Source organism: Martes martes, assembly GCF_963455335.1.
Source record: "Martes martes genome assembly, chromosome: 7".
Classification (NCBI taxonomy): domain Eukaryota; kingdom Metazoa; phylum Chordata; class Mammalia; order Carnivora; family Mustelidae; genus Martes; species Martes martes.
The window spans coordinates 38,630,005-38,918,362 of record NC_137894.1 but is presented as its reverse complement, the minus strand read 5'-3'; the positions used below and the strand labels follow the sequence as shown (position 1 = coordinate 38,918,362).

The 288,358-nt window shown below is 45.1% G+C and overlaps 2 protein-coding genes and 1 long non-coding RNA gene across 6 annotated transcripts; 1 reads left to right on the top strand and 2 right to left on the bottom strand.

The window, feature by feature from the left end:
• Positions 1-162,089: 162,089 nt before the first annotated feature.
• On the bottom strand, positions 162,090-171,514 carry POLR2M (RNA polymerase II subunit M). Its single transcript, XM_080808173.1, has 4 exons — positions 171,237-171,514; positions 168,662-169,309; positions 166,031-166,235; positions 162,090-164,272 (listed from the first exon to the last, which is right to left on the bottom strand). Exons 1-4 carry the CDS (start codon positions 171,347-171,349, stop codon positions 164,126-164,128), a joined length of 1,113 nt encoding a protein of 370 aa, XP_080664299.1. The 5' UTR covers positions 171,350-171,514; the 3' UTR covers positions 162,090-164,125.
• On the top strand, positions 171,208-199,135 carry LOC308345734. 2 transcript variants are annotated; one of them, XR_013967101.1, is made up of 6 exons: positions 171,208-171,531; positions 189,284-189,352; positions 193,769-193,891; positions 194,610-194,683; positions 196,954-197,087; positions 198,439-199,135. It is a non-coding gene; the product is annotated as an uncharacterized lncRNA (long non-coding RNA). The 2 variants fall into 2 exon arrangements; XR_013967102.1 differs by lacking the exons at positions 171,208-171,531; positions 189,284-189,352 and adding an exon at positions 171,577-171,771 and having other exon boundaries at positions 198,439-198,838.
• MYZAP (myocardial zonula adherens protein) lies at positions 186,996-276,184 on the bottom strand. 3 transcript variants are annotated; one of them, XM_080808171.1, is made up of 14 exons: positions 276,051-276,184; positions 264,859-264,945; positions 251,390-251,545; positions 247,630-247,722; positions 244,218-244,331; positions 241,088-241,240; positions 237,202-237,327; positions 236,043-236,171; positions 231,280-231,359; positions 229,704-229,809; positions 208,888-208,971; positions 195,624-195,724; positions 194,014-194,094; positions 186,996-187,924 (listed from the first exon to the last, which is right to left on the bottom strand). In XM_080808171.1, the coding sequence occupies exons 1-13, from the start codon at positions 276,114-276,116 to the stop codon at positions 194,067-194,069; spliced, it is 1,323 nt and encodes a 440-aa protein (XP_080664297.1). In that variant the 5' UTR covers positions 276,117-276,184; the 3' UTR covers positions 186,996-187,924; positions 194,014-194,066. The 3 variants fall into 3 exon arrangements, with proteins under 3 accessions (XP_080664297.1, XP_080664295.1, XP_080664296.1); XM_080808169.1 differs by lacking the exon at positions 194,014-194,094; XM_080808170.1 differs by lacking the exon at positions 194,014-194,094 and having other exon boundaries at positions 251,390-251,542; positions 276,051-276,181.
• Positions 276,185-288,358: the final 12,174 nt, after the last annotated feature.

Sequence of the window (288,358 nt, the reverse complement as noted above, 5' to 3'; positions counted from 1 at the left end):
CTGTACTCCTCTCCAGCCACCCACTTTTGAGGCCACCTGGAGACTGTGTCATCTCCCAGATCTGCTCCATCTCCTAGGTCTCACACTCCAGTGTCTCAGCGTCTACCCCACTATCCTCATTTCTAGGCCTTTGACTCTCCAACTCCTTCATGACATCCGGTTTCCTGCCTCCTCTTTTCCTCACTGCCAGCCAGTCTTCTCTGGCTCTATTTCTTCCTCCCACAGTCCAGATCCTTCTAACCAGCATCTTCAGCTTCTATACCTCAATCCCTCTACACACTTTCCTGTGAACCTCCAACTCGGGGTTATCTCAACCAGCCTAGATCCCCATTCCCAAACCTGGGCTCCTGAGTGATGCTCGAAAATCGTATTTTGTCCCCTGCGACCATGGATGGAATTTACCACTTCTTCCCTGCCTTGCAGTCTGCTCTGCAAAGCTTGTCATCCCCTAGGTAATGCTCTCTCCTACTCCCTCAGGGGCCACTAGGAACCCCCATGCCCTCTCCAGTAAGCCCTGCTGCCCTTACTCAACAGATGACTTTGACTCCTGCTATCAGACAGGCTCCCCCAACTTCTACCTCCAAGCTATCTTCGTGCACAACCACCTCATCCCTTTTCCATCCATCTCTGAAGACGTGATGTCCTTCTGACGCCCAAGGTTAACTGCTGCATGCGAGTTCTATACCACAAAAACTACACTGTTCCTGCCAAGCTTTTGCTCTAATAATTATTCCCTCTTTTATACATTTCCCCCTATCTATTCAACTTCACTGCCTTCACTGTCTCCATCCGCTTACCCAATAAACACAGACAGGCATCCTTCATTTAAAATTATATAAATAAAGAGCCTCCTTTGGACATTGTTAACTTGTGTGGGGATTTGCATTCCTAAACAGCTCTGGAACGTGTTGCTTCCACTCACTGGTTCGGCATTTCAACCTTCCATCTGCTTCCCCATACTTTAATGACACAGAGAGATCGCCTTTCTGAGAGCCACAAGACCTGGCTATAATGGGGGATATAAGTTATCAGGGATCTGTGACACAGAAGCAACCTGTTTCATCCTCCAGCCTCAGTGCGGTAAAGAGAGCTTACTTGCCCTGCTTGTCGCCGGGGACATAAGATAACAGACGGAAGAGCATGTGGAAGGAATAGAAGCCAGGATTTGTTTTTCTATAAAGCTCTCCCTTCTCTCTTGCTTCTAAGCAGCAAACATTTTGAAAAGAGAATGGTTCAACCTCGAAACAGACGACAAATGGGATGGGGGAATATTTCAAAACAAAGTATGCAGTCGTCCAACGGTGAGGCCCTGTCGCCTGGAGGCAGCAGGATCGACGGGATGGATGACCTTTTGAGGTCCCTTCTAGCATGCAGCCCCTCTGAACTCCAAGCACCAGGGACCGGGGAACAGGGACCCCGTGTGAAGGAAATGCTGTTCGCACCTGTCCAGTCTGGGGCCCAACTGGTAAAAGGTGAGAACACACTGGAGAAGTCAGGAAATGGCTTGAAGTTTTCTCATTTTCCATCCGTTTTGTATCCTGGCTCCATGTGTCGGGGGTGTCGGGGCTCAGATTTCATAAACAGGGTCTGTGGAGGCAGGAAGCTCACGCCGCGTGAGCTGTTTTCTTCCCCCTGCTTTGCCCACATTTTACAAATCTCTTTCCTCCTTTCCCTTTCTGGTTTCTCACCCCCTTGCCTCTGGCACTGTAAAATCTTGGCAGGCCCTGGAGCCAGATTTATTTGGGTTGAGTAAACAGTTAAATGAAGTTTTATTTTCTTGTTTCGGTCCTGAATTGGAGGAAGGGGAGTTACACTGCCGAGTTGGCCTCTTGGGAAGCCATTACATAATTCTGCTATTCCTCCAGGAAGATTTCTTATAAATAACCCTTATTTATAATAAATCATCACGATGGTGAGGGAAATCAGGTCATTTCATACAAGAAAGGTGAGCAAATTGAAGGAAATGAGCCAGAGACCCACATTTGGAAAAGGACACCTCTGTGCGTCTGTCCAGCTCGGTCATTGGAGAAACCGTCCTGGACTGACTCCTTTGTCCTTTTCCTCAACGGAAAAGCTGCCTTTGAAAAGGGTCCCTTTGACATGATTGATCATGGGAGCCAAGAGGTGTCCCATAATTAATTTCTTTTAAAATGCTCACCAAAGACGGGCCTGAGGAGGCGGCTCTAAGTAGACTTGCTTATCCATCATTTTTTGTTTTTTCCAATCATAATGAAAATAACTTTAGAATCAAAAGTATTTTTTTTTGATTAATCAAAGACTCAAAGGGTCAGGGTTACATTCAGGGATGATTCCTTCCAGTGGTTCCCACCCATGCACGGGGACACCAGACACAGTTGTGAGTATAAAGATGGTGGGTAGTTTTGTTTCTCTGTACATTTCTGGACAAATAATGGAGTGAAAAATAATGAAGATGAAGATAAAAAAAAAAAAGGTGGGGGCGCCTGGGTGGCTCAGTGGGTTAAAGCCTCTGCCTTCGGCTCAGGTCATGATCCCAGGGTCCTGGGATCGAGCCATGCATCGGGTTCTCCACTCAGCGGGGAGCCTGCTTCCTTCTCTCTCTCTCTACCTGCCTCTCTGCCTACTTGTGATCTCTGTCTGTCAAATAAATAAATAAAAAAAAATAAAATCTTAAAAAAAAAATGTGGTGTGTGGGTGTGTGTGCACGGGCTTTGTGAGTAGGGATATCCCAGGTAGTTTCATTAAAAACATCTTTTTGAGTGAACTATCTAATTGACATGTGATATTCTCTTAGTTTTATGTAAATGACTTAGTGATTCAACATTTGTATACATGGCAAAGTGATCAGCACAGTAAGTCTGGTTACCATCTGTCACTCTAGCTAGTTTCATTGACTGGGTGACTTATCCACTGTTCAAACAATTCTAAAAACACAGAAGGATTGTGGGTGTGATACCACACAAAACAATGGATAACACAAAATAATCTGTTTCTCTTTCCACCACCCTCCATGCCCCTTCAGGACTCATTTGATGACAAAAAAAAAACCCATCCAACAAAGAGTATGTCCAAGTAAGATATATATACATATCTCTCTCCAACATAGAGGTTTTACAAAAGGAAAAAAATCTCTCCACGATTCTTGCCAGCGTCTAACAACCCACACTACCCCAAGGGTTTTCAGCAGAACTAGTCAGTTGTAAAGTTCACTCGTTGCGGTTCTGTTTTCAGGGGAGAAGCCAAGTGGCTGTTTTCCAAATATTTATATTAGATAATGGACAATAGAAGTCCTAAGGGCCAAAGTGAAGAATCTCAAGCCATTAGAAAGTCTAATTCCTGGTGAGGACGCTGCCCTGTAAGAGTGAAGGTAGCCTGGGTAAGCTCTTCCTAATCAGTAGAGGACGCGTGGACAGGCCAGGTCTGAAGCTCTAGTTTGAGATCTACAAACGAATGACTGACAAGTCCCTTGGCCTACATTTCCTCAACAACAAAAATAAAATGAGAAAATAAAATAAAATAAAAAAGAGAGAAAGAAGCTGGACTGGACTATTTTTAAAGATCTCTCCTCCTCCGATGTTCTAGTGTCCCAGGAAATGCCCAAGTCCTGGAAACCTTGTCGTTTTGTGTGGCAGAAATGATGGAAGCAATCAATCGCCGTTCTATGACATTGGATCTTTACGTCTTTTGAGAGCATTTAAAGAGTTGCCTCATCTACTTGGCTAAGGAAAGCGACAAATGGCGGCATCCTCCACCCTCCCACTCCAGTGTGAGTCCCATCTGTCCCAAGAGAATACTGCAGAAACCTCTATTAATGTCTCCTCGATTGTGTCCAATAATAATGATGGTAATGATAATGATAATGTAATTATCCCAGTTTATTGATGTCAAGTGCATGTTGATTACAAATGGAACAGGAAGTATTTACTTGCCTCCTGCTTCTCCAGGCTGGTTGTGAAATCAGAGCTAGGCTTTGGAGCAAGCATGAAGCCTGCACCTTTCATAATTGTAATGGGATCCAGATGTGGCTCAGTCCCACGAAGGCGAGTGATGAAAGCAGTAAATGGGTCCCATGCACATATGCTCTGCCCAGGTGGGGTCCACTTCCAGCTCCCTCTCTGTGAGCCAGTATTTCCTCCAATTAACTCTGATGATGTAAAAAGATTAAAATGCGTCCCCTGTGGCGGCCTGCACACAGTAGGTGCTGTTCACAGGTACTCGTTTATATTCCGGTGATGGCTGGGCATCTCAAGGAAAGAGGTCTGAGGGCCTCGGAACGTGTGCTGCTGTCGGGGTGATGCTGGGTGAGGTGGACATTTCTAGATACTGGAATGGATTCGTGGGAGGCCAACAGCACAGTGAAGGAAGAGCCTGCAGGAACCGCAGCAGAAGGCTAAGAACGGAGCCCTAGGGATGGGGAGAGGGGCAGAAGCCACAGGCCAAGAGCTGGAAAGTCAAAGTGCACAGTGTCTCGGAAGGGAGGAGGTGGGAGTGCCGGGAAGGGAAGGGTGTCTTTCTTGCTAGTGGGAGCTCTGAAGCTCTCACCGACCCCTTACATTCAGTTCCCCTGTTGGAAGGCGGTGGGTGGCCTTTCCCTCTTTCCGTCTCTTTTCCTTGGTATTCACTATCCTTTTCTTTCTACACACCCCTGCCTTGATTTTGAAGGCTATTTCTGCAATATTAAGTTCATTGTTTTAAAAAATCTGCTTCCTTAGCTGAACGGAAGAATAAAAAGTTGTGTTTTGCCATATTTATGGACAGGCAGGTATATCCACCTTTCATGAAAATGAAGGCAAGTGGGAATTTTTTTTTTAAGATTTTATTTATTTATTTGAGAGAGAGTACAAGCTGGTGGGGGAGAGGCAGAGGGTGAGACAGAAGCAGACTCTTCGCTGAGCAAGGAGGCCCATCCGAGGCTCGATCCCAGGATCCCGGGACTGTGACCCGAACTGAAGGCAGACACTTAACCGACTGAGCCACCCAGGTGCCCCAACAATTGGGAATTCTTAAAACAAAATGCTCCTAGGTAGGAATTAACAAAAAGATTTTTAAATCTTAAGAAAAAAACCACATTTAAAGAGTCTTTTTACTTATCAGTCACAGAGGCCCAGTTGCCAAACAGTTTAACATAGAAGTAGTTTGGTTTGAAAACCACACTATGTTGTGATCTGAGTTAAAAAAAAATTTGTAATTTTCAGTTTTGTTCTAGTGTTCTAGAGTGTTTTAACATTGTCTGTGTAAATTGTTTTTTTTTAAAGTTCCATTTTGGAGGTTTATTGAAATATTTAATTATTGTCGGGAAATTCCATGATTCATATGACTGAGTACTTAAACCATTGACGCTGATTTGATCATGAGCCAAATTTTTTATTTTTAATTAAAAATTGTTTTCCTATTATGCAAATATACATGCTCATTATTTGAAGCTTAGAAAATGCAGATAAGTCAAGAGAAAAATAAAAATCTAGAATCCCATCCTTCCTAACTTACTTGTTCAAGAATCTTTATTACTGTTTAGGGTGACATGTTTGAGAATGGAAAGGAGCACTAAGGGACCTGCCTCCAGGACAATAGGCATAAATGAGGCTGTCCTGGGCAAACCTGCACATACAGTCACCCTATTTATTCAACACCTGCTGTGCCCCCAAAATTGGTGGTGGTGTGGTGAAGACAGTGGGAAACAAATAAAGATCTCTGTTCTCATTAACACTGTATTCTAGTGTTAATATTGATCGCAGTTTGCACCTGATTATTCTTCTAGTCACATATATGGACATCTTTTTCTCTCTTTAAGTAAAAACACTGTGTATTTCATTACTTTCAGAGAAAATCTTCTAAGGGTACAATATGTGCTCCTGCCTTCTTCCGTAGAGCATCTTCAATGTCACTTTGCACTTTCTAAGGCGGTAATGTTGGAAGGGATGGTAAAAACCAAAAGACCTTGCCCCATGGCTCCTGCCTCTTCAGCCAACCAGCCATGAGGCTTTGTCCTAATCATTGCTCACCTTCGGTCTCCACTCCTTCATCTGCAAAATTTGGACAGAATTGGACATACGCTCTGCCCAGGTGGGGTCCACTCCCGGCTCCCTCTCTGTGAGCCAATACTGTCCACTATATCCTCCAATGGGCTCTGATGATGGAAAAGGGGCAAAATGCACCCACCACGGCACCAAGGCACCTTGAAGCTTTAAATTCTGTGATTCCGTACTTCTGTGATTTCTTCTAACAATATGGGCCAAATTTGGACAAGTGGGGTAAATTCTCTGACTTTTCTGCCAAAAATAAGGAAGAAAACATGGGTACCCGTGTGGCTCAGTCGGTTAAGCATACGACTCTTCATTTCGGCTTTGGTCATGATCTCAGGGTCGTGGCATCGAGCCCCGTGTGCGGCTCTGAGCTCAGCTCAGCGTCTGTATGGTCCCCTCCCTCTGCTCCTCCCCTTCCCCCTCAAATAAATAAATCAAATCTTAAAAAAAAAAAAAAAGAAAGAAAGAAAACATCTCTCCCTTAAGATGTGCTGTATAGGGTGATGAATATACTAATTGTATGACGAACACATTACTATTTTGCATAGTTTTATAGATTGATTCATCACGGAAGCTTTATTTTGCAAAATGGTTCTCAAATGCTTGCAAGAAAAGATATTTCTTAATTCTTCGGTAGGATAGCTTTTTAGGTGAAATGATCAACCATAGCAGCTTCTGAACTCTGAGGACAAGTAGCACTATTCTCAATAGTCAACACGAAGTTTTTCTGCTTTGGGGAGCACTGAAGACACCCAAGATCACCTCAGCTTGAGGTGTTTTAATCAAGAGGCTGGCAAACACGTTCTTTTCTCCTGAGTCTTAGCAGGAGAGAATTTCCACGTTCTGTTCGAGTGTCCATGTTTTTTTGCCTATTACCCACAATATTGGCAAAAACGAAGAGATAATGAATTCTGTAGGATTTGGCAGATTGGAGCTCCATTTGTCACCTTAAAAGTATTTCGAAGTCAATTCAGTGAACAAACTTGCAGTGATTTACCGATAAAATTTTCCTTTAAATTTAACAAGACGTAATTTCATCATGTCTATATATTTTATAGCACTGGATTCAGTTGGTTCTAAACCTTATAGAATAACCATATGCATGTATTTCAGTAGTCCCCACATTAGCCTACCCAGTCATCAGAGAAAAGAAATGATTTCTTATAGAACTGTTTTAAACACCCATTTAAAAAAAAATACTATATTTTGCCTGGGTCTCAGCCCGTTACGTAATGTGTTTATTGGGAGTCCATTTATAGTCCGCCATTTGTGTGTGGAAGGCCTGTAATTCTCCAGTGAAGGACTGGCTGTCAGTCCTGACAGAGGCCCGGCAGGAGACCCGAGGAGGGAGGTGGGGGAACCAGGGCGTGCAGGCACCCCAGAATGTGCAGGAACATGGGCCTCTGGGCCCTGGGTCTTCTGTTTTGTAATGAGAAGCCAGAAGCAGAAGTAATAATGAAAACAGTTTAATGTTAGCTAATTTTTTTAACACATTGTGCAGTGCCCTCCCCAACCCCCCCCCCAAAAAAAACCCTCTGTGGTCCTGAATCAGCCAGAGGCCTGCCAGGTGATGACAGCTCATCCTGAGATGGCCAGCCACGTGAAGAGCCAGACTGGCAGAAATGAGAAGAGGAACGGAAAATTTGCAGTGGGGGCTGATTGGCAAGCCCCAGGCGCACGCGATGGTGTGGAGACCCCGGGCTTTAAAGGCAGGAGCCTAGTTTCAGTTGTCTGGAACTCAGGGTTTGAGGACAAGGATTCAACATGGTAGAGAGAGAAGGGAGTACATTTCCTGAGATAGTTAAGGCACAGGCACGCCAGTGGGTCAGGGAAGGAGAGGGGTGCCTCTCCTCAGGCTTCAGCTTCATCCAGTGCCAGGGCATGGGGCAAAGGCAGCCTTTGGCCTTGTTCAGGTCAGGGGGCAGTGGAGGGAGACGGCCGACGAACGGGCAGCTCTGGAAATGAAAAGACACAGCCAGAAGCCTGTGGCCTGATGGGGTCTGGCACCAGTCTGAGGAGAAGTCTAGAACCAGTTCAGAGAGACCTGGGGGGTGGAGCTGGGGTTGCAGGGGAGAGGGGGGTGGTGCTGAGAAGCAGGAAATAAATACCAAGGGAACTTTGTAATCCTTCTGGAAGCTTCAGGCTTTCTTCATGCTTGTTACTCCTGTTACCGCCCCTGTTGGTGTTCTTGTTATGGTTAGTGAAATACCCGTAAAAGGAAGCAAGAGAGAGGGTGTGTGCTTATTTGGGGGGGTGGGCTGGAAACAAGCTGGGAAGTAGGAGGACTCCGGGTAACTTTTCCGTTGGGATTGGGAAGTGGCACCGTGAAAGGAGAGGAAAGCAGGCTGGTCTCTGGAGATTGGAGAAATTTGGGAGAGGGGAGGGCTGCCTGAGGACCCAAGCTGGGAAGCAGAGCAGAACCCAGTACTGTGCTGGTTAAAGGCCACCTCGCGATGCCAGGCTCAGTGTCGGTCTCCTAGCTGAGACTGAATTTTAGATAGACCACACAAAAAAATTAGCATCAATATGTTCTATGAGATACCTGGGACATACTTACATTAAGAGATCTTTTATTGCTGGGGCGCCTGCTGGCTCAGTCAGTAGAGCATGAGACTCTTGATCTCAGGGCTGTGAGTTCAAGCCCTACGTTGGACAAGGAGCCTACTTAAAAAAAAAAAAAAAGTTTAGAAATTATTCATTGTTTATCTGAAATTCAGATTTACTTAGGCATCTCAGATTTTCATTTGCTGAATGTGGCAACCTTGGCCTACTTTTTTTCACTAGCTGTCTAACCCCACTGCCCCACAATGTGATCAGGGGCTATGTGAGCCCCATCTAGGACCGGAAGCTGACTCAGAAAACAGCCAGCTGAATTTGAAATGAACTCTCTGCCAAGGGGCTGCAGGTCCAGGAACAGAGTCCCCACCTGGGCAAATCAAGTGCCATACAGTGGAGAGAACACTTTGGACACTGGAGTCAGACCCTCATTGTTCCACTTCTAGCAGCTTTGTGAATCTTGCCAAATAATGAGAGATCTCGGAGTCTTGGTGGTTTTGTTTTGTTTGTTTGTTTGGGTTTTTTTTGTTTGTTTGTTTGTTTGGTCTGTAAAATGGAGAAAATTATACTTTTCACTTTTTTTGTAAATATTTTGCAAATATTAAATGTTTTGCAAATATTAAATTTTTTGTTTTGCAAATTTTTTTGCAAGTATTTTTGCAAAAATTTGCAAAAAGAAAAATTGGCAAAAATTTTGCAAAAATTTGCAAAAAATTATTTTGCAAATATTAAATGAGATGATGGAGTGACATTCCTAGAACAGTGTCCAGATAAATTACATGATAAAATGGTAGGGGTAGTTTTTATCACTCTGTTCTCCTTTGTAAATCATACTCTCTTAGGGGTAATGCCCTGTCAAGAAAAACTAGTCCCAAGGCCCTCCACTGGACTTTCCAAGGGGTGCTGTAGGCTAATTTTGTTCCCTTGAAGTTTCTAGAAATTTGTTGGCAGATATAGAGAGGATGGGATAAGCTCATACTCCTCTTCTCAAAAGGTACTGTAATTCAGGATTTGCTTTATCCATCCCCTGGTTGCTGCTCTAAAACAGACCCAAGCACATGCCCTACTCTTCACTCCAGGCAGACAAGGGAGAGACACAGACCAACATTGTGTGTCATAGTTTTAGCACCTCCAACAAATCAAAGCAGACACTCAAGGTTAAATCTAACACTGAGCTGGGAGGGCAGGTAGCCTTCTTCCTCCCAACATTCCTCTATTAAACTCAGATTCCCCAAAATTATGTGCATTGCCAAGGAATTTCAAGGCACACAAAGGTGAAGCTTGGCATTTGAGAAGAAAAAATTACTTTGAGCTTGTTTTACTAAAAAATGTTTCTTGCTCAAATCTGTTCATCTTTGTCTGGACCACTGTGTTACAAAAATACAAAAATTGTCAGGGCTTCAGCTACATTTCTTTGGCTCAGATTTTAGTAGGAAAAAAGAGGTGTGTTTGGAGCTAGAGGGCAGTCGGTGGCAGGCAGGGTGATGGGAATCTTCTAAGATGCTTAGATCTTAGAGGCTAAAACTCTGGTCTTATGTCCCATCTGCAACATATAGTGGAAATCCAGCTGATGGGAACTTTTCTCCCTTTCCCATATATAAGGAAGGAGTTGTCAGAGTGATTACCAAAAATGAAGAAACAATAGATTCTGGGTAATATAGTCTTTCTAGAAGGCCATGTTGAAGAGTAGTCATGTTGTAGAAAGGGGTCCCATGAGGCCTGTTTTGACGTTGTTCCATGAGACCTCGAACAAACTGATCTCTCAGAACTTCTCATCTCTCTTCTATAAAATAGGACTAAAATAATCTCCACTCTACCTACCACAGTGGTTACAATGTAGGTCAGATGAGATAATGCGTGAAATGTTGATATGTCCTCGGACTCTATCCTCAAAACTTTTCCCCTTGATCTGTGGTTCCTCCATGTCAGTGATCACGATGCAGTGACGGAATGCTGGATGGCTGGTTGACTCTATTTCCCACTCTCTATTAGGCCTGGCTTCTTGGGTTTTCCAAAGTTCTCTTATGGCCAACAAATTGAAAACTGAACCCATTTTATCATCCACACGCCTACCCAGACCTGCTCCACATGCCTGTGATGCATCCAAATTTCAGTCTGACCGATAGGTCTTAAATAGAGCTGTCTTTCTCACACCAGACTTCTCCACTCTCCCCAGGAGGAACCTGGCTAATCACCACCTTAAAGATGCCCAGAATCTGGCAAAAGTAATACTTGGACTCAGGAGATGGAACTAAAATTCTGTCTCTTGTTTCACAAAAGAAAACAAGGTTGTGGATTTGAGAAGAACCAATGAAACACTGACAAGCTGAGTAAAACTGCGTGGGCTGTCGAACTTACTACCTGATACTCCACATGACAAGGGACAAAGAGCTGACACCAAGCATGGAAGTCTCTTAGACACCTGAGTTCTGACTGTGTAACTGGGGTGAGCAGAGCCAGCCAGAAAAGTGTGCTATTGGAGGAAGACAAGTAAGACGATTGAAGCAGGGACTCCATTTAATCCTTTACTGAACCCCCTAAATCTAAAGCCATGTCAGGAACACAGCAGACAATCAGAAGATATGTTGTGAGTGCATGAAGAAGAGTAATGTTTTCAAAGGGGATCTCAAGGACCAAGGGCAACGGTGCACACTGGATTTTCATGAATGTTGCATTCTACCCTACGATTAGGGCTGGTGGTATTCCCATGGGCTGCATAAATATTTTACCCATTTTGAAAATTGCTTTCAAACTCCTACATAAACTCTGACTTCTCTTGTTGGACAGTATTCAAGGTTAAAATTCCCCCCACTGGAAGTCATATAGTTTTCATTTCTTCATGTTTATTCTCTGTGTTTTATGTAGTTAGTTCAAAAATAATGGTAACCAGTTATTCTTTGCTTCCCCAGAAGATAACCAGGAGCCAACAGACCAAATGAATCTTGGCATTTGTACTGAGAATTAGGAGAGAAATATTTTTCCTAATGTTATGAATGCTAAATGGTGGAATGAGTTGCTTGATCTGGGGCCCTGGACAAAGCACAAACTTTGTCGTCATTGGTACAGACTAACTGGGTCTGAGCCTTGCTCACAGAAAGGATGCAGGGGTAGAGCAGGGAGGGCAAAGGCATGACAAGCCTGATGCCGTTGCTGCATCACTAATTGATGCTGGCTAAGCTCTTCCTGCTAAGCTCAGGCAATCCTTGCTATGAACACGGGGTTTCAGGTAGCCCTAACCAATCGAACACAGAGTGGCATGTGAGATTTATCCTTTTAACACCTATTTGCTGAGTGTTGGCTATACGCCTAGTTGTGTGGTTTGAGAAATGTAAGGAATTTTGCTATAAAGGGAAGGAGGGAAGTAGCTAGAGAGGGAAATGGTGTCCAGAGGCACAGCTATGTGCCATACAGATTGTCATTCGTATTAGAGTGCAGGTAAAGAGAAGAGTTCAGGAGCACAGGCTCTGGAAGAAAATTTCCTCATTTTGAGGAAATGCTCTTGGCCCCACATCTTAGTCCTTGTGGGAACTTGGGCAAGTCACTTCCCTGTTCTTCGTTCGGATTCATCGGCTACGTGCAGATTACCACAGTCCCTCCTCGTAAGGCTGTAAAGAGTGAGTTGCTTTGTGTACTGTCTGAAACTGTTCTTGGCATATGGCAGACCCCATAGGAATTGAATACATGGTAGCTGTGTTGTTGATGATAATGTGATGGACCGGCCACACTTCCACACCCTAGGGGCAGCTGGGACACCAGAGGAGAGAAGTTTAAGGCCCCACTGATAAAGAAGCTGCTGGCAGAGTCATTATTCCCTACCTTGAATGTGTTGACCTAGAAATGAGCTGGAAATTGAGCCCAGTGATGACGAAGAAACAGATATGAGGCTGGGAGGCAGGTATTGGCAATTCTGTTAATGCTCAAGACTCATACATTTTCCTTCCTTCCTTCCTTCTTCCCTTCCTTCCTCCCTTCCTTTTTTTCTTTTCCTTTTTTCGTTTCGGATGAGGCACTGCTCATTATTGTCTGCTCAAGGGACAATAGTTTCATGGCAGAACATTTTGTTTGTATCTCATTTCCTGAGGATCCTCCTTGGAACAAGGGATTTCATTCTCTGCTCTTTTGTCTTAGGTAGCAGAGTAGATGTTTATTGTAGGATTCAAAAATAATTTTTTTTCTTTTTAAATCCAGCTACAATTTTATCTGATGGCCTTTAGCAAGTGTGGATTCCTCAAGTGAAAGGGCATTGAGGCAGAGAAGAGTCAACAGTTTCCATCAAAGTCTTAACTGCCTGAGAGATTTTTTAAAAATTATTGTTGGATTCCTACTGAATTCGTCTTAGAACACTTTGCAAATGTTGCAATAGTTATTTTTTAAACAAATATCTCCCCACTTTCATTTCCTAACCTGACTTCTCACTTCAATAAATACAAACTTTAAAAAAAAGACAAAACTTATATTCATTGATTTACTATTTTTAAAAAACTCCATATAATTTTTCACCCAAACTGGGACACTTTTTATCGGAAGGACACAATCTTAGTAATTATATGAGGACAATAGATGTAAACTGAGTTTTTCCTGGGTAATCAGAACATATCCATGAGAAATCAGAATAATTATTTCTGCCAAATTATACATATCCAGCTTTCAGGAGGAAGTCTCCCCACAGAGAGAAATTGTATATTGAATTCAACTCAACTAAGTTTTAGTTGATTTAGGACCTCCAGATCATTAAAAACTCGTTCAGAAATCACTGAAAAGAACTTCTTCTGTTAATGTCTACTGTTTTCCCCTGGCCAAAGAATCCCCCCCCCCCAAAATACTCACACTTTAGGTGTTTTAGACCAGGAGGAATGATTCACTGTGCAATAACGGGACTGCTCCATAGAACTGGTCCTCGGGACCCACATCCTTCTAAACATTAACAGTATCTTCATTCTGGGCCTGAATTTGGAGCCACCCACAACCACATAAGTACTAACCTGAAGAGGTGGGTTACCAGGACCTAGAAGCTCTCCATCAATAAGAAGGAGGGGGAGGGGGAGACATGTGGGCGCTTCCTATTTCAAGACCACCTTGACTTCAGCGTGTTCCCATTGAGATAGATTGCTCTCTCCCTCAGATTTTGAACTTCATGAACCAATGGAACAGAACCAGGCTCATAAACGTTTGAGTGGATATACAACCTCATCCTGATAAAAGATCACTTTCCCGTTGTTGCCATTATAAAGCTACTCAACTAGTAAAATAGTTCCACTAGGTACAAAAGCTGATGAAAGAAGCCTGCTCTATCACAAAGCCATTGTGAGTTAGTCATTGGTCCCAGCCGTTCCTAAGAGGGGCCTAGACTGTCTTGGACCTCTTGTTATAGCATATCCTTTTAGGCTATAGGAGAGTAAGATGGTTTGAGAGCTTCGAGGAAGGGGCATTCACATGAAATTGGACAGAGAATTGACAGATGTCATAATGGCATTAATGATACAATGATTGACAAGCTCCAAGACAGTTAAGGTTTCCCACTGATTCCTGGATTTCACTGGACACTATTAGTAGCCCCCTCCACCACCACCACTTCTCTGCTGTGATAGCTCCACATAGCTGAGCTCCTCAGAAAAGAAAAGGAAACAAGTCACCTGACAGGGCTTCAACATTTCAACCACGGAAAACTCTCTTTGAATCTTTGCTTATTCCAATCTACCTTGATCCCTAGATCTAACCTGTCCAGACAATTATCTAAAGCAGTGCTATTCAAAGTGTTGTGGTCCATGGACCACCAACGTTAAAATTTCCTAGGCTACTTACTTAGAAAGAACAATTTCCAGGATCCTACTGCATCAGTCTTTGGCATTGGTGCTTGGGAATATATTTCACACGAGCTCTCCAAATGATTCCTATGCACAATAGCATGGAACAACCACTAACCTAGGACTGTAGCAGCGGTTCTCAGCCTTGGCTGCACATGAGAGTCATCTGAAGAATTTCTAAAAATCCCAAATGCTCAACCACTCGCTGGCCCAACCAAATCAAAATATCTGAGACGTGGAACCCATCTTTTGAAAGTATCCTAGATGATTCCAGTGGGCAGCCAAGATTGAGAACCACAGCAACAGATCCATCATTCTCAGAAGATGGCAAGGCTTCCCTGTCATGGGGGAATCACGTCTAAGAATGTGACTGCGGTCAAGACCAGCTCTCCCATAAGACTGTGGGAACTGGGAGCTATCTAGGCAGATACCACTCAAAGTATGGTCTGTAGACCATGTCAGTCCATTAACTTTTTCATTACTGGCCCTTAAGGAGATTATACAAGCATGCGAAACAATCAAATTATTAAGGGTTGGTTTTTGTTTGTGTGTTTGGTTTTGTTTGTTTTTTGTGGTTTTTTTGTTTGTTTGTTTTTGGTTTTTGGTTTTTGGTAGCAAGACTTTCTTATGAAGCCAGGAGTACATTGATATACATTCAGATACAAGCTCCTTCCCTCATAATGGACCAGTAATGAATAGTTTGTGGATGGGCACTTTGAGCAGCTCTGGTCTAGGCCAGCTGCCCAGGCAAGAGGGTACAACCTGAAGGATCCCCTTGGCAATGTGGTCCTGCCACTGACTCTTGAAACAGCTGAGACCAACCTGGAAACTCAGCCCCACCACGGAGAGTGGGCTGCATTCTCAGAATGTTGACGCATTGTCCACAGGGACAGTCTGTTAGGCCAAGAAAGAACCCAGCTGGAATCTTTCAGGAAGTCCAAACACAAGAGGACAGGCTTGATGAAAATGCTATGGCCCAAAACTCACCAACTGGGTGCCTGTGGACAACAGGAAGTTGGCAAAAATGCTTGACCGAGAGCCAGAGGACCCTGTGGGTGGTTACAGGGCCTCAGAGAACAGAGAGAAAGCCCTAGTTATGGCTTTCTCAGCTGCAAGATGCAGAAAATCAACCTAATCTTAACACAGAAAGAGAATTTATTAGCTCATATCAGGCTTTTCCCACTTAGTGGCAAATATGGCAGCCAGCAGCAGCAGGCTGACATCTCCCAGGTTAGCAACCACAACAGAGTAACAGGCATGCTTCTTTCCCAATAGTTCCAGCAAAAGTACTGGGACTAGCCCTTGTTGAGCCAGACTGAGTCATGGCCCTATCTCTAAATCAGTCATAACTTCGATTGCACATATCAGAGTCATATGGCCATCACTGGAGGTGGGAGGTGTGGTAAGTCCCCTCTGAACCACATGGATGAGGAGTAGATAAGAGATGGATTTGCCAAAGGAAGATGATAAACTCCTAGTAATAGAAGGCAGAATAGGAGCTGGTTGGGGGGGGGGGGTGCCAACATCACTAGCTACACCTGTGAAAGCTCAGAATCACCAGCTGCTATGCTGCAAAATGGCCAGAGCCCCCATTCCAGCACCAACATGCCTCCACCCTGACCAGCCCCACCAGTTTGTAAAGACATGTGGAGACACCCAGGCCCAAGAGCAGCCCAAGGAATCATGGCACTCACTTCTGTCCCCTAATTGCTCCGGCAATATATTCAAAATAGACTTTGGGGGGATTTATTCTTGTCAAGTTTCCAATTCCAAGCACAATAACCTATTTTTTTTGTTCATTCACTCATTCATTCATGAGTTCATTGGATAAACATTTATACTGAGTGCTCATGATGCTGAGAGTTAGAGGTACCCAGATAGATAAGGCGCCCCGTCTTTCTTTGAATACTCGCTGCCTAAATAATTCCCCATGGATGCAATTTCCTTTTCTTTCTGAGCTTCTCTCCTCCCAGTCGTGGAGAGAAACCCAGGGGGAGACATTGAGAATGTCATAGGGGGTCTCTATGGTGAGAATGTGAAAAATCCTGTCCACTAGATTCTCTTCAGCCAAAAAGGAGAAAATCTACCCCATGCTGTTAAAGAAAATATCTTCCCATAAGTCTTCTAGGGAAATGTAACCTGGATCTGGATACAGTGATTCCTTCAGCAAGCATGACTTCTACAACTGCCTCTTAAGTGAAATTGCAGAAATTATAGGAAAAAGGTCCACATTTTCAGACAAAATATGACATTTGAAACCACAGATCCACTTAGGATCTGGGGACAAAGATTCTGTCTTTGACGTTCTCTGAATTTCTGTCTTTGCCTTGAGACGTCTTGAGAAGAGAGCCATGGGCTCGCTTCACAAGTGGGGAGTGGAGATTGTCACCTGAGGGGGTCCGCATGCCCGCTGTCTGCAATGGAAGGAAGCAGAGGAAGGGACGGGGGGGGGACGTCTGTACTGGCCACTGGAAACGTTGGACTGGGGCATTGCTGGCACCAGGACCCTCCTCCATTCTGTTTTTCAATTTGACAGCAGGTAGGGAACTGCACTGGAAAAAAGGTCCCTGGGAAATCTGGGGAGTTAGTGGCTTCATTTCCACTGTGATTGAGCTGGAAATCGCCTTGGTCAAAGCCAGTACCCTAAGCTACAGGCAAAATGCCTACCTTGTTTGTCCAGGATAGTTCCAGTTCAAGCCTGCTGTCCTGCCATTACTGTCAGTGGTGCCTTCTGCTACTAGAAGAATCCTGAAGTGCCCTCACCACCAGCCTCCGCCGTGAATTTCCTGTGTGTGAGCAATGCTGCAAATACATGTCTGCACCCACCCCAGCATCTGGCACTAAGCCTGCCCTTAAGTTAGGCACCCAGGAAACGCAGGTTGGTTAAATGAATGAATGTGTGAGTTTAGTACGTGGTAATTCACAAAGCAACATGATTCACTCTACAGCTTGTCTGTTTACTGAGGCTGCATATTTGGGGGTTCTCCTTATCACCTCTGCCTACCCTCCAAACTTCTCAAAAAGCAAGATTGTGATGTCAGAAGTCCAGGACATCATCTGGGATGAGATGAGCCGAAACTCACTGAAACCAGCCAGTGATCCAACCAGAATGTGCACATGGCAAGAGGTGAAAACCCCAGCAAGGGGCGGGGCGAGCTCAGCTCTACTGAGAAGGAGCTCCTTCAGCTGGGGGGATATGTTATGGGAAGCTGAGGAAGACACATTCTCTGGATTCTAGAGAGGCTGGTTTTGTAAAAAGGGGTGTCGAGGGAGGAGGGGAGTGGGAGGTTGTGCAGATGTGAGGGAAAACCAGAGAGAGAATGACTGTAAGAAAAAAAAAAAATCTTTGTTAAGTAGCAAAACCAGCAGCTGGACCAGATTAGCTGTTCCCTTCTCTCTCCTATTTTTGGACTTGGAAAGAAAATGTGCAAAATAATTCCTGTTTTGGAGAAAAGTAGAGAACGAGGCTGGGGGTGGTGGTGGGGGGCACAGGTCATGGATCTGTGGAGCAAGACAGAGAAGCAGGAAAAACGGAGGGGCTGCCCAGCTGGGAGGCTCCCCCCTTTCTTGGGGTTGTGGCGACACTGACGCTGCTTTTTCTTCCTCGCCAGGGCAGGTGGGGGACCTGGTCCCTGCTCTATGTCTCTGTTCTGCTCAGAACCTGCAGGACAAAAGCTAAACCTGTTCTCACGGGGTGCAGCCGAGGCCAGGTGCAGACCCCACAGCCACAGGGACAACCTCAGGACCGCAGCTGAGCTGTGGGGCCACGAGGCAGACCCACAGGCCTTTCTGCAGTCCCCGGTCTCCTTTCCCAGCCTGTGTAAGTGCACAATGTCCTCCTGCCTTGCTCTTGACTCTTGTCCAAATCTCTGGGTTTCCTGTGAGCGCTCACTCCCACACAGCGTAGGTGGCTGGGAAGGGCCAGGGCTCTCCCCACAGGGAGGCTCCTTCCCTGGTGACGTTTCATGTCCCTCAGGTTGCCAGTGGGGAACACATTTCGGGGGGTGTGCCAAAGCCTCGAAACTCCTGCACGACTGCAGGGAATGTGAATGGATACAAACGTTTTGGAAGCTGAACACCTTACTAGAACACCCGCTCGCCAGGCCCTCCATTCCACTCTTGCTGAAGAGGACCGAGTGTGTACATGCTCAGCAGAAGGCATGCACCAAAATGCTCAGCATTCTTTCTAATCGTCCTGAATTGGAAACTACCCAAATGCCCATCAAACAGTAGACTTGTTATATAAATAAGTCTGTATTCACATCTGAGAATGAATCATTCAGAACCGTGGCTAGAGATCTCACAAATGCAATGATGAGCCAAAGAAGCCAGGCCCAAAACAGGATCCAGATTTCTGATTCCGTTTATATAAAGTACAAAACAGGTTAAAGAGTAGATGCCCTTAGAAGTTGGCATATGGGATACCCTTGGAAAGGGCTATTGACTTTGACTGGAAGGACTCTCCGGGGAGCTGGTAGCAATCTCCGCGCTCACTACCTAGGTGTGGGAAGTGCATAAAATTTCAAAGAGCTGTTCACTTATAAGAATATTTTTCTGAATATTTGTTATATGTCAATAAAAAAAGGTTTAAAGGCCTCCAAAGGCCCTCTGCAGTTGTTCCGTGTGAAGAGCTTAACTTAAGGTAGGCTCCAGAGAGATGGTTTTTCCCTATAACCAGCCGAAGTTGACTCATGGCCATGGCGACCCCTTGCCTTGGTCCTGCCCTTGGCAAGCCACAGGCCTGTGTGGTTCCTAATACCTTCATGGCCCCCTAAGTATTTGTTTCTGGGCTGAGCATATGCCCTTTCTCAATCCTACTTGACGGGACAAGGTTTTTGTTCTAGAAATGCCAGGCATAGAGATGACTCCCCTCTTTGGGAGAGACCTAAATTGATTCAGCTGGTCAGAGATTTTTGTTTGCTCTTTGGTTTTCCTCACTGCTCCCTGGAGACCATGCTCCAGCTTCCAGCCCTCCACCAAAAGTGGGAACACTTTCAACAGTCAAGAAGTCATGGACCCCTAGCTGTGTTGGTTCCTTAGGACTAAGTTGGGGCCCAGAGGGGCTGGCCCACAACCCCTACAGCCAAACTCCAAGGTTGGGCCAGGAAATCTATTCACCATGAGTGGTGGTAGTGGTGGTGACCATGGGTGTTTTGACCCTCTCAGTCCTTCCCTGGGTTTCACACTGTCTTACCTCATTGAATTAAGGGACCGGTGCCTTTCTAGGAAGAAAACAAGCATAATTCCTAGACCAGAAGTGACTTCTCACAGACTATTATAAATATGATACAGGAGAAAGCACAGAGCCTAGTGTGATAGCCTGAGGACTGAGGCAGCAGCCACACATGCTTAAGTCCATGTCCTTCCCAGAACAAGGAAAAATGATGAATTCCCTAGTGAATGTCAGCAAGGTCTTCAGGCTCAAGAAGGGAATCTAACCAGTAGTTCCCTGAGACGATTTTTACGTTCACCATTCTAGTTGTCCTCTTCTGATAATCCAAACTGGAATGACTTGATTTCTGACATAATAAGGACAACACGTCTCTCATGACCCCACTCTGTATCAGGCAGCACCACAAGTCACTTAAGACACCCTTAAGCCAACCACCTTTCTTTATTTAAAAGATAAAACAGCTTATTTATACAGATCTTTATCTAGGAAGAAAATGATAATACAACTTTGGCATGGTTCTTTAGTAAAGAACACTTTACTAGCCAGGTAAGACAAGGCCCTTGAGTCGAAATTACACTTTGCTAACTCTTGACTGTTGTAGATTTTGTCATACAACCATCACCTACTCTCCTCTAGACAGTGGACCCCTTTGTTCAAAAGTTATTATGATTACGGGGTGCCTGGGTGGCTCAGGGGGTTAAGCCTCTGCCTTCAGCTCAGGTCATGAACTCAGGGTCCTGGAATCGAGCCCCACATCAGGCTGTCTGCTCAGCAGGGAGCCTGCTACCCCCTCTCTCTCTGCCTGCCTTTCTGCCTACTTGTGATATGTCTCTCTGTGTCAAATAAATAAATAAAATCTTTTTAAAAATCCTTTAAAAAATTATTATGGTTTCAAGATGGCAACAACAAAACATTAAACTGAGTTTGGAGCTCAAGGCAGGTCCTGGGTGCAGAAAGACTATGTGGATGTTCCTTCAAGGTTGGAACCAGTCCAAACTGGTGGAGTTTACACAATAATAGACAGCCTGGTCAATGTCTAACTAACAAACAAAAATAAGAAGATTAGAATTAAAGATGGAATATTATCATCATTTACAGATGCTATGAAATTCCTGGGAAAACGAATATAATCAACAGGAGGATAAAACTATTCAAACTAATAATATAGTCCAACAAGTTGACCTATACAAGATCAAAACCAGAATATAAATGAGTGGAGGAGGTAGAGCAGGAGTGTGGACTTCTAAGGGTGGTCTCTTAGAGCTGCTCCCATCTTGTTACAGGGTGTGGAAATGGAGGGGGCCCTCCAGCCCCTTTGCATCCCTTGCCCAGAGAGGACTTCAGTGCGATTCTTGGAAAGCATGCTTTGTATCTCCTGGAGTTTGGGGTATCATTACACTGGGTCTGCCGCAGGTCTGATGGATCACCAGACAAGAGGCTTAGTGTCTGTGACTACAGGGCCAAGTGGGAGCAGAAGGTTGATTTGGGAGAGACCTGTCTTTCTTCTGCTGGCAGGTCTTATGCCATCACCAGGCAAAGATGGCGGGGGAACGAGGGGCAACCCAGGATGGGAATATTTTGCTTAGGGTCATTTAAAAAGCGACTCAACCCAAGAGGACTACGGGAAACAGAGAGGAATTTTACATAGAAAGCTCTCTGTGGAGCAGATCCTGATGTGGGATGGGAGGAGATCTTACAGTTATTTCAAGTCTGGAGTTATAAATGTTCTGTTCACAAGGAAGACCCATAGAGCCAGAAATTCCAGGCTCTGCCACTTCGCTGCTCTCTGAATCACCTCAAATCCCTTAAACTCTACAGACAAGAGTTTTCCCATCTGCAGGTTTGGTGTTATTCTCACACCAATATCTACCCACCAGGATTGGTGACAAATAATGATTCCCTCCAATAATCACTACACATAAGTTGTAAGTACGCCTTTCTATAAAAGGTTCCCTTCAACTTCTTTAAGTTCATTCTGTGGAACTAGTTCTTTTCTGCTCCTGGATGAAATTTAGGATGAGTCTCATGAGTTTTGTGGTCCCTTTCAGGTAATAAAAGTAGTCTCAGCTCCATAATTCATGTTTTTGCTTTCCAGTGACAAATTAAACTCTACACATCATCCACAGCTTGGGGCTTCTGCATGTTCCAGCTCAGGCCAGGAATCAGAAAGCAGCCAAAGTTAGGAGGTGGGAGTTCTCAAGCTCTGATCCTATCCCCTCCCAGCTGCCCAGTCTTGTCAATCTTGGTTTCCCAAGGCTATGGGATCAAAGTGTGGAAGAGAGTGGAGGAAGGCGGCAGCGGAGCTCTAAGTTGTGTGACACCGTGGGGGCCTGGACACAAGGCTCTCTCATCTCAGGGGTTCTCGGGGGGAACAACCTATGGGTTCTTCAGAAACAACTCCTCTCTCTGGCCCCAGACTGGGGAAAGCATCTGAAGTCAAGTGTAACATTTTTGTATCTAACCTTTATTAAATCAAACAGCTTTCTTTCTACCCTAGGTTCTAAGCATTGTTTAAAAATCACACACAGATCCATGCTTTTCCTGGTAGTAGCTTAAGAACAACACATGTTTTCTGTTGCTTAATTAATGACATCGATCAAATTTCTGACGTCAAACCATTTCCACAAGTTTTGGATTAAACTTAATCATGATGTGTTTTTTTTAAATAATCCAGTATCTGATTTGGTAAGCTGAAAAATTGTTTCGATTTTCATGTTCGTAAGTGAAATGGGCCTATCATTTCCTTCTGATATTGTTTCTATCAAGTGATTTCAAGTGAAAATATACTGATCTTGTTAAGTGGGTAGGACAATCTTTTTGTTTGTTTCTGTTTTCTGGTCCAATCTATTTAAGATGAGAATTAACAGTTTCTTGAGAGTTTGGTAGAACTTAGCTGTAGAACCACTGAGGCCTGGATTTCTAGGAAAGAGATATTTAAGTCCTATTTTAATGTCTTTAATACTTACTAGTCAAGTCAGAGTCTCTATTTTTTCCCGGGGCTGATTTTGCCATTTTGTGTTTTCTTGGGTGCTCGTGTATCTTACTAAACATATGAGCATATAGCTTCTCATACTACCTTTTTAAGTAACAGTTTATTGAGATTGAATTCACACACCATGGTCTTAACCCTTTGTAATGTGTATGATTCAGCGATGATTCACAGACTTGTGCCACCACCAGTATCTAATCCAGAACATTTTCATCATCCCACAAAGAAACCTCATGCTAGGGGCGCCTGGGTGGCTCAGTGGGTTAAAGCCTCTGCCCTCCGCTCGGGTCATGATCTCAGGGTCCTGGGATCGAACCCCGCTCTCCTCTCAGCAGGGAGCCTACTTCCTCCTCTCTCTCTGCCTACTTGTGATCTCTGTCAAATAAACAAATGAAATCTTTAGGAAAAAAAAAAAAAAAAAAGGAAACCCCATGCTCATTAGCAGTTCTTGTTCTCCCCAACCCACCCTGCCCCTGCCCCAGGCCCTGGGAACGGTGAACGGACTTTCTGTCTCTACAGATTTTCCTGCTCTAGACTTTTCACAGGAGCAGAGTCATATAGTATATGGCTTTTCATGCTGGGCTTTTTTTTTTTTTTTAACCTTTCCATGAAGGGTTAAGTTTCAGCCATGCTGTAGCATTTACCACGACTTCACTCCCTTGTACAGCTGCGTGATGTTCTATCATGTGGTACACCGCATTTTCCTTATCCCTTCCTCAGCTGACAGACACTTGGTTTGTTTCCACTTCTGACTATTGTGACTCATGCTTCTGTGGACAGGATTGCGGATAAACAATGGCTAGTCCTGAGCTCTCGGAGTGCATCCTGCTGGCTTCTTCTCTGAGATCCACCCCCCAGCTTCCTCTGATCACGGAATGAAAGGGTTCCTGTCAGGCAGGGCAAGGAACCCCCAGGTCTCTGCCACAGAACTGTGGTCAACGTGTGAACTAACTGGGGGGGCGCAGCACTCTTGGCTGGTAGAGAGTTTAAACATCAGCCTTTGGAGTCCTCAGTGCCCAAATTTCGAAAACCAGCAATAATTCAACTCCATCACGTTTTATTCAAGGAAACTCAGATCCAGAAGCGTTAGACCATTTATTTAAAATCACGCACATAATTTTTTGAGAGTCACACTCCTAGGGACTGACAAAGTTAAGATTGGGAATGATGACTCAGTCCAACATTCGGATCCAACCCCAATCAGAGATGAACCAAATCAAAAAGAAAGACTGTCCACAAAACCCAACAGTTGCTTCTTTTTGATTTATGCCAAAATTTGGACACATCGGATTCTTAAAAGTTTTTTTCCCAGAAAGATAAAACATTTTTAAATAAGGACAAAAACGATGAATACAATCACAAGGTCTATTGGTGCTGGAAGTAGGTATGCAAATTTTTTAAAACAAACATTTCAGTTCCTCTATCACATAACCTTGGTGATCTTTATCCTAAAGAAAGCCAGACAGCCAATCCTGTGAGAGCCCGGAAAGCGCATCTAAAGCAAATGATTTCTGCAGCATTTTCTCTGAGTTGGGCTATGGTCTCCCTGCACGGGAGACCATCCCTCCCGGGCTACTGCACTTCCTGAGCTGGGGCTGTGGTCTGTGGTCTTGAATATAAGAGCCCTTTGGGCTGTAGCATCTGTTGAAGATTTTGTTTTTATTGTGCTTTTTCTTGGGGATGGCCCCATGTCAGCCATGTCCAAGGACATGTGTAGGAGCCGAAAGTGGGCAGGGATGCTCTGGGAAAACACAAGGTAAAAGCTGAGAAGTCCTGCGGGGACACGGTCCTGGCACCACGTTCTTCCCTCTCCCTCTGCACCCTATCTTTCCTGGGGTCTCTAACTCCTCCAGCCTGCTGCATTGCCCTGAGAAAGATGCGTTCATTCAACCCAAGTGTGGGACTCCTCCCTCCCGCAGCAGGTGGGGACCTCAGGCTTCCAAGAGCACAGCTCACACGCGGGGCAGCAGGACTTGCTGCCTCCAGCCACACCCCAGTTCTGCCTCTCCGAGAGTGGAGGGCCTCAGGCAAGCATGTGGAAAACCCTGACATTGTGTCTGGGGCAGCTGACATAAATCTGCAACGATGTCTTTCTGAACACAGAGAGGCAGGCTTGAAAGATCAAAGAATCTGGTTGAATAAAATAGAGATCTTCCCGTCAATGGAATATTATATGACCAACAAGGAATGCACGTCTGAGGAGCTTTCATGATGTAGGCAAATGCTGACAATATAACATCCTTGACATGAATAAGCTCATTCCATGCTGCAGGGCTGTGCACTGGGGCTCTCCTGGTCCCCATTTTTACCTAAGAGCTCCCCGAGGCTCCAAGAGGAGAAACGATGTGCCCAGCATCATCTGGCTAGAAGACCGTGGTGCCCACACACTGATGAAGGCACCCGGTCTCGCTCCACAACCCCTGTCCTCAAATGTGATGCTGCATTGGAAGTCATTGGAAATCTGGAAGGGGTCACTTTGAGCACATTTGCTAACACAGGAGCACCTAGGTCTCATAGCAAGACATGGAAAAGGGCAGGGAAGGTCCACATTTTTATTCTCTGTTCCAAGACAACTTTGACATGTCCTGACATTCGTTTTTATAAGAGCTTTGTCAATTTCACAGAAGTTTTGCTCATTTCCTCCTAAACATTTCCTCTTCTAGGCAACAATAGTCTCTGGATTAACTCTGGCTGCGGGGATATGGAGGAGATTAGATGTGAAAACTCTGACAGGGCTCCTACCTCTCGGTTTTCTTCTCCTTTAACCAGTTGGGGGTTGTTGTTTTCCAGATTAATTCAATAAAGCCTGCCTTTCAGAACCGGCAGCTCTGAAGTAATTTTGGAAATGTAATTACACCAAAAAAAAAAAATGCTTTTTGTGTGGGCTTCACATTACAAAATTACCTACAAGGGGCATCATTGGTCGCAGTAATAAAATTCAGAGAGGAAACAGGCATCAAAGGAAGGTGAATACATTAAATCTCTTTCTCACAGACACACAAAGCAGATTTTTTTTTTCCAAATGCCAAGAGAAGTCCAGTAATGATCTTGATAATATGGGTACCAAATTCCTGCTCTTGAGGAAAGGGGTGGATGGAACATTTTAGTCTGTGAACGGACCACAAGGATCGAATTCCCTAGATAATTCCTCCTCATCATTCCTTTTTGCCCAAATGCTTAGCCTTTTGAAATGGAAAGTGTGAGTTGAGAAAAGGTCCATTCTGCCCAATCCCCCATTGTGATGGAAGATACCCGTGGGGGCCTCGGGCTCCTTCAGAACAAGGCTCCCAGTGGCCAGAACCCAGTTCAGCGTCTCAGCCCTTGAAGTGTCTGCTTGCTGGAGGTGGTCGGGCTCTTGCTGGACCCTTGACTCACTGAACACACAAGAGACTTAGAAATAAACCCAAAGGCCAACGTATTGCTTTTCTTCGGGAGAATGGCCCACCTGTAACTGGTCCTTCCCACTAAGCCCAGCCCTGGTCTCAGAATCCTTCTCCACACAGTACTCTAAATAGTGCTGGGGTTTTATGGGACTAAAAAAATAACCGGGACTATGATAATATCTAACCCTAGGAGCACAACCCACATTGATTTCTGTGCCATGCCCCATGGCAGCTCTGTAAAAACCTCCCTTCCTCCCCACCCAAGCTCTGAACAAGTGAAGAAATAAGACCTAAAAGGCAGGCAAACGATGATCAAAATGCTATCTTCTAATGAAGAATAACTTTTTTTTTTTTTTTTTGAAGGTGAAGCTTTTGATTTGTGGGCAAAAGCCCTGCTCATATTCCGTCTCTGGATTATTTACCCATTCAGTTACAGGCAACATTGGGGAACCACAGGCCTTCCCCATAGAAAATTCTGGCCCACTGAGCTTACAGCCTACCAGTAAAGCAGACCAGGGTGCACCCATGTTGCAAACAGCAGATCTGACAACAGAAAGTGAGAAGAGGCTGAGCCATTCCTTCTCCTGATGCACCCTCCTCTCTGAATGAGTAAGGGGACCCCCAAAACCAGCAGTCTTCCTCCAGTGCAATGGTCCCTATACTTCATAGTGTGCATCAGATTCACCCGGAGGGTTTGTTAAAATACCGACTGCGGCAGCCCTGCCCGCAGTATCTGAATCAGTGGGTCTGGGGTGGGGCCTGAACTTTGCATTCCTAGCAAATTCCCAGATGCTGCTGGTCTAAGGACCACACTTTGAGAACTGCTCTGTAATGGAAGGTCCTCTCTTTGAAATTTTCTTCGATTCAACCATCAACGCATCAGGGTTCACTCATAAAACAGTGCAGAATTGCCAGACCTGACTTATAAAAGAATTTGTTTGCTCCACACCAGATGAAACCAAATTTTGAAAGGATTCTTAGCTGTAGGTCTTCCTAGGGCCTTTATAACACTCATATGTACATAGTTGTTTCAGAAGAGCATACGGTATGTAGCATTTCCCAAACTTACTTGACCAGAGAATACCACTTTAAATGTCTACTCTTTTCGGAGGGGAGGGGAGCAGAGTGGAGCACACCCAAGGGGCTTATGCTTCCCTGGCCACACTTCCGGGAACGTGGAGCTAAACAGAAATTCCTTCCGTTGCACTTCACACCCAAGTGTATCCTGATAAACGTGAAGATTCTCTTCTTTCCTCATTAATTCTTTCATGCAGTCAGTACAGATTTTATCTTACTGAGTCCCCGTTTGGGGGTTGGTACGGGGCTACAAGGATGAATGAAGGGGGATGGGGTTACCATAATGAACCCCGTGTCACCCCAGCAATTGCTTGACCTCTGGGAACAGAGAAGAAAAAGCACACTCTGCTGGGCAAAGAGGGGTGTAGGGCATGGGAAATTCAGAGCCTTCCTGGAGTAGGGAGCGCCTGGGCAGAGTTTTAGCACAGTAGCAACTGCATATGCCCACAAGATGGCCGCCAGAGTGAGTGCAGTATACACAGTGAGGGGCTGAACTGCTGTTCAGCCTCTACAAGTTGACACTCCTGTGGGGGGGCTCCCATTATCCCATTTCTGTTGGGATTTAGATGGTCCCAGAAGATAACTTCTCCATGACCTGTCTGCAGGCTTCAAAAGGCCACGAACTGAAGACACCTTCCTCTGGCTACTTCCCCTCAGTAGCCAGAGTACAGGCAGGCAGGGATGACCATCATGGTCTTTGTGTTCCCTGCTGCGTAGAACTGGCTGGAAATGAGGACTCTTCCATCTGTGTTACAGTGGGGATGGTGCCCACGGGTGTGAGGGACCAGAAAACAGGGCATACTGACTTCCTTCCCAGCATGCCCTTCTCCAGGCTGTGCCATGTGGTGGCCAGACATCATATGGCAGCACCTGTGTGTGGGAGGAGAGCACTGAGGCTCATGACAAAGTGAGGATAGAGACACCAGTCAGATGTTGACATGAGCCTGCTCTTTGTCTCCTCACTGGCTGGCTGAGGACAAGGGGAAAAAGACAATGAGAATTTTATAGAACCTGTACATTCCCTTTACAGACTTGACCTCAAAGTGTATCCGATACAAATGTTTTCACAGGTTTTTTTTTTCTTGTTTATTTTCCCAACTAGACTTGGGAATTCTATTTCATGGCACATTTTGCCCATTTTGATTTTCCAAACCAGATTTAGCAATTGCATTTCACAGCACATCAGCGATATAAACAGCTCTATTGAACTTCATGCACACGGCCAGCTCTGTCAGTCCAAAAATAATGCAGCTCTGCTTGGAATTCTGCTGGTCCCAGTGGAGGTGGGGGGGGTGTTTTTGTGTCATTTCTGCATTGTTAACTGGATAAAAATGACGCATTCCGAGTCTTGAGTCTAGCATCAGCTTGAAAGTTAACTTAATACCAACTTTTATTTGTGGATTATTTGATAGAGTTTACCTTTCTGGAATAGGTTTGAAATGGGTACCTTTCCTTCTCTTGCCTCTTGTCCAGTCAGCATTTTAGGAATGGAGACGGAAGAGGAAGTATCAGGAGAGACAAAAGGAAGGCCCTCACTTTAAATTAACGACATGGCTTTATTATTTCCCATCCTTGCCTCCATAATAACCTTCAGAGACCAGTAGCTTTAGGGATTCACGTTGTATGTGCAATACATCATCCCCAAGGCCATTTTGACCTCTCAGATGATTGCAGAAAGATGAGTGTATTGATCAGTCTCTTCCCTATTTTCAAATCTGTGTAGAAGAAAATGAAGGAATGCATCCTTTTAGTTAGGGGTGGACTTATGGTGATATCTCTCTTCAGCCAAAGCAAGGCTAACACTATAAGGATCAGCGATCACGTGGAGCAGGATGGTTATATGACTCCCCGATGGATCTCGGAGGGTTTATGGTGGCCAGCTTCCCAGACTGGTGCGTATCTCAATCCACATCTGGTGGTAGGAAGTTTATTGAGAGTCTGGATTTTGTATTTATAAGGCTTCCATTACCTGTTTTAACTAGGTGTTAACTTGATAAAGAACTTCACTGATAGTTAGGATTGTCTTTTTCTCACTTTTATGAACTGCTAAAAATGTTGGCAAGAGTCAAAATGTGGAAGATGTTTTTTTCTTTCTTTCCTTCCTTCCCATCTTCCTTCCTTTCTTCTCTTTTTAAATCATGAGGCAGGAATTTGGGGTTGTATTTTTTTCAATTGCAACAAAATGTTTAACATATTTTAAAATGCTTAGCAGAAAGAGCAGAGGGCTAGAAATGACAACACAGACCCAACACTTTCTTACTGTACAGGTTTAAACCAAATTCCGGTTCTGTCGCAAACAAGTTATATTAATTTAAGCTTTCCGTTTAACCTCTTTGAGATTGGTTCCTTATTTGCAAAGTGAGGATAATGAAAATCTGCTTTACCTGCCTCACAAGATTGTTGTGAGGCTTCAACGAGATGATCTATGAGATAATCACAAAAATGGCTTTGGTGAAATGTTGGCTATGTTATGATCTCAAGTGACCCAGCCAAGCATTAGTTGTAAATTACTCCCATTAGGTTCATTCATGCCATAGGAGAGTCACATACTAATTCTATCTGACCACATATGTTCCCCTAGTGCTCAATATCTTTAGCAAATTGTTCATCCCTCCATTATCTCATTTATCTATTCAACTCTTATTTCTTTATGTTCCAAGGCCTTAAAATACCAGTTACTCAGCTTGACCACTAGAGGGAGCAGAGCATTTTCAATTCCCTTTTCTCAAGACAAGAGCGTTCGTTCTGTTGAGTCACTAGACAGCACTCTCCTACTATAGTACCTCCTGAAGCAATAAGTAAATATGTAGAATTGCAAGTCAGCTGAGGGGTCATGGTCTGCGTCTCTTTGGAAAATATCTCAGAAGAGAACAAATTTATTTTTTTCTTAACTAATTAAAATGAAACTAACAGAAATTTGTATATCTGTAAATGAGTATACATGCCTACATTTCCTAATTAAGTCCACCGAGAAGACCTGGAAGCAATGACATCTCAGTAACAGCAAACACACTTAGCACCTAGATCTTGGTTTCTAAACACCATTCCCCAGTAAGAAAGTGGCAAGGATCCTTGGAGAAATGGTTGATTCCAAGGATAGGGCAGGACAGACATAAGATGAGCTTAAAACAGCTTATGGCAACATAAAGGATGGAAGCAGTTCAAAAAGATATGACTGCATGTCCAAGGAACACAGAGTCAACTTGAAAGAACTCCTAGTGACCAAAACTGGGACCATCTGAACAATAATATATATAATAATAATAATAAAATAAAATAGAGTAAAATGAAATAAATAATCATGAATACAACCCATATAAATAAACAATTGAATAATATTTTAAAAATCACCATTAGGCAAACACCACCACTGTTTACTACTGGCACAAATCATCAATGACTGTTAAAATTAGTGGGTAAAAGTTTAATGAGAAACAGGATATTTGTATAATCTCGAAGTATCTTCCCATAAGACACTAGCAAATTATAAAGGGATAAGGGTAGCTTTAGAGTGGGGAAATCTGGATACCACCTTTTCCTAGTGATCAGAAGTAAAATCATAAGTTGTGAGACATATCAACATTCTATACGTCCTGAGATGAGGCACCCAGAAAGACCCAAGGTCACTTCTATGGTATTTTTGCCAAATATACACAACCCCAGCTTAAATCTTGAGAATTCATCAGACTACCCCAAATTGAAGGACTTTGTGAAAAACAGTTGGCTGATCTTCTTCCAAGTGACATGAAGCCTGATGAACTATTCCTCACTGGAGGAGATTGAGAAGACATGCCTGCTGCCTACAATGTCAGCTCCCCGGTTAGCTCCAAAATGGGACAGGAGTGGGAAAACTGGTCAAGTTCAAAGAAGGTCTGTCAATTATTTAATAGTTTTATATTAAACAGTAACTAGTATGTAACTAGCAACAAGTCAAAATTTCCTTGTTTTGATTATCATATTGTGGTTATGAAAGATGCTGATATTAGAGGAAATGGGGCAAAGGGTATGCATGGGCTCTCATTTCAAAATAAAAAATGTAAAAACTGGATTTAAATGAAGCATTAGGAAATACTTACATAGTACTGACGTATGCCTGGCGCCGTTCCAAGCCTGACAGATATTATCTCATTGAACTCTGCCTATAACTGTGGGAGAAAGGTGCTCGCATACTTCTATTTTTAAATGAGGAAATTGAGGCAAAAAGGTTAAGTCAATCGCCCAAGGTCACATACCTCACACGTGGTGGAGCCAGGCTCTAGCCCTCAGCATCTGGCTCTGGAGTCCCTGCTGTTAACACAACACTGGGCTGCCCTTCGTGTAAGCTGGCTGCTTAGCTATACAGCAAAGAGGATCTGGTGAGCATGGATGAAGGCAGAACTGGGGTGCTGAATCCACAGTCTGCAAAGACATGTAGAACATAGGCCTTTTCAAGAAGCTTCTGGTTGGAAAGGAGTCAGGACATGATCATTGACAAGAGCAACAACCCTTTACTAAGCACCTATTAGGCACCCTGTGTGTACAAGATTCCATTTTTAATGATAACCTAGTAAGTGGCAGAGCAGCGATGAAATGCAGGTCTGTATTCATTAATATTATCTATGGAGCACAGCCGTGTGCTGGATAGTGTGTTCCGTGGTGGCAATGCAGCAGAGACGGAGCCCCCAAATCATGCATACCTAGCATCTTACAATTTAAACCTGACCTTCAACTTCTTAGTACATAGGGGCTTATGTATAGCCCCTACCCATCCACACACCCTTTCTCGCTGACTTGGCTTTCTGATATCAGGGACTTCTATAGGAATGAACAGACACATAGTTTCTTCCCTATAATACAGCTTGATGGCAGTCATGCAGCACTCCCCAGCGAGGACTTTTGCTCCCTAGAGCCACAGACTGACACTTATTCCAAGAGGCTAACCCCCTTCCTCCTAGTTCCAATAATGGGTTTTGTCACCAAGTGCCTGGTTCGCCCCTCCAACCCCTGCATCTTGTGGACAATGCATACACACAGATTCAAGGTGGCTTCCCTGAGCCTTGGGTTTTGTCTTGGCCAATTGGAAATGGGAGGAACAAAATCCTCCCCTCTAGTGCCTCGTGTAAAGACCCATCCTTTGGCCTCGCCTCCAAAGTACACTAGACCATAGCATTCATGTTCCTCCCTTAAACTTTTTCTAAGTGCAAACAGCCAGGCTGTTCTCTTGGACCTCTGCATCTGAGCCTACACTGCACTCAGGGGCCTGATTCCCCACCTCAAACCCCTACCCAGGACTTCTGGGACGAGATGTTTTGTAGCCTTTCCTCCTCAGGCCTTGCTTATTGACGGTGGGCTCCTTGCTGCCTGACACCATGTTCTGCCTTGTCCTCTGCCCTGCTGCCTATTGTTAGGCTGAATTGCTACAGACATCCCATCCGTCTGGCTCTCCAGTTTCCTGGGGACCACTCAGGTCTGCTGCCCTGATATTGGCTGTCTCCAATTTGTCCCCAGTAGATGCTGGCTCATAATTTCCAAGCTTGAATGACTGAGAACAATGGTTCTCCATGTTGATATGAACAGTGAAGTCAGAAGAACAAGAGGTGAGGGTATGTGTTAAAAGTGATGGATAGGTACAACTGCTAGATCCAGTAAATCAGACAGGGTGATGAGGAATGGAGTTTGAAGTGTGAAGCTTTTTAGTGAATCTTCGAAGACACTGTAGCACAAACCAAGTGCTCAGTTGTTCCACAGACAACATGGAACCAGGGCTTGTGGGGACCAATCTAGGCTTTATATCAGCAAGTATACCCGCAGCTGGTTTGTACTGGTACAGATTATGGAGGACCCATTCTGATAGAGTAGGCTTCTGTTGTGGCTGTTCTGTGCCTTTGCCAGGGTGATTGTTACATAGTTGAGGTACCATCCCTGGGTTTATCGAATAGAATATAGTGACTGTATTATACCAGAGAGATATTGCATTAATACTTAGGCCATCTCTCCAAATCTTGTAATATTAAGGAGATCCACAACTACTCCCAGAAGTAAGAGGCAGAAGCAGAATTATCAATTACACAGAATTGCCTGTCTCTAAATTAAAAATGGAATGACTGGCTGGGCTCCGAAATAATTCCTGAAGATGAGATGACCTTGAAATGTACTCTTGAACCACTGAATGCTTCTTCTAATGTTATTTTGACTGGGATACCACAAATGGGTACTTTTGAAGTATAACTAGAAATTCCCATTTGATGAAAACTGTTTAAAAATCTATGACTTTTCCATGAACCTAACACTTCAGAAGGCCACGAAGGCTGCGAACTGGTTTTTAATTGGGCCAGAATATTACCCGAGTTCAGTCACAGGAAAACTTGTCTTCATTTTTTCCCTAGAAATCATATTTCCTAAGCAAGTACTCTTGCAAAATTTAAACAAAGGGGAAAAAAATCTAGCCTTTTTATTATTTCCAAGTAGCTAGTTATAGGAAAGATCATAGCTCCCTCCTCTCCTACAACAAAAATGTTGGACTGGGTCCAAGTTTCCTTGCCTAATTTATTTTCTTAATTGGTAATGTTTCTTGAATTTTATCAAAACCCTTGTCAGCATCTCTTGAAAGCATCGGTTGTTGCTACTTTAAACTAATAATGTAATGGACACTTGCTAATGTTGAATCATTGCTACATTTCAGTGATAAAATCTTGGTTATAGAGGAGCCTGGGTGCCTCAGTCGGTTAAGCATCTGCCTTCGACTCAGGTCATGATCCCGGGGTGCTGGGATTGAGCCCCTCATCGGGCTCTCTGCTCTGCTTCTCCCTCTGTCTCTTCTCCTGCTCATGCTCTATCTCAAATAAATAAAATCTTTAAAAAAAAATCTTCTTCGTTATAATGTATTATTCTTTTAATACTTTGTTTGGTTGAATTTGCTTAAGAATTACTTAGAATTTTTGAGAACGGTTCATTTGTGATGTGGTTTCTATGTTCTATTTTGTTTGGTATTTATTTTGATACTAGGATAGGGGTATGAGGTGAGCTGGAAGCAGTGTATGTGTGTGTGTTTTTTTTAATGTCATGCAACAGTTAAATGACAGGCAGTGAAATATTCTTTAAAGACTTTGCAGAAATTGCTTTTCAGGCTAAGCCTGTGAACACCAAGGAGAATGGATTTAAGTCTATTTCAGTATCTTCCCAAACCAGTTTTGGTAATTTTGTCTCATAGAAAATCATTTATTTTATCCAGACTTCAAATATTTGAATAAAAATTATACATAATTGTCACATCTTTTAAAACGACTCCCTTCACATCCACACGAGTGCGTGGATGTGTCTTTGTTGCTGTTGCTGCTCTTCAGCATTTTTTGAAATTTTTTTAAAAAAGATTTTATTTATTTATTTGACAGACAGAGATCACAAGTAGGCAGAGAGTCAGGCTCCCTGCCGAGCAGAGAGCCCATTGTGGGGCCCAATCCCAGGACCCTGAGGTCATGACCTGAGCTGAAGGCAGAGGCTTAACTCACTGAGCCACCCAGGTGCCTCATGCTCTTTAGCATTTTCCAGAAGCATGGATCTTCTGGCTTATTCAGACACCCAGTTTGAATTCATTGTTACCTTTAATTTTTTAATTATTTTTTAAAAGATTTTATTCATTTATTTGAGAGAGAGAGAGTGAGGGAGAGCACGAGAAGGGGAAGGGTCAGAGGGAGAAGCAGACTCCCCACTGAGGCAGGAGCTGGACTCGAGACTCGATCCCAGGACTCTATCCCAGGACTCCAGGATCATGACCTGAGCCGAAGGCAGTCGTTTAACCAACTGAGCCACCCAGACGCCCTAAAATTTCTTCTTTAAAAAAAAAAAAAAGATTTTATTTATTTGAGAGAGAGAGAGAGAGAGCACAAGCAAGGGGGAAGGACAGAGGGAGAAGCAGACTCCCCGCTGAGCAGGGAGTCCAACGCGGGGCGCAATCACAGGACCCTGGGACCATGACCTGAGCCGAAGGCAGACACTTAACCAACTGAGCCACCCAGGCACCCCAATATTTTTAAATTTCTGAGTAATTTCACAGTTCCTCTCTGTTTCATGGCTACCATACATTCTCATATATCCTAAAGACAATTGCTACAGTTCTCTTCATTTTAAGTTCTGTTCTCCTTGATCCATCTTGCTCTTGTCTTATTGCGACTTGAGGCTAATATCATCATGCCCCTCCTCTGGAAACACCTAAATGCCAGTTCAGAAACATGCAGTATTTCCTGAAGTCTTGTGGGGAAACCCAGAGGGGAATTACATTGCAGATTGAACAACAGCATTTTCCCCAAATCCCTTACAAACATCCCCTAAGTGTCTTTTCCCCTAATGAATACCCATTCTGTGCACCCCCCTCCCCCCCCCCCCACATACACAATACACAGACACACTCTTCTTGAATCACCCTGGGCTCAGCTTTTCTGTTTGACTTTATTCTCAGCTTCAGTGACTGCACCAGAAACCACACCTTCTCTCCACACTGAGGGCACACACATGTTCTTGTTTAGAGAAAGGTTTTCTCCAGTTAGCCCAGCCAAGCACTGGGAACATAAGGGTGTGGGGGTTGTCAGAGTGAAGGCAAAGTGTGAGGAACCTGTTACTGGCAGCTCCCTCTGTCCCCATGCTGATCTAGGTAACCATTCACCCTGTGTTTGGGGTTTGGCCAGTCTTGGGGAAAGACACCCTTACTTGTACAGGAGCTTTCTCCACTAACTGTTTCAGGACACAGGGTTTTTCCCGGCCATTGACATTATTCCATTTTCACTATCATGTAGAAATTCGGTTTCTGGTAGCACTCATTTCTGTCTTCCAGTACTACTTATACTCTACTTTTTTTCTGTGATTTCAAAGGGATTTTGGAAGAGAAGAGACTTTGAACTCAGCCTATCTTCTTGAATTTAAAGTCTGAGTCCAAGTTTCTATGTGAACTCTCCCTACCTACCTGTACCTCTGCTTTTTCTTTACTTTCTATCTCATTCAAAGCATTTATGTCATTCAAAGAACTTTGCCCTTATGTCTCCTTCTTCTTCATTACTATCCTAGAGTGTAAGTGAGGAAATAGATTCTCACTTGTGCCAGCCATTTCTTTGACTGTTGAACTTCATAGCTGACTCTTTCTGCAAACAATTACTAAAGACCTGTGTGGTAGGCACCTTGCTAAGCTCTCAGAGATGGCTGTAACCAAGCATACAGTCCCTCTGTTAATAAATCACAAGAAAACTTGCACAATATACAATATCTGTTCCTTGAAGAACATTACAGATATCTAGAACATGTTTCAAGGTAAAATCCTCTAAAAGCCTACATCACATATGAACCCCATGCCTGCACCAAAATGAGAAGCTGTGGCAGAGGCCGGGGTAGAAATAACAATGATGTTTTGGAAAAACAAACAAACAAACAAACAAACAAACTGGGATGGATTGATATACATCAATAAAATTTCTCCCCCTGGATGAAGAAGAAATATCAAGGCCACCTCAACCTTGGAGAGTAGCCCTGAAGGCAGGAACCTGAACTTGGCCGAGTAGGAGAAGCATGAAACATATTCCTCATCTTGGACCTTATTTGATTATCCCAGGACAAAGAATTAATAGTTGTCACTGAGGTGGCCAATTGTGTAACCTACGGGAGGTTGTCCTGAGGCCTTTGGACAGAGGACCCTAAAAGCCTGGGGACACACTGGGGGTTAGGAAATGTATAATATCCTGGTGGCATGGTCATTTCTGTTTGGTCGGAGGGCAGCAGTCAATGGGGGCAGGCTGAGGTTTGGCAGAACCTCTTGGGTAGGAAGAAGGAGGGGGCAGTGAAGACAACAGTGGAAAGACCAACCAGCAAAGGAGGAAACTTTTTTAAACCACAAGCATCTTATTTAACATTTCAAAGCCTTCCTCCCTGACAGCGATATCCTTCAGACAAACAGTGGAAAAAGAGTTGAGTGCTCCAAGGTTCAAGTTTCTTGAACATTTAGAACCGATACCAAGAAAAGGGACTCCCTGTTGTTCACCACTTAACCGTATTTGACCCATCGCTCCCTATCTCTCAGAGCTTGTGGTTGGCACGACCATGCTCTCATTTGCCAAAACTTCGATTATTTTCCGTGAATCTTGGCAAAGAAAGGCTAGGAAATGGAAAAAACCAAAGATGCTTGGCCTGAAAACCGAATAGAAACTGTGGACAGCTAAACTCATTGGTATTCCATGAAGTTGAAGCATAGTTGCAGCCGTGAACCTTGCTGAAGGCCAACCAAACTTGTCGTTAATTATCTAAGGAAATGATTGTAGGCACACAGCATGGGTCATGGTGACTTCAATCAGACCAACTTAGCCCCCCTACACAACTTGAGGGAGAATGCTGTCATAAAATGGAGAAGAACCAATATGGGCTCTACTTTATTTGTTCCTGTGCAGAATTGGGCAATTGCGGTCCCAGAAATCAGGGCACAAGTGACCACTCTGAGTGAAACGCAGGACCTAGTAGTAAAAGGAAATAATGAGGTGATGAGAGCTGTGCAGGCCTGAGGACGTCCAGGTGTGACTCCTCTTCCCCCTTCCAGCTGGGGGAGGATTAAGCAGAGGAGGCATTGGTGCTCCAATCTAAGTTCTCTCTGCTGAAAGGTGGTATAAAACTACCTTTCCTAATGAAGGCAACTTGTTTCCAATGTTTCCAACACAGGTTTTCAATAAAATGCAGGCATTTTAATATAAAATTATTTATTTTTGGTGTTTTGAGTTGCTCAAGTGTGGGAAGAAATAAGGATTGACTCCCTGACCCAGAGAGTAAGAATCAGAAGCTACTGAAATCCCACTTTACTTCAGAAGCCTTCAAAGGGTTTGGTGACTTCGGTATTCTAACAACCAGTGACTTAAAATCCATCTCGGCTGCTATGATTGCAGTTCATTCAGTCACCATTTATTAAGCACCTACTGTGTGCAAGGCACTGCTCTGGGTGCAAGGGATTCAGTGATAATCAAGGTGGGCCAGGTCTCTGCCCTGAGGCTTTTAATCACAAATTCAACTTCTCTATCAAGAGCATTCATTGCTTTAGAGTAGACACTGGCAAGAGAGACCTTGCCCAGGCCCATTACTTAAGGGAGGCTGGCTCTGTCTGCCCTCCAGGCTCACCCCTGCATGCAGGGCGAGGAGCCGCCACGCCCACCTAAGCCTCCTTCCAGGTTCCCGGCACCCCAGAATTCCCTGCTCAATGATAAGATCCTAAGGTCTGAGTGGCCGCCAGGCAGCTCTGTGCTTGGGGTATGGACAGAATTTGAATGTGTGAGTTGGGATAGCCACACGTGTACATTTGAGGCCTTCTGGGGGGCAGGATAGAAAATGAAAGCGGGTGGGCCTTTGTCCAGGGGTCATCTATACTGGTACCACCGTGCTCCCACCGATAACCTCCAAGAGCCCCAGAACTGTGAATTCCAGCCTGGCCTTCCACGTCATTCGCTTTGTCGAGGTAGGAGGATAGAACATACTTGATTTAACAGGTGGCTGGGTGATTTCTAACTTTTAAATATTTAGACACGTGGTAGGTGAGCCCTGCAAATGTGAGGGGGTGGGTGGGCGAGAACTTTGGAGCAGTGGGAGGTGAGGCTGAGGGGTGACATCTCCACTCTTCTGGCCCCATCAAAGGGCCGTGAGGATTGGCTGTATTTCAAAGAATGTTTGTGCTCTCTAGTCTACCCCCACCCCGGACACCTTTTACAGAGGAGAGCTGCGGCATCCCACCAGACTCCCAGGTTTGGTAGAGGCGGCTGGCTACACTTCGTAGCCTGTTTTGCTCCCATGTGGGTGAAATGTGCCCAAAGTTCCGTGGCACCACCTCCCCCCCTCCTCCACCATGCCAGAGAAACACTTTCCCTCCCTGCCTATTACTTAACAGTGCATTAAGTATTTCTGTACTGGGTGAAGCTGATGTGTTCCTTTTCCACAAGGCACGTTGTATTTATGGCCCTGGGACATGACAGCACAGTGATGTGCAACCTGAGACTAAGACAGACATGCTGTCTCTCGAGGGCCCTTTGGCCCATGCCTAGATAGCAATCTTGGCCACTTACTGGCCATGTGACTTTGAACGAGTTACTTAGCCCCCTCTGAGTCTCTGTTTTGTATCTGAAAATGGGAATAGGAGGTAAGGAATGGTAAGGAACATAAAGCAAAAATCAGGAGCCTGCCTTCTGGTAGATGCTCAGCTCAAGGGTTAGAAGGGCTGGGCGCCTGGGTGGTTCAGTCAGTTGATCATCTGCCTTCAGCTCAGGTCAGGATCCCAGGGTCCTGGGATCGAAGACCCAGGTCAGGCTCCCTGCTCAGTGGGAGTCTGCTTCTCCTTCTCCCTCTGCCCCTCCCCTGTTTGTGTGTACACTCCCTCTCTCTCAAATAAATAAATTATTTTCTTTTTTTTTTTAAGATTTTATTTATTTATTTGACAGGCAGAGATCACAAGTAGGCAGAGAGGCAGGCAGAGAGAGAGAGTAGAGGAAGCAGGCTCCCTGCTGAGCAGAGAGCCGGATGTGGGGCTTGATCCCAGGATCCTGGGATCATGACCTGAGCCGAAGGCAGAGGCTTTAACCCACTGAGCCACCCAGGCGCCCCTCAAATAAATAAATTCTTTAAAAAAAAAAAAGGTTGGAATGACCTTTATATACCTTGTTGATGGGTATGTCCTCATACTCAGTCTCTCTCCCTACCTGGCCAGTCCCCAGTGCAGCAAGCCCTCTGCCACTCTGCCACGCTCCACACGTACCTCTGCATGACAGGCCCTAGGACTGCAGTTCCCGTCAGAGGGCTCAGCACCCCCATCAGCAAGCAGCCTGGCCACATGTGCTCATCAGCCTCCAGCACCTGGATGAAACCCCGCTTGAAAAGAAGAGGTCTGTGGTGCTGAGTGCTTGCTATACCTGGAAAGATGAAGGCAAACAAGAGGATGAGACAGAGCAATTTCCCTGAAGCCTCTCACCCCAAAAGAGAGAAGGGGACTGGCACAAACATGTTTCGGAGTCTGGGGGAGCAGAGTGGACGGCAGGCTCTGAGATCAGGTTGGCTGGGGTTTGGCTCTACTGCTTGCTAGGTATGTGCATTTGGGCAACTTGATGTCTCCGAACATTAATTCCCTCCTTTGAAAAATGGGGCAAAACCAAAGGAGCTTTAAAGGGCCCCCTGAAAGCCCTCTGCCTTGGTTTCTGGCCCCTAGTGAGTACTTGAAGAGGGCTGGCTTTATTACAGTCCTAGTAGGATCACTGAGAACTGGAATTGCACTGCACACGTAAGAGCATACACAACATGCTACGTAGTGTGGAGGCTGTAATTCTGCCTACAGAGGGCAAGAGGGAGAAGGGGAAGAAAAATGTCTGAAAGAAGGTGGCCCTCCTACTGGGGCTGGGAGGATGGGGAGAATTTTGGCACGTGGTGGGGGTGGAGGGGAGAAGGTAAGGGCATTGCAGACACAGTGCTGTGACAACGGAAGTGATTTCGGGTGGGTCTGGTGTTCTCCCATTGAGGTAGATGAGGCTGGGGGGGCAGATGGGGAAGGACCCAAGTGTTTGCAGTGCCATGTTAAGAAGATACCAGAATAAATCACTCTGTAATATGACTCTTGCTACTAGTTGCTAGAACAGAGGCCAGCAGTGATACAGATTGAGGGGAAGACCAAGGTTTACTATGCTACACACAACCACTGAGGTAGACTATGGAAATTTAGTCATTATCAATATTCATGCTGCCTCTTAACCCACATGGGAATAACCCCTAAGAAAATAAGTTGTCTTTAGAGCTCATTTAGGGCTACATAGAAGCCAAGGAATTCAACAGTTAATCCTGACCCAGAGGACCCACTCATTTGCAAGAAAATATGTCTCTAAAGTCTTAACCTTAAAAAAAAAATTAAAAGGTCTCAGTGGATTATCAAGAGATTCAGCATATGTAAGCACAAATGTATAATATGCAAGTGTTTTCAAAAAAAAAAAAGGAGTTGGAAGGATTTTCCCAGAAAGGTCTTTGGTCGAGGAAGGTTGGATTTTTCTTCTTCTCTTCTTCTTTTCCTATTTTGCAGCTGCAGCAGAATAAGTTAAAAGAAAAAAAAAAAAAAAAAGACACTGTGGCCAGCCAACTTCCTTTCCAAACATTTGGTCCTGAGTAGCTCCTGCAAAGAATAGTCAAGTACAATGGACGTGTAGGAATGCGGCGATCCATTTGCTTTATTTCTCCAAAATTATTGCTGATTGCAGTTGGGGGAGGGGATGTGTGGGAGAAATTGGCTGCTCTGTTTCATTGGATCTCATTTGCTCGAGGAATGTGTTTCCAGGACCTTCTCCCTTTCTCTGCTGAGCGGTTCATTCAGGTCCTTCCCCTCGCCCCGAAGGTTTGATGGTTGGAGGAAATACTCGAGGCATATTTCTGCTCTTTCGTAACAGCGACAATAATATATCATGGGCAGCAGGCCAGGAGATCCGCACTTAGCCCGGGAACCCAGATTAGCCTGAGGTGGTCCCAGAATCACCATTATTTTTTAATCAGCTCCTATGAGTGATTCAGAAATTAACCAGTCATGTGCTGATGTCATGTAGAAAGTACAAATACAAGAAGTAATGAAATAAGATTTCTATGTATTGACACAGAAGGAGGTCCGAGATACATTGGGGGAAAAAATGAAGTGCTGGAGAACACAGAGAGTGTGGTCCTGATTTTATGATTCACAAGGGAAACACCAAGCGGTGTGCTTGGGGAGGCAGGAAAAGATATCTGGAATGAAACACAGTGTATGAGATGCCAGCCTCTTTCCTGTGGTTGCTCTTTCAGGGAATGAAGAAGAGAGGGGAGGAAGGAGGGAGGGAGGTCTACATTTAGTACACTAAGCAGTACTCTTTTCAAAGTTAAAAATAAAAACAAAAATAGAACGGAGTACAAAATTGTTAAAGAATACTTTAGGATAGAGCGCCTGGGTGGCTCCGTGGGTTAAGCCTCTGCCTTCGGCTCAGGTCATGATCTCAGGGTCCTGCGATCTGCTCAGCGGGGAGCCTGCTTCCCACCACCCCACCCCCACCCCCCGCCTGCCTCTCTGCCTACTTGCTTCTCTCTCTCTCTGTGCCAAATAAATAAATAAAATCTTAAAAAAAAAAAAAAAAAAGAATACTTTAGGATATTTCCATTCAGTTTTGAGGAACTGTCTAGGAATTATCCCTAAGTACCAGACATACACCTCACGGCATTATCTCCACACCTGTGACATCGCCCACATAATTACTTAACAGAATTGCTCAGTAAATGAATAGAAAGATCTGAGGTATGTCGGGCTATACTTCTCAGTTCCTTTCGTGATTTTTCAGGTTTGCTCTTCTGAGCCGGGGATCTCATCAGTCAATGTTTTTCATTTATTTTCTATTTTTTAAAAAAGATGTATTTAATGATTTAGTAATTGATTTATTTATTGATTTATTTATTTTTTTATTTACATCTAATGTATTGTTCGCTTCAGGGGTACAGGTCTGTGATTCATCAGTCTTACATAATTCACAGCACTCCCTATAGCACATACTCTCCCCAGCGTCCATCACCCAGCCAGCGTTTTTTAGAGGGTCTCCTTGCTCCTGGCGCCGGAGTCAGCATGGAGCTAGCGTGGAGCGCCAACCATTCGACCACTCTTCCAGGTGACCTAGCGCGCTCAGCAGCAGAGGTAGGCTCTGGACTGGAGGCTTGCCATCCGTCTCTCTCAAGTTCCTCAACCCAGGCACCTGCAATGGAGTGGTTCACAGATCTGCTGTCATTCAAATGCATGACACCCTGGGGCGCTCAGAACAGGGAGCTGGAGGCACTTGGGCTCCTTGTTTACAGCCTACTCTTGAGAGCTGAAACAAACAAGCACACACACAACCCAAGGGATGTATTGGAAAGACACAGGAAAAATAAAATTAAGCTACCAGACTTTGGAATGGGGGGTGGGGGGAATAATGGAGCTGCTCTGGGAATCTCAGTACAGCTCCATTTGCCATCCTCGTGTCAGTCCTTCTGGGAGAGGGACCCCGAGAGGCCTGACCTTGGGGCCGTGTTCACTGTATGGCTAAGGGAAGGGTGACTCAAAGAAAAATCAAGGTGCTCTCCCCCAGGGGAAGAAAGGAATGGGTTTCGGACAGGCGGAAATAACAGATGTCTGCTCTAGACACACATGTCATCAGTTCAAGATGCATTCTCCTGCCCAGGGGATGTGGGCTGGGGGGGAGTTCCTGGAAGACTCATCAGCCCTCTGGATGCCAGATCCCTTCTTCCCAGCTGGACCATCAGCCTCTTCACATAGGGTATCCTTCAGGGTTTGATGCAGTGGTCAGGGTATCCCTTGAATCAGTAGTTATTTATACTAGGGTTTCTCAGCAGTGCGTATTAACATTTTGGACTGGACGCACGGCAGTTTTAGGCGTTGTGGGATGTTTAGCAGAATTCCCAGCTTCTGCTCACAAGAAGCTAGTGACACCCCCTCTCCAACTCTTGACCATCCAGAATACCTCCAGGTGCTGTCAAGTACCCCCCACCCCCAATGACAAAATTGGCTCTTTGAGAATTACTGTTTCACCCAGATAAATGTACTATCTGTCACTCACTGCCGGCCTGAGGACTGCCCCGCAGTTGCTACATCATCTCCTTCTGGACACTCCTCTTTCCTAGGCAGTGACGTGTCCTAGCAAATCTTCTGATGTCTGTCTGCTAGAGCACTAAGCAATCTGACAACAGAAAAGAAGTTCACTTCCATAGGAAGGGCTGGTGGCCGCAGCTGCTTGCAGCCGAGCTGTGGTAGGTGGAGGATCTTAATCACCTGGCTTGTCCTTGAACACAAGAGACAAGAAATGGCACAGTGTAACCAAGGGCTGCAGAGCCACAAGGGTGAGCGAGACATTTACAGTATCTGTAGAGTCAGGATTTGTGTTGTTTTAAAACCCTGCATGAGTGGCACCTGGGTGGTGTAGTTGGGTAAGTGTCTGCCTTTGGCTTGGGTCACGATCTCGGGGTCCTGGCATCGAGCCCTGCGTCGGGCTTCCTGCTCGCAAGGAGTCTGCTTCTCTCTCTCTCTCCCCCTGCCCTTCCCCACTGCTTGTTCTCTGTTTCTCTCTTGCTCTCTCTCAAATAAATAAGCAAAATCTTTAAAACAAAACAAAACAAAAAACACAACAACAACAACAAAAAAAACACTGCACATGACTCGTTGCCCTTGTTTGAAGTGGCGGATGGAGTATTTAAAGACTTGCCCTTTTCAAAGCCACAGCAATATGTTGCTTCTGTCAAAATAATAAATCCTTTCTATTTTGGAGAGTATCTGGCACTTGGGCCTTAGCAAACATTTTAACTTTATAGGGAAGAACCAAACAAAGCATTTGATGACTCTATACCAACAGTGTTTATACCCACTCATTGTCAAGGACTATTCCTAACAAGGTGTGAACTAGAAAACCCTGCCTACCTCTTCCTTTGTACATGCCTTTTTGACGCATTAAACAAACACAGATGTGGCTTGACCCAATCTAGGACTGGGAGTTCGATCAGAGCCAGGCTAAATTTCATCTAACTACTTGACACACAGCTTGCCAGGACATAACTTTGTCCCTGCGGGTTGCCTGTCCCCGTGGGTTGCCTTTTCACAGGCTCACCTCCAAAGGTTTGATAAGACTAGTTGAAGGTAGAGCTTAACCCGCTAATTCCCAAAAAGGATGTTTTCAGTTAGAGTTTTCTTTTACTCTTACTACATCAATTTCATATGTCTGAAATAGACAAAAGGAATTGATTTAGGATGGAAAACATTTAAACCTTACTTGCATGAAGTATGGTTTTCTGACACATCACCAGGCATTGGGATATGACTAGTACTGTTTTTGGGGAGGGCAGAGTTGAAAGTTGCAAGTACTTGGGGCATAGTTTATAAGTTGATTGACAGCCTTAAGCTTCCAAAGTAAATTTCTAAAACCCAAGTAATTTTTTCGCAGACATGTGAAACTTCAGAATTCCAAGGGGAAAAGAAAGTTTTATTTTTAAAATAAACTTTTAAGTTTGAAAACAAAACCAGACAAGCAGTGCCGAAAGGACTGCTTTAAATCTAAATTGAATTTCAAAGTGTGTCTTTGTGTCTGGAGCCCCACTCCTTAGTCCCGGCCACAGTCTTGACTCGGGACCTCATTTTCACTGCTGTAATGACTTCATGGCGGGTCCCTTCCCCCTTATCAGTGTTACCTTCTCTGATCCACTTTGTAAGCTGTCCTCCTCCTAAAGCCCTCTTCAGACAATGCCAGTCTCCTTCTCAAAACCTCCACCCTCACCGCTGTATTCAAATAAAGCCCAAACTTGGGGTTATAGCATTCAAGGCTCTCTAGGATCTGGTCTACCTTCTTTTTCTAGGTTTTTGTGTCTTCTGCCTTGTGGTCCAGATAAACATGATTCAATGCCTGCCCCAAACCAGAAACCTACCTTTCTATGTCTATGTCTTTGCCCCGGCCAGCTTCCTGGTTGCGTGACCTGTGCAGTCACACAGGACCCCGTGGTCAGAAGGAACTTGAGCTTGCTTTAACGCTCTACTGTTACCATGTTTAAATTCTTAAGTACTTTATCTCCGAATTGTGCTTATTAAGTGAAGCCCCGTGGGTCAGTGGAGCACCCACACGAGCAGAGGAGCTATGGCAAAACACGGGCATCTCGGGGCGCCTAGGTGGCACAGTGGGTTAAGACCTCTGCCTTCGGCTCAGGTCATGATCCCAGGGTCCTGGAATCGAGCCCCACATCGGGCTCTCTGCTCGGCGGTAAGCCTGCTTTCTCCTCTCTCTCTGCCTGCCTCTCTGCCTACTTGTGATCTCTCTCTCTGTCAAATAAATAAATAAAATATTAAAAAAAAAAATGGGCGTCTCCACCGCTGCTTCCCCAGCCATTTGCGTGTAGGGTTCGTGATGCACCCTTGAGCATAAAATTCTGATGGCCCTGCAATGCATGGGGAGTGGAATTTCACAAAGACCCAAAGCCAATGTAGGGGTAAGCGTGTGACCTCTGCAACTGAGCGCGGGCGTGCACTGGCAGCCCCACAGCCAGGCCTTTTGTTTGCATCAGAAGTTGGCTTCCAACATGGAAAGAAGACGATAATGTTCTAAGAAACAGAAATGATCCAGGAGCCCTACCGTAACCCCCGTTGTTCATGTTACCTCCCTGTTGTAGCCCATTGCTAATGCTGGCAATGAGGACATGGAAGGAAAGAGCCCATGATTCCTGGTCCTTCCAGTCTCTCAGCAAGATGAACGTTTAGAGTCGCGGGTGGGCTGTGTGCTGACCAAGTGAGATAAAAGCAGCTGAGCCAGTTTAGTGCCATGTTTCCAGTGTTCTGGTGAGGAAATACATAGATATGTGCCAACCATAAAATAAACGTTCCATAATTTTGGTGCTTCTGTAGAGGAGTAAAATGCTCGTACGCTGACATTTAAATCAGCATTGCACAATATAAAAAGGAACCATAAAATCCATGCTAATACATTAAAATTATAATTTTTTTGTTTTTGATTTTGTTTTTACTTAGAAAAACATTAAATAGGCACCCAAAAGCCACCATTGCAAGTTGAGAAACTGTGGAAGAAAGGAAGGAGTTTTGTATTTTGGTATCTTCAGTGTCATTTTTTTCCTTTTTTTTTTTTTTCCCAAAAAAGGACCCATATTTTCATTTTGCAATGGACCCCACAAATTTTATAGCTGGCCTTGGCCTATGCTTAAACTTCCCTCTTCTTTAGAAAACCCCTCTGTCTGTCAAAACCCAACCCTTATTCTTCAAAACTGCTCAAAGGCCTGATCTTCTAAAGCTGTCCCTGATCCTTCGAGAAAGGATTGCTTCTACAGCATGAGGCAACTGTAAAGTTGCATAGCAGAGTAATTTGGTGTATACTCCCTTGCCCCTAACTGATCCCTAACTGAGCTATTTCAGGGGTCAGCAATGGTCAGATTCTTCTTTGATTCTCTACAGCTCTCTGCATGGCTTGTCCGTAATGGTCCTCAAGAAGTGTTTGCGTTGAGAGGGCAGGCACGGGGTCAGAGCTGCTCTTGCTGCCCACAGCTCATGCACAGAGAAACAAGGTGGATCCAGGAGTTTGTCTCGATTTATTGTCCGCCCCTCTCCAAACTGCTGGGTGCCCCTCGACTCCCAGATTCCTCCAACAACATCTAATTTTGGTTTTGTATTTCAGCACTAGAAGAAACCTTTGCCAGGTTAACTCAAAAGACGGGAAGGTTCTATTTCTACCAAAATTCAAGATGGTCCACTGCTACGAACTGAACTGGCCCCTCCCCCCAAGGTCATACGTTGAAGCTCTAACCCTCCATGTGCTTAAAAGGAAGTAATGAAGTTAGAGGCGGTCATAAGGGTGGAGCCCTGACCCAAAAGGATTAGTGTCCTTAGAAGAGGAGATGCCAGAGAAAATGTAGCAAGAAAGCAGCCGTCTGCAAGCCCACGGGAGAGTTCTCCCCAGTAACCAGATCAGCTCGCACCTTGATCTTAGACTTTCCAGCCTCCAGAACAGTGTGAAATACATTTCTGTGTCAAAGACCCCAGTCTGTGGAATTTCACTTGGCAGCCCGAGCGGACTCATACCTCTACCATTCTTCCCACTGCTTATAATAGAAGCTGGTTGACACAGAAAAAGCTTTTTCCAGGTAGAAGCAGTTACAGCCAGAAATGTCCTCAGGAGACATGTGGGAGGAGAGAAAATTTCACATGCTGTCATTGAATAGAAAACCGCAGTTGCCAATTAGAAAGACCCATAGTTCCACCAGTGTTTCCCTAAGTATAATTCATAGGCCTTCTACACAAATATACTAAATCTTAACTATGAGATTTCTGGAATTAGGGCCCCCGCATCTGTACGCACACATGTGCGCACACACACACACCCTAATGTACAAAGCTCTGAGAGCCATGAAAAGAAATTTGGGTGAGAAAGACCCTGGGTATAAAAAGGCTGAGGTCATGACTTCTCTGTAATGAAGTAACTCCGATACTGGGGGCGATCGCCATGAGACCAATGTAGGATGCCCACCAGCAACCAAGAAAGTGAAGAGTGGAGACGGGATGTGGAAAAACACCCTTTCTGTCATTCCTTGATACAGTTCCAGCAGTAACTCAATAGGAGGGAGCCAAGGTACCACCGGAATCAACCTGTAGCCAGGCCTGTATGCACTGTTCTACAAGATGCATAATTGACTAGTAAATTGTATATGCTGAGTCACATGACCTTATTATTTTATTTTATTTTATTTTATTTTACCTGGGATGAAAGCCAAATTTCTTCATGGGCTTGTTCCTGCCAGTGTGCACCACAGTGAGCTCTAGAAAATACTTGCTCAGAAACAGAGGGTGGGGAAACAGAATGTAAAGATTGCCACACCCATTGGCACACCCAAGGAGAAGTCTATATCCACTCGATGTCCACTATGGGATCTGCAGCTCCAGTGACCCTCAAACACAGACCGTTTATAACCACCTGTCAGTGTTCAATGAAGACATATGTGTGCTAAGAATCACTATATGCAAGGAAGGTCTTGGGGAAGGGGATGCCAATGGGCACCATGTCTCATCTCTGCAGGGTAATCCAGGGCTCAGAAACCACCAATTTAAAAAACCTCTGGAAAAGTTACTCTTAAACCGAACATAACAGCTGACCCACTATAAACAGTTTCTCAAATTTGAGTATCACTATAGATTTGGGGTGGGGGGGGGCAGCAAAGATTCCACACTTTGAAACTAGAAAATACTTTTCATCTACTTTAAATTGAATTATGTTCATATGCCCCACAATTTGATTAAATTTATTTGGTAAGTGTGATCTCTAATAGAACAGGAATATTCTAAACTACTCTTTTATGCAGTAGATGTTTCCCTGAAGGTGGAGTGGGAAGGAGATGAACTTAATAGTTGTTAGTTTTTGTTGAACTGGTGACCTGTGTTATATTTAAGAGATTTTTTTTTTTTTTTGGAAGCTCTTTAAGATAACAGACACTTCTTTTTAAAAAATATTTTATTTATTTATTTCACACAGAGAGAGAGAGAGTACAAGCAGGGGGAACAATACGCAGAGGCAGAGGGAGAAGCAGACTCCCCGCTGAGCAGGTAGCTTAAGGCTGGGCTCCATCCCAGGATCCTGGGATCATGACCTGAGCCAAAGGCAGATGCTTAATGACTGAGCCACCGAGGCGCCCCAATAACAGACACTTCTAACTTTAATCTTTTTTTTTTTTTAAGATTTTATTTATTTACTTAATGGACGGAGATCACAAGCAGGCAGAGAGGCAGGCAGAGAGAGGGGGCAAGCAGTCTCCCTGCCGAGCAGAGAGCCCAATGCGGGTCTCGATCCCAGGGCCCTGAGACCATGACCTGAGCCGAAGGCAGAGGCTTAACCCACTGAGCCACCCAGGCGCCCCTGTGCAGAAGCTTTTTATTTTGAGGTAGTCCCAGTAGCCTCTTTTGCTTTTTTTTCCCTCTGGCCTCATGAGACATATCTAGAAAAATGTTGCTATGGCCGATGTCAGAGAAATTACTGCCTGTGATCTCTTCTAGGATTTTTATGGTTTCAGGCCTCCATTTTTATCTTTAATGCTTTTGAGTTTATTTTTGTGTGTGGTGTAAGAAAGTGGTCCAGTTTAATTCTTCTGCATGTGGCTGTCCAGTTTTCCCAACACCATTTGTTGAAGAGACTGTCTTTTTCCCATTGCATATTCTTTCCTGCTTTGTCAAAGGTTAATTGACCATATAATTGTGGGTTTATTTCTGGGTTTTCTGTTCTGTTCCATTGATCTAGGTCTATTTTTGTGCCAGTATCATGCTGTTTTGATTAGTATGGCTTTGTTATATAACTTGAGGTCTGAAATTATAACACCTCCATTTTTGTTTTTCTTTTTCCAGGTTGCTTTGGTTATTCACACAATGTATGTGGTTTCATATAAATTTTAGTATTGTTTGTTCTACTTCTCCAAAAAATGCTGGTGGTAATTTGATAGGGATTGCATTAAATCTGTAGGTTACTTTGGGTAGTATGGACATTTTAACAATATTTGTTCTTCCAATCCATGAACATAGAGTGTCTTTCCATTTCTTTGTGTCATCTTTAATTTCTTTCATTAGTGTTTTATAGTTTTCAGAGTATAAGTACCTCACCTCTTTGGTTAGGTCACTCCTGGGTATTTTATTCTTTTTGGTGCAGTTGTAAATAGGATTATTTTCTTAAGTCCTCTTTCTGCTGCTTCATTATTAGTGTATAGAAATGCAACAGATTTCTGTATATTGATTTTATATCCTGCATCTTTATTATTTTTATCAGTTCTAGCAGTTTTTTGATGGAGACTTAGATAGGGTTTTCTATATATAGTCGACTCTAGTTCCATCCATGTCCTTGTAAATGGCAAGATTTCAGCTTTTTTGACGGCTGCATAGTATCTCATTGTGTATACATACACCACATCTTCTTGATCCATTCATCTGTTGTTGGACATCTAGGCTCTTTCCATAATTTGGCTGTTGTGGACATTGCTGCTATAAACATTTAGGTGCACGTGCCCCTTCAGATCACTACATTTGTATCTTGAGGGTAAATACCCAGTAGTGTGATTGCTGGGTCGTAGGGTAGCTCTATTTTCTACTTTTTTAAGAACCTCCACACTGTTTTCCAGAGTGACTGCACCAGCTTGCATTTCTTGCATTCCTTTCTCTGCATCCTTGCCAACACCTGTTGTTTCCTGACTTGTTAATTTTAGCCATTCTGACTGGTGGAAGGTGGTATCTCACTGTGGTTTTGATTTGTATCTCCCTGATGCCAAGTGATGTTGAGAACTTTTTCATGTGTCTGTTGGCCATCTGGATGTCTTCTTTGCAGAAATGTCTGTTCATGTCTTCTGCCCACTTCTTGATTGGATTATTTTTTTTTCTTTGGATGTTGAGTTTAATAAGTTCTTTATAGATTTTGGATACTAGCCCTTTATCTGATATGTCATTTGCAAATATCTTCTCCCATTCTGTTGGTTGTCTTTCGGTTTTGTGACTGTTTCCTATGCTGTGCAAAAACTTTTGATCTTGATGAAGTCCCAATGGTTCATTTTTGCCCTTGCTTCACTTCCCTTTGACAATGTTTCTAGGAAGAAGTTGCTGCAGCTGAGGTCCAAGAGGTTGCTGCTCAAGGATTCTCCTCAAAGATTTTGATGGGTTCCTGTCTCACATTGAGATCTTTCATCCATTTTGAGTCTACTTTTGTCTGTGGTGTAAGGAAATGGTCCAGATTCATTCTTCTGCATGTGTTGTCCAATTTTCCCAACACCATTTGTTGAAGACACTGTCTTTTTTCCACTTGACATTCTTTCCTGCTTTGTCAAAGATTCATCGACCATAGAGTTCTCTCTATTTTGTTCCATTGATCTATGTGTCTGTTTTTGTGCCAGCACCATACTATCTTGATGATGACAGCTTTGTAATAGAGCTTGAAGTCTGGAATTGTGATGCCACCAACTTTGGTTTTCTTTTTCAACATTCCTCTGGTTATTCAGGGTCTTTTCTGGTTCCATGTAAATTTTAGAATTATTTGTTCCATTTCTTTGAAAAACATTGATGGTATTTTGATAGGGATTGCATTAAATGTGTAGATTACTCTAGGTACCATAGACATTTTCACAATACTTGTTCTTCCAATCCATGAGCAAGGAATGTTTTTCCATTTCTTTGTGTCTTCCTCAATTTCTTTCATGAGTATTCTATAGTTTTATGAGTACAGATTCTTTGCCTCTTTGGTTAGGTTTATTCCTGGGTATCTTATGGTTTTGAGTGCAATTATAAATGAGATTGACTCCTTAATTTCTTTCTTCTGTCTTGTTGGTGTATAGAAACGCAACTGATTTCTGTGCATTGACTTTATACCCTGACACTTCAACTGAATTCCTGTATAAGTTCCAGCAGATTTGGAGTGGAGTCTTTGGGTTTTCCACATAAAGTATCATATCATCTGCAAAGAGTGAGAGCTTGACTTCTTCTTTGCCCATTCAGATGCCTTTTATTTCTTTTTGTTGTCTGATTGTTGAGGCTAGGACTTCCAGTACTATATTGAATAGCAGTGGTGATAGTGGACAGCCCTGTCATGTTCCTGACCTTAGCAGAAAAGCTCAGTCTTTCCCCATTGAGAATGATATTTGCTGTGGGTTTTTCATAGATGGCTTTTATGATATTGAGGTATGTACCCTCTATCCCTACACTGTGAAGAGTTTTGATCAACAGAGGATGCTGTACTTTGTCAAATGCTTTTTCAGCATCTATTGAGAGTATCATATGGTTCTTGTTCTTCCTTTTATTAATGTATTGTATCACAATGATTGATTTGTGGAATTTGAGCCAACCTTGCAGCCCAGGAATAAATCCCACTTTGTTGTGGTGAATAATCCTCTTAATGTACTGTTGGATCCTATTGGCTAGTATTTTGGTGAGAATTTTTCATCCATGTTCATCAGGCATATTGGTCTGTAATTCTCCTTTTTGATGGGGCCTTGGTGTGGTTTTGGGATCAAGGTAATGCTAGCCTCATAAAATGAGTTTGGAAGTTTTCCTTCCATTTCTATTTTTTTGAACAGTTTCAGGAGGGTAGGTATTAATTCTTCTTTAAATGTTTGGTAAAATTCCATCTGGGAATTCTGGGAAGCCATCTGGCCCTGGGCTCCTGTTTGTTGGGAGATTTTAAATGACTGCCTCAATCTCCTTACTGGTTATGGGTCTGTTCAGGTTTTCTATTTCTTCCTAGTTCAATTTTGGTAGTTTATATGTCTCTAGGAATTTCTTCCAAATTGTCAAATTTGGTGGTGTATAGTTGCTCATATGTTCTTATAATTGTTTGTATTTCTTTCTATTGGTTGTGATCGCTCCTGTTTCATTCATGATTTTATGAATATGGGTCCTTTCTCTTTTCTTTTTGGAAGTCTGGCCAGGGGTTTTTCAGTCTTATTAATTATTTCAAAGAACCAGCTCCTAGTTTCATCGATTTGTTCTACCATTCTTTTGATTTCTATTTCATCGATTTCTGCTCTGATCTTTATTATTTCTCTTCTCCCGCTGGTTTAGGCTTTGTTTACTGTTCTTTCTCCAGCTTCTTTAGATGTAGGGTTAGGTTGTGTACTTGAGAACTTTCTCATTTCTTGGGAAAGGCTTGTATTACTATATAATTTCCTCTCAGGACCGCCTTTGCTGTGTCCCAAGGATTTTGAACAGGTGTGCTTTCATTTTCATTTGTTTCCATGAATTTTTTAAATTCTTCTTTAATTTTCTGATTGACCCATTCATCTCTAGTAGGCTGCTCTTTAACTCCCATGTATTTGAGTTCTTTCCAACTTTCCTCTTGTGGTTGAGTTCTAGTTTCAAAGCATTGTGGTCTGAAAATAATCAGGGAATGATCCCAATCTTTTGGTACCAGTTGAGACCTGATTTGTGACTCAAGATGTGATCTATTCTGGAAAATGTTCCATGTGCACTTGAGAAGAATGTGTATTCTGTTGCTTTGGGATGGAATGTTCTGAATATATCTGTGATGTCCAAATGGTACAGTGTGTCATTTAAAGCCTTTATTTCCTTGTTGATCTTTTGCTTAGATGATGTGTCCATTTCAGTGAGGGGGCTGTTAGAGTCCCCTACTATTATCGTAATATTGTCTATGTGTTTCTTTCATTTTGTTATGAATTGGTTTATATATTGGCTGCTCCCATGTTAGGGGCATAGATATTTAAGATTGTTAGATCTTCTTGTTGGACAGACCCTTTAAGTATAATATAGTGTCCCTCCTCATCTCTTATTATAGTCTTTGGCTTAAAATTTAGTTTATCTGATATAAGGATTGCCACCCCAGCTTTATTTTGATGTCCATTAACATGGTAAATTGTTTTCCACCCAATCACTTTAAATCTGGAGGTGTCTTTGGGTCTAAAATGTGTTTCTTGCAGACAGCATATTGATGGGTCTTATTTTTTGTCCACTCTGATACCCTGTGTCTTTTGAATGGGGCATTTAGCCCCTTACATTCAGGGTAACTATTGAAAGATATCAATTTAGTGCCATTGTATTGCCTGTAAGGTGACTGTTACTATATATTGTCTCTGTTCCATTCTGGCTGTTACTTTTAGGCTCTCTCTTTGCTTAGAGAACCCCTTTCACTATTTCCTATAGGGCTGGTTTGGTGTTTGCAAATTCTTTTAGTTTTTGTTTGTCCTGGAAGCTTTTTGTCTCTCCTTTTATTTTCAATGACAGCTTAGCTAGATATAGTACTTTGGGCTGCATATTTTTCTCATTTAGTGCTCTGAATCATGCCAGTCCTTTCTGGCCTATCAGGTCTCTGTGGATAGGTCTGCTGCCAATCTAATATTTCTACTATTTTATGTGACAGATCTCTTGTCCTGAGCTTCTTTCAGGATTTTCTCTTTGTCACTGAGACTTGTAAGTTTTACTATTAGATGACAGGGTATTGACCTATTTTTATTGATTTCAAGGGTGGGTTCTCTGTGGCTCCTGGATTTTGATGCTTGTTCTCTTCCCCAAATTAGGGAAGTTCTCTGCTATAATTTGGCCCAATATACCTTCTGCCCCCCTCCCTCTTTCTTCTTCTTCTGTGGCCCCAATTATTCTAATATTGTTTTGTCTTATGGTATCACTTATCTCTTAAATTCTCCTCTGCTGGTCCAGTAGTTGTTTATCTCTGTTTTCCTTAGCTACTTTATTCTCCATCATTTGGTCTTCTATATCACTAATTCTCTCTTCTGCCTCATTTATTCTAGCAGTAAGAGCCTCCATTTTTTACTGTACCTCATTAATAATTTTTTTGATTTCAGCTTGGCTAGATTTTAGTTCTTTTATTTCTCTAGAAAGGGATTTTATTTCTCCAGAAAGGAATTCTCTAGTATCATCTATGGTTTTTCAAGCCCAGATAACATCTTTATAATCATCACTCTGAACTCTTGTTCTGACATCTTACTAATGTCTGTATTGATTAAGTCCCTAGCCTTTGGTACTGTCTCTTGTTCTTTTTTTTTTTTTTTTTTTTTTTTTTGAGGTGAGTTTTTCCCCCTTGTCATTTTATCCAGAGAAGAATAGATGAATGAGAGAACAAAACACTAAAAGGGTAACAATGTCCCCAGAAAATATACACTAACCAAAAAAGAAGAGGGTAAACAAAAATAAGGGTAAACATGATGGAGGGATGGAATATGACTGTAGAGATAAAAATTTTAAATGATTTTGAAAAAGGAATTGATAAGAAGTTGGTTGGAAAAAAAAGAGAGAGAGAATGTTATCAGGCTAGAGACTAGAACAAAGTCATATGCTAGATTTAGGGTATATTCTGATCTCTTAGAAGAAATGGTATCCCAAAATTTTAAAGGAAAACTTGTATGTATACAAAAAATAAGGTTAAATACAATGAAGGGATAGAATATGACTGTAACAATGAAAATTTTAAAATATTTAAAAAGGCATTGATAAGATAAAACAGTTTAAAAAGTTTAAAATGGGAAAGAGGAAAAACTTTAAAAACTAGAATAAGAAAAAAATAAAATTGAAAAAAATTTAACTTTGAAAGATTAAAGAATCATGGGGAAAAAGCCATGAATTCTATATGCTGTATTCCCCTAACTCTGAACTTTTGCAGTTCTCATTGATTGGTGAACTTGGTCTTGGCTGGATGTTCTTGTTGATCTTCTGGGGCAGGGGCCTGTTGCTGTGATTCTCAAATGTCTTTGCCGGAGGTGGGATTGCACCGCCCTTGCCAGGGGCCAGGCTAAATAATCTGCTTGGGTTTGCTCTCAGGAACTTTTGCTCCCTGAATGCTTTCCGTGTAGCTTTGGAGGACAGGACAAAACTGGTGGCCTCCCAATCTCCTGCCTCATAGGAACAAGAGCTCAGGGGCCCCATCTTCAGTGCAGCCTCAGAGAAAAGCAGTCAGTCCCTCCCATCTCCCTGGTCTTACCGAGCTTACTCCGAGCTTACCGAGCCTGTGACCGAGCATTTCTATCTCAGGTGCACAGCCCCATTTGGAGTCTCCCATACCCAGCAGATTACTGCAGCACACTCCCATACCACTCCTCCGAGGAAGAAGGTGAGTCTCCCCGGATCGGCTGCTTGTTGGGTCTCTGCTTGAAGAGCAGTGGCCTGGGTGTGCCGGGGATCATGGTTTAAAGTAACCCCGAGCTGAAAGCCCACTCCTTGGCTCTGTTTTTGCTGCCAGCTTCCCCACTCTGATACCTGGGAGCTCTGCCACACTCAGGCATCCCCGGTCTTTCTGTGACCCTGAATGGTCTGAGACCACACTGTCCCCCCAAGGGCTCCAACCCCCTGCTTAGCCTCTGGGGGGACATCCCTCAGTGGAGCAGACTTCTGAAAGTTCTGATTTTGTGCTCTGCTGCTCTACCGCTTCCCAGGAGCTGGCCTACTTCCCCCACCCCCCGCTGCCATGGTCTATCTTCCCATATATCATATCAGATTCACTTCTCTGCATGTCCTATCTTCCTGAAAGTGGTTGCTTTTCTGTTCCTAGAACTGCTGCTATTCTTCTCTTCGATCTCCTGTTGAGTCTATAGGTGTTCAGAATGGTTTGGTAACTATCTTACTGAATTCATGGGACCTGATGAAATCTAGGTCTCCTACTCCTCCGCCATCTTGCTCCTCTCCAACCTATTTGCCTATCATCTTGAGCAACCATTTCCAAAATATAAGCAATACTCATGCAGCACCTATTGCTATCTGCAGAAGTGGTATAGATGGAGCAAACTGGGAAAAAAATCATCACTGCAAAATCTAAGATGTTGATTAAGCCCATGGTGGAAGTGGGAGCATCATATTTCTTGGGGGCTTTAAGATCTACAGCCATTGCACAGATATGAAACATAAGCCATATCTTGAAAAGTATAAGAAGTCACATTGTAGCAAGGAAGGGAGTTCTCAAAGTAAGAATAGCTCTTCAAATGAAGATAGAATATTGCCAAATAGGTTCTCCAGAGACCATCTATTGAACACTGTCATACAGGAAATGGCTCAGTCATTTTCCCACAATTATTTACCAATTCACAACAGAAATATTGTGTAATAGCTACAAGAGCAACTTAAGATAAAAGCTAAGTAGGCTAATGGTTTTATTTTCCAGGGTGTTCTAACTATTTATTATGCCACAAAACCATTGGCAATGTGGCAAAGCCCATAGACTCCATCTCAGAATAGCATTCTTAAACATATAAAATAAGCCGTAACATGACAAAGGAAATCCAATATACTGAAATGCAACTATTAAAATGTTTAAATCTGAAAAAACAGATTCATGATATAGTATTATATGTGCTTACTTAATGGGTTGAAAACAAACAGACAAGACCTAGTGGCAGACCTCACAACTACTGTCATTTCCAAAAATTAAGGAACATAAATGAGATTAAGAAATATTTGCAACTGTCATGTGGTGTGGAAATACCTATGATGCCGATTGGTGACACTCACTTGTATTGCTCTGACTGCTGTGAGACTCATGTTCATAATGAAAGAAAATGATAACTTTTACGAGAAATTAAGGAAAATTAAGAATGTATTTTTTTTCTCATCTGAGCCCAAGGCCCCCTGGTTAAGAACACTTGCTTTGGAAAAAATAAGTCAGAGAGAAGCAGGAGCCTTTCGTCACCATGTTCCTGTCCATTAAGATCTCCTCCATCCATGCTGGGGACAGTGCTTCTCAGTAATATCCTTCACAATTTCCCCCCATTTCCTTTCGGCTCTGAGGACAAGCCCTTCTCAGCAACACGCCTCGAGACCAGCCTCCCAGTGACTAACACCGTTCCTCTGGAGCCAGTATCTAATCCGTTTCTCCAACTTTGTCTGAGGTGGACAAATGGTGTCAGTCTGGCCCAACAGATCTCTTGAAGCCCTTGTTCTCTGCCGCTGCCACTGGGATTTAGCATATCCCTCTATCTGAGAAGAGAGTTGTGGGGCACAAGATGCTTATCTGCCTTGCTCCTTTGTGGGAATCTCAGCAGCCACACGTCCTGAGGGACTCCTTGCTGAGGGGAAATGTTGGGTCTGTCTGCCTCCCACCCAGCAAGCCTGAGGATGCTCAGTGCTGGCTCTCTGGGAACCACCTCTCTGTTTGATGTTGCAATCCCCTTCCCACTTCAATGGACTATGGCCTTAGCTTTAGTGTTGGCTTGAATATCTTTATCTTAAAGAGACAACTTTAAAGGCGGGCCAAGTGTGGCCATTACCATGATTGGGACATCTGCAAAAATGTTATCTTCTGGTGGCTGAACTTGTCCCGGTGCCATATTGCTCACCCTGTCAATCTAGAACTCACCTTCTCCTAACCCCCACCCAGGTATTCAGGGTGTCAACTGTGGGCAGCTAGTGAGTCCTGACCAGAAGCTGTGCAGGAAGAGACCCCGTTCTTCCTCTTCTTTTCAGATGTCTGCTTTCAACCTCCCAAGGTAAAGGCTACTTACATGGTACAAGATGAGGTGTGACTTAATGGTAGTTGTCTGGCCCAGGGGTACCAGTTTCCTGACCACACTGTGTAGGTGGAGAAAACTCCCTGTTTTGGTTGCTTTAATTAAAGATGTTACACCAGTGGTGACATTTAAGGGCAAACCAATGATTGGGGAAAGGAGAAAAAAGGAATACGTCTGGCCTATCATTAAAGATAGGTTATATATATATATAAAATATGGTTGTATAATTTATAGTCTGAACTGGAACAATTTTGAGAATGAAAGGTGGCTCTCTTAACAGTTTTTCCAGAATAACCATAAATCATGGTGTTTGATGACCCTACCCACCTTCTGAGGTATCCACCTGCCGAATATGCAAATTTGTGTGGACTCACTTGAGTTTTTCGAAGGAAGAGGGTTCATAATTTTCATCATACTCAAAGAGGTCTGTGACACATGAAATTTAATTGCCAGTAGTGTACACACGCTTAGAGGCAGGTGGCATAGTAGAGCCAGGGGCAGGATTAAATCTTCATTCCAGATTTTGAGTGTGTAACTTCAAACAAGTCATTTGCCTCTTAAGGCTGCTGTTTACATCTCCAGGGAAATGAGGGTAATACCTCCTTCACAGGTGTATATAAAAGAAGATCCCCATCATCATGATGTTTAAATGCACAGGTATTTAGTACATAAATATTGTTTTCCCTTTCATCCGCCCTAATACTTTCTCCCACTGATTTTTGTGCACTGTTGAAAAAACAAGGTCATATTGAGATTAAACTAAATTACAAAAAAAAAATTCCATATAATTTTACCACCTTAACACATTTTTATTCTCCTTGCTCCTTTCTATTTTTTTCTGACTATTTTTAAATGTCATAGTCAGTCTGCAGGCAGGTTTACCTTCTGCATCTAGTCCCCAGTCAAGGATAGTAATCACAGATTTTCCTTTATTGTTGTAACATCTCAACAGTCGATTGTGTTGATGTGTCATGATGTCTCCTGTTCTTTACTACAGATTCTAATTTAATATTCTACGTAAAATTGATGTGGATGGCTCTATCTTTCTTTGTCCTTTGGAATAATTTCCTTAGTAGCATATCCCAGTATGGAAGTTGAGTTTTCAAAAGGTATAAACGTTATTAACCCTCTTGATGTATGGAACCAAATTGCTTTCATAGACCTGGAATTGACACTGCTCCAGCTTTTCAGAAAGGAATTAATTTCACTCTAACCTGTTTAACATTGGAAATTATTTTATGTTTTTAATTTAACCTTAGTCGTAAATTGGTGCCTTAACTCAATTTGCCTTTCTTTTATTACCAGTGAACTTGAATATAAACAACTTTTAATACATACCATGCTAACTTCCTTTTATGTAAATTATTTTGTCCTTTTCCTATTAATCTTTTGATTCTGATGCTTTGATAAATAGGGGTTTCCCACAGTAGTGGTCACTGGTCTCCTTTTTAATTTTTTTCCCTTTTCTTCTTTTTATTCCTGATTCTGAAAGTAACACTTGGGACACCTGTTGGACTCTTGATATTGGCTCAGATCATGATCTCAGATTTATAAGTTCAAGTCCCATGTGGGGCTCCACACTCAGTGCAAATTCTGCTTGAGATTCTCCCTCACCTTCTGCCCACCGCCCCCCACAAGCTCGCTCTTTCTCTCTCTCAAATAAATAAATGAATAAACTCTTTGAATAAATAAATAATAAGTAAGTAAATCTAACACCTATTGGTGGTAAAAACAGGTATTTGTATTAAAAATAATTTAAAATGGGCAAAAACTCCACTACCAATCACTACTTTAGTTTTAGCAAAGTTGATATATGTGTTAGAAAGTATTTTTATCTGGTAGCAAGTATTGGGTGTGTTGCATGCTATGACACCATAGGGACATATGATTGCTTCTCTGGTGCAGGACATTTAGGCTGATCCCAGTTTCTTTTCTATTACCAATAATGTCTTTCAGACTATTCTTGGAAGAAAATCCTTTCTTCCTATTTTTTCCTATACTGTTTGCAAAGGGTAGAGTTTTACAAGTAGAATAATGTGTTAGAGAAAAGAAACATTTTAAGATCCTGGGTATATATTGCCAATTTACTCTCCAGAAAGAGAAACATCAATCTATAGTTTCATTAGGGTTTGTCTAGCTATCTCATAAAACCTTCCCCTGTGGTGAGTACATCGTTTTTCTAATCTTGCCGATTTAATAAAGGATGGTGGCTCATTGTTTGAATCTGTGTTTGTTGGTTATTAGTGAGGCTGAAAATATTTTAATGATTTGTATATCTTTTTAAGAGTGTTGTTTATGACTTTTGATCATTTTTTGTTTGGCAACTTCAATTTTTTCTTTTGAGAAGTTTTATGAATTAAGGATATTAAAATCCTTTGTCATTTGTTGGAAAGGTTTTCTTCCAGTTTGTTTGCCTTTTAGTTTTCTTTCTTTCTACATATTGATTTTTGAATTTTTATGTAATAAATTATTTCTGATTTTTTTAGATGACTTTTTTCTATTACTTTTGGACTTTTCTCCTAACCATATATAAAAAATTATTTACCTATATTTTCTTCTCCTTTTTTTAACTTTATTTTTTATTCAACTCTTCAGCTTATTAAACATTCATTTTGAGTTAGAGTGAAAATTCAACATAAAAAAGTTTTCAAATAGTTCATCATTTTTAAGGCTTGACTTTTAAATGGTACTTCCTTTCTCCACTGATCTATTGTCTTTAACATATATAAACTCCCAAATATTCCAGGGTCTTTTTCTGAACTATTTATTCTGTTTATGAATCTTCTTATTCTTGGACTAGAATTATACCATTTATAAATCCACTTTAGCACCTAGGAAGACAAATACTCTCCACTGTTATTTTTCAATTTTTTTTTTAAATTTTCAGTGTTTTAAACTTTTGAAAAACTAGTAAAATTACTTTCTTAGGATTACATGTGTTAATTCTTCTCCCTCTAATCTTCCTAGAAACTTCATTTTATCTATAAATTAATCTGAGAGTACACTACATCTCTCCATTTATGCAAGGCTACTTTAATGTTTCCCAATATAATACTATAATTTATTTTGCAGAAATAGCACACTTTTCTTTCTTTTTTTTTTTTAAAGATTTTATTTATTTGTTTGACAGACAGAGATCACAAGTAGGCAGAGAGGCAGGCAGAGAGAGAGGAGGGAGCAGGCTCCCTGCCGAGCAGAGAGCCCGATGCGGGGCTCGATCCCAGGACCCTAGGATCATGACCTGAGCCGAAGGCAGAGGCTTTAACCCACTGAGCCACCCAGGCGCCCCAATAGCACACTTTTCTTGCTAAGACCATTATCAGCCATCCTACGTGTTTGTTGCTATTATAAAACGGATCCTTTTTTTCTGTGTTGTTTTCTGATCATTTCTAGGACAAGGAATCTATTTGTTTTTGTATACTTCTCTTCAATGCAACCAATTTATTGGGCTCACATATTAATTATAAAGCAGCCATTACCAAACTTGTTTGCATATTAGGAAAAGAAAAAAAAAAGGAATAATCTGGGAATTTTTAAAAATTCCAAAGCCCAAGCCCACCCCCAACCAGTTAAATTCCAGTCTCTGTGGTGAAGTTTGAACACCAGAACTTTTTGACATTGCCCAATGATTCTAATTTGTGGATAAATTTGGGAGCCACCCTCTGAGGGATTTTCTGCTGAATTCTCTTGGGGTCTTGAGGAGTATCACATCATAAATAACAATAGTTTCATCTTTTCATATGTAGTCACTACATCTTTTATTTTAATTTCATGTTTTATTGTGTTACCCACAATTTAAAAACAATGCCAAATAATAATAAAAGCAAACATCCACAGGCTTTCTTTATTGTAATGGAAATAACTAACATCTTAGCCCTGCTCACAATATTACGGATGTTGCATACATTAGAGATAAATTTTCTTTATTTTGTCAAGGAAGGATCCTTGATGTATTACACTCTGAAGACTATTTTTTAAAGCTCCACATTTACTTTTACATTATCAGGCAGAAGCTCTCAGACTGCTTATGGGAATTTTTCAATCGTTTCCCCTCGAATTTATCTCACGTTTTCAAAACTTAGAAAGTTGGTGTCCTTCTAGGGATCGAATATTCTCTTTTATCTTCAGCTTTTTGTTTTGAAGTTTAGCTTTGTCACCAGTTGATGATAACAAGACAAATATTCAGATCATGAGCCTGGGGACACGCTTCCCTGGATACTATGATCTACCTCACTGCACTGCCGAGATACGTTGCTACCCTGCAGAGCGCACAACCCCCAATCTCGCCGGCGGCTGCCTGTGTCTCACGCTGGTGGAAAAGAAGTCCTCAGATGTGTGTGGAATCTTCAGATCCTCACTAATCTCTCATGAGGTGCCCCTCATTGCCTGGTGACTGCCAGCCTTGCGAGCATTGGCAGGTGAGAGCTGTGGCTGGTCTCTTTGGTGGCTCAGGCAGAGTCTGGTGACCCAATCTGTAAACCTATAGAACTATAGAACCTCTGATTTCAACTCCACCCTGTTCTTTCAGCTCTAGTGCAGTCATCGGCCTCCTCCCCACAAGGAGTCCCTGGCAGGATCAATGATTCTCCAGTCCTCTCCCATCCTTTCAGATCCTCCCCTAAGGAAGGAGCCCAGAGGAGAGATCCTCCCCTCTCAGGGATGATGCTAGGCCAGGGCGTCCCTCTTTCTGTTGGTGAAGGCACCATCTGCAGGTGACTGCCCCGTGCATGTAAGACAAAAGTCTCTGGAGTTTGCTCATGCTACCTAATCCTTGCTTCATTTATCCCAGCCTTCAAAGACACCCAAAGAGGAAAGTTTGGAGCAGGTATCTCTCTTTTGATTTTTTCAAACTGTCTCCCCTCTGCCCTCTTTCCTCTCCCTTCCACACCCTTGAGTTGGAGACGCTAAGTTTTTGCTTCCCCTCTGTCATATCCTTGCCCCAGACCACACACCCAACCCCCTATCCAGGCCCCCCACCAAAGAGCCCATTGTCATTCTGTGGGAGAACTTGGGGAACAGTCATCCAGGCTAGGTTCCTATTAAACCAAAAGGAGAGGGGGGAAAAGACTTCGAAACGTTTTTATGCCCAGCTATGGAGGTCAAATATCTACCTGCTGGTTTAGGAGATGGAAAGCTGCCAAGGGAATAAGATTCAAAGGGGAAATAAAAGTTATTAATTTAGTATTTTCAAAAACATTTCCATACATCTAATATAAAGTTAATTAGTCCTTTGAAATAGATACGCTTCACCATTTTAGGCAAATAGATTTCTAGTCCTGTTTAAAGTTTTGAAGTTAACCAGTTAAGTTGCGTGTTTAAAAATTAACCTGCTAAATTGATACATTTTCTTATGTGGAAACTTCCTATATTTGGGGGATAACTCAACTAGATTGTGGTACATTGCTCTCTTAACATATTAGTAAATTCCACTTGCTACTTTGTTCATTCAAAAGAGGTTAGTCATGGGGCACCTGGGTGGCACAGTCGGTTGAATGTCCAACTTTCGATTTCAGCTCAGGTTGTGATATCAGGGTCATGAGATCGAGCCCCAGGTTGGGCTCTGTGCTCAGTGCAGAGTCTGCTTGAGATTCTCTCTCCCTGTGCCCCTCCTCATCTGCTACTGCTGTCTCTCTCTCTCAATAAATAAATCTTTTTTTTTAAAGATTTAATTTATTTATTTATTTGACACAGAGAGAGAGAGAGAGAGAGCGCACGCAAGTAGGCAGAGAGGCAGGCAGAGATAGAGGAGGAAGCAGGCTCCCTGCTGAGCAGAGAGCCCCATGCGGGGCTCGATCCCAGGACCCTGAGACCATTACCTGAGCCAAAGGCAGAGGCTTAACCCACTGAGCCACCCAGGCGCCCAATAAATCTTTTTTTTAAAAAAGAGGTTAGTCTTTTTGTTTTTGTTGGTCTCCAATTTTTAAATTCTTTTCACTATCTTGATAAGGTTTGGAATGAGGGCCTAGAAATTAGGCAGTTCCTCATGTGTCTGTGCCCTGGAAAGTTTTACACACCACAGAAATTATCAGTTGTTTAATGTGTGGAAGGCAGTCTGGGTGAAGTTGGTAGTGAACTCCTTGTCGGGGTCCCTTCCAGGAAAGGTTCTGTAACATCTTCTGTTACTTCCACAGATATCCATTCTTTCAAGATTTCTACTTTTAGTTAATGCTTTTTGGAAAAATAATTTCATGGAGGTTTTTGTATTTATTTTATATATATACATATATGTGTGTATACACACGCACACACACACACACACATAGTCATTTGACTTGTTTATATTCTTTAGGTGAGTTATTCCCTTTCTAATATTGTAGGGGGGTATTTCTTAGAGTTCTTAAAAGATTCATTGTGTTAGAGTTTGCAGATAAGCAAATCTAGTATTTAGCTATTGATTACCTTGTTTTTCCATATATCTAGTTTATTTTTACATTTAGCATCACACCACGGCCTCTTCTTTTTTTTCCTTCAGGATGTTTATTTATCTATTTTTTCCTAAGTTGAATGTAACCCCTAGGTCTTAAATATCAACTTCATTCCTATATTTCTCCAAAAGGAGCAGAATGAAATAGTATGATTGTCATCTGTTGCTAACTTGATTACAGTCCAAGTCATGAATTAAAATTGAAAAGTTGTAGGAAGGAAGGAAGGAAAGGGGAGGGAGGGAGGGATGGAGGAAAGGAAGAAGGAAGGAAAAGGAAGAAGGAAGGAAGGAAGGAAGGAAGGAAAGTAATGACTAGGAGCAACTCAGGGCTAACTCAGTTAGTGGAACATTCTTAATCTTGGAGTTGTGAGTTCGAGCCCCACTTTGACTGTAGAGATTATGTAAAAATAAAAATCTTTAAAAAAAAGAAAGGGGGTGCCTGGGTGACTCGGTTGTTGAGCATCTGTCTTTGGCTCGGGTCATGATCCCAGGGTCCTGGGATTGAGCCCCACATCGAGCTCTCTGCTCAGCGGGAAGCCTGCTTCTCCCTCTCTCTCTGCCTGTGTTCCCTCTCTCACTGTGTCTCTCTCTGTCAAATAAATGAATGAAATCTTTAAAACAAACAAACAAAAACAACAACACAAAAACACATTGAGTTAAAAAACAGAAAGAAAGAAAGAAAGAAAGAAAGAAAGAAAGAAAACAAAGTAGTAGACAATTTGGGGATGCCTTCCCAGAGAATGGGGAGGAGTGGAGAGTGGGGTGCCACACGTACAGAGCTTCCTTTCAAATAGTCCTGAGATAAGCAGAGAGCATCATGGGAGGCATGTACAGTACTATTTATTGTTAACTGATTAGCTTCCTTGGTTGGTTCTTTCCCCTAGTGACTTGCAATGTGGAACATGTTTTCATATGCTTATTTGCCATCTGTCTATCTTTTCTGGTGAGGTGTCCATTCAGGCCTTTGGCCCACTTCTTAATTGGGTTATTTGTTTTCTTATTGTTGAGATTTAAGGGATCTGTATCTCTTTTGGATAGCAGTCCTTTATCAGATATGTCTTTTCCAGATATTAGTCGGCAAATCTTTTCAGGTTTCTTACAGGAGAAAATTGGAGCCCAAATTCAGTGAACATGTTTGGTTAATTGAACATTAAACATCTTTTATTCTATAGTCATAAAAATTTTTTTCCATGAGTTAAAATCTGAAGCTTACTTTTACATGTAATTTTAATCCTGTTGTAAGATACACATGTGTTGAGAGGTAAATTGGAAATGGCAGCCAGGGCGGGAGGGTACAGTAAAAGTACATTGAATATGGGTCCAATAGACCCAGATCTATCATACAAGATGGATGATTTTGAGCAGGTTCCTTAATAGCTATGGATTTGTTTCCTCCTTAGAAAATAAAGTGAGACCTACATGATTCCTAATGTCTCTTCTAACTCAAGAGTCATGTGGCTCCAAGACCTCCCTTGCTCTATTGATCTGATCTAGTCTCTGCACTAGTCAGACCTGCAGGACCTCACATGGTACTTCTCTGTTTGCTCAGTCTGCCACATAAGCTTCTCATGGGCTTCAACTATGGCACGTATATCGTTGTACCTCCCACTGTGTTTGGTACTTAAACAATAAATCAATGCCAGTAGATGGACCAGGAATACATTTCCTTTGGTAGAGGGCTGCAAGACAACTCCATCAACATATCTAAGTTTCAGCAAGATTGATAAAACATCTCTCAATATCTATGTGGACCAAATGGAGAAATAGTGAAGTGGATTCAAGAGCAATTAGGAGAACTCATGAAGGGTTGAATACCTATATTGAATGGATGGAAGCCAAACCAGGGGAAGTTTTCTTTTTGTTGTTGCTTTAAATCAATGGTCAGCTTAAAGATACAGAAGAAATAAATTTGAAGATTACACAAAATTGAGGAAACAAACACATATGGTAAATAGTAGAAACAGGTTCTTGACAAAGAGATCTTGACAGGCCGCAAGGTGGGCAAAATTAAAAATGAACTTTTCTAGGATTAAGTGTACAAGTCTATATTTGGGTCCAAAAAAATCAGTTGCTTATGGTCAGGATGAAGGAACCATAGCTTAATATCATCACATGTGAAATACACTGAAGCTTTCTTTTTAACTTAACTCAAATTCAGTCTCATTACTTACAATGCTGGTCAAACCACATCTAAAGTATTCTGTTTTGTTTTGTGTGCCTATTTTTAAAAAAATTTCAGGGGGGGGATTAGGAAGAGGGGGAAGGGAGAGAGAGAGAGAATTCTCAAGCAGACTCCCCATGGAGTGCAGAACCTGACGTGGGGCTTGATCCCAGGACCCTGAGATCATGACCTGAGCCGAAATCAAGAGTCAGATGCTCAACGGGCTGAGCCCCCCCCCCCAGGTGCCCCTGTGTGCCTTTTTTTCTTTTCTTTTCTTTCTTTCTTCTTTCTTTCTTTCTTTTTTTTTTTGCAAAACCATAGACAAACTGACAAAATGCAAAGGGGGAGCAACTGCAGTTTTGGAGCAAGAACCTAAAACTGTCATTTCAAGAGCTGTTAATACTTAGTCTGAGAAGAGGAGGTTCTGAGTAAACAAAGCAACTACCTCTAAATATTTAAGGCATTCTTACATAAAAGGAATTGAATGTATTTTTGAGGAGTATCAAGAAGTAAAAATTAATAACTACAAACTATGGAAAGTCTGATTTTGGCTAAATATTATATGGGGTGTATCAGACCAAATGGGCTTGAATCCCAATATTCAGCAGCTGTATGAGCATAAATGAGATAATTCACCTTTTCTGTATCTCAGGCCCCTGCTCCCTAAAGTAGAAATAATAATAGCTATTACATAGGGTTTTTTTTAATTTGTAAAACACTGAGCACGATACTTGCCACGAAGAATCCAACAGTAGGAGCTGTGGCTTGTCAACCTTGCTAAAAGATGTGGAAGGAGATAGCGAGCTCCCTGTGCGCATGCTCATCCGGAGCTGGGCGAAGAGAGGCACCTGTCGGAGTAGGGGCAGCACGGGAGAGAAGCGGAGGGGCCTCCCGTCCTAGATGGGCTTTTAATCCCGTGTATGTGAGGGAACCTTCCAACACCAACATGGTGGCCTCTCTCTTTGATATGAAAGGTTAGAGGACTCATGCTGGCCCCTATACTAATTAGAAGCGGCACCATGGACAAGTTATCTTACTTCTGTGACCCTAACCTCCTTATCCCTGCAGCGAGGATAACAGTTTATACCAGGCACATCTCAGAGCATTGGCAGCGAAGCAAACAAAACCTCGTTCAAGAGCATTTTGTGAACTCTTATCCCTACCTAAGTATAAAGAATGATAATATCTATGCCATAACACTAAATTTATTTTTTCTATCTTTCCCCCCCAGGATGTTGAACTGAGAGCCAATCCCAGACTTAAGCAGGAAATCAAACTTAGATTATCATTGGGTATTCCCAGAGACACTCTGAATCTTTCAAGCGCTCGTCTTCCTTTTGCTCTAGGGACGAGTGACTTCTCAGAACTGTGTGTTTGTCAACCGTGGGACACCAGCCAGGGGTGCGATTGGGGTCAGAGTGGATGCCATCTAGGAGATAATACTTTGGTGTTTTCCAGGGAGACAAAGGAGCAAGAAGAACTTCGTGCAAAACAACAAGGGCACAGGGGCACAGAGGGGAGGATGGCTTGGGAGGGGAAGACGGGGAGCAGTTCCATCCAGCTGGAGGGTAGGCTGCGTAAGTGGCTCAGGGACGGACACACACTCGGGGTGGGAGGTGGGGAATGGAGTTGGAGCGTCTTGCCTCAGGGACAAATATATACTTTACCCTAAGGACAAAATAATACATGCAAGGATTTCCTTAAAAACACATTTTAAGTGTTCTAAGGGAATACTTGTTTTTGTGGACAATCTGAACAAAACACAGAGAAGTGAAAAATCAGGGGAAAATCATGTAGTCTTCTACATAAGGAAAACTCCTATCAAGATTCTACCCTGTGGAAAGACTCAGTGTCTAGTTTGCTTCTGGTAGCATTATAGAGAATAGACTGAAGGGGGATTGAACACACAGCAATTGTTGCAAACACTTCTGTTCCGTGTGCGCTGAAGGCTGGAGCAACTGCTTATTATCTACTGCATCCACGGGTCAGACTGCCAAGGTCTCGAAGAGATCAGCCCCTTTAACTCCTACAAAACCGTTCCGCCTCCATCTCCCCAATTAATCACAACCATCAAGCCATGCCTCCGAAACTGTGTGGGCCTCTGGCCCTGCATCTCCAGATATCATTCCCATCCCTCCCAAAGCAGCTGAACCAACATTTTGGAGGCGACCAAATGGTGGTCACATCACTGGCCCATCTAGTGTCCACGTCCGGATTCAGCAATCTTCTCCTGACAGATTTCTTCAGGACATCCACATAGGGGCCTTCATTCTCAGGATGGCCTGAGGGGCTGCAGGTGACAATCCCACCACCACCCAGGAGGACATCTGGGGGGATGGGCTAAAGGGCATTCCTGACACTTCTCAATGATCCAGACCACCGAGGGGCTAGGGAGAGTGTCCAATGTGGCTCAAGGCCCATCTCATTCCTGGGTGAGGAGAGATTCAGTCCTCCGGAGGGATCCGGGGATGCACCTTAACTTCCCATGGGGAAAGTGATTTTCACTCTCCCGACCTTACAGAGTTTTCGTGAAGATTCCGTGAATGTAGTGCTTTGGAATGATACAAAATGCGATGAATATGGAGAAAAGGCTCCTTTTTGCCCCACCACTGAAGTAGGTGTTGAAATGTAATTTATACCCTGTACAAGTAGCCCCAGATTTAGAAGCACCTGCATGGGTATATGATAGATAGACAGACAGATAAATTTGTCTATGGCTTTACATGCATGTGTGTGTATATATATAAATTCATATTTTTATTCATATTTATATCTGTATTCATATGTAAAACCCTAACTTGGGGTAGGCAAAGTCACTCTTTTAAGCCCTAAGCATCCCTGTTCTTTTACCTAATAGACTCCATCCTCCCCTACCCCACACACTCCATTGTTGATCTCCTAGCTCCCTGGGTGGTATTTTCTTGGGGGTTAAAAAAAAAAAAGTGATGGAAGAATCCCTTGAATTAGGACTCGAGATAAACAACAACAGAGGGGCTAGAGGGACTTTATCCAAACATATGACCCTCTGGGGCTCTGAAGCAGGCCATTTGTTGACTGGCATATGCAACATCCATTCCAAATCCCATGGGTGACCTTATTAGCAAGGGGGTGGAGTTGGGGGAGGCGCGTCACCTGCATCAACCTCAAAACAAAATATTTGATCAAAGTTTCTTGTCATTATCTGGTATTTCCAGTTTCTCGACGCTGCCAGACAACCCACTCTCTCCAGATGGAGAAACACTTTCAGATCCAGTTTGTGATACACATCGTTCTTAGCAGACCCACAGTTTAGACCAAATATTTGTGTGGATGAGGGGAGGGATGAGTGTGGAGAGAACGGGCTGCATTTTCCGATGAACTGAATTTGGCTGATGAATGCCAAGGCCTGTGCTGGGTTCTGGAGATACCAAAATAAATGATACATCCAGTGCAAACATGTAGTGATGCTTGTTGCATGGTTGGGAGGGTTTGGGGGGTATAAGCGAGCCTGCTGAACACTTTACTATTGGCTACCCCGGCAAAATTCTGCCTGGGCTCAGCCTGTCTCAGTGATGACGTTTCTCTTGGATGCCAGGGTTTTTCCTTCTTAGAATCCAGCTTGTTAACTCCTACTTACTTCTGGGTTCTATGCTCAAAAAGTCTCTTTTGGATGTTTTGGGGTTCTTTTTGTTTCTGTTTTTTTACATTTTCGGCTTAAGAAATTCTTCAATGGGAATTTGTATGAGGCAGGTCAAGAAGAAAAACTGTGGGCAGACCTGTCAGGAATGACACCGTCATCAGGGACAAAGGAGTCAGGATTTGATCCCGATCTTCCATCTCCAAGGACAGTCTTCGTGGCGAGGCACACAGCAGCCAACGGCAGGACACCAGTGCTGACTGCGTGACTACGGGAGATTCAGGAGGCTTGGAGTTCGCCCTGTAACTGGCTTTTGGACCTTGTGAGTGCCTTCTTAGCCTGGGTCTCACCTTGTCCTGGAGGAATGTTCCCGTGATGGAGACAAGTGGAGAAGAAAGGCTGGCCCCAGCTCACGCATTGCAGGAAAAACCATTTGTTTTGTTAACCTCATGTGAACATTACAAATGTGTGATGGAGCAGAGGCCACATCCTTCTACAGATTAGCGATTTCTTGAGTCAACATGGCCCCTTTACCTTGACCTTCAAAGGAAACACTTCAAAGGGAAAAAGCCAAGGTCCTCTTCGGATGGTGGGAACTCTGAGGTGGCTCTTGCTTTGAACTCAGAGGGCCTGGGCGTCAATGCCAACTGGTTTGGTTTTGTTGTATGGAAGCCTCTGTGTGGCTGGGTGAGTGGGTGTCTCTCTCTCACATTCCTTCTGTGTTGTTGGTGTCCTTCTTTCAAACCATTTAAATGGGAAAGCCTGTGGAACAACATTCTATGGGAAAGTTTCCCACAGATGGGTTTAAGCAAATGAACTTGTGCTTTTAAAGGAGAGTGACCTTGTGTTTTAAACAAGAGCCACCAAGGAAGGAGTCTAATCCCTGGTATTAAAAGATGTTGAGTTTGGGGGGCACAAACAGCTCCATTTTCCTGTCTTTGAGTCAGCAGTCTCTACCACAGCCAGCACCGGCCAAAGAACCACACATCCTCTAGAAATCATGGGAATTCTGAGTCTTCTTGGTCCCGCCTGTGCCTTCAGCTTTGTCCTAGGGAGTTCTTTACAAAGTTAACAGTACGATCTAAACATAGCTGTTCTTATCCTCTTCAGTCAGCGCTGAACTAGGAGAGAGGCAACTGGGCCCGCTGACAGTAGATCCACTTTCTGTGGGGGCCCCTCCCCGAGGAAGGCAAGGCCTTGTGGAAAATAACAAGCTTACATTTGGATTTCTCTCTGCTCTTAACTAACACACATTTGGGAGCAAAGTAGCTGCTACAACCTTGAGTTTCACAAGGCTTTATCAGCTGCTGAGAAGACCTCTTTCCCCGGCAGCTCATCTGAGTGGCAGCATAGCTCCGCACGCAGGACAGGGGAATATGCTCGGGTTCCCACGGCTGCTGCTTTAACTATTACTGCTTTTTACTTTTTATTTTTATTTTTTTATAGTTTTTAAAGATTTTATTTTTTTGACACAGAGAGAGACACAGCAAAAGAGGGAACACAAGCAGGGAAAGTGGGAGAGGGAGAAGCAGGCTTCCCACGGGGCAGGGAGCCCGACGTGGGGCTTGATCCCAGGACCTCAAGATCATGACCTGAGCCGAAGGCAGAGGTTTAACCCACTGAGGCACCCAGGCACCTTTATTATTGCTTTTTTAAAAATCTGAGGAGAGGAGTGCCTGGGTGGCTCAGTGGGTTAGGCCTCTGCCTTCAGCTCAGGTCATGATCCCAGAGTCCTGGGATCGAGTCCCGCATCGGGCTCTCTGCTCAGCAGGGAGCCTGCTTCTCCCTCTCTCTGCCTGCCTCTCAGCCTACTTGTGATCTCTGTCTATCAAATGAATAAATAAAATCTTTTTTTAAAAATCTGATGAGAATTGGCCCCTGTCCTCACTCTTTTCTTCTATAACATTTGCTGATGCTCTCCCTGCTCCTTTTAGGATCGCTGAGGCAAATTCTAAGAAAATTCCTGTTGGCATTGGATTAAATGTGTAAACTATCTTGGGAGGAACTGACAGCTCCATGGCACGTATTCCCTCTTATTCAGGAGCATGATGCATATCAACTATCAGTTTTCATAACGTCTTTATAGACTCACACACATATCTCATTTGAATTATTGGAAAATGTGAGTGTGGAGGTAATGGCAGTCTCCTGTATTACTGGAAGAAGCATAAAGTAGTGCAAATATTCTAGGCAGGTAGTTTGGCAGGAAAAACACGAAAATTGGAGCTGTTTTCTAGGAATTTGAGCTAAATTCACCTTCAGGGCTGTGTAAGAGGGTTTAGGGACAAAGATATTAATTGCATGACTATTTACAATAGTCAGAAAAAATGAAAGAGAGAGAGGTGGGGAGAAGAAAAGGAGGGAAGAAGGAAGGAAGGAGGGAGGAAGGGGAGGGGGGAGAGGAAGGAAGGAAGGAAAGAAAGAAGGAAGAGAGGAAAAACTGTCCCTCAAGTGTCCCTTAAGTGTCCAACACAGAGGTTAAATTATGGTAGATACTTTTGATGGAATATTATGAGTCATTAAAATTCATGTATGAAAGAATTTATGAGGAAAGATATTATTTCATCAACATTTTCAAACACAGACAAATACCCTTTTTGTAGAAAAGAGGAAGCTTTCAGAAGTCCTATAAAGTATTCCTAGGTGACTTATATCTTGGGTGCTAATAGGTAGAATTAAAGAATCAGTACTCTGAACCTAAATTTTAACAGAAATGTATTGGTTTGAAATATATACTTCTTAGTATAAACAGATGCCCTCCTGCTTCTATTTTTTGTGAGATTTTTATTAAGAGAGATACCACTGTTTCTTAAATGCCTCTTTTAGTATTAAGATGATCTTGTTTTCCTTGTTAAATCTATGGTACTCTATTGCACTGTAGCTCTCCTTATAATGACCCATCCCTGCATTGCTGGAATAAAAACCCTATGTAATCCTGGAGAGAAGTCACTGGTCACGGACCGTGGACAAATTAGTCTCACTCTGTACCTGTTTCTTCGTCCGTAAATTGCTCCCTCATAGAGCGTTATGAGGACTAACTAGTCAGTATATGTAAGGCATTCAGACCAGTGGCTGGCATATCAAAAGATCTATGAGGGTTATCTTGTGTTACCGTTGTTCTTATTATTATTATCAATTTATGTGATATCTTTGTCCCTCCTATTTGCTTATTTTTCATTTAAGACCCGTATTCTGAAGTGAGCTTAGCCTGTGCAGTTTCTTTCTTCTTCTTCTTTTTTTAAATGACGTCTTGATCAGTTTGAAGTACGAAGGTTATGTTTGTTTTATGTAATGAACTGGGTAGCTGCCCATCTTTTGCAATGTTCTGAAACAATTTCTATCACTTACATTTACTTCAAAAAAAGGAAATACAACCAGTCAATTATACAAAATGGTTAGCGTGCCAAGTTACAGAACATGATACCAGCATTCCCAGGTATATTACAATTTAGGCCAATAAATGCAAGTCATTTAATTATATCATCTTCAATTTAATTCCATAGACACTTATGAGATATATTGTTCAATGAGAAAAAGAACAGAACAGCCTGTGAAACATGACCCAGTTTTTCTTTACAATTCATAGAAACTCAAGTATGTGTGTGTGTCTGTGTGCATGCGTCTGCTTGAAAGCTAAGTGGTCATTTCTAAGGAGGACTAGCAATTAAGGTAATGTTAAAAGTTGACTTCTCCCTTTTTGCTCACCTTTTTTATTTTTTTACATTGAATATTTATTATTCACATAATCAAAAGCCAAAAAGATCTCTTAAGCCTCTATGCAAATTTATGGTTCTCTACTCAGAGCTGACAATGTTTTCGACCTTGTGGGATGAAAAAGATGCATGTGGTCCAGTCCCTGCTCTGAGGATGTCTGTAATCTACATCCGGATGAAGTGGAAACGGGCAAGGATGACATAATTGTACAGGGTACAAGCCAAGAGCTGGAGGTGGGGTGACCAGCCAGCCTTCTCAATTTGCCTAGGATTGAGGGTTTTCTGGGATGCCAAGTCTTTTCAACGCTAGAACCCAGACAGTCCCAGGCAAACAGGTTGGTCACCCTTGCTACAGGACCATATGGCACAGCAGGGCTGACCAAATGTCTGTGTGCTTCCCTACGTTTTTCAGCCTCCTGGGTAGGTCATTCCAGGCCCCGTGACCGAGCTTCTGCCGATGGGAATGTGAGGGGGCAAGCATTCTCTAGGCCTCCCCTTTCACCTCCTCACCACTGGAGGCAGACACTTCTGACACAGTAGAGTTGACAGATGGGAGCAGCGGGGACCTCTGAGTCACGGCTGGGGAAGAGCTCGCAAGAGCTGCTGGACTCACATCAGAGTGTGGCGTGAGCGGGAAGTAACTGGTTGGAGCCTCTGAGATTTCACAATTGATTTGTCAAGGCAGCAGAGCTTGATGACATCCTGACTAAAACAAAGAGTGGAGGTGAGAGATCAGGGAAGACTTCAAAGCAGAAGTGACATCTGTACAAAGCGTGAAAACTTGGTAGGATTTGCACATGAATGGTGGGCAGGGCCTGTCCAGGCAGAAGCCCAAGTAGGTAGCCAGAACAGGCCAGGAGGTAGTTCAAGTGCAAGGAGGGGTCCTGTGTTGGGAGATAAGGCTAGAAAGGTTGGTTGTGCCATTTGAAGAAGGCCTTGAACTCTTCCCCAGAAGCGTGAGCTTTATTCCAGGGGCAGCAGACAGCAACTGGACACTCCAAGTGGTGATGCATCATAACCGCAACAGTGCAAAGGAAAGGTTAGGTAGGGGGATGCTGGAGTGGGGCCAGGTGTGAAACCAGCTCGGAGGTGATGATAACCATCAGTAGTCCAGATCGGGTTGAAGACCTGACCTAGAGCAAGGGTCATAGCGACATTGGGGAGGAACAAATTGCTAGACTTGGTGGCTCCTCATTAGAAGGTCTCATAAAGGGAGAGAGAAGTTGAAGATGAGGCTTAGGTTTCCACCTGCTGATGCTGTTCACAGAAACAGGGAAGCAAGGACAAGCAACAAGTCTCAGAAGGAAGGTGACAAAAGTAATTTGGGACCTGTTAAAGCAGAAGGGAGAAAAGAGGGTGAAGAATGCTGAGAAAGAGAAATTCCAGAATGGGGGAGGGTGCAGGAGAACCAGGAGAGTGCAACATTCCAGAAGTCAATGGAGGAGAGAATTACAAGAAAGGAAATGTTGGACAGGAGCATCAGAGCCAGCGGAGGGTTGAGCGGGCCAAGGAGTGAGCAGGGACTGGTGGCGGCTACACTGAGCACGTTCTTTGGGAAATCATTCCACACAGTGGCTGATGCAGAAGGCAAATAAAGCGGTTTGGGTGTGGGTGATGGGAGTGTAATGAATGGTGAGAACGCAAGAGTTCATGCTCAAGGTTGAAGCAGCTGGCTAGATTGCTCTTTTAATTCAACGGATACTTGTGAGCTCCAGCTGTTGGTCATGTTCAGTATCTGAGGAAGAGAATGATGAGCGAGATGAGCTTGCTCCCTCAAGGAGCTTGTAACCCAGTGGGGGCAGAAAACACACATACCCAGGCATTTTCGGTACCATGAGGGAAGTGCTAAGATGGCATACCCAAGGGGTTCTGAGTGTACATAGGGGGGCCCCGTTTTGGTTTCTGGGAGTCAGGGAAGGCTTCCTGGAGGAAGTGCTTTGAAAGTTGGGTCTGTCAGGGTGTGAGACAGGAAGCGGGGGGTGGGGGGTTGGCCAGTCGTTGACCCAGGAGGAGGGGAAAGGGACAGACGGTATTTAAGGCCGTGAACACAGGAGGCTCAGAGGTCCGGAAGAAAGAGAGAATCTGACACTTTGCAGGAACTACAGATGGTTTGGTCCTGACTAGAGCTCAGTGGGAGGAAATGCAGAGGTGAGGACAGGTGAGTTGTCAGGGTAGGGTCACAACAGGCATTTGAGAAAAGGAGAGGAAGGAGAGAGCAGCTTGACGGGGGAGTAAGGAGGCTGGACTGCGCAAGTTGAACCAGGAGAGGCTGGGGGACTGGGCAGGTTAAGAGGAGATGAGCACATGCACAGGGCTGTGGGAAGACAGGGGCTTGGCCTTCGTCCTGACCGCAGAGAGCAGGGCAGAAGCTGGCAGGCACAGGGGGCGGCCAAGATGCAGTGATGGCAGCCAGGGGAGAACAGGCTGTCATCCTCCCAGTAGGCTAGGAAGCCAACCATTCCCTAAGGTTAAGAGGATCCCTCAGGGGAGCGTGGAGGGTGGGTATGGAAATAGCAGCTGCGGGGTCTGTGACAGCGCGTCGGCTAGGAGGCATTAAAGGCTGGCTGCGAAGTAGCGAGGCCCAAATATGTCCGTGGGCCTTTATCAGTGACAGGAAATGAAGTTTGGTCTTTTCTCTAAATATTTATCAATGTAAATGCTAGTACTCTCGAGATGCCCCTCCCCACCGCCTGGGAAAGAAGAATCTGGTTTCCACTGTGGTTTTCCTGTGTGCCCAGGGAAGTTTCCTGGCTGGTCCCTGCTTGGAGCCCAGGGGCACTCCGGCCGGGCTGCCTCCTCCTCCCGGCGGAGGGAGCAAGCGGAGCCAGGCCGGGGGCTGTGGGGGGAGAGGGGGGTGCGACCTGCCTGCCGTGCTCTGTAAGGCAGAGCTGCCCCCACCGGAAACGACTCTTACTCTCCATTACAGTCACTACTTGGGTCCAGAGAAAGCCTAGAAAAACCGCTCTTAGAATGAAACCAGATGATCAAGTCCCAGGTCCACAGTGACAAGACATGTTGATAGGAAGTTCCCTTGAGGTGAGGACAGAGAAGGGCACTTTCCCTCTGTGACCATCTTCTCATGAAAGAACATCTAACCCCGGCCTAATCGTGGGAAAACACCAGACACATCCCAGGAGAGGGGCTTCCTGCAAATATACCTGACGGGTGCCCTCCCAAACCGTCAAGGTCAACAGGAACGAGCAAAGTGAGAGACTGTCACTGCCGGGAGGAGCCCGAGGAAATCTGACTGCTGAATGTGATGGGGCATTGGTGGGACCCTGGGACAGAAATAGGACCCAGAGAACTCAAGAAATCTGACTAAACTATGGACTTTAAGTCCATAATAATGCATCAGGATGGTGTGCCGTCCACACGCGAGGTGTTAGCAAGGAAAAAAACCCGGTGTGAGGGGTAGAGGAATCTCTACACCAGGTGCAATTTCTCCATAAATCCACAGTTGTCCCCAAAAGCTCATTATTATTATTTTTTGAAGTGGACTGGGAGAAGGGAGAGCCCGTCAGTTCAGCATCCTCAGGGCTGGAGACGGTCAGGACACAGAAGTATCTGAAGACGAGAGCCAGTGTGGGAGCTTGGCCATTCCCTTACCCAAACGGGAAGCACAAGGACAGCTCATTTGGTCGCACCTAAACTAGCACCAGACAGAGGGAGGTTTATTTTAAGAATATGAACTGAAATGAGAGCCAGGTCAGAATTAGAGACCCTTCTGGGCCGGACCACACCCATCCTCTCCTGTGGGCCACACAGGTCTGTCTCTCTAGGCTGCGTCCCTCCCTTGGGCGCTGGCTCCTTCTACTCGTTCAGCCCCGCTCTCTCCCGTCCAGCTCCAGCGTGGCCTCCCCTGGCCCATCCTCCCCAGCACAGCTTTCCGGCTGTTCCCCCGACACTGACGCTCTGGCCCCCGTGCTTCCGACACTGGAAGATTCTGCTTTATTTGATTTCTTTTTGTTTTCAGAACGGTTTATTCACAGAAAAATCCAACGTGTAATCTAACATACCCATTTTCCTATGAAACAGGATTGCCAACGGTTGGCATGTTATCATGTTTGCTTCCTGAATCTTCTCCTCTGTGTATGCCTTTTAAAATTATACATAACCTATGCTTAAATTCTCTTTTAAAAAGCAAAATATTGGGATGCCTGCCTGGGTCAGTCCATAGAGTGTGGGACTCTTGACTGGGAATTGTGAGTTCGAGCCCCACATTGAGTATAGAGATTACTTAAAAATAAAATCTTTTTAAAAATAAAAATAAAAAGTAAAGTACTATAGATAGAATTCTCTTTCACCAATCTGAGCCTATTTTCCTCTTTCCTCTTTATCCTATAGCCTACATAATTCCAACAAGGATCAAATGCACTGGTTGCTACTTTTTTTTTTTTTTAAGTAGGGTCTATGCCCAGCATGGAACCCAATGCAGGGCTTGAACTCAGGACCCTGAGCTCAAGACCTGAGCTGAGATCAAGAGTCAGACCCCTAACTGACTGAGCCACCCACAGGCCCCTTCCCTCTTTCCCCTAAACCAACCACCAGGACACACCACCACTGATTTTTTTTTTTTAAGATTTTTATTTATTTATTTGACAGAGAGAGAGAGAGAGATCACAAGTAGGCAGGGAGGGAGGCAGAGAGAGAAGGGGGAAGCAGGCTCCCTGCTGAGCAGAGAGCCCCATGCGGGGCTCGATCCCAGGACCCTGGGATCATGACTGAGCTGAAGGCAGAGGCTTTAACCCATGGAGCCACCCAGGTGCCCCACCAGCACTGCTTTGATATAGTCTTTCCATTGTCTCTCACACATGCACGTCAACAAACAATACATGGTTCTGTTTCTTGTGTGTTTGTTCATTTACATAAACCTTATCACATGCTGTGACTTTCCTTCTTTCATTCAACATAATGATTTTGGTCTATATCCACATTGAAACATATAAACCTATTTCATCTCTTTTAGTCACTATATGTATTTCACCAAGTAAATAAATTGAATAAAATAAAAGATAATAAAAACACATTTCACTTATCCATCTACTTGCGATAAAAACATAGTTTCCATTTCTCATGCCATGAACATGCTTATCCACGTCCCCTTCTGCACATGTAGGAGAGTTTTCTGTTGGGTATTTAACTAAAAGTACTGCCAAGCTCAGTCTTGGTATGTCTGAGGAATGATTTGATGAGTCCAGCTGCTTTTTCTGTTGGGATCATAGTGAACTCCTCCAACAAAGAGCATTGCTCTTCCCTACTCTAGTTCCAAATAAGCAGAAAATAAAACACAGAGCCAGTAGAAGCCAGTACATCACCGTAATGGCTTCCCGAGCCATGTTGGAGGGTAAGACAGTGGAGAGCCACGTGGGCCTGCTAAGGAGAGCCCATAGTCGAGCAGAGCACCACCCATCACAGACAGCTGGGAACTGGGGCAGGATCCCCTCACACCTGCCCTCCCAGCCATCCAGGGACTGACCCCAGAGGAGAAGCAGAATGCCTGGAAGCATTCTGGAAGCAGCCTATGCCCAAGAGGACCTGATCAGCCACTCCCTGGGGCAGAAGAAAGCCAGGAGAGTATTTCTAGTATAACAGAAGTGGACTAAAAAGGTTTCCTCTTAACGTGGTCATAGCCTATCAGTCAGCCATCGTTCATTTGGTGTCCCTTGCGTCCGGAGCCCATGCTGGTCTAATCAGGGGTGGTCAGGGAAGGAAGCGGCTCTCCAGAGACAAGCTATGACTATCCATGCCTCCAGCAGCGACTCTGGGTGAGGCGCCTTCTCTTAGCAGGGCTGTGACCAAGGAGGTACCATGAAGAGGAACTCTACTACAAGCAGACCTCTTAATGTTACGCTCCTGATTTGTTCATTTCAAGGACAAGCAATAAAGAAGGTGCAACGAAAGTTTGTTCATTTGAAGCTATTCAAAAATTACCTATGCAAGGGTAAGCAAAGGTGAGCTTCACCCAAACCACCGAGCCCCTCCTCCACTTCCTGACCCAGAAACAAGACAGAAAAGAGTGAATATATAGTTCTATATGTTGACATTTGAAGAATGAATGCAACACCCAATTGAAGAATAACAACAACTACCTTTTACGGGGCACCTACTCTGTGCCAGGCAGCATCCTAAGTGCTCTATAAAACATTCCCATCGGGGGCACCTGCGTGGCTCAGTGGGTTAAAACCTCTGCCTTCAGCTCAGGTCATGATCTCGGGGTATTGGGATCAAGCCCTGCATCGGGCTCTCTGCTCAGCAGGGAGACTGCTTCCTCCTCTCTCTCTCTGCCTGCCTCTCTGCCTCCTTGTGATCTCTGTCTGTCAAATAAAAATATCTTAAAAAAACAAAACAAAACAAAACAAAAAACATTCTCATTGGGAGGGTATTATTTGCCTCATTCTGCAGATGACAAAGCTGAAACTCAGGTTGAGGAACTTTCCCAAGAAACAGCAGCAGCGGACGAGGGGAAGCCTACAGAGGAAGGTGGGAGATCAGGAAGGAAGTGGCTGAAGGAGCAGAACCACAGCAAAGGAGCACCAGCGTTGAGAGGAGACAAGCGCCTGGCACCCCAGGACACCATATCCCCATTTGTATCATTTTGCCCTCCTTGGAATTCAGTCTGCTACAATCTAGTTTGGGGGGGAGGGGGGATGTTTTGTTTTGTTTTGTTTTCAGAGTGCTTCAATTCACATTCTGAATCCTTCAGGGGTAATGATCTCACACTTAATTTGGACAAGCAAAAAAGAGACTCTGTTGTTAAGTTGAAACTGAGGCAACACTTATCTGGTGATTTTCCTTTGCTCAGGGCTCTGGACAGCAGTTTTGAAAACGGAATCTGGTTTCAGAAACTAATCAGTCCCAGACAAATTCAAGAAACCATTTAGGGTCATTCAACAATGATTCAAAGATGAGAGCTTAAATTTTTAAAAATTGTAAACACAACAACCCATGTTTATTGTGAAGAATTTGGAAAACACCAAAATGTCTGAAGAAGAAAATTACAATTATTCCTATGACCACAAACAAGAGACAACCATGCTAAAATCCTGGCATGTTCCTTTCCCGGGTGTACGGGGGTATGTGTGAATCATAAATGATGTCACACTGAATACATTTTGAATCTTACTTTCTTCACCTAAAAATACACCATGAACACTTAGAATGATTAAAAAAAATGGCAATAGCTCATATTTGTTGAGTGTTTACTGCGTGTTGTCCATGAATTATCTCATTTAAATAAGCAGAATCCCAAAAACAGTTTCTGTGATTATTCTAGTCTCACAGATGGAAAGACCAGGGCTCAGGGAGGGCTAGTAAGGTCATAGGTTTTCTCAGGAATCCTTGGTTGTTACTGAGGCTTATTTTCTATATGTTTGTTAGTCACCTACAGCTCACCTCACTTCCTATTTCTTGGCTGATTAATGAATCTCTTCCTCACTGCTATGAAGAACTTTTTTATATTTAGGGTATTAACCTTTTTGCTGTCAAATAGACAATATTTTCTTTCTTTTGTCATTTGCCTTTTAATTTTTTTTCTAATTTCAGCATACAGAAGTTCTTAATTTTTAGGTACTCAAACTATCTATTTTCCTATATGGTTTCTTCCCTTTTTAAACTTAGAAACTTTTGCCCAACAAAATATCGAACTGTACTTACTCTGTTTTTTTTTTGATGGTTTCATTTTTTTAATGTCTACTTAAATGTAGTACATCTGGAATTTATTTTGTTGTGTAGTGTGAGGGTAAATATATAACCAATAATTGTCCAAGTCCTGCTAATTGACTGTAATTTCCTCACTGATTTGAAATGCCATATTTATCACATTATAAATTCTGACATATGCTGCGGTCTGTTTCTGGACTTTCCCATCTGCTGCTATGGCAAACTTTGTAGACTGTTCACCCAAACTTTTTTTTTTTTTTCCTTCTGGGTATGCAATCAGACTACATTTCCCAGACTCCCTTGCAGTTAGTGGTAGTCATAGGATTGATGTCAAAGGGACTTGGGAAAGGAACGTAAGGGGAAAGCAATGTGTGGCATCTCCAGAATCGCCAATAAAAATAAAACCTCACATAAGCAATTATCCACCATCTTTTCCCTTCTGAACTATCTTGGATTGAAAGGATCCCCCAAGATATGCTTGGAAGCTCTGTGTCGAGGTGGAGGATTGTCGAGGTAGGCGGAGCCTAGGCCCCCGAGTCTCTCTGGAAGAGAGCTGCTGGCCCATCTGAAATGTCCATTTTGGACTTTCTTTGAATGAGAAATAAACTTCTATTTTGTCTGGCATTATATATTCGAGGGTCCATTTATCTATTAACCATTTTTTTACAATTCTTAAACAATTAATTTAAGAGTCATTTTTGTTATTCCCCTTCCAAATGGAAAATTTTATTGAAATGGCATTAAATTTATAAAATAATATGGGAAGAATTGTCACTTATTTGATCTCCAGGCTTCCAATTCATAAACATTCTGTGTTCTACATTTACTTTTATATTGTTTTATATCCTTTGTTAAATAAGGTGATTTTCTTCGTATGGAATCTGCCTAGTTAGTATGTGTATTTAAATATGTCATTTTTGTAGGAATTTTTCTTTTATATTATACAATTTATTATTATTGGTGTGTTATATGACTGTTTCTGGAGTATCTTATATCTGGCCACCTTAATGACTTCTTAATTGATTTTTTGGTTATCTCTTGTTGTGACTGTAGGAATAATCTAGAGGAAGGACTGGAAATGTTTTTTTCGGTAAGGACCAAATAGTACATATTTTAGACTTTGTGAGACATATAGTCTTTGTCACAATTATTCATTACTTCTCAGCCTTTTGGCTAAGATCAAGTATAGCAACTGTCACAACTACTCAACTCTGCTGTTACAGTTCAAAAGCAGCCATTAGATAATATGGAAACGTAAGTGTATGGCTATGGTCCAATGAAACTTTATTTACAAAAGCAGTCCCCGGGCTGGATTTGGCTTTGAGGCCATCTAAATAAATAATCATATTATTTGCAAATAACCATACCTACTTTTTCTGTTTTAAGACTTACAGTGTTGTCTAGAACTTTTATACTGTATTGTAAATATAAAAGTGGTGGTGATAGTATCCTACATATTTCTTTAATGAGATCGCCTCTAGTGTTTTGTGGTTAAGTATGATGTTGCATGGCTATTGATTTGGAAAGGAGGTGTGTGGTGTGTGTGTCTGTGTTCTTTTATAGTTGTATTCTGTATCATTCTCTACCAAGCCTATTGAAAATTCTAAATAGGAAGGATATTGAGTTTTAAGCCTTTTGATCATATAATAATGTGACATTTGTCCTTTGGCCTATTCCTGTATAATTTACATTCCTATATTTCTCTGTAGCAAACCATCCATGGATTCGTAGGTACCACAATAAACATTATGTATATTGCTCTTTTAATATAGCTAGGCAAAATTTTTGCATGTTTATTAATGCACGAGATTAGACTGTAGGTTTTTTAAATATTTTATTTGTCAGATTTTTGTATTACAATCATGCCAATTTTTAAGTGAATTTTCAAATATTTTCCTATTTCCTTTTATCTGGAAAAATGTTATAACACGGGGATTTTGAGGGGTCTTAGAAATCTGATAAATTGTCAGTCTAGTATGCTTTGGGGAGGTAATCATTTATCAATATTTTTCTATTTCTTCTACAGTTTTTGATGTATTTAGGCTTCCTCCTTATAGGCTGGGTCAATATTTTGGAAGAGAGGTATTGCATACAAATGTCAAGCTGAAAGGAAAAAGTAAAATAACAAATGTTTTAGAAGACACTAGAAATACAGGGAGCTTGGGGTGCCTCGGTGGCTCAGTGGGTTAAAGCCTCTGCCTTCTTCGGCTCAGGTCATGATCTCAGGGTCCTGGGATTGAGCCCTGCATCGGGTTCTCTGCTCGGTGGGGAGCCTGCTTCCTCCTCTCTCTCTCTGCCTGCCTCTCTGCCTACTTGTGATCTCTCTCTGTCAAATAAATAAATAAAGTCTTAAAAAAAAAATACAGGGAGCTTTTTATGAATACAAGATAAGGAGGCTAGTATCATCTTGAAAATAATTCTGTTTCCTTAATTTTGTTTGTCTCACATCTGGGCAACCATAGTCCCTTTTGTTTTAAATGGCCCTAAAGAATTGATATCTATCAATGGTCAGTTTCCATAAATATACCTCAATAGCCATATTAGTTGAAGTGAGTTATTATAAAACCATATCTCTTTGATGGGCAAAAAGACCAAACAAAGATTAAAAAAAACATCCAGACTGGAGATAGAAAAGAAACAAAATTAATAAACTTATGTGGCAATAATATAGTGTTGATGTCTCAAAGTCCTTTGACTCAAGTCAAAGCTGCTCAAGTCACTATATAAAAATGGTGCCTGAGGGGCACCTGGGTGGCTCAGTGGGTTAAAGCCTCTGCCTTCGGCTCAGGTCATGATCTCGGGGTCCTGGGATCGAGCCCCGAATAGGGCTCTCAGCTCAGCAAGGAGCCTGCTTCCTCCCTTCTCTCTCTCTGCCTGCCTCTCTGCCTACTTGTGATCTCTCTCTGTCAAATAAATAAATAAAATCTTAAAAAAAAAAAAATGGTGTCTGAAAGAAAAAAAAATGGTGCCTGGATTTTTTTTCCTACTAGTCTCTGCATTATACTGTTCATTTGGCCAAACTTCTTCATTGATAGCACAATGCCAGCCTGATTGAGCTCAACCTCTGACTAATTTGTAAAAATTCCAAAATGATGTACTTCATATTCTTAGGGTTGAGCTCTGTTCTTGACTCTATGTGACAGAGTATTTGCACAGACTGGGAATGAAAGGAAGAGCAAAGTTAAGATACGTGATCATAAATCCAGATTTACTGGATCATAAATCCAGATATGGGATCACAAATCCAGATTTACTAAAATAGATTGAAGTTCATATCTATGTTGCTGGCCTGGCATGATTAATAGCAGTACCTTCTTTTACTCTCCAAGTGCCTTTTTTTTAGACAAATTATATGGTCAGATGTGGAAAGACAATATGGTAAGACAACGTGGTAGGAATTCCAGACCTTTCTAAATTGGAGGCTGAGAATAAGTTACCAGGTCAGGTGTGTAAACTCTAAGTTGAAGAGGAAAGACCCCACAAGGACAGCAGATTCTTTGAGACCCGTGGTTCATGAGGAGCTAATGCTTCCATTCACCCCAGAGGTGCCAGAGGAAAAAGTAGCACTGTGGTTAGAACGAATGATTCCACAAAGTCTGTGCTTGGAGATGTGTGAGGAGAGGGAAATGGGTGTGAGGGGCTGGGAGTATAGGTGAGGAGGGCACAGGACTGGGAAGCGGAAGGAAGGGGGGCTGGGAGTAGAAGAGCAGAGTAGGAAAACAAAGAGAAATGTAAAGTAAAAAGCTCCAAATGGAGATTTCTCTCTGAAAGCGGAGTTCACATTTATTATTTCCCTGAGGGGAGAACTAAACTAAACCAAGAAACACCAGGATGAGAGGCCAGACACTTCAGAAGACAGAGATACTGACAAAGACTCTTCTCCGTGACAAACTCCGGTGGAGGCTCCTCTGAGTCCTCTTTCTCACTAGGCACCCCCTGGGGCTCTGTCCTTGGCCTGCTTATTCCAGTTTGAGCAAGAATCTTGCCGAGTCAGTAGTGAAAACTCATGCTCTTGGTCTGTTCAAATTCCTTATCCCCCACCCTCCACGTTTTATCACCCTGGTCTGCCTTCAGCCAAAATCCGTTAGGTCAGTTTCAAGAAGAAGTATCCTACCTCTTACTAATTTTCCATCCGCTGACCCCACTTCTGCTTCTTGGCTATAAATCCTGATTTTTCCTTATTGTATTTGGAGTTGAGGCACATATCTCTCCTACTGCAAAACCTCATTGGGTAGTTCACTTGACTTAAGTCTCCCCTGCTATCTTTAGCAAGTGTCATGAATAATTTTTTTGGAACAATGCCCACACTAAAATATCAGCTCTGTCATGGGGAAGGCTATTGAAGAGAGGAAGAAGTGAAAAAAGCACCATCACCATCCTTGGGCTCCAATTCTGCTGCCGCTGCCTAGAAATGGAGGCTTCAAGGGGGAACCCAGCCCGAGCATCCTCCTCCCACCAAGGGTCTAAGCACTGTGACCTCCCTGAGCTTTCCTAGCTGTCCAGGCAGAGTTTCTACATCTAAAGTTCTCTCCCACCAATTACTTAAGTGTTGCATGGTGCTTTATCTCTCCAACCTCCCAAGAGGTTGGGAGAAGGAAGAGAAGAAGGTTTGTATTTCCCCGACTCTCCAGCTCATCTGGGAAGAAGGCATCTCACTGCCTTGTACTCTATGGATTTTGGCCAATGGCTAACTATAGACCCCAGACAGAATCAGAAGCTGGTGAGCGGCCAAAATGGAATAGTAAAATCTAGGACTAAGCTATAGAATTCAAGACATTTAATCAAAATGAAATTGCATTTTCTTAGAGATGAGCATAAAGATTTATATATAAAGATATTCATCATGATCCTATTTATTAAGATTTTTAAAAGATGGAAACAACCTAAATGTGTAACAGAAAGAGGATTGGTTAAATATGGAAAAGTCATGTGACCAAATGTGTAGTCATTAAAAAAATCAAGATTTAGGAAAAAAATAATAAATAAGAAATAATATATTTATAATAAATAAATAAAGAAATAATCAAGATTTAGAAAAATGTATATAGACAAAGGAACTAAGCTGAATCTACTCATCCAAAAAAATTGCTATAATATGGTGTATAGAATGATTCTAGTTTTGTAAGAAATATTTATGTATGTGTATGTATGCCTGCATTAAAAAAAGACTAGAAAGATACCTGTCAAAATGATCACAGCAAAATACTAGATGAGATCTGTGTTTCCCTATGCTTGGAATGTTTACAAAAATAAGCAAACATATGTTACTTTAGAATTCAAGAGGAAAAAACAGTGCCTCTTTTTTATTCATTTGGATAAGGAATTTCTGAGAGAGACCATTAAATCCAGTTTTCTACCACTGTTTAAAAGTCACAGTCGTGGAGTACCTGGGTGGTTCAATGGGTTAAGCCTCTGCCTTCGGCTCAGGTCATGATCCCAGGGTCCTGGGATCGAGCCCCACATCGGGCTCTCTGCTCAGCGGGGAGCCTGCTTGCCCCCCTCTCTCTCTCTGCCTGCCTCTCTGCCTACTTGTGATCTCTCTCTCTGTCAAATAAGTAAATAAAATATTAAAAAAAAAAAAAAGTCACAGTCGTTCTTGACAGTCAAGGATTTCTGTGTGAGCTGGCCTGGGTCCAGGGAAAGGCGGCCAGTGAGATGGTCATTGTTCTTAATCTTGACACTGGATACCCTCAAACTTACACCACTCAGCAACCTGGGGACAATGAACCAGGTGGGTGGAGAGAAAAGAATCACTCAGGGTGCACTGTTACTGGTACAGATGTCGCTTGAAGGTTGCCATTAAAGCCACAACCAAGTTCTAGTCTATCTGGCCACTGCCCTTCAAGTATATCTGAAGGCATCAACAGGATCATCTGGTCCATTTGTTGAGCACTTTCCCTAAGACCCATTAAGTTTCAAAAGCACCCAAAGATACTATTCTAAGCCACTCTTACTTCCTGTGGACTTCAAACCCGGGGATGAAACATCAGAACCGTTACAAGGAAGAGCCAAAAAGCCATAGAGAAGCTGTATCTTCTACACTGACTGGGCGAATACTAGATCTTCCACCGATTTGTACTGCTTTCCAATGCATATAAATAATGTTATGGTGAAAAATAAAACACATTTTTCAACGGTAATGAACTCATGGCAGCTACTTAAGTATTTCTCAAATAATGGATCCTAACTGTAAAGTCCAGCGACCATCGTCTGGCGCGCTTCACCGTAAAATATCTCGAGAACCACTGCCTCAACCATTTGTATTTCCAACTCAAGCCCCACGTCCTTCAGAAAGTTTTCTTTGGCTACTTCAGTTGACAGGGTTGTGCCTTCTCTGAAATTCTCTTTATTACACACTGTTCTGTCCTGTTTTCTTGTCGTCTCAGTGAGGGAAGGTCCGTCTTTTCTTCCCTCAAGTAGACTGGAAGCTCCTTGAGGGCGAACCCTGCTTTCTGCTTCTTCATCTCTTCCCAAGCACACAGCCAAATGGGGACTCCATAAACAGTGGTCAACCGCCATTTCTCTAGGCCCCACCCAGTCACCTTATTATAGAATCTCCTCAACTGAGAGGAAGTTTCCCATCTAAAGGGCTACTCCTCAGGTGATTTTTGCAAGTCTAGAATGAGGACATTTTCTTTATTCGTTTGGGAAATTTGCACATTTACAAGCAATATTAAATTCTATCTGTTGTGTTGGGCACAACAGTCATACTTTCACTCCGGCTCGAGGCTACGCTCTTTTCCACCCATGAGAGTCGGCAAGTTTGTAAGTAGAAACCCTTCTGTAGACCGCAGGCCGGGCCAGATTGCAGGCAAATGTCCTTATCTGCATTTTGCTCTGTGTTCTAAGTCAAGATTGTGTTTTACTATTCCACTGAGAACTTTCTCTGGCCATAGGCTCTCTGGAAATTATTTTTCCCATTGTTCATAAATTTCAAGTTTGTTTACTCTAGAATACAGGAGAAGCAAAAATAGAATGTTAGGCAGCGAGGGGCAGCGTCTGCCTGAGCTGAGTTTTTTCTGGGGAGTGATAAATGACGCTTGGTTCCCTGTGGGTTAGAGGGCACCCAACTTCAAATAACTACAACATCCGATAACAAAGTTTTTCTCCATCATTTGCAATCCAAACACTAAGAACACAGCCCTGCGGACCCCTCATCCTTCATGTTCAATTGTAAATCCTGATTAAATAGCTTGCAGGTGTCAGGATTAAAGTATATGCAGTGGGAGCCTAAACAGAGGGCCAGCTGGGTTCCTCATTTGCCAGTCGCATTTTCTTCTTTGTTTTGAAACTGTTGACAGTACAACTAAAAATGTTCCTTAGGGCCCAGGCTGAGTTAAATAACAAGCAGGATGAGTAAGAGAACAGCTGTAGATATTTTTCTGTGTTTAACATACCTGCCTTGTTGATTTATAGGAAGACCCCCATATAATGTACATTTTTGTAATCCAAAACATTTAACCTTTGGAGCCAAGTCTGTGATAGAGACATCAGAAACAGGAAAGGTCTTGATGGGCCCTGTGTTCCAAACGTTTTCCCCCTCGAAGGAAAAGTGAAATGAGGAAATAACTTGCTTTTATTATTCAAATGACCGTGGTGATGTTGTCTAGGCCTAGTCTGAAACTCACAGCTAATCAGTGGGCAGGTGAAGCGGCCGAAACCAGAAAGGCCTGCTCAGAGCAGTGCATCTTGGGAATTCCATTCTCTCCGCAGGAGTTGGATGCCGGAAGCGGGCTCCGCGCTGGTCACATGTCCTGCCTTCAGGGAGGGATGTGGACCAGAGCCTCAGTGGCCCTGCCAAACCACAGAGTGGGGCTCTCGGCCGCTGGCGAGTTCCTGCCCGAGTGCTCCAGCACCAACAGGCACCACGACTTTCCAGACAGCGTGGAGTCCTTGCAGTCTCAGTGCCTGTGCTCAGCTAGACTCACGTGAGGAACCTCAAAGCAGCGGCAAGGGTAAACCAGTTGGAGAGGTAAAACCCAAACCTAGGACGCCACCCCCGACCACTGTGTGCTCACAAGAGCGTGTTGCCTTCGCGGCACTGGGCTGGGCATAGAGCTGAAACTGCAGGTTTAAAATAGTGCCTATGACTTCCTGCCCCAACACCCATCCCACCCCCGAAGGATTCATTTGGGCCAGTTATGGTCATCCCCCGGCCCTTGCCCGGGGTTTGTTTGGGAATGGGCATGGGACCAAATCCCGGTCAATAAAATGTGAGGGAAAGCCTGCCAGCTGTTGAAGTCTCAAAATACAGACACCCGAAAGACATCGGCTTTTTCTTCCTGTGAACACTGGTTGTCTGCATGAGGGGCGCCAACGTGCAAGCAAAGCTGACTGACGCAGATGAGGGGGAGCTCAGAGGCCCTGAGAACTGGGCTCCACGGAGACATCGCTGAGCTGCTTAATCACCCCGAGCCCAGCCCACTTCTGAACTTCTTGTGCTGTAAGACCGGAAATTTCCAAATTGTTTAAGCCACTATGACATTACAGTTCTCTATTCATCCCGTGCGCTCCAAGTGATATAATTTCCCTTTCAACATGCTACCTTCTAAAAACAATCAAGAATATATGTCAGTGGAGGAGAAGCCAGAAGACTAGGGAAAGTAAGATCGAAAACTTGATTTTACCAAAACCCAGCGAAACCTACTTTGTTTACTTCTTCGAGCGCAGAACCACAGATCGGACATATTTGCATCTGAGGCATGCTTTTAATTAATTGGCTGCCTACAGGCGCCCCAGATGTCTCCCAACTGATGAGGTGGTTAGAAGTCCCTTCCCGGTTCATGCTCAGCCGGGATGAAGAGCCACAGAGGCCAGAACTAACTGGTGGAATTGGGCAATGATCCTTTTGGAGTCAGGATGTTGGCTTCTGCTGAGAGTCTGCTGCAAATGAAGAACTCACTTCGTACTCGGGGGACAGCCCCTCGGATCCCTGGCCAGACTCCACTCCTGGCGTTGTCATAAAATCCCACGGAAGTGCAACTCCTAATAGGCTGTGGTACTGGAGGGCGATGTGGGTTTCTTCCAGTAACTTTGTTAGAGCTGCCAGCTCTTAACCAGTCCGTTACCAGTCCATTACTAGTAGCACCTTCCTCTTCCGCTGAACGCTGGGCAGCACCAACTAGGAAAACCTAGGGAAGGGCTGCCAGCATCCTAGAACTCCCACAAGTGCATGCAGAGTTCCAGTGAGTTCCTGTTAACCATCACTGAAAAGCCATGAAGTAGGGGCAAAGCATCCCTTGGAAAGCAACGAAGCAATCAGTTCATGAGGAATTGCTACTACTGTAAGTACCGTTTCAGGGGTCTACCTCCCCAGGCTATACCCTTCTTGAGGAGCACAAGGCCTGAGGCTGGTTCACAATGTGATGTTCTTGCAGCCCCTAGCCGGGGGCCTGGCACACAGCTGCCACATTGTCACTACTGTGCGAGGCAGGGATGTGAGGCGACAAAGTGAAGTAGGGCAATGTCTGGAGGAACACGGATTTGCACGTATCTCCCTGAGCACCGACGGCTCAGGGTCCTGCCGCAGAACGTCACGTATGTGAGATAAGCTTGACCACATCCTTCCTGATTGAAGATGTTGCTATGCTCATGAGCGTGGACCGCAACATCTTATTGTCCAGAATGAAAATAAGGATCTTTGCGCAGAGTTACCGTATTCTAAATAAAACCCAGCCAAGAAAGAGATATTTGCTAAGTGAGTTGATTTTGTTGGGATTTCCCTCTCGTTTCCAAAAAATTGAGGGCAAGAAACTAAATTTTTAAAAATAAAAATAAAAAAGATGCCCATGTTACATTGAGATATGGTCAGAAGCCCTTTTCCTGGCTGGTTAGTGGTCCTGAAGATGGCTTCGCTTTGAAGACAGTGCTGTGCTAATCACACTCCAGCCTGACTGATGCCCTTCTCTATGTCTGCGTTCACTTTCTCTTAGGGTTTCCTATGTGTTTCAGCTCTAATTTTGTTGTTATTGTCATTATCAAAGACAGATAGCACTTTACAGGTTGAAATGCACAGGTCATAATGAATCCTCAGAACCACCCCATTTGCTAAATATTATTATCCACGTTTGGCCCATGAGCAGATTAGCTCCAGGTCTCATGTGGCAGAGGGAGGAAGCACATAGCTCTTCTCCTTCACCCCTTCCTTCCTTCCTTCTTTCCCTCTCTTCTTCCCTCTCTCCCCCCCCCCCCCTTCTCTCCCTCCTTCCTTCCTCTATTCATTAAGCATGCATTTATTTCGCTTCACCTAAACGACGGTTAATGTTACTGAGTTCTGGGGACAAAACAGGACCCCAGCCCAGTTGACTCCAAATCCAGCACCTTTTCCCCTGAACCATTCTGGATAAGCCTTTTAACCCCTATTACTCTGGCCCCGACCACACCTCCTGGATCCTGCCTTCACTGAGATCACAATGGAGCCTGTTTGAGGAACCCTGCCTGTAGACCGTGTGCCTTTCCTTCACACAGTGCTGACCACAGAGTTCCCGCCAGAAAAGTAGACCACTCTGGACAAAGACCGTGCGTGCTTCTGCAATGGCCCCTGTAATGCCCAGTCAGAATTCAATAAACTCACTCCTCCAGGGCCCTTGGGGAGCCAGCCCTAGCAGCAAAGCCACTTTGCAGTGGTGGAGGACATTATGCACGAGCATCCAAAGACATCGTCTCATTTCATTCTCCCAACAGCCAGAGAAGTAAATTATATCATCCCATGTTACAGATAAAGAAACTGAGGCTCAACCAGGTGACCAACACACACCCAAAGTTGCATAGTGAGCTGTAGCTAAGCTGAGACTGAATTTAGATCTGCTCTGACTCTAAAGCTCAAATTTCCCACCCAAATTAAATGACACTGTCACCCAAAGAAGGGTGGAAATCAGGACATCAGCTAAATGGAGACCCTTCCCAAGCCTGCCGCTCGGGCTCCCCCCACACCTGAAAAATAACTTCAAAGCTTTGAGCTGGGAAGAACCCCAAGGCATGAAGAGCACCTAATTTGACCAGTCCCGCAACCAGGGGGTGACGGATTCCAGGGGTAAAGGCCCATCTCTGGACTCTCCATGGAGTGCTCTGCTCCACAAACCACACAGTCTTGACTCACCTGAGCTTGAGAGAGTCCGCTCATCAGCCAAACACATTCACAGGCAGAATTTCACTTTCTTGGTGGAGTATTTACTTCTTTGAATCAACCACCCAGACCCAGCTGTACCTATCCGGTAAGACCTCCCCAGTCCTGTCATCTGGCCTGAGATTCTTCTGAGCTCAGCAGGCCTCCAGAGCCTCCAGGAGCCGTGAGAGTCCCCATCTCGGTGCCCTCGGGGACCAGGACTGTGTCCCACATGCCCAGATGAAGGTCACAGGAAGCCCCAGGGCCACAGAGTTTGGCTCTCCTGTCCGACCGGCATTCCCAGAATCACGTTACAGCAGGGGCCAAAGATCAAAAATTTTATGATCGTTTGGGGAATTATTCGCCCCCAACCCATCTGCCCTTTCATCTGCACACCCACTGCCCCAGAATAGCAAACAGCTCATCGCTCCTAAGCTGTTTCTCGAAAGACTTCACAGCAGGAAAACAGAGGCTAGAAATATTTCAAAAGCTTGGCCACAGCTGTCTGCAGGAGCCCATTTGAAAAGTCTTCGTACAGAAAATCTCCTTCTTCCTTTAAAGCGTCAGCCACTGGGTTTGCTCAGCTCAGGGAGCTGCAGTGTCCTCATCACCCTTAGGGCTTCCTGCCTACCTGGATCTGGCCAAGGCACCTTACTAAATGGCGGAAATCACATCCAGGAAAGAAGCGTCTAGACCTCCATGACAAACACACCTGGGATCTGAGAGGGATTCCCACCCCTGTCTGAGAGGACATTGCTGCGTGAAACACAATGCTTCATTCTCACCCATGGGTGTCCAGGTGACCCATTGCTCTGGCTTTTTCTGGGCTAATGATGTTTTTGCAAACCCCAAGGATAAACCAGCATAGAAACAGCCTTTCTTGCTTGATTTTTTGGTGGGTAAATCTCCTAAGAAGGGTAAAATCAGAGCAGTACTTTCCTTAGACCTAGGCATGAGGAGTCCCTCCCCTGGGTCCTTCCCTGGTCATTCTTCTCGCCATGAAGTGAAGAGCCTCTACCCACCTGGAGTCCACACCTGCCTTTCTTGACTGTTCTCTGGCAACTGGGACCTCAGAATTCCCGACCCAGAAGTCCCCGAGCCAGTTTCCAGACCTCCGTGGACCTCATCCCTGGGTCTATCCTTCAAGGCAAGGGAAATTTGTACACCCCAAAGTCGAAAGGGTAGCCAAGGGGTATAAGGGATGACTAAGGACAGCCATTTGTGGGGCGATGTGGATACTGCTTGCCTGTGTGAGGCCTCTCGAGGTATGAGGGAGAGCAGGGGGGTGGAGAAGAGAGCCAGCCTTTCCTCCAGCCTTGTCCAAGCGCAGACAATGGAGAAGTGCAAATTCTAGAGGCATATTTGTCAAGGTAGGGAGACAACAAAATTTTATATGATAGTGTTTTAGCTTGCTTTGTAAGCTTCACATATTTAGACACATGGCATGTGGGATTCCTTTCTGCCCTTGCAAGTGGCCTCACAAATGCTAGGATGGGTCTGAGTCAGAATTCATTTCAGAGTAAACAAGATCAAGGACATTCCCCCACTCATTCATCCAGCCATAACTTACTTAACTGCTGGCAGATGCTAAGCGTTGTGCCCGGGACTGGGCATACCATGGTGGATGAGATGGTTACAGCCTGCCTGGTGGGGGGGGGGGGGTTGGTCCTGGGCAGCAGCCACTAAATGAGCAGGGCCACAGTGCCAGGAAACGACATCTGAGTCGATGCTAGAAAGGAGACGGGAGTAGGGAAGACTAGTTCTGAGTGAGTGGCCGGAATCTGGCTCTTCATGTTCAGATCCGTTTTAATTAAGAAATAAATAACGTAGAGGCCTTTGACCAGCAGTTAAATTAATTCAGCAAAGTTGTGTTGTCTGTTTATCCCAGCACTGTACTAAGCTTTGGAAGACCAGAGACACAGGCCCTGCTGGGTGATGTCAAATCTAGAGTAGCACATGGATAGACATACAACTAACCTCAGGGTCAAGACGGAAACAGTAGCAAATACAAGCTAGGGGATAATAGGAATGCAGAGGGAGACGTGATTAATTTCTTCATGGCTTCACACCAGAAATAACATTTCAACTGAGTTTTTCGGGTTGAAGTAGAATTTACAAAGAGCACAGAAACATGGAGAGACATTCCTTGTTGAGGGAAGAGCTTGAGCAAAGGCCCTGTGGCAGATCATTGCATTGGGTGTGGGGGAATGGCTAGTTATCCCACACAGCCTTAATGCTAGATACTTCAAGAAGTGGGAAGCAAGCTACAAAGACAGGTTTGACTGGATTTTGGCAGGTCTTGCCTCTCAGGCTGAGGAGACTCAGGGTTCTGGAGAAGTGGGGAAATATTTTAGAATAATCATTCTGGTGACTGTCACCACAGGCACTGAAAGAAACTGAAGGCAAGGAGACCAGAAGAGGTCTGTTGTAATAACATAGGCAAGAGGATTTAAGTTTGGAAAACAAGCGTTGGCTGCTAATAAATAAAGACCAGGCCTGGTAGTTCTGAGTTTTAATCTAGCTTCCAAAAGAATTATCCATTTCTAACTCCTTCCTCTTGGCGGCCTTCTAATAGTCGAGAATCATTTGTTATAGCCGCAAGCAACAGACACCAATACTGGGGGACCAGAGCAGAATCGGCCCTTTTCAGCTGGCCATGCAACAGCTCACAGAACCTAGGAGAAGGCTGAAGGGACAACATTGGAAGGACCGGTGCCACGGTGGCTCTGAGGCCCCAGGTGGCAGCCCCTCCAGGAATAGCTGCTAAAACATGGACTGATCTGCTCCCACTGATTACCCCAGTATTTTTAACACTCTTCTCATGATGCAAATTTCAACCCAAGCTGCTAACCTAACTTGGGTCACTTTCCTACCGCTCTGCTAGGGGAAGGCATGTCGCTGTTATCATCCATCTGATGAAACCCTCCAATCGGGAAACAGAATGTTCTCAAAGCAGTGGTGTGCCCTCCTTGAGAGCCGGAACTCATTCTGTTTTGCTCACTATGTGTCCCCAGTGCCCAGAAGGGTGGATGGCCCCTGGCATAGGCAAGATTAACACCCACTGACTGCAGGAGGCCACATAACAGGAGTGATGGCTGTCACAGCATCTCACCAGGTTCCTCCTACCCAACACTGACATCTCTGCCCTCCCACGGTGTCAGGAGGGCGTCAGTGCCCCGAGTTCACCCCCAGGGCTTTGGAGAACTGGTCAGTCTACACACAGTTCCTCCTAAGCTCAACTGATGTCCTCGTGCCAATTCTCCCACTGTCCCAGGATGCTCTCCTTGGGATTTCATAACACCGGTGGTGATTTCCTGTTGGATGGGATGTTTGGGATTTGGGCTTTCTCTTTAAATACTGTTTCCATTCAAGATGTGAGTTCATTTGTTCTGGAAGTTATTTTTCATCATCTTTTCTCTCCCCAAGTTCTTGCACCATGGGCCTTCCTGCCTTCCTGTTGTTGGCCCTATAAATATTATGTTCCTGGAGAGCTGCTGGGGAGATGGGGGAGGGGTGATGATTACTGAACTTGGCAGGTTTTGCAATTTTATTCCCATGCAGGGCACTCTGCAAGGTATTTGCAATGGGCTGTGTCCTGTCCAACATGAGGTGACTTTCCAGAGGTCAAGGCCGCTGTTAAGTTAAGGTCTGTCCCCAATTTCAGACACAAACTCCAAAGGACATTTGGAAGCTGCCGTTATCCACGGCAGAGGCAACTCCTTTGCCCCAGGCGTTAGATTCAAGCATGGTTGGAAAAAAGAAAAGATAAAAGAAAAAAATACGGCCGGTTTGGCACAAAGTTGCTACTTTTCTAATCAAACTGGCCCAGCTCTGTTTATGGCTCAGGGTCAATATTAAGCCGTCATAAAACTGAAGGTTTATGGTCCCTAAAAGAAACATTGAAAAATGTATGCATTCTATAACTCTAAAATACGCTAACTAGATTTTTTCCATATGGACAGTAGGACTATTTTGTGGAGGTGTTAGGCTGGCTGTGTTGATGTGTAGAGCAGCTTTGAGGAAACCTTGCCCAGCTTCCTCTGTGATCTCCCCCACATGGTCTTAAAACTCTTTACAAATTCCCATCGCTCTCAGGGTAAAATGCGGACTCTGGACCATGGTCTTCGAGGCAGTCCCCTCACTCGTGGGCTGGACCATACTGGCCTCTGTCCCTTCAGACTCTGTGCTATAGGAGGCCACCCGCCTCACTGTCACTGTCCCGGTCCCCTGCCTGGTGTCTTCTCTCGGCTCTTCGTCTGTCATCTCTTTCTCTCCCTCTGGGTCATAGCTGGAAACTCACCTCCTCAAAGACCTACTCCATTCCCCCCATTACTCTCTGTGGGCTATCACCCTGTTCGTTCCCTTCCACTTACCACAACCTGAAAAGAGCGTGTCTGTGCGCTCATTTGCATCTTGACTTCCTGCTTCCGAGGAGGACTGGGAGTGCCAGGTCCAGCAACCTGCCCTGCCTGTTTCCAGCTGCTTCTCAGTGGTTGCATCTCCCCTGGCACTTACCAGAAGCTCAGGGAACGTTTCCCGACCAAGAGAGCCTCGTGAGGCAAGAGGACCGTCTTGTCCATCCAGAGAGAAATCCTGTCGGCTCGGCTCTTCTGGTCAGTTTTTTAGCTCCAGTGCACGGAGCAATTTCACACTGGGCCAGCCACGTCTGGAGGGAGTGACAGGGTGACTAACTCACGGTCCTCCACTCTATCGAGAACTCACTCCCTAGCCGTGTGATCTTGCTTCCCTAGGACCCGTATCTTTTTCATCTCTCAAGAAGGAACTATCATTGCTTCTCTAACAGAAAAGTGGCCTGTTGTGGGCGCTCAGTACCTTTTCATTTCCTTCCTTTTCCACAAATCACTTTGCAAGATGGCCTGAAGTTCTTTAGGGAGGGAGAGGAAACCACTAGGCAGGAGAGAGTCACGGTGCTTGGAGAGAAAAACCATAGCGGCCAACAGGGGTCACCTCCTGGCCTGCTGCTGAGTCCAATGTCAATGGCAGCTTCGAGATCCAGCCCTTGAAGCTTCCAAGGGATGTAGCAAGAAGAGCTTGTCTCAACCCTGCACACTCGTATACTAACTCAATGTTCTGGACAAGTCTTTGAAGCCCTCAAGGCTCAGTTTCTTCACCTGTCAGATGCGCACAGTAATACAACCCCACCGATCTGGTAACGCTGTTGTGTGTCTCTAATGAAGCCAAGCATTAGAAATGAGTGGTCCTTGTGAAGAGCTGTAGGATTCAAGGGACTGTGGTCAGGAGTGGGGTGGGCACCCCTGCTTTATACCAGCACCTGTATCTTTGAAAATGCCTTCCCGTGTGCACAGTGAAATGTGGAACTTCAGAGCAGAAGGGACAGAAGCAATCATGTAAAGGTGATCTTTTGTAGCTTTTGGGGGAAAAAATGTAATCATGGTAAAATACACACACTTGAAATGTGCTAACGTAACCATTTTTAAGTGTATTGTTCAGTGGTATTAAGTTCATTCACATTGTTGCACAACCATCACTACCATCCATCTCCAAAGTTCTTTTCATCTCACAAAATTGAAACTCCAGACCCATTAAATAGTAACTGCCCATTTCCTCCTCTCCCCAGGCTTGGCAACCATCATTCTACTTCCTGGCTCTTTGACTGTCGCCAGTCTTGGGACCCCATAGAAATGGAATCACTCAGTATGTGACTGGCTCATTTCACTTAGCGTAACATGCTCAAGATCCATCCATGCTGTAGCATGGGTCAGAATTTCCTTCCTTTTTCAGGCTGGATAATATTCTATTGCATATATGTACCACATTGTGTTTATCTATTAATCTGTTGATGGCATCTTGGTTTCTTCCACCTTTTGGCTATTGTGAATAATGCTGTTATCAACGTGGATGGACAAATCTCTCTTCAAGACTCTGCTTTAGTCTCCTGGGTATTTGCCCAGAAGTCAAGTTGTTGGGTCACAGGGCAACTCTGTGTTTAATTTTGGGGGGAAACACCATACTGTTTTCCAACACAGCTGCCCCATCTGACATTCCTACCAATAGAACGTAAGCGTTCCAATTTCCCCACATCTTTACCAATACTTGCTATTTTCTGGTTTTGGGGGGATTTTTGTTTGTTTTTAATGGTAGCCATCCTAATGGGTGTGAAGTGGTATCTTATTGTGGTCTTGACTTGTACTTATCTAATGACTAGTGATGTTGAGCATCTTTTCATGTGTTTCTTGGCCATTTGTATATCATCTTTGAAGAAATATCTATTCAAGTCCTTTGCCTATTTTTTTAAAGAATTTGTTTATTTATTTGACACACAGAGAGAGAGATCACAAGTAGACAGAGAGGCAGGCAGAGAGAGGTGGGGAAGCAGGCGCCCTTCTGAATAGAGAGCCTGATGAGGGGCTCCATTCCAGGACCCTGAGATCATGACCTGAGCCGAAGGCAGGGGCATAACCCACTGAGCCACCCAGGTGCCCTCCTTTGCCTATTTTTTAATGGGAGTTTTTGGGGGTTTGTTGTTGTTGTTGTTGAGTTGTAGGAGTTCTTTATGTATTCTGATCTTCACCCTTCTCAGATACATGGTTTACAAGTATTTTCTCCCTTTCCATGAGCTGCCTTTTCTGCTAGTTTTTCTCTTGATACCCAGAAGTTTTTAATTTTGATGAAGTTCAATTTATCTATTTTTCTTTTGTTACTTGCATTTTTTGGTGTCATATCCAAGAAAGAATTGCCAAAACCAATGTTATGAAGATTTTCTCGTATGTTTTCTTCTAAGAGTTTTATAGTTGCAGCTTTTACATTTATGTCTTTTTCCATTTCAAGTTAATTTTTGTATATGGTTTAAGAGTAAAGGTCCAACTTCATTCTTGTGGTAAAGATGACTTTTGACAGAATAAAAACTGAGCACAGAACAGGAATGTATTCCACGCAAAGTAAGGAAGCTGGATAGAGACAGAGCCAAAGCTAAAACCCATAGCTCCTATGTCTTAGTCCAAAGCTCTTTCTGCTCTTCTAGGAAATAGACATGCTGGGAGTAGGTCACCCAGGCCTTTACTGTGTGTCATACTGGAAACAACTGGAGAAACAAAATGGGATATTGAGGCTAGTGGCTTTTGCTCTAGGTGGAGTCAGCCAGCCCCAAGTCCAGACCACTGTGCCAAGAGTGCACGATGGGTTTGTTTTCCATTACGTAAAGAGGGTCATTCTTTGGAACACCTGTGACCACCTGATGTGAACAGCAGCCAAAGAAAAGATATTGCAAAGGAACTGGCTATGTGCTTGGTCACATGGTAATTTGGTGGAATGTCACTTTTAGTCATTGATATGAGGGGGGAAAAAAATGCCAGTGACCTTCCATGTGTATATGTTTGTGCCCAGTGGCCAGCAAACTGGAACAACTTGTGCTTTGAAGCATTATGCTGAGGATGGAAAGGAAGTTGTGGGGCTTTGATAAACCTGCTGGACTAAGGCAGAGGTTGGCAAACCATAGGCCACAGGCTAAGTCAAGTTTTGTTTGAACAACGCCATGTTCATTTGTAGATGTAGAGTCTGTGGCCGCTTTTGTCCTTCAACAATAGAGCTGAGTAATTGTGACAGAGGCGTATGGCCCACAAAGCCTAAATTATTTCCTATCTGGCCCTCTAAAAAAATAAATTAATTAACTTAAAAAAATTGCTGACCTGTGGTCTACGTAATAAGGGACAGTTGAATGGCACCATAGCAGAAACCCTATGCCTGCTGGGCAACCCAACCCTCAGGGAAGGACCTTGTGACTCTCAAATCTGGCTGGAGGGTGGCCCTTAGCCACCTCAGGAGGTGATTCATGGCAACCTGAGGAATTTTCTAGCTCTTCTGTACTCTCACCCTGCTTTCCTAGGCCCAGCCTAGAGTAGATCTGATAGTTGTAAAGTTGATGAGGCTAGAGAAGAGGATAAGAGCCCCGTGGGAGCTATAGCTCAGCCCTACCACATTGATCATACTCTTGAGACACCAGCTAAGTTTCTGGTCTAAAGGCCGAGGGGCAGCTTGGAAGTAAAGGTTCAAACACATGGGCCAGAGGTTGACACAGGACCTCACATTGTTGTCATTATTTTCAGCTTTTTTACACATGTCATTAATAACCGATCACTCTCAAAATTGATATTAATTAGTCTTCATTTCAATGTGTTTATAATTCTCAATTCTCAAACTTCTTGACCTTGTCTGAAAGAAAGTGCCAGAAAGAGAAGAGTTTGAATAAATCTTAGCTCTGTCACCATGAGCCAACCTTGGGAAAATGACCTGATTTCTCTCATTTCTATTTCCTTATCCATAAATAGGAGAATGATTCCAAGGGTTGATGTGAGAATTCAATAAGAGAATGGGCATGAAACTGCTAGAACATTCCATAAATGCCAGTTTCCATTCCTCACTCCTTTTGGCAAAATACCACCCACCAACAGCAGCTTCTCTGAGACTGAGCCTCTGAAGCCTTTTGATGTCTCCTCTCTGCCACACCCCGCACGCCCCCCCCCACCGACTGCTCTGGACATGAGCAAAAACTATGCTACAGTGCAAGGGATTCTCAAGGTACAACTACATCGTTTTGGTTTTTTGGGTGATATGTCTATTCTTTGGTAGTTGCTGTGGGTTTAGCCCACTGGAGAGACACAGTTTCAGGAAGTATGCCCTCATTTTAGACCATCCCACTCTTCAGGATCCCTGGACAAAAGAGCAGGTTAAAAGGGAATCAGGGTCTCTCCATTGCTGACTGAAACTCATGGTTTTGTCTCAGAACAAACTCTATTTTCTCAAGGCCCCAAGATGGCATCTGAGATCACCAGGATGCCACACACAGCTCCCAGCTTCTGGTCCCTGTCCTGCCTTCCTCAACCACAGCCATTTCTACAAACCCAGATGCTCAGGCTTCCAGAGGAGTTAGAAGAATGTTTATCACCTTGTTGATTATAGCAACTTATTGTTGGACATGTAGACACAGGAGCTGGAGAGATCAATCATATCCCTGTGCAGCCATCTGAATGTAGAATAGATCTACACTCACCGAAATGAAAAGGTATTTGCCAGACATTTAAACGAAAATTGCAAATTTCAAGACTACATCAACCAAACAAGGAAATTTATTTTTTAGTTTTATACATTGTGAGTATTTACTGTCATCTGTGTCTTTGCATAGGGAAGACATAAAAATGTAAGGAGTTAATAGTCGTTTCCTGGGGTGCCTGGGTGGCTCAGTGGGTTAAGTCTCTACCTTCGGCTCAGGTCATGATCTCAGGGTCCTGGGATCGAGCCCCACATTGGGCTCTCTGCTCAGGAGAGAGCCTCTTTCCTCACCCCCTCCCCCACCATCTGCCTCTCTGTCTACTTGTGATCTCTCTCTCTCTCTCTCTCTGTCAAATAAATAAATAAAATCTTATTAAAAAATTAGTCATTTCTTCTGGTGGTATTATAGAGGGATTGTATTGTTTCTTTTATGTATGTGTGAATTTTCTTAAGTACATATTATTTTTATTTCAGAATTTTCTGTGTGCTAGGAAAAACGTATAATGCTGCATATGAGGCAAAAATGCTTTATATGAGCTTAAAAAACAAAAATGGGGAGGTCCTCTTCTCCAATATAGTTAGGTAAATAAATACAGAGGGAAAACAGACCCCATCCTCCAGGGCTCTGCCTTGCTTGTTAGGCTAATAGCATAGTAGCAAAAGAGCCTGACAAAACTCCACGTCTTTGTTCATTCTTTTCCTTATGTTTAAGGACTGTGAGTTTACAGCCTTTTACAACGTAGGAAGTACAAACTAGAAGGTCCTGCAGAGGCTACGTACCACTTTGTTTTCTGAGGGCTAGACGAGCGTGCTGAGTTCTCACACTGGCCTGCAACCCTTCTCACTCTTGGCTATGTAGGGGTCCTCCAACCTTTATTTCTATTGGCTCCTAACTTTGGCCCTTATCACCCTCAGCTCCTGCTTGGTCACATTTTCTATAACCACAGCTGGTGGTGACAAATATGTGAGTGGATTCTGGACTGAAAGGAACCTTTTGTTACCAATTGGAAAGGAACTGGGACTGGGACTCAGGAGATTCATGCTGCCTTCTGTGGTCTGAGCCTTCCATGGTGACCTTCACTTCCAGGAACCCAGCATGTTCAAGACCAGTTACTAAAGGCCATCCAACTAGACAAGACCACAGTGAAGATCGCACCAATTATTATCACTGGGCTTCAGAAAAATCACATTGTCTGACTGCTAGGTGTGTTGACTGTGGTTACTTAGTGGATCTTCTGCTCAAAAAGGCCCAACATACTGACTTTTTCAACAAAAGCAAGCCCCTTAAGCCAGACATTAAAGACTGTGATGGTACACTAACAACCAGCAAGCTTTATGTGTAGAAATCGTCCATGCTAGAAACAAAGGGGATCATCACTACAAATTTCATGATCTCATGAATCTATAAACACCTCAAGAGTGAAGGCCATATGAATTCTCTTTCAACATGAACTCATGCCTTGAGGGCAGTGTGTATGGCTTTCTGGGTCTCTTCTATGACCCCTCGTTAGTTTCTATGTTGCATTGTAGAGATACAGCCCAAAAATGGACCCAAGACCTGTGTCTTCACTCAAGTGAGGGAGCAGAGCTCAAACACAATTTTGATACAGACATCTCAGGGTAAGAACAGACTGGTTGTGGAAGCTTCTAGTGGGAGTACTGAACCAGAAGTGGGGCTCAAGGAAGATTTCTGGGAGACAGTGACAACTTAACTTAAAAAATAACACGAAGTCCTTAACCCAGGTTAGACTGAGCCACACATGAAGAGAATTTCAAGAATCCAGATCAGGTATTTCACCGTTCACGTGGAAGCATCCTAAAAACTGAAAGTTTGGGATAAATCCCAGAAGCAGAAACCAGCATCAGTTTTGGCCTGTGGAGCCCGGCTACCCTGTGGTGCTGTGTTTCATGAGCTTTTCACCACAACTGCTTTCATTTCAGATCCCTATTGACTTAAGCCTCACCTTTGAGATCAGAGAATAATGTGGGAATGAGAGAATGAGAATAATGTGAGAATGAGAATGAGAGAGAATGAGAATAATGTGGGAACATTTTCTCTAACATCAACAACAAAATTTGCAGCTCAGGTGGTGGTGCCCAAACTCAGTTCCTGTCACACCCCCTAGGAGGAGCCATCCTGTCTCAGGCTGAGGAAAGCAACCCCCCCACCCCCCCACCCCACCCCCACCCCCGCCCTGGGAAGCTCCACATGCCCCCTGATGGATAGGTATGTCAGGGCATGGGACAGAGGCAACCTCCTCTGCCATGTGAAAGTGCTGGGTGGGAACTAACAGTCCAGGTCTCCCACCTGCCTGGAGTTGGCACTTCTCATTTGCTTTCCTTCTCACTTCTGAGCGCCGGTAGGGAAAGTGTGTCAGTCAGAGCCCATCCATCACGGGGCATTTGTCCAAAATCAAAGCCCCAGTGTCCTTCATGTGACACTGCTTGGGCATTCCCAGATTATCACAGATTTGTTAGCTAGCCAGTCAGAGCACTGCAATGGGAAGACTCCTGGAGGGAGGGGAGGAACCTGTCAATCGGGGACAGCTGCCATTTTGATGAACCTCAGAAGATGAGACGCCACAGCCAGGTCTTCAGGAGAGCATCTCCCCTCCCCCCACCACCACATGGAAGGACCCGTTTCAAAAGAAAGCAAAGGGGCCAAGGGAGTTGAGAAGTGAAATTCTTATTTACAAGCCAAAATGCTCTTGACAGCCCCAGTGACCTTCTCCCTGCCAATTCCTCCAGTGGCCGAGCGGTGGCGAATGAACCTCCAGGTGGGCAGGAGCAAGATGGCAGGCAACACTGGTCTGGAGCCCAACCACTGGCACCCGCTCTGAGCCTCAGTTTCCTCCGTTTCAGAATGAGAGAGCTCATACCTACCTCAGAGGGTTGTCATGAAGTCTATGTCAGATAAGGTATTTAAGGCCACCTGGACCAGCCTCTGGCACAGAGCAAGCCAGCCACATATGGTAATTATTATTACTCATGTAAAATTATTAAGTTGCTGTGGAATTCTGCCAATAAATTATTGACTAGTAAGATTATAGATTTTTAAAGTTACAGTTCAACCTTCTGTTCTTTAAAACCACCTTTGATATAAACAGGAATTCTTGCTATTTAGCAGCTCAGGTACACAGTTAAATCAGGAACATATGCATTTGCCCAGATCCACGTTTGTGTTTTATTTTTATTTTTTTCAAAGCGCCCCGCAAACAAACAAAATAACAACGACGAGGACAACGATCCTCCTGTTTAGTCCTTCCTGAGCTACTATTGAGTCCTACCTCGACGATAAAATATTAAAAACGTGAAAAATAGCATTTCATTCTCCTTGCAGACCACAGAGCCCCATCGCACGAGATCACATTTGCAGTAACTGAAATGACAGATGCTGTCAGTGAAACTGAGGAGGTCTCGGGAGTATTGTTGCGGTTTGGCTAAATGATGATCAGATGAAATATCGTTGGTTAAGTCTTACTGAAGATGTCTTCACATTAGAGCTATTTACAAAAAAAAAGAAAGAAAGAAAAAAGAAAAAGAAAAAGAAAAAAAAGAAAAGGGAAAATAAGCGACATGAAGTCAGCATGGGCTTGCTGTTTTTCTCCTGCATGTTTTTCATTTTGATATTATATCATGAACAGCTGTAAGGATAATGTTAATCGTCCCTTCTGGAAACATTCATCACAAGGGTTTATTTATTATTTGGTTTAAGTATTTAAAAGTTAGAGCATTTCCAAGCTGTCACTGTTGAAATATTTCTAATATTGCACAAGACTAGTTATTTTCAGAGAGCCTGCTCCTAAGATTCCCACTTAGGAAGGAAAATAATAATCTATGTTCCATGGATTTGGTTAATAAGACTGAAAGGTGCATGGGGAATAGTTCTCCTTTCCATTGAGAATGAAAAGTTTTGGTTTCCCAGCCTATTCTCCACATACAGAAATGGTGCTGCAAATTTTTGAGAATGTATGGATGATGGGCTCGGTGGGTACTGAGGTGACGGAAGTCTGGAGGGCCCTGCGGCCCCAAAAGAATATCCTATAGTCATGGAGGACTTTAGAAAGCGGTTTCTGGTTTTTTTGTTGACCCCATAATTGTTCCACAGATGAAGCTTTGGCCGTACTACTTCACTGATGAAGAGACTGAGAGAGTGTTTGTGGCTTACACGAGCTCAGCCAGTTGACTTTTCTTCTTAAGACGTGAAGTGCCAGGCACTGTGCTTTGCCAGGCAGAGCTTCTGCTAAGTCAGACTGTGTGGATTAGGATAGCAAAGGAAGACCCAGTCCTCTAGGTCTGGCAAGCCAAGAGCAGGCTACCTTTCAACACACTCACACCCTTCACAGGGTGTAGCTGGCACAGCCACACAGGAAGGCCCTGGTGCTAGTCCTTAGGGACAAAACAGTGGACCCAAAATGGTATAGTCTTGGCCTTCAGAAGTTTCTAATCACTCAGCTCAAAAAGGTCATAGAACCATACATTTTTGGATACAACGGCCAATGCATTCTCGTTTAGTCTGTGCCTTTTTTCTGACTGTTTGACGATTTGAGTTCAGTCAATGAAGCCCAACTAGACTATGAATGCGCAGCAAAGCCTGTGACCACTGCCCGGCCTTCTCTTCGTATTCAGAGCCAAGTGTTGTCTTGTGCTAGTTGGAAAGGCATCATAAAATCCAGTCCACATCTCTCAGATCCAAAGGAACACTCAATAGATTTCTTTTCCTCCAAGGTAAACTACGATCTGTAGAAAAGGCGGGAAAAACCTGCCCGTCCCCTGTGAACCTGAAAAGAAACTAGTTAATGCAAACCTTAAGAGAGACATGTGGTAAGACAGCTAATTTTGAAATCTGTCGCTACAGTGCAATACTTTTAAAAAATTATCATTATTTTCTCAAAGAATCACTTGAATGGACTTTGTAGTTGTATCTTTGGAAATGAGATCCCTGGGTGTTGAGAGGTTGGAATTTTCCCTAGGGACACAATAATGAGGAAATGTAAGAATGCTGAAGGAATTTGAAGCATGACTTTGTGGAAACTGGGTTGGGACCATCTCAAAGGAACAACAAAGGATGTTCTGTTCCCCCAGTGACTATGTTTCTCCCAGTTTGGATTCCTTTGAGGTTCAAACTGGGAAGTTGTCCTTGGCAGGGCTCCCCTGAATGTGCTACTTTCCAGCCCCCGTCCCCGATCCCAGTGATGGGGTTATTTGCCCTCCTCCAGCCTGGCAAGAAAGACTTCCCTCTTCAAATGGTATCCTGGTTCTTTGATCTGGGGCAGGGTCAGCGGCATGGGGGTTGAGTTCTGAACTGGAAGTTAAATTTCATGAGACAAGGTAGCCAGTGATGCCGGGTTTCCAAACTCAAGAAACCCTATTAAGAAGGCTCATGTTTCTTGAACCCAAAGCTCTTCTCACTCATCTGCTCTGGGATGTCTAGTCTGCCTCTTGTGTGGCCATAAAGGGAACTAAAGTGATGGATATGAATGGCCTCCGTCATGGCTATCAAGTCTGATGCTAATAGAAGGACCTGTGTTCACTTGTGTGCCAAATTGCTTGGACATTGTCTCCAACTGGCCCATGGACTGGCTGGAGGACAGCCAGGTGTGAAGAAAAGAACTAGGACTTTAAAGACAACCTGGCTCATCACCCACCAGAGCTGAGGGCTTGGACAAGTCACCTAACTCCTGGGAGCATCAGTTTCCTTCTCTGCAGAAGAGTGATCATAACATCTGCCTTTAAACACAGAGCAGCAGTAACAAAACCTGCCTGAGGGGTCCTTAGGAGGTTTGAAGGAGACCATGACTGTCAGGCCTTGGCCACTTCGGAGTCAATAAGGAGTACTTAGCATTGTCATCATCTCAGCTCTGGCTGTGGGATTTTTCTGGCTATTTTTCTGTGATCTAGGACTGGTTCCTGTTATGAAACAAAGGACTTTCCTCAGTCTCATCACTGTGGCCTCCCTCCCAAGAGGAGGCTTCTAGAAAACAAGGGTCCGGAGAAACATGCACAGGGAAATAATTATGGGCACAGAAGAGTAACTAGGAACTTAATTGTCCATTCTTCCTTGTGTCCTTCCTTTCTCCCAGTCTCCTTGATCTGAACAATATCCCTCCCGGAGCCCTCCTACTACACTATGCTTTTGTTTTATTTTGTTTTTAATCCACAAAACTGGGGATAGATTTGTTTTCCTGAAAAGAAAGTATTTGGGGTTGCACTGGCTGGAACGTTCTAAGGGGTCTGTGCCTGGACGGAGCTGGGCAGGTCTACACAGGAAGCCCTAGGGCCAGGTGGGGCTGAGCATTGACACACAGGTGCTAAGAGCCACTGCAGATTGTGGCCTCCATTCTCTGTGACTCTGCCTTCATCCCCTTGTCTGTAGTCAACTTTCCACATGATTCCCCGGCTTCCTCTCTCCACCTCTCCACACTCACTCCCTCATACGTTACTGGCTTGGTTCTTTCCCCACTTTTCTTACTCACAGCTCTTTCCCCTTTGACTTTCCCTGGGTCTTTCCTAGGCCTGTGTCCTCCTCTGAGCCTCAGTTTTGCCTTCGTCCATGCCTTTGCCCTGCCCCCAACTCCCTTACTCTAGAGCATAATCAAAATTCCAATCCCTGCAGGCTTGGAGAGGCGGGGGCCATGCAGTCCTGAGAGCCACAGAAATTAGGGGGTCCTTTGAGATCTAAGAAAGTGCCAATAGCTGAGCTTAAAACAGGCCTGTCTCCTTGGCTCCCCCCGACCCCCACCCCCTAGCCCTATCAATTAGAAACAACGCTAAGCCAAAAACCACTGCTCACAGGGCAAACCTTCCTAACTGGAAATCATTAGCTTTTTAGTTGTGTGCGTGTGTGTGTGCGTGTGTGTGTGTGTGTGTGTGTGTGTTTTAATAAATCATGGTCTAAATAACCAAATAATGAATCTCTCACTAAGCAGCATAATCAATCTTCATAACCCACGGAAATACGCTCTGGAAAGATTGCATTTTACTGCTGTTGAAAACCTCGGTTTCATCAAATAAAGGAACAAATTGCCATTCAGGAAATTATTCTTGGGCTAAAATATGCAATCAACACTTAGCTTCCCACCTGCACAGTCTTAGAATGCACGTGGGGTAATGACATTTGACATGGGGCTTGTTACACTTCTGACCCAGGAGAAGGGTTTTCATATTTTCAATTTGTAATGTCTGGCAAGATTCCCAAAGTAATTTCCAATTAAAGTCCCTGGTACTTGTCAAAAATGAAGACATTGCCCAAAAGATGGAATCACTTCATTAGGGGGAGACACGTTCAGTTCATTGAGTATTTTAGCTGAGTGTGCAGCTCCTGTGCTCTTGCCTTGTTTCAACCCTACAACTGAATTTAAAAAGTCATTTTCTGTCCTCTAAGTGGACAAGATTTAAGGGGAGGAGATTGTCCCGTCATAACCTGTCAGTGGTATTCCTTCAGTCTTTGCGGGGGAGAGGGTTCCTGCTCCTTCTTCTTGAATTTTAGCCACTTTATTCATTCCCTTAGCTGACTCTACTTCCCCGGGTGGCTTAAAGGGCCGGTACTTGACCCAAACTTGGCCAGTCAGACCTCTCTAGGATGCTTGTCTCAAACCCAGGAGAGAAGCTGTTTTCTCTCAGTTACGTTGCTGTGCATTTTGGTCCGGAACTGCCCTGAGAGAAAGCCCACGGGAGAGAATAAAGCCATTATGCAGAGAAACCCAAAGGCCAGAATCCGGAGCAGAGAGCTCTGAACACATTTGAATCCCTGGTCTCAGCTGCCCGGAAAGCCAGCTCTTTCCTTGCCCTTTCCATGACAGATTACGTGACCCCACACCAGCTTCTTATCTGACTTAAGTTTATGCAAATAGAATGTCTGCACTTACCACCCCAAGAGTCCTGACTAATACGGAAGTGATACCAACATAAGCGTGCACTGGCAGAATAAGGATCTAATAATGGGAAGAAACATTTCCTAAGTAATTTCCTTAAATATTTATTGATTCCAACAAAAATAATAGATTGTGTGTCTACTGTGAACCAGATACTTGAGCGACAAAGAAGATTAAAATATGGTTACGGATCTCCAGCGGCTCAGGGACCGGTAAGGGATACAGACACTGGAACAAGCTCATTGCTGTAAGAGAGCTCCACAGGAGCGTATAAAATGCTGTGAGAGGTAAATACAGAGAACAAACTGGTACTTGCCAGAGGGGCTGGGGGAAGGGTGGGCAAAAATAGGTGAAGGGGATTAAGAGGCACAAACTTCCAGGTCTTAAAGAAATAAGTCACAGGCAGGAAAAGTACAACGCAGGGACTATAGCCAATAAGACTGTAATAACTTCGTATGGTGAGAGATGGTAAATCCCCTTGCCGTGGTGAACAGAGCATAAAATCCACAGTTGTCAAATCGCTGTGTTGGACACTTAAAACTAACATAAACTATGTGTCAACTAGACTTCAGTTAAGAATAAATAAGATAAAAATGCTATGAGAGTGACCGGCTGCCACCAGGGCATTTGAGAGGGCTCCGTGGAGGAGACAGCCCTTTTCTGAGTCTTGCAGGGTGAAGGCAGTTGTAAAGGATAGACAAAGATACAGTGGTGCTGCGGGTCGAGAGAGCGTGTGTCAGTCCCAGAGGCCCCAACACGAGCGGCATTTCTCAGGACCATCCAATAGTCCATTTTGGATCCAGCCCTGGTACTTGGAGGAGAGTTCGAGAAAGGGGATAAAAAATGAACTTGAGGGGGGCGCCTGGGTGGCTCAGTGGGTTAAGCCTCTGCCTTTGGCTCGGGTTGTGATCTCAGGGTCCTGGGATCGAGCCCCGCATCGGGCTCTCTGCTCGGCGGGGACCCTGCTTCCCCCTCTGCCTCCCTCTCTGCCTACTTGTGATGTCTCTCTCTCTCTGTCAAACAAATTTTTTTAAAAATATTTTTTAAAAATGAACTTGAGAAGATAAATTGGGATAATTTATCTCAAAAAAAATGCAAGGAGACACAAAGATTTAAGCAAAGCACTGGGCCATTTGAGCAACTCAGTATGTGTTTTTGAATTTTAAGAGCAGTCTAGCAAGTAAGTGGATGATAGAGGGGAACGACAAGAAAAAGAAGGCCAATACAGGGCTCTTCTGATCCAACCGAGCCCCAGAAGGCAAGAAGTAGGGCTGTGAATGAGGGAATGAGTGAGAGAGGATAGATTTTAAAAAAGATTTCATACACAGGATGACCAGAATGTAGTCATGACAGAAAGTGTGGAGAGGCGAGGAGGGACCAGCTAGAAACACGTTCCCTCCAATGTTCTAACTTGAAAGGGGACGGTCATGCTGTGAGTTGGGATGAGAGACACAGGAGGGAGAAACAAATCGGAATGAAATGAGGAGTTGCAAGGTTGGGGTCTCATCTCAGCCCTTCCATGAACCCAGTGTCTGACCTTGAATACACTGCTTACCGCACTTAAATTTTCTTGACTCTAAGCTGAAAAGGCTAGATGAAAACTTCATCCCCGGCTTCCTTCCTGGCTTGAACAGTGTATGATTCAAAAGACAGAACAGGAGCAAGACAGGTTTGACAAAGTCTGAAAGTCAAAGACAGGAAGTGAAGCAAGACATGACTGAGAGCCCCAAAGCTGCAAGTCCAGGGTGGCTGGTCCCTTTGATCCTGCCACACAGAGAGGAACCACCCTGGGGGAAGGGGCATGTGGGCTTGGGAAGAGTATGGTACAGTCTTCTGAGGAACATGCTTCCCAGAAGTCATTCTTTGCTTCCTATATAGCTCGAAAGTCTCTAAAGGCCCACAGGTCAATGTGCATTTAGTTATATGACAAAGATGGCATTGCACACGAGAGGAAGAAGACACTGTTCAAAAACGACAACGGGACAGTTGCAGATCCACGTAGGGGATCATGGAATTAAATCCATACCTCAACGCTAAACACAAAATCAATTCCTGATGGACCAAAGACCTAACTATAAAAGGTAAAACTTTTAGAATCAAATACAGAAAAGCTTTACAACCTTCAGGCAGCAATGAACTTTGAAAAAAAAATTTATTTTGGGGCTCCTGGGTGGCTCACTGAGCGAAGCATCGACTCTTGATTTCAGCTCAGGTCATGATTTCGGGGTCTTGCGATCGAGCCCCATGCTGGGCTCTGCGCTAAGTGTGGAGTCTGCTAGAGATCCTCTCTCTTCCTCTGCCTCTCTCCACCCAGCTCGTGCTCTCTCTCTCTAAAAAAAGAATTTATGTTGAAATAGTTTTAGACTTACAAAGAAGTTTCAAAATGGTACAAAGAGCTCCATTATATTCTTCACCCAGCTTTTCTTTAAAATTAACACCTTACATAACCGTGGTACAGTCACCAAAACTAAGAAATTAACATTGGCACAACACGATTAACTAAACTATTTGAATTGAAGAAGGACTTTTTAAAAAAGACATAAAAACTCTAAATATAAAAGATTGACAAATTCAACCATATTGAAATTAAGAATTTCCATTCAGCAAAGAACTCCATAAAGACCCAAAGACAAAAAGAAGAGATACATATGAATGGCCAATAACATACAAAAGATTTTTCAAGTTAATTAGTAGTCAAGGAAATGCAAATTCAGAATTCAAAGCCAACAATGGAAAATCTTGGAGAAGATGGGTATCAAAATTCATTGCTAGTGGGGATGTAAGGGAGGGGGACACCACTGCTTTGGAAGGCTGCGCGGCATCCTTCGATAAAGTTGGCTAGTCACATCTCAGTGCCTTGTCACTAAAAGTGTCATAAAAAATCACTATGGACCAAGCTTCATAGACTCATAGCACGGGTATCATCTTGAGGCCTCCCCGCAAGCTGACTGACCCAGAATCTGCATTTTAACAAGATTCCCAGATGCTCCAAATGCCTATTAAAGTTTGCGGAGCCCTGGTCTAGAGAAAGTCTTGCTCGAGCACAAAGAGCAGGAGATGTCTAAGAGAATGTCTGCAGTGTTATTTATGGCAACAAAAAGTAGGGACATCGCAAATGTCACTCAAGTGCAAAATGAGTAAATAACTGGTGTATAGTTACACGATGGGATATTATCTAGCCCTAAAAATGAGTGATCGCCTCTCAGGAGACATAAGGAGGAACTTGAGCCAAAACATATTACGAAAAAAAAAAAAAAACAAGGCACAGAAGATTGCATACAATATGCTACCACTTTAATACGGCTCAAACACAAGAAAACCCCAAATAATGCACTGTTTAGGAGTCCATAAAGCCCTGAGAAAACCTTTTTTTTTTTTTTCCTTCCAAAAGGGAAGACAATTACAAACAATATTCAGGCTGTTGCTCACTCTGACAGCAGAGCACAGAGATGAAGAGGAGTGGTGTGCCCCGGGCATGGGTGATAACCTAGTTTCTGGGTTGGGGGTAGGCAAGCGCAAGGTGTTCCTTTGGTTATAGTGCTTTTTAATATATGCAGTACTTATATTCTCTTCTTTATACAATATTCCTTAATTTAAAAGACATTTTGTAAAAAACCTCCCTATGCTCCCATAGCAGAGTTCTTGATTTATGCATTAAAGCATTTGAGTCCACTATAAAGCCTCAATGCAAAGAGAGCAGCAGAGGGGTGCCTGGGTGGCTCAGTCAGTTAAGCAGCTGCCTTTGGCTCAGGTCAGGATCTCAGGAACCTGGGATCGAGTCCCACACCCAGCTCCTTGCTCAGTGAGGAGCTGCTTCTCCCTCTCCCTCTGCCCCTGCTTATGTGCACTCTCTCTCTCTCTCTCTCTGTCAAATAAATAAATAAAATCTTAAAAAAGAAGAGAGAGAGAGAGAGAGAGACCAGCAGAGATGAGATAGTGGCATTAACAACTAAGGCAGAGATCTGAGAGGATTCTGGTAATCCATAGAGAGCCCAGGTAATCCACACGAGGCCAGAGGACAGATCAGCCGGCAAGGCCAAAACCAGGGAGATGCTCAGAATCGTGGCCCTCCATGGGATCAGTCAGATGATGCAGAAGCCAGTTGCCAAGGGCGAGGGCATGGCCTCCAAGGGCCAGGGACAGCTTCTTTATCCTTCGTGAGGAGCGATCCAGGGTTACACAAGGATTTATAATATATGTAAATACATAGGCCATTAGGAACATACATGTGTATCCTGGAGCTAAGCAGTTAGCTCGACTGGTGTCGAGTCTGAAATGAGGGGTTCAAAGCAGCCCTCCCAAGGCCAGGCCCTGCCCTAAAACTGCCCTATCCCCAAGACAGGATAGGGGCCTCCCTGGCCACAGGCACCAGGACAAGGCTGAGGTAGAGCAGCGGTTCTCACACTTGACCGCTCGTTGGAATCACTTGGGCACTTTTTAGAAAAATTCAACCACCCCAGAGGTTCTGATTCATTGCCATGGGATATGGCTGTTGTATCAGGAACTTGAAAAGTTCCCCAGATGATTCTAATGTGTAGCCTTTTTTAAAAATTTCTATTTTAAAAGAGCAGCTTCCCTTTCAAACGTGTGTGTGGGATCACGCCATTCGTAAGCTGTCACATCTGGGCCAAATGTAAAAGCCTGTGAGTCCCGAGGGGTATGGGCTATGACCTGCACGGTTGCATAAGGGTTCACAAATTCTGGGCACAGAAGAGCAGTGGGTGCGCTGGCCTGCGCACGAGGACATGAGGATGAGATGCGGTTGGTAGAGTGTCCCAGGAATCATGACAGCCCTTCCCTTTGGATCAAAAGCTATTTGCTGCTGAGTTTCCGGGCCTTGGCACTACTGACGCTCGGGGTCGGGTAATTGTTGCGGGGACTGCCCTTTGCATTATAGGGTATTTAGCTGCATCCTGGGCTCTCTCCAGCCATTCCTGTGGCCCCTTCCTAACTTGTGACAACCGAAAATGTCCCCAGAATTACAGATGCTCCCTGATAGACGAATCTGTTCCCCAAGCAGACATCCAACCAGATAACGAGATGCCAATCTGTTGGCGTCATTAACAGACATCTATTGCTAGTCTGTTGATGTGATTTTTTTTTAATTTTTCATTTAAATTCAATTTAATTAACATATCGTGTATTATTCTTTTGCAGCCCCTCACACTTTGTCTTGGGAACCAGGAAAGCGAGGGCAGAAGGGCAAACCACAACATAGCACTAAGTTGGCGTGGCACGGTTCCAAAGAGCTCTCCCCTTTCTCCTTGGGTCTCAGTGGGCTGAGGAGGGGATTGTTGGTTGCGATAGGCTGACCGTGGAGGCAGGTCTGGGCTTGGGGGCTTTCTTTAGAATGAGAAGTGGTCAGATCTCTTTGCCCTCAGTTTGGGGTCCTGGTGACCATTTCTGAAGGAAGAGAGAAAATACCTCTCAACATCCTGTTACCGAGGTCATTTTTAAAGCCGCGTTCGAGGTCCTTCACCAGGCATGTCTGAGCAGGGTGTGCGCACAAATTGGCTTGATATATTATCCTGTCTGGGAAGGAGACTGCGTGCTTCCAGTTGTTGTAAAATAAACATGGGGCTCTGAGCTCGGGGGAAGCTGGGTTTCGTCAGGATCCAGGCCGGTCCACGTTGCCCTCACCTCTGAAAATGTGAGCAAGAGGCCCAGAACGTGAAACTGCTTCAGCACCAATAGCCAGGCAAGTCTGAATTTGAATACCTTTCCCAAGTTCAAGAGCAAACTGATTTATTGGATGTGTTGCCTGGGGCTGGCGCAGAAGCCAGGGCCCCCAGGCTCTCGCAGCTTCCCCGGCGCACATGCGCACAGAAGGAGCAAGATCCCGCGATCAGGGCTGCGAGGCTCTGGGCAAGTATGGAGGGAGAGTTCCGTAAAACCGGGTGCAGCAGCAAAGCGGAAGGAGAGGTCAGTGGGCCAGAGCCTGTGGGAGGACCTGTGTAGGGAGGTCTGAGTTAGCCCTGGACGAGCGGGGTGAATGGGAAGGGGTGACAGGAGCAAAGGACATTGGTCTGGGTTGGTCTGGGGGAGGGTTCTGCCTCCCACCTCAGTGTTCCCCAAAATGCCCATTGTCGGTTGTTGGCTTTGTTTTGTTTTGTGTTTTGATGCAAGATCTCATTAAGGAGCACGTGTCCTATGTCATTCTCCTGTCCTTTAATCCTCCCCTCATCTAGAACAGCCTCCCCAACTGGCCGACATTTTTAAACAGCATTTAATTCATCAGTAGGTATCTGGCCCCACTGTGGGAATAGGGTTAAAAGACGACAAAAAGGAACTTAGAAATCACCTGGCCTGACTCCTTAATTTTACAGAAGAGTTGCCTTAAACATTTTTTGAAACAAGATGGGAAGTCAGTCAATCAGTCAAACATTTAACAGATAGTTACATAGAGACAACACAACTCGCATTAAAACGGGGCGCCTGGGTGGCTTAGTCAGTTAAGCGTCTGCCTTCTGCCCAGGTCATGATCTCGGGGTCCTGGGATTGAGCCCTGTGTCAGGCTCCCTGCTCAGCGGGGAGCCTTCTTCTCCCTCTCCCTCTGCCACTCCCTCTGCCTCTGCTCTCTCTCACTCAAGTGCTCTCTCTCAAATAAATAAATAAAATCTTTAAAAAAAAAAAAAAAAAAGGAAGGCAGAGCCTATACCAAAATCTGTGTTCTCTTCATCAGACGTGGGCCCCTGACCCCTGTCTAGGGCTTCTTTCACTGTCCAGAGCCTGTGATGGACTCAATGGACCCAGGCCCCACACTGGGGATGAAGGAGGCGAGGCCCTTGCTGGCGGACACCGACTCAGAAGAAACTCGTCCCCTTCAAGGTGAGGGGGGCAGGGGGGAGCTCGGGAGCCTGCTCCAGCTGCCTGAAGTTGGCCGGGAGAAGGAGGACGGACAGAAGGGCCAGAAAAGCTGTCTCAGGCATCCCGCATACCAGGCCGAGTATGAATGACCCGCCGTTTCCTTGGCAGACTACACTACTACAAATCTCAGATAATTGACTTTGGGCAGAGATTTTCATGGTTTTTTTTATTTTTTTTCTCACCCAGAAAGGCAATCGTGACCAGGGGAAGAAGAGCTCCAGCCAGCTGCAGACCATACAACCCATTTCTGGCCTCGGAGGAAAGGACATTTCTCAGAAAAGTCCCTCACTGGGGGCCAGACCACAGCAATATTACAAAGCAGGCTCCTGGGCTGTCTTGAGTCCCTTCCTCTCTGTGTGGTTTCCCTCTTTCCAGCTGCCCACCCCTACCCGGGATCTCCAAGGCAATGTCGAAGCTACAAAACCATCTGGGCTTTTCTGCCATCAGACTCCCACTTGCTCAATTTTCTGCTCTCTCTGAATTGTTTCAGAGAGGTGTGATTTGAGTTAATTCAGATGAAAATGACAGGTAGGGTGATTTGCATTCTTGATGCACAACCCTGAAGAAATAAATAGTCTTTGAACCTAAAGGCACTTGAGAGAGGATCTAGGTCAGGGCCTTCCTAACTGTTCTGTGGAGCCTGAGGGCTCAGCAGAGGAGCTCCAGGGGCCATGGCCGGGCTGAGAGTGCTCGCAGCAAGGAGGAAATGCTGCCCTGCTTCTCCAGGCTCACCCCTGCTTCTACCTACGGTGTTTATTGAGGTTCCACCCACAATTTTCTTCAAAGCATTTTGCTTTTCCAAAGGAAGTTTAAAAAACAGTGATCAATACTACAATATGAATGAACCTTGAAAACATTATACTGAATGAATGAAGACAGACAATGGGTCACCTGGGTGGCTCAGTCGGTTCAGTGGCCGACTCTGGATTCTGGCTCAGGTCATGATCTCAGGGTCATGGGATAGAAGTGGTGATGCTTGATCTGGGTTTGGAAAGACACAAAGAAAATTGCGGAAGCACAAGTGACAGACTTGGCGGGTGGGCCACAAGGAGGTGCTGCCCGGTTGGACAGAGAAAATGGGAGGAGTTCTTGAGTTGGCCAATGATGGTGGGAAAAACCAACACAGAGATGACTTTGACATTCCTCAGACCACCTCCAGTGCCCTCAGCTGTCCTCCCAGATATAAGAGGAACTGAGCAAAATGCCAGAGCCTGTCCTGAATTCTGACCTGCAGTCCTCAGCAACTTGCCCTGGGGAGAAGGACAATAACCTCCTTCCAAATCCACATGGTTTTCATCCATAATTCTAGAAATCAGTGAATAAATGCATTTGTATTGTAGTGAGGTGTCTAGTAAGAACCCACTAATTTTAAGGGGTTTTCTCTAAAGAAATGTGAGCTACAGTTTCACTTCAATCAAAAGTGGCACCAAGAAATCCATGCTTGGGAATGACCCACATGTACAAGGTCCCAATGATCCGGCATTCTCATGAATGCAACAGTGGGATGAGGAGAGGACTAGGGGCATTTCCCGGCATCATGTATGTGTCTTCTGAATAAACAAGGGGACGAAATCAGGCTCAGACTCAACTGGCGCCTTTGTACCAGAGTTGATTAAACCTCTCCGTAGGAACCATACACATCATGACATATGCCACTTGGGCCCTCATTAGCTGCAAAGAGAAGACTTCTGTGACAAGAAACCCACGCCTCCTATTGGGGGAGTTGGATAGTGGGGAGAAGAATCTGCCCTGGCCAGCCCAACTGTCAGGTAGCAAGCTTCAGTTTTGAACAATTTACACTCACATTTATCAAGTAAGCCCCCACGTTCCCATAGCAGTATACAAGCAAGAGAATGGACTTATCCCTCCGGTTAGGAGAAAGGAAATGCAGAGGTTTGCCCAGGCTGAGAAGGGAGGGTAGCCTCTTTCCATGTCAGTCAATGTCAAGTTTGCTGACGGGGCGGGTCTACAAGCTATAGCCCAAGGCCCCGAGCCCGGGGAATTTTGTGCATCTCATTGTGGATTGACCCCCCCCCCCCAATGCCTAACCTGTGCTTGGCCCATAAATGGAGCTCAGAAAGTCATTGTTGAATTCATGAGTAAACCAATGATCATGGTGTAGCATGAACTTCAGGTGCACACACATATCCCTATGAAACAGAATCACTACACTGGATCATGTACAGATAAATAAAATCTATGTGGTGCCTTGAAAGGGTTGAGTGCAGAATTTACTCAGAGTGTGTAAGTGATTGCAGCACGTATTCCTCTGCCTGGGGAGAATGTACATCCATCTCCTTCATTTTCAAAATGTCAGTTCAACTGCTTGAACATAGAGCGGAAACATTTGGAGCCACAGAAATGTGGGACTCCAGGCATTTTGTTTGAGAAATCAGCTGGGAACAGACAGAAATCTGCAACTTGCCAAAGATTCATTTGAGACCCTGGTTCTCTCAGACCGAGATGTTGCAAGGATGTGGGAAGAGGGCTTTGTTAGGGTTCCCTATGATAAGTTAGATCTAGGTGTCTAATAGACTATCCAACGGCCACATGTGGCCACTGAGCTCTTGAACCATGGCTAGTCCAAATGGAGATGTACTGTAAGTGTAAAATACATATCAAATATCAAAGACTTCATCTTATTAATAAATGTGTTGTATTGACTACAAATTAAAATGATAAAATTTTGGATATATACATTTCATATATATTTCATATATAATTTCCCCTATTATTATTACTTTTTTAATGAGAGTACTAGAACACTTAAAATTGTAAATGTGATTGGTAATAGCCAAAAGGTGGAAGCAATCCAAAGTCCATGAATGGATGAATATATTTTAAAAATGTGGTTATATTTATATATGAAATACTATTTTGCCTTCAAAGGGACAGAAATTCTGATGACACATGCTATAATGTGGATGATTCTTGAAGACATTAGGCTAGGTGAAATAGGGCAGTCACATAAGGACACATGTTGTATGATTTCACGTATATGGAGCACCCAGAGTGGTCAAGTTCACAGAAACGGGGCAGAACGGTGGTTGCCAGTTTCTGTGGGGAAGGAGGAAGTGGGCCGTATTGCTTAATGGGTACAGTGTTTCCATCTGGAAAAATGAAAAAGTTCTGGAGAAGGATGGACGGTGGTGACCGTCCCACAACAGTGTGAATGTACTTAATGCCATAGAACTGTACACTTATGAAAGGTTAAAATGAGAAAGTCAATGCTGTGGGTCTTTAACCACAATTTTTAAAAAGGAAAATAAGAATACAATTAGCTGAAGGGACTTTTAGTGAGTTCCATAACTAAAGAAAGTCTTCATTTTATTAGATCTTTGGTTTCCAAGTCAATAAAAATATTTCTTCCCTGCTTCTCAAACTTCAGCTCCATAATCTCTCTACAGTCAAGGGACTCTGTCACTGATTATGTAGCAGAGTTTTCTAGGTCACTCAGAAGGCAATTCCCAAGTTCACCTTTTGTGTGCCTGGAGAGTCCGGCGTTCCCAGAGGTGAGTGTAGATGACGTGGTGTGAATCGAGACTTCTGGTTTGGCACTGGGAAAGGAGGAGGGAACATTTTGTCATTAACGGCCGGGTATACTAAGAGAAAGGAGAGAGACAGAACAAGGAAGGTTGTCACATGGGGCCCATTCTTTGCCAGGCCTCTTGGGACTCCAGGACAGATAGAAGTTAGGGCTGAAGGAAAAAGAAGCTTTTGTCAAGAGGACCTAGGTGATACTTGAGCAAAAGCGGGGCCACTTTGGGGCCCAGGTGACAAAGGCGGCTCAGAGCAGGGGAAAGGTGGCTTCTCCTCAGTGTGGGCAGGCAGAGGGGCCTCTGAGGATGGCTCTGAGAGCAGAGGCTGCTCCGGGCAGAGGCTGGCATTGCTGCAGGCTGGGGAGACTGAGGAACGGACAGCAGAGAGGTGACCAGGGTAGGAGGCTCATGGCGACTACAGACAGGCAGCTAGTTTGTGGCCCTATGGGGCCTTCTCTTTGTAAAGTTACAGAAATATTCGGAGAGGCTTGGTGGGAGGCTGGAGGACCCTGGTGAGCGTAGGGGGAGGAGAACAGGAACTCAAGAGTTATTGACATTAATACGACTTAATTTGTACTCAGACTGGTAAAGCCTGGGAGAGGGGTTATATTACAAGGGCACTCCAAGGGTGCCCCAGTTTTGCTCTAGAGGGAAAAATATTCCGTAAATGCCGGAGAATGGTTTGGTAAAATAAATTTAAGTTCCCTGAACAAACAAAAATCCAAAGGCAGAATGATTTAATTGTGTTTGAAAGGACTATAAGGAATAACAAGGAGGAAATCCATTCTACAGAAGGGATTCTCCTCGGAAAAAGCTCCAAAGCCAGAAGCCAGGAACATTTTTCCCAAGAAGAGAACCTTTGCCAGAGGAGATAGTGAACTCCAACATTTTCGGATAGCATGCATGTGACCCTGCGTTCCTGGCCACAGCCGATAGGACCAAAGATACTCATTCCATCAGCACTAGAGCAGCCGATCCAGGACCAACCAAACCCACGAGCTGTGGCCAACTTGCAAACTTACCAGAAGTAACCATATTGCAAATAATGCAAATAAAGACTAAGCCACTCAGCAGGGGCATTAATGGGAAGAAAGGGAACATCCACTGTCCCTCTCCCCCATTTTCCTCTCTTGTCCAAGAGAAGGAGATACAAATCCAGACTCCAGGACACTGACTGGGCTATGTTTCCAGGGCCTCCGTCCCTGTATATCAGGCAGGCATGTTCTTGACTCGATCCTTCCTGTCTCGCTCCCAGGTGAAGATAACCAGAGGCATGGAAAGAGTTGTCTCATGTTCAATACCTTTCTCCTAGTTTCCTTGGAGCGTTCCTACCCTTCTGATCTCCAACCTATTCTTCTAATAATGTATAGAAAATTAATGAATGCAAATTCTTCTGAATTATAAAAATCGGTAAGTAAGTATAAGGTTTGATGGCTCCCACTGTTTTTAGTCATTATCATCCTCTTTATAATTATCATCATGGTCCTTAACAGAAGTACACTGAAAGTCCCCAAATGGCATGTGTCCTTGTTGAGATATTTCCACATGAAAGAGAATAGCAAGATGATCAATGGAAATTGAGGCATTCTGTTCTTTCTAGAGAAGGACAAAGGCCATGACTTCTGTGTCTCATCAATGCCCACTGATGCGATTACGTGGATCCTGCAAAATCTTGAAGGCTTCCTGAATCACTCAAGAAAGCTTAGATTGTATCCAGTTTATTTGTTTGATGTCAAGTGTATTCCCTTGTATTTGAATTCTTTGTAAATTCATAACCTGCCTGTGGTGACTAAGTTATTTGATTATGGAATGTTCTCTCCATTAGCCAACAAAGCCAGATACACTTTGATTTTGACCCAGAGCACCTTTCACTTCCAGATGGAAAATTTGTCCCTCCTTACACCTGGGCTTCCCGACACCACGCGATCTAAGGGTGGGTCCTCCTGACAATTTTTCTCAATGTGTAAATTAGATCAGAACAAAACCAGTTCCACATACCATTTTGACATACACCAAAGTCCTCTGGGAGAAATCAGGACAGAAGCACAGCACATAGTGTTCTCCAAGTGGAGCTCATGGCGCAGGCATAGCAGAGCCTCAGAGGGACCCACCCTTTACTCGGAAGGAGCTCATGGGTCCAATCACCCCTCATGGAGTCTGTTAATTTACTTTATTTCTTATCTTTTCAACTTAAAATCATTTCAGACTTACAAAAAGTTGCAAAAATAGGACAAAGAATTCCCATGTACCCCTCATCAGATTCCTCAAATGTTAGCATGGTACTTAACCACACTAGAGTGATCTACTCAGAAAATTAACCTTGCCGCAATACTTCCTATCTACACTATCAACCCTACTCATGTCTCATCAATTGTCCCACCAACTGTCTTTTTCTGGTCCAGGGTCCAATCCTGGGTCACATGTTGCATTTAGTTGTCATGTCCTTAGCCTGCAGGAGCCCGTGCTCACCTCTTCATTTTCTTGCTCTGCACCCCCAAATAAAGTGGAGACTCTGCCAGCTTTGGGGATTCTTGGGGAGAGGAGCTGGGGCAGGGCGAGTGCTGACAGGAAAGAGAACTCATAACCAGTGGGTATTCAGAAATACCTTTCTTCCCCCTCAGAAACCAAAGAGAAAGTTGACTTCACCTCCCCACCACACCACACGGCTGAGAAGCACCGTCAAGGGGCTCCCTGGGACATACCAGATCTGGAGAAAGTCTTCTGAACTTTCACTCTTTCTTTTTTCAGAGTCCTGGCAGACTACCTTAGCACTGATTCTTTTTTCTTTTTCTTTTTCTTTCTTTCTTTCTTTTTGACATATTAGTTGGATTTTCCACAGAGAAATTTCTCACCCTTTAACAATACTGTTTAACCAATAAAGACACCTTTGTCTCTTATGTTTTCCCCAACCACAACCAGAATGTAATTATATGTCAGAAACTTACACTCACCATCCCAACTCTCCCTCTCTCTGTCACACGCGCGCGTGCACACACACACACACACACACACACACACAATCTTCTAAACGCCTATAATCTTTTGTCATTAAAAGGCAACATGACAGAGTGGTTAAATGCTGCATTCTGGAGCCAGACTCTCTGAGTTTGAAACCCAGCTCTGCCCCTTGCTAGCTTTGTGACCTTGTGTCTCAGGTCTCATCTATAACATGGGGATAGTCATAGTAGACGTCATGCATGTCTGTTAGAAGGAATAAATACCTGCAAAGCATTTGCAGCAGTTTCTTGGATAGTTAACGCTATATGGGCATTTGCTAAATACACATTTAAAAATAAAGAGGCCAGTGAGACTGCTTTAACCAATTAGCACTCTTTGTATTAACACACTGTTGGACATAAATCTTTCTAAAGTGTAAACTGGTCACATCTCTGATATTGTTAAGGCTCTCTGGTTGCTGGCAATGGTCTAAAACTGGCAGCTCCCACATGGAGTCCAGCCGATAAACGTGTGCTATGTATGTATGTGAGTGCACATTTTTCCATCTGTTATCAGGCCAACAATGAAAATGAGAGATTCCAGGGGCACCTGGGTAGCTCAATCAGTTAAGCATCTGACTCTTGATCTCAGGTCTTGATCTCAAGGACATGAGTTCAAACCCCATGTTGGGCTCCATGCTGGGCATGGAGCCTATTTATACATACATACATACATACATACATACATACATAAAATGAGAGATTTCACAGAAACTGAATTTCTTTTTTTAAAAATTATTTTTATTTACATATAATGTATTATTTGCCCCAAGGATACAGGTCTGTGGATCATCAGGCTTACACATTTCACAGCACACACCATAGCCCATAGAAAGTAAATATCTGATGTTTTTCCAAATGGAGCCAAACAGAGGTAGATCTCCTGAGGTAGGGACTGGATGGGTGTGGTCAGCCACAGTCCGCCCCCCTCCCTATAGTCTTCCTGACACTGAAGGGAGGGTGAATTGCCATATATGATCCTGCATACACTGTTGCTTTTCTTAGAGTAGAGAAGTGGTTCTTTTCACCTCCATCAAGAATAGAACAAATAGTTTATGAGGGGCACATTTGAAGAGAAACATGAGAGTGCATAGTTCTTTGTGGGCATGACATTTTTTCCCTATACATTTTATAAGCAAATTGTGTCGGATTTGAAAAAAGCACAACCGAAGATGCCTTTCCTTATACAGGACCTCTTTACTTGCCCAGCCCTAGTAGTTATTCCAGCGTAGGACCCCTCCTGGTCCATAGAATAAAGCACCAGTATTTGGCTCTTCATGACTTCATTCCTGTGGACCCCCTCAAATTTACTTCCTTATATACACCTATCCTATATTCAGCAATTTTGAACTATTTTTGGTAATGTGACTCCATATCTTTTTTTCCTTTGATGTCTTATAAACGGAACCTCTAGCTACAAAATAGAAATTTTAGCCTGCTGTTCAATCTTAAACCGCTGCTATTCATCAGCGTTGTACTTTCCAAAATACTCATTAAAAAAAAGAGAAGATAACATTTGGTTTAATCATGTAACCAAAGTCATTTTGATGATAAATCAAAGCTAGACAATCAAGAACAAAGAGTACCTACAAATCTTCAAGCATAATTCATCTTGACTACAAAACAGTAAAAACATTCATAAGGACAGCAAATACAGTCCCATGTGCCACACAGTGATTTATATGGCACGTGCTATTATGAATTGGAAAATACATGTGACAGTATGTGTTTTGAATAATATTAGTAACATGCTGACATTTTCTCCTGGTAGATCGGACTTTGTATTACCAGAGTCATCTTAGCCCAAACAAAATTGATCCTGGTTTAGGAAAGATCTTTCCTTGGTTGAGAGTTTCAGAGAGAATGGAGAGGGTGCAGGAAAGAATTTTTTAATTTAATGGATATTGGGAACAAGATGGTTGCTAATGGTGTTTTCCACATATCTGGTCCTTCAGGCAGCGGAAGAAACCCAGGACCAGGGAGGGGAGGGGACTGAGAGACAGAGGATCAGCTCTTATCCTAGCCCCTGGCAGCTGGGTGGCTTAGCAAGGCAACAGAGTATGACAGGAACGAAGCTTCAGTAGGTCTCTGAAAGACATGAGACCTGAAAAAAAATGTTCTCTCTTCATAGTCACACACTTACTGATGGACATATGTCGTTTCTAAGTTCTCTGGTTTTCAGATGAGGAACCCGAGTTCCTGAGACTTTGACTTGCCGGAGAACAGGCAGCTAGCAAGAGCTCAACTATTAGAGCTCCAGGGTCTCTAATAACTAAGCCACGGTCACTTCCCCCATCATGCTGCAATGAAAAGGGGACATTTCGAAGTTCCAATATTTTACTAATTTTTTCCTCTCATCTTATAAACTATTTCGATGCTAAAAGTCCATGATTCCTTTGACCTTGGTTGACAAATGATACAGAAATAATGTATGTCTCACATTTGTAACTAATTATCACCATTTATTGAGCACCTACTGTGTACCAGTCACGTACGAATGGAATCTGGCTTCATGCTCACCATAATCTTATGAGGTAAGTACTATTATCCCTGTTTTACAGATTAAAACACCCACACACCCACCCACAAACACACACACACACACACACACACACACACACACACGCAGAGGTTCAGAATGGTAAAATAACCTGTGTGACATACCTCCTATGTGGTAAAGCCAGGATTTTTCAGGTTTCTCTGACTCCAAAACCTGTGCTCTTTGGACTACACTAAATTGTCTTCCCAAGTAAGATGGCGTAATAATTGTGATTCTTCACTGACATTTACAGGCCAGGCCCCCGACCATATAGTTTCCCCCAGACAGTCATCCCCACAACCCTGGAGGTACATGCCACTGCCCATTCACCTAGATGGAACAGACCTTCTGAGAGAGGCTGACTTGCCAAGGTCCCAGAGTCCATATTGGAACAGGGCCTTTTGGGGTCCAAAGGCGGGCTTCACTGACCTAGAAGGGTTAGAGGCCTTTTTTTAAAAAATTATTGTGGGTTTTTTTGGTTTTGTTTTTTGTTTTGTTTTAAGACTATTTATTTGATAGAGAGAGAGAGACAGGAGAGAGAGAGAGAGCACAATCAGGGGGAGCTGCAGGCAGAGGGAGAAGGAGAAGCAAGCTCCCCACAGAGCAGGGAGTCCCACACAGGTCTCCATCCCACGACCCTGGGATCCTGACCTGAGCCGAAAGCAGATGCTTAACCAGCTGAGGCACCCAGGCACCCCAGGCTCAAGGCCTTGTTGGAACATTCTAAATGTAGTGAGCAAGCAGCCTAAATGAGTGGTTTTCGAACCTGACTATAGTTCCAATCAGCTGCTTAGCTTTTTAAAATTCCATTGCCCATATCGTTTAATGGATACAGAGTTTCTGTTTGCGAGGATGAAAAAGAATCCTGGCGATTGAGAATAATGATCGTCACACAACATTGCAAATACACTTAGTGCACGGAAGTGTAGCACAGTAAAAAATGTTTAAAATGATAAATTTTATGTTGTGTGTATTTTACCACAATAAAAAATAAAAATCCATCTCCCAGGCCTCAACTGCTAGGATCACAGGGGTTGGCACCCAGATATCAAGGAGTTTTTAAGCTCCCCTGTTGCTTCAAATGTCCCCCTAATGTCCAGCCCTGTGATTTAGAACCATGCTCCTCCAACTTCAATGTGCCTACAAATCACCTGGAATTTTGTGAAATGCAGCCTGAGACTCGGGGGTCTGAGCTGGCACTTGTCATTCTGCATTTCTAAGAAGATACCAGGCGATGTTGCTGTTGTGGCTTCAACTGCTGCTGGTCCATGGACCACGCTTTGAGTAGCAAGGCTGCAACCTGTCTGCACATTAACCACCTGGGGACCATTTCTTTCTCCCAAGAGGTGCGTGGAACTCCACTTCCCTGGGATGCTCATAGTTTCATGGATTTAAAAAAAAAAAAAAAATTCTGTGGATAGATAAATTTAGGAGAGATGGAGTTAACAAAGTGAAGGAAATGTCTTCTCGGATGCTTTGGTATGCTCGTGCGTGCTGTGAATCTTCAAGAGGGGGATGGATCCTGTGCAGCATTTCCCAGGCACATCAGCCCCAGGAAGGTTTATCAGAGCAGGGCAGGGCCAAGGGCGGCAGGGGACGCTGTTCTGCTTGGGAATGCTCTGAAACTGACTTCTGATGCAGACAGACCCACCTTGGGCCAGGCCCAGGGAGGTTGTGTCTGACTTCGACATCCAGCAGTGAGTCCCATAAGGAAAAGGAAGAGAAACATTAGTACTCAGGGCCTGGGCCAGCCATAGGTGTGTTCTTCTACTCATGGTCAATTTAATTAATATGTCTGATTGTGCCACTGTCCCGCTCAAATACCATCAGGGACAAAGCTGGCCAAATGACAAAGTCCATACTCCTTCCCCTCAGCCAGATTCCCACCCCCCAGACAACCTGGCCCCTGTGCCTCTTTCCAACCTTTGCCCAGTTCTGTTCATATATCACATTGTCCATCTAAGAAACTCTCTGATCTCTGCACACGGGCCTCAACAAATTCCCAGCCTCTGTGCCTTCCCTCGGAGGGCCTTCCCTACCCACCTTGCCGCCACCCCCCCCACCCCGCCACGCCGACCACCAGCCAAATCTCTGACCTTTACAACCATCTCATCCCAATATTTACCTCCACATGAGATCCTCTGGGAGTCCTCCCACCAGAAGGAAGAGCTCCTCCCCCTGCTTGCTTCCTTGATATTAGTGTCCCTTTCCATCACATCTTGTACTTTTCTGTGTATCTGTCCTGTCTCCTACTAGACCCTTCGTGGGAAAAAGCTTTATCTCCTTCACAGCACGTAGCCTTGCCAGTGGCAAGCTCTCAGATATGTATTGAATTAACTAATGTATTAAGTAAGCAAGCTAAATAGCAAGAACGTGGGCCATACTGATAGCTACAACCACGACTACGATCGTGCCTCTGTCTGTGGGGCCTTTACCCCTCACATGGCTCCGTCACCAGCATTAGCCAGTGAAGTCTCACGGATGTCTTTAGAGGCTGCCGGGGTAAATCCCATTCATCCTCATTTGCCGGCTAGAAGTGAGGCTCTAGGACGCTCACTGACTTCCCAAAGCACCACAACTGGTCGGGAGTAGGGCTGGGACTGGAATCCAGTCTTCAAAACCCAAATCCGACCCGATTAAACCAGGTTGCACAAATAATAATACTTTGGTCCATTCTGACCTTTTCATGAAAAAACACACAGCAAGTATGCTTTCTGCAGCTCCCGATCCAAACTAGCAGGAGGGCAGGAGGGGATGGGGCGGCCCCCCCCATGGGGTCTCTCGGCCTAAAGAGGCTCGAAGAGCCATGAGCCCACTAAGCCTTTGTGTCCTGCCGTTGGCACTGCGAGTCCTGGCCTGGGGCCCCAGGGAGCAGGCTCACTGAGTAACTGGCCTACAACTGGACATGCTTAGTCCTCTGCCTCCCTCTTCCCCCGCTCCCCCACCCAAAGCCTGCCACAGACAGGTTTTTGCCCTATCTGTTCTCCATACCACTTACCAAAAAAAAAAAAAAAAAAAAAAAAGGAAGGGGTTTTGGTTTTGCTTAATTTTCATCCTGGAAATGGAGAAACACAGTTTGATTTTGGTTTCTAACCAAAAGGGCTGCAAGTGTTGAAACCAGTTGACACCTACAAGTCATTAGCTCTGCCCCAGGTGCCTGCTCTCTGGGTGCTGAGGACACAGGCTCCGCTCCTCCTCCCCTTGCAGGGCTCTCAAGATTTCCACTCACTCAGCCCTGTGCATCAGCACTTCCTTTCTCCTAGGAGGCCTACTTCCTTCTGAAGACAGCGCAGTGAGACAGCACTGCCGATCTGTGAACCCAGCGAGCCTCTGGCAAGCCCAAGGGGGCTCCTTTCTGCTTTCCATGAACCTGGAGGTGTGTCCTTCCTGGGGCCGGCACTAGGGTCAGGTGAGTGAGGCATCTTCCTAGGGTGCAACATTTGAGGGGGCACTGAAAACCCAGTCATCGAGATAGATAATACTTAAATGTAACATCAAAACTCAAGATTAATGCAAGAAAATCCATGATGAAAAAAATAGCAAACTTTTAAATACAGGATAATTTTTACTGATTTTCCTTTTACCCCAGGGTCCAGTATAGCTGCATGTGGCACTGTTACAGATCTTGTCTTTATTTAAAAGTTTGATATTTTGTTCAGCATGGATCTTTCACACTAATTTTGATTTTTAGAAATATTATCTGTGTTGATTACTGTGGCTTTAGTGCCTCTTAAATTTCGTGCACAAGGCAGGTACTCCCACTTGCCTCACCCCGATCCCAGCCCCTGTCTTCCTTTTGAAGCATCAAGTGATTTGTTTTGTTAGAAGCCATCCCACATCCCCAGGTCAAGGCTCTGACCGCGACAGCAAAGGGGCAAAGCCACCTTCTCCTATAGCTTACCCAAGAGTCCCTTCCAAAGTGTTTATGACCATGGTCATTTGGACTCAAGGTCAGTGGTTCTAAACCTTAGCTGTACATTAGAATCACCTGGGAAGTTTTTAAAAATTCCAATGCTCACTTAAACCAGAATCTCTGGGAATGGGAAACACTGGTAAGGTGACCAACATCTCTGTTTGCCCGAAATGAAAGTGTTCCTTGGGACGCGGAGTTTTTAGTGCTGGAACTGGGATGACTGGTTACCCTAGTTCTTGTTTACTTCTCAGATGATCCCAGTGTGCAGCCATAATTGAGAATCACTGATGAGTAAATACTTGTAATGACAGGGAGCTCACTACCTAAAGACAGCAGCTATAAATTCTCAAACCTTGAGCACCACCTACCCCTGCCCCCCACAAAACGTAGGCTGTGATAGAGATGAGAGGAGATCGCAAACTGAAGCAATGAGGAGCAGAAGCAAGTAAATATAAATTCCAAGAGCCAACCTCCTGTGAAGTCAAATTGCCTCCTGTGAAGGCAAATTGCATATTACTGGGGACAGTAAGGTATGTAAATGATAGCGACATTCCCACTTAGTTCTGGCCCAACTCGTATCAGACCTGGGGTGGGGCAGGCAAGAATGTAGGAGAGAGTGGGAAGGAGAGTCAGCTGGCAGATTGAATGTCATAAGCAAAACCTGGGTCGGTATCCACATCCAAATACTACTTGGCCACAAACTCCAATCAGCCCTTTTTTTTTCCTGACAAGAAAACTTACTCTTTGACCTCATTGCCGTGTGGTCACAATCAGAGGGTTAATTGAGTACAATAAAAGATACATTCACGGAGACAGCAGTAAATTAAATTAGGGGAAAACATTCCCACGGTTTTGATTTACTTCACAGGAAGAAACAAAATATTGGACATCTTCTATGATTTCACTCTTGCCTGGAGGGTAAAATGCAAGATAAACTTGCAGAAAATTCTAAAAAGGTTGCTATAATCCCCTAACCATCTCCGGGATGATGTTTTCATTACTGAGAAGAAAAGGTTGTCTTTAAAATGCAAATGTATGCCCGGTAGGCCTCTCAAGGATCTCACCATTTTGGTTCCGGGGATTTCTGAAGAGAATTGCAAAGGAAGTATTGACTTTTTTTTTTCTTTAATTTTTTAATTGGAAATTTTTTTTTAAAGCCAACCTGCTTCTCCAGTGGCCCGGAGATGTTCGCTGTGCTGCTGACATCTACTGAGAGACTGTGAAATAGCATTTCTCTGCGGGAAGAAAATTCAAGCTCCTCTTCAGAAAGCTATGTCCCTACCAATAGCGCCGTCTATAGCGTGTCTCAGACCCCTGAGCCGGCACTCATCCATTTCCATGAAAGGTCAGGATCCTGGAACACTTCCTCAGGCAGCTGGTAAGGAGGTAATGGGGCTGCAGCTGCTGTGGGGATGGTGATTCCCATCTCGGTGCTCTTGGCAGAGGGAGGATCGACATTTCTACGTGCTGAGTGCACGCAGGTGCTGGTGACCAATTTTCACACTTAGTCTTCAAAACGGTCCTTCCAAGTCAGTGTCATTATCCCCATGGTCCAGATGGGAAAAGAGAAGTTCAACAACGTGGCGTGGCTTATCTCTGGCTACAGAGTCCGTAAGTGGCAGGACGGGAATGGACCTCGGGCAGCCGGACTCCATCTGTGTGTCCCTGTCTGTACTTCCCATCCCCCAAGAGAGCAACAGCATAGAGGTCCAAACCGGACCCCTAATAATCCCGTCCTAGGAAATAATAACTTTGTTCTGCTTCATTCCCGGAGAGCCCTATGGATCTGTGCAAGACTGAGCAATTTAAACTCAGGTGAAATCATGACAGCCTTTCCCTCCAAATTATTATTTTGTTAATGACAAAGATACGCCACTAAAAAAACTGACTTCTGCACTATTAACTCTGAGATCTGAGTCAGATGGCAGTTATATTTGGAATATTACAGGATTATAGAGGTCAAGTTCCCCTTCACTTTCATTTCCTTCTCCCATGTGACCCTTTTAGAGAGTTGCTTTTATTTATTTATTTTTACCTTTACCCGTGTGCCTTAATCATGGCCTCCCTTGCAGAGCCTGCTTCTGGTACACTCACTTGTAAATAAACCCATTCCCCTGCAGGTGGGTCCCAAATAAAGGAGCATTTGTCTCCCCACGCTTAGATGTACCTGTTTGTAAACATTAGGAACCATCCACCTCAATGCAAATCCAGTCTGATGTCTTGTGTCCCACTCACAGTTCCTGTTCCGTGACTGCTAACATACAAGGGGTGGGGGGCAGTGGGAGAAGTCTGCAATATTCTACTTCTTGATTAATTATCATGCTATTGGGGGTCTGTTGGTGGGATAGACAAAAGACCAGGGTGAGAATATTACCAATTAGGTTGGTAAGTTTGGGTTCCGTTCAGAAAGTCAACTACACAGCGTAGATCAGGGGCTCAGGAAGTAGTTTGCTTTTCAGTTGGTAGGTCTGAATAATTCTTCTGGTGGCGGTGAGGGGGGAGAGGTAATGTGTGTACATGGTCTGTATTTCAAAAGACAACAAAAGACCCTACAGTGAAAAGCAAATCCCTCTCCTGCTCTGGACCCTCGCCACCCAGCTTGTCTTCCCGGAGATGTGTAAGCTTCCAGCTACATTCTACGGACACGCACATGCACACACACACACACGCACACACACATGCACACACGGATGCAGACAGGTATTGCGATTTTAACTGTGCAGTAGCATACTGTACACACTGCTCTCACCTTGCTCATTTCTCTTAACAATGCATCGTGGAGGTCCTGCCATCGGTGAGCAGAATTAAAACAAGTTGGGCAGACCGCTGGGACTCCGGGAGCAATCTGTAACTTTATAAATCTTTATTAGTGGTTGCCAAAGTGAATGATCATCCTGGGGATTAAAGGATTCTTTTCTCTTTTGAAGCACCCCGAAACTTTGGCTGGGAAAGCTCCGATTTTTCTCATCCAGGGTTTCTAAGTATATCTTCATTTATTGGACTGGAAGATACATTTCTATTGTATTGGATGCATTTCTATTTAATTTTCTTCTGTGAACTTGAGAGCATCTGTGAATCAACAACATAGTAATGAAGTTTAGTTCAAAGTAGAATGGTATGGAGTTAAAAAACTGAAACCCAAACCATGATACTGTCTTGGGGTGAGGCAGGTGCTGTGGGAAGATGGAGGAGGGGCAGTTCGGGGGGTGGGGGCGTGCTGCAGAAGTCCGCACATCACCGAACCCTTCGAGTTCCTAACGTCTGGTTTCCATGCTTCTCCGCCAGCATAGGGAGTCTACATTAGGAAGTTTTACTGACTTAATGAATTTAAGGAAGAAGGAAGCGATGTGAAATATGTGTAAGTGGAAATCTATATGTCCGATCAGAGAAGAGGAGTCTCTGTTCCATCCAGGTGATTCGTAACCGTGGAGATGCTCGCAGCACTAACTGGCTCTGTGGCCACCCTGGGCTGCCGGTCTGCGACGCTGGCAGCTGCCAGATTGGCTGGCCCCAGCTTTACCCTGCTTCCTCATTCCACTTCTTCCATGGAAACAGCGCCATTCTTCGTTTTCATAGACCTTCTATATGTTACTTTCACCAGCACTCTTTTTTTGAAGTTCATTGAACATACAGTGTATTATTGGTTTCAGAGGTAGAATTTAGTGATTCATCAGTTGCATACAACACCCAGCGCTCCTTCCATCGAGCATGCTTTTTCCTGAAAGACGCTGACAGTGACAGGGCATTACTCTGCATGTGACTGGGTCATTTTTGCCCATCTGCAAACAGGCCTGGCTGGTCTGGAGAGCGGCCTGTCCTCCACACTCAGCTCTGACATCTGTTCAGATCCAGAAAGGGTTGAAGGCCCCCTTCAGAATACAATTCACTCTTGTACGAACAGAGCCCTTCAATTCCTCTGGATCCACGAGCACCAAGTGGAGAAGATGAATCCTAACCTTTGACCCTTCAACCTGTTCCCAACATAACAGCACCCAGTACGCTGGTCAGGGACATTAGAAGTGAGCACCAACCCCGCCGAGGGGGTCCTCTGGGTTAAAAGCACACACAGTGTTTCCACAAAACAAAGTCAGATGCCCTTGGGAGGATGTCAAAATATGCCACATGATCCCCAAAATACTCTCCCAGAGATGCACCCAAGGATAGTCCCAACTGGCCTTGTGTCCCATGAAGACCAGGGCGATTGAGATTAATATCAACATTTCATAGAGTCTAATAACAAAATACTCCACACACAAAAAATGTTGTCTATCAAGAGTACATGAAACAAAGACTTTCAAATATTAAGACCAGATGTCGGAAATACTGGGGAAAGCATTTACTTTTTGGCTTGGCGTACCCAGCGAGATAGAGAAAAATGAACATGATGTCAAATGGATATAGCTTTTGCTGGAATTTTTTTCTCTCAAATATTGACCAGTAACAAAGCAATTTGTGCTTAAAGATTTTATCCCCAAAAGGAGGTTTCTTTCAGTTCTTGTCAGGAGCCCCTTTTAGCATTAAGCCCTAATAGCCCAATAAATAAACAAAGTCACCTTTATTGTCCAATGTTCAAAATGTCAAGTGCTAGGCGGGGGCAAATAGTTCCCCTTTTCTCAAGTACCCATCGATTTAAGTTATAATTACTCCCCTGGTGACAACCAAAGGGGTTATGGTGAATGTAAGCAGGGCAGTCCCCCAGAGAGATGTGTCTGTCTCCTTCAAAGGAAGATTCCATTAAGGGAGAGCAACCCAGGGTTTAGAGATTGAGGTTTTCTTCGGACAGTCAAGTGACTTCCCTACCAACCCTCTGGGAAGGCAAAGGGGAGAACAGGACCGGGGGGTGGAGGGATCTTTACAAATACCAGTCGATAGTGGGCAAAGCAGCTTGTCCCACAGAGATACTCTGAGCCCACTGACAGCACCGTCAAGGCTGTACCACCACACCCGGAAGCCGGCCCAGCCCAGCCCAGAGAGACTACAGGCCTAAGGCCCTCCTGGGGAACAGCCTGCAGCCCTCAGTTTCAAATTTCCTGGCCATTGTCAATTTGTCTAGTGAACTCCATATTATCTACACTTCAGAGACTTTTAATTTCCTTTCTTAATAATAAAAAATCTGTCTGAAGTGGTTATAAAATGTATATTTATTTACCTCTGGGACTAGGGCTGAGGGCAGCATGAGTGGGCCGTGCTTTAGGGAGGACAAAGGGGATGAGCAGAGCCTCTGGTTTCCTTTTGCTTAAACGCCATCGCCAGCCCCCCTGGGCCTGTCCTCCCTTGCTCTGGCTGATCTCAGGAACAAAGCTGTCAGGCCTGGAGTGCTAGCTCACCTTAACGCCCCAGGCCACTGAAACATTTGTTGAGGCTGACTGGAGTCCAAGCCACAGGAAATACTCTGTCCCTGGGAGGAAAATTTGGGGAGGCTCGCTGAGCACAGGGGTCTGTCCAGTGAACTGGCTCTCGGCGAGTTCAGGGGTCAGCAAAATACAGCCGGTGGGTCAAATCAGGCCCCCCACCTGTTTTCATATGCAAAAATTATGTGGGAACACAGCCGCATCTGGGCTCTGGCGGTTTCTCCCAAAGACAGCAGAGTTGAGCGGCTGAGAATTGAGCTGTAGCCATATGGCCTGCGATGCGCAAAGTATCTACTATTTGAGCCTATATAGAAAAACTTGCCAGGCCCTGGTCAGAGAGGGTACTGAGGGCAGGTTCCCATAATCTGGGCAGGAGGTAATAGTGTTTTCATGTTCAATGCTACCAGTTTTAAACTTCCAGACAGAGTTTTTAACTGCTTGAAGGAAGAGCAGTATATATGTAGGAAGTCTCCAAAAAACTTTCTTTAACGGGCTCTCCTGTACCTGTGATCCGAGCCCAGATGACAGCGAAGTTACCAGAACTAGGGAAGCAGGTGGATTCCACTCAGGTTCCCGAAACGGAGCTAGGTCTGACAGACAGGCAGGGGCAGGCAACATAACCAGAAAAGTCTGGTGTCTCAGAGAAGGTTGTCCCCACGGGGAAATCCAGAGAAGGCCATCCCCAAAGCCTGTGACAGGGCCTGGGGGGTACAGAGGGCCCCTTTACTTCTTGGCAGCTCTAGCAAAGAGCAGTAGTAGTTACCTTACTCAGTGCTTTTGTCTATACTAACTCACTCTGTACTTACAACTCCACAAAGGAGCCTGACTCCTTATCCCCATTTTACGGATGAGGAACTGAAGGACAAGGAGGCTAGGTATGTGGCCAAAGGTCACACAGCAGGTAAGTAGAGGAGCTGAAATTCTAGCCCAGTGAGCCTGACACCAGAGCCCCTGCTCTAACCACTGTACTGAGATCAGGCTGCAGAGAAAGGAGGAGGCACTGGGGTCGATTTTTTTTCTTGAGACTTGGGGCAAACTAGTGAGAGTGGGATTTTGGGAGAATTTGCTGGTGACAGAGAGCTTCACAGTTAAGGAGACAGAGAGGAGGTGGTTAAAATAATCTAGGTATGAGGGATGTGGAACTGAACCAAGATGGCGGCAGTGGGAATGGGGAGGAAGGTCCAGACCAGCCAACACAGAGGTCATCCTCACCAAAAGACATGCACTGAATGCTGCTGTGCATAGCACCCTGCACTTCCCTCTCCCTAGGAATTGTTTGTGCATCTTTCCCCTTCTCTACACTGTCTTAAGGTCTGTCAGTGATTTGTAGTCACCTCTCTACCCTGAGCCCAAGCATGTTGCCTGACACACAATGGGCTCCCAGCAGACTCTTGATAGCTCTCTCAGTTCCCAACCAGGTGCTCTTGAAAGCCTGGCAGAGCCATGACGGAAGTGGACCCCTACATGAGGCACCTGCGCATCTCGAAGGGAGTGAACAGTTGGGCACACTGAGGCTCAGGGCCTTCAGGATACATGAGGAGAGACGTCCTGTCAGCGGTTGGAAATGCAGTCTGGGGCACGGGAAAGGGTCATGGCGGAAAAGGTCAACTTGCTCGGCATCTGCAGAGAGGGGCTAATGAAACCATGAGAAGAGACGAGCTCATAGCAGCGGGGAATGGCAAAGGGAAGAGAGAGGGGCTGAAAGAGGCCCATTGTTGGAGAGTGAGGGGAAGGAGAGGCGTCCATGGAGGGGCAGCCCAAGAGGTAAGAGGAGAAGAGTCAGGTCAAGTTATGGGACACCCCCTTTCTTCGGGAGCTGACAGACTTATCAGCTGGCACAGGAACTCCCACAGCCAGCAGGGCCCCAGCCTCCCCACCCTGAGATCTTTCTGCAAAATCTTATCCCTTAGAGAACAGGGGAAATGTCCACACGAGGATGACCGCAGGAAACCCACATGTAATTTCAGGGCGTTAAGCAAACCTCCCTTGCCTGAGGGTGCCTGCAGTCCTTCTGTGGAACCTTCTTTCCTTTATCTTAAGGCGTCGGTTCCAGTTAAAACAGGTGGCACCTCCAGGATGTACGCCAGCCATTGGTTACTCCAGGCGGGTGAACAAGGGCTCTGCAAGCAGGTTTGGGTACAATGTCCAGGGATAAGTGACAAGTTACGGGGCTCATGAAGCACAACTCAAAGACGCAGGACAAGCAACGAAGTGGACAAACATTACCTGTCTCATCATTTTGACAAAAGGGCATCACGTCACAGTTTTCCAGCCATTTCTTATTTATTTTTTAACTGGTCCACATGGCAACAACAAACTCACGCTAATTCGTGATAAGAATTCACAGTGGCTGAATCCACAGGCTGCATGGGGTAAGCATTTCCACCATGTCTACCAACTGGGGAATGGACTCTGGGCTGGAGGCAAGATCTTAGGCACAGCGCCGTCCCCCAGCGCTTCATTGTGCCATCTCTGTGCTAGGAGTCCTGGAAGGGTAAAGAACTGGACACGTGCTTGCAGACCTGCCCCTTCGGATGGACACGTGACATCTCTGAAGTGTTGCAGGAAAATCAGGGCTGCAAGACCCCAGGGATCGTGGTGGAGGCAGTGACCTGTGAGCTGGGTGTTGGAGGCTGCGTTGGGGGGGTGGGGGTGTCTCCGGGGGGGGTTGGATGGAGGGCCTCCAGCTAGTGGTGCAGAGGTGGGGATCAGCCTGGGACCCCTGAGTGGGAGAAGAAAGGTGACTGCAGAGGGCTGCCTGGTTCCCAGCCGTGGAAGACCTTGAACGCCAGAGACAAGGCTTTGGACGAAATGAAAGCTGAACAGCAGCAATGGCAAGAAGTACGGTGGCCCCGGCAGGAGCTGCGAAGGACAGGAAACAGAGGCTGGGAAACAATTCAGACCCCAGCTCGGCTGCTGACCAACGCTGCGATGTTGCTCAGCCTGGGCACGCCTTGATAAAATTGGGAGAATTGCTGTCCTGATTTTAAGGGTGGATAAAAGGACTAAGGGAGATACTGTATACTCAGTGCTTAGCGCAGTGCTTTTCACCTCCTTAAAGTTCTATGAATGTTATTTGAATTACTGAACCTACTACTTACCAGTGGAACATTCGAGAGGTGGAAGCTCCCTAGGAACTGACTCCAATGGGCCCTACCCAAAGACCCTATACTGAAATCTTGAATCTGTCAGACAAAATCCGTTCTCCCTCTGCTCTCTGTACGCTGGCGGCTGGGCTCATCTAGCCACAGGTAGGGGAACCAGACTCTGTTAAACAGGCACGTGCGCTCAAGGATCATAGCCCAGGTGGAGAGGGGACCCACAATAGAGAAGGGTCTCGAAAGACTGGGGAGAAACGGCTCCAACTTTGGGCAGATCATGATGGGAGGGAAGCAGGTGGGGAGTGAACCCCATGGGGAAAGGCTGTGCCCATAGACTGTAGAATAGAAAGAAAACTATACTGGAGAGTTGCAGGGCAATGGTCAGTTGGCTGCTCCTTCCCTTGCCCAACTGGGAGCTCCTGGAGGGCAGGAACGGTCTCCGTCTTGCCCCTGAGGGATCCCAGCAGTTGGCATCCAGCCGGTGCTCCGTGAAACTTCGCCAGAGCACTTTGGTCAACTTCATAGCCGCCTCATGCCCTTTCAAGTTCCGGCTGCTAAACGACAGCGTGGCCTCCTTCACTTTCACACACGCTAGCCTCAAGCAGCTTCTGCCGGTGGCATTGAGTCAAGTGCAAGGGTTTCTGAAAGCGCCAAGGCGTTTGCATGTGGAAAGGCAGGGGTAAGTGTTGAGGCATTATCACACACGGTCACTTCCACTCGCAGGTCGCTAATCACAGTAATGATGAGAACCAGTATTTACTGCCCTCCTCATAGTCCCAGGTACTGTGCTGAGTGCTTTGCATACATCATTATATATGATCATCACAAAACCCATTTTACTGGTAAGGGGACTAAGATACAGAAAGGCTGAGAAGTTGCCCAAGGTCACTCGGCCAGCCAATGCCAAATGGGGGCCATCTGATCTGGGAGCCTCTGCCATCTGGGGGTGAGACCACGGGCCCTCTGAAAGCAGGTCAGTGAGGGGACCCAGTTGGGACAGACAGGCAGGCCTTGGCTGGGTGGCCTTTGGTGCAGCTGTGCCTTACCCCAGAAGGCAGGGCACAGGGGAACAGAGCGGTAGTGCCTCTGGGCCCCCTGCATGTACCCCCCGTCTTGAGTCCTGTTCCAGACCTACTCTGGAGGTTGGCCCCAAGAGAGTGTTTTAGGGGCTGTGGGGTTCAAACGGAGGGGCTTGCACTCCCCCTGGCTTTCACTGGAGTAATTTCAGCGTTGGAGAAACCCTGGGCTACCGTTTTAAATGTTACATGCCCAAGGGCAATTTGCAACATTAAAAAAAAGCTATTCGTGGGGATTCTGTAGCTGAGCCTTAAAGATGGAAGTTAAAATACCTTCTGTCCACGGCGGAGCTAGGAGCACCCAGGCCAGAGAGGACAAAAAATCAGCCATGTGCCAAAACCCACTCCTGTATGATTTTAACCTGCGTTTTCCCTTGTTTGAGTGTCAGCAACTTCTGTAAGAGACCTGGGGTACAAATTCAAGATCTACTGACTGGTTTTCTATTTCATCCCTACTCCCTGTGAAAATGGGGACATCACAATCGAAGGGTTAAACACAGAGGAAAAACAGCCACCACTGTGGCAATTAACATGAAAGTTCACTGTTAAGACCATTTCCAAAATTTCCTGAGTTAGGATAAAGAACAAAATTGCTCAGGTACTATTGATGTCCCTCAACAGGATTCCCCCCCACCCCTAAGATGAGAATATATTTCAGGTTTCAACTTTAACATCAAAACTACCATGGAGTCCTCTCCTGGAATACATTTGGCCTTTGCTTCTGCTTGTCAGATCCCCCCACGTGCTCCTCACCTCCCTGTACTTCACATATAATTCCCGGTGTTGTAGGAAATGACATCAATATGGAGGGAAACATACATATGCTTTCAATATGTCATCCATCCCTGTTACATTTGGGGAGCATTTTGGAGCAACAATAACAAAATTGGAACCTTGAATTCTGGAGAAGTTTAAGCTATGGAAATGTTAGTCCGGCTCACTAAGCCACATACACAAACCATTCGTAAAATGACCTTCGGAGTAGAGCTCGAGGTTTCGCAGGTCAAAGAAAAGGGGCCAAAGACACGGATCGGAGCTCGTCCTACCCTTGCACAAAGGAAACATTACAAGAAATACAGACGAGTGAATCTCTGTTGCAAAGAGCCCACCATTACCACCCCCCCACACACACTACTGGAATTCTTGGAGAATTAGGCTCATCCCATGCCCCCCATCCCCACCCCAACTGGACTTGATAGTAGGAAAATGGGATCTAACTGAGTGAAAATGTCTCAGTGTGTCTTTACTTAGCCATCCTTTTACAGGCAGTAAAAGGGAGATAGTTTTATTTCAGTTTTTCAAAATGCCTAAAGAAATTGCACATACCTGTCTTTTCCTTTATTTTTGGCTGGAATAATCTCAATTCTGTGAGTGAATGTGGGTTATTACAGACTAACCAGGTCAATATATCTTTAGATTACTAACTAAGCTGGTTCATACCAGGTAAAGAAAGTGTTTCTGAAGAAAATCTTTCCAATTGTGGGGTCTGTAAGAGGAAAATGGGTAATGGGGCGATTACTGACAGAGACCGGGGAGCCATCAGTGAGCCAGCATCAATATGAGCCAGGGTCTGGCCTCCAATGTGGACCAAATAAGGCCTTTTGTTCCTTTCACATCAACTTTTGTTGTAATGATTTTTCAAATACATCTTATGTTCCTGAAACCTTGCTCAGAGGTTGTCTGTAACATGACTTGTTTTGCAATCTGGATGCTAGAGAGAACCAGAGAAGTAGATTTGGAAGTAAAAGATATTTAATTGAATTGCCTTTTGTTTTGACAGATGTTTTATACAGTACTTTGTCTGTTAAGAACAAGATGTTCCAATAAATACTGGATAAGTGGGAGAGAAAATTTACTACAAGGCCATAAATCAATTGGCAAGGGGTCATAAACTGCAAGATCGGTGCTCAAAGCATTTATTAGATTATCAGAATCTAAGATTGATCTGTAGCTTTATCTATCTTCCCCCATCCGTCATTTTTATGGGACATGAAAAAGAGTTATAAAGGACAAATTGCATTTAAAAAATTAAAATACAGGTTTTAGACAAAGCAGTATGCCAGGATAGGGAACTAGATTGAAATAAGCGATAAATCCAGAAAGAGGTCCCAAATAGAAATATTTCTGTCACTTGGCAGGAGAGAGGGACCAGTCAGGGGCGGGGGGGAGGGGGGTGAAACCCTAAGATAAAAGAAATCGTGGAAGTTTTAAAATGCAGAGGGGTCTAGAGATTGCCTCATCTGAGCCCCCATCATCTTACAAACAAAGAAACCGAGGTCTGAAAGGTTAAGTGACTTCTACAATAACATGGCCAGTTAATGGCGTCAAAGACCGTGTTTCTGCTAAAGCTAATATAGAAGGCTTCGTGATTTTGTTTTGGGAAGAGTGTATTTTTATTGACAGAGAGGTATATAATTTTAACTTGAGACACACAGTGTAGACTCCTTGAGGACAGGAATGGATTTTCCTTCTTACTACATATTCCCTGAATATTTATCTGCAGACCTCAGGAAGTTTCAGAGGCTCTTCATGTCCCTATGGTGTATGTTTCACTCACCTTCTCTCGCATGATGGCAAGGCACCAGTGGCCCCTCAGAGGTGGCACAGGCCTCAACATCCACATGCAGCTGATGAGGTGAGAGGGACACAACCAAACATGGGAGGTTTGGGGAACACACCCTATCACTTGGGTGATCCAAGGCCAGTTTTCTTTGGGGCTACACGGTGAGGGTTTTCTCCCCAAGAAGCAGGGCCAGACTAGGGTGAGGCCAGCAAGGCCCCTTAAAACATAAGGAGGTACTCATGGTCAGTGTCATGTAATCTCAGGGTCGTGACTGCATGGCACTGAAAGTGTCTCCTTAAATCACGTGCTCTAGAGCCCAGCAAGGCAGGAAGAGGAGATTTGCCAAAGTAAAAGGCTGCAGGGCAGCCTAAGGGAGGAGGGTACAAAGAGAACACCACTTCCTGACATCTGATTTCTGAGGGCTCCCATACCCCATTCCCACACCAGAGACACAAGCGCTGAGGGGACTAGACCATGGACAGGACAAGGTCTCAGTCCTGGGGAGGCTTCAGACAAATCAGGGAAACAGACGAGTGACATCTCACAACACGGGGAATGAACTTAGTAGCCTCAGCTTATTCATTAGTCCCAAATGGCTGAGGGGTCACGGAGGCAAAGAAGAGGAAGATGTATTGGAAGTGGGGGCAGGCATCGAAAAGTATGAACATGCTGTTCATAAGAGGAAGAGAAGGCAAGGTGGGGCACCAGTTCTCTCCACCCACTGGGTTCCATGACAGGAGGGGTGGAAATGCCAAGGGGAGCCTGGGGGCTGGGAGGCTTCAAGCCAGGCTGCTTCCAGCTGGAACTTTCTATAAATCTTGAGTGTTCTGCCATTTTGATGCTCTGGATATAGAATTGCCAGATGAAAGCCAGGACACCATTAAATTTGAGTTTCAAAGAATCAGCGTAATTTTTTAGTATGTCACAGATATTACATGGGACATTAGGCTAAAAACAGTCACTAAAAACAATTAGGCTAAAAACAATATTTGTTGTTTATGTGGGATGTAAATTGAACTGGGAGTCCCATATTTTCGTTCGCGAACTCTGACAACCCTATCTGAATAGAGTGAGTGAAAAAGTGAACACAGTGGAAGGGATGGAGGGCAGTTGGACAAGGGGCCTGAGGGGGTGATCCTCTGTTCCAAAAGGAAAGTGGTAGAAAGAATCCTGGAACTGGAGGAGAATTCAGAGCAGTGGTTCTCAATCTAGGGTGCACACTGGAACCCCCTCTCCGCCCCTCCCACCCCCCCAGCCACCCCCCACCCCACCCCCGCCCTGGGGGGAGCTGTGACAAACCGTCAGTGCCTGAGTCTTTCCTCAGAGGCTCTCATTTGATTGTTTTCAATGGGGCCCAGGTATTAGCATTTGTTAAATCTCCCTGGGAGGTTATCTTGTCAAACCAGAATGAGAACCACCGCTTTGAAAAAACCACTAGGCAGAGGGTCAGACAAAGCGGGTTTAAGATCCAACTCAGTTGGTTAAGCGGCTGCCTTCGGCTCAGGTCATGATCCCAGCATCCTGGGATCAAGTCCCACATCGGGCTCCTTGCTCCGCAGGGAGCCTGCTTCTCCCTCTGCCACTCTGTTTGCCTGTGCTCACTCTCTCTCTTTCTGACAAATAAATAAATAAAATCTTAAAAAAAAAAAAAAAAAAGATCCAACTCTATCACTTCCTGGCTGTGTGACCAAAACTACGCCTGTTTCACCATCTGTAAAACAGGGATAATAATTGTTCCTACATCACAAGGTCGTTGAACAGATTACTTAAGACCTCCAGTTAAAAACTGTAGATGGAGTACATGCATTTAAATCCATTCTCTACCAAAGCCCTCCGGAAATGACAGAAGGATAAAAATTATGCCAAACCATGCACTCAGCCACCTGCTGGAGTACAGAAAGCTGATATGTAACTGTCCGCAGGCAAGGAGAAACCAATAAAAAGCAAGCCAGTTCACACCATGGAAACCCAGAAATGTTCCAGAAATGGAGGCAGTGGGAATGTTCTGCAAATCTGTCTGAGAGACCAGCTAAAAACCAGAGGATTCACTGAGGGTGTGAGAGGGAAACCTTTCTCCAACCCTTGCATCTGGTAGTGGCCTCTCTAGAGAGAAAGACCACAGAGGGGTAGACTCAAGGCCACGCAAGGATGCACAGGGCTGGGGAGGCCGTTTATTAAAGAAGGGGGAATGTTGGGGCACCTGGGTGGCTCAGTGGGGTAAAGCCTCTGCCTTCGGCTCAGGTCATGATCCCAGGGTCCTGGGATGGAGCGCCGCATCGGGCTCTCTGCTCAGCGGGGAGCCTGCTTCCTCCTCTTTCTCTGCCTGCCTCTCTGCCTACTTGTGATCTCTGTCTGCCAAATAAATAAATAAAATCTTTGAAAAAAAAAAAAAAAGATGGGGGAATGGAGTGAAGAGCTACAGGCTGAACGGTGAATACCAAGATGCTTCCCCAAATGTGGGCAGCCGGGCACACCCTGAAGGCAGGAGACTCTCTGAAGAAACTGGCCAGTGTGAGAGGAAGATGGAGAGGTGCTGACATTTGGAAATCTCCCAAAGAAAGTCTGGGTGCCAGCATCACTCTAGGCCCACAAATAAATCCCCCTCAACTTTCCAACAACTCAGTAGACAGCAAGGATGGAAGAGACCAGAAGAAAGCCTGTAACATGAGAGAGAGACCACAATCAAACAGGGAAAAAAATGACACCTGAAAGAAACAGATAGCTCAAGGAGCAGACTAAAGCAAAAGAGAAAACTATAATGAATATGAATATAATAATCATCCAAGGGGCCCAATAGCTGACTATAAGAAGTTCCAGAATGAGAAAAAAGGAAGTGGAAGTGGGTAAATTATCAAATAACCACTACAAGAAAATTTTCCAGAATCAACAAAAACTTTTCTAGATTGGACAAGTCCAATCAGTAGCAACCCACCCTACATACACCTCCACCAGAAAAAGGGGGAGTGACTGACACCAAAGCACATCATCATATAACTTCTATATCCCAGGGATTAAAAAAAAAAAAGAGAGAGAGACCCTAAATGTTGAGAGGAGAGAGAGAGAAAGTGAGCAGGAGCAAGAGAGAGAGGTCACATAGAAAGGACTTAGGATCGGAACACAATCAGATTTCTCAGCAGCTAGAAGGTAAAAGACAGTCAAGCCACTGATGCCTCCAAATCCTAGGAGAAAATGATTTCCTCCTTAAAATTCCATACCTAGCTGAACTATGAATCAAGAATAAGGGTAGGATATAACCATCAGACGGACAAGGTATCCAAAATGTACATCCTATGTTGCTTTTGCTGCTTCCATATTTGATGGAAGATGTGTGCCATCGAAACTTGACAGAAAACCGAGAAAGACAAGGACACGAGATCCAGAAAACAGATGATTTTCCAAAGGGGAGGTAAAAGGCATCCCAGGACGAATGGGAAGGGGAGTCTCAGGAATACAGCATGGGGCAGACCGGGCAGCGCCCAGCGGGGCAGGATGGGGGCTCTAGCAGGGAAGGTTCTAAGGAGAAAAAAGAACAGAAGTTTATTTGATTTGTTTGACAATACGGAGAGGGGCTTTATGCTTCTGTCGGAGAATGTGAGACGTCCTTGTCTAGGCACGTAGAAAATCAGGCAAACAAATAAACAAAGTGATTATGAATTCCAGAGCAAACTCAAGTCATAGAAAGAAGAACATGTAATCTTGCAATACTGTGAAAATATTGTTTATAGTCTTCATAACACAAACCCTGAATGATTAATCAAAAACTGGGAAGATGAGAGGAGCAGCAATATGAGAGGGTGGGCGGGCATGGGAGCTAAGCCACAGTCCACTCTCCAATTGGTAGATCATGTCTATTTCAAAGGTTAAGTCAGGGTGCCTGGGTGGCTCAGTGGGTTAAAGCCTCTGCCTTTGGCTCAGGTCGTGATCCCAGGGTCCTGGGATTGAGCCCCGCGTCAGGCTCTGCTTCCCTTCCTCTCTGCCTACCTGTGATCTCTGTCTGTCAAATAAATAAATAAAATCTTGAAGAAAAAAAAAAGTTAAGCCATAGCACCATAAGCATGTTATTTAGAAATCTGGAAGTAAATAATGGAGAAATAACAGAAGTCGTTGCTTTAGGGATAGGATGGGGTTGGGAAGGGGATTGTTGTTTCTTATTACAAAGCTTCTAGTTCTATTTGACTTTTTATATTATGTACATGTATTTCTTTAATGTAGTTCCTAAGAACTTGGTGAAGTTTGGCTGCTATTATCACCTCCTAGATTTAAGACTGGACAAATGGAGACATTGTGGCTTGCCTAAAGCTTTTCCCTCCCAAAAGTACCACCAGCAGACCTATGGCGTCTTTATTCAAAACATTTTAAAAGGGCATCTTCTATGCCAGGCTCAACGATGAGCTAGTCCCAGTCCACGAGGTTCAGTCCGGCCGGGGTCGGTGGTGGTGAGGGAGCAAGTGTGAACATAAATATCGCACCAAGTACACTCTGGTAAGCACCACAAGACCATATTATTAAACCAGCCTCCAGCCAAGATGGCCGTCTCCATGCCACACTCTTAATACCCGAGGGGGTCCTAAATACTGAGGGCTGTCCACTGCAGATGCTAACCTTTAAGGCATGAGAGTTTAGGCTCTCTGGAGGTGATATATATGCCGTTCATCCCATTCCTCTTTTTTATTTTCAATGTTTAGGGGAAAGCCCATATTCGTCTTATAAAATATGCAACAGCGATCAGCAGGACCATCGAGTAGCTTTGGTCCCTGACAAGAGAGCTCTTTGTCCTTGGGTCAAGTTTTTCCAAAAGTTCTGCTCTCTTGAAGCATTACCAGCATGCTGTCCTTCCTGACTGACCGATGGCCAAACAAGCCCAAACAATCATGGAACCTGGTACGAAGAGCGAGGGTGTCCGTTTGTCCCCCTTCTCCTGTCACTGGTGTCCTTTGCTGGGGCTGGTCATGCTGAACAAGTTCATGGAACAGCAGGGCTGAGGGCCTATAAAAGAGTCTTTCCTGAAAATAAAATAATAAAAAAAATCAAGCTCAGCTGGATTCTGATTTAATAGCATCTGGCAAGCTAACTATATTATTTTTGAACACACAGACATAAATTTGATATGAATAATAAAACTGAAGTATAACATGGACAAAGGAAATATAAAATTCACCTAATCTTCAAAAGAAATTCTATACTTGAATAATTAACTATGCTCTATTTATAAAACTAGAATAATTGAAAACAGAATTTTCAGTTGATTCATATAGCCTCTGAAATATTTATTATTGCAAGTCAAAAAGATCTGTCTGGGGTTTGTCACTGAAAATGTCTAAACTCAGTGTCCAGATGTTTATTTAAGTTGCTCCCACAGAGTTCTAATGTCAATAACAGGGGTTATCAGAGAGCATCGCTGTGTATCTTCCCTGACTAATATTCTCATTTCTTCTGCATCTTTGATGTTTTCTTTCATTAAAATTCCTGGCCCATATCCACAAAAATCTGCTGGGCTTGCATTAAAAATTAGTCTGCAGACTTGACATCTGATGATGCCCTATGTCTCGACAAAGATCATATTTAGCAGCAGCTATCACTTAGGCATTACGATCGGCAGCAGAGAGCCCCTCTCAGAGAATGAAAAAGAATCCAGAATCCAGGTTTTAGCTTGCAGCTCCTACCTTCGCACCTATCCTCTCTCCCCAGTGTTAGATACGGCAAAGTTGGAACCAGCAATGGGATTTCTCACCGTGAGCCCAGAGGCGTTCCCCTTCCCCCTCTCTCCCGCTCACGTGCCCTGTCTTCTTTGGAGAATCTAAAGTAAGTTGACTTTAAAATAAAGGAAACCAGGCTCTCTGTCAAGACTCACTTCCTAAAGTTTCCGCAGAATAAGGCACCTGGGAGAACATTTTAAAGACATGCAATGTCCTTTTCCCTTTGTGGGAAAGTGGCAAAAGGTAGAGTATTTTTGAGCCAAGCAGATGAGGATTTTGTTTTTATTTTTTTTATTTTTTTATTTTTTAAGATTTTATTTATTTATTTGACGGAGAGAGATCACAAGTAGGCAGAGAGACAGGCAGAAAGTGGGGGGGGCGGGAACCAGGCTCCTCGCTGAGCAGAGAGCCCGATGTGGGGCTCGATCCCAGGACCCTGGGATCATGACCTGAGCTGAAGGCAGAGGCTTTAACTCACTGAGCCACCCAGGTGCCCAAGGATTTTGTTTTTAATCAGCTGTACCAAAGGAGTGTGTACGAAAAGTTCCTCCTTCCCCAAACTAACTGAATTTCACAAAAACTGTTAAACCACCTAGAACCCAGAGAAAGGTGGTGTGGGTAAATGAAGTTTGGACGTGCATTCCAAGAAAGTCTTGTGCATCTGAAGCCTGATCCTCCGGGCTAGAATCTGACAGGCATTTACACCAGCACAAGGTTAGCATTACTTACCCTCTACTGTTTCCTGTATCAATTTAAAAGAATTAAGTCTGATTTGCACTCCAATACAGTTTGAAGAAAAAAATTGGGCACCCATGTGGAAAACCACTAATGGTGCAAAACAGTGCCCTCGGGAAGGAAGGAAGTCACTCCTGGGAACTGGGGACAGATTAATTAGAAGGTGTTATCCATGGAAAAATCTCCATCTACATTGTTTATTTGATTAAATCATAATATTCATAAACTCATGTAATCCAGCCCGAGAGGCAACTTCCTAGCACAAAGTAGGCACTCAATAAATGTTTATTGGCTTTTCAGTGAACATCTAGTCTAACATTTCGGTATTAATAGGTATTACATAAAATTGAATCTCCAGGCAAATACATTTGGGAAACGCTGAGTTAAACAAAGTTAAACAGGCTTTTCACTCCAGGACCTATCAAAACCTTTAATATGCTAAGGTGATTTTGAACTCCCATGGGATAGTGAGTGAAGGGACTCCAGAGAAGGGGCTGCATTTCTCAAACTCCATTGTTCTCAGGATTTCTGTCTTAAAAGACACATTTTGAGAGATGTTGACCAGGTCCACTGCCTTCATTCTAGAAAAGGGATGATTTAAAATCCCCACAAGTTAAGTGACTCAGCCAAGCACTCAAGCTATCTGATAACAGCAGAGCAGGGACCCTCCACTCCCCCTCTCTCTTCTCCCCACCTCCCTCATCCCTGTCACCCAATGTATCTTCATACAAGAGCCCAGGACTCTTCCTCAGAGCACTTTTATGGCTCTCTTGCTAATATATTTATTTTTGCTTGAAGCAGACCCCGAAGGGAGCAGTCTTTGAAACCCATCGGTTGAGATAATACATTACCTGGTGATGTGCTATAATAATTTTAGCAAGATGGAGTCTCTTTGGAGTGGAAGACTGAAGGAAGTAGTTAAGACTTCTTTCAAGGAGGTGAGTAGGATTCATGTTTCCATCGCATCCTCCCATCGCATTTCCCACATTTGTAATTGTTAGTTAATTCCAAGAGGTCGAGGAATCTCAGTGCTTGGTATGTCATGGGTGTTAATGAACATTAAATAACTGAGTGAATGAACGACCCATTGAGCAAACCAACTAGCTGTCTGTTGTCCTTAAGAACTTCTCAGCTTTTTCAAGGAAAAATGACTAAACACCCCTCTGCTCACCAGCACCAGAAGACACAAAGAGAAAACTGTCTGTTTCCAAAGAAGAACCAGGCGGGGGCAAAGGCCCCCACAGAGGAGGCCAGCCAGGGTGATCACCAAGCAACCTCGAGGGATGGAATTTATTTTGGTGGCCTCACAGAAAGTCACCAAAACTATGCGTTCAGTAACAAGTTAGATCAAAGTTAGCAAACTGGTTCTGTTCCTCGTCTTGTTTAAAATATAGATTTATTTGGGTGAGGGGGGCACATAACAGGGTTATGTACTAACATATCTAAAGTCAACAGTAACAGTAATCCGCGGCAAATTACCTTCTTGGAAAGCTCACTTTGCCTGAAAATTGGGCAATGGTTAACTGTACCTGGGACGTTTTTAAGTGCGTAATTCAGGTCAAGCCCTCTAGTGGTGAAAGCCCACAGTCGTGTTCTTGAAGTCCTCTCTGGGTGGAGAGGGGTGCATATGGAAATTTCTGGATGGCCACTGTCCCTTCCTAGCCCCAGATTGTGTCTATGTGAATTTTATCTTAGATCTTTGAATGGAGGAGAAAACTCCTTTTAACATTAATCGCCGGCACAATGTCTCTGTATGCAAATTCTTCTGGGAAGAAAAACATGGGTCAAATGTGATGGGCCCTTCTGTTGGGGCATCAGATGGGCCAAGCCGAATTCTTCAGATGTGGTTAAGAGCATGTAGGCAATGAGTGCATCATCTATGCTATTCTCAATTAAATGACCATTTTTTAAGGGTAAGGATTTTTTTTTTCCCTTTTCTTTTTTTAGAATCAGCCTAATGTGTAGGGAGACATAACACACAGAGACACACAGCCCTGAACTCAGCCCAGGTATGTGTTCTTGGGAATCCAGAGAAGGGGCAGTTCCAAGGGAGGGAATGTGGCAGGGCCTCCTGATGAAAAAACCCACCTGGGACTAGAGAAATCTGGATTCAATTCTTGGCTCCATCTCTGGCTCACCACATAATTAAGAGGGCAAATCAGCTAATCTCTCTGTCCTTCACGTTGTCCTCTGTAAAGCGATCGTGTCTGGCCTCTCCCCACGGCTCAGGAATGCCGTGTCAGCAGATGCTGGGACGCAGGGCCTGCCGAGCCAATGAGCTGTAGGCAGCAGGGGCCTGTGCCCAGCACAGCTGCCCCTCCTGCCCCAGCCTGTCTTGCAAATTAATGTCTTTGGTCACACACAGTCTGCCCGAGAGAGTGTGAATGAATTTCAGACAACTCGAAGCTCTTCCCTTCAGATGACCAGTTGAATAACATTTCCTTTGTGAACCACGAAGTTGATTTCACTGCATAAAAAATGCCATCAGTGTCATGAAAAGAAGGCCCAATCAGGCACAGGCAGAGCGGGGACCTATTGCAGACAAGGGGGTGTTGGCCTGAGAGTCAGGAAATCAGGGCTCTGAATCGGGCTCCGGCAGCTGTGTGACCTTGGATGCACTCCCTGTGGTAAGAACCAACATGCAGGGCTACACACAAGTATGAACTCAAGTGCAGGTAGGCTGCATGTATGCAGTAAGTGCCCCATAAATGTTAGCTACTAGTATTGTTGTTGAATTTTGTTTCCTAGGAAGGTTCTAAGATAGGTCTTACTGTTGTTCCCATTCTTTGGATGGGAAAACTGAGGGAGAGAGAAGTGGCTACTAGAATCTGCTGTCCAGATCCTCTTCAGGGAAGCAGAACATCTTCTCCAGGCTTCTGGGAGTGCCGCCAGCCCAGGGCCCTCAGCCGTCTGCCCTCTCTGGGGTCTGTCCCCGCTGAAGTGGCTCACCCAGGACCCTGCCTCCTTCAGGGGCTCCCCATATCCAGTGACTGACCATTCAAGGTGAAAAGGGACTGGCCTCCTGCATTAGCTTCCTGTGGCCGCCACAGCCAATCACCACAAACTAGGTGGCTTAACCCCATGAGAGTTATTGTCTCACAGTCTGGAGGCCAGAAGCCTGAGATCACTGTGCCCGCAGGAAGGCTCCCGTTGAAGGTGGTGAGGGAGACTGTCCCATGCCTCTCTCCGAGGTGCTGGTGGCTGGGGGCCCTGCTTGTAGGTCCCTGGCTTGGGGATACATCGCTCCAGGTGGTGCGTCTGTCTTTATGGGAGTCTGGGTGTCAAATGTTCCTCTCCTTTCTCTGGTCGGGCCCTGGCTGATGTGGACTTAGGGCTCACCCTAACTGTGGGATGATCTCATCTCGAGATCCTTAACTTTATTACATTTGTAAATAAGGTCACAGGGACCAAGGGGGAAGACTCAGACACATCTTTTTTGGGTCACTGTTTGGCCCCCCCTATACCTCACATGGAGACTCCACTCTGTGGGGCCTTGCAGACTCCCAAGCTCCCTGTGAGGTTGCCTGAGGAGTTTGTGAACCTTGCCCCGCCACCCCCCCCACAGCTGTCTCTCTCTGGGGCTTCCCTAACAGGCACGCTAACCTCCACCTCAGGGTCTATGGCAATCGAATACATTTTAAAGTCTTCTTAAACTTCACTTTAGGGCTCATATGTATTTTTTAAATACTGTTGAGTTTGAACCCAATTCCGCATTATACCAGCCAGACATTAACTGACTTCTCGCAGTTTCCCAGACACTCTGAAGTTCCCCCCATCCTGGCCTTTGCTAATGCCATGTGTCCAGCCGTCTCCCCAGCCCATCAGTTTCCGTGGCAGGCACAGCTCAAAGGCCTTCCTTTATGGAGCTTTCCTGGCCCCCTCCTGGAAGTGAGGTGCTTAGTCTGTTAGTCACTCAGCCCCGTACACTCTGGATGAGAATCGGTGATGCAAGGGGCAGCTTCCTGAGGCCAGTGAGAGCAGGATTTTAGTCCACTTTTGAATTTGACACGTCAGGCCAGCCCAGTGCGCCCTCTCTTGTGCTTCCCCGAGCTCATTGGTCCTTTCTCTCCCTACTCTGGGCTCTCCCAGAGTGTCTACTTTTCTTTTCTTTTTTTTAAGATTTTATTTATTTATCAGAGAGAGAGAGAGAGATCAAAAGAAGGCAGAGAGGCAGGCGGGGGGGGGGGTGGGGAACAGGCTCCCCGCTGAGCAGAGAGCCCAATGTGGGGTTCGATCCCAGGACCCTGAGACCATGACCTGAGCCGAAGGCAGCTGCTTAATGACTGACCCACCCAGGAACCCCCAGAGTGTCTGCTTTATGGACTTCAACCACCTTCTCCATATGGAGGGGCCTCGTCCTTGGTCTCCAGTCCCAAATGTTAGTCAGGTTCACTTTTCCAACAGTCCACTAAGTATCTGTGAGGACCCCCATGGGGGTGAGTCCAAAACTGCACGTTGTCATCCCCCAAACCTGTTTTATCAACCAAACTCCTCCCACCCTGGTTCCCCGAGTTAGGAACTGTAAGGTGACAGAACCCCCTGTTACTAAGGGAAAGTCTAGTTCTTACTCTTCCAACGCTGCTGCTTCTGTGACATGTGAGATTAGGATCACCCCTGAGGACCGCAGGACAAAGGCCATGCCCCCTGGAAGGGATCTGGGGTAGAGAGCAGGGGGGCAACCAGACGCTTCTGTTCTCTTCTAGGAAGCAGTGGTGCAGCCAGGGCATGGAGGTGGGTAGGTGTCAAAGGGATGACTTCAACAAGGCTGGAAGCGGCCGCTAACGGTTGTTGTAGACTGAGACCGAGCTCGTCTCCACAACAAGCCTGTGACCGTGAGGCTGTTCTTATTATTCACACTTTTCAGATGAGGAGGCTTCGAGCAGTTAAGGAACATTCGTTTACCCTGGGAGTAATTGGGCAATGTGAGCTCCTGGCTCGGGCTGGTGTGTGAGTGCTGGCCGGTCCTCTGGGGAAAGGTAGTGGTCGCAGAAGGTAGAACCAAAGAGCGGGGAGGGAAAGATCTAGAGAAGGCTCGCACCCAGGCTGTTTTCATGCTCTTTGCCCTCTGTTTCCCTCTGTTATCTTTCATCATTAAGGAAAATATCTGTGAAAGGCACAGCGTCTCACAGCACTGTTGTCAGGACCAAAGGAGAGGGACCCCCTGGGGCCCAGCGGAAGGCCTTAGTGACACGATGTAGGGGGCTCCCACTGTCTGGAATGCAAGCAAACAGAATGAGCATGAAAGACACCCTGGAAAACTGGAAAGGTACTTGAGTTGGAGAAAGACAGATGCACGTCTTAACAGTGCGTGCCCTTGAGGAAGCCACTGACTTGCTGACCCTCATGGTTTCCCCTCCTGGAAAACACTGGAATAATCCCTACCTCACAGGGCAGGTATGAGAAGCAGCTGTGAGATTATGTCCTAAAGCATACACAGCTGTGTGTTGGGCATGATGGCTTCCCACAGAAGACAGCGACTGGCTCTCGGGCAGGTGCGGAGGGTGGTTCCCCGAGCCCCCTTTTCTTTTCTCCACCTGCTCATTTTCTCTCTCACTCATTCATTCTGTTACGGAGTGCCCATTATGTCTGGCATTGTTCTAGGCCACTGAGGATATAGCCATAAACAAAACAAATAAAAATCCTTGCCTTTCTACTCTAGGGGGAAGTCAGATAATAAGCAGACAGGAAAAAGGATGATTCTATGGAGAAAAATAAAGCAACCAAGGGGAATTATATTCACTGGCATTCCTGACAAGGTGACATTCGGAGAAACAGTTGTAGGAAATGAGGAACTAGCATGCTCACGTGTGGGGAAGGAACATTTGAGGCAGGGAGAACAGCCCTCCGTGCACAGGCCCTTAGGTGGGCGCGCTCGGGACCTGTTACAGCAGGAGCAAGGAGGTCTGCGTGGCCCCAGGGCTACAGTCGGATATGTGACAGTGGAATCGGGTGGGGTGTTGTAGGCCATCATAAACATTTAGATTGTTCTGAGATGGGAGCCCCTGGAGGGCTTGAGGCAGAAAAATGATCTGATCTGACGGTGTCTTTACAGAGTGATGCTGGCTGTGTGTTCAGACAGCACTGGAAGCGTGGGAAAGGGCAGAAGCAGAGACCAGACAGGAGGCCCCCCCACAACAGTCCAGGTAATGGAGCGTGGTCGCTTGTGTGACCACCAAATCTCATTTTCCATAGGGTTTCTGTTTTAAGGCACACGTTTTGGGTGATGCTAACCAGGTCCAACACCCTCATTTTAGGAATCAGAAAACTCAAATCCCAGGAAGTTAGGTGACTTGGCCAAGAATATTCAGTCTGTGAACAGCAAAACCAGAAGTCTGCCACCGCCACCCTGCCACTGCCAGTATGTCCTGATTCGGAGCCCAAGAGCACTGCTGTTGCAGCTGAACGTGAATCTGGAGTTCAGAGCCAGAGCTATAGCTTGGGAGTCACAAAGTATCAAGAGTGATTTAAAACCATGAGGCTGGATGAGGTCCCAGTGGAGTGAGCATAGATGAAGAAGTTCAGGGAAATAACCCTGGGTATCTCAGTATTCAGTGACTGGGAAGAAAAGGAACCGGCAAAGAAGACTGACGGCAGGGCATCTGGGTGGCTCGGTTGGTTAAGCCTCTGCCTTCGGTTCAGGTCATGATCCCAGGGTTCTAGGATCGAGCCCCATGTCGGGCTCCCTGATCAGTGGAGAGCCTGCTTCTCCTCTCCCTCTGCCCCTGTGCCTCCCCCTGCTTGTGCACTCTCTCTAATAAATAAAATAAAATCTTCAAAAAAAAAACAAAGAAGAAGAAGAAGAAGAAGAAGAAGAAGAAGACGACGACGACGACGACCGACGGGAAGTTGTCAAGTGCCTCTGACAGAGTGGTATGCCAGAAACTAAGAAAAAACAGTGTTTTGAGAAAGGAGTGATCAACTATGCCAACTGCTCTGAGGGTTCAAGAAGAAGAAGGACTGAGAATTAACTAGTGAATTCAGCAACAGCAAGGCTATTGGTGACCTTGAACTTTTTTGCGGGGAATGTTGGGAGCAAAGACTTGAGATTGGAGTGGATTCAGGAGAGCTGGGGAAGAGGAGTTGAGGCAGTGAGTTAGACAAGTCTTCAGAGTTATGCTTCCTTGCTGCTCTTTGGCTGGTGAGGGTCCATCAGGCCCACTTCCTATCCTTGTCCTTCTCCTCCTCCATTTTCCATTTCCTGTCTTCCTTCTCCCATTCCCCCAAAGTTGGCCTGTTCTACCTCCCATCCCCTTAAGCCCTACTTTCCTTCAGGAAAAAAGTCATCTAACGAACTAATATGCACTGAGAGATTAAGATTTCACTGTTTGTTGCCTCCAGGATCATGTGGATTCTAACAAAGAACTCCAATAAATAAAATGTTTTCTCCCAGAGGAGATCATGGCAGCCCCAGACTGGAGGAAGAAAAAACACTGAATCCAGGACACCATATTGCCCCTTATCCATCACTATCCAATGCCTCCTTTTGACCGCACAGTTTGCAAATATATAATTTTCTATTTGGAAATAAACTTTCATACCAAAGAAATGATACAGAACATTGAGGTCATTGCCGGGGACGGTGTTACTCAAGAGACACGTCAAGACCCACCGTCTCCACCAGTTGTGAGGCATGTTAAATAGTTTGTTACTGTCATAAAGTTCCAAAGAACAAATGGTTTTCTTTTGTTTGTTCTCTCGGAGAGGGTTAAGGCCAAGCAGAATTACAGCTTGTGGGCTGAGATCTGCTCATAACCCACAGCCACCCAGATCTCACTTCTGGATACGACTGAGACGAAAGCTTTGAAGAGCAATGCTGGTCCTACCCCTGGGCAGTAAATTAAGCCACAATATATTTTTTTTAATGATTAAAAAACCAACACAAGAGACAAAGAAATGATCATTGGTAGCAAGACTATCTAAACCAGAGACTTCACCAGAGTAGGGCGAGGAAGACACACTCCTCCCTTCCATATCCGACTGCTTCCTTGAAAGATGGCAGAGACTGGCCAGCAGCACACGAGGGAAGCAGACCAGCCTGCCAAAGGAGGGCAGAGCCAGAAGATCCCTGAAGCTCTGAGAAGGACGGAGCTTTCATCCAAGTCCTCCTGGTCCCCAGAGAGAAAGATTATGAACAAAATAGGCCAAAGTTAGCTTGCCCCTTACTGTAGTCACAGACACTTCTTTAACATCTTAATTCAAGTCGAATTTAAGGGGGTAGGGGGAAATGGGTGAAGGGGTCAAAAGGTACCAACTTATAGTCACAAAATAAGTAAGTCCTAGAGATATAAAGTAGAGCATGGTGACTATAGTTAAAATACTGTATTCCTTATTTGAAAGTTGCTAAGGGAGTAGAACTTAGAGTTCTCATTAAAAAAAAAATGTTTGTAACTATGTGTGGTGATGGATGTTAACTAGACTTATTGTGGTGATCTTTCTCCAATGTACAGAAAATGTTGAGTCATTATGTTGTACACCTGAAATTTTAATATAATGTTATAGGTCAGTTGTACCTCAACCAAAAAAAATGATCACTCTCAAAGAAGGTCTACTCCTCTCAAATCCATTTGCTTCACGGAAGCCATTAGACTTCCTGGAATTTTTATTCATTATGCTAATTAGCCAGCAATAATACTAGAACCCCAAGACCCCTGTTATCTTCGGAGGGTGGTGGGAGACATAGTGAGAGGTTTTGGAAAGTAGGCAGAAGTCACACTGCTGAAGACTGAAGGAAGAGGTTGGGAAAATGGGGACATTCAAAACAAATCAAGTCAGGGCACAGTCTTGGTTAAGTGTCTGACTCTTGGTTTCAGCTCAGGTCATGATCTCTGGGTTGTGGGATCAAGCCCCACATGGGACTCCGTGCTCAGTGTGGAGTCTGTTTGAGATTCTTTCCCTCTCCCTCTGCCCCTCCCCCCAACACGCGCGCGCGCGCTCTCTCTCTCTCTCTCTCTCTCTCGCGCAAATAATCTTAAAAAAAAATCAGGCAATGGAAGAGGAAAAAGTGTCACACTTATAATGGGCACTATATTATCCCTTTGATGTTACTTTTTAAAATATGCATTATCCATTTTTATTTCAAGAATATTATAGTAACTGAATCCAGTTGCAATAGGTAAGGCTACCTAAGACTGCCTAACATTTCTATAGTTTCAGAAGTATAAAATAGATTTCTGGCACTATGCTTTTTCTGTCACTTTGCAAAAATGTGTTAAGGACTTAATTACAAGTAGACTCCACAGTAAGCAAAGAACACGGGGCTAGGGCAGAAAGACTTGGCTCCATTAGAATCAGGGGCACACCACAGGCATGTCCCTGTGCCTCTCTGTGCCTTGTTTTCCCCATTTATAGGATGTGGAACAAATTATATTTAAGCTTTCTTCCTTCCCTAAGAACTAAAGATCCTAAGTTGAGATAAGATTGGCCTTCTATTGCCAGTGAGTTTCCTCGTGTGCTGCATTTTGACCCTACTAAATGTAGCTGAAGGGGGAAAAATTCTTCTTATTAAAAATCTAATCAATAGAAGATATGCCTTCATTTTTACCACACAATCCCTAAAAGAGCTATTTAATACAAATATATGTGGTACTGGTTAGGAACAGTGATGTATTTACTAGCAATATTTTCAGACAGAATTTATAAGCACCACTCTGGGTCTCCATCTTCTAAGGAGCGTTTCTGTGTGCTCTGAGTAAGGTCTTGATTTACAACTCTCATTCTTTTGCCTTAATAATGAGAAAATTTTCCATCCGAAGCTTAGGCTTTCCTTAGCTCAGTGTCCTAATTTCCCCTTGTCAAAATAGCCTCTTTTAGGGAGTCTCTATTGATCTCAAGTTAATTTTAACACTAAATTAAAAGTTTCATATGGTGGTGATTTTAAAACATTTTACTTCGTATGCCAAAAGGTACCTCCCCAAACTACTTCGATCATAATTGTTACCATCGTTACAATAAGGTTTTCATATAGAATCTCTTTTAGGTCCCAAAGTGTTCTCTAAAGACCACACTTTGAAATTTCTGTTCTCTCAAAACATACCCCGTACGTTAGATAAGGGGTCGCTGACCTCATCTTACAGACTTAATAGTCAGGAGAGCACATAACTTCCCATTGGATTCAAAGGAAATAGTGGCATTTAAATCCTAAATCTAATAATCTAATGCTATTCCAGTGGCTTACCCTCTTTTTCGCCTTTTCTTTTATTCCAAGTTTTCTAAAATCATCTGGGAAGTAATAGATCATATTTAATTGTTCAGGCTTTTATGCTGCGCCTTCAGAATCGCTTCTGATTTGTGGTCTGGCTCCAGTTCAGTATTACCCGGCGCGAGGTTTGTCTCATCCGCCCGGTATCAAAGCTCCCTCACTTTAGCCAGAAATTAAAATAATAGCTTTCAGTTTCTCCTCCCTGTCAAGGAGCTAGTCAGTAACGCAATTTGCCATATTTTGTAGATGACTCTATATGCTCTCCATTAAAGCGGGATATATAATCCCTTTATTTATTTAGTGGAGGCAAAAGACAACCTTTCTTTCCTGACTTTACTTGCTTTTAGCACTACAAACTGTCGTGAATCCCGCAAAGGACCAACTACCAGATCTTACCCACACGTCTGAATAAAGCTTAGGATACCTGAGGTACTTTGCCTCCCATCTCTTCTAGGAAGTTTTACGCGGACAAATGTCGAGTGAGGAGGGAAGAGTGAAGATCCCAGCAGTGACCAAAGCAGCCATACACAGTTCTAAGATGATTAAAAACAAAACATTCCAAATACAAAGATTGCCAGAACAAAAGCTCTTTTGTGGTGTAAGTCCTAGAGACAGGACAAACACCCCCAGAGTAATCTGAGCTCTTCCCTAGCATTAGCACTTTCTAAAGCCCACATGCAACTTTGATTTGTGGGTTTGTGCTTGAGGCCCTGCAGCCCGGGGGCCGGAGTCTTGAGGGCTGAGTTCTTTGCTCGCTGCCTCTGAGTGAGTGACCTTGTGCAAATAACTGCCAACATCCCAAGTACAGGAGAGAGAATCCCGCAAGCTATCTGCCTTCCACCCTGACTCACACACCTCCTGTGTCCCCAGAGATGTGATGTGGACCGGACACAGGTTCCGTGAAATTACTCTCTTAGAGGTGCCTGTTACAGAACAAGATTAACCCTCTGACACCTCCCATGGTTCGGGTGAAGCCCCAGACTTCAGCAGTTCCTTCTCTTAACATCTTCACTTGAAAATGGAAGGTAAGAGTTCATGACTGCAGAGTCCATTTTCCTACTTTAAACCTCATTTTAATATAAAAGAAGCCTTGCTTACTGAAAAATTTACTTTAAAAAGTTAACTTCTGTTCACCTGCAGCTCAGATGAAAACGTGTCTGCTATGTCTGTACCCTTTTGATTTGACTTGGAGAGGCGGCATGAATTATGAGCTAAGAGCATATACAGCTTGGGTTCAAACCTTATCCCCAACACTTACTAGTCACTGATCTTGGGCACATCATTTCAGGTCCTTATGCCTCAATTTCCTCTTTTATAAATGGGAAAAAATGGTACTTTTGGAAAATAAAAATCCAATCACGTCACATTACAAAAACAAAACCCCTCACTTGCTAACTCTTCTCAATCAAAACTACATAATACTTTACTGGCAATAAATCAGTGTTCTGAATTTTCTGTGTAACTTGTATAGCCCAAAAATAGTCATTCTAGTTGAAATAGTAACTATCCTTGATAAATGGCAAGGTTCCAAACCTAAGTTTCCAAGTACGTTCTGTTAGGAATAAAAAGTGAATTGATTAAGGATGGGATATCAAACACTTTTTTTTAAATGAATGGAGATTTGCACTACCAAGGGTTTCTGGTTTGTTTTGTTTAGCAAGAATTCTAAAATCTATGCAAAAATGCAAAGGGCCAAAAATATCCAAACCAGTCTTAAAGAATAAGATGGCAGGCTTTACTCCAAACCTTATCATAAAGCTACCATAAATATCATGGAGTAATATTAATATCAATAGAAGAACAGAACCAAAGAGAGGACCCAGCAAAGTAACACAGACACACACAGATGTTTGATGTGTCCCAGAAATATACCACGTAGTGTGGGACAACAGGCTGGCTACACAGAAGGCTCCTTCCTCACACCATCACAAATAATTTCTGGATAGCATCAACGATACAAAGGAAAGGCAAAACTACAGAGCACTTTTTACCTAAAACAATTTTAAAAGACAATATTTTCATGACTTAAGGATAGGGAAAGGTTCTCTTTAAAAAGACACTCAACAAAAAAAACCTGTAAGTTTGCCATTAAGAATTTCTGTCCAACAAAAACACCGTGATGAGAATGAAAAGTAATCCAGAGAGGAAGAGGATATCCACAACAAACATAACTAATGATTAGTATCAAGAATGCACCTTACAGATTGGCGAGGAAAGGACAGCTGACACAAACAGAACAGAAAGATGAACAAAAGTTTTGAAGGGACAATTTTCAAAAGAGGAAATCCAGTGATCAGTAAACAAGATGCTCAATGCCATTCCTAACTAGGGAAATGCAAAATACAACCAAAATAAAGGTCTACTATCAAAACATCACACTGGCTAACGTTCACGTCTGGTAATATCAGACGTTAGTGTACTGGAACTCTCAGATGGGCTGGACTCTGGATGGTGGGAATATTAAATGTTGAAAATATGCATACCTTGTAATGCACCAATTGAACGCCAAGGTAAATACCCAACAGAAATGTTTATGTGCACAAAGATGCTCATTGCAGCATTGCTTGTAATAGCCCCAAACTGAAAATACCACAGAAGTGCTCGCCACACCAGACTGAAGCGGGATTGATAGAGTGGCACATTACACAGCTATGAGATGAATAAGCTGCACTTGCGCCACATGAATTTCATAAGCAATGTTGATTGAGTCAAAGACACCAAACACACATACAGTAGGATTCCATTTTTGTAAGGCAAAAGTAGGCAAAACAAACTAACCGTATTATTGCCTATGTAACCGGTAAAACCATTTTTTAAAGAGGGGTTAGTAGTACTCTAAAGTCAGGAGAGTAGTTAGCTCTGGGGGATAAACAGCATACCCACAGGGGACGTGGGGACATTCCAGAGTCCTGGCAGTAGCTTTTCTGCATCTGGCTTGTGATTACATAGCTGTTTGCTTTACCCATTAAACTGCACACCTGTTTTGTGTACTTCTCTGGAGGTTATATTGGACAGAATTTAAAAGAATGAGGGAGAAATTGTATACCAAATATTAACCGTAATTATTAAAATAGTGCAGGAAAAACTACAAGGCCCAGAATTAGGCCCACAGCACAGGACACATGGGAATTTAATATCCTATAATGACAGCATTACAAATCAGTGGGGAAATAGTGGTTTATAATATTGAACCAATTGGTCAACTCTGCAAAAATTAAAATTAAATCTTACTTTATATGGCTTCCCCAAGAAAACCTGAGACGGATTAAAATTTTCCTTTTGAATTAAAGAGAAGTATAAAAGTGAAACTTTTAAAAAGTCCTAGAAGAAAGTAAGGATGAATACATATCCATCCTGAGGCTAAGGCAGGCATGCTCAGATGTAACCACAAAGGCAGACTTCTGAAGAAAACTACTACACCAAAATACCACAAACTATTACAAAGAAAATAACACACTAAAACAAGAACATATGACAAAAACTGGACATCTTAATTCATCAAGAATTTATAGACCAATAAAAACCACACACTCTCCAAGAAAATACAGTTAAGATATGAATAAGCAATGCTCAAAAGAATGAACATAAATGGTCAATAGACATGAAAAATCACTCACCCTTCTTTAAGCAAAGAAACATAAATTTTAAAAATCATCCTTTCCTGTGATTATTCAGTTAGCAAACACTTTAAATAGCAATTTTCAGTCCTGGGAGTTTGATATTGCTTGGAGAAATATAAAGGGACACAGTCTTTGTGGTGAGTGATATAGATCAAGAATCTCAAAAACTTAGCTATACTCCCAACTAGCAATCTCACTTGTAGAAAGGTATCTTCTGGAAAGAAATAATTTTTGTACAAATGTGATTATCTTTTAAGATGTTGATTGCGTTGTTGATTACAGTTTATGCTGTAACGAACAAATTGTTACACAATAAATTAATTTTAAAAGTTAGGGCACAGCCATAAAATTGAATATTCTGGAGCTATCTAAAATGCAAAGTATCTACTAATGGGAAAATGTTTACCATACATAGAGCAGGCTGTAAAACAATGGTGCTGTATGATTGCATTATTGAAAACAGAAACATATAGAAGAGTATGTAAAGTACATATACCCAAATCTTAACAGAGGCACTCTCTGGGTGACCTGACGATAGGGGACTGTGTGTCCATGCATGGGACCCCTTCTACATTACTTGGCTTTCCAGAAATGTATCATTTTATTCTCTAAGGAATAATTCTATGCTGTGAAATCCACTTATTATTGTTTTTTAAAAGGAGAAATAATGAATTTGTTAGCTCAGTATATTTTCACATTTTTAGGGGGAGGGCAGAAGGGTGCCGGGGAGGGGGTGGAAGGGGGGGATGGAAAGCAATAGCCGTATCTGGAAGTCCATGCTGGAACACCCAGCCCTTCCTAACACTCCTACATGTGTTTGCAGGAAAATGTCATACATGAAAGTCTCTTGTAAAGCAAGTTAAACTTAATTAAACACCCATAAAACATCACCATTAACACTGTGAAGTTGCTCTAATATTTTATTCTTCCTTTCAGCACTGTTCAGAATCTCTAACATATTAAACAAAGAAATCTCTGAAAAATCATGTAATCCTTGAAAAGTACATAAATGTGTATACATATGAGACTGAGATTTCTGTAGCCTATATATGCCTCTTGGGGGGTGGGGGGAGGCAGTGTATTGACAATTCAATTGTAGTTTAAAAAAATTTTGTTTTCTTACCAAACTGAACCTGTCACCTCTTAGAGCAATGAACTCAAGTCAGGTCAAGCCTAAGAACACCTCCTCCCTTCACCTAGTCACCCTAGACTTTTCCTATATCTTGTGTCACTTTGGGCAAATATGATCATCCAGAAAGACCGTCCACCCTCCAGCACCAACTAAAAGTACTCCTAGTCCTAATCAGAAGATAACATTCTTCCCAAGGGAAGACAGAAGGAAACAAACATTTCAGAATCCTCTAGGAGTGTCTTCCTAGGTATTTCACATCCAATTACCTCATTAATCCCATGCAAACATGCATAAAATTCTCTAGACTGCTCTCTTCATTACTTGAAAAAGGAGGGAACTTTATGTTCCTAATTCATTTTAGGTGATGCCTGGGGCAACCAATATTTCACTGATAGACATGTAATAAATGCTATTCCACAGAGGTAAGAACCAGGAAAAGAGCAGTTACCTGCTTCATTTGGCTTAGAGAAAAAAATCCTGTGCTTACTATGTACTAAAATATCAGACCAACACACAACATACTGCAAAACTTTAATACAGTATGGTTAAAACACAATATTCAAATATTAAACTTTTTAAGCACATGAAAGTCATCTTCTGATAGACAAACTGGGCTATTTTTATAGCTACCTTTGTGTAACTTTAAAAAATTCCTTCCCTCGACAATGTCTGACACCGATCTTGATACTTGTTTGAAAGTCTGATGTAGGATCATGACAACTCAACAGGCAGAGATTTACATCCCACTGGCATCTTCAGAATTCATCTCCAGAGGACTGATCGTCGTCTTCATCCCTCACTTCTCGGTACTTCCTTGAAGTCTCCCCCTCGGGATTATAGCTCTGCATCTTAATGTTCAGTCTTTCAGCTAATTTTTGTGCTGCGAGTTTGGCTTGCATCTCCTTTAAAAAACAAAAAATCAAAGCAAAATGTTACATATTCACATCCTTTCCATATAATTTTTTCAGCAGGAAGTCATTTAAAGAGAAGTGGAAATAAAAGGGCATACAGCTACCCTCAGTGCTCTCTCTAGCAGTGTGCAAGTCTTAAGTTGTGCCTATCACGGATGGGCGGGGCAGGCAATGCTGGTGAGGGCTATGGCCTGCCACAGTCGTGGTTAGACTTCCATTCACACACAACAGTGCACTGAAATACCCGCCCTCTGCGTGGGAAACTGAGGAGCCTGCAGAGCGCTGTGAGTTACAAACATGAACAGTTTCAAGTATGTGGACACATGCACGTGTGCATACACACTCACAGATCAGTTTCAACTATCAAGTGTCAAAAATCACTAATGCTGTATGGATTCTCCAAAAAAGAATCTTCTTTCCTAGATGAAATCATGGCTTTTAGGCTTGAGAGTTGTATTTCAATGTCACAATGAAATCAAGAAACCAATCTTTTAAAAAGTCGACTATCCCTCTCCAAATTAAGTTCCCATGAAAATTACTGTGACAGAAAGTCTGAGTAAATTTTAGACACTGGCAATGTGCTCGCAGACACCCGAAGAGAGGACCACAGACTGATGGCAGGTGGCAATGCCCATTTTCAATATGGTTCTTTGCTTTTCTCATGCTTTTGCCCCTACAACTTGAACCTCTTTGTGTCTTTCCCCTTGGGCCATGAATATCCTGGAGAGGCAGGACTGAGGTGGCAGCTAACATCACTCTGCCAAGGAAACTGGTTTCCAAGGAGTTGAATTCAACCTAAAGATATCTCAGGACAGGCACTCAAGATCATATAAACAATTTAAAAACCTATTCCCCAAGGGGGTAGTCATAACTAGGCAATAATACTTTAATACTCGAGGAAGCAAAATGGCTTTTAAAAAGGAGTGCCTTAAAAACGCCAATCCATGCCAACTGAGCTTCGGTGAGAAGCCAAGGCTGAATAATAGCCTGGTTTTGTCTTGACTGGCATCTAGTACCTGATTAAAATCTACGTAAGCAATTCTACGAAGCTAAGCTGCTATTCCGGGGGAGGGTCAAACTATTACTTTAAGTACATTGGACGCTTTCTTTTCTCCCTCCAGTCTTCACCTATTTCTCCCATCTCATTGTTCTATACACAAGCTGTCCATATACATGCTTAAGGTTCTGCGCAGAACTCCCAGATCTTTGAAGTAAGTGCTATACAAAATGAAGTTATTAAAAGCAGGCGATTCTTCTGTCTTCACAAGGGCCTGCACACCATGCTTTTAAGCTCCGTGTCCAAATGCCTGTTGGTAACATCACGATACTCCTGCGATGTTACGCTCTTCCCTGTCTGGTAGGAGACAGAAACCTGGAGACAGTTCCCTGATTCTTGGTTAGCTTCCACCACGGAGACCCTCTCTCATGGGGCTTACAAGGTGGAAAACAGAGAAGCACGGCTTCTGCTAGTCTGACAGCATGGGCATTAGACTGGGGAATTCTGCAGTGGTCTTCCCACATTTCCTGGCAAAAACCACTCTGCTGTTGCACGTAGCTGTGATTGTCTCCAGCTGTGTCCTGCGGTTCTAGCAACTTGAAGACTCTCAGAAAACGAGGCTCACATCTGAGAGCTAATGGCATGAGTTGACCATTTCTCAAGCACCCTTCTATTAAGTCCTGTCCTCTGTGAACTTCCTGGAGTAAATTCTGACTTAGCAGCATCTAAGAAACATTTAAAACTCTACATACCTCATAAGTCTGTTTCTGCTGTTTCTGAAGTGCCAAAGATTCTTCTATGGAGAGCAGCTGTGCGGGCATATGGTGAAGTGGCAGAAGCCGGGCTGCTGTGACATCATCAAGATGCTTCTTATCCCTGAGCTGCCTTTCTTCCGAGGAGATGGGAGGCCCTCTTCTCTGCCAATGACTAGATGAATCATTCTGTTGTGAAGGTAATCTGGAGGGCAAATTTGTTATATCATCGGACTATTTTCTTTTTATAGACACATTTACAACATTCCCACACAGAAGCAGCCTTTAACCTTAGCAGTTAATTATCCTACAAAGATAAACATAAGTAGTTTCCAATATTTATATTTGTAAAGACCCTTCCTGTTTTTAAACGTATTTACTTCAGAAACAGGAGTACTTAACTTGGCACCTTTTTGGAGAGTAATAGGACAATCCACTGTTTTAACAAACAGGGAGACTGATAAGCTCTCTGCATTATCCTTCGCTCTTTCAACCTTACACTTGAACTGAAGCCATCTTTCCATCTTTCCTTTCAAAAACGTGCGCGAATGGGCTTGCTGTCCAATAAAGGACACAAACTTGTACATGGCTTCCGTGCCATAATACCACCTGTGGAACACTCTGCAGAGGTGGTGTTCACACTACACATACTGTCACACTGGAACAGAAAGAAGGAAACCATGAGTTCTGATGGAAGACAGGGAGGTTGTCAGAAAAGCTTTTAAAGAGTGAATTTTGAGGAGTCTTGAAATAATAAAAGCACACCATGTAAATGAGGGGAGGAGGGCATCCCAGTGGGGAGTGAGGGGCAACATGGTGTGGCGCAAAGGGAGTTCAGGGGGTGGCGTGTAGAGGAAAGGCCGTGAGATAAGGCTGGCAAGTAGACCGGGCCCAGTCCTCATCGAAGAGTTCTGTGCAATGGGTTCAGATCTGCACTGCACAAATTTCACTCTGAGCAGTGAAGAAGATGGCTAGAGGAGTCCAGACCAAGCCAGTTTTAGCCCAGGAGAGGGAAGAAAGCCTTCACTTTGACAGGAGGATGCATATAAGAATAATTAGAGATGAAAATCAACAAAATATACTGTCGGTCTTCACGGCTGGCAGATAGGGAGATGAAGCAAAAGACACCTTGGGAGAAAAAATAAAGTGGCGGCACTATGAATTTAGGGAATATGGGAGAAATTGTGGGAAGAAATGAGTTCTATTCTGTACACGGTTAAGTCTGAGGTGCCACAGAACACCCACATGGCCAGGTTTCATGGTAACTGGCCATGCAAATCTGAAGCTCTGGAAAGACCTAAGCTAGAGGGAGTTAAGAGGCAGCTGCCAGCACCCAGGAAATATATGGTGCCCAAAGGGCACAGTGGAGGCCAAAGGTAGAACAGAAAAGGAGTCAAATGCTGCTCATCCATGGAATCCCTCGATCCACGCTAGTCCAGGCCCAGCCTTTCCCCATCTGCTCTAACTACACGGGAGGCCTCTGGCTCTCCCCACTCCCACTTCTGGCTAAAGGACCACAGGAAAGAACCAGGATCAGTGTATCCTCTGACCAACTAGATGATGCTTCTGGTTTTGTCTTCCTGGAAGTGAGGAAATATACCTCACTGCACACAAGATGAGAGGTTACTCACTTTGTACATCAAGAGTACAAACATTACTTTTTATTCCTACCTAAAAATTAATGTAATTAATTAATGTAATTCATCTTCCTGGTTTTTCTAGAGAGAATAAAATGCTTTCAAGTTAAAAAAAAAAACGGCAGGGTTAAACTTTAAAAACTCTGTAATAATTCTCTGAAAGTTTTGGGCATTTCTAACTAGAGCTTCTCAGCTTTTCGAAGAAAAGTAGTAGTGATTCCACTTTGTGCGTGATGTTACATGTTACAGCCTGGTAATTACAGACAGGTAGGCTAAATACACTGGATACTCCCTGACCTGAACGTTACATCTGCCTACAAGTAAATAAAATTCCTTTCTCTTCGAAGAGCTTTTCTTTTTCTGGAAGTCTCAGAAACAAAACTATGACAAGGAACTCAGAAGCATGGTTAGTTTACTCCTCCCGCCCCAATCTGTTTTTCAGTTTCTTTAACCCCTTCCTAGCTCCCTTTCCCCTCAAGTTGTTATGATACAGTTCGATGTTCTTCCAAGTGGGTAGGCCTTGGGTCTTCACCTAAATCCTGAATTCTTTGAGGAGTGGGATCTTTACTTCTGTGCCACCCCAGCACGAGTTGCTTACCTGCAGTGAGCACACAAATATTTTTCACTGTCAAGTCCATTGGCTTCTAAAGCTGCTTTTCCCTTAGCTTACAGTCTAATCAAAGGGAGAGCTGCATACCAAAAAATTATTGTGGAAAATAGTCATAATAAATTCTCTCTCCGGGTTTAATATCAAATGTTGGCTAAGCCCACCCTGAACTCTAATACTCTACCTGCTATTTAAACCCGTTCAATCATTCGGCTGAAAACCTAAGTATTTTTCAACATGAATCCTCCATTCCAGTCAGGCTATTTCCACAAGATGCTCTTTGCTAACTACAAGTAGCTCCCACACCGAACTGAAAGCATTCTTCCAATTTTTTGAGTTTAACAAATAGTATGTGCCTGTGACAGGCCTGTTTCTGATAGTACTTACACATTAGTTTTAAATTTATGTAGTGAGGGTACCGGGTTTTTGGCTCGAACTTCTAGCACTTCCATGAAATGAGGCTTCTTCTGTGCCCCACTACCAAGCCTTGCCAAGTTCTCAGCACTCCTGTTCTCTTCTGAGTGCTCTTCACCTGAGTCCATAATTGTGATCCTCTGTAACCTATTAATAAACAGGCTGTCAGAGCTGCTCGAATTATCTTCTGCTTGACTTGAAACACGATGCTGAAGGAGACGCTCACCAGCTGCGCAAGAGGAAGGCGCACTGGCTCTGCTGCTGGAAGCTGGGCTCGCGCTCACTGTGTACTCAACTTCGGGAGCCTCTTCATCACCTTCGTGAGGAGGATGTACAAGTCCCGGCAGCTGGGAGGTGGTTTTAGATGACTTGATGTTACTTACAGAGGAAGAGCCACAGACTAGCGATGAAGTATCAAGTATCCGGTCAGAACTCTGGGCCGTTTCAGTGTCCACATCAACAACTGCAACTGCTTTTTGCCGTAGCTTACAGTCTAAACTAACAGGATGAAACAGTCCACTTTTTCCTCTAACTTCTTCACATTCAGCAATGGCAGCTTTCAGTTTGGCAACAGAGTCTAAGATCTTTTTACCTTTGTCGGGCAATTTGCAAATGAATTTTCTGTTGAATGGAAAAAAAACAAAACAAACAAAGATGTATCTGTCAGAGCCATGTTTTTAAATATGAGATATAAAGACAAAGCATTGTCCTCGAAGCGAGAAAAATCTATCTGTAAGTCAAAAATCTGACTTCCAACAGCCTCAGAACAGGAATGAAATAAGTCGTCATCTAAATACCCTATAAATAAAAAACAAGGGGATGCAGGAAAAATAAGAAATATCCTTCATGTGCCTAATTAGAATTTCAGCAAAAGTATTTCAAGCATATAATACTCTATAATATACTGCGAAACTCGCAGTTTTTAAAGTGTGATGTCCAAGACCTGCCTGGGGAGGGGAGGTGGATGGTTCTGCAAGGCCAGAATTATTTTTGTAATAGCACTAAGCCATTATTTGCCACTTCCACACTCATTATCTTATATGGGTACAGCAGAGATTTCCAGAGGCCACACGATATGTGGTATCATTGCTCTGATGGCTCATGATTGTGTATTCTTGTGTTTTAAAGATCTCTCACCTAGAATTCCTTTTTTTTTTTAAGATTTATTTTGAGAGAGAGAGCAAGCGAGCGAGCGAGTATAAGTGGGAAAGGGGGAGGGAGAGGGAGAGAGACTCCCAAGCAGACTCCATGCTGAGCATAGAGCCCAACTCGGGGTTCCACCATGACCCTGAGATCATGACCTTAGCGGAAACCAAGAGTGGAACGACTATGCCACCCAGGTGCCCCTCTCACCTGTAATTCCTAACACACCAATAAACATCAGCAGATGTAACACACATAAAACAAGAGCTCCTTGGCAGGCTCAGTAAGTCTTAACAGTATAAAGGGGTCCTGAGACCAAAAAGTTAAGTCCCTGCTATAGATTAAAAACCCATTCTAACAAAGTCAAAGTACTTGCCCTACTGGAAAGCTCCCAAATGATCATTTTTGCTGAGTGACTCAGATTTCTTTTCAGATTCTCTTTTCTTTATCCATATAAGAAATGGAGGGAAGAGTACACCTCTGGCTTTTTATTCTTTTTTTCACACTACATTCCTTCCCACAGTTTCAACATTAACATCCCTCTGCAGTTGAGATTCCTGTATGTCCTCAGCCTTCTCTCTCCGGGTCCTCAAGACCACTTCTCCAGTTTTTAAGTACATATAATTAACTCTCCCCTCAACTCAGCACCCCCTCCCTAAGTAAAATCAACCTCAGAGCTATTCCCCAATTTTTGTTCTTATTAGTGGTTCTCTACACAAGCTGGAAACTTTAGCCATCTCCTTCATCTACATATCCAAATTACTCCATGCCTGATGTAGTTTTCCCAGTCCCACAACCACCCTTCTACACCCCCTTGCTGGGAACGTCTCTGAAAATATCCTCCAGCTGTCTTCTGTCTTTCATTCCTTCAAACCTTCCTACACCAAGCTGCTAAATTAAGTTTCTTTCACTTTCATTGTATTGTTCACTGCTAAAGTCGTTAAGACTGCCAGCTGCATGAGACCAACTTTTCCTGCTTAATACAGCACTCTATGTCCATTCTTTCGCTTTCCTACAGGTCCCAGAGATGAAACTGACAAGATGTTTTGGGGACGACAAGGGCGGCAAGGGAGGCTGGGGTACACAGGTATTTAGGATACAGACCCTCCCTTCAGGGAACCGTCACAGTGGCCGGGTAATTAAAACAAGGAGCTAAGGGAACAGCTGAAACTCCTAAGCAGCCTTTCCGCACGCTAACCATCCCCACCGGCCCCAGGTACGTGCCAAACCAGGACGCAGGCGGCTTTAAGGCTGGAGGCCCTCTACTCGCCTGCGGGATCGAAACAGATCTGAGACAAGGTCACCTTCCAGGGAAAGGAACCCGATATGGGGGAGGGGAAGGAACGCGTCCCAGGGACACCGAGCCGAAGAAGCCTGGCGGTGAGTCGGCGGGACCCAAGCTTACTCGTTGCGCAAAAGTCTCTCCTGGCGCTTCAACATCTCCCGCAGCTCTGCCAAACTCCGCCGCCCCAAGTCCTCGGGAACTTGGGGCTCGAAGCCGCGGGCCAGCGAGGACATTCTGCGGGGGCTGAGGCTGGCGAGGCGGCGGGCACTCGGCTTCCTCAGCAGCCCCCGCGGCTAGCGCCGGATCCGCCGCCGGCGTGGACTCCGAGGCACGAGCGGGAGCCGCCATTTTCCCGGAAGAACGGGTCTTCTTCGAACCGAATCGAGCTTTATTGAAACACCGGAAACAAACACAGGCAAGGAGAAGGGGGCGCCGGGAGGAGAGGGAAGGGGCGGAAGTTACCGCGGTTTGGGGGAGGCGGTGGGGTCCCGCCGCGACTGGCGTCGCGTTTACGCCGGTTGTGTTTTCTCGGCTCGTTCGCTCTTCACGTTTATTCAAAAAGTGTTGGCTAGCGCCACTGTGACCCCGACAAATATCCACGACTCCGGCTGTTATGGAGTTTACCGAGGGGTGGAGGGAGGCAGACATTAATCAGGTAATGATGAAACAGTATAATAGTAAGATTGGTATGGGCACCAGGGCAGGTGCCTCTGAGAAGGGAACTGTAAGTCGAACCTGAGCGATGAGTTGGTTAGCCGTTGGTGTAGTTGGGGGAATGTTCCGGACGGGGCTCGAGAGGCCTTGGTGTGTGGTGCTGCCAGGGCTTAATGACGTCCTCAGAGTTGGAGGGATCCTTGGGGAGTGTCAGCATTTCTCAGTGGGACTCTGGCATTTGGAGCAGGACTTTTCATTTGCGGCACTGCCTCAGGCATTGTGAGACATTTGGTGTCTGGTTTGCGCCCGCTAGTTCTGTCGCATCCCCAACTCGGAACAATCCAGAATGCCTTTACCTCCCCCTCCGCCCCCCACCCTCGGCCTGCTGGTACACACACATTTCCAAAGGCCCTCAAGAGATGATGGTGGGAGGTGCTGGACAAGCCACTGAGAACCCCTCCTTCATCATTCCCTGTTTTACCTGTAGAAAAACAGCACAAAATCAATTAAGTATTCCCAGGGCCCAAAACTTAGTAAGTGATAGCGCCAGATTTTCACTCAAACTCCCAGCTACCACACCTATTTGAAAATTTCCTTCTTGGTTTTATGCCTATATCCAAATGTTTAAAATTGTTGAAAGGGCCTTTTCAGGCTGTTAAGAAGAGTACAGCAGTGTCAAACATCCCAAACAGCTCTTACCTTCTCACCAGAGCTGTGTCCCAAAATAAAGAATAGGAAGCATGCAAGAGTCACAACAGCTATCAGTTGGGAGGTTGGGACACCCTGTAACCTCCATCACCACCTCCCCATTCTTTGATATGGAAAATTTAAATTTTCTCAATCCCGTGTGAAGTGCTATAATAAACAGAGCAGTTCCCTCCCAGGCAGACTGAAGCTCTAGATAAAATCTGAAACCATGCCAGGGAGTACAGTTTAAGTCATTTCTATAGTGTCCCAGTCTAGTTTATTCTGATCAGGTTAACTGAAGTATTAAAATTCTCAGCATAAGCCTTGCTTCCAAAGATGTCAAGAACCTGCTTCAGCCCAGCTATGTAAGAGATACTTGAGTAAGGGCTTTGAGTCAGGTAGTTGTACCCCAGCAAGCTCTCCCAAAGCCTCCCTCAACCTGTCCTGGGGCCATAGCTGGAGGCTTTTATTAACCCAACAGTAGTGAATCCCCATCTTCTGGTCCTAGGCCACAGGTGTCCTCAAGGCAAGGATGCCTTCTCTCCAGACTCAGAATTTTGCCCCCTACTGTTTTCTTTTTGTGGAAAGCTGTCCCTTCTCCCTTCGCCCATTATAAATCTAAATTCAAGCCTCATCTTCTCCCTGAGCCTTCCTAGATTATTCCAACCCCAATTGTTCTTTCTTTTGAGCATAACTATGCCTCTTATGGCTCAAATCTGCTGTTACGCTTCTCCAGTTGTGTTATGCCTGTGAGTTCTTTTTCCTTTCTAACAAAGTTGTGAAGTCAGGGAGTTCTGTCAGGGAGTTATTTTTGTACTTTTCTGTCTAGTTGGTGGAATCTCCCTCTCAATTTTTCTCACAGCCTTTCTCTCATGCTCTTCTTAATGAAATGTCCCTTTCATATATATAAATCATAAGCGTTTTATGTATAAGTATCAGCCATAGTGATTGTGAAGATATTTTCAGTGCTATGGGATAGGATCTTTCATACAACATAGAACTTCAAGATGTCCTGAAACAAATGTCAATTTTTAACAGCACCCATGCACAAACTGACTCATTTTGTCACCAACCAAGAGGTTTGGCAAGTGAGGGAACAGCACCCTAAAACCTAAAACCAGGCTATTTGTACTTCAGTGTGAAAGGTCATGTATTCTTCTATAATCCATCAAACAAAGGAAAGATAAGTTTTAGAACAAATTTTAACAGCAGTGTCTTGGGGGGAATTATGTAAAATTGAGACATTTAACAAAGAGAGAAACAAGTACCATAGGTTTTAACTGTCTCCAGCCAAAAGCAGGCAGATACTTGAAAAGAAAGGGAGCCCACAAACCACAGGCAGCTAATCTCTGCTGAAGAATTCCACTTGCATATCAAAAGCCCATCTGTTAAAAGTTGAATCTAGACAAGCATTTTTAGTTTTTGTCTTTGGGTTTCCATGCCCTTTAAAAAAGTCTAAATCACTTTTCCAGTGGTGCTTGGACTAATATCCAGAGTATTAATTATCCCCAGAGTAAGCTAATGAATTTGACTATTAGCAAGAAAAATTCAAAATGGAGAATTAAAGGAGAGGACGATTTCATTATGTGAAGAGCTGCCAGGATGACTTAGCCATCCCATTGCCACCAAGCTGTTAAAGGTGTCCTTTGAATGCAATTTAAAAGGACAAAAACAGGCGCCTGGGCGGCTCAGTCGGTTAAGCCTCAGACTCTTGATTTCAGCTCAGGTCATGATCTCAGTCAGTCAGGGCTCTGAGCTCAAGCCCTATGTGGGGCTCTGTGCTGGGGAGGTGGGGACAGGGGGTGGAGTGTGCTTAAGATTCTTTCTCCCTCTGTTTCTTCCCCCCCGCTCCACCCCCATTTGCATGCACGTGTGGTTTCTCAAGAAAGGACAAAACAAACCTGGGAAAGATTTCCATTTGTCCTTAGAGTTGAAAATAAAAGTTAGAAATCAGTTGTAAAATTGGTAGCATTGATCCTCAGAATCTCCAGGCTGCTCTTCTCTGTTTTCTCCCACTGGTTGTCAGGCCACAAAACTGGCCATGGTATGCCTGGGGTCCACCAGAATGGCAGCAAAACTATTTCTCATGCCACATGTTCTTACTATGTGAATTTAATTCCTCCCCTCTCAAGAAATGGGGTTGGTCCTCCAGATCCTTGAATCTGGACGTGCTTATGACTAGAGCAAAAGTGATTTTTCCAGTCTTTGTAGTATAAAGTAATGCAGTTTCTGCCTAATTTTCTTGGGGTGCTTACTGGTGGAACCCAGCCAGCAAGCCAGCTATGCAGAAACCTGAGTTTGTGTGGGTCTTTGGTGTTTTGTCAGCCTAAACTGGGGTTTCCGCCAAAAGGCAGCATTAACCACGAGATACATGAGTGAACAAACCTTTGAATGATTCCAGCCCCCGACTAGAACAGCCTTCTGGGCTCCCAAACTGAGGCCTTGACCTACAGAATTTGGGCACATAATAAAATGACTGTTGCTTTAAACCTTTAAGTTTAGGGTGGTTTGTTGAGCAGTAGTAGTAGCAGGAGCGTTAATCAAGATTAATTCCACCAGCTGTGATCTGGATCCCATCTATTTTGCCTCCTTGGAGATCTCATTCATTTGTTCACTCAACAAATAATTACCGTGTGTGGGACACTATTCTAGACTTTAGAGGTATCATGGTGAGTGAGACAGAAGTCTCCTGCCATGCTGAAACTTACATTCTATTAGTACTAGTGTCACCTAGAGAGTTAATACAGGTGGATGTTAAGGAGTGATTGGGAGGCTACCTTAATTGAGGTGATGGAGGGTGACCGAGGTTGTTTTTCCTGAGGAGGCCATTTGTAAGCTGAGACAAGAATTAGCCATGGGAAAGTCTCCCACGGAGAAAGGAAAGCATCCCAAGTAGAGGGAAGAACAAATGCCAAGGCTCTAAAAGGAGAGGGAGCTCAGCACGTCCAAATAACAGACAAACAAAAGGCCAGGACTAGATCTGGCAGGGCTTAGGCCAGAATACGGAGTTTGAATTTTGCTCTGAGAGAAATGGGAAGCCATCTGTTGTAGGCAGCCTTTAGGATGGGTTCCCAATGGTCCTGCCCTATTGTAATCCCTTCCCATTAAATGTGGAATGGACTTACTGACTGACTTCTAACAAATAGAACATGGTAAAAAATAATACAAATGGTGAAAGTGGCGAGGTATCACTTTTAAGGTTAGATCATAAAAGATTTGAACACACATTTCACTGAAGGTATATGAAGAAATAAGAATGTGAAAGGTGAGCAGTGTTATTATCCATTAAGAAGAAGCAAATTAAAAACACAATGAGAGAGCCTGGGTGGCTTAGTCCGTTAAGCATCTGCCTTTGGCTCAGATCATGATCCTGGGCCCGGGGACCAAGCCTTCCCAATCGGGCTCCCTGCTCAGCAGGGAGCCTGCTTCTCACTCTCTCTCTGCTGCCCCCCCCCATTTGTGCTCTCTCCCTCTCTCTCTCATAAATAAAATTTTAGAAACAAAAATATAGTGAGGTACTACAAGACAATTATTAAAATGTCTGAAATGAGGGACGCCTGGGTGGCTCAGGTCATGATCTCAGGGTCCTAGGATTGAGCCCCGCATTAGGCTCTCTGCTCAGAAGGGAGCCTGCTTCCCCCCGCCCCGCCTCCCTCTCTGCCTGCTTGTGATCTCTGTCAAATAAATAAATAAAATCTTAAAATAAAATAAAATGTCTGAAATGAGAAAGACTTACAATACCAAGTATTGGAAAGGATGTGGGACAATTGGAACTTACACTGCTAATGTGAACGTAAAATAATACAACCGCTTCGAAAAACAGTTGGGTAGGTTCTGAAAACCTACCACATAACCCAGCCGTTCCTCTGCTAGGTTTTTACCCAAGAGAAATAAAAGCCTGTGTCTGTCTGAAGACCTGTACGTAAATGTTGATAGCAGCTTCATTTGTAATAGGAAACGGAAACAACCCAACATCCGTCACTAGGTGAATGGATAAACAAATCAGAGTGTGTCCATACAATTGACTACTGTCCTCCATGCAGCAGCCTTAGTGAATCTCAGTTATCCTGAGTGAAGCCAGGAGGAGTCCTTATTGTAGAATTCCATTTACATAAAATTCTAAAAGATGCAAATTAATCTTTAGTGACTGGAAGTAGATCAGTGATTGCCTAATGATGTGGGGTGTCAAGGGGAGGCTACAGGGAAGGATTATGAAGGGGCGGTAGAAAACCTTCAGGGGTGATGGATACGTTCATTATTTTGATTGTAGCAATGGTTACATGAGTACATTCATTTCATAAGTCACACCTTATCCCGTTGTACACTTAAAATATGTCTGGTGCATGACAGCCCTGTTATGCCCCCAGTGAAGCTGTTAAAAGTACCCCCTCTGTATTCCACCCTTTTCTCTGTTTTCAAGGCTAAGCTGCCTAAAACACTTGTCTGCACCCTCTGACTCCATTTTCTCTGCTCACCAGTGCCATGAACCCTCTCGTGTCGTCCTATCCAAAGAATCAAGTTTCAGTCTCTCTCCTCCTTGCTGCCTCTGGCCTGTTGACCACTTCGTCCTCCTTACAACTCTCTCCTGACATCAGTCCCATGCTACCAGTCTCTCCAGGATTTTCGGCTCTGGCGGTGTTTGCTCTCAGGCTAGAATCAGAGCCAGTGTTAGGACCTTCCTACCTGGATATTCCAAAGATTCCTCAGGTTCAACTCCTCCAAAGCTGAACTTATGTTTCCTTCCCCCAACTCACTCTTCCTTTTTAAAATTCCCATTTCATGGCATCCCCGTCCACCTAGTTGCCCAAACCAGAAACCAAGTATTCATACCGAGCTATTCTTTTTCCTCAACCCCGCCGTCTAAATACCTTCTTTCTGGATACTTCTCCCTCTTCTCACCGCTTTTAACACCTCCCCACGTATCCAGCATTGCCTTCATCACCTCTGTCCAACTCCTTGAGTGAACTGGTCTGACAGTTCCTAAAAGGTCTCCCTGTCCTGGCCTAATCTGTCCTCTTCCTTCTAAGGGCCGTTTGATAGCTTTCTTCCTTTAAAAAATTTTTTTTAATTATTATTATTATTATTTTTAAATTTTGCTTCCTTCACTTGGAGTACTGATGAGGGAAACACCAGTATCAGTGTAGCAAAAACTCGAAGTGTTCAGTTCCCCACTTGTTGGGCCTCTCAGCTCATGGAGATGGTCCCACCACCGTGTTGGCATCACTGCACAGTGTAGGTGGGGAGCACTGCAGGGGCGCACACAGAAGCATGCCCAGTCTCTCTGCTTAGAATTGTCAGCGGTATATGGTCACAGTGACAGTGATGGGTGATGAAAGCATAAATGAAAAATGTAGCCTAACTCCTGTCAAATGGCAGGAACCTGGGCAGCAAAATGATGGTCAGTGGGAGGTGAGTCCCACAAGAAAATGGAAAGAAGAGGATAGGCAGATATTTGAAGCAGACAAAGTCACCGGGAACAATGATCACCAAAAAAGAAACTTTCATTACTTTTATGTGTCAGTTGCCTAGGTCATGGTGCTCAGCTATTTGGACAAACATTATTCTAGATGTTACGGCGAAGGTGTTTTTTGGCTGAGATTAATGTTCAAATCGGTGGGCTTTGAGTAAAACAAATTGTCCCCATAATGTGTGTGGGCCTCATCCAATCAGATGAAGCCCTTCGTAGAATAAAGACTGACCTCCCCTGAGCAAGAAGGCATTCTGCCAGCAGACAGCCTTCAGACTGGAACTGTGCTAGTGGTTTTTCTCTGACTCTCCAGCCTGCTGCCTACCTGCAGGGATAGGCATGTGAACCAAATCTCTGAGATTCATTTTAAGGAATTGGCTCCCATGATTATCTACACACACGTGCTACTGTATCTGTCTGTCTGACCAACCCTGACTGATACAGAGCCCGATAGCATCACTCTGTTAGGAAAATCAAGGGTCCATCAGGACTTCAGAGGGAGAGGGCTGACTGAGGAGAGGGAAGGCTGGCCTTTGCTGTGCTGCTTGCTGTGTCCTGGGCATGTGAGGGAGACATGGGAACCAAGAGTCATAAATACGGTTGAAGCAATTTCTTTCTTTCTCTTTCTTTCTTTCTTTCTTTCTGTCTGTCTTTTCTTGTCTTTTCTTTTCTTTCAGCATTCATTTGGGAATGGAACATGCTGAACTTTTAAACAAACCATAGTGGCTGTAGCTAATGAAAATTAATAAAGAATGGTAAACCTTAGACTTCATGGTACAATAACGGCTGACATCTGTGTACCGTTTACCAAACCTGCGCCTCCACGCAGTCCCCACCTGCTTTCTCTGATGAGCAGAGAGCAGTGGAGACTAGCCCCACTTTACGGAGGGAGACACGAGTGCTAGGACCTCCTGCCACTTGTCCTGCGACTTTGTCTGTCCGTCCCTTAGCACAGAGCTTTCCAAATAACTGGCAGGAGCCTGGCCAGTGAGGGGAGAGAAATGAAGAAGGCAACAGGGAAGTGGAATCAGGCATGAGAAGAGCAGAGTGGAAAAAGGAAAGGGAAGGGGACCAGTAAAGAGGGAGACAGAACAGTGGGAGGGGCAGTAGGGATAAAGTTTCTGTGCACAGAAATCAGAAACAGAAAGCTTCATCGGGAGCCTTATGCTGAGAAATAACCTGATAAATTCTTCATTTCCCTTCTAGCTCTAAAATTCTATACTACAAAATGTCACATTTCCCCTCTTTGTATTTTACTGTGATCCCACTGCAACAAAAGGTTTTCCTCAGCTACCCAGGGGCTTAGGCTGTAAAATGCATGTACTCCACACTAAAAGTAAATTCTTGCATTAGTTATCCAAACTGTTTGAAATGAGGAACCAAATTTTCAACTCCTATCTCCCTCTTTATCAGCAAATAGTAATTTAAAGCCATTTACTGGGGCTGTGGTTACCGGGGAACAGACTGTGGCCTATTAAAATTAATCCTGACAGAAGATCCTTGCTGCTTTCTCCAAGCACATTCAGGCCATTGGTTTATGAACAGGATGAACAGACGGCCCATCCCAGAGGGCTTGAGGGAGGAAGCACGTTAAAATGGACGCCTGCATCTTTGTTTGCTCAGCTGCTTGGAAAAACTAAGGCTGAGGGAAATGGGATTAATCAAGGGGGCAGTTGCCCATGGAAAAAAAATGGGAAGAGTCTGGTGAGAAAAATCCCAGCCAAATAAGGTTCAAGTTGAAGGGAAAGAATTCTTTTCTCTTCAGATTTTAACATGGTTGAGTGTTATTTGGTGACAAATCTCCCATTTCTGGCCACCACGGTGTTTTATGATCTTTGTGATAGTGTGAGAAGAGATATTTTAGGGGGAAAATAATTAAATGTTTGATTCTCAAACATTTCATATAATTTTACCTTTAATTAAGAAACATAATGAAGATTATTGGTTAGTGATTGTGATTGAATAACATTTTCTGTGATTTTTTTTTTCCCATATGAACAAACTCATGAACCAGAAAAAAAATAGTCTTGTAAGATCACATGTACTGATCTGTGGTGCAGACTTATATAGGCATTGTAGCTGAGGCCCCTCCTCTTAGTTTAGGAGAAAGAATCTTGTCAGAATCAAGACAAATTCTTGATTTAAAATATCTTCCCCTACCCTTGATTTATTTCACTTCCCTTTGACACATTGACTGAAATTCCACCAATAAGATTACTTGCTTAACAAGGATTTTCCTTTGAGATCATAGATAGTCCACAACCTATTTAGATCACAACCTATCAGCCATTTACACATGAGTATGAATTGGTTCCATACTACTCTCTGACAAAAGGCTAACTGAGGTGATAACCTACACTAAAAGAGTGGAATTTGATAGGAGGGCAAGAGGGGAAATTGAGAGAATTTTGAACAATCGGAGAGAAAGAGTGGATCACAGAGAGTATTACAACAGGGTTTACATAGCAGGAAGACCCCAGGGGACCACCTATCCAGGATTTGGAAAAAATGGAGATCAGGCAAAAAAGGAGAATGTCAAAACCAAACTTCTCTTAGAATTGGTTCAGATTCCATGCTGGAGGGCACACCTCCTATATGTACATGGACTTTGTCCCACGTGTGTGGGAGTACACGGTGTACCAAAAGATGACTATAAAATAACTTCATTAAGAAATACACTCAGATATGTTTATACTTGTGCTCAGGGAATATGTTATCCTATATTTATCAAAAAGTAGTAGAGTAAGAAGGTAGTTCGCAAAGTCACAAAAGAGTGAGATGGTATAATTTCAAGTGTTTCAGGGGAGGGAGTTCAGAGTTGTGCCTTCCGTGGAGGGGAAGAAGAACCAGGCCTCTACTACAGTGTCAGCACACAATATATCTCACTCTTTGGAGTCTCATGTTTATCAGAGGCTATGAAATCAAGTGGTGGCCGGCAGGAGGATGGAGTTAGAGAAAGCTGAGTGTGCCTTTCCTCTCATGAGACCTCGCCAGAATCAAGTGTCTGATCACCTTTAATGGTCTGTCTTGCACGGAAAGGAACACAGCTCTGAAAAGCTTCAACTACAGGAAGTAGGGGGGAGGTACAAGGGACACCCATGGAACACATAGGAGAATGATTTAGAAGAAGAAAAAGTCCTTGATTTTTCTTCCTAAAAATTTGGAGGAGAAGACAGTTAAGCCTAGTATATAGGACAGTGAAGGTGATCCAGATCTAAGACCTGATGGGGCAGTTGTCAATCCCCAACTGTGTTTTTGTGGGGAGGGGGTTTACGTACCACTAACTTTGTGGCCAGTCCGTGAATTTCTCTGGGTCTCCGTTTTCTTCTGTTTTAAATGACGGTATTGAACCAAATTCCAAGATGCCTTTCAACACTTAAATTATATGATTCTAGGATGATTAATGTTATGATACATTCTTTGGCAACATCTGCATCTATTTAAGCTCATAAATGTTGAAGAAATATTTGGTATGCAGTAAACCAGGAAGCAGGTAGCTCCCTTTAAATAAATACTCATCCAACATTGATGACGTTTCAGGTTTTATCAACCCTTGCTGTACTCCCATACTTGCCCATATCTTCTGGAACTGGATAGTGTCTTCCATCACCTAGAATTCTTGAGCTTAATTTAATTTTTATATCTAGTGGTTGACAGCTCTGAGTAACTTAAGATTGTTTATGAGGTTTAAAAAAAAACCCTGAAGTTGTCAAAATAGTAGAAGACAAGCAAACTATAATGAATGATGTGGGAGGAACATCATTTCAAGCAGACTAGAGGAAAAGGTGCTTTAAAAGTGTATTTTTTTTTATAATGCATAGGAAAAAAATATTAGATAATGTAAATAAAGGGTTGCAAATTGTGGGTCTGTGGCCACATCCAATCTACAAATGGATTTTTTTGGGCAGAATTGAGTTTCTCAGAATCATGAATTTGAGTGACTTTAAGATGGCGTGTGCTTATCATCCCCCAACCAGCGTATACCAGATCTTTGCACCTCTGTGCAGACCCTGGGCACCAGGGCATTTGACTTTGGGTGTGTCATGCAAGTATAAATGAAAAATTTTGCCCAACAGTTTTTTTCTGAGAGGCTACAATTAATCCTATGGAAACATCCTAGGTCACTAGTATAGAATACATACTTGTTACAGGAAAGGGTTCTTTACCTCCAAATGTCAGTTTTCCTAAGGTCTTCTGTGTTTTACAGATCCCCACAAACACAGTGCCTGGGTGGCTCAGTTAAGCATCTGACTCTTGATTTCAGCTCAGGTCATGACCTCAGGATCCCAGGATGGAGCCCCATGTGGGGATCTGTGCTCAGTGGAGAATCGGCTGGAGATTCTTTCCCTCTGCCCCTTCTACATACTCTCTATCAAATAAATAAAATCTTAAAACAAAACAAAAATCCCCACAAATGATTCTCAAATAATTTATAGAATTAATGTTCCCTTAGATTATACATTACATTGTGATTACAGTTTTTTTTTTCCCTCTAGAATTCGGTGTAAAAGGTGAATTTTAACTAAAAAAGACTTATCCTTTTCTGGGAGGAAACCAGTTGCTTTGTTTTATAGTCAAACTAAAAAGTGCTATAGTCAGAGGTTATAATTCTGTTATTTTGAACATTTTCTAAAGAATTATTTGTATGCATCTCAAAGTCATTTTTTACAAAGCTTGATATAACATTTTTCTCTATTAAAAAAACTTTAAAAAGTCAAAGAAAATGGTGAATTTTTATGATCGCCGTGGAAACATCATCTTTATGACTCTATTTTTTTTCTATTTTCAGTTCCATTTTAGGGATTTGGAGACAAAAAAAGGTTAACTTGAGACAGCCCTAATTTCCTTCCCTAGCCCCCCAAAAATGTTTAAATAAATTCGTGGGTACCATAAAGATATTTTACTTTAGGGTTGGGCCACAAAGTGACCAGTTAAGTTTTTTCAGGCTGAATGTGTTTTGTTTAGGAGGTGGCAAGTTAAGAGGAAAGGAGAGAATTAAAATATTTGCAAGATGTCATTAATCTCCAGCAAGAGCCTAGAGTTGTTTTTTTTTCCCTCTTCATTTCAGAACTAATCCAGCTTTCTGTTATTTGGCTCAGAAAAGTCTTAAATCTGTAACAAGAGAGTAACTTCCTGTTCTCAAGAGTATGGCTGCCAAAGAAAACATTTACAAGAAAAGTCCCAGGGCCAAAAAATTGCCTACTAATTATTTCTTAACCCCCTCCCACCCCTAATTCAGGAAGGTGAATGCTGTAAATGCTATATGTTAAAACTCCGAAGTATGTGTTGAAAAATTAAGAGAAAACCCCTAAGAACTGTTTGCTATTTATTTATATTTTATTGCATTCAAATTACATGAGTTTTATGGCCCTTGGGCACAAATTAATGTTTCTTAGAATATTTTGTTCGGAATTCCACAAAGATTATACTATACCTTTATCAAAATACATTCTGGAAATTTTTACCTGGTACCTTCCCAGCTGGAGAAGGGAGAAGCAGCCCCGACGTTCAGGATCTGATCTAGTACTCTCAGCTAGGCCCTGATACTGCTCCAAGTTGGCCTGACACTCAGCAGTGAGGGTTTTTTGGTTTTGGTTTTTTTTTTTTTTTTTTTTGGTTGGTTGGTTGGTTTTTTTTGTTTTGTTTTGTTTCAAGATTTATTTGAGAGAGCGTGCAAGTGGGGATTGGAGTGGACGGAGAGTGGGAGAGAATCTTAAGCAGGCTCCCTCAGCATAGAGCCCAATCCTAGGACCCATGAGATCAAGACTTGAGCCCTAACCAACAGTCAGACACTTAACCGAGCCACCTAGGTGCCCCACTCAGCAGTGAGGTCTTGGTGTTCTCCTTGATGATTTGTCTGTTCTGTGCAATGCCAGTCAAAATCCCGGAGCCTTTGGTAGACATGGACGGACTGTAAAACTCATACGGAAATGCAAACAACCTAGAATAGCCAAAACAACTTTGAAAAAGAAGAACAAATTCCTAGAGCCTATGCCATGTGACTTCAAGCCTTATTAGAATAAGCTGGGCAAATAGATCAGTATATCAAAGTAGCGAGTACAGAAATAGACCAATGCATCTATGGCCAGTTGATTTTCAACAGTGGTACTAAAGCAATTCAGGGGAAAATGGGTAGTCTTTTCAACAATGGTGCTAAAACAATTTATACTCTGCATCATGGATTAGTAATCCCGTCCAACAAATTACCCCCAAATTTAATGGCTAGTCTCTCTCTGGTCTTTTTGCCCCTGGCCTCTCTTTCCAGAAACACATCTCTAGTCTCCCTTTGGGGCTTTCCCTTCTCTGACCAATTCAAATGAGTTATCCTCAAATTCAAATATGAGGAAAAGGAGACTACAGTTTATTGAATCTGTTTATCCATTTTTTCCCCCTATATCCCTCCTGCACAGTCTCACTCACTAGGATTCATTGAGTTTCTAGTCTCTGTCCAATAGGAAATCCTTAGATTTGCAAATATTCCTGATGCAGCAATACCTCCTTCCCAGTAATTATAGTGATAACGGCGGGTACCAACTGTGGGCATGTCTCTGGTGCAGTGCTGGAGAATTTCTCCAGGGTCTCTGATGTGAGCTGCACAGCCAGCCTATGAGGGGGATGTAATTTCATTTCTAGGCAAAACTGCTTATGGGAGCCCTGAGCCTGAAGCAGGCCTGACCAAACGGGTATTGTGACTTAGTGGCAGACCTGAGACCAACTCCAAGCTTCCCACCCGTGTTCTGGAATCAGGTCCACATGGTTTCAGGCAATTTTCATCCCTCTTTGAGTTCCATTTTCCTTGTCCGCAAAACAGCACTAGTAACATCTTCCACAGAGAATGAGTGGTTGCAAAGATTTAGTGGATATACGCTGGGCCTAGCTTAGTAGCTCTTGGTCTCCTGTATTAACCCAGCCAGGGCTCTTTCTGGAAGACTTTCCATTTGTAGATTTCTTCATGATTATGGAGGTTTGCAATGAATCCCCTCCTTGATGGGAAATTACCCCCAAGGAGCTCACATCACAGGAGAGACAGGAAATGGACATGATGATCAGTCATTAGATGTAATAGGACAAGAGAAAGCTCGGAAAAAAGCCCCCTGGGATTCAAAGACAGTAGAGATCAGGAGGAAACAGACTGGGAATGATTTTGGAAAGGCGAGGGTCTCGAGGTGCATATACCTGTCTCCCCCCACATCTGGCAGGTGGCACCTGGCATGTGCTGATTGAACTGAGCCTCTGAGTCTGGATATCAAGAAGAGTGCTGTGGTCTGATGTGGTCTCAGCCAAGACAGGAAGGAATCCTGCCCTTCCTGCCACGTGGCCCCACCTCACCCCTAGCCCTTGGGGGACCACCCTAGAGCTCCTGGAGCAGGAAGATAGCATTTGTTGGAGAGGAAGAGGGTTCCCAGGGTAGACTCACGGTCAGCTCAAGGGCCAGCCTTCGTTGGTGCACCCTCTAGAGGGAGGAGGGCATGTCATCGGAGGAGTGCATGCAACTCCAAGCACTTCTTAAATGTGCCTCTTGCTGGCCAGTCCTGAAATCTGTGCTCTGGGGCAGGTCCCACCCAGATGCAAACCCAGTCGCATGGCCTGAATTTTTTGTTCCCATGGCTGGCTCTTGCCTCTGACTAAGCAGCAGGCTTTCTCTGATTCCAGGATCCTGAGGGAAAGCCCCGCTCCCTCGCAGCCCAGGCCTATTTCCTGTTTGCTGCCCATGTGCTCTGGGCCCTGGGGACGCCTACAGGCCTGCAGCTCACACCTGCACAGTCCCTCAGCTCAGCGATCCAAAGGCAATATCCGGAAGGAACTTTTTTCGCCTCCTGTTTGGGGGACAGGTCTGCCTAAAGCAAGCAACTTTCTACACTCCTTCATTTCTCATTCCCAGTGTTGGCAAAGGGGTCAGGAAACCCCATTCTCATCTTGTTGTAAGAATTTATGTGGACACAAATTTCAACAGGCCCGACTGGACCATATGCACCAAAAGACTTAAGTCTGCATGATTTTTGACCCGACCCCGTGATTCCTCTTCTAGGAATTTATCCTGAGAGAGTAATTAGGCAAGTGTACAAAGGTGTGTGTACAAGATGATTCATCAGAGGACTGCTTACAAAAAGTGAAGATAACTTCCCAAATTCCAGCATGGGTGGGGAGGTCGAGTAAATCATAGTACATCAATAATATGGAATCCAGTTAACTGTAAGAAACAGTGGCCTAGATCTATATATCCATACCTGTATAGAATGATCATAATACAGTAAGTGAAAAGAGGTCACAAAGTATGTCATGAGAACAGCATTTATTAAGTGCTTACTAGGTACTGAGCACTATTTGAGAACTTCATGGATAGTAACTCATTTAATCGTCCCACCAACTCCAGCTAGGAAAGAACTATCACAGATCCCATCTAATAGGGGCTCGAAGAGGTTCTATAACTTGGCCAAAGCACACACTAGTGACTGAGCTCAGTCTCCAGATGCCACGTTCCTAAATATCATGATTTTGCCTTTCAGTATAGTGCCATATGTGTTTTAAATACAAAACAAGGTAAATAATATGTGCATGTGTTTTAAGAAAGCCAAGAAGGATAGAAATGAAAACATTGATAGAGGCATTATTATAGGATATATATATTTTTTTAATTTAAGACAAAACCTTGCATACAAAGCTGTTTTTCACTTCAGGAAGATAAAATTACTATGCAATATTAGAGTTAACTGGATAACTTTCAGAATTTACACACACACACACACACACACACACCCTATCTTAAGGTTTATAAATGCCTCTATGGACTGTACTGAAAGAAAGATTACTGTGGGGGCACCTGGGTGGCCCAGTGGGTTGGGCCTCTGCCTTCAGCTCAGGTCATAATCTCAGGGTCCTGGGATCGAGTCTCGCATCGGGCTCTCTGCTCAGTGGGGAGCCTGCTTCCCCCTCTCTCTCTGCCTGCCTCTCTGCCTACTTAAAATCTTTAAAAAAAAAAATCACTGTGCCCTGACTTCAACACTCCCGAGCCCCATTCTGCTCTCTACCCCTGCTACCTAGTCATGGATGAAATCCAGAGACAACGTAGGTAGAACAAAATATATGGCATTTATTAAACATATGTGACATAGGTTATATCAGAGTAGAACATGCATGAACAAATGATTTAACAAAAACAATTGATACTGAAACATTCAATGATTACCTTTTCACAACATACAAGAAAATTCTTTCAGTTAAAGTGAGAAAGGGAAGAAAAAAATCACAGGTGAAATAAATACACTGATTTCAGTGAGCCCCATGAAGGCATAAGGCACAAATTAAACCAAGGATTAGCACATGAGAACGAGGCACTTGTGCCCGCAGGAGGCCAGTCTCCACCCGTGGCTCCCACAACCCCACACAGATCCTGGGGACCAAGAGGAGGGAGCACCCTTCCCTGGCAGGGTCAGGTCTCCCCAGGTGCCCCTGCGCCTATGGACAGGCTTCTTGGCACCAGAGAAACATCGCTTCTAATACTTTTATGGGTGAATAAAACCTTCATGCTGTAACAAATGGTCCTGGCGTGAATAACATGAAATTTCGAATTAATGCCCTTTTTCCTCCCAACCGAAGGCTAGTGAACCAGAAAATAAATTGTGAAGGAATTCTCCTGACAGAATTTCAGTGTCTACTTGGAAAGCTAATGATGGCCCAGTAAAGCATGGTTGGGTGTTTGAAATATGACCTTGAAAGCTCTCCCTCCTGCCCTCCCCTTCTACCTCACTTTTCCTTCATGTTTTAGAAGTAGATCAGAACCTCAGCAGTCTCCTTTCTGGCTGAAACTTGGATAGGAGGAAGCAGGAGCCTCCCTTCCCAGACCTCGAGCCGCACGGTTCTAGGGCTTTTGTCCATCCGTACAAAGTGTGTGTCTCCACGTGCCTAAGTCAGTGTTTTCTTCGTGGTTAACTCCAAGACCCGTGTGTATGGAGTGTAGTTCCTGGAAGGTATCGAGATTTCACGAGTCCTACCTGTTGGGCTGAGAAATGAGAAAAGGCCAGTCAGGAAGATGGAACAAAACTGTCCATACTCTTAATTGTAAGACAACTCCAGGAAGGTTTTGCCAGCGCTGTACCCTACAATTTTATAAACTGATAGCTGAATTTTCCATTTAAGTATTATAAGAGGGGCCTTTATTTTTAGCAACTTTTTAAGATTTATTTGAGAGCAAGAGAAAGAGCAGAGCTGAAGGAGGGGTAGAGAGAGGGAGATGGAGAATCTTAAGCAGGCTCCCTGCTGAGCAGAGAGATGGTTGCGGGGCTGGATCCTAGGACCCTGAGATCATGACCTGAGCTGAAATCAAGAATCAGACACTTAACCAACTGAGCCACCCAAGCAACCCTTCAGCAACTTTCAAAGGTTGTGCTAAGCATCGATAATTCAGAAACAAACAAAAAAACCCCGTGTATTTAAGGAACTCCTAATTTGGTGGGACACAGATGTACATAAATAACTAATGTGTTAGGTGCTCTAAGAGACACGTGATGAGCTCTGCTGGATAGTCTCCATTTGCCCGTTCAGATTACTCTCCGCTGTCTCCACCTCTGTGCCCTTGGGAAACTGAACTGATCAGTTTCAGTGGTCAGCATCAATGGGCTCCCTTAGCTTCCGGTTGATTCTGACTAGTTGGGAACTGATAGCAGGGGATGAGAGACTGGAAGGACAGAGCGGTCAGGACCTGTGTTCCCTCCCGGCCAGGCTGCAGCTTGGTAATTGGCAGCATTCCCCTAGCAAAGGCCACAGCTTGCAGCTGTCCCCATTGTCTGTCCTCCTGGCTTCCTCCCCTGCCTCTTCAGGGCCAGGCTGGTAACTGCTTCCGCTGTGCTAGCTCCAGAGTGTGCCACTGCCCCTTGTTCTCTTCGGTCTTCCTGGCCTGTCAGGACCGTGAGCAATACAAGAATTAACATATCACGGGCACACTGAGGGCAGAACGAGTTAGCAGCACTTAGGAGGGCATCTGGAAATGTGCACAGAGAGGGGAATCTATCAGGGTGCCTAGGCATGCCTCAAGTGGTCAAGGAGGAGATGGGAATTCAGGCAGAAGGTGAGCACAGGGGCCGTGGCTGGGGAGAGGAGACACGTTTGGCAGAACTGGAATGAAGAGTTCGTGGTGGAAAGTGACAGAAGACGAGGCCTGGTGGAGAAGGGCTCTGTGTGCCCAGCTAAGGAGTTTAGAAGGGGACACAGAGCCACTAAATATTTGTAAGGAGGGGCAGGATATGCTCATCTTTTTATTCGAGCAAGATTCCTCAGCTTCACTGAGGGTTGACTGCAGAGGGCTTAGTCTGGAGGCAGAATGTTAGATTTTTTTTTTTTTTTTTTTTTTTTTGCTATTTAGGACATGGAAGACAGATGGTGAGAACTTGAATTCTAACTGCAGCACTGGAGGTCAAGTAGCAAGGAAAGGGTAAGGAGATACTGGGGAGGTGGAATTAACCAGGATTTGGTGGCTGAGATGGAAAAAATCTTCCATTTCTTTTTCCTCCTGGACACAGAACTACCTTTCCCAGCGTCCTTTGCAATTTGATGGGCCATTTGCCTCAAAGGTCGGAAGTGATATATATGAAACTGGAAGAGAGAATTTTCTCTTCTAGGTTTAACTCATGAAATCCTCCTACACCATCCTCCCTGCCCGGTCTCTTCCCTTTCATGCAGAAGATAGAGTGGAGGATCCAAGAGGACTCCAAAGCCCAGGCAGGGTGAGCAGCTGGAAGAATCCGGGCTCGGAATGACTGCGGCGAGGCCCACGTCAACCAGCCTTGCTCTGTAACATGAGAAATCAGTCTCAGTGTTGCTAAGCTGAGGTCTGTGGGCTTTTGGTACAGCAGCTACATTCCTTCTCCCCATAATGCAGTGGCGTGTGTGAGATAAGAGTCCGCTCCCTTCCCTGAACGGCCAGTAGCCTGTCATTCCCAAAGCGATGTGGATGCTGCCTCCTTAACTGTTTTGTCATGTGTCTTCTCTATTCCCTCAGCCACTGCCCTGGTTCAGGCTCTCAGAATCTCTCTCTGAATCCTGGAGTACTGTTCTAAATGGTCTTCCTCCTCCTCAAATCCTCTACCCAGTTTGTGGTCAGAGATCTTCCAGATGAGTGAAGCGGTAATACCATTCTTAAAACTTTTCCAAGTCTCCCCATTGCTTCTGGGATGAAGTCTAACCTCCTGTGCACAGTCTTAGAGGTCCTCTGCCATCTCCTATCATATCTGCTTTCTGGCCTTGCCAAGAAACACAGTTGTCACCATAGCCACACTGCCATTCTCATGCCGTCCCATCAGTCTTGACTGTTTCCCTAATCCAGTGGATCTGATGAATCTCTGCCTGCATTTCGAGACTTAAACCAAACATCACCTCCTGTATGACAATTTTCCAGATTCCCTACCCCAGGGATAGAAATGATCTTTCCTTTGTTTTTGTGCTTTTTGTCCATTTCCTTGAGCAGTGGTGCTCAAATTTTCTGCCTCCACAAGGTCCACTTTTGCTAAACTTTCCGAGCCGTTAATATTTCCCACTATGCTGCGGTGATTTTCAACTGTAGGTGGCTTACAGCTGCTTCACAGGGTGTATTAGAAGCTTGGGGGAAATTTTAAACTTCACATGTCTCTCCCCAAGAGATTCAATGTCTTTTCCATACCCTCCAAACTACCCTCCCCACATAGACCTTGAAAAGGACTGTCATATAGGCTTTTTTTTTTTTTTTTAAGATTTTATTTGAGTGAGAGAAAGCATGCGCGTGTGCAAGAGAGAACGTGAGAGAGATTAGCTGGGGGAGACGGAGAAGCAGGCCCCCCACTGAGCAGAGAGCCTCATGCTATGAGGGGGCTTGATCCCCCTCATAACCTGAGCCAAAGGTAGGTGCTTAACCGACTGAGCCACCCAAGGCCCCTAGATTTCTGATGCACCGCTGGAAGCACCCCCTTGTCCCCCTCTGGTCTGCACATCCTCTACTAGTCATAGTTTCCTTAAGGCTGAAAACCACACTCATCTTCACGACTCCAGCAGCTCCCTCAGGCCAGGCACAGAGCTATCACTAAATGTATGGATGTTGAAGGAAACAAGAGGACAAGGGATTTCCAGGAGTGAGTGGTCAGAGTGTCACCTGCCACAGAGGAGCCCACAAGATCTGGGAATTCAGGGGTCCCCAGGGACCTGACTGGACAGTTTAGTGGAGTGCTGGGGCAGAAGCCAGATGGTGACTTTGCCAACCACTATGAAAATTCCACGTAGCAGAAATGGTCTCTGGTGATAATATCCTAAAAGCCCGCAAAAGGCAGAAATATTTATAAAGGTGAGCTTTCTGGGTTTCCAAAAGAGGCTGGGATATCCCAGCCTTTCAAAAAGCAGTGAGGTATTTTATTTGGTTGATGACCAGGAAACAACAGGATTTCAAGAACACAAATGATTGGAACCACAACTGAAATTCAACCACCTTCTTTAACAAATTAAGGCTATTGGTAACCTTTTGTTAGTCCAGAAAGAGGCAGGTCCCCTGGGGGAAACAACAGCAGAGTCAGCAAATAAGTGACAAAAACTACTTTGTGTTCTGGCTTCTACAACGGAAGTATGAACATGTTGGCACTTTAAAGCACTTACTATGTGCCCCGCACTTAGGACCACGGGGAATATTTTTCATTACATCACACCCATTAAGACATAATTTCTGAGCTTGCTGGAGACCAAGTGTCACTAAGGGGCAAGGAGAAAAATTTTCTTTTTCTTTCTTGTTTTTCATCTTTCTCTTTGAAGGAAGGCTAGCGGGCTGGAAATTGCTCTCAGTGGCTTTCACTAACATGTATCGAACCTTTAAATCAAACTCTTGCGTCTTTTCTTAACAAAATAGCTGTTTAAAAGCCTCTGAAATCACAGGGAATGCCTTCTCCCCCCTTCCCTCTCTCCTTGCTCTGCTGTAAGATCTCTGCATTCTAGAAACGTATGGAATGCAAGGGTTAGATGAAGAGGGGAAGGAGTTGAGGAGAAACTGGAGGCCGAAGGTGGTATTCAGTTGCCTAGACCTAGAGAATCCAGGTCCCCAGCAGGCTGGTGACAGTGGGACTGAAGGGAGGAGACAGACAGCCCTGGACGGGCACTGAGGCCGTCCTAGGGGCACCGGTGTCTGGAGTGAACCGGCCTCAGGGACCTGGGAAGGTGGTAGCAGCATCAACAGAAATAGGAAAATGCACCCATTCTGCTGGGCACTTTATGCCTGTGTCCTATCTCACCAGCCCAGCAGGCTCCCAAGGAAATCACTGTCAGAATCTTCTAGTTCCAGCCGAGAAACTGAGAAAAAGCTGTAGATATTAGCAAGAGGCAGATCCTCCAACACAGGTTTATGGAGCATCCAGAAGGTGCTAGGCTAGTCCTGTACGGACACTGGCCTGAGAGCCCAGGGTCCCTGTCCACTGGAGTCCACAGAGTTGGCACACATGGGGAAGTGGTGGCAGTGCAGGGAGGAGGTCACAAAAGGGGCTTACTGGCTCTGTAAGTAAAGGCTGATTTTGAATTTTTCCAGCATAAAAATGGGGCAGCAGTAATTGTAAGGGAGACGCTGGTAGCAGTAGGACAGCATGAAAAGGCCTCCAGGTGGAGGGAGAAATGAGTCCGAGGTGGCCCGCTCCTGTCCCGTGAGGCTGTGTGCCCAGCACCAGAACATGCCGAGACCACTCTGACATCTCAGCTGACAGAAGCCTCATCCATCGCCGGGCCTTCCAGAGTTTTATGCACTGTCTAGAGGGTTCCAAAGCACAAAGAATTTAATTGGAGAGCTTAAGGCATACTGAAGCACTGTCAGTCCGTTGAGCAAAATCACTTATAACCACCAGTAAAAAGTGAATGAAATTGTCTTAGCACCCCCAAATTCACTTATATTTGATCTTGTCTTACAAGAAAAAGTAGAGCTTTGGTGTAGTTAATAGTAATAATAAGTTAATAGTAATAATCGCTATTCTTTATTAAGTAAGTGCTTAACCAGTTACCATGCTAAATGCTGTATATACATTTAGTCCCCCTAGAAATCCTCTGAGATTTGGTACTGTCCTCTTCGTTCCCACTTTAAGGATGAAAGAATGAAGGCTTCAGAGCAATTAAGTGCTTGCCTAAGACTGTGCTCGGCTGGCAGCTGGCTGGGCAGCGTAGCCCCACAGCCTGAGGCTCCCCAACTGGACCACACTGCCAGGTTCTTTGTGAGAGAACAGGTAGAACAAAACTCAATCTGCAGAAGAAAGGCTTAAAGCAATACTTTGATCTAAAACATTTTGGAGGGGGCCATTTTCAAAATATTCTGGAAAACACCATGGGACCTTGTATTAGATGCAAGTTCAAAGTCCAAGTAAGAACCAGGAATTTTGGGGCACCTAGATGGCTCAGTGGGTTAAGCCTCTGCCTTTGGCCCAGGTCATGATCTCAGGGTCCTGGGATCAAGCCCTGCATCGGGCTCTCTGCTCAGCAGGGAGCCTGCTTCCCTTCCTCTCTCTCTGCCTGCCTCTCCGCTTACTTGTGATCCCTCTCTCTGTCAAATAAATAAATCTTAAAACAAAACAGGAATTTTGTTAGAACATACACAATACAATTTAGCAACCCTATTTATTATTTTAAAATGACACACGTACCACACTCCAGGACTCCAAAGGCTTGCTTCCGATCCTGGCTGTGTGGCTTCCAGTGAATCACTTACCTCTCTGAGCCTCAATTTTGGGATCTATCAAACATGGGGATTAAACCCAACCAGGGGGTTCCAGTTTCTTTATTCAAACAAAATCTTATTTGGGATCCAACATGTAAAACACACTAAAAGCTGAGTTTCTCAGTTTTGTGTCATTTTGTTTTTCAGGAGGGGAAGGGTCCCCGCAGGCCAGGTCTTTGCTCCCCTCTCGCGCCCTGAGGCATCCGGAGGCCTCTCCCTGAGCCCCAGCGTGGAGCCCGGAGCCTAGTGAGGCAGCTCCGAGAAGCACAGGTGGGAAACTGCTGCTCTGAATTCTCTAAAGACCCCGTGCTCCTTGCCACTCAGACCCGCGTGGCACCTTTCGCGTAGTAGGCACTTAATAAATATCGGAGAGGAAACGAATGGCACCTTACCCTGCCTTTTCGGAAATGCGGATACGTAGCTTTCATTTCCTCCGCTGACTGACCTACGCAGTGAAAGTGCTAAGATGGATCCTGGGGGAAACCAAATGTTACATTTATGGAAAAGCTGCTTTTAGATGCTGAAGTGGCTTCCAAGTTCACCATGGCCATAAGTTAAGGGTCTGTCAGCACTTCCATTATGAAAACCGCTTTGTGGTTTCATAACTTAGCCATAAAAGTTTGCTTCAGGCTATCCTTCGGCATACAAATTGAAAACCTTGTTTTAAGCCAAAACGTGGGAATTAGAAAACAAACAATTTATTGGTTTCAGACATAGTTTTGCACCCATCTTAAGCCAAACAAGATTTATTATGTGGGCAATTAAAGTGGACTAAACCACTTGGTTCCTGAAAAATAAAAGAGGAGAGAAATGGCCAAACTATTTATATATCAGAAGGAGGCCCTGGACATGACCGTTTTTTTCGGCTGTATTTTTATCATGGACTTTGCCCCTCACATTAATGAGACCTTGAGTCTATTTACGTATCTTTTTCCCTGCTTGAGCCTGTTAAACCCGAGAAATCTCTTCAAAACCACTGACTTTGCAGCTTGGGAAACGGAGGCTCCAGCAAAGACAGTCCGTCCTGATCGCATCGTGCTGCTCGTGAGGACTAGATCCAAGGTATCTGACATCCCAGCTCGGTGATGGGCTCACAACCCTTTCCCGCCAGATCGAACCATTCAAGGTTCCAGGATTCTGCACTTCTCTGGCCTGCTGCTAACACAACACGCCCAAATGCCCCTGATCCCATGGGAATTCACCCTCCTACACACAGTAGTTGGGGTACTTTGGGACTTTGGTTACCCAAATCATGGGCCACATGCCGTCAGCCGAGGGTATCTTCATTCTCACCTTGTTTTACATCCTCTTTGGGCCGAGCACAGTTGCGAGCACCTGGAGATGGTGGGTGGGTTACTGGGTCCCAGATTCTAATTTTACTAAGGAGAGACCCAGGCATGGGTGTGTGGAGCAGCTTAAGGACAAACAGGTCAGTCCTCGAGCTCAGAAATGCAACTGAACCAACAAGGTTGTGGTTCTTATTCATCTGTCGTGACTGAAACAGCTCAATTTATTCATGACGCTGAGCCAGTGCTGAACTGTGTCATGGCTCCGGGGCAGAGATGAATTTGTTCAAGCTTTAGACCCTCCCTCCTCTGTGCTACCAAAGCACCTCACACGTCCCTCCTGCAGTGTTGTAAATGCCTGCCTCCGTGTTTGTCTTCCTTCCCAGACTGTGGGTTGGGAACCCAAGCTCATTCCTCTCCCTAAGCCTCTGGCACAGGTAAGGTACTCAGCAGATGTTTGCTGAGTGAATGAATGAGTGGACAGAGGAACCAGTGCATTCACTTCCCGCCAGGGCCCATGTCTCTCTCTGGGACGTGGCTTCCCCAGGCTTCTCTTTGCTACCCCCTCTGCCCTGCACAATGCCCCCAGCTGCCATTTATCTTTGCAGAACTATTTTTGATAGAAAGAATGCAGTTCTGTTAATCACAGCCCACTAAAGTATTTTTCTTAAGTCAGAAAGGAATTTGAGTCAGGAAAATAGGAAATTCCCAAATACCTGGGGAGAAGATCGCAGCCCACTCCAATCTCTCTGGTCTCCACCTCAGGCTTGGCCTGGGTTTCTATTAAATAGTCCAACCTGCTTTGTAGTTCGTTATTCTAGAGAGGAGGAGAAAAGTACTTTTAGTCAAGCAAATAGGTTCCCCCACAAACATGCATGATACAATTTATATGTGTCATCCGATTTTCCCCTGTACCATGGACATCTATCATAATGTATTTAGTAAGCATCTTACACAGTAGGAATTACAGAAATAGATTGCTTGCCTCCTTACAGATAGCTTTCTGTGCACGTACACACGCACACGTATGTATCCAATTTTACATCAATGGAAACAAAATATCCTCTTCTATGTTTAATTTGGGGTTTTCTTCACTCAATTTGTTGTGAATATCCTGCCATATGTATTAGTTTTCTTTTTAGGTCAACAAGCTGTTGTCGTGGGTTCATTGCGTTCCATTGGGTGGATGTCCATTATTTATTTAACTAGTCTCTTATTGATGGCATTTAGATATTTATCACTTTTCTTGCAATTATAAATAAGGTACAGCTCATGTTTTAATACTCCCTTATTAAACTATAAAATGAGTAAGTCTATTAATTTAATTTAGTGGGAAATACCTCTATAACTTAATAATTAGTATTTCATGGGTTTGGAAAAATTCAGAATCTCAAACATATAAAGTAGAACAAGCTCCTTGGGATTAAAATTAGCATTCTAAACAGTTTTTTTCAGGCCAGAGCCAAACATTACATAGGTTGATGATTAGATGCTCAGGAATTGGAAATTTGCCCCATGGGGGAAATAAAGGACAAAGGAGCAAGAGGGTTGAGGCTATTGGAATGAAAATAGGAAGAGAGATGGTGCCTGATGCCTAAAGGACAAACATACCCAAAATCCAGAGAGTAAACCACTGTTATCTCGGGGTATTGAGTTTTTAAGTTCTTCTATATTTTTCTGTAATTTTTCTACATTTTCTCTTTTTGCATATTACTAGTTTAACTCTTTATTTTTTTTTTCCATCATAAGTATCCTCTTTAATCCCCATCACCTATTTCACCCATCCCCCAACCCACCTCCCCAGGGTGGCTGCACCAGCTTGCATTCCCCCAGCAGTGCAAGACGGTTCGTTTTTGTCCACATCCTCACCAACACTTGTTGTTAGATACGGTATTGCCTCATGAAAATTTAGTCTATCTTCTTAGCTATATTCTCGGAGATACAAGATAAATATATACTGAATAAATCAATGCATAAATACTTTTATAAGGAGCATGTTATCTGCATGATTAGAAAAAGATGAAAGCATTTGTCTTTTCTTTTCAGGTGGACCGGAAGCTCACGCGCTCTTCTAAGACACTAGATGAACACAGGAAAGTTGGAAGTTCTTTGAAAAAGAAACTCCTTTTTTTCAAAAGGAAGAATGTGGAGTCTAGCTCAGCAGCTCCTGCTCTGAATGGGTGACACCAAGGAGCAGAGCAGCGGCTCCTTGGTGTCACCCATTCAGAGCAGGTCACGTTCTGTAAAGAAGGTCTGTGGATCCCCTCAGCAGGAATGGGAAATGGTAGATGGGGAGAGAGTGCATTCCAGATTCCCTAGCAGCTCACGAGCCAGGACAGAGGGATGGGCTCCAGATTTATCCCCTAATGCTCAGGATGGGAGAATGTTGCTGGCTTACTGCCTGAGGTACATTTACACACACTCATGTACACACAGCTTCCCCAGCAGTGTCTGGATTCTCCCATTCTTAAGGAAAGACAAGGGCAGAAGAGGCTTGCCCATCAGCAAGCTCCAGAAATCCCACCGCCTTGTCTTTTCTCAGTGTAGAGTTTAATAATTTCACATACTTCTGAGCTGACTACCTATAGTTAGGGGGCGTGAAAGGAAGACAAGGTGAGTAAATACGCCTTACCAATACACTCAACACAGTACATAGGGGACAAGGAGCCACAAATCCTTTGTTCTATTTCAGAGGAACTGTGTGTGTGCACACCAGACCCCCCACTGAAAGCGGAAATGAAAAACTGTACTCTTAAATGCAAAAAAAAAAAAGCATCAACCACATATCAGGTAGTGTGTAAGTTAGGTGGTGAGGGGAACTAGTTAGCTGTTAAAGAACTTGGGCATGACTGGCACCCCTGAGTTTGGTCTTGTGGGGGTTCAGACAACCAAGCAGAAGATAACAAAGCCATAAGTCCCATGCCAGAGGGACCCACGGAATATTAAGGGAGAACTCAGAGGGGACGCCAAACTCAAGATAGGGAAAATGAGTGAACTCCACGAAGGTTTGCTGGAATTATGCAGGGGAAAGAGAGTAAAAGAAACAAAGGGATGAGTATTCCAGGACTGTGGAACATACGGGTTGAGAACAAGCACCTTGCTGCAGCATACAGGTAGCAAGAGAGTTACGAAGGGCTACATCTGCCTTTACGAGGACTTTGTACCCAATTCTGTAAGGCCAGAGTCAACACTCAATTTTATTTCAGTCACTGGGCTTCCAGGTGGAAACTGTCTTGGAAGGAAATAAAACTGGGCAAAAGGAAATAAAACTCCTTAATTAGTCAAGGAGGCCACCGCAATTTCCTAGTTCAAGGAGTGAGCGCCACATTTATAGCACTGAGGAGTGGACCCTTAACCAATGGATCTTCCCGCAAAGGATAGCTGTAAACTCTGGACAGAAAACAAAACAAAACAAAAAAAAACCATCTCTTATGGTCTTTGGAGACTGAACAAGGACAGGCAGGCTGTAGGGGGGGTGTGACAAGCTTATAATGGGTTCTCTGTGACTCATGTGTTTGTTTTTGTTTGCAGCTTTGCCCAAGAGCAGTATTGTCATATGGCAGCAGCACAGACACTTAAGAAATTCAACAGAAAGATCATCTTGCTGGTAGATAAAAAACAGTAGAAGGAGCCCAGCATAACCAGGACTGCCAAGAGTAAAGGGGAAGCCAAAAAGGAGAGAGTCAGAGAAGGCAGAAACTTTAAATTCTGTGTATAGATTCCCCTCAAGTCTCTGGCAGATCCCCTCGAACCATGCATGAGTTGGGCTAAATGAAAGAAGTTTGCAGCCAAGGCTTCAAGAACGGAACCGAGATCTGAGCCGTCGCCCACTAGAGTACGGAAGGGTGGAGGTGGGGCTAACCAAAGTCACTGCCTAAAACAACCTCAGCGCTGTTCAGAACAATAAAACAATCCAAAGTCTCCACAATAGAATCTTTCCAATGTCCAGGTTATAATCCCCAGTTACTGAATTTGTGAAGAGCGAGGAAAACATGACCCATTTCCAAGGAGAAAGTGAACCAACAGATGCTAATCCCGAGAGGACTTGGATATTGGACTTTTCACACAAGAACTTTCACACAGCTATTCTAACTATGCTCAGTGAGGTAAGAGAAAATGTTACTAATTGATGTAGTAAATACACACACACACACACACACACACACACACATACACCAAATGGAAATTTTAGAACAGAAAAATACACTGCCTAAAGTTTTAAAAAGTCAATAGACGGAAGAAAACAAGGGAGATGACAAAGGAAGGAGTCAGGGAACATGAAGACCTAGTAACAGAAATCATTCAATCAGCGGTGTCTGGATAGAACAGTCAGTTAAGCACCCAGCTCTGGTTTCAGCCCAGGTCATAATCTTAGGGTCATGAGATAGAGCTCCACGTGTGGCTCCATGCTCTGTGCAGAGTCTGCTTAAGGCTCTCTCCCTCTGCCCCTCCCCTGCTGCACTCTCTCTAAAATAAGTCTTTTCAAAAAAAAAATCATTTGATCAGAATAAAATACAGAAAAGATTGAAAATAATAAATGGAGCTTCCTGGAACTATGGGACAATTTTTTTTTTAAGATTTTATTTATTTGATAGAGATCACAGGTAGCCAGAGAGGCAGGCAGAGAGAGAGGTGGAAGCAGGCTCCCTGCTGAGCAGAGAGCCCGATGTGGGGCTCGATCCCAGGACCCTGAGATCATGACCTGAGCCGAAGGCAGAGGCTTTAACCCACTGAGCCACCCAGGCACCCCATAAGGGACAATTTCTAATGCCTAACATGGGATACTGGAATCATAGAAGGAAAGAATAAAGAACCTAGAGCAGGAAAAATAGTCAAATAATGGGTAAACATTTCCCAAATTTGGTGAAGGACATAAATTTGCAAATCCAAGGGTCTCAGCAAACACCAAACAGGATAAATTCAAAGAGAAATCTACCGTGGCACATCCTACTCAAACTACTGAAAATCATAAAGAAAAAAAATCTTGAAAGCAATCTTGTTTTATGTATCGGGGAACAATAATTTGAATTACCACAGAATTCTCAAAAAGCACGGAAGTCAGAAGACAGCACTAAGAGAAAGAAACTTGTCCCTGAACACTCTGTGATTCAGTCATGAAGGTGAAAGGAAGAGCTCACTTTCAGATCAAGAAAAACTAAGTGAATTTGTCCCTGTGCTGCTACACTACACAGAATGCTACATAAAAGGTCTTCAGGCTTCAGAGCAGTGATAAAAGACTATATTTTCTCTTAATTTCTCTAAAGTACATATAACTATTAAAGCAAAAATTATAACAATGTATTGTGGGTTTATAATGCATGCAAATGTGATACCTATAATAACTATGACAGCGGGGAGGGCGTGGTAAATGGACGTATATCATTGCAAGATTTCTACATTTTATACAAAGTAGTACAAAGTTACTTTTAAGTGGACTATGAACAGTTAATAATGTTGTGACACACAGGGTGATGGCTAATATATTAGAGAAAAGACACAGCAAAATGCCAATAGATATATTAAAACGAGATTCTAAAAAACAATCAAAAAGAAAACAAGAAAAAGGGAACAAATAAGCAAAACAAACCAGAGGGAGTAAATGGAAAACAAATAACGACAGACCTAAATCCAGTCATACCGATTATTAAATGTCAATGGACCATACACTCCAATGAGAGAGACTATCAGAATATATTTAAAAAAGCAAGACTTAACTATGTATGGCCTACCAGAGATGCACATTAAATACAGAGACATCGGTCAGTTGAAAATAAATGGGTGGAAAAAGATAAACCATACAGGGGCGCCTGGGTGGCCCAGTGGGTTAAAGCCTCTGCCTTCGGCTTGGGTCATGATCCCAGGGTCCTAGGATTGAGCCCCATGTCAGTCGGGCTCTCTGCTCAGCAGGGAGGGAGCCTGCTTCCCCCTCTCTCTCTTCCTGCCTCTCTGCCTACTTGTGGTCTCTCTCTGTCAAATAAATAAATAAAATCTTAAAAAAAAAAAAAAAGATATACCGTACAAACAGTAAACTTAGAGGGCAGGAACAGCTATATTAATAATGCCTGGTAAGAGACTTCAAGATGGACTATGAACAAGGCAGGGACCAACATTTCATAATAATGAAAATGTCAATTTACCAAGACGTAACAATCAAAAATGTATATGTATAGCTTCAAAATACATGAAGTTAAAAAAAAAAAAAAGGGGCACCTCGGTGGCTCAGTGAGTTAAAGCCTCTGCCTTCAACTCAGGTCATGATCCCAGGGTCCTGGGATCAAGCCCTGCATCGCATAGGGCTCTCTGCTCAGCAGGGAGCCTGCTTCCTCCTCTCTCTCTGCCTGCTTCTCTGCCTACTCGTGATCTCTGCCGTCAAATAAATAAAAATCTTTTTAAAAAAGTAGATGGTCTAAAACCATAGTAATGGATTTTAACACCCCTCTGTCAGCAACTGTAATTGTTGTCAATTACACAAAGATCAGGAAGAATATAAATCAGATAAACAATACTGTCAACCATCTAAATCTGATATTATAGAACAGAAAAACAGCAAACTGTTTTTTTTTACACTAAGCAAGAGAAACCATGTGCTGAGCCATAAAACAAGTCTTGATAAATTTAAAAGATTTTAAAACATACAAAGCATGTTCTCTGACCATAACAATTAAATTAGAAATCAAAAACAAATCTAAGAAAACCTCAAATATTTGAAGGTTAAACAACATACTTCTGAATGATCCATAAGTCAAAAGAAGAATCTCAAAGGAGATTAGAAAATAACTTCAAACTGGATGATAATGAAAATACAACCTGTCATGGCTTGAAGGGTACCACTGAAGCAGAGTGCTCAGGGACATTTATAGCTGCTGATCGTAACAGAGAAGAGAGCTCTAAAATCAATGGCCTAATGTCCACCTCAAGGAGCTATAAAAAGACGAGCAAAGTCATACAAAATAATTAGAAGGAAGGGAATAATGAATATCAGAACAAAACTCAATACCATAGAAAATATCAACAAAGCCAAAAGCTATTCTAATTTTTTAAAACATTAACAAATGGATAACCCCCCAGCTAGTCTGATCAAAGAAGGCGGGTACAAACAATAACGGGGATCAAACTAAAAGGGAACAACTAGAAATGCTGTATTCCTTTCTTCACACCAAACACAAAAATTAGGTCCAAGTGGATTACAGATCATCATTAAAAAGCTAAAACTATAAAATGTTTAGGGAAAACCCTAGGAGAAAATCTCTGATTTTTTTTGTAGTAGGCAAAGATTTCTTAGCACACAAAAAGCATAAACCGCAAAAGAAAAAAATTGATAAACCAAACTTTATCAAAAATAAAAACCAAAAACCACGTCTTGAAGAAAATGAAAAAGAAGGGCACCTGGCTGGCTCAGTCAGTAAAGCATGGGACTCTTGATCTTGGGGTCATGAGTTCGAGCCCCATGTTGGAGGAAGAGTTTACATAATAAAAAAAGAAAGAAAAGAAAGCAAGCAAGTCATGAAATGAGAGAAAATATTCATGATACATGTGTCTGACAAAGACCTGATATCCAGAATATGAAAACAACTCTTACAAGTCGATAATAAGAAAACTAAAAACTTGATAACATAGTGGGCAAAAGATTTGAACAGACACTTCAAAACACAAAATATGTAAATGGCCAAGAAGCATTTATAAAGAGACTCAACATCACCAGTGACCATGGAAAATGCAAGTCCAACCGCAGCGGGACACCACCCATGCACCCTGCAGGATGGCTGAATTAGACCGACGATACTGAGGGTGAAGATGTGAAGAACCTGGAACATTCAAACCCGCTGTTGGGAATGCAGAAGACTACAGCCCCTGTGACAAACCATTCAACAGCTCCTTAGAAAGTGAAACCTGCATCTACTATTGAGCCCAGCTAGTCCACTACTAGGAATTTACCCCAGGGGAGTAAAAGCCTACATCCACATAATGACTTGCCCAGTAATGCGCACTGCAGCTTCATTCACAGGAGCCCCACACCAGAAACAACCCGAATGTGGATGAACAAATGCGTAGAGACAAATACAGCGGAGTGCCTGCCGCTCTGGGATAGAGGGGGCTGCCTACGACATAGATGCGGTCAGAACCGTCACGCGGTGTGGGAGACGCTCGGTGCGAGAGTCTGCACTGTAGGATTTCATTTGCAGAGAATGCAGACAAGTCCACAGTGACAAAAAGTGACAAAGTGACCCCTCCCACCGAAAAAAAAAAAAAAAAAAAAACCCAGATCACTGGCTGCCTAGAGTTGAACCAAGAAAGGGAAACAGGGAGTCTTTGGGAAGTGGTGGAAATGTTCCATATCTGGATTGTGACGGTGGTTTCACAGGTACACACAACTGTCAAAAGTCCCCGAACCAGGCACTTCATTTTTTTTTTTAAGCTGTAATTGACAGATCACATTGTAGTAGTTTCAGATGTACAACATGATGATTTGCTCCTGGTATATACTGTGAGATGACCACCATTATACATCTAGTTGCCATCTGTCACTACACACTTAACATGGATAATGTTTATTTATGTAAAAAAATAAAAAAATACACAAGGTTGACCAGAAAAACAAAAACAAAAAAACACAAAGAAGGCGAGAGCCCTGAATATGGGCAGTAGGAGACAAATTAGAGAAGGAGGATGGATTAGGAAAGAGTTAAAACAGAAAAGTGCCCGTCCGGGTGTCCCACAGACTGTACTTGGGGTGAACCCAGGAAGGGCAGCCGCACGGAGGCCTGGCTCAGGCTCCCTGGAAGGCTGCTTCCTTCTGGGACCGAGCCTCCAGTTCCAGAGTTGTCCTGCTCTCAAATACCGCCCCCTCGTGTTTAGATGGGAAATGCAGCTCGGGAGGCTGCAGGCCTTCCAGGAAAGAAGGACCTGGTACCTCACCTTTTGGCATTTTTTGGAAATTATGTCACAAATGTAAGGCAGCCACCTCCTCCCCCAACTCCCTCGGGCCCAGGAGAGGGAGCGACCAGAGCCATAGCACATGCACTAAACAAGAATGTTTGCCCAATAAAATGCGGCCGTGGAGCCCCGGTGCCCAGTGCTGCCGCCCCACTAGTACCCTGGAAAATTAGTAACAGTCCCAGCGATGCACAGCAGACACGCTGAGAGGTTTACGTGCCATACAACACGCATTAAATGCAGGATGAACAAAACCAAGACGTAGCACTCCTTTCCTCTGACCTTTGAATTTTGCTGTCAGTTCAGGAATTTCAGCAGAGAAGAATGGAATCAGTTCAGAGTTTCGGAAAGCTGATCAACATTACAGAGGTATATACTTATGGTTTTAGTTCAGTAACAGGCTTCTATCAGAAATAGGGAATAAGATATTCCCTCTTCAGGAGGTGGGCAAGTGTAAATAGGGAATAAGGATAAAAGAATGATGTATTTTTGTATAGGAAGATTTTGAGCTGGTTGATGAAAATGCGGTCTGATGGGGCCAGGCTAGAGCAAACTTCTGGGGATCTGGTGGGACTGGGGGGCTCAAAATTTGATAAGTAAGCCTCAGGAAGTACCAATGATGGATTCAAAGACCAAAAGTATCCACATTTTCTACTTCAAAAAGGAAAGTGGAGGGAGGGGGAGGAGGAAGAGGAAGAAATATGTATCCGTGACAATGAAAGGAGACCCTGGGGCCCAGACAATTGGAAAAACAGTAAACACATACGACATTTACAATGAGCCATATACTTTTCAAATCACTTAATATTAACTAATTTAATCCTCCTAACAACTCGACAAAGAAGACACCATTTCAGAGAAGACTCCCTTTAACTGATGAACAAACTGAGGCCCAGAGCAGTTAAGTAACTCGCTCGAGATCCCATAACCTGTTAAGTGGTAGAGCTGAGATTTGAACTTGGGCAGCCTCCCTCCGGAGTCTGCAGTTAGGCCCTTAATAAAAAATAGCTACTTTATTAGATGGAATATAAGAGGTTACTAGGTATGTCTATCAAAACTTCGCAAAGATATTTGAAATACCACTTTTGGCATCAGGAGGGTTTAAAGCAGGCAATGGAAAGCTGTGGTATAAAAATGACTAGCGTTAGAAAGGCCAAGAGCATAGAAAGTCTTAGTGGCCAACAGAACCCGTATTGTAAAGTGGTGTAATTAAATTTGGAAAATGTCAGTGTGACTTCACAATCTCAAGAAGACCCATACTGCCCCCAATTCTGTCATGACTAGAACTGGCTTAACAGTAGGCACAGTGCTTTAGCCATGACCAAATCCCATGCCCAAGTAGTTCTCAATATAGTTCACCACTAAAATAAACCACGGCTCCTTGGAGACAAGCCAATACTATATGTTGAAACAAGACAAAAATGAGGATGAAAAGAATGAACCCAAAAGGATCAGAAGCCCTGCTACATAGGCAAAGAAGCTGATGGAGGAAAATTCTCCCTAGCTGAGTTGTGACAATTTGAGCATCAAAAAAAGGAGGAGGAGAAGGAAATTATTATGATGGAAACAAGGTGAGTCTGAGAAATGCCTTGTGTTCAACAGTGTCTCTCAAAGGGAAAGTTCCTAGAAAGTGTACACGAAGATACTTTTTTTTTAATAATTGTTTCAACTTGGTCCTGACAATGTAGATTTATAAGGCAATTTGTTTTGTTTTTTAAAGATTTTATTTATATATTTGACACAGAGAGAGATCACAAGTAGGCAAAGAGGCAGGCAGAGGGAGAGGGGGAATCAGGCTCCCTACTGAGCAGAGAACCCGATGTGGGGCTTGATCCCAGGACCCTGAGACCATGACCTGAGCCGAAGGCAGAGGCCTAACCCTCTGAGCCACCCAGGTGCCCTGAAGATACTTTTAATAGGAAAGGAGGGTGACCATAAAATGCTAGGTCACAATTTATGTTGATTTTTAAAACTAGGAAGCCTTAATATATAAGGCGATATTTCTTTTATAGAGTATTAATTGTATGTATGTTTGTAAAATTTCTGTGTCAAGTAAGAAAGACTAACAAAAGGAATTATAAGTCAGGTCATCCCAGGACCTTAGGGCCCACTGAAGGACTGCTTGGCGTTGGTAATCCTACAACAACCAGGAGGAAAGAGCAGCAGAGATCTACTGCCATTAGTGGTCACACACAGTTAACAAGGAACCAACAGTCAGCAGTGTGTTTGTACCATGATAAACTAGTCAGGCAGCCTAAAGAGGAAAGCCAAGTACTCGAACTCAACCTCTCATCTCCCAGAAGGTGAAATCTCTACCTGGCCCAACAAGGTAGAGTAAAATAGAAAAAAGGAATACGTAAGTTCTTAATAGTTCTGACAGCTTGGTCAATGCATCATGATAAGGGGTCCTGACTTTGAGTCACCTTGAAGCCACCTCATCCTGAGGGTACCTCCCACTCCCCCAAGGATCAGGACCCTCTGACCTTTCAGAAAAGCTGTTCTGTCTCCTTTGGATCTGAAAGATCCCTGCTTCTGTCTGGAAAGTATTACAGTGATGTCAGCTCTGAGAACACAGGGGGATAAGTAAAACAGCTTTGGCAAGATATAAAAAATAAGAACAGAAACAATGAAGAAATAAACTACACCCAAGATAGTTCATATTTTAGAGTAAGTTAAAGCATAAATGTATTATTAAATCTTGCCATTATGTACCTTATTTTGTGTGTGTTTTATCTGCTGTTTAAGTGGACGTAGGAAGTGATCAAAACGAATCAGCCATACTACGTATGTTCATAATGGGATTTAAATAGCTTATGGGAATTTAATCAAACAAATTTATAATCAGTATTTAAGTGCTCAAGGAAAACCGGTTCTCAAAGTCTTGCTTATTGGACACACACCGAAGACGCTGCCGGCCCCGCCCATACCCTCTGGACACTCACCACTGCCTGACCTTCCACTTGTGACTCTCTGCCTGGGGGTTTCTTCTAACCACCAGACTGTACCTGGCTCTGAGGGCAGGCCAGAGCTGCTGCATCCCCCAGGAGCAAGGCCTCAACCGATGGCAGACGGGTGTTAGTGGATCAATGCCCAGCTCTCTGACCTTTAGCTAAGGACAACTCCGAGGCCAGTGCGTCACGTCTCCCAGGGTCCCCCAACGTGAGTGAGCTGCGGCTGCCCACAGTGGCAGCCTCCTCAGCAAGACACCATCCTCTTCCTGACTCGCCCCCCCCCCACCCCTCCTCTACCGGGGCTTCCTGGGATCACTCACCAGATCTACTCTGGACTAATATCCACATCTTAGGGTCCGGGCAACAGAGGAGTTTCAGAACTCGAGCATTAAACAAACCCCCATGTGGAATGTTCTCTACACACAGGATCCCCTTGCACTTTCATAATCTACTGCAGAAGAGCTGTCCTGAGGGCCAGAGCCGGGGGAGGGAGAAGGCTGGGGGCACTGCCTCTTCGGTCAGCACCTCCTTCATCTGCCTTGGACCCACAGGCTCCCACAAGGACACCCTCTCTGACCTCACTGGGGAAGAAGGTGTGATTCCTCCCACGGGTTGTTCTGATTTGGGAGGACATTCCTAGAAACCTCCATGCATAAGGCTGGAGCTGCACCCTGGGACCACGGAGGGGAAGGGAGGAGGAGGACAAGGCAAGTGCCCATTTACTCAGCTGTCCCGACAACAAGACCCTTGAGCTTGAATCTACCACCAGGTCCCCATGGGCCATGACTTTTATAGACAGCTCCCCAAACACAGAGCAAATGAAGAGGCGGTTCACTCTTCCCACAAACATGGCGATTAAGAGTTCAGGCTTTGAATTCAGGCTTATCCATTTCTACCATCACCTTGGCCAGGCTCCTCATGCCTCTGAACCTCAGTCTCCCTGCCTATAAAATGGGAGAAATACAATCTAATTCCTAGGGATGCCTCTTAAGAAACATGCCAGGCACTTTCTCTGCACCATGACCCACCTGCAGGTGCACTTACCATCCTCGTTCTGTGATTCTAAGAAAGCTCCCCAGTGTCACCCAGCTAATAAGAGGCAGATCCAGAGTTCAAAGTTGGGCAAGTCTGATTCCACTCTTAGCCTCCAAGTTATACAAAGGATGTGGAAAGCAATTAACAGCGCCCAGCGACACCAGCTGCTGCACCAATGTCGTCTCTGTCCTGTCTCCATCCTTCCTCACTGTCTCCCGAGCTGTCTTCCTCAGGGAAGAACTACGTTGAGGTGCACAGACAAGGAGAGATTCATGAGGCTCCGCAGGAAGGGGCTCGATGCCAAGCTCTTAATGAAGAGCCTTCGGAGTGAATGGATTTTGGCTTCTGCTTCCATAAATACCTAAGCTCTTAAGATTCTTCCAACTCCGTAATTTCCTTTTCTGGAACCTACACCAAATCTTCCAAATGACTTTCAAGAAAGCCAGAAAGCCGGGAAAACTAAATATCTTCAAAGTTTCAGGTGAAATCGAGTCACCTCCAAACCTGTTGACTCAGTGTCACAGAGAAGTGGAGTCCAAACCCGGTCTCTCAGCATGATTCTGGCCTTACCCAAGCTGGGGGATCATGAGCAAAGCCACCTGCCTCCTCTGGACCTCCTATTCTTTTTTTTTTTCCCCTGTGCCTCCTTTTGGAACATTTATTATTATAAAGACAACGATCCTTGTCTTGCCTTTCTTAAAGTTGCTGAGAGAACCACGCGAGGAATGTCCGTGAAAATACCTCCCAAGTTATAAAGCCCTACATACATGCGGGAAATTAGCAGTGTTACTCAACAGCTTATCAGACTTGCTAAGAAAATTCTGGAACAAGAAAAATGAAAGCCAAAGAGCAGAGGTGGGCAGCAGGCTGGGATGAGGAGAGTCGGTGGTGAAGAAAAACTAGCTGTCAGAATCCCATTTTCAGTGCCGGCAGTTAACCTTCAATCAATTTTATAAGGCCAGGAAATAGCCATATTTTTAATTAAGTGTCGGTGGTAGGCTCGGCAACATAAAATTTAATGGTAGAGAAGACACCAACTTAAAGAAACACAGCTTCTTACCTCTCCTTCTAAGAAAGAGATCTTTTCCAAAAGCTGCAATATTAAGAGCTGTTTCTGCTGCACCTTCTTCTTCAACGATTCAATCTAGAAAGAAACAAATGAATAACTGTTAATGAAAACCACACACAACTATAGACCCACATGTTAATCAACCAGAAGAGACATCTTTGGTTGTCCTCCAATTAGAACCCGCCCTTCGGTTCTCTGTGTCTCAAGAAACAGTGTTAACACGAGACGCTCCCTGGAACAGAGGGTTCGGTGGCCGTATGATTTTGGAGTCATGCCCCATTGGGTTTGTTTGACCTGACGTTTCCACACTGATTTTGCTGTGTAACCCTTATTAACATCCCATGTATGTGCCGGAGAGCGTGCTCTGGGAGTACACACACACACACACACACACACACACACACACACACACACAAAATACTCAGCTTAAATTCGAGAGTCAGCCCGCATTTCAGACATTCAATGCTGTTATTCCTGTTAGTAGATTCATTCAATCCAGTGTCAGAATTTGAGGTCTGGGAACAGGGTCACTATCACTAAAAGTGCAAATGGAATTGGGAGGATCCAAGACTCACATGGCTTGGGACAAAGACAGAGACTTGAGCTGGGCATTCACCTTTGTTTTTACAACGTGGTCTATCTTAGCTACTCTAACTCTGCTTTTCATTCATGTCATGTTCCACAGACAAACCACAGATGCCCTAAGAGCAGGAACCGGGGTGCCCCATTCCAGGCTATGTCGTAGACAACAGGCAATCATGGGAACAGTGTGCGGGTTCAGTCAATAATTGGTGATTTGGAAGAACACACTAATTTCCCAACAACCTGGTATATTCAATTTGTGCATTTGCAAAATCTTTAAAAAAAAAAAAATCCGTCTCAGTGCAAAATGACACACAATCCCCCTTTAGAAGTGAATCTAGCCAGAGCTAGGAAAAGACAAAAGTACAATCACATTGCCCTTTGACCCAGCAATCCCATTCCTAGAAATAGATCCCCAAAGACACATTGGCTAAAATACAAAATGACCTGGACAAAGGATTTTGGGCTTTTACAAGACACAAAGAAAACAGAACTCCATCAATCAGTAAGTGGTTGGTTAAATAAACCACGGTTCATCATGACATCAGATGACTGCGAAGATCTCTAGAGCAGATAAGGTGTTTTGTAAGAAATACATGGTACGCAAGCTTTAGTGTAAAACAGAGGAGGCCATCGGAATGCATATACACTTGCAAAAAGAAATTCTGCAAAGGTAAAAGAAACCTTAATTATTAAGAAATAGTTGCCAATAGGGAAAGAAGGAAATTAGAGGCAGAAGAAAAGACTTTTTGGTAATACCTTGTTACCTACATTTAATTTTGAAAGCACATCTTACAGATTCAAAAAATAAATCTAAGCCAAAAACCAAAAAAAGTGAACCTGAAAACTTGAAAAGGCATCAAAATAAAGGAGCTCAACTGTATATCCAGTTGGTGAAAAGAACTCAAGTGCTGTTTGAACAAGCTAATTTGACTCTGTTTTTAGTGGACTGTACACTAAAAACAAACAGAACTGCAAAGAAATCTCTTATTCGCTATGAAAACTGTTGGTAGTAATGTTGGTATTGTTGTTTTGTGTTGTTTTGAAACTATCTGAGATATTGCAGTATAATAATGTTTGGAACCAAGGTTTTTAGTGTAAAGGAAGGAAACACAAGTGTGAAATCAAAGAAATAACAAAAGTTTTGTTAAGTTTGAAATGAAAATATTAGTATGAACTCATAAGTAATATTTTATTTTCCTCTGTTAAGTATGCATTTCTTAATTCTGTCCACTGAGGAAACTTAGAAATTTTAACAATAAACACATAATGTATCTAGATCGTGGCATCTAAATACTAACCCTCACCAACCAAACACAGGTCATCTTCGAGGAACAGCTCATTTCAAGAGGTAAAATTTTCTAGAGGAACCCAAGACACCTTATGCCTGAAAGCAAATGCATGAAGGGTCTCCCTTGGGCTAAGGATTATGACAATTTTAGCATCAAAATGAATAATGAATGTAATTGAGTAAAACACATGGAATAAATACATTTTTAAAACCCTGAGTATGTTATGATTCTTCAAAAACCAAAACCAACAGCAACACCATTGGGAATGACTAGGGAACCAACTTCTTACTTAGAAACTTGGCAACTTAGAGGCAGACTTAAAGGCATGTAGCCTGCCTTTCTTGTACAAACTGCATTTTGAGATTACTAAGAAGTCCTAGGTAATGAGGGAAAGAGTTTTATTTTTCAGAAGAATACCAGTGAATAAATGGGGAGAGGATGATAGATGTAGAAAATCACCATTGTGCAATCCCTAGGAAGTAACCGGCTCATTGTATTAGATGAATTAACAGATGAACCAGTCAGAGGCAAAACTAAGGAAGAACTTTACAACTGCGTTTTGGGCTGTCCCCATCTGAATCCGTGATCAGCCTCAGCATCACCCAAAGGGGGTCAATCAGACATGAAGACAGAGTAAATCGCACAGCACCAGGAAGTGTGCTTCCTCCCCACCCAGCCCCCAAGAAAGGGAAAACTGAATCTCACCGTGTGCTAGAGCTAATGAACAAAATGTCAATTCCTGAATGCAGAAACATTTATAGGACAACTGACTCAGCTCCTCCAATGTCACTGGGTGCGGGAAACTCAGCGGGGGAGGAGGATACACAGGGAGAAGCCTGTTCTAGATTAAAAGACTCTAGAAACATAACCACCAAACAAATGACCTTCTCTGGATACTGACTGAAGCAAGGCTTCAGTAAAAAGGCCATTTTAAAAACATTCCAGAAAATTTTAGGACACATGGGTATGATACCAAGGAATTATCATTAACTTTGTTCGGTGCGACAATGGCATCATGTTTATATAAGAAAAAGTACGTATGTTTTAGAGATGGATGGTGAGGTGTATAGGAAACAGAAGGAGGATGTCTGGGATTTGGTTCAAAATGACTACATGAAGGGGAAAAAGAGGAAAAGAAGGAGCAAATACAGCAAAGAGAGCCAAGTTTTGCTGTTTGTTGAATCTGGTCATGAGTCTAGGGGGCTTCATCGATCAGTCTCTCTGTCCTGAGTGCATCTGACATTTCATGATAAAATATTTTAAATTCCACCTGGTGCCAAAAAATACAATCCTCCCACACAAAAAGTAAGCCATACAAAACAGAATATAATAAGAAACACATTTAAGAAAAACTGTCCAATGTTGATAATAATTAAAGAAATTATAATTAAAAACAGTAACAAGTTACCCTTTAATAACGATTGAACGTGCCCCAAACTACCGGCTGAAGAAATCAGCATTGAAAGAGCTGGGAGGGGCAGCCTCTCTCATGTGTTGCAGGTGGCATTGTAAATTAGAATGACCCTTTGGGCAATTTAGCAATAAATATTAAGAGCCATAAAGCTGTTCATACCCTTTGACCCACTAATCCCACTCCTGGGGATTTATCCTAAGGATATAATTCAGACATAGGAAAAAAGCTATATATACAAAGATGTTCTTGCTCCTATTATTTATAACAGAAACTGGAAATAACCTTAACGTCCAGCACTAAGGCACGGGGTGGTACATTATGGAATATCAATTTGATGGAACATATGACACAGACACTGCAAACACACCGCCAAATGTAAACGTGTTTACGAAAATCCTCGAGGGATAAAAACCAAAATAAAACAAGAAACAAAAACCAAAGCTTGCAACGATCAAAAGTAAAAGCTGGAAGTTAGCTAAACAAAATCATACTGAAGTTGCTGTAGAATTATGGGCAAAAGAAAAGTTTCTTTTTCTTTAAATTTCCTTCAGTGTTTTAGGAATAGTTTTCAAAAAATTGTTCTTATGGTGTTCCTCTTTCGTTCCTTCCTATAGTTATTAAGACCTTTTAAAAAACTGATTTGAATTATTTAAACGAGAGGCAAGATGGGTACTGAAATTAGCTACAATATTCCAAGGAGGTCTGGGTAAATTTCATCAAATAACATAAAAAGGGACTTCGAATACACTTACTTCACTCTCTCTGAAGTAATCGGAGTGGTTGGTGAGTCCAGAGAAGCAAGAGATGTGATTGAAGGCACTCTAATGGGCAGTTCACAGGAAGATACTGAGGATTTTCACTTAAAAATGGAGGAGATACAAGGCTGATATGTTGTCTGAAGGATGTGGAGAGAAGGCAATTCCGTGAGTTCTGAGAGAACGGAGGGCTGATGCTGGAGCAAACAGGCCCTGCCTTCTGGGGAGACAGAACGGCTGTGGGAAGGATTTGGGGGTGCTGAAGCTTTTGCTGACAAGTCTCGCCTTTCAGCAACTGAAACTTCGAGAAGCCATCATGCTCTTGGGCTGAGGGAATGCCGTGCCAGCACATTTGCTTTCATCCTTGAGCGTTCCTTACAGGAGCGTCTTCCGCAGGGGTTGACATACTCGGATTAGAGGAAAAAGGACACCAAGGATGGCAGGCAGGGCATGCCTCTGCCGTCCTGTCCTACAAGGGTGTCAACTCGGAATCCCAACTCAGCCCAACCCACGTGACCTCCTAAGAGACACCCATCATGTGGCGCTATCTCTAAGTCACACATCTGAGGGGTAAGTGGTGTTTTTTCTGACTGTGACTTCAAAGGGCCTTCAAATATTGTCTTCTGTAGAGCCCAGCACATGATAAACACTCAAAATCTAGCTACTACTGTGTTACTGCTGGCATTCCTCCCCACTTAGACCGGGAGCTTGAGAGTGAAGACCTTGGTCATCTTTCTACTCTCAGATAATGAATGAATGAATCAGTGACTCCACCCGTCCATCTCTCAACAGTCTATCCCTTAGACTCCAGGGGCAAAATTGTCTGGAAGAGACTCTTGGAGGCCCTGATGGACCAAGGCGGATGTACCCCCCAAAGCACCCCCAAAATCAGGGGCCACTCCAAAATCCAGGATACCATGCAGCAGGCATGCAACCTCTGCTCTTTTCCATACACTGAAGTCTATAAATTTGACCTTGAAGAGCTTTGTGTCTTCTTCATGAAGCTGCATTTTGGTCCAGCTGTCACCAGGTGGTGGTAAATGACCCAAGCTCCCAGGCTCAAATCAGGGCATTAAGAAATGAGAACTGAGAAGCACTTATTTTCCAGGTCTCATCCATTTACTTAACAGGAACATAATCTTGTCCCAACAGTTAAATTTCAATATGAAATAGTGGACCACCTCATAGAACAAAGGAAGAAACCCACCTTGGTAAAATCTGGAACCTCTTAACTAATGTTAATAGAATTTTTTCTTAGTTTTGTCTCAAAAAGCATGTTTCTTTGTAACTCAACTGAATATATGCATTGCAGCCTAATGATGCTAGCTCTCTTAAGACTACAGCCTGTTTGATATTCACAGTGGTGGTGGGCGGCGGAGGGGTATCCTCTAATTAATGGCTTTTCTTCACACTGGCCACTGTGGAGTCAGTTCCCTAGCTGATCTGAGCTAAGCAATCCCTCTGAGGCCATGGCCACACAACGGAAACACCTAGAGGGAGCTTTTACAAAATACTGACTTCTAGGCTTACCCCCAGAGATGCTGAATATATCACTCTCCTCCTTAAAAACTCTTCCAAACTTCTAACATTTGAACTGCCTAGCATGGACGTGAGGCCCTCCCATGGTCCCGCTATCTCCCCACTGTCATTTCAGGCCTGTCCTGTCCCCGATGAACCCTACACTTAAGCCAGTCCATTATCTCAGCACTCCATAGACACACAGTGGTCCTGCCTCTGGGCCTTTGCACAGACTGCTGCTTCTACCATGCATGACTTCCCACCTCCCACCCCCCTCTCCACCAGGAAATCTGCTGTCACAACATACTCACAAGTCCAGCAGTACCCAAGGCTTCTGGGCTGGCTTCAATTCTCCCTCTTCTGTTCTATCTCAGTCCTTTGAACGAACCCCCATTAGGGCCCCTGACTGCTGCTATGGTCCTTTGTTGACATCTTTCTCTTGACAGCACACCCACAGGAGACACTGTATCAATGATCTTATACAAAAGAACTGTTCTCTTAGAAGATGTAATCACCCTGTCAATCCACACATTTTTATAACTTGTTTTGGGTGTGGGGGATGCTACAGTGAAAGAACTCCTCCCTATATCTTTCGAAAAAAGCTTGTATGTCAACCGGAACAAAATGAAACTGTACCAGATTTTAGGAAGGTCCTGTTATGGATTTGGAGCAACCCTAGAAGTTAGAAGCCTTCTCAGCTTCCTGGAATTTGTTTCCCATTAGTGACAGACATATAGGTCACAGGTCATTTTAGGTCAATGTCAGAAGATGATACAGCTCTATGATTAGAATTATGTGAACAGTACCTGATTGTGTGAGACTTGCCAAACATAACTATCGAGGTTGGGGCTATGAAGAGAAAGCAACAAATATAAGAAATGCAGCAGCAGCTAAGTATTAAATGTTAGCACTTAATGTGCTGTGGTTTAGGGGGCACCTGGGTGGCTCAGTGGGTTAAGCCTCTGCCTTCGGCTCAGGTCATGATCTCAGGGTCCTGGGATCAAGTCCCGCATTGGGCTCTCTGCTCAGCAGGGAGCCTGCTTCCCCCTCTCTCTCTGCCTGCCTCTCTGCCTACTTGTGATCTCTGTCAAATAAATAAAACCTTAAAAAAAAAAAAAAGAAACTGTGGTTTAGGGTGTCATGTGTTACCAGCTGCCAAGTAATAATATGCATGTCTCTGGAAAATGCCTTAAACAAAACCGTAAGCACATCGAAATGGAGCACGGTACTAGAAGGTATGTTAAAACGGACGATCACATCGAATCGCATTAAAATCTGGCAAGGGCAAGGGAACTAGATTGTTTTCAGTGCAAATGAGGTCTATGATATAATTGCTTATTTTCTTTGAAATGTGTTTAATTTTGTTTTCATTCAAAGTTTAGGAATAATCAAGTAAGGCCCATAGGCACATGTATTCAAAATCAGGATGTGAGGGCTGCGTGTGTGCGTGCACACGTGTGCGTGTACTGTGTAACTTGACCACACATTAATAAAGCTCCCGACCTCCACCACCAACACCTCTGATTTGCTACTCTTTCCCACAGACCCTCACTTCAAAAGGCTTTCTGCTTTAAATTGCATTTATGAAGAAATAATTCATTTTCCCACTGAAAACTGTATCAAAGATGGGTAACTGCCAGTTAAAACCTCTAATCAAAAATAAGATAGCCAGGATTATGAATTCTAGGTAAAAGTAAAGCAATAGGATACTTTATTATGAGTCCTCGTTGACTTCTCAGGGGAAATCATGCTGTTAGTTGAAAAGTTCGTAAGAAAAACAGTGTGAAGATTCCCCTTATTGTTTTCAAACCCCCTCTCCCCCGCTCCCCACCCGAGGCCCAGTGAATCAGTGAAATGACCAGAGCTGGCATGGAAGAGGACAGCCAAGAACCTTCTAGAACTCACTCAGGCATGTAATCACCTTCTCCTTTTGCCTCCCCTTGTCCTGACAAGGCCTTGTTTGCCACCCACACTCTTGTTCCCCTCTGTGATGTAGAAAATAAAATTGTCCCCATTTCCCTTAAAATCAGCATCATGCTCAATTTTCACGTACCCTGCCACAAGAAATAAGAATAATGGATACTCCCCATTCTTCCTCTGAAAAAGCTTTCCATGTTTGCAACAGCTACTCTTAATTCTATCACCGAAGTCTTGTAACACTGTAATTTCACAGTTATTGTATTTTTAAAGTGCATTCTCCTTGATAAAAACCACTGCAGTAAGAATTTTCAAAATCATAAAGTTACCCTCTTTTCCTAAAACATAATAAAACATAAGGAAATACGACAAGATCAGAATCTGCCCTGCACTCATGCAACATAAAAGAACAGTTTAAAAAGGACAAGGAAAATGGTGGATTATCTCATTCCGGGGGGAGTGAAGGGAATGAATTAAGGCCACAACAAAACGAAACTGAAAAATTGCTAAATGAAGCTCTGAGTGGGGAAAATGAAAAATCAATGACGGAACGGAGGGAAAAAGGTACATTTTTCATCTTCATGATGCTTGATTGGGTTTGTAGAAATTCATTTCCAATTAATGTGTCTTGTGGCATTCAGCCAGGCTAGCTATGATCAGGGCACATATTTTAATCAATTTTTTTCTATTAAGTTTGAAGTAATATATAATAATAGAACGATACCATTCAAAAGGATCAGTTGAAACTGGCTTCTGAGGTAAAATAATCTAATTTGGTTTGATTTCTATCTTCTATTAAAGATAACCCAGCTTCTGTTTGAGGAGAGGAGTAGCACCCTGCTTCTTCCTGGTGCCTAAACATGACGGAGCCATATAAACATCAGGGAAGGATGAATACAATGGTTTTCCGATCTGAGGGAATAATGTATCACTGGGGAGGAAGATCGAGGGGTGTCCTAGGGAACAGGACTTTGCTGGGTTTGCTCGTTATTCTCAGACACAACCCTACAGCGCGGTCATCCCCACAGAGGAGGAAACCGAGCTTGCTAGAGTTTCATCACCCATCCTTCCCTCAGCAACCCCCTAGGATCGCCTCGGCATCAGGCTCAGTGTTAGGCACTGGGCACACAGCAGTCAGCCAGGAAGACCTGATCTCCACCTTCATGGACCACACATCCCACAGAGGAAGGCAGGCAGTAGGCAGAGAAACACCTAAGAAAGTGCAGTAAGGGAGAGGCACAGAGAAGTTTCATATCCCTGAGGCAGGATGCACCTGCCGACTGACTGCCGATGGGGTGAGGGCAGGGGTCAGACCTGGAGGCTGAAGAGGGTGACCGGCTCATCCCAGCTTTCCCAGGGCTGCCCAGGCTTTAGCACTCACAGGCAAACCAGGACAACTGGTCACCCGAGAGCTGGATGCCAGCAGGGCTGAGATATCCCTGAGGTCAAGGCCCTGGCTCTTTCTCTCACCACACTGACTGAGGTTTGCTGCCACCCTCCCCGTGGTGGTGACCTATCACTGCCACGCTGCGGGGAATCAGGCCAGGCTGGGGAGAGCTGGCTGGGATCGTCCTTTACAAAGTGTCTGCAGCAGCCCTATGTCTTGAGGCTGTTCTTTTTCCCTCTGACTTGGACAAGACTCTGCATCAAACAGGAATGTTCAGGGAGAGAAGGGTTCCAGATGAACCTACGATGAGGCATGTGGCAGCCCTAGCTCTGCAGGTGGGACAGAGCTGGTGCCTCAGCAACGGTGGTTTTTACAATGTCCCTAAGTTCAAGTGTCCAGGAGTGTGGCCCTTCACCCGCACCAGCCAGGCCAGGCTTCTCCCGGGAGCCTCTTAGCTGCCGGTCCAGCTTCTCTCCTCTCTGAGTCGCCCGGCTCCCTCCTGCCAGAGATGTCATTCTGGGGTCACATCTGACCAAGCAAAGGGCCCCACTGAGGAATGTGGAACAGGGTAACACCAGACATTTTCTCAGCTTGGTGCTGAGTGGGTGCGAACCCATGACTGGTCTCCACCTCAATTCCAGCCTCTCCATTATCCCTGCCCACTACCATCCAGTCAAACTAGACTGATAGCTCCTTGCACTCCCCCTCTACTTTCCGGTCTCCTTGTTTTTGTTTTTTGTTGTTTTGTTATTCTGTATTTTGTCTGACATGTCCTTTTCCACCCATTTAATCACTGCCTAGAAAAATCCAATCCATCCTGTAAGACGTGGTCAGTTCTCACTCCCTCCCCAAGGTCTCTGCCCCCACACCAGCGCCAAGCCCCTCGCCTACGTTACATCAGTCAATCCTTACTTACAACAGCCTCTGAAGCAGGCAAGATTACGATCGTCCTCATTTGGTTGATAAGGAAACTGAATGTTGAGAACAACTGACTTGCTCAAGACAGAAAGCCTAGTCAAGAGAGGAGCACGATGCAAAACCAGATTCAGTTTTCTCAAAGCCTATGAACTTAATCACTCCTGTCTCCAGCTTCCCTGTCCCCAGCATGCAGCTCAAACCCCTGTTTAATACTCGTCATAGTTTGCCTTGAGTTCTAGCAAGTTTTAGTATCAACCAGAAAGTCCTTTGAGAGCAAGAGCCTGATGTCCATTTTTGCATTTTGTTCATAAAAGGTGTTTCTGAAATGTGTTTTGATGGACCCATCAGGGCAGGAGAACAGGAGTACTGAAAGACAGTCAAGGGGAACAACTCCAACTTGATAAAGGGGCCATGAAAAACTCAATGGGGCAAGGATGGAGTATTGGTTAAATGCTATTAGGCAAACAAGCTTTCCATGAGCAGAAAAAAACCAAAACAAAACCCCCCAAAAACAAACAAAAATAACACACGTACAAAATGAAAAATGCAAACTTGTTTACACTATATACACAGAAATAAATTCCACATGGATTATTCTTTATTTGTTCATCAAATATTCATTGAACACCTACTATACACCAGTGACTGTTCCAGATGTTAGGAGTCTAGCCAAGAGCAAAACAGAGAAAAGCCACTGCCCTCATGGAGCTTACATTCTAGTGGGGGCAAGCAGACAACAAACAAGTAAGCAAAACAGAGAAATGCAGTATATCTATTCTAGGATGTAAGTGTATGGAGGAAAAGAGTAAGAGAAGATAAAGGCTATGAGTGTGGTAGGGGTTGTAACTAAACCATAAAGACAAAAAACAAAACCCTAAAACAATCACAAAGATATCCTGATGGCACAGATGAATGGATAAAGAAGATGTGGAATATATATACAATGGAATACTATGCAGCCATCAAAAGAAATGAAAACTTGCCATTTGTGACAACATGGATGGAACTATAGAGTATTATGCTAAGTGAAATAAGTCAATCAGAAAAAGACAATTATCATATGATCTCCCTGATATGAGGAAGTTGAGAGGCAACATTGGGGGTTTGGGGGGTAGTGAAGGAAAAAACGAAACAAAATGGGATCGGGAGGGAGACAAAACATAAGAGACTCTTAATCTCACAAAACAAACTGAGGGTTGCTGGAGGAGGGAGGGTAGGAAGAGGGTGGCTGGGTTATGGACATTGGGGAAGGTATGTGCTATGGTGAGTGCTGTGAAGTGTGTAAACCTGGAGATTCACAGACCTGTACCCCTGGGGTTTATAATACATTATATGTTAATTAAAAAAATAAATATATATATGTATATATACATTATGATGTATACATACACTATATATATAAATATACATTATATATATAATATATACTGTGTGTGTATATATATATATATCTTGATGGCAAACAAACAAGACCCAAGACACAGCACCAAAGCATTAGCCAGTTTATGAAAAATGTGTGCCTTACACAAGATACCATAAACAAAGAAACACATAAAGAAGCACATTGGCTGGGAGAAGAAACACTGTGACAAATGATCAGTATCGCAGTATGCAGAGTTCCGACAATTCAGCAGCAGAAGTGATCACCACATGGGAAAGTGCACAAGAGATAGAAACAACCAGCTCAGGAAAGGGGAGGAAGCCTGAATGGTCAACACGCTGATGAAAGGATGCTCAGCGGCACCCGGAGCCATGAGCAGTAATCTGGCTGGAGCAAATTACAATCAAAACAAAGAGGTACTATGTCACAGCCGGCTAAAATTACAGTCCAACAGCGCCAAGAGGTGGTGAGGATGTGGGGAAATCCACACTCCTGGTGGGCGGAAGTGGGCGCACCCTCCGGAGACCAACTGGGCCGTATCTAATGAAGGGAAAACTGTGCCGACCCAAGGCCGAAGCAGGTCCTCCTCCAGCCACACTCCCCAACGACAGAAGCAAAGAGACTGCTTGGCATTGTTTGTAAAAGAATAAAAATCTGGAAACAAGTCAAACATCTATCAATAGGACACATGACATTACATTAATTCAATGAAATATTAGAGATCCACTAAAATAAATAGCGTAGCTCCATAGGCAGCAACAAGAAAAACAAAAACAGAACTGGGGAAAAGAGTAAGTTGAATGCATTATACAATAAAATCTACTTACTTGGAGATTATAAACAAAGATGGACATACATTTTTAAACACATACATGGGGCTAAATACTGATAATAGGTACATACGTATGTCGTAAAAACATCAAAACGTGGCCTAGATGGAGACCAAATGGCTTCTGAAGTGGGAGGGAGTGGGGAAGAAGGGAAAAGACCAGAGGAATAAAAAGAACCTCCTTCTACTTTTTTATTTTACTTGGAAAAAATCTGAAATATGCCACGATGTTAACATTTTGGCACTTCTAGAGGAGAGTACCTGGGTCTTTGTTTTTACTATTCTCTCTCATTTTCCATATTGCAATTTGTTTTCAAATTTAAAAATACACAAAAATAAGAAGCAAAGAGGGAACACTGGCTTTGGAGCCAAAGATCTTGTTGTGGCCCCAACACCATCATCATTTGCTGAGAGACTGCCAGCTACTTATTATTTAAGAGTCTAAGTTTCAGTTTTCTGTGCCCCTCCACCCCCCCAAAAAACTATGTTAATCATATGCCCCATAGGAGGATGAATGTGGGAATGTTAGGTCTAGATACATGGCCGAGAAGCACGAGAAACTTTCAGTAGCTGATAGGGACTTGAACACGAGTGCAACCTCACAAACTCTACGGGTAGAACATAGACACCCAGGTCTCCAAGAAATATTTCACAGCCAATCGCAAACAATCTCAACAAAGAGAAGGTGAAGTCAGTGACATTTACAAAGAAAAGACCTCCTCCCTTAAAAAGACAGTTTATATCCTGAATATATTAATCAGCAGGTGTCATAAAAGAAATCTGCAATATTTCCATAACAGATAGGGAAAGAAAAGCTTCGCACACACGGCGAGCTTTCTGATACCTTCTTAAAACATCACATTTTAGATAAGGTGTCTAAGATTTCAAAATAAAGAAGTGACTAATACATTGAACGGGAAAATTTTAAACTGTAACGTTTTTATTTACTCTAAATAAATTCTGCTTCAAACATCTGAGTAATTCCTCCTTTGGGCAGGGATGTGAGGGGCCAAGGGACAAAACCGTAGCCTTAAGAATCCCAGGCTTCCTTCACCATCCACTGCCTACTTGCTATCATGGGGCAGAAGCACCTGAATGAGAGACCAAAGACAAATACTGACAGAAACCATTTACCTGCCAACTCTGCCACGGGGAAGTGGGGGCAGAGACCCACCCAGTGCCTAAGTGACACCCTGCCCCTTAATGAAGCCACTCCCTCAGCCCAGGCTGCCAGCTCATCAGGCTAACCCACGCACTACTACCACCACGGCTGCCGCTGCTACCTCTACCAGTCTTCAGTAACACTGTAAAGTTTTAATGACCGACCAGCCCCTGTGGCTTGTCTCAAGAAGATCTCTATAAAAATGAAGCAGGCATGGAGTATATTTCACTTCAATATATTTCAACCAAATACATGTCTCTTTCCTTCAGACAGACCTCTCCTTTCCACGAAGTTAGCTGAACTGTCTATATGGGCAGAACGCCCATGGAGATACAAAGCAAACCAAACCCGGCCTCAACAAAGAGAATGCTACGTTGACTAGCGCTTTGGATCTCCATTCCAAGAGGACACCTGAGGGCCACTTCCCACATGCAAATATAACCAAACCACACGGACGCTTGGCTGCTTCCGTGTTACGTGGGGGTGATCTGGTGGGAAACACTTCCTTCCCGGAGCACTCGAGTTCTTCAAGCCCGCATCCCAGCCTTAGCAGGTGTCCTCGGCAGCTTTCCAGAAGGGAGGCTTCCTTTCCCAAGATCTTAGAACCAGCCTCCACCTGGCAGTTCCTGAATTATTTTTTAGTATTATTTTTCACAGCAGCTCTTTGTTTGAGGTCTAGAAACCCAAGCTTCTAAAAATATCCCTTGAGTTCTCGGGAGTCTGCAGCGTGAGGCTGGACAAGTGGCGGTGAGGGTGTGTGGTGTTTTCACAAATGAGAGCCCTACGTGGTCAGTTTCCTTTCCACAGCATGTCCTTCCGTTTCGTTCATCGGCTCATCACAGAGAGACATGCCACCTCTTCCCAGCAGAGGACAAGTGTTCTTCTAATCTCGAACAGTAAAAGGAATTGCTTCCAACCCAGGCTACCATTTTATCATCTTCCAAAGAACCGGAGACTAAATCTGGAGAAGAGCTCGTGTGACATGATCTGGAAACGGGAATTGAGTGGATTAGGGTTGTGGGCTCAGTGCTCTGGCTCCGTTCCCCTACCCCCCATTGGCTGAACTACCAGGGATGCTCTGAATCACCTAAACACAGGGAACTGGGCAGAAATGTCCTTTTGTGCTGTACATTTCAGCACACCACACGGTAGTTTTAAAACGACCTAAGTGCTAACAAACGGCTGCTCCATTTAAAATGGAATATTCTTGGGCTGGAGAGAATGTAAAAAGGTTTTAGTTGTCTTGTGTGTAAATATTTTACTCAAGGGACTGGTGGCTGAGATGGAACAGAGCATGGAACATAGAAGAGAAGAGAGAAGGGGCGCCTGGGTGGCTCAGTGGGTTAAGCCTCTGCCTTCGGCTCAGGTCATGATCCCAGGGTCCTGGGATCGAGCCCCACATCAGGCTCTCTGCTCAGCGGGGAGCCTGGTCCCCCCCCCTTTCTGCCTGTCTCTCTGCCTACTTGTGATCTCTGTCAAATAAATAAATAAAATCTTTAAAAAAAAAAAGAGGAGAGAGAAGCCTTCCCAAAGATTCCATTTGGCTCATAAGACTCCCAAAGCAGAGGACAGCTGTGTGTGTGTCTGTCAAGAAAGCAACTCGGCTACTTCTGCTTTTAATTCCTTTAACTTGACACAGCAGGATCCCATCCACCCATAATGATAATAGTAGCAGCTTGTATTTATTGGGTAGTTCCTATGCTCTGATGAATATGCTGTAAGTATTTTATGTGCATCATCTCATTTAACTCTTACCAAAAATATCCTCTTGGATGGACAGTGTTATTAACCCCATCTTACAAACAAGAAAACCAACTTTTTGAAGCTTCCACAGCTAGTAAACGCAGGTCGGATTCTCAAGTCCTGGCTCATGTCCATCGTCTCTGCCGCCTCTCATTGTGTACCCTTCAAGGTCTCTAACTGCACTTCTCCTAGGTGTCTAATGCAGGGGATGCCTGCAAATTCAGGGCCGAGGGGGTAAGTTCTAGGAACTTGAAAAAAGGAGAAGAGAAGCCCTGCTTTGCTGACTGGCTCAAGAAGAGCCAGAAACCAGAAACCCAAACCGCAGCTCTCAGAAAAGTTACTCCTCATCTGTTCTCTCCAATCTGGGTTGTTTCTCCCCCGAAACTGCTGCATTATGTAAATGGCTCTCAAAACAAACAAACCAACAAAACAAAACAAAAAACAAACAAAAAACCCAAAAGGATGATAATTAAATACATTCAAGTTCATTTCCTAGGAATTGCCAAACTGTTCTGCTTCATTTTGCACCTGAGAAGCAGCTATCATTTCAACAAGGTCCTGTGTTCTCTTTCTAAAGAGGTACGGTGGGGGGCGCCTGGGTGGCTCAGTCGGTTAAGCCTCTGCCTTCAGCTTAGGTCATGATCTCAGGGTCCTGGGATCGAAACCCACATCAGGCTCCTTGCTGAGTAGGGAGCCTGCTTCTCCCCTGCCTGCCATTCCCCCAGCTTGTGCTTGCCCTCTCCCTCTCTCTCTAAAATAAATAAATAAATAAATAGGTACAGTGGGACCAAGTATAAGGTCTTGTGGATAGACAGAAGGAATTTAAACCATGGCAAGACCTAACACCCATACCCATAAGCATGAGGGAAGAGGATCCCTGAGAACCACTGCTGGTCTCTTTGCCAGTGGCAGGTTCTCAGTTTCCAAGGCCACTAGGCGGACTAGATTTTGTGCCCTTAAGTTTAGTTATTTCACAAATGTGTGCCACCTACCACCTTGGGGACATCTCTCTAGATGCATCTGGGGAGGCTCTGGGAGGTTTTGTATCTGGACACCACCGGTCAGTATGGCAGGAAGCGTGGGCTGTGAAAGCACCCTCTCCCGATGGGGCTGGCAGCAAGTGCTAGATCCCCTGACAAGACCACACGGTCACACACTGGGACCAGCTCTCTGCGTCCCTGCTCATGGTCCTTGCTCAGTGGTCTCCCTGCCTCTTTCCTGGAGCCGTAACGACTCCAGTCCCAGCTTACTGCCAGCTTTCCAGCTCAGGGACAGCAGCTTGTGAGAGAGGCAGGCTGAACATATGAACACATAGAGACCCCACGTGGGGACCCAAGCCACTACTGTAGAGATTCAGAGCACTGCTTCTCCATCCTGGCTGCATACTGGAATCTTGTGCAGCTTAAAAAACAAAAAGACAAAAAAAAAAAAAATACCCTAACCCCTGCCCTGCCCAGCACCCTCCTCCCACTGCCAACTGCCAGGCCTGGCATGTTTTAGAGCTCCCCGAGTGAGCTGAACACGCAGCCTGGATGGAGAAGCACTAACAGGAAAACCCATTCCGTCCACCTTTGCACTCATCAAACATCTAAATCACAGAGGGGGACACGTGGAAATGGAAGGGCTTTCTGCAAAAGAAGAGTCTTAAAGCCAGATCGGTTTCCTCTACCACTGTAAGGACACCCGGTGAGACACATCCTGCTGGAAGAACCCCTTTGTCCACGGAGACCGCAATGGGAAGCGAGAAAAGGAGGTGGTAAACTGGAAGGATTCCTAAGGCTGAAGACGGAGAAGGTCAAGGAGCTCTCTCTGAAATTACCGTGTAGTCAGCTGAATGATATCACTGCCTATTGGCAAAAATGTGAGATTCCCCCCCTTTCAGAGAGCAAATAGGAATTTCTTTTCTCCTCCAGGTAATTTTCTCCTTGGCAGGAAAGCTGCTTTGGTTGGCAGGGGACTGCCTGGAGTGAGAGCAGGTGAAGAGGTGTGAAAGACCTGCCAGGGGGCGGAGGGGGCGGGGAGACACGAATCTGGCGTCAGGCTCCGCCCAGACTTTTGCTCCTCCCCATTTCTGGATTCCCTGAAAGGTAAGCTAAGAATGCAGCCTGACTCAAGACAAAGGCAGACGAAGGACCGCCAGTCCCAACAAGACTTTCCAACAGACGAGAGAAGCCGATATGAGAGGAGTCTGGAAGGCAGGTCACATGAGATGGTAAGACCCAGAAGGGCAGGACCACACCTGCCCCAGGCACAGAGAAAAGTGCTGGTGCTTATCTGGTGAATCCACAGACCAGTGCATTTCCCCCACAGGTGCTATTTTCAGTCCCTCTATATTTTGTGGCAAACCCTTAAAAGTATAAAAGGGGCATATATGGGCTCATTTTGTTGTTTTTTTGTTTTGGTTTGGTTTGGGGGTTTGTTTTTTTGTTTTTTTGTCAGAGCCACAACCAGTTAAAAGAACTACTGATGGGAGGGAGGTAACCAATCCCTGACATTGACCACAAAAGGAGATGTAATTTGCTAGAAAGATCTACCTGCGGGTATCTGGTCCCACACGTCACATAAGATACTATGCTTCAAACTCGACCCCATAAAAGGTATACCAACCCCTCACTGAGAAGGGCCCATCCTGCACCGACCTGCGGTTAGCCCATCCTGCACACTGAAAGTCAAGGCCTTATTGGGCCAATGACTGCGAAACGGAGGCTGGCTGGGTTTTATTCATTGTATTATTATTAAGAAACTATGTCCTACTCAAAGTGGAAGGAAATACAGGGGTTAACATTTAAGGATTCCAAGAACCTCAGTAACACCCTTTTTCAGTTTTGAGCTGAAAAAAGCAGCCCATCATTTCAATAAACAAAGCTTCTTCGTAGACATTATGGCGAAAATGACGCCAGCAGTGGGTGCAGACTGGCTCCCCACCTTTGGGAAATGTGACGCCAGCACGCGCAAGAGCTTTCAGACTTCTTGTGCGGGAAGCAAGACTGTCCCTAACATCTGCCACACAGAAAGTCTGCCTCTATTTCTAGGTCAAGTTTGTCCCAATATCTGGATCGTGGAAGGTCACAGATAAAAATGAACTTCTCAAGTCAGACATTATCAATCTGCTAATTGTGCTGCTTATGCAAAGGAATGATAATGCCAAGATCACAAAGCCCTGCAGACAATAACGCAGACTTTCTATAAAGAGCTTCTAGCACAAGTCCTAAGGAATGTACGTGTGAGGGAGGGCTAACTACCTTCCCAGGGAAGCCGATATTAGAAATGTTTTCTTCATGCGAAATGAAAAGCTGAAATTTGCCTCTTTGCAAATGCCACTCAGGGCTTGTGGCCTGGCCTTGCCTCAAAACGCTAAACAAGAAAGCAGGGACGCCTGGATGGCTCAGTCAGTTAAGTGGCTGCCTTTGGCTTGGGTCATGATCTCAGCATCCTGGGATCGAGGCCCACATCAGGCTGCTTGCTTGGCGGGGAGCCTGTTTCTCCCTCTGCTTCTGCTTGTGCTCTAACAAATAAATGAAATCTTAAAAAAAATAAAATAAAATCTCTGGGGAGCCTGGGTGGCTCAGTGGGTTAAAGCTTCTGCCTTCGGCTCAGGTCATGATCCCAGGGTCCTGGGATCGAGCCCCGCATCGGGCTCTCTGCTCAGCAGGAAGCCTGCTTCCTCCACTCTCTCTCTCTCTCTGCCTGCCTCTCTTCCTATTTGTGATCTCTGTCAAATAAATAAATAAATTCTTTAAAAAAAAAAAAAAAGGCATTCTGAGACGTGAACTCAGCTCTCATGCCTCTCCTTGGCCATCTCTTGGCCAAGTCCTTCAGTCACTCCCTGAATCACTAGAGCTCTCAACTCCTTTCCAACCTGACTCTGCTCTTCCAAATGTGTTTATTGGTCGATGCCCCTTTTCAATGTTTGCAACTTAAAAAATAAAAAAATCTCCTCACACCACGGGCTGCAGCAACTGAAAGTGTAAACCATCCTTTTGTGGTGTAAGTTAGCATGGTATGCTGGGAAAACACATTCCTTCTTACTACTGTTTTAGGTAGTTGCTAAAACTTAGAATAGAAAGTCCCTCTTTTCTTTCTGGTCCCCATGCACTGTGGAAACCCAGCTGGGGGTGGTGCTCAGTCTGATGACAGAGCCACCCTACATTTCAGCCTGCGGTTTCATTCTGGTGACTGTGTCTTCCAGACCCCATCGGCCGGACTTAGAGAAGCTTGTTTGGGAGACGGTGTGTCATAGGTAGAAAAGGCAGGCATGGACAGTGATCTTTATATGCTTCTCTATTTTCATATATCAATTTCCCTTGGCTCCCCTCAAATGGGTTTCTCTGTTTTATTCCAGAAATTAGAAACCAGAGACTCCTAAACCACTTGAAAGTGTCTTTGGAAGAAGGATCTCTGACTTAGGAACCAATCTTCAACCCCAACAGATAATAAACGAAACAGAAGCCAAGTGGTACAAGGCTCTGCTCCCTGGTTTTCTAAGATAAAATCTAAGAACAGGGCACACCACCTCGCTGTGGTGAGCTGGAAGAAATGCAGGGCTCCACAGTCAAAGGCACATGGGGAAACGGGGACAGCCTTGTTTAGAGTTCCTGTGCGTGAGATTCAGAAGCCGAAAAGCTACGATCTGACAGCCGTCGCTGCCTGAGGTGCTAACTAAGCATGACGGAGCAAGGCTTTTCCTGGGCAAAAACGCTCCTGATGCATAGCCTGTGTCGCTAACTGGGCAGGACCCACCCGTCACTGTGGCTCCTGCCTGGGTGTGCAGTGGGAGTGCAGAGGGTCTCCTCGTTCTTCTGTTCTGCTCTCTGACACTCGCAGATGCGCCAGCGTTAAGACTCACGGGAGTCAGCATGGTATGACTGCATTTCTTATTTAGGCAACGGATTTTACCTAATGTGTATATTTATCCAACAAGAGAAGAAAGTACCCCTCCCCAAACTCACAGTCCACTAATATTGCTCCACTAATATTGCCAACATTTTAGAGATTAATAGGCATATTTTAATCCTCTCTTTGTCTGTTACATGTGTAATGTATCAGTAGGCATGCTTTTAATTTCAATAATTCATTAACAGATAACTTTTCAGAGCAGTGCTTAATATAAGGAAAGTGTTTTTTTCAGTTTTTCCACTGCCAACCAAGCATTTAATTAAATTAGAGCCCTCTCGATGCACGAGAGAGAGTTAGACCATAGGGACTTTATAACATTGTTAGGACTAACTGTTCTTTTTTTTCTATCAGATGTATTAATAGAGCAAGAAAGATACAAGAATATGTGACTCACTGTACTACAGTGTGGGATTTCTCCTACTGAGCACCACGGGAAAGAGAGACAGATTATAGTAACACAAGTGAAAGAATTTTTTTTCCTCTGGTAGAAATATAAATGTTCAACTTACCTGTTTTTTCCATTTAGAAAAACAGACAAGTAAGCTATGTCCGGCACACAGTAAACATGTAACTTGGTCGGATGTCCCACAGACGGAGAGAGAAAGGATGGAGAAGAGAATGAAGGAAGAAAAGACAGGGTCCCTGGGAGAGAGGCAGCCAGGTGCAAGGACGTGCAGACACCTGAGCTGAAGGAAACACCGGGGGCTCCCCTGAGCAGTAGGCACGCCCCTGGGGAATCACAGCTCTCTGAAGGCCAGTGAGCTTACAGAATGGCTTCCAGGCCTTCTTAATTGTGACACTTGGATCTGATTAGAGGGATGATCACCAGTCCCCGGGGGTGGGCGGAGGTGGCACATGTGAGGAAATTTCCCTCTGGGCCATGAAGACAGCAGCCTGAGGACCTCCGCTGGTGAGCCTCTGAGAACTGAGCTGAGAGGCAGAGCCAGCTCTAGGGCTGACGGGTCCCCAAGACAGGCAGCTGTCCTGGCCCGTGACCTCTCTCAGGGGCTTACCTCCTCAACCATCTGCTTGACTTTCTTCTGCTGACAATGCACCATGTCGTCCAGGTGCCGGATCCGTTCCCGGAGGCTGGTCGACGCCTCCTCCAGCTGCTGATACCTGACAGAGTGAGGGAGCAGAGTGAGGCACAGGGTCCTCAACCAGAGCAGCCCCGCCAGCACCGAGGCGTGGTGGAAGGGAGCCTCACCCGAAACAGGAAAGGCTGCCCCACCTCGCATGCCTCCTACTCCATGAGTCTCCTGGGGGGGGCTCACTACCTGTCAACCACCCACCCCGGGAGGAGCACAGGACTTTTACTCAAGTTCCCCCTTGCAAGGTTCACCTTGTATAAGGACAGCAACACTACTTTCCAGGGACTGAAATGGAATTGGGGGGGCACCATGTACAGAATGGGGGGCTCTCTGTCCATGAGTTAATATAATACTCTACACTATACATTTATACAAGTCAAACGCCTCGATTCGGAAAACAGAGGAGGCGGGAGTCTCTGACCACAACCCACTATCTGAAACCAAGGGGCTGAGTCCTGGGAAATCTGGAACTCCAGTTGTCTACACATCATTTATTCTGAAAAACTGGGAAACACGGTGAAAGACCTTCTCTGCATCCAAACAGATGGGGCTGCATCCTAAGACACTTGAAATTTTGTCTTAGCACTGCACAAACCACCCTCGGCCTTTGCTCAGTTCGGTGAGACCAGAGGAAGTAGCGGACAGACTCTTCAGTGCTTGGGGGCCACTGGAATGGAGCTGGGGACACAGGGTCTGGCGGTCGGCTTACCCCTTCCCTCTCTGCCAGGCTACGTTAAAGTCTACAGAAGATTTCGAAGTCCGAAGTCGCAGAGAGGAAGGGAAACAGACATTTTGCAGCACAAACCACATGGCAGGCAGCAGGCGCCCCATCTCCCTCGCAGTTAATGACCCCATGAGACCAGCACTCATGGTCACCCCCTCCCCTTTAAAAGGAATTCTCACTTTGCAGATAAGGAATCTCAGCAAAGCTGCAAAATTAAGCAGCTGGTTCAAATTGCTCGAATCATCCCAACCTCGCTTTCTTTCAGCAGAGGGCGGTGCACAACCTCTCTGCCTTCTGATTTCTGGGGGAGACAGGTACTACCGCCCCCTCATTTTTGATGCAGATTTTTATATGCCCACAGGCAGGGCACAAGGCCAGGTTTGAGTAAACAATGTCTGGACACACAAAAAAAGGCATTTTAAAATTAGTTTCCATTGCAGTGGTATTTAGTCACAGATGATGTGTGTTCTCATCAACAAGGTGCATCCTGTGGAGTTGAAGGTCATGGAGAACATTTAGAGACTGAACTTTTGCACCCGAGAGAGCCCGCAGGGTGCTTCTCTGCTCTACCAACCAGTCATGGGCTGCAAGACGTGGCTGTGAGCGCCCGGAGAAACTGGCCCCGGGGCAGAAGCTCTCAGCCTGATGTTCAACATGTAGGAGTCTGCGATGGTGATGACCAAGGGAAGGAAAATGCGAGGACCTGCTGAGCCCATGGAAACGCAGCATTTCCACCACCCGAGTCCGTTACACGGTAAAGGGAATCCGTCTTACCTTTCCTTGTCAGAGTCCATTATTTCCCCTGACATTTCTGTTTCATGCTCCAGGAGCTGGAGTTGCAGCTGATGACGTTCCTGAAACAGATACCGATATTTGAATCAGTGCATGTATATCGAGTGATTCCAGCACTCTTGGGGTCAAGTCTATAGGACGCCCAGTGGGGTCTACGCACCCACCCACCAGAGTCCAACCGAAGCTCGAAATTGCCAAAGCTCCTGGTCTGCATTTAAATATCCTGGATAAAGCCATTCAAGGTTTCTTTTTATGGGGCGACTGGGTGGCTTAGTCGGTTAAGTATCCAACCCTTGGTTTGGGCCTACGTGACAATCTCAAGGTCATGAGATCGAACCCCATGTCAGGGCTCCATGCTCAGCGGGGAGTCTGTTTGAGGATTTGCTCTCTGCCTCTGCCTCTCCCCCTGCTTGTGTGCACTCTCTCTCTAATAAAAACAAAGAAATCTTTAATAGGTCAATGAATAAGTATCCCATCAACCTAGGTTCAGATATCTTGTGAGAATTTATAGTTCTAGAAAATGAAAATCCATACTCCTCAGTCAGTGGCCTGTGATATTGCAAAATTCTTGATGAATTTCTGCGTCATCAAGGAAAGAGTCTCTGGAATTTGGGTAATACCCTATATACTAAGCTGGGTGGTGGTTACACGTGTAGGTTCCCTTGTAAAAGCGTGTTGTGACCATCAGAATAATGGGTGGCCCCCCAGCGATGGCCACATCCTAAGGTCTGAGACCTGGGTGCCTGTGGCCTTACCCAGAAAAAGGAACTTTGCAGGTGGGATTAAGTTAAGGGTCTTAACATGGCCAAATGACCCTGGATTATCCAGGTGGCCCTTATTGGCAGGAGCCAGAAAAAGACAGACTGGAAAATGCTACACTGTTGGCTTCGAAGCTGCCAGCTAGAGCCCCGAGTCAAGGAACGCAGGCAGCCTCTAGAAGTTAGAAAAGCCTAGCAAGGAGCCTGGGTAGTAGTGGGTTGAGCCTCTGCCTTCAGCTCAGGTCATGATCTCAGGGTCCTGGGATCAAGCCCCATGTCGGGCTCTCTGCCCAGCGGGGACCCTGCTTTCCCCTCTCTCTGCCTGCCTCTCTGCCTACTTGTGATCTCTGTCAAATAAATAAATAAAATCTTCCCAAAAAAAAAAAAGCCTAGCAAATGGCCTCTCCTCTAGAGCTTCCAGAAGGGACCCAGCCCTGCCCACACCTTGATTTTAGCACTTCCCGGATCTCCAGTACCATAGGACAATAAACTGGGGTTGTTTTAAGCCACTCACAGTGGTGATTTATTACAGCAGCCATAGGAAACTAGCACATATATCAAGCTATCCATTAAGATTTGTATCCTTTGCTCTATATATCCAAATTTTAGAGTTTATCCAAAAAGATAATATAAGAGTATGGACTATTATTTCCTTGGACAAAGTGGAAAATGTTAATAAAAGTGTAGCACCCCATTGGGGAGGGTATGTGCTATGGTGAGTGCTGTGAAGTGTGTAAACTTGGCAATTCACAGACCTGTACCCCTGGGGCTAATAATACATTATATGTTAATTAAAAAAAGTGTAGCACCCAGGGGTACCTGGGTGGCTCAGTCAGCTAAGCGTCTGCCTTCAGCTCAGGTCATGATCCTAGGGTCCTGAGATCGAGTCCCATGCGGGGGCTCCCTGCTCAGAGAGGAGTCTGCTTCTCCCTCTACCTCTGCCTGCTACTCTGCCTACTTGTTCTCTCTCTCTCTCTCTGCCAAATACATACATAATAAAACCTTCAAAAAAAAAAGTAGCACCTATCATAACCAAAATTACTCTAGAAATACATTATAGACCTTGGTGTCATAGATTTCCTTCAAATGAAATTTATCAAACCCTGTTCACTATATCGGGTGATTAATTTACATTAGACCCTTTGTACTCCTGCGCTTCATCATCATTCTCAGAAATTCTCCCAACAAACTCTTCCCGCCAAATTATTGAAAACACGGTCGCTAAAACACTAACTCCCATCACTGCTGAAGCTACAAGCTGAGGTACCCAAGGAACAGGAGGAAGAGATGGGGGAACCGTCCGCTCTCGCAGGAAGAGTATAAATTACCACCGATGGATTTAGCCTCATGAGGGAAGACCAACTTTCAGTGGGGATCTGTTTTTGTTCTTAAATCTTTCCAACAAAGACACAGCCTTACAGCCCACCTGGGTAGGAGGCTCCCCTGTCCTCACGTAGTTCGCGGCTGGCTGGAAGTCTACAACAGCCCTGAAGTAATAGTGATGGACCTTTCAGAGACCCCCAATGGCAGATGCCCCCAAAAACAGTCCTCTAAAAAAGGGAAAGGCCTCACTTCCGGCACACTTTATTTTTTTATTTTATTTTTTAAAAAGATTTTATTTATTTATTTGACAGGCAGAGATGACAAGTAGGCAGAGAGAGAGAAGGAAGCAGGCTCCCTGCTGAGCAGAGAGCCTGATGTGGGGCTTGATCCCAGGACCCTGGGATCATGACCTGAGCCAAAGGCAGAGGCTTTAACCCACTGAGCCACCCAGGCGCCCCCACCCCCCCCCACACACTTTAAAAGTTCGATTTTTTTTTCCCTAAATGGAAGTACAACAAATCTTGAATGCACACTACCCAGTAATTTCTTGCATTTGTACATGCCTGCAAACACACCGCCCAAGCACAGACTGTCACCTTTTCTGCAGCAGGGTCCCTGAGCAATCACACTCCTTAGGAGATTTTTACTAATCAGTGGGGAAAAAAAAGTGTTTTGAAAATCCAAAAATGGGTGCAGGCAGGATACCACACTGCCACCGTTCATGCGTGGGGACACGCAGTCCGCAGAGCGGGTGAGAGACAACTGCTCTCTCTCCTACTCCGAAAGAAGGATCTCTGAGGGAGAAGCAGCCGTCAGTTGGAACACCTAATCCTAGTGGAATAAAGCAAACCTATCTCTCGCCTAAATGGAAAAGAGGATTTAGAGAAAGGACAATACATTTTGATGTTTTGATTTGCTACAGAAAAAGCTGACAGAACTTGGGGAACATCCTGTATCCCACAAATGCCGGCAGGGAGGGCTAGCCTTCCCACCTCCCTGGCCTTCCGCCTATCACCTCTCACACAGGCGCTGCATGGAAATCAGTGGGGAAAAACCTACTTTGAGAATCCCAAGGGTACAAAGAAGATAAGCTATTAAAAAAAAAAAAAAAAGTCCAGCTAAAAAAAGCTGACTCGGGGCAGACACCTAGACAGGTCTGTAACAAAATAAAAATCAAAGCCCACATTTTTGAGCCACTACAAAATGCCAGGCACCGGGTTGGCACTGTGTATGGACTTCTCTTGTTTTACTGCTCACAAAGCTTTAAGTGGAAGAATGTTTACTACCAGCATGTTACAGAAGAGGAAACTCGGTTTGGAAAAGTAACTGCCCAGAACTAGAAAGAGAGTCAAGAGTCAAACCCTAGGACTATCTAATTCTAAAACTGTATTTGTAGCCACCCACAGGCAGGAAGTTGGCTTCCTACCCAAACCAGGCCGCCCGCTCACTCTGCGCCTGTATGTGGCCGGAAAATCTGTCACCCATGGGGAGGATTGCCATGACCAGTTGGAGAGGAGAGGGAATGAGGGAGAAAGCTCCTCTAAGTTCTAGAAGATGCCATCACTGCCCAATCTTCACGACCACCACCAGCCCATACACTCTTCTCTTCAATGAAAGTTAGGATTGTTTTCCCAAGGAGGGGAGGTGACATTGTAACAGACTCTTTGCTCAAGTCCCTCCCAAACAAAGACATTTCCTAAATGGGAACCCCCCCCCCCAAGCCCCGAAGCTCCAGAACACAGAGTTTCGTGCCATTCCCATCCTGGCTGCACCTTGCCTCATCAGGAGACCGGAGGGGGTCTACGCTGTAGACACCAGAGATAAGGAGACCGCCCTCAGAATCACTGGAATCCCAGGCATTCACCTCGCCTGCATCGTCCCTACCCCTGGCTCGTCACCAGCCGGGGGACACTTAGCCTGAGTTACCGGGGGCTCCGACGTCACAGTCTTGGCAGGTGGTCACTGTCCTGCTGACCCACAAGCTGCTGAGAGCCGTTCTTCAGAAACCAGCCACAGCTTTGCCCCCAGACTACCACCCCACCCCCAGAAGTCAGCTGTCACCTGCTGAAGGTCGCCCTGCCTTTTTCCTCCTTCCTGCTCTTTCTCTTTCCTCTCTCCCACCCCTCCTTCCCGTTTTCCACTTTCTGCCTAGTGTCCGGTTTCCTCCCTTGCTCTCAAATGTCTTCTTTACTTCCGCGCTCCTGCCTTTCCCAGCCTACCCCCACCCCACTCCCAACACCCGCAGAAGATGTCGTGTCCTCCACTCGACTGGGGGATGTTCCGAGAAAATCCAACCTTTCAGATGCAGGCCCACTCAGGGTACGGATGGAACATTTAAATAGGGCGTGCTTACTCAGTGAGTAAATGGGACTTCGTGCTTGGGACCCCAGCAAAGCAGGGTGCGAAAACATGAATTTGGGTAAATATTGACATATGGAATGTTTTTTAAAGCATCGAAAGAGTTACCATAGGAAAAATGAGAACTTTGTCGGACCACCTCAGACCTTATTTTACAGCTCTGTCTTTCCTGTTTAAATCACAAATTGGAGGGATGGGCGGGATGGATGCTGAGGGCGCCTCACGCCTTCAGACAGGCCTGCCGGGACTCCAGAGGGGCGGGGAGCCTGGGCAGGCGGGCGCTGGGCCAAGGGCAGCGTCTGTTACCTTTTCCATGCGCTCAATCAGCCGGTCCAGCTCTCCGATTCTCCGGTCCTTCTCCTCTAGGCTGATCTCCGCCGCTTCCATCTTTTCATTGGCTTCTTCAATTGCTTTCAGAAAACTCTTGGTTTCTTCCTGCAAAAGAAGCACACTGTTCTCAGCACAGCCTCGGAGACCCGAGGCTGCCGACTGGGGGACCAAACAGCACCAGCCTTGCTAAATCATGGTGTCTCTCTAGAAGCACATCCTGGGGGCCTAGGAGTGTCATGAACTCGTATCATGAACTCCTGTGATTCTGGTTCTCACCTGGAAAGAAAGAAATATCGTGTGGCTTTTTAATGGGCCCAGTTCTTTTTTCTCCTTTCTCCGCCTGACTCCTTATATCTAAAAAAACAAGCCTGCAAAGGTTATTTCTCCCTTGACTGGGCGCTCGAATTGTCCGTGTATTTGCCAACAGCACAAAGGGCAGTAGGGCCATCTCTGGAATTGAATGCAGACTGCTAAGACCCTTCCCCCATATTGCAAAGTACCAACTCAGTCAACCATCCAGCACATGTATAGAGCTTTGAGAACACAGGATAAGGCAGCCATGGCTCCCTGCCTTCAAGGAACTTATACTCGCTCCTAGGGAAGCCAGGATGTGAGGTGTACAGTCCAAGTCTAGTAACAGGGACAAGAGAAGGCCACAGCAAAGAGCAGAGAGAGTGTGGGCTTCCCAAACACGGAGGACACTTCTCATGAACAGCAAAGACTTTGTGCATGGCGGCGGGGGGGGGGGGGGGCGTGTTTAGCATTTTCAAGGCTTTGCAGGAGCTCAGGGAGGAGCGAGGGCAGGGAAGGGGGGCATCTCAGGGAAAGAGGAGCAAATGGAGGGAGAAAGGGCACAGCTGCATGGAAGCCGGGACCCGCCGGAGAGTCTAGCCAGAGAAAGCGGGGTATTTGGAGGCAGAGACTGGGGGCTATTCAAGGCAAGGAGGGGAATGCAGAGAGGGAGGGAGAAGTGGGGGAGGGAGGGAGCCAGTGAATAAACACCTTGACCCTCTCCCACGTTAGTGTCCGCTGACTCCCCTCCAGGCAGAAATCCTGCTACCGCAGCCCCTCCCCCAACGATGACAGCTGGAACATTCTCTGTTCCTTCACGGGCGGGCGGCTAGGACGTACACACCAGGAGAGCCTCCTTCTCGGCGCTGTGCTTCCGCTGCTCCTCCTGCAGCTTCTCCTCGTACTGGCTGTACAGCTTCTTGGTCATCTCTCTCATCACCTCGGCGTTGGCTTGCTGGGAGGATTCCACCTGCAAAGACACGCCCGTCAGAGCTCTGGCTTTTGCCGGCCCCACGGAGCCGGCCCCTCTCGCTGCAGCCCCTCTCGCTCCCTGCGCGTGTGGGCCAGGTGCAGACACGCAGCAGGGCACCCAGGACGCTGCTGCAGGAGACAGAAGCAGCCGGAACTCAGGGGAGAGCGACAGCGGGAAGAGGGACAGCGGATGGGTAGAAAAAGACAAGGCAGTACTTCACACGGTGCTTTCAGGACAAAGACCTTCCACGTGAGCAAATTTTTCAAAAGAAAAATGTAGCTAAGTGCCAGCCCTGTCCCCTCAATTTAGCCACTTTTAAATTGAATTCTCTTAGGGCGCCCCTGGCTGTCGAGGTCTATTAAGTGTCTGACTCAGTTTTGTCTCAGGTCATGATCCCAAGGTCGTGAGATCAAGCCCCATGTCCAGCTCGGCGCTAGGCGTGGAGCCTGCTTAAGATTTTTTCTCTCTCAGGATGCCTGGGTGGCTCAGTTGGTTGGGCGGCTGCCTTTGGCTCAGGTCATGATCCCAGCGTCCTAGGATCGAGTCCCACATTGGGCTCCTAGCTCGGCAGGGAGTCTGCTTCTCTCTCTGTCTCTGCCTGTGCTCGCTCGCTCGCTTTCTTTCTGACAAATAAATAAAATCTTTAAAAAAAAAAAAAAAAGATTGGGGCGCCTGGGTGGTTCAGTGGGTTGAAGCCTCTGCCTTCGGTTCAGGTCATAATCTCAGGGTCCTGGGATCGAGCCCCGCATCGGGCTATCTGCTCAGCAGGGAGCCTGCTTCCCCCTCTCTCTCTGCCTCCCTCTCTGCCTGCTTGTGAGCTCTGTCAAATAAATAAATAAAAATCTTTAATTAAAAAAAAAAAAATTTTCTCTCTCCCGCACGCGCCCTGTATCTCCCCCTGTAAAAAAAAAAAAAAGTGAATTCTCTCTAAAACGTGTCCACACTTCACTATCTTCTTAATCCCTTTCTTCAATGACTTTTCCTGCCTAATGTCTTTTGATCCTGAAGTTTTATTATCTTTTATTCTATCAATTTTAACAAACCTTTATCTCTAAATAAGATCTCCACATCCTAATTAACCTCAAAAGATGTGCTTTTCAAATTCTGTAGTATTCTGTTGTGGGCTGAAAAAAGATCACTACGTTATCAGAAGTGGGTCTGAGTAGAATAAGCAATCAAATTTAAAATGTTAAAAAGGTTACCTATTGAAGGAAAGAGTAAGAGACTAAAGGGAATATTACAGATATAGATATTCTATTTCTGAATATAGTGTTTTGTAGATTTGACTCTGAGTTAAGTAAATCATTTATCTGTTATTAAAAAAATTAAATTTCAAGAAATTATCTACCAAGACCATTCAATGGGAAAAGAAGACTCTGAGAAACAAACCGAGGGTTTTGGAAGGTGGGGGGGAGTGGGGGGTTGTGTGAGCCTCGTGGTGGGTATTAAGGAGGGCACGTATTGCATGGAGCACCAGGTGTGGTGCATAAACAATGAATTTTGGAACACTGAAAAAAAATAAAAATAAATTAAATAATTAATTAAAAAAACAGTACTGGGACAAATGGATAGCCACATGCAAAAGAGTGATGTTGGAGACCTAATACACCATATCCCAAAATTAAGCCAAAATGGTTCAAAGGTTTAAGTGTAAAAACCAAAAGTATAAAAGCCAAAACTATAAAAGTCCTCCAAGAAAACATAAGGTAAATTTTTGTGACCTTTGGTGAGGCGATGGTTTCTCAGATACAATACTGAAAGCGCACGTGACAAAAGATACATAGAAAGACTTCATCAATACTCAGTATTAAAACTTCTGTGCTTTAAAGGATACCAACAAGAAAGTGAAAAATCCAGCGAGTGGGAGAAAAGATCTGCAAATCGCCTGATAACTTGTATCCAGAATACATAAAGAATTTTTGCCACTCAATAACAAAATATCCAATTTTAAAAATGGGCACAGGCTCTGATAGAGATCTTCTTTGGGAAGATACACAAATGACCCCCAAGCACAAGAAATCTGGGCAGTATCATCCATTGTCGGAGAACGCAAAGCCACCAGGAGATACCTCCTCACTCTCCTGCATGGCCGTCCGCAGTGAAGCAGCGACAAGTGTTGGTGAGGAGGATGGGGGAAATCAGAAATCTCACACAGCTGGGGGGACTGTAAAATGGTGCAGGCATATTTCTAGATTAGCTTCCTACTGTTTGGCTTTATTTTTCCCCTGCCATGCGCATACACTATTTTAAAATTTTGTTATGTCAGAGAAACAGGGAGGCCTTTGAAGGCAGGTTGCCCACATGGAGTTGAAGCTGTCCCATTAATTCCACTGGCCAAGGAGTACCCAGGAAAGACTGACGCTCACCTCATGTAAGAAATCTGAAGTCAGCCTTGCCATACATTGTGCCTTCCTAAGTACTGCATCTAGAAACGCTCCCGCCTGGTCTGGGGAACACTCGGGCAGGGACTCCTAGTGCCGTTCAGGCCCAGCTCAGGAGAAAAGAAAAAGTCAGCAGTACTTTCTGGCTTTTTCAGCAACGCACCCCTTTTTTCCAAACTCTTATTCAGACATGCGGTATATGAAATCATAAACAGAAGAGCTTCCCTGTTTGAAGTAAAGCAAAGACCACATCTGGTCAGGGTGGTTGTGTCTGGCCAGTGGGACGATGCAGACACACACCCAGGGGGTGACGATCACAGTGATGACACAGGGTAATGTGGCAACCCCTCCCCCCATGTGAGGTAGCCCCACACGGAGGGGGACTTCATGGTCCAGTTTGTCTCCCTAACCCATTCCTTAAAAAAAAAAAAAAAAAAGATTTATTTATTTGGGGGAGGGGGCATGTGAGCAGGGGAAGGGCAGGCAGAGGGAGACACAGCCTCCCCACTAAGCACAGACCCCCAATGCAGGGCTCGATCCCACAACCCCGAGATCATGACCGAAGCTAAAACCAAGAGTCAGATGCCCAACCGACTCACCCACCCAGGTGCACCCCCCAGCTCAATTCTCAATAGCACCACCCTCCTCCAGTCCCAAAAGTGTCCTGGTTAGAGCACTTGATTAAACGGGTCTGCCGCCTATGAGGAACTCTCCTCTAGGACCGCCTAATACTGTGTTGAACACGACTGGAAAGCCACAGACTTAAGTATGAACAAATTGATTCAGGAAATAATTTACTGAGTGCCTTCTAGGCACCATCCATGGGTCTGCTCCTACCAGTGGGTATGAGATCAATCCATGCTTCCCATCTAGAAGGGGTCCTAACACCTCCAAGGCAGGAGAAGCCCCACTGAGGAACAGGCAAAGCCTGGTGGACAAGAGGGACCCTGCCCAGAGTCCTTGGTCGCCCACGGATGTTCTTCCTGCGTGCTCTCAAGACTCTTTCCTCTCACACCACCCAGAAAGACCTTGAGACATCAGAGAAAATCTAAACAGTGAAGCTTCTGGAGTCCCAGGCCTGTGGACACCCCCAGGGTGTGATTGCAGCGCCATGATGACAGCCCCTGAGGCCACTGGGGCTGGGGCAGGAGTGCCCGCTGGGGGTATTCACGGGGAACCCCAATCTGGACTGACAGCAGCGAACACACAAACCCCCTCAGTGCCCTCCAGCCCAGCCCTGTGGGGTTGGCCACAAAAACGCAGACAACGCCAACTAGGCAAACAGGGGAAAGGAGATGGAATTCCCGAAGATGGGAGGAGAGAGGAGAAAAGGGAACGAGGCGGCGGCTCAGGGGCACGTCGGCACTCTGCTTTACCTTCATTTTCAGCAGCTGGTTTTCGACCTGCGCCACCTCCAGCTGCCTCTGCTTTTCCCGCAGCTGGCCCACGGAGGCTTCATAGGTCTGCCGCAGGTCTCTCATTTGATCCTTAATGTTGCTATTTTCCAAAGTAACATCCACCAGGGTTTTCTAGGGATGTGAAAAGAAATCAAAACCAGAGCCAGTGATGTGAGTAAATGTGGCCAGAGTCAGGCACTGGGACATCCCTTTGGCATTAACCATTGAGAGAGAGGTCAGGCCCCAGCAGCTGCAAGCCGGGGACGCTGGGGTCTGAGGGGCTGCGGGTCCCCCCACAGTGGTCAAGACGTCTGCGGCTCTGTGGCCGGGTGGCCAGCGAGCCTCTGCCCACCCACCCCGCCACTGCTCAGGATGGATGGAAATGGATCAAAATGGAGTCTTTCCAAGGAAAAGTATTCATAAGTTATCGTTCCATATTTTTTTAAAAAATGGGTTTTAAAAATAGTAAGGATAGAACAAATTCCATTTTGAGAAGGCAAATGTATAAACATTTGTTCAAATGCACTTATGCAGAGAAAATTTGTTTAAAGACTAGGCTGAATTTCACCAAAATCCAAATACTAGGTTACCACTAGGTGGTAGGCTTAGGGGGGGTATTTATTTCCTTCTCTGTGTTTTCTGTCACTTTCAGATTCCCACAACAAAATCAAAAAACAAAACGCATTTTGGAGAATGGAGGTGTTGCCTTTTCTCCTTACAGGGGCTGTCACCACTGTTTGCGGACTGCCCATCCAAAGGCCGAGGTGCTGGTGACACCCGTCTTAGAGAAGGGTGGTGACAAAAAAGCACCAGGGAGCAGGGTTTGGGGACTCAGACCAGGGCCTGACAAGCATCAAAAGCCTGTGGATTTTTGCTCCCGGCCACCCACTGAAGGAAGAGCGATTGGATTAACACTGGTATTAGTTAACGCTTTGGGGTCCACTTGGTGAACTCCTCGTACAGAGAATGGTCTCCATAACCCGGAATTCTTACCACTGGGGACTGGGTTATGGGCACCACCTACCACCTCCCCAAGTCGTGTTCAACTTTCAGGTAGACAGGGAAACTCTGGGGTTGGACCCATTTTCTAATACGTTTGTTCTCTTTGCAGATGATCTGTCCCTGAAGCTTCAAGTCCTTAGCCTCCCCTTTGGATAAAATGCCTCTCATTCTCCTTGAATCAGGAAAAAGGATTTTTGATGGAGCAATATTAAAAGAAACACAGAAGCCATTTGGAAGCAGAGGATCAGAAAATAATTTGAGCTGTAAAGGGATTAGAAACCACCTGGCCCAACCACCCCTCTCCAAGGCCCCGGGGCTTTATAGGTCCAGCTCTCGTGCTCATGAGCCTACATCTGGACCCAGAGACCAGGGTTTTAATCTTGGTTCTGCTACTAACTAGACACCTTGTTCAAGGCATTTCTCTCTACTGGCCTTGGCTTGTTCATCCATAAAACAAGGGGACTGGAAATCATCTCAGCAGCTCCTTCCCATTCTGACATTCTGTGAAATCAAACCAGGGGTCTGGTCTCATGGTCAATAATGAAAATAGGCCAGTCTGACCAATGAGAGAGGTCAGAGTCTTGCAGAAATAAGAACACAACTATCTTCAGACTCGCTTGAATTTCCTGGCTGTGAATAGGGCGCCTTTCTTTTCTCCTTTTTCTCCTTCTCTTTCTGCTGCTTCTTTTTAACAATAATTTTTAATCTTTTCATGATAAAGCTCCTCAGTCTGCCCTGGGCCAAGAGGCTGGACCATAACTAGAAACCAGTCAGGGTACCTGGGTCAAAGCTGACCCTATTCTAACGGATGACCTCGCGGCCGGGGGCACCAGCGGCTGGCAGAGTGGAAGTACAATGGGGAAGAAAAACCAGAAAATCAGATCATATACCAACCAGGTCTGAACTCAGGTGAGGTGCAGCACCGCCCGGTTGGCCAGGAGTGGGAAGATGCCCAAGAGAGAAGGAAAGGGAGTCATGCCAACCCCCCTTGATGACAGGAGGAAGGGAAAGCCAAGGCTACTGGACAAACCAGACCCAGAGCAGGGCCATGCCTGAGGCCGGGGAAAACGGGCACACACTAAGAAGGACCAGGAAAAGGGTGAGGCTCCGAGCCCCCACTGGAAATGGCCTCCCAGACAAATCGGAACACGACGCCCACCTGGGCTCACTGTTGCGCCCAGCTCTACGGTTGGAGCTACTGCTGTAACAGCTGGTGATCCCAACATGAAATCTGTTTATCTGATAAGTTATTTATATAGAACCGGGAAGGACAGTAGTAGCCATGAGACCTTTAAGAAGAGGGTAGAAAGATGAGAGTCAAATGAACTTGGAGGAGAGCTAGAAACTATCCTTTGCCTGTCTGGAGACTAAAGCCAACGGATGCTGTTTCTGGTGAATGTAACACTGTGTCCTGAACCCTTTCAGGTTAATTTGCATATGAGATGCAGGACTGGGGTGGAAGGATAACAGGGTGGCAGAGGCCTGGTGAGCTCCCAGCAAATCAGATGACTCCCGAGAGCAATTCTCCGGGATTGACAACACACATCTGGAGGACCCTGAGTCTTCTGTGTCCCTGTCGGGTACTCTAGGACATCCTTTGGCATGCATAGGATTTCTTTTCTTGTGAAATAATTTCTAAATTAGGCGAACGTGCTTAACAGCCTTTGGGAGTTCCTCGCCACGCTTGACCACAGACTGTCTGTGATTAAGTCTGTCTCTCCTGTGTCTTGGTGGAAATTCCTAAACTGGGGCTGCAAGGAGCGGGCGGTGATGGGCTGTTTTAGGCACTGACACTTAAGACCCCTTGGGTGCCTACTGGAGAAGGGGATGCCTCTAGCAGGGAGCTCAGGATGGAAACCCCCATTTTAACGAAGGTGAAAACAAATAAAACTCAAAGGGTTAGAGCCCCTGCTTGGAAGCACTTCCTTTCACTTCCTTCACCAGCGTCCTGGCGGGGTCTCTACCATGGCCATACTTGAAGGATCCTGCATGATGGCCGGAAGACACCCCATGACTTGCTTTTCTCCAAAGGTGCAGGGTCCACACCTGGTTAGCCGTGCTCGCCCCACCCGGAGGGCACCCAGGCTGACTGTGAGCGGACGAGTACCTGCAGGCCGATGGAGTCCGACGTTAAGGCCGAGTTCGTGGCATTAAAACTGTCCAGGGCTGTCGACTGTGTCTGGATGTGATTCTTGAGATACTCCTGCTGAGCCTGGGAAGCCTGGACAGATGATGAGGTAGTTACACAAAACCACATACACCCACAACAGGCTTCAGTTAGGCTAGAACCTTCTCCTGATAGTCCAAGTAGAGCTTAAGGTTACAAAGCCTGCATCTGCATGGCCCAGAGGGGGAAAGACAAGAACACTGTTCCTTCACGCCTTCCCCTGTGGGGCCTCGCCAGGTCCTCACGACACGTGCAGCAGCCAAAACTCCCGCCCTTTATATGAAGGAAACCGAATCTGAGTTCAGGGATTTGCACCCCAGTGGCTGAGAAGAGGCACAGCTGGACCTGAAAGGCAGCTGCCACATCTTCTCCTGTCATCTTGCCCTTTCTAGTCAACACAGAGAGAGCACACGTGGGGCTCACAAGCTTCTTAAGCACGTTATGGGGCTGCCGCTATGTGGTCTTTGTAGGGCGTGTGTGTTCAGCACGTTTGATGCGGTTTCATCAGAGAGTTCCGGTAGCCTCAAGCTAGAGCGTCAAGAAGAGGGAGCTCTACTGCTGCAGGAGGCAGGGGGAGTAGGGGTGAGGGTTCAGGGCCCACTCAAGGCTGGATGCCCGTGGGGTCTGTGGACCCACAGGAGCCCGCCAGCAATGACAGAGCGGGTGGCGCCCTGTGTGCAGGGGAGCCCGAGTGGGAAGAGTAGGCCCGGCCTGGGGTGGGGGCAGGCCGGTGGCACGTTCTCGCTCAGGGGCGAGCTCACTGAGCAGGAACTTCGCAGCCGTCATCTGGCTGCAGAAGGCGGGCTGGCCTGCAGCTGGAGGACACTGTGGCGGACGGACAGTTCCCGCCACCATTCCCACACGGGAAAATGGGGGTGTGTGGGAGATGGAGATGGAAAGCGGAGGGCAGAGACTCGCGTGTGCATCTGCTGCAACGCCAACCATTGGCTTTAATTACGGCTGTTGGTGTGTGTCCGTGGACGGCAGAGTGAATTTCCACAAGTTGGTAAAGACTCCCCAAACCGCTCCCAGCAGGCCAGGGAGAATGGGCCAGGCGGGGCGGCTCTGTTTATACACCCCACCCCTATAATCAAGGCCACGGCTCTTACTTAAGCAGATCATCTACCAGCCAAGCCACTGGCTAAACTTGACTGTTGCAACCGTGCTTCCTTCCTCCAGATGTTTACCTTTCTGGAAAGTGTGTCATATATACACGGACTTTTTTTCTTCACCATTATGAATCATAAGTATAAAAAATCTTTTTTTTTTTCCCTCACAGGATTTAGCTTGTTTAAACCAGAGGAATGTTATTTTTTCTTAAACTCCAAAATAGTACCTTCAAGTAGTTCAAACATTTACAAAATATAAAAGGGAGACACCAAAATCAATCAACCACTCCTGTCCCGTCTGCTCAGGTACCACCTGCCCACTCGGCCCCTCAACTAAGAATCCTGGTTAATTAGCTTCTTAATTATCCTTCTAGTAACTGCTTTCATACCCACAGAACTAGCTAAACATACTTATTTTCCCTTCCTATTTTACATAAGTGGTAGCTCACTGTACATAATTCCTTGTATCTTGGTTTTTTTTTAATTTATTTTTTACCATCTACTCTGTATCTTTGAGATCTTTCAGTATCTCTTTCTGAGCTCCTCTTTTTTAAATTCTGCGTATTCCCTTGCAGAATGGTTATTTAGCTTACTTTCCCCTTCTTGATGGACATTCAGGTTTCCGGTCTTGTTTCTGTCACAAACAATGTGGTAACTAAGCTCACACGTGTATCATTTCACATGTTAGAGTTTATAGAATACATTCCTCAGAACCGAATTGCTAAGTCACAGGGTAGAAACCTAAGTAATTTTGTAGATACTGCCAAGTTGCTCATCCTCGGGGTGATTCAAAATCACATCCTGTCCAGCAATCGGCCTGTTCCTCCACAGCACTGCTAGTGCAGTGTCCCGTCCACCCCCACAGGGATGCCAGGCTCATAGGTAAAAATTACTGTAAGTTATCTATAACAAATATTTTGCCTATTTCTGAGTTGTGGCCTTTTTTTCTTGATGTCTGTGCACTCTTTAAATACTCAGAAAATTAGCCTCTTACCTATGATGTGAAGGGCAAGTCATTTGGGCTGGGCTTGTCATTGGACTTTGGTGTTTTCACCAGCACACATCTTTCATTTCAGTGTAGTCAAAGTTATGAAACTTTTGTGGTTTGGGATGTCATGTCAGAATAACAAAGAGCCTTCTCCATCCCAAGAGTATAAAAGAACTCACAAACCTTTTCTCCTGGCACTTTTAAATTTCACCTTCAGCATTTAAGACTTTGATCTCTTTGGAATTCATTCAGATATAAGCCTGTCGTGACATCACATAAGTTGTCCCCACAGCGTATAATGACTGGCCCATTTTCCTCCATTTAGGCTGCTACATTTATCACATACTGACGTACATTTCTGGGCTTTTTTCATGGATGCTTATTTATTTACATGCCAATATGATACGGTCTTAATCTCTGAAGCTCTCTCAATTTCTTGTAATAGTAATAGAGCTAGTCTTCCTCATTGCATTTCTCTCCAGAATTTCCTCAGCTCTTCATATTTATCTTCTGTCTACTTTGGGATCATCCAGTCCAGTTGTAAAAACAACATAAAATAAAAATCTGTTGGTATTTTTATGGAGTTACATCACATTCCTACATTAACCTGAACAGTACTGACGGCTTACAATGTTGGCTCTTCCTGTCTAAGCACATGGCATGTCTTTCCTCTTGGTCAGTTTACTCCTAGATATTTGACAGTTTTCTGTTGCTCTTATTTCTTCTTACCAGTTGTTTTTTGTATACCGAAATCTATTTGCTCATATCTATTAATTTTTTTACCCTCCTACCTTACAAAATTTTTTTATAGTAGTTTTTTTTTCATTGGTTCACTTGTGCTTTTTGGGTATATAATCATGCAGTTTGTAAATAGTGGCAGTTTTATGTCTACCTGTCTGACTTTTATACCTCTAAATTAATTTCTCTTGTTCAATTCCATTGGCTAGTCTCTCAGGCACAATGTTAAATAGTAATGATGACAGCTGGTTTCCTTGTCTTGTCCCTGACTGTGGAGGGAATGCTTTTAATGTAAAGATCATTCTTGCCACAAAAATATCCCTTTAAATAATAAACTTAATTCCGTGATAACTAAGCTCATACATATCAGCTTAGTTATTCCTTCAGTTCATTTAAAATAGGATTCCATTCACAAACAACATCATAAACTCAAATATATTCAGGTACCAGCCCCTCAGAAGGAGTGCTAAGCTCTACCACCCCTCAATGGTTCCAAGTCACTGAGATAGTCACTTACTGACAATTCCTGGGTGAGCTGTCGAATCTTCTGTCTCATTTCATCATAGTCTCCATACATTCGCTTCCTTACTTTTTCCAAAGTGGCTCTCACCTGCAGATGAGATGCTATTACAGATCAAGCTGTAACATTTTCATGTGAAATTTGCTGAAACCCTAATGACAGGAAGGCCCCCCCAAAAAACAAAACAAACAAACAAACAAAAAAACAATTTTAAGAACATGACAGTTTAGGGGGCGCCTGGGTGGCTCAGTGGATTAAGCCGCTGCCTTCGGCTCAGGTCATGATCTCAGGGTCCTGGGATCGAGCCCCGCGTCGGGCTCTCTGCTCAGCGGGGAGCCTGCTTCCCCTTCTCTCTCTGCCTGCCTCTCTGCCTACTTGTGATCTCTCTATCTGTCAAATAAATAAATAAAATCTTTAAAAAAAAAAAAAAAAAAAAAAAAAAGAACATGACAGTTTAGGAGATTAAGGGATAAAATCACTACTAATATCTAGTTAGAAGCCAAGGGAATTATCCAAATAATACCAGTAATAATAAATATGCATTATGATTATATATGATTATAATTATTAATAAAGGTTAATTATCCAAGTAAGAACCTCTGAAGAAGGTTTGTTGAAATTTGCCTATCACCTATCCAAACACATTCAGGCAAGATTTACCCCTTTCCCTACCATGGATTTTTAGAAGTAGAAAATTTTTAACCAATTGACTCTATAAACAGCTGGCTAGGAGAACCAAAAAACCAAAACCAAAAAGCCCTCTAATTTTCCCTGTGTCACCTCTGACCACCAAAGAGCAATGAAGTGTCTGGAATATACAGCAGGGAAGTATGAGCCCGGAGAGACCATAAATTTGAACATTAGTTCCTCAACAATCACCAATAATACACAAGACACAAAATATAACAAGAGTCAGGGTGATCCCCTAAACATCTGTTTACACAACCACTGACGAAGTTTCTCTACAGTAGCACTTTCGAAGGATTAACAGGTCCTTAAAAATTTTATAAATAGGGCACCAGGGTGACTCAGTGGGTTAAGCCCCGGCCTTCGGCTCAGGTCATGATCTCAGGGTCCTGGGATCAAGTCCCGCATGGGGCTCTCTGCTCAGCAGGGAGCCTGCTTCCTTCTCTCTCTCTCTCTGCCTGCCTCTCTGCCTACTTGTGATCTCTCTCTCTGTCAAATAAATAAATAAAATCTTTTTTAAAAATTTTATAAATAAAAACAAAAAACCTTCACCCCATCTCCTCCCTTCTGCTGCCCCTCTAGTTGGTGGAGAGCTCAGGGGTCCTCAAATAGAAACAAAGTCTCCAGGCCGCCCCCTGCAGAGAGCTCCAGCACTTCCCTGCAGGAGGGGCTCGAAGGCAGCAGTTGGTGGGAATGAGGGGTGTGTAGGGGACAGCATGGGGGGAACTTCACCTTGAAGCTGTATTTGCATAGCTGGCACATGGTTTTAAATCAGACTGCATGTTTATTAGGGCTGACTGCGTATGGAGATTTCGGCAGCCAGGTGCAATCAAGGTGCCACGCCTTCCCTAAATGAATTCTGATAACAGAGTCTACTTTCGTGCTGTCACCTACAAACATCTTGGGAAAACGAGGCCCCAAACACAACTCTTCACTCTGAGCAGACGGAATGGCTTTCACTGTGGCCCCGAGCTGGCGCTCATGCTGCTCATCCATGGGCCGTGGGCCGGCTCTCCGGCTGGGCGGCAAATACTGCAGGAAGCCAGCCGGGCCAGAGTCACTCACGCCAAGAGAGAACCCACAATCCCATAAACACGCTTAGGCATAAGCAGGCCAGGGATGGACTTGAAGGCAGCTCTAGAAGGTGGGACCTTAATTAATTTAAAGTTGCATGTCCCAGTGAAGCTAATAATGCAGGTCAGAACCACCCTGTGTCCTAGACACCCGTCATCCCTGGTTCACGACCTGCCTCCACCTGCTGTTTTTGTCTTGGGCAATTGGCGACTCTCAGCTCTGCCTCAAAGGCCTACCTGTGAAGCAGTGCCACACTGTCTGAGGTATATGAGAAGGGACCAAGTATTTCCATGAGAAAAATAGGGGAGACTAGGATGTTCAAGTTGCTTCTAATATAGGAAAATCTGGAATGAGACACTCAAAGATTAAAAGTTCTACTCGGGGAGTATGCTGACTGGGGATTTGAGGCTGGTGGTTGTCACACTTGTCCTGTGCATTTGTGTGGATAACTTTTTTGGCTTTTCTTCATTTTCTCAGTTAAGTATTTATTATTATTATTACGTATAATCAAGACAAGATTTTTTTATTCCTTTTAATTATGTAAGTATCCAAATCTTACAAGACACATGAAAGAAGGTGAGCAAAACACTTACTATTTTTAATACTCAATAAGAGATGTTCTTTTAAAAAATCCACACGAGAGCTGACAACATGACTTTGTCTCTTCTCTGCAAACACACCATATAAAAAGCTGGCAGTTTTGACTTCAGGGGTCCCCTCCCAACCTCCACAATCTACACAGGAAAAAACTGAGGGCCGGAGAGAACAAAAGCTTGGCTGGTCCAAACACAGAGGTGGACATTGAACTGAGGCCCAGGGGGGTACTCTACTGCCCCACACTGCTCTGCTTCTCATGAGAACTTTCTAGTCCACTAGACTAGGTGCTCAGGGCCCATCAGTGTCAGAGAAACTCATTTCCTCTCCATCGAATCACACTGATGTTGTCAACAAAGGTACTAGGAGGCTGAAGAACCAAAAAGGAATGGAGACGGATAGATGGATGGATGGATGGATAGACGGACGGACGGACAGACGGAGAGACAGATGAAAAGAAATAAAAAATTTAGAAGGAAACGTTCCTTAATAACTATTCTGGTTAAATGGTGGAATTATGGATGGTTTTGTTTTCTTCTTTATTATACATTACTGTATTTTCCAAATTTCTTTGAAAAAAGTATATAATTTAAAAATTAAGAAATGTAGTATCAAACACAAAGAAATGACATTGATTGGCCCGAGATGGACAGTGTCTCCTGTGGTTGACTTCTCAGCATCTGTTTCAACACAACTGATTGGTCTGAACCAGCCATAATCAATCCCATTCCCCTCACCAGGGGATCCATCCAGGGAGGGCCTGGGAATGGGCCTGTGACCCAATCCTGGCCCATGAGACATAAGGAGAAGCCTAATAGAGGGCCTCTAAAAAAAAGAAAAAAACCAGAGGTGAGTGGCCTCTTTTCTTCCTCCAGACACCATGATATTTTCAGGTGATGCCATGAGCCTGAGGCTGAAGGACAGAACCAAGGGAAACTCAGACAAGGAAGCTTAGAGCCTGGATATGCCCTGGTGAGAGCCCACCTACCCCTACACTTATCCCCACATGAGACATTTCCTTTCTGAGATGGCTTCTGAGTTTCTTACAACCCAAAGCAACCAAATGTATACAGTTTTCAAAACTCACGTACCAGGAATGGAGGTTCCAACATAATAAGCAAAAAATCACTTAAAAGCCTCCATGTCATACATGGAAGAAAGGAGTCATCTGGTCTCCTGAGCATTCCTACTAAGTCATTCCAGCAGTTCACTCTAGACCTCCCTGCACAATCACCTTTAACACTACTGTGAAGATGCGCAGAAACATTTCCATCCAAAATGGTAACACTAGGAATTCTTCCAAAAGGCCTTATCACATTCACGTCAATGCTTCCCACTCCGCTGTCTCGCATGCTACAAAAGGAGTATGGACAAAACAAACAAACATCCTGAAACGACTCACGTCTCTGATGTAGTTCATTTCTTCTTTCAGCTGGTTGGTGGACCACCCGTACACCACCATTTCCTTCTGCTCGTTTGGATCCGATCTCCGCACCACACCATAGACGACACCCTGAGGAAGTTTCCTGGTGGGCTCCCCATTGCTTAGGTCAGGCTGCTTCAAGAAGGGAGAAGAGAGGAATGAAGAATGACAGTTTAGGCCTCATGGGAGCAGCTGTGATAAGGGGTGCGCTGTGTACGGCCATGCAGGCTGTGTGGGCACCAAGGAGCCAGGCGGCAAGGAGAGGCTGGTGGAGACCCAGCCCACTCTCCCTTCTCCCGCTTGCACCTGGCCTGGGACAGGCCAGCCTTTGCCCTAGAGGAAGGGCATCTTTCTCAAATTTCTACCGAAGCCCTATCCACCCACCTAAGAGTCCATCTGCGGGCCCCACTGTCCCAGATGGGTGCCCTTCTCATTCTCATGAAGGTGTCGGATGGACCTGTGTTGTCCCTCATGATAAGAGCAAGGGTCTGGGGACGCCTGGGTGGCTCAGTTGGTTAAGCAGTTGCCTTTGGCTCAGGTCATGATCCCAGCGTCCTGGGATGGAGTCCCACTTCGGGCTCCTTGCTCCGCAGGGAGCCTGCTTCTCCCTCTGCCACTCTGTCTGCCTGTGCTCACTCTGTCTCTCTCCCTCTCTGACAAATAAATAAATGAAATCTTTAAAAAAAAAAAAAAAGAGCAAGGGTCTGCACTCTTACACTCCCGGTATCATGCTTCCCCCCCCCACCACCACCCCATATCAGCTCCTTTGGATGCCTTTCACCTCAGACCTCATCGTTGAATACGTCCCTTGAAATGCATGAGGTTGAGATACTGGGGGAAGAATGTTGGCTGCCCTCTGGCAGCCAAATTGTGGCTGTGAATACACAGCCTGTTGTGACCATTCGTGAAATAGTTCTGAAAAGCCAGGCATAGAAGCAGCATGGCTTCTCTCCAGAAGAACCTTCCTGCACCTTAATCCCTTCACCCAAAGCTTTGATCCGTGTTGAAAGGCAAGCGTTCCTGGGAAGCGGTACCGCGTCCTAACACACCTTTACAGAATGAAGGCTCAAGAAGCCAGAAAAAAAGGGCAGTTAAGATTTGTTCAGCTTCTACCATAAGCCAGATATGTCCCTTAGCACGTTGAATCTTTACGATCGCTCTGTGACAGAGCAACGGTCCTCTGCACTTGACAGCTGAGGAAACCCAAGTTCAGAGACGTTAAATAGCTTGCTTCCAGCCACACATCTAGATTCAAGGCCAACTCTCTTGACACCAAGTATGCTGCAGGCTTTGATAGGTGCAGGAGGACAGACTAAGAGCCCCCATGAGGGAGAAGGAAGGGCAGGACAAAACCAGGGACTGAGATGTCATAGACAAACCAATCTACATCCAGTCTCCCCTGGGGCTGACCCTGGTACCTTGACAATCACAGTACAGAAGCCTGAATTCCATAACGGTAACTCTATTCTCCCACTAATTTTTTTTAAAGATTTTATTTACTTACTTACTTATTTACTTATTTATTTTTTTATTGAACATGAGCAGGGGAAAGTGTGGAGGAAGAAGAAGAGATTCTCAGACTCTGTGCAGAGCCCGACTCAGGGCTCGATTCCACAACCCTGAGATCACAACCTGAACCAAAATCAAGGGTCTGATGCTTAACTGACTGAGCCCCCCAGGGGCCCCTCCCACCAACCTTTAAACCAACTTCGCGTAAATTCCTTCCATGCACTTGCAAAATATTTTTGGCATACAAAACTGTAATTTACATTTTAAAAATCATTCATTTGTGGCAGAATAAAAACTTTATAATCCCATTCATTGAAAGTTTGTCAAAGAAAAGTCTAAAAAGACAAATGACAAATTATTAATAGTAATAATCTCTAAGGAGGGGACAGTGGGGGGGGCAGGGGTACTGGGTATCAGAATATCTTTCAATTCTTTCTTTATACCCATTTGTACTGCTTGTCTATCTAGGCTGGGAGCTTTAAAAACAAAAACAAGGGAAAAAACCCTAGAAAACAAAATATCCATTGCTTCTCACCCTTCTGTACATATTTGGCAAGAGATGGGATATGAAGGGCGTGATACTGTATTTGCTTCCAGAAAATGATTCCACTGGAGTCCATGGTGCGGGGGTCCCACGGGCACTAACGCAACTCTTGAAATCTGTACATAAATTTAGGTGAAGAGGCTGTTCCCTGGCTCTTGGCGGAGTAACAAGCTGGGATTCCAGGCCCCGGTTTCCCAGACATAGAATTAGGAAGAGGAAAAGCTCTAAAGAAAATCCCGGCAGACCAGGCAACAAAAGCAGGCTCTTTCAGTCAGACTCCACCCAGTTCCTGAACAACAAGCTGATGAGGACCGGGGCCTCCCTGAAAGCATTTCTGGCTCTCAGGAAGACGCTCAGGTGGCCGCATCCAGAGGACTCTGCCTTCCCGCCCGGTGGAGGGACAGGGACCACCACCCGTGGAGGAAAACACACACAAGGTCACAACAAGGTCTGTGAAACATGGCTTTAGAGGGTGATGTCTCCAACAGTCACACACGTGGAAAGACATCGAAGATCTGTGAAGCGGAAAACAGCCACTTCTGGGTTCTTGGATTTTTTTTTTTTAAATGTATGTTTGTGTGTAGAAAACATGTAGAAGGATGGAATCCAGAGTTTTAATCCCAGTGGCCTGCGTTAAAACGGGATTTCACTTTCTTCCCCCTTATGCTTCTGTAGGTTAGATTTTTGACCAGAAAAAAAAAGGGGGGGGGGATGTCATTTTTGAATGAATAACTTACATTTCAATTTTCAAAAAACTAAAACTAGAAAGTTCTTACAAAGCCATGGACTAAATACAGAGCCCAGAGAAGGGCCCAGCCCAGGACTCTGCTCAGGAGCAGGGCCATCCTCACAGGTTATTCCACATAGAGAGGGTTCCCCAGGCAGTGTGACAGGGAAATGGAGGGGAGGCTGATGCAGAGCGAGCAGGGGACAAGTATTTGTTTGTGTTATTGTGCAGCATCCTCTTTCATCCTCACAGTGACCCAACCACATAAACTTTATTAGTTCTTCCAAGGTGGCGACATGCAAGTGCCTGAGGACATCTCCTCAAATCTAAGCTCTTCCCTTTGACCACAAAATCTTCAAAATAGCGAAGAATCAGGAGTGAAACTGAATCTCACGTCTCCAGGTGGCAGCTCAGACCTCAGGGGCAGGGCAGCCGAGAGCCGGGGCCCCAGTCCTGTCAGGGCCACCGGGAAGAGGCAGGCTCAGCACGGGCAGGCTCCCGTCCAGCCTCCTGGGCTCCGTCTTTCCCTCGGCCCCTCACCCTCAACCTCCTTTCTGTCCTTTATCAGTCAACCTCCTTCTTGTCACAGGGCACTACACAGGCCATTCCCTCTGTGTGCAGTGCCCATGGCTGGGTCGAAATGTCTCCTCCTCAAGGACATCCTCACTCACCCTTCAGACTGGTTAGGTCTCTGCACCCTCATGACCACAACAGGGTATTAGTATCATCATACACGGAAGGCCTGCTTGTCTATTCACTGGGCCTTGTGGTCTTCTTTTCCATCATAATTCCTGACACCTAACAGTGACAGACACTTAGTGACTTTCTCAATAAATATTTGCTGAATGAAGAGGGAACTTCAGAAGTGGGAAGAAATTCTGGGGACTTTTCCAGATGATGTCAATATGGCCCAGCCAGAGGGAACATCCTCTGCTCTTCTTAGAGGGAAGGACAGGGAACAGATTTTGTCCCGGTCATAAAATTTCTATCAGAGCAGTGGCAAAGGAGCCCGAGACTGCTATCGTTCTGACAAAATGTCTGCATGTTGTGGGAGATGGAAAAAAAAAATGGAAAAAAGAGCTGCCATGTTTAGCACTGTGTCTGTGGCTGCGTATTTCTCCTCTCAGATCCTTTAAAATATCTCCCTATAAGATAAATATTAGTTTTTTAGGCATGATAATAGCACTGGGATTGTATTAAGAGATAGCCTTTATCTTTCAGAGAAACATGCTTAAATATTTATGATATCTGGGATACGGGCGGAGGAAGCGGATGAGAGTGCAGACAGGGCAGGACTGAGCCTGGGTTGAGAGCTCTGGGGCTGGGTGAAGGGTCGGTGATTCAGCACCCCATTTGGTCTCCTCCTGTATACATTTTTTTTTAACTTTTTTTTAACTTTTTTTTAAAAAAAACTTTTGTTTTTTAACTTCTTTCTAATGCTGCTTGGTTGGTATTAAAATATCAAATTCTTAAAAATATAGTTGGCCTATGAAAAGCCTCCCAGGCATGAAACAATACTAGGCAAAACTGCTTTGAAAACCAACGCCCTAACAAAGGCACAAAATGAAAAGAAAGTCGGCGCCAAAGACGGGAAAAACTACCATCTGACCGAAATGCATCCATAACCCCCATGTGAGATGCAGCGTAATTAACAGGCGGAATCAGAGAAACATACAGAAAATCTCTCAGTTGGGGTGCCTGGGTGGCTCAGTGGGTTAAAGCCTCTGCCTTCGGCTCAGGTCATGATCTCAGGGTCCTGGGATCGAGTCCCGCGTCGGGCTCCCTGCTCAGCAGGGAGCCTGCTTCCCCCCTTCTCTCTCTCTGCCTGCCTCTCTGCCTACTTGTGATCTCTCTCTGTCAAATAAATAAATAAAATCTTTTAAAAAAAAAAAAAAACTTATAAGAAAATCTCTCAGTTAAACTGTTCCCTGGGATGTGCTCATAGCCGAAAATTTACTTACAGACTCTTCTGCCAGAGATGAATGTACCGGAAAGTGCCTTAGAAAGGAGGAGAAACTACAGAAAAGTAACGCCACCTACGTTCCTACTGCAAGGGCTTTAGGGCTGCTGGAAGAGCCAGACCATCTTTCCCAAACCCTAACTCCAAATAAAGGATTTCCCATGAGATAAGCTCCATAATTCAGGGACTAGAGCTGCCATATTCACCATTTTATTCCCAATACTCGACATAAAGAGACGCTCAATAAGTACGTTTTGAAAGAAGGAGGGAAGACAGAATATTGGAAATTGGGTCTATGCCAGAAGATTTGGAGCATCTGGTCACCCAAAACACTCATCTGTGCAAAGGAAGAAAATCCTTTGGTCAAGAAGTGTTCTCAGGGAAGAAATACCTTCAGACACACACAGTTTAACATAAATTCAAACCAATGGTGGTAGCCACCCCCAGGCAGCCCCTAGCCCCAGAGGCCAGGATGGGCAGCTGGTCTCCTGTCCAGGCTGCCAATGCGACTTAGATGGACGATTACATGAACTAAATGACATGCAAACTGGAAGCCAAGTTATCTCCAAAACCTTCTGCTTTGACCCTCTTCTTCCAGCCAGAGGGCAGCAGCTGACCCAGGGATGGCTGAGCTGAGCCAGGGGTGTCCTACCCACCTTGCAGGCAGAGGACCGCACTGTCAGGAATGTGCTCTGACCTGTCTGACCCGTGTGTCCATCCTAGCAAATTAGGAGGGGCCTCTGGGTGGCTCAGTTGTTAGGTGTCTGCCTTCGTCTCAGGTCATGATCCCAGGGTTCTGGGATCAAGCCCCTCATCGGGCTCCCTGCTCGGCAGGAAACCTTCTCCCTCTCCCACTCCTCCTGCTTCTGTTTCCCCTCTCACTGTGTCTCTCTCTGTCAAATAAATAAATAAAATCTTGAAAAAAAAAATTAGGAGTCCCCGGTCATGACTCACAGTTGACATTGTTTCGTCTCCTTGTGACAAAAATGAACACGACAGCCACCCTGAGAGGCCTTCCCACAGCCTGGGAGGCAAATAGGGAGGGGAGAGACAACCCAGTCTCCTCAAAGAAATGGCTATCTCCGGCTTATTAAGGTGTTTGTTATTTCTGAGAATCTCACAGACGGAAGAGACTGTTTTATATAAAATAGTAAACTCATGCTTGGACAAAGACCGATCATTTTTTATGCTTAAAAAGGAGGAGTAGAACAACTTGTAGCCAACCAGAAATACCAAAGAGAGTGTAGTTCTAATAATAGTCTCCTGATAGGAGGTAACTTTTTAAAGCTATCACCTTCCAGCTTCTAGGCAGAGAACAGCTGGTTAGGCCCAACAACCCCAGGGAAAAGAAAAGACTATCCGGAGGGCAAAATCAGGAACTGCTTGGCTGGAACGCAGTTCTGTAGTACACAGGTCAGGTAACCTTGACTGATAAAATACAAATATCCTCCATAGACCTTCACTGATAAGAGAAGGTGTGCGCATCGACGTTCCCATGGCAACACGGCCATGGCACAGACCCAAGTTGGAACTGCGAATCCAGAGTACCAGCGGTGTCGCCTTGGGCAAGTTACTCACTGCACTGAGCTTCAGCGTCCTGAACAGAACGAATGGGGAGAAAACCACCCACCTCAGAGGGTCGTTCCGGAAATACACCGCATAATATATGTAAAACCCCATGCATGCTGCTGGGGCTACTAGGAGACATTATTAGTGGTGGCGGCTTTCCATTTCTGAGTATCTGGGGTCCTGCTAGAGTCTATGCATTTGTCGGGAGGCTTCTGTCTGTCTGCCTCTCTTCTTCTTGGGTCTTTTTGCTCTTTGCATCACAGCCATCAAACTGGCCGGGACGGTGAGATGTTCACCCCTTGACTGGTCTTGCTGCTTTTCCTAGGATGGAATCACCATCTCAGGAGGTCAAAAAATGGAAAAGAGCTGTGTAGTCCCGTGGGTTTGTAAATGGTACCCCAGCCGTCCTTGGTGTCTGACAAGGCTGCGCGGGGGGGCGGGGGGGGCCGCGCGGGTGGAGGGTGGGAAGGAGAGACTGCTGGAGCGGGTGGCACAACCCTGGGCTTGCTGGAAACCACAGACCCTAGGCTTTCCCTCTTTTACTGATGGACTTCCCTACATATTCAGCTGAATACGGAGTTCCACAGCTAAAGAGATTTGGAAAAACGCTGCCTCCAGGCTAACACCTCCATTTGCTAGAAGAGGAAACTGAGGCCCAGAGATGCCCTGCCTGGCCCAACCTCCATGGTGGCAGGTGAGGGAATCAGCACCAGGACTCAGGCCTCTTCCCATCCTCCTGGGGCTGCTATCTCCCAGAGGCACACAGAGTCCCGCACACCATCAGGGCAGCCCCAGCACTAATCCCAATCCTGGCAGCAGGCTCCCTCCCCTGGCAACAGCCATTGCTGTTGTATAAACAGTCACGCCAAGGACGAGGACTCAGCACACTTACTCATCTAGGGCTTTAAAGGGAAAGGGGACTGTAAAGCTGAATGGCAAGGGTTTGCTCCTTTGAAACATTATACTAGGCTATGAAAGCTCCCGACTTTGCATACGTACATACACATGTACTTGCTCTCCCTCACTGGAGTTCTTAAGGATCTAAAGAGAGACCACTTCTGTAAAAACAGAGGTCACTAACGGACACCCACAGTGATGCAATGTTAACAGCTACTGAAAATATCATCTGCTTTGGAGTGCCTGGGTGGCGCAGTGGATTAAGTGTCTGCCTTCAGCTCAGGTCATGATCTCAGGGTCCTGGGATCGAGCCCCACATCAGGCTCTTTGCTCATCAGGGAGCCTTCTTCTCCCTCTGCCTCTGCCTGCTGCCCCCCACCCTCCAGCTTGTGTCCTGTGAAATAAGCAAAATCTTAAAAATAAAAAAAAAAAGACAATATCATTTGCCTCAAATTACTTTGTTGCTTTGCACAAGACTTCACCATCCCACAGACTCAATTAGCAGAGCTCAAGTCGAGCTCACTAAAATTCAAGTATGCAGTGAGACCCTGATTTAGCTGATAAATCTGTAATAGCTGGTGTGAGTTCTCTTGCTGCTCTGTGTGTGTTGTGTGTGTCCAAGAATACACTACATACAGGTTTGCATAGGAATGGATACATACATTCACGAAATTCTTTGGAAATGATGGGGGTTAATTTCACTGTTATGTACACCAATTTGAATTTTAATGTTCAACAATTTTATAAACATTCTAGTCCATATTTATCAACTCCTCAGTATGAAATGTGTACCCACAAACTAAGAACATTTCCTCTCCCATATTTTTAACAATTTTTAATATATAAACAAAAGCCCACAGCTAATTTATTTGAGTTGTTACTATCATTTTAGATAACATTCTCAAAGAAACTTGTTTTGGGCTGAACTGTGTCCTACAAAATAGAGATATGTTGGAGTCCTAACCTCTGTTACCTCCAAATTTGACCTTATTTGGAGAGGGGGCAAATTAAAATGAGGTCATTTGAGAGAGCCCTAATCCAGTATAATGGGTACTCTCATAAAAAGGAGAAAATTTGGATATACACACACACATACTGGGAGAACATCATGCAAAGACTAGGGTTAGGCAGCCACACACCAAAGACTGCCAGAGCCACCAGCAGCTGGAAGAAGCAAGGGGGGATTCTTTTAGAGCCTTCAGAGAGAGCAGGGCCTTGCTGACTGACACCTTGACCCCAGACTTCTAACCTCCAAAACTGCAAGCCAATACATTTCTGTTGGTTAAGCCATGCAGTTCATGGTACTCTGCAATGGCAGCCCTAAGAAACTTAAAACAAACATATAGATTTAAATACCTATATCTATATCTATATATATCTCAAAAGTCATTCTTGAAGCACCTGCTATGTGCAAGGCAGAGAGCTGGGCTCTGGGAGACAAAATAAAAAGATATCACCCATTGCAAATGGCTCTGAGGGAAACACCTACGAGGAACAAATGCAAGAAAACATACCTTCTCGCTGGTCATTGAGCAATGGGCATGAGAGATGCCTCTGGAGGCTCACACAGAGAGCATAGGGTTGGAACATTTCCTAAATGCCATTACCTACATTCCATTCCAAACTGTCATGCAGCCTAAACCTTTCTGGGTATGTCTGTTCCTATAAAGGATCCAGATACATATTTTTAAATACCAAAATAATGGAAATGCACTGATGAGATACCTGTATTCTTAAAATACCCCACATAGAGGACATGGCAAACTGGCCTGGCCACCAGCAGCACAGGTCAGGATGGTGGAGCTGATGGGTAGGGTGAGCATCTCCCCGGAGAGGCTGGCTCCCAGCCAGGAAAGAAGGAGCTCTGGGAGGTAAAGTCTGCAGAGCGAGGAAGCAAGGCCTGAGGACAAGGGCGGAGGGATGCTCAGATTTACGGAGAAGGACATAAGGACAGCAAACAAAGATGCCATGGACACAGCCCAAGAGGAAGATGCGGGACGGGCAGCTTCCAGAAGGGGAGTAACTTCCAGAGAGCCTAAGGCAGAAGAGCAAAGAAGGGCCACTGTGCTGGGCATTCAAAGGGCTGAGACTGGTCCTGAGTCACTGTCTCTCTAAGCAATATCGCAGGCCACTTTGGTGGGTCTTTTCATACAGGAAGCTCCTTACTCTTCACACCAGGCATTACCATGCTTCCTTTAAAGAGAAGGAAACTGAGTAGCAGAGAAACTAAGTGTTTGGGAGCTCATCTGGGGCCTGCAAAAGGCAGTCACGGGGCAGTGGGTACCTTCTAGAAGAGGACTTAAAGTAGCAGGCGGGAACAGGAAGCCTCCCCGACACACCTCCTCGAACTGGGAGTCCAGGAAAAGACATCTCTGTAGTGACTGCCTCCAGGAGTCTCCAAACACTCTTGGTCATGAAGCTGGGCAAAATCCGCCCGGCGCCACAAGCCCTCCCTGGTAAGGGCTTCCTCTGCAATGATTTTGGCCCAGCAGGCGGGGCACGTGTGTGTGGCCAGCTGCCCCCACGGAATCCCAGGGGCTCGAAACACACTAAACATCAGCCACGACGGCATCAGAGAATAAGGCCCCGGCCTGCCCTCCTTCAGCTGCAGCTCGACCAGGATCCCAGATAATGTCCTACAGGTTCTGCCTCACCAGATGCCAGTCAGGCCTTTCCCGTCTCCCCACTTCCCCATCCGTGTCAACTTCGAACCCCAGCCTTTGCACACCCCCGGCCCCTCCCAGAAACCCAAGTCGTCTCCACAGGGGGGTCGTCCGGAGTTCTTGGCGCCCTGAGGTTTCACGGGCCACCACGTCCCAGGGAGGGACAAGCATGGTGGAGGCGAATCCCGTGTCACTTTCAGGGCCTCCTTGCCCGTGCCTGACCCCTGACCCCAATGACTCAAACGCAGGAGGATGGCCGGGACATGGCGGCAAAGTCACTCAGGACAGCCTCACAGCCACCACCAGTACCTTCTGGTGCAATCGCCACCCAAGGACTTCAGTCCTGGGGAAACAGCCGGCCCCACCCTCGTCCTCCACTCTACCCCGATTCTTTCACAGTGAGTCACTGACACATCGCATAAGGGTGTGCGGCTGCACCCCGGGTCCACCCAGCAGGGGGAGAGGCCTCCTGGTGCGAGCTCTGCCCTGACAGCTCCTACCCGATGCTCCTCTCAGCCCTGGGGGGAGACGGGATGGGGGCGGGGGGGCTCTGGGTTTTATCTGGTTTACATAGGAAGGCTTGTGATAATATTCAGATTAAAAAAATAAAAGAGGGTCCTATCACTTTGAAAAGTTTGAAAAGCACTGTTTCAGACTAAATGGGCAAATCGAAGTCTAGGACTTGGCTACCAACTCCCGCTTGGTGTGGAACACATGCCTGTTTTCCTTGGGAATACCAGGTTCCTCTCAGTAGCGCCTCACAGCAGCAGAGACCATTCACAGACATCTGCCCAGGCACACAGCTTGGGTCTGACTCCGACACAACAGACTCCCCACGTCCCCTGTCGGGCCGGTGGGGCTAGCCATTATGGCCTTGTCCTTCACCCCTCCAGCTTGGGCCGCTTCCTCAACAACTGCTCCTTCTCATTCCTCATGTGTTAAGCAGCCCATGAGTCCCTGCACACAGCTCAGACAGAAAAGGCGGCAGAGAGGGCAGAAGGGACACCCCTCCCCTCCCAGTGGCAGAGCACCCCCCCCATCTAGTCAACAACACGTGTCTGGCTGGGTGATTCTGGGGATGAGCTTTTACCCCCAAACTTTTTCTTCGGAGAATATTCAAAGCTACACGCAGGCTGTGAAAATAGTTCAAAGTACCATTATCACAAGTAAGAAAAGTTAACAGTTATTCAATAATATCGAGTACGTGGTTCAGATTCAAAACCGTGTAATTATCCCAATAGGACTTCAACTGATTTTTTCCTTGATCCCGGATCTAATCAAGGTTCACTCATTATATTTGACATTAACTCTCTTTAGTCTCCTTTTGACCAGCTGTTTTTGCAGAATGTCCCACATGTGGGGTTTCTTTGTTTCCTTATTTTTCGATTTAGCTGAACAAGTTTGTCATGAGTGTCTCATAGGGGATACTGTCCACTCCTTGACTGTGTCATCGCAGAAGCCTACTGATCAGGCTGCCCCCTTCCTGGGAAAGCTAGATGGGAGCTTTGGCTGAAATGCTGGCTATGAGACGGCACCATTTTGCCTACAGAGCCAGGAAGTAACCTATGAGGGGATGTTCTGGGAACATGTGAAAATACTGTCCCCCAGCCACCCTCCACCAGCTAGCCTTGGCATCCACTGGTGAACCGACCGGTGGGTTACTAAAGAGAGATTCTCCAAATTTATCGGCCGAAGTTCTATAAAACAGTTTGCCTTTTTTAAATCTTTGATGATTATTATACACTCATGAATCTTTTTATTATGCAATGTGTCCAAACATATTCCTGTCATTACTTTTTGATATTCACATTATTCCAATTTTGCCAGTGCAGTGGGACCCCCTTCAGACTGGCTTCTGGGTCCTTTGCTATGAACCCTGTCGTGTGAGTGTCCAACTTGTTCTCCGGCACGGGATGTCACAGGCTCTCCCTGGACTCGCCTTGCCCCCACCTGGAGCCATTTTTTTGGACTGATTCTTTCTCTTTAAGCAGATAAGCTATGTCACTTTCTCACAGCCTGGTTCTAGTCATAACCTCATTCTCCCTGCCTGCTTCCTCCCTCCCCTGTCACTCATTTGAATTAGTACAGAGAGCTCCGTCCTTAGTAGAAAACGGGAAGAAGAAGGGCATAAGAGAAGGAGAGGAGAGACAAAGACCAACAGTAAATTTAAGGATTTTATCAACCAGGTACCACTCAAAGAGGAGCTCCCTTTTTTAAGGGGGCCGCATTCGTGGTCACCTCCATAGCAAGGCTTGTCACTGTCTCATTCTATTTATAAAATTTTATGACCATATATCATTTTATTGTTTTATGCTTACACAAAATATATATACAGGAAAAATGACCACCTACCCCCCAACACACTTGTCCCCTTCTCTTGCTTGTCTCCAACAGCACTTGTTACCCTCCAAATTCTATAAAATATGATTTTTTAGGGGCACTCAGGTGGCTCAGTCAATTAAGCATCTGCCTTCAGCTCTGGTCATGCTTCCACAGTCCTGGGATCGAGCCCCATTTTGGGCTCCTTGCTTAGCAGGGAGCAAGAAGCTTTTCCCTCTGCCTCTGCCCTTCCCCCGCTTGTGTTCTCTCTCACTCTGTCAATAAGTAAAATCTTTTTAAAAAAATAAAGTAAAACATGATTATTTAATTCTCCTTCTCCCCCTGACTAGGAGGTAAGTTCCGTGAGTGACAAGCACTTCTTGCTCACTGCTCTGTTCACTACTGTACCCACAGTGTAGCAACAGCACATGCATTCACACACATAGTGCCTGGAATCCAGGAGGTGTCCCATAACCATCGGCAAATGAGGAAAATGGCCTGCCTGGGACAAGAGGCCTAGAGGCGAGCGGCACCTCCTACAAAGCCTTTAGGCCTCTGCTTCGGTGTCAGTTGGTTCGGTTCCAGCAGTCACTTGTTCCATTCCCCGTGTTCCCAGAGCCCTCCTAGCCCTTCCGGATCCAAACACTTGAACTAGCACGTCAACACTGCTCATTGGTCTGTCTCACCTGAAAAACTTCAGGCTCCTCTAAGACAAGGACAAGGTCAGACTTATCTTCGCAGCCCAGTGCTTAACGCAGAAATCTCTGCTGACCTCCTCTGCCCTCCAGCCAAGTGCCCTTGCCCCATGCCCAGGCTGCCCGCCGGGCCCAGCCTCTCTGGGCAGCCTTCACTGTGAGCCGGGCTTCCGCCTCCAGCTGCTGAGAAAGGCTCGGCTGCGGGCAGTTCACAAAGGGCCCTTTGACTCCACGGGACCGGGCTTTTTCAAGAGAAACCCGTTCCCTGCCACGGCACCCGTCACCAAGCCCAGCGTCCCGACAGCTTCGAGGCCTCCCAGAGCCAGCGTTCACCAAGAAACAAGAGCAGGGGCAGGAGGCTGGCAGGGCCAGCCAGGCAGGGCGGTCTGACGTCTGGGAAGATGGAAGATGGGGTGGCAAGGTCGAGAGGGCCTTTTCATCAGCAGAGTCGCTGACATTCAGACTCTGTGAATAGCCTGGATGGAGGGCGGGCGGGGGCCGGGGTTAAAATAAAAGGAGTGCAAAGATGAGAACTTGTCAGAGCTTTGCCTCAGAGACGGCTTACTTGTTCTTTTCTTTCAGTCTTCTTTTCACCTGGCTCTGAGGCCGGACTCTCGGGGGGGACGGTCAGCCGCAGTCTGCAGACATTCGCCTAAGAGAGACACAGAGGAGAAGCCAGTTATGAACCCGCCTTTGAGGCAGAAAGAGCTGAGTGACCTTGTGCTCCCCAGAGCCTGTTCCCCTTGCTGAGCAAGGAGGTGATGTCACCAACCCCGCAGGGGAACCTGAGGCTAAGACCAGCCTTTGCCTGGCCCAGATGGGGCACTCACCACCCTGATCCTCAAAACAAGGACATTACCAAGTAATTTCACTGCACTCAAACATTTTTTAAAAGATTTTATTTATTTATTTGACAGGGGGAGACATAGCGAGAGAGGGGACACAAGCAGGTGGAGTGGAGAGGGAGAAGCAGGCTTCCCGCCGAGCAGGGAGCCCCATGCGGTACTCGATCCTAGGACTTTGGGATTATGACCTGAGCTGAAGGCAGACACCTAATGACTGAGCCATCGAGGTTCCCCTTAAACGTTTTTTTTTTTTGAAAGGCTCAGGTTCCGTAACAACACATACAGAATGATCAGAGCTCACGTGCAAAAGTCAAAACACACACCGGTGTCTGGGCTGTAAAGGCGCTTTCTCCGGGGCTCCTGTCAGACCTTTCTCCAACAGACATGAACACGCATAAGAACAAAGTTTTTAAAAGTCCGTACCCTCATGTTCATAGCAGCATTAGGCACGAAAGCCCAAAGGTGGAAACAACACCAACGTCCATCAGTGGCTGAACGGATAAATAAACCGTGGTATCTACATAGAATGGAATGTTATCTGGCCTCACAAAGGAAGGAAATTCTGACACACACTGTAACATGGATGAACCTTAAGGACGTTACGGTTCAAGAAAGAAGCCAGTCATACAAAGACCAATATCGTAGGACTCCACTTATCTGAGCTACCTCGAACAGTCAAATGCACGGGGACAGAGAACAGGACAGTAATTGCTACGGGCTGGGGACCCAGCAGAATGGAGAGTTATTATTCAACGTGTATGGAGTTTCAGTCTGAGAAGATACAAATGTTCTGCAGATGAACGGTGGCAATGTCTGCCCAACAACGAGACTGTACTTAATGCCGCATATGTCTACTTCACCCTAATGTCACAGCCCGGTCCTGCTCTTACTTCCCAGGGAGAAGGGATTGGGCCACTGGAAAAGCCCAAAGAAGGTCCCAGCAGCATGCAGAGTACCCAGCCCACAACCATGTGGGCCTGGCTCATGGGAGTGCTGCTTGTCCCTGTTATGGACCGCATTGTATCCCCCCAAAATTCCTGTGTTGGAGCCTTACCTCCAGTAACTCAAAATGTGACCCTACTTGGAAACAGGCTCTTTACAGAGGCTATCCAGTTGAAATGAGATCATCGGGGTGGCCTAATTCAAAATGACTGATAATCCTTATAAAAAGGGGAACCTAAAGAAAGACACACATGTAGGAGACCACCACCACGTGAACATGCTAGAGAGAGAGGCCTGGAACGGCTCCCTCCCACACAGCCCTCAAAGGAGCCAACCCTGTCAACACCTTGATTTTCGACTTCCAGCTCCAAGACTATGGGATAATATATGTCTGTTGTTTGAGCCCCGTGGTTGGCGGTACTTCTTACAGCAGCCCTCACAGATTAATACAGCCCCAACTGTGTTTGCAGGGTCTTGGATCTGCACGGGTCCAGAGGGCGGCCTCGGAACAGCACTACCTGCAGCCTAGACACCCAGAATGGGCTGGGACTGTAAGGATCTTTGAAGTCCAACCTGCCAGCCTAGAAAGGAACCCCCACATGTACCCATGTACCTGGCAGGTGGACGCTGAGACTAAGGATAGCATTTCCCATCTGCAGGTAAGAGCGCCCACGTGGGACATGTGTTAGCACTTCCATATACACTGTCACCTCCCTTTGAGACACCCCATTTTGCTCCCCGGTGTCGCCAACTTCCAGATGATGAACTTGCATCTTCCCACAGAACTCCTATCTAAGGGACCTGGGGTTGCCCTCAGAGATGGCAACAGAATTGCCTTTCCTCTACACTGGCCTCCTTCCCTCTGAACCTCTTCTCCTCCGGATTTAAAAACCCCAGCTCTTTCAACTAAATGACTTGGTTTCTTTCATACTTATTCTTCATCCTCACTCTCTTCTGGGCAAGCTGCATCCCCCAGGGATCCCAGAGCACTCACGGCCCCTGATGTGGCCAACTTTGCACTGAACCCTTCGAAACTCACTGCTAGTCTTGTTGGCCAGGGACAAACCACCCACTCTAGCCAGGAGGCAGTTCTCTTCACGGACAGCCAAGAGCACAGACGGGGAATCAGATTTCCTGCAGGGGAAGGCAAACCCCTGACTTGGGGCCACCTAGACTGGTCGAAACGAGCTGACATTTGCACAAACACCAAAGTGTGACTCACAGCAGGAAGGCAACCCAAGTCTGTGACGGTCAATAATCTTCTGTGATAGGCTGATCTAATCTGCAGCACCGTTCTGCAGAGAAAAGGAAGAGCTCTCCTCCTGCACCCCACTCCAGACGCATGCATGTGTACACATACACATGGGTAAATACATGCACACGCTTGCACAAGTGCCCACACCTACAGGTATCAATGCCTCCTGGCTGGGCTGACTATGGGCAAGCTCTTCAATCTCTTTGAATCTCAAGTGTAAATGCAGATAAAAGGAAATTGCCACATAGGAAGCCTCTATTGGTATGAGATATTTGTATTATATCTAGATGCAACCATCATCCTGTAAGTTCCAAAAAGAAACAGTCCCACTTGGCTTTATAGTTCTGCTTTTCATGAAACAACGATTTGGTCATGGATCTACTGTAAGTGACACCTTTTTGGAGGGTGATTAGTCCCTAATGTAATTTTCAGAATAAAGACTGAAGAGGGCACAAAGCCCAAAAGGGACTCCACTGGTCCAATCACCCAAAAGTGTACTGTTTCCCTCCCCTGTTTGAGAAAATTCTTGATCTGTCCACCCAGAACCCTGCTATACCTCAGCATACTTCCCGCAGTACTCAACACTGAGCCAAGTGTACCCTGGGGAATGACAAAACCCTACGAGAAACAGAATGTATTTCCCTTAAGCCATCAGTTTTCCCTGGTGAGAGATAATGAACGAACCTAAAAGGAACCTGTAAAATCACACATTTGACTTCAAAGCTATCTGGCAACGGTAGCGGGTTCTTGAAATCACAGCCAGCCCCTGTGTTCAATGTTTACTCTTGTCCTTAGAGGTGCTGTAAGGTACGGGCTACACGTGGGGCCAGCACTCTCTCATCAGTACTGACCCACTGACGGATGGACCGCACAGACACAGTGGAAACCCAGCATGGAAGATCAGACGCCTTCCTAAGATGGTCAAATGTGTTGTCATGTGGAAAAAAAAAAAAAAAAAAAAGGAAATTGCAGGGAAAAATGTGAATAATCATCCCATTTTTGTTTTTTAAATACACTCTGATAATTTGCATAGATTTATGGAAAAAAAATCTTGAAGGAAACACAACCAATGGATGGTGGTGATGGTTGGTCCTGTAAAGTGGGATTCCCACATTGTGTCCAACTCTTCCAAGTATGTGTAAATTTTTTAATTAAAAATAATAGCAGTGATAGCAATAATAAAGATTGAGAGACACTGTATCTAGAAAAGAGAGAGACAGATCAAGCTTTCCTAGATCCACAGGAGTGCCTCATGAGCAGCAAAGAGAACCATCCAGAGGTCTAGAAAATATCCTGAATTCCTCAACAGAAGCACTAGGTAACCTTTGAAGGAACCCACCAGGTTGACCTGGTATAGTTTACCTTCCTTTATTCATTCACTTTCAGGCAATCTCCCCGTGGGAAAATTTCCCCCTGAGTAAGATCAAGGCAGGGCTGCTTATCTCCCTTAGCATTTTATGATGCTGATCTTTATGGTTGCCTTAAACTCTGATACACGATCCCCAGAGCAGCCGAGGCTGGGCAGTACCTGAGAAGGGCAGGGTCCTTTATTCCCAGGACTCCCACAGTAGCTGGCTCAGCCCTATGTTCTGAACAATGAGAAAAACTAAATCTTTCTTACCCTGAACACCACAGCTACTGGATTAGTTGTCCCTACAAGCAATGGTCTGTTGCAGTGAATCAAAAGCAGGAAGGTGGACTCAGTGTAGTTCATCATTAGGTTATGGAACACCCACTTCTTATAAAATACTATTAAGGGCAATGAGAGTACCAAGATGAAAAAGAAACAGCCATGTTCCCAAGAGCTCAGCATCCAAAAACACACCCAAACAAGGCAAATAGGAACACTCAACATTAACCAGTATAAGGTCCTGAGAGGCAGGGGAGCCTGGTGGTTAAGGCTTGGTGGAATTGCACTTCCTTACAAAGGAGTAGCAATATAAAAGGAACAACTGTCTTAATTGGAGGTGGGTGTATATCAGAGGCTCCTAGAAATGACATTTGAGCTGGGTATAGAAAGACAGGAAGGACTTTGTGGTTCATTGAAGTTCGGAGAATCCGTTATCGCAAAAGCAAACAACTACGAGGCAAGGCATTTGCTCCAGGCCAAAGGCACAGATGTGAGAATGTTCTGAGAACATTAAGCAGGCCTACAGCCTACACTAGAGTGGGGAAGGAAAACAGACAGACAGGTAGGGGCCAAACTCTAACAAGCTACAAAGAAAGGCCTGATGGAGAAGCAAGGTCTCTTGTGGAAGACAATCAGGGGTCATTCACCTCTTTGCAGGAAGGGACTAACACTCAAATCTGAGTTAAGTGATTCAACAGCAGTTACTGAGTGGCTCCTACTACAGTCCATGCATCGCAACATGGACGGACGGGGGGCTGGGAAATAGGTGAAGAGATCACACAAGCTTTGTGCCTTAATTGCTTTTGTCACCCTTACAGGGCTTAGCATAGTATCAACACCTAATAGGCACTTGCTCAGTAAATTAAATGTCAGTAGGAGTTTCTTTTTAGGTTGAAGTAAAACGCAGTAAGGCAAATATACCTGAAACTCCCCAGAGTGCCTTCCACTTTCTTCAAACCAACCCCCCTGGGAGGGACATTAAGGGAGGCACAGATACTATTCAAGCCTCCTCCACAAGAATCACACAACCAAGCCCTTGTCTGCAACTCAGGGCACCCGGGAACTAGGCAGGTCCTCTGGGGCCCTGTTTCTGCCCACCCCAATTGTGGAGGCAGAAGGCTGGTCTCCATTGACAGGAGAAACTGGGGAGACACATACCATCATGCTCTCGGCTTCACCACATGGGCTCACCCAAGAGAAAAGTATCATCAAATAAAAAGGGGTGGAGACGATGACCCAGGGAGGGGGCGGGGATGCTCATGAGTTGCCAGAGATGTATTTCCCTAAGGAAATTAGCCACATGCATTTCCATTTCTCTAAGGCCTGGTCCACTCAGTGACGGTGGCTTCCTGCCCAGTTCCACCTAACAACAGGAGGTGTGGTTCCTGTGTTGTGGCTTGGAACACAGGCACCACACTCTGCTCGGCCCAAGTATAAGGCCTCTGGAATATGCGGGTCAGACTGTGTGGAGCAAGGTACGCCCCTTGGAGTTGACCTCTTAGCTCCGCTGTGGTCCTGAACATGCAGGCCTGGTCCACTCCATCAGAGTGGGGCAGATCTTCTCTGTAAAGGGCCAGATAGGAAATATTTAGGTTTTGCAGGCCACTGGAAAAACCATTCTTATCTCAGAGGCACACAAAACAAGCCAAGAGGACCCTATATGGCCCAGGCGGCACGAGTTGATCTACAGGCTTGGACACTTTGTAGGTGGTATAAGGGGTTCTCGAGCCCCCCTTTCTTGTGTTGGGATGCACTCTGGATAAAATTCATAAATATAAGGACAGTGATCTCTCCTGCCTATCCTCACCGGCTCACTTCTGTACAGGCACACGATGTGCCCAGGAATGCCAACATGCAGAGAGAAAATGCAGGTCAGTGAATGCGCAGAAATACCAGTGTGACCTGGAGTGTTAGGAACCCCCCTCCCCACTCTGTCCCCACCTCCGCCTTGACCTTCCACAAAAGCAATGCGACCTTCCAGAACATTCCCAGGAATGTCTGTATTTCCAAGAAAGCTCTAAGAAGACAGCAATGATTCAAGAAGTAGTTCCTATTCTTGGCTGCACATCAGAATCACCTGGGGAGCTTCCTGGAAAAAACCGGGTATTACTCTCTACTTTCAGAGGTTCCTGTTTAAACTGTCTGGGGTGGGGCCTGGGCACAGATATTTTAAGCTTCTCAGTGATTCTGTGTATAACCAGGGTTGAGAACCACTGACTTAACCAAAGGAATGAGACGTCAACTTGTGCAACAGGATGGGGCAACTATTTGGAGGCCTTCCCAGAACTGTCAAACTCTTCAGCTGGACCAGCACTCCCAACCGTCTGTCACCTGCTTCCTGCCCAGGTGGGCCAGAGGTGACAGGCTGGCTTTATCCCAAGTTTCTCTTCCTTGTTTCTTGTTTGCTGATTCAGTGTGAGTTGTGGCCCCTGTAGGACCCCAGTGACTCCCTTCTCTTTTTAAGCACCAATTACACCAGGCCTGGGGAGGGAGGGTCCCTAACCCCTCTCCTCATTAGTTAATCATAGACGATGTAAACAATAACCGGGTGTACGGGCCTCGAGGGAAACAGGGAAAAGGCGAATTCAGACAGGCTCCCTGGAGGAGGTGACCCCTCCTCAAAGAAGCATGAAAGAGGCGAGGAACAGCATGGGAAGCTTGGGGGATGGCAAGCAATGTGGAGTATCTGGGAAACGTGTGGGAGGGGGACAAGGAAGGCAAAGGCCAGATCAGAAAGGCCTGGATGCTCGAGTATGGAGTTTGGACTTGTTGCTGGTAGTACCAAGGAGGGCTCCTGAAGTGGGGTCATCAGCTGACCGGGTGTTGCATTTTAGAAAGGGCACTCTGGCCTTAAAGTACAAATAAGAGTCAGCAGTATGGCTGAAATTTAGGAAATAATCACTCAGCGACAGCAAGATAGAGGGAACTAGCCCTGTGTCCGTCTTCTGTGTGCTGGAGCACATCAGAACCGGCCACCGGAAGCTCGAAGACCATGACACAGGTAATGGCCAAACGTATTTCAGAGGGAAGCTTTTCAAGTGGTCTCTGGTTTGTTAGTCCTGGATCCACAACTCCTCGAGCACAACTAGACCATTTTCGAGGTGGCTGACCTGAAAGGCTTTTCCACGTGATCAGAAGCTCGGGCATCTGGGGTTCTTGCTCAGGTATGGGTGCTCAGGACAGGTGAACTGTGACACAGACCACGTATGCAGCCCTCTCACAGGACACTGAAGACATGGAAAGGTCCAGAATCCCACTCCGTACCCTCTGCAGAAGAAGCACCACGGGTTCACCATCTTGAGGAAATCAAGTGTCCTAAGAGCCCCCAAGACTCAACGTCTGTTCATCCTTCCTCCGACACAACAAAAAAGAAAAGAGGCTTTTTGGCTAAGTCCTAAGGCTGCCACAGTTCCAAAACTTTGCAACTTGGCCTGTCAAGGGCCGGGTCCGGGGGCCCTGCTGAGGAGCCAGCCTGTTTTCTGGGGGCAGTGGCCCCCCTGCCCACCCATTCCTGGTGGGTGCCGCCACTAGCTTCCTTCCACCAGACACTGAGGCCCCACAGTGCCACGTCCCTTCCTCAAAGCCCACAGATACAGAAGTTACACACACAGATGTTTCTGTGAAAAGGAAGTAAATACCTGTGTGACCCATTCACGGGCCAGCTGAAGAAAATTCTTTATTCTGAGCCAATCAGACAGAAATGTGTCCTAGGACAGTGTGTGTTAGCCAGGGAGGGAGGACCAGCAGGCCAATCGGGTTTGGACAGAGGACACCTTCGCCAAACAGAAAGATCAGCAAGACAGTCCTATCTTGTGGCCTTTTTTGGGTTTGCTTCTGTTTTGTTTTTCTTTTTATGCACCACTGAGGGGTCATGACCAATCACACCAGCCAACAATCTCTCATTATCAAGACGGCGTGGTGCTGGAGGAAACCCTTGACAGATCTCGGTCTCTCACCGCCCCAGCTGAACAGCTTCACCAAAAGCATTTGGCTGCACGTAGCAACACGTGCCTTCCCCCTCAACATATACAACCTGGCCACACAGCGGACCTTTCATGTCAAAGGCTCATTCAGTGGGATTAAGTTCATTTGCGAAACTCCCTTTAAAATCGAGAAGCGATGTCAGTGTTTTTATAAATGTCTTCCCGGCATTTTTTTTTTAAAGATTTTATTTATTTATTTGACAGACAGAGATCACAAGTAGGTAGAGAGGCAGCAGAGAGGGAGAGAGGAGGAAGCAGGCTCCCCGCCAAGCAGAGAGCCCGATGCGGGGCTCGATCCCAGGACCCCGAGATCATGACCTGAGCCGAAGGCAGAGGCTTTAAACCACTGAGCCACCCAGGCGCCCCTCTTCCCGGCATTCTTGAAGGGCATCGTGCTGTCTGTGGTTATTCTCCAGCCAATCTATCTTCCTGCCGTTGCCATAGATAAAACTATATTTAGTACACAACTGGTTTGAAGGTAGATTTTTTTTTCACAACCCTTGCTGGTTGGCTTCCATAAATGCCTCTTTGCTTATCAGCTGACAGAAATTACTTTCCCACCAGTTTTTTTTTTTTTTTTTCTTTGAGAGATGATTTCAGATAAGAAGGAAACACAAGTTGTCAGTAGCAGCCATGGGACAGGGGATAACCTGTGACAGTCTGGTCCGGCTACACCACCCTGGCTGGCTGACTCAGAAAACTCCCTGCTCAGTGTCAGCTGTCACCACCATTTCTAGCTGGCTTGACTATCTGGACCAACACAGCCTGGTTCTCCCACAGTCCCTAATTTGGTAAGCTCTTTGGATAAAAACAGAAATGCTATGATGGTGGCTAGCATGTTCTTGTTCAAGACCATCACTTGTCCAACATCCAAGAGGAAAGGTAGGATGACACAGAGTTTACTGACAAACTACTTTCGATGTCAGGAACAATTTTCATGATTACTTGGTCTACAATTTTATTTTCAAGATATCCCATTCTTGTTTCACCAAAAACACAAGTGTTTGCAAATTCAATATGCCATTATGATATGTATGCCAAGACTTACATTAAAATGAGTAACATTTCCTCCTTTCAGTATCCCAATGCCAGTCACCCCACAAACTCCTATTCACCCTGTAAGACCAAACTCAAATGGCTCCTGAAGAGGGAGGTCTTCTTCAGTTGCTTTGAGAAGAACCCTTCCTTTTAGCTTCACCCAACTCGGTTAACACTGTACCCCACTATAACAACCATCACTTTGTACGACGGTGGTCTGTGATAAGGACTGCCTCCACAGGTAGAGTGGATCCCAATGCCTAGCCCAGTATCCTCCAGGATATCTATAAATGTTGTTTTAAAAAAAAAAAAAAATCAACAGATAACCTCTTCCCACCATGACCCCCTCCCCCCCAACACACACACATTGCCAGGACCTGTGGTATCTGTAGATCATGAGCAGAGGAAATTTTAAAGGGAACCCTAGAATCTTTAGATATCTTCTTTCCTAAACAAGTATGCCAGTACCTGTGTGCTCAGAACAGCCCCACATGGTCTGACTTAGGTCCCTGACCCCTCTAGGTCCTTTGACCTAGGTCCTTTGACCCCAAAGTATTTTGGTTGTCTTAATCAAAAGGCAAAGCTTTCTCAACAGTTTGTCCATTGTGCCACTTACAACTAAAGAAATACTTGACAGTAAACATTTGAGAAAAACAATCTTCACAAAGGTTATCTAGTGTGCTAGTCCCATCTGCAGTGCCCCCCCCCCCCAATCTAGCCACCCATTTCTAGAAGGGCCCTTGACACTCATGCAGTCTGGTCCCACGTATGCCTCTGTCCAGGCTCAGGGCTGCCTTTTTAGTGACTTCATTCTTTCTCAATCTCAACTGTGTTCCAACTGAGCAGCATTTCCATAGAAAAAAGGCCAATGCCTGTCTTGGAGTAAGGCTGGGACTGTGGTCGGAAACCCACTTGGATCTGATGGGGATTTTGCTTTACAAAGCTAATAACCGGACAAACAGAGTTCTGTCAGTCCTACACATCTGGTGTACCCACATGCACACACACACAGCCCCCTCAGAATCCATCACTTGGCCCACACCCAAGACCTTCTTCTAGAGCTGAAGAAAGCACAGAAGGTAACCGCTAGTCCCTCGTGTGAAGTATGGAAATGCATACAGGCACGTGGGCAAGACTAGAAGTCGGGGGTGCCAAAGGGGGTCCTGACTCGGACTTAAGCATCTGTTTAGCTAAAACTTGGGGAACATAAGAGAAGTCTCAACCACAGAAAAGAGGCACCAAGTGATAAATATCATGAATACTGTGAGAAAGGGATGAACTAAACAGCCACGAGGCCAGCCCCTGGCAGGGTGCTCTGAGGCCTGATCTTGGAAGAGATACAGAACCAGACAGGTGCAACCTGCATGAGCCTAGCATCATTTCACAGAGAATCTGGAGAGGTAAGAAAAAATGCAACCAAGGTGAGGGAGAAACAGAGCGCTTCTAAAGTGCAGCCTTTCTAGAGACAGGGCCCAGGTCTCCCTGGGCTACCTCCTCTGGCTTAGTGCTGGTATTTAAATTAGAACGAAGAAAGGGGTTTGCAGAAACCCGAATCCCATACCACTGGGCTCCTGGGGAACCCGCTGCTGATCTCGCTGTTGTAACGTGAAGCCCACACCTTAGCTAAGTTCACTCCAGAATCGGTGTTACTCTATCACCAGTGGGGACAAGTGACCTTTTGTTCAATCGCCGAAAAGAGGCAAGGTTGGGTGTTAAAGACATTCATTCCCTTTGAGCCTCAAGTAGGGAAATGCAGGAATGTTTCCCTCTTGCTTTTTAAACTCGTGCCACCAATTAACGTGGCCTAAGAGAGGAGGCAGGAAGGAAAGGAAATTTCTGGGAATTCCAGAAAGTCCACAGGCCGTCCAGAGGATCACAGCCGGAGCTGGGACGGGATGGGAGAGTTGAGTCCAGAGTGGTGGGGGGTGGGGGTCAAGGCTGGGGGGCGAGGGGCGCGGGGGGACGGGGAACTGGCTCCCGCGCGTCCCCAACGCCAGACCCCGCTAGGGTCCTGGCCGGGTCGGGGAAGCGGGACGGCGGCGGCAGTCGCCCCTGGCTACTCACCCTCCTGCTGGGCGCCCTGGCGCCGCTGCCCGAGAGCAGGGTGACGGTGGACGTGGAGCGCAGCATCCCGCAGCGGCGGCCGGCAGCTGGCCCGCAGCGGCGCTGCCCCCAGCCGAATAAGCGCGCGGAGCCCGCCCTGCGCGGGGGCGGTGCAGGCTGGGACCGAGGGGGCGGTGCGGGCCGGTAGCCGCTCGGGCTGCGGCGGGGCGGGGCGGGGCCGGGGGCGGGGCCCCAGCGCGCCAGCCAGACCCGTCGGGCTGCATTTTCTCCCCCCGGCGCAGACTCGGCCCGAGTGGCGCGCCGTCTTCTGTCCGTGGCGCAGTGCCCGCCCGGGGTCCCTCCCGGGGCAAGCGAGAGCCCTAGATACTCTGGACGCCCAGGCTCTGTCTCTTGCTTGCGGTGTCAAGGTCCCCTGTCTGTTCATCCTCAAGGTACTCAATGGCCCACGGCCAACCCCCTAGGAGCCTCATCTCTGGAACCCTCAGAGATGTCATTCATTATTTACTGTGTCTCTTCCAGCACCAAATCAATCTACTGGCGCTGTCTGTCCTCATGATGTTTGCAATCTGGTCGGGATACCTAGGGGCGACAGGTGTTGGTACTTTGGTAGAAGAGGAGATACCAACAGGAGCATGCAACAGGCCCCTGGGAGCTGGCCCGTGCCGGGAGGTGGTGACTAAGCTAACACCTGAAGGAGCTAACACCTGGCAGGAGCCAGCCAGGCGCAGAATGTTTATCACAACTGCTCATATTTATTCAGTGATTACTGTGGTCCCAGCTGGCAAGCACTTTGCATATAGAACTCATTTAATTCTTGCAACCACCCTCTGAGGCAAGCACTATTATTTTTCTATATCCCCATTTTGCAGATGAAGACACTCACCCACCCAGAGATTGAGTAACACAGCAGAAGCCCCACCAGCTGGCAGGGGCAAAACTAGGCTGCACCCCAGGGTCTGATCCCACGGCTCTGGTGCACCCCTCCCCCAGCAGAGGGAGTCGAGGGTTACAGACCAAAAGAACTGGCATGTGCAAAGATGGGCACCAGGCAAGAGAAGGTGTGGTGTATTTTTTAGGTCCTTAAACTATCACAGTGTGAGGGGCCCTGATGGGGGCAAATGGAGAAGCAGCAGAAGGAGGCTGAGCCAGGTCACGAAGAGCCTGGTGTACTTAGCTAAAGGGTTGGCCTTTATCCTGAAGATAAAGTGTCTTTCAGCAGGGAAAGACAATCTCTCTCTACTCACTCTTCAAAGCCTGGGTCCAACACCGCCTCCCCATCAAGCTCTCCAGGGCCTACTTGCCCTGAACACTCACACTCATGAACCTAGCAGCTCTTTGGCACCTTGTCTTCCATTAGAGTCGTGTGTGTGTGTGTGTGTGTGTGTGTGTGTGTGTCCCCTTCCCCAGAGGCGAGCTTCCAGAGGGTGAGGGCCAGGCCTTGCCCTTCTCTGAACCCCCAGTGTAGCACCAACATGAAAGATACTCAAAAACTTGAGGCTGCGCAGATTCCCAAGTGCTCCTGCGGGACTCCATCATTCCACAGATGAGGAAACTGAGGCCAGAGTTTCTAGGCGACGGTACCAAAGTCACCTCACCTGCTGTCATCACCACCACCACTGGGCCTGCGTTCTACATGCTCTGTATGCATTTTCTCATCCAATTCTCACCACAACCCCAACAGACGGATACTGTCACTGTCCCTATTTTGCAAATGAGGTGCAGGGACATCAGGTTAACTGGTGAATAGACTGGAACTAAACCTGGAGTGTTCTAACTTCTGGTCTGCTGCCTTTGGACCACCCTCCCATCCCCCACCCTTCACGATAGGTCCCTTTGTATCCTACCTCTGCGCAACCCCATCTTCTTCAGAGAGTTTTATAAAACTGAAAGCTGGGTCTGCCTTTCAATAAATAGTGACAATGGTCAAAATGTGGCCATTGAAAGCCAACACAGGTTAGAAATATCTGCCTGGTTATCTCAGCAGAAAGAAGCTCTGATATGTTTTGTTTTGTTTTGTTATGTTGCCCTAAGGAGAAAGGAAATGTGCTGCCCTTCAGACAGAGGCAGAATAGCCTGGCATCGTCAATGTTTATTTCCATGATGGCAACCTCCCAAGTGACCACCCAAGATGGAGTCAGCATTAGAAAGGACGTGTGGTCCATGGATTAATCTTCCCTCTACCTACCCAAGTCTTTTTCATACTGTTAATATATTACTTTCCACGCTGTATTACAGTTTATTACAAAAGCAGCCACAGGCACATCAGCCTGTGAGCTCTTTGTTGTAACTGGAGTGCATTTACATCTCTGCCTAGAGCAGTAACCGGCATGTTACAAGTACACGCTTAGTGTTGAATAATGTTGAACAATGTTGAATAATGTTGAACAATGAAATGATGTTAGAGAGCAACAGTACAACTCACTCAAGGTCAAACAAAACAGAAACCCAGCTTCTAGGCTGGGCGAAGGTCTCCAAGCAGTTTGCTAGCAGAAGCAGTCAGAGCCCCAGGATTATCCCAGCTAGGAAAGTCCCCCACACTGGCTGTCACTGTGTTTGGACACAGTGTTGGCTGTGATTGGACAGATGCCACAGTCCCTCCCTACTAGGCCAACACATATGGAATTGCAAGAGAGTGGAGAGTGGGGAGCCCCAGCAATGTGGGAAAGGAGAAAGACGGGGAGTGGGAAGGAAATCTGGGATTGAGAAATCAATGGAAAGTGTATCTAAAATGGAAGAAAGAAATAAAAAAAGTCATAGTCGTGAGTTTCTATGAACAGTCCTGGGAGGAAAAGATGGAAAGGAAAGATTGACTCCTTTCAAAAGGGAAATTAAAAGTGAGCACTTCTGCTCCAGCCAGACGTCCTCTCCAGCCTACAGAACTGAAGGGTCAGATGGGGCAGGTGTGAGAGGGATAAGGGCAGGGCTCTGGGGTGGAAGGTCACCCTGTTTCCTTTCAACATTGCTCCCATCTACTCCAGGCCCACCGTGAGCTTTGGTAGCCAAAGACCACTGCTGTTCTGGCAGAAGGGAAAAGGAGCTATGACAAGACTGCCTTAGTTGCCATCCTATCCATCCACAGTAGCAGTCACACATTCCTAAGAGCTGCCCTGAGTTTCCCTGCTGAAGCACAGGTCTATAGAAAATTCCAGATGTCTGTATAGACACTCTTTATTCTCTTGAAACCAACCACTGAACTGAACCTCCTTCTTTCACCCTACTTCTAGAATGTTCTCATATCTTCCCTGCCTCGGCTTTCAGAATTGTCCTTACCACTCTCTGCTGAACCCTCCCCAAACTCTCCACTGGCATCTTTAGTTGAGGGGTTAACGAGGGGATCCACTTCTCCAGCAAAGTCACGAGCCTCGGAGACTGTTGACTTGATATTTCTTGGCAGAGACGATGAAAAATTGAACTGCTGGACAAGGACACAGGGTAGGTGAGGCCAAGCAAAGCCAGGCTTCCTGCTACTTTGCGCCCTCCTCACTCTTATGTCTCTGAAGCTTCCCTTTTCTCCTTTTGCCATTCAGCTGTCATAGCCCTGGCATATTCTCCTGTTCTGAATGCTAAACAGAAAGTAAACATTCACAATAAAAGACAGACACATTTCCAACCCAAGGACAAGGGTATTGAGTTATAGAGCAGCTCTGGATGAAGTAGAACAAGAACTACCCCACATTCATGGGACGTTGGAGAAGAAGAGGGCAGGCTCTAGAGATAAGCAGACCGAGAGGAACCCAACACCCTGGCCAAGTCACCCAGATACACACCATTTATAAACCTGTCTAGACATGGGGCTGGAAGCCGCTGCTGGTCCACTCTGGGGAATCCAAGCTCACTGAAAATAATCCTGCCCTCACCAGTTAACTCATGCACAGATGAACCACTGGTAAAATATAATAAGCTCATTCATTGAACAAATATGGAGCAAGTCCCTACTGTATGCCAGACACTGGAGACACCGTTATGAAGGCCACTCCCATTTTCCAGGCATTCATTTACAATCAATTTGAGAAGACAGGCAGGTACTTAGTAAAGTAAAATGGTATCTACCCCTTCGATGGCACTCTCTGCATTCAAACATTTCCAAATACACCAACTCATTGAACCTTCCAGGCATCTCCGTGAGGAAGGTGTGGGGCTGTCCCCTGTTTTGCCGAGGAGGAAATCACAGCCCTGGGAGGTGGTGTGACTTGTCCATGGTACCAGAGCTAGTAAGGGGTGGGGCTAAGTAAGCTCCCATCCAGCAGCATGGCTCCAGCGTCCCCGAGGCCAGCCAGCTCACTTTGATACTGGGTGGAAGCAGACGTGAGAAAGTCCAAAGCACTGTGGTGGGCAGGGGAGAAGGGGGGGTGGGGCCCAAGCTGTTCCTGCAGCAGAGAGCAGAAAGCCTTCCCCAGGAAGGCAGCATGGGGGCTGGCCCCGAAGGATGAGAAGGAAAGGTCAGGGCATCCAGGGCCAGAGGAAACCAAGGGGTCAGAGAGTCTGGGAAATACTGTGTTATCTAGTTTAGCTTGACCTTCAGAGCAGAAGGGACTGGCCAGTAGAGCTCAGATTGCTAAGGCCTTGAATAAAGTTGAGAATCAATCTACAGGTGGTAGGGTGCTATTAAAGGTTTGCAAGCAGGGCAGTGACGTGCTCAGGCAGCAGAGATAAGAGTCTGGATGGAAGGCAGAGGCTGCAGAGCGAGCATTTTGGCGTCTGCTGAAATGGTATTGATGTGAGACAAAGAGGCTCTGTACTAGGGCCACCAGCAGCAGTAGAAAGGAAAGGAGGGGAGGAATTCAAACGGCAGAAAATCAACAGCACTGAGTGACCTAGCCCAAGCTGGAGGGTTTTTGTGAATTGTAGGTCACCTTAGTGAATAGTCAGCCAATACCTGTATAGCTCCTGAGGGAAGGGGAATCAATAAAGGACACATTCCTTTCTCAGCCCCGGGACTTGGCTGTGCATTAAACGCAAAGGGGCAAATCTAAAAACAGGCGTCCTTTCGACTTTTCCAAATAGCTCAGTGGGCTTGTAGTAGAAAACTTGCAGGTGCAAAGACGGAAACCTTATGTATTTATGTTTTCAGGAAGACGTTCTGGTGACTGTCTTTAAGAGGAAGCCAGCTCCACCCAATGTCAAAAAAAAAAAAAAAATTCTCACAGAAAGGAAGGAGTAAGTCCGGTGAGAAATGTTAAAGGAATTAGGGCCCTTCCTGAGCAGAGCTGCACAAGGAACATCCCCTTCTGTAACCCAGTGCTTCCTTCCATGAGTAAGTCAGATTTGCCCGAACGCTTCTAGATTGGTGACTTCTCAGGAAATCCCATTTGGACTGATCAAAATATGAGTAATACCCATATTCGCATCTATACCAAAAGTGAAATAGCCGATTTACAATGGGAAGTGGGTTTTTTTGCTCTTTAAAAAATAAAAAAGCCCTGAGATGTTTATAAATGTGTATTTACGCAGGATATCGGATCTATCTATTGATGTTATGACTACCATCTTGTCCCTGAAACAGTCTCTGAGCCAAGGATCCATATGATTACCGAGGCAGTGTTCCGAGGGGAAACCAGGAAGGGAGTGGAGACAGAGGAAGAGGAAGAAGCAAGCAAGGACACCATTTTAGGGAAAGTTCCAGATCCAGCGTGATGCCGTGGACAGCTCTGGAGTATACAGTGCACCTCAGAGGTAGTCATGCTTTAAGACAAAAGGGTGTTTGTACTCCTACACCGGCTAGTCATTCCCTGTTGTGGGGGTAAAGGGGGAGGGCAGGGAGGGAGGTATATGGCTCCCATGCACTGTGGAACTCTGTAGGGACAAAAACCTCCATGGCCACAGGAAATCCTCTGAAAGTTACAGGTACAAACCATTAGCGTCAAAACACATGCTTAACAGTTGGGAAAGAGACACGCAGGGCTGATAAAAGAGGGCCAAGGAGATTGAGGTGGGCACCAACCATGTCCACGACATCTATGTATTGTGTCTCTATAAAATCTAGATGTACATGCAGATACCAATGGGTGTGTAATATGGCATGGCTCAGAGTAAAGATCTCAGGTACAGCAGTAACCACCGTGTGGCCTGGAGAGCCCGGTATAAACCAGTCTGAACACAGACATTCTGAGGAAGGAACACTCAATCCACAGAGGGGAGAAGTAGGATCCAAAAACCAAGAGGCTGGAGAATCTGACAAGAGGGAATGCGACAGGAATAAACCTATGGTCCTCACCTTGGGTCCAAAGCCAACAATGGCACCAGGAGCAGGTAGAGGAGACCCCGCTCAGCAGCGTCGTGTACTAAAGACACATGTGGAACTCAGGTTGGCCAGTAACTCCACAGAAGCCAACCCTTCCATGACCCAGAACATCTCACCTAATTTCACAATACATTCGGAGGAAGGCAGGGTCTGGACCAGAGAGGCAAGAGGCCCTGCTGTGTGGTGTGAATCACACCATGCCTAGAGTGTGGCCTTTGATTCTGGGTGCCACAATTTTTTTTTAAGATTTATTTATTTGATAGAGAGAGGGAGAGAGAGAGAGGAAGCAAAGGGAAGAGGCAAAGGGAGAGGGAGAAGAAGGTTCCGTGCTGAGCAGGGAGCCCAACATGGGACGCAATCCCAGGACCCCAAGATCATGACCTGAGCTGAAAGGAGACACTTAACCGACCGAGCCACCCAGGCACCCCTGGGTACCATGATTTAAAGAACGTGGACCACCCAAATGATTTTAGAAGAACATGACACAGATGATCTATGAACTTAGCATCAAATAATGGGAGATGCAGGTGACAAAACTAGGGATGTTATCTCCAGAGAAGGAAAGACCTGGGGACATGTTAGTGCCTTCAATTCTGTCCCTGTAACAGAGCAGTTAGACATGTTCTGTGTGAACCAATGTATAGAATGGGGCTCAGTAGGTGAAAGCTACAGGGAGATGGGGTTCAATGTAATCGAAGGAATATTCCAAGAGCCAGAGCTAGCTGAGGAGAAGCACTAGAGAGGAGAACTTGGGGAGGGGGAGAGTGATGGGCAGGGCCCACTCCAGAGGTAGGCGGGGCAATCACCATCACCCGAATGTGGCTGCATGAACTGTCCCCAGGCCCACTCTGCACTGAAACCACGTGGGAGACTTTGTAATAATACCTTTTCTGGGATGACAAACAGAAATACATATTCTGATAAGCTTCCCCAAACTTTTGCCAGCATTTGTATAGGACCAGGGTCTGGAACCATTGATGGATACATCTCGTCAAGGATGTCTACAGGGAGCCCAGGCATCAGGTAGGGAAGGAGGCATAGAGAAGATGCATGTATTCCCTTCAAATCCTAGACATCTCTGGCCCTGGGACTGTGGGATTCTAGGTTTTACATCAGAGAAGTCAGTCCAAGGAACACTATTTAATAGAGAACAGAGGCTTTGGAACCAAACGAACCTGTGTTTACATTCAGGCTCTGCCATATAGTAGCTGGGAAGTCCTGGGCAAGTCGCTGCTACTTTCCAAACCTCAGTCTTCTCACCTGTGAAATGGGAGCTCAGCCTCCACCTCTTAGAGTCATTGTGAGGCTTGAATGAGAGTACAGAATATAAACACAATGACTATAGCATGTGAGGTCCCTTCTGAAGAAAAGCAGGCATCACCTGGTCATTTTGGGAGTAATGATGAGCGTGAAAGAGCGTGAACACTCCTTAGATTTGGAAAAAAATTCTTCAAAGCAAGTACATTGAAAGTTCTATCCCAGTGCAGAGGGAAGACATTCAGAAAAGAATAAATGCCATTATCTCCCCGTGTTTGGTTTGCTCTATAAAGAAGGACTAATATAGAGAACTTATCTGCTCTTAGCATGTGTGAAAGAGGATTGTACGACTTCAAAACAAAACAGCATTCATTAGTTTTCAATCCTAAGGGGACCAACGATACTCACTAACATTCTTTTCCTGCCTTTATACCTCTAATGAATTCATGCAAGCGGGCTTCCATAAGAGCTGTGAGGCACATATCAAGTTTACTATAAAACATGACATGGGGATATGAACGATGCTCCAAATTCAGTTTGCTCTGCTCCCAGTACCCAACTGGCCCCATCCCGCCCACAGGTGGGGCCTTTCTGTTGTGACCACAGTCACTGGGTGCAGGGCCTTTGTATGAGGTTGTATGAGGTTGTATGAGGTTGTCGCAGAGACAGGACTTCAGGCTGGACAATCTAATGTTCCTCTTGGTAAGCGGGGCCCTCAACGTGGGGCTGTGCCCGCCAGAGGAAAGGACACCATTTCTAACCCCCACACAGCCATATGGACCCAGCTATCATTGTGCACGATCCTCTCCCTACAAAAAAAGCCATTCCTGCCCTAGCTTTCCCCACTTCAGCTGATGACAACTCATTCCAGAATCCCCAGAGGCATCCTTGACTTCACCTTTGTCTCATACCACACCTTTTATCTATCCAGCTTTACCTTCAAAACAGGTCCAACGTCTGACACCTTTTACATCACCACCCCCTCTCCCGCGGATCCTTCAAATACAGCCTCCTTGCTGGCCTCTCTGCTCCTGCCCCCGTACCCCTCTGGTCTCTTCACAGCACAGAGGCCGCCGGGATCCCTGTGAACCCACACTCCTCTGGGCAGACCCTTGCAATGACTTCACAGCTCCTCAGACAAAAGCCCGAGTCGTGGGCCTTTGGTTTGTGTCTGTCTCCCCGAAGATCCAAGGTTTAAGAGGGCACAGGTCTGTTTTGTTCATTCTTCCAGCCCAGAGTCTGCAGCAGTGCCTGGCACCAAGTAGGCATCAAGTAGAGCAGTCTTGAATGAGCGAGTGGTCTTCCCACGGTCCCCAAGGCTCCAGCCTACTCAGTCCCCATGAGGTCCCTGCACCTCTGGATGGGAGCAGTGCCAGTCTCCAGGGCTCACCAGCTCTGGAGAAACACCCCCTTCCGGTCCAAACCTGCCTCTGGCGTGGCTGTGGCGGCAACACGCCAGCTCAGGCCCTCCCCTGCGGGAACGTCAGCAACCTCTCAGTAAGTCAGAACTTTAGAGAACGAAAGGAACTCCTGACCCAAACCTACACAAAGCCTTGCAGCAGGGAAGTAGAAAGGCTGGGGAAAGACAGGGGAGGAAGGAAAGATATCTATAGCCGTGAAACCGAGGGAAATTAATCACTCCCTCAGCTGTGCTGGGACCCGTGTTGACCCTTGATTGAGCTCATTCCTCCCCACATCTCCATCACCCTCCTCAACGGGGAGCCTCGGACGGCAGAGACCACGCCTTCATGAGCAGACATCTGTGTGGCCCAGACACGGACACAGCTGCCGGTCCCAGGTGCCAATCCTCCAACCTGCAATGACCCAGCAGGGGTGGGGGAAGGGTCCGGGAGGCCATAGCTTCCGCTCTCTAAACACACTCCTCTCTCTCTGTGTCCACACAAACATGTCGGGGCAGCCCCATCCCTCCCTCTCAGCCAGGGTCACATGGCCAGGACCCTCTGTGAGAGAGCCACTCAGCTCCCCCTGTGCCTGTCAGAGCCAAGGGCAGGGCGTGCGTTTCTTGAGTCTGCGTGAGGCGGATGGGATGGGGTCGGGATGGGGTCTGCTCCTACGGACAGCAAGGGTCTGCCCCAGCTGCAGGGGACTGATGAGGGTGGGTTTAGCTGAAAGACGGGGATCGACTTGCAGTCATGGCCCCAGACTGGGAGCAGGGAGTTGAAGGTCAAACAGCTGCCCGTTCAATCAGGGAGGCTGAGACCAGCCCAGGAATCCCTGGAGAGGCCAGGGAGGCACCGGGGTGGCCTCCGGGAAGCTGTAGGCATGGAGCAAGGCTCTGGAGAGACGACCAATGTGCCCTGGTGTGCCTGGGATTCTCTCGGCTTTGGCAGTGGGAGCCCCTTGTCCCAGGGAACCCTGTCAGTCCCCTGCAAACCAAGACCAGAAGCAGGGAGCAGAGCCCCAGGAGCAAGGCCAGACTCTAGCGTTGGAGGGGATGCAGGGAAGACACAAAGCAGTGACTCCAAAAGAACGACCGAGACAGAAAGCCCTGTTGTAAGAACCAGAACAAATGAGAGAAATTGGGCTCAGAAAGGTGAGATGAAGTCTCTTCAAGAAGGTTAAAACATGTTCCATTACCCCCCCCAAAAAAAAAAAAAGTTTCTAGAAAGCTCAACATGAAACAAAAGTAGGCAAATTTAAAATACAACTTATTGCCTTAAAGTAGATGGAACATCTTCTAAAGATTTATAACTATGCACTGTTTCTCCAACTTAACCAACCACAGGACCCTCCCCATCCATGGAATCACTAATACATAGAGCTCATGGGAAGCTAACAAAACAGACTGCTGGGGACGGTCCTAAGCTAGCTTTCCAGAAATACGCCAAATCTGGGAAGAGAAGTTCACACAGAATCTGGTTATGTGAGCTAATTATTGTCTGGCTCAGAGAGGCCGATCAAGAGACCAAGCCTCGGTTCTAGACAGGACATCCAGAATTGAGCACCACTCTTTCCCACACTGGTGAGTCAGGAGTCGTCCATTTATCAGAGGTTCAGTTGCTGCCGCTGATTGCAATTATTGGTCATAACACGTATCCCCACGGAAGGTCAGCTTCCTGACATCCCTTTCCCCAGAGAAGATGGCTAACGTTCGTACGTCCAATGAACCTGAGGAGTGTGGTGAAGGGAAACCACTAAGCCCACAGCCAGAGCTGGCACTAAACACCTCAGTCTTGTCACCTATGAAATGGGAGCTCACCGTACCACCTCTTAGAGTCTTTGTGAGGCTTGAAGGAGAGTACGGAATATAAACAGTGACTATAGCCCGTGAGGTCCCTCCTAAAGAAAAGCGTGTAGATAGAGGTCCCCTCAGTCGTGGTTTCTATGGCTTCCATATTTGTCCTGACCACGGCCTTGCGGGAAGATGGATGGCAGTCTTCTTCAAAGGCAGTTTGCACTCCTTTGGAGGCATCACTGTCACAGAACAAAGATGAAGACAAAAGGCTTATGTCCAGGTTCTTATCAGGAAGAAGTACAGACTGCCCGGAGGAGTGGTGGACAGACTGATACACTGGCTTCCCGTGGCGGCTCTGACCTGAGGTCATGTTTCCTCTCTGGGGCTTCACACCTCCCCACGATAACTCAGGGCCTTTGCACGGGAGGTGCTCTCAGGCTGCTTTGCAGCTTTGACACATTCCAAAGCCTTGATAAACAGAATGATTCCCCAACATTTCTGGGTTGTTATTTACTCGGGTCACAAACCGCCATGTTCTCTAAGTCATAAGCAGTTTATCCTTATAACAGGTGAAGCCCCTGGGGCCCAGGGCGGCCATGCAGGCTAGGTTCTGGAGAAAACTGGGCGCAGGTCCTTCACTGGACATTCAGTACCGCAGGAGGAGCTGCCCCTGCGGTAGGTCCCGCCCCCTGCCCCCCCATCCTCCAGCCTGCCAGCCCGGGACTATTATGACTTTCTGGAACACATTCTGCACCTTTACCCCTCTGTGCTTCCACATGTCTTGGGTTCCCTGGGACCCACACTATGAGACAGGCAAGTATGCAGGATAGTTTCAGGGGTGCCCTGAAGAGACCCACCTGTCGTGGAGTGGGGGAAGCAGGGCTGGGAGAGGGAGGGGCGGCCTTGTGGTGCAGGCACATCAGAGGCTGCGGCTGGTCCCCTGGGGTGCCCTGGAGCGGGGGATGGCCCTTCAGAGCTGTGCCCAACTGAGGCAAGGGGGCGGGGCTTTTGCATCCCCGCACTGATCAGTCCCCTGGGGAGGAGTCAAGGGCAATCCCAGTGAGCCTCGGACAACTGGGAGGACCCTGAGGGAAGGAGGGAAGCAGAGGGGAAGAGCCGGGGGGCAAGCTGAGGTTTGCAGTCGCAGAGCTGCGTCCTGCTTCAGATGTCATCAGGAGAGTTATTTCCACACAGATCTCTGAAAACCCTATCTCTACGTGTTTATTATCTCCCCCAAACAACAGTCTCAGCGAATAAGAAGACAGACATATCGTAAAGGCCAGGCGTTTCCTCCGGCCCCAGTTTAGATTTGAGGACAATGCATTTACGACTGTTGCACCACACGGGCCAGCACATATACTCTGAAAATAGGAAACAGCCCGATGAGAGGGGGCTGGGGGGCTGCTCGCCTGCATCCTGTCTCCCACAGGGCCAGGCCCGGCCGGATTCCCCACGAGAAGCCCACTTCCGTCCTCGCCGTCCCCTCCCTCGACAAAACCATCCAGGAGGAAAACATTTCCCCGTCTTGGGTGGAGAGAGACCTTTGTCCCGCCTAGATGAGGACGAAAGGGGAAAGTACAGTATGACCAGCATGACCGGACACTTCCAAAGCTC

Coding starts and splice junctions, on each gene's coding strand:
- POLR2M (XM_080808173.1), bottom strand. CDS start 171,349: ATGTCCTCGCTGGCCCGCGGCTTCGAGCCCCAAGTTCCCGAGGACTTG. Junction 166,236..168,661: donor CATAAATTTAAAACTAATGT/GTAAGTACTATC, acceptor TTTGCCCTCCAG/ATTACCTTCACAACAGAATG. Junction 164,273..166,030: donor AGCAGAAACAGACTTATGAG/GTATGTAGAGTT, acceptor TGTTTTTTAAAG/GAGATGCAAGCCAAACTCGC.
- MYZAP (XM_080808169.1), bottom strand. CDS start 276,116: ATGCTGCGCTCCACGTCCACCGTCACCCTGCTCTCGGGCAGCGGCGCC. Junction 244,332..247,629: donor AGCTCACCCAGGAATTGTCA/GTAAGTGACTAT, acceptor TCATCTGTCCAG/GCTTCCCAGGCTCAGCAGGA. Junction 231,360..236,042: donor TGATTGAGCGCATGGAAAAG/GTAACAGACGCT, acceptor TATCTGTTTCAG/GAACGTCATCAGCTGCAACT.